Here is a 288358-nt window from a genome sequence, read left to right on the forward strand (position 1 = left end):
TTCAAATTGAAATATGCACATTTTTCTAACAAAACATATGCTATACAATAAATATGTTATCAGACTGTCATCTGATGAGGTTGTTTCTTGGTTAGTGGCTATTTATATCTTTATTTGGTCGAATTTGTGATAGCTACTGATGTAGTAAAAAACGGATGGAGTAAAAATAGTGGTGTCTTTTGCTAACGTGGTTAGCTAATAGATTTACATATTGTGTCTTCCCTGTAAAACATTTTAAAAATCGGACATGTTGGCTTGATTCACAAGATGTGTACCTTTCATCTGGTGTCTTGGACTTGTTAATGTGTGAAAGTTAAATATTTAAAAAAAATATCTTTTGAATTTCGCGCCCTGCACTTTGAGCTGGCTGTTGTCATAAGTGTACCGGTGTCGGGCTTGCACGCCAAACAGGTTAAACACTTGCTTTATCTGACAGGCGTGAAAGCTTGTTTCGCACCAGACTGTATATGAAAATGAAAAAAACTCTCACAACAGAGTTCAACTGCTATATGTTCTAAGATCGATTGCAGATTAGTTTAAATGTTGTTCCCCCTCCTACCAGCAACTCCTGCTCTCAGGGCAGATAACACTTGGGTATAAACAGAGGGAGATAATTGCAGTCGTGTAAAAGGTTAAGGAAAAAAACGTATAATTGTCTTGCTCCCCATAAAGTTAACCTCTACTTCCTCACAAACCCGGATCCGGGAGCACCCCCATCAGTAAAAAAGCTGACTAGCATAGCCTAGCATAGCGTCACAAGTAAATACTAGCATCTAAATATCATTAAATCACAAGTCCAAGACACCAGATGAAAGATACACATCTTGTGAATCCAGCCATCATTTCTGATTTTTAAAATGTTTTACAGGGAAGACACAATATGTAAATCTATTAGCTAACCACGATAGCAAAAGACACAACTTTTTTTTCCCACCATTTTTTTCCTGCATAGGTAGCTATCACAATTTCGACCAAATAAAGATATAAATAGCCACTAACCAAGAAACAACTTCATCAGATGACAGTCTGATAACATATTTATTGTATAGCATATGTTTTGTTAGAAAAATGTGCATATTTCAGGTATAAATCATAGTTTACCATTGCAGCCACCATCACAACTCTCACCAAAGCAACTAGAATAACTACAGAGACCATCGTGTATTACCTAAATACTCATCATAAAACATTTCTGAAAAATACACAGTGTACAGCAAACGAAAGACAAAGATCTTGTGAATCCAGCCAATATTTCAGATTTTTTAAGTGTTTTACAGCGAAAACACAATATAGCATTATATTAGCTTACTACAATAGCCAACCACACAGCAGCATTGATTCATGCACGTTAGCGATAGCGAATAAACCAGCAAAAGATATTACATTTTTGACTAACCTTCTCAAAACTTCATCAGATGACAGTCCTATAACATCATATTACACAATACATATAGAGTTTGTTCGAAAATGTGCATATTTAGCGGCACAAATCGTGGTTATACAATGAGAAAAGTAGCCAGGCTGCCAACAATATGTCGGGAGAAATCTTGGGAGAGGCACCTAGTCTAATCAGTAACTAATCATAAACTTGACTAAAAAATACAGGTTGGACAGCAAATGAAAGATACATTAGTTCTTAATGCAATCGCTGTGTTAGATTTTTAAAATTAACGTTACTACAACATACAGCGTGCGTTAAAGCGAGACCGCACCTAGATTAATGGCAGAATATGAGTTCTACATTTTTCAACAGAACAACGAATTAACATCATATATAGTTCTTACTTTTTGATGAACTCCCATCAGAATCTTGGGCAAGGTGTCCTTAGTCCAAAAGAATCGTTGCTCGGTTGTAGATTGTCGCCTTCAACGTTGGAATTAGCAGTAAACATTAGCCATGTGGCAAAGACGTGCCCAACTCCATAAAACGCAGCATAAATAAATATCCGAAATATAATGATATAAACTGATATAACTCGGTTTAATATAACAACATTATGATGTCTTTAACACCTATATCTAATAAAAACAGAGCCGGATATATCTAAGGGCTATAACGGGAGCATTCTAGAACGACAGCCAGAGATCCTTTCTGCGTCAGAGCGAAGAGGACAAAGGGAGTACACCACGTTGCCAGGCCAGTTATAAGCTCTCAGATCTGCCTAGAAACACCATTTCAATTCTCACTATTCGCTGACATCCAGGGGAAGGCGTATGCAGTGCATCTCAACCAATAGAAGACAGGCAGATTTATAAACGGATCTCAGAACAGCCAGCAGAATTCAGCATTCTCACATCCTCATAGGAAAATTGCTCTAGCTCCAGTTCTGTTTTACTCACAGATATAATTCAAACGGTTTTAGAAACTAGAGAGTGTTTTCTATCCAATAGTAATAATAATATGCATATTGTACGAGCAAGAATTGAGTACGAGGCAGTTTAATTTGGGAACAAATTTTTACAAAGTGAAAACAGTGCCCCCATATTGACAAGAAGTTTTAAGGCAGAAGATTTTCCTCCTGCTGGTATCTGTCCCTTCTCTCTGTTCTCTCAGATTGTAGCCTGCCTTCTCTGGATAAGTTATTTGACAGAAGCTTCTTTCCAAATCGCTTTGGATCACCCAATCTGTATATTAAACACAAGTTGTCAGACAAAATAATGTTGCCAACTTCTTCCTGTAATTTGCTTGCTTCACCTCCTGTTTTGGTGGAAAAAGGACCCAATAGCCATACTTGAGTAAAAGTAAAGATACCTTCATAGAAAATGATTCAAGTAAAAGTGAAAGTCATCCCTTAAAATACTACTTGAGTAAAAGTCTAAAAGTATTTGATTTTAAATATGCGTAAGTATCAAAATTAAATGTAAATGAAGTATCAAAAGTAAAAGTATAAATCATTCAAATTCCTTTTATTAGGCAAACCGGACAGCACCATTTTCTTTTTTTTATTTATTTACAGATAGCCAGGGGCACACACCAACAATCAGACAAAATGTACAAACAAATCATATGTGTTTAGTGAGTCAGCCAGAGCAGAAGAGGTAGGGATCACCAGGGACATTCTCTTGATATGTGCGTGAATTGGACCATTTTCCTGTCCTGCTAAGCATTCTAAACGCAATGAGTACTTTTGGGTGTAAGGGAAATTGTGTGGAGTAAAAGGTACACTGAATAAAAATATAAACGCAGCATGTAAAGTGCTGGTCCCATGTTTCATGAGCTGAAATAAAAGATCCCAGAAATGTTCCATGCGCACAAAAAGCTTATTTCTCTCAAATGTTGTGTACAAATGTGTTTACATCCCTGTTAGTGAGCATTTTATCCTTTGTCGAGATAATCCATCCACCTGACAGGTTAGATGGTCAAGAAGCAGATTAAACAGCATGATCATTTTACAGGTGAACCTTGTGCTGGGGACAATAAAAAGCACAGATTTTGTTACACAACACAATGCCACAAATGTCTCAAGTTGAGGGAGTGTGCAATTGGAATGCTGACGGCAGGAATGTCCACCAGAGCTGTTGCCAGAGAATTTAATGTTAATTTCTTTACCGTAAGCCACATCCAATGTCGTTTTAGAGAATTTGCATCACTACCGCAGCCCAGGACCTCCACGTCTGGCTTCTTCACCTGCGGGATAGTCAGAGGGGGTGCTGAGGAGTGAGAGTGAGAGTGAGAGAGAGCGAGAGAGAGAGAGAGCAGGACTGTTGAGGAGCCTTTTGGTCCTAGACTTGGCGCTCCGGTACCGCTTGCCATGCGGTAGCAGAGAATCAGGTCTATGATTTGGGTGATTAGAGTCTCTGACTATTTTTTGTGCTTTCCTCTGACACCGCCTAGTATATAGGTCCTGGATGGCAGGAAGCTTGGCCCCAGTGATGTACTGGGCTGTATGCACTACCCTCTGTAGCGCCTTACGGTCAGATGCCGAGCAGTTGCCATACCAGGCGGTGATGCAACCGGTCAGGATGGTGCAGCTATAGAACCTTTTGAGGATCTGGGGACCCATGCTGAATCTTTTCAGTCTCCTGAGGTGGAAAAGGTGTTGTCGTGCCCTTTTCATGACTGTTTTGGTGTGTTTGGACCATGATAGTTTGTTGGTGATGTGGACACCAAGGATCTTAACTCTCGACCAGCTCCACTACAGCCCTGTCGATGTTAATGTGAGCTTGTTCGGCCCGCCTTTTCCTGTAGTGCATGATCAGCACCTTTGTCTTGTTCACATTGAGGGAGACGCTGTTGTCATGGCACCACACTGCCAGGTCTCTGACCTCCTCCCTATAGGCTGTCTCATCGTTGTAGGTGATCAGGCCTACCACTGTTGTGTCGTCAGCAAACTTAATGATGGTGTTGGAGTTGTGCCTGGCCACACAGTCGTGGGTGAACAGGGTGTACAGGAGGGGACTAAGTACACACCCCTGAGGGTCCCCAGTGTTGAGGATCAGCGTGGAAGACGTGTTGTTGCCTACCCTTACCAACTGGGGGCGGCCCGTCAGGAAGTCCAGGATCCAGTTGCAGAGGGAGGTGTTTAGTCTCAGGGTCCTTAGCTTAGTGATGAGCTTTGTGGGCGCTATGGTGTTGAATGCTGACCTGTAGTCAATGAACAGCATTCTCACATAGATGTTCCTTTTGTCAAGGTGGGAAAGGGCAATGTGGAGTGCGATTGAGATTGCGTCATCTGTGGATCTGTCGGGGCGGTATGCGAATTGGAGTGTTTCTAAGGCAGTGGTTCCCAAACTTTATATAGTCCCATACCCCTTCAAAAATGCAGCCTCCAGCTGCGTACCCACTCTAGCACCAGGGTCAGTGCACTCTCAAATGTAGTTTTTTGGCATCATTGTAAGCCTACCACACACACACTATATGATACATGTATTAAACATAAGAATGTGTGTGAGTTTTTTTCACAACCCGGCTCGTGGGAAGTGACAAAGAGCTCTTATAGGACCAGGGCACAAATAATAATATAATAATAATCAATCATTTTGCTCTTTTTAGCCATCTTACATATAAAACCTTATTTGTTCATAAAAAATTGTGAAAAGTCACCACAGTTTAATGAGAAGGGTGTGTTTGAAAGGATGCGCATAACTCTGCAATGTTGGGTTGTATTGCAGAGAGTCTCAGTCTTAAATCATTTTCCACACACAGTCTGTGCCTGTATTTAGTTTTCATGCTAGTGAGGGCCGAGAATCCACTCTTACATAGGTACGTGGTTGCAAAGGGCATCAGTGTCTTAGCAGTGTGATTTGTCAAGGCAGGATACTCTGAGCGCAGCCCAATCCAGAAATCTGGCAGTGGCTTCTGATTAAATAACATTTTCACAGAATCACTTGTTGCAATTTCGATTAGGCTCTCGGGTTCAGCTATCGGTAAGTGGACTGGAGGCAGGGCATGAAAGGGATAACGAATCCAGTTGTTTGTGTCATCCGTTTCAGGAAAGTACCTGCGTAATTGCGCATGCAACTCACTCAGGTGCTTCGCTATATCACATTTGACATTGTCCGTAAGCTTGAGTTCATTTGCCAACAAAAAATCATACAATGATGGAAAGACCGGTGTGTTGTCCTTGTTAACTTCTTGACGCTAGGGGCCAGAATTGATTTTTTATTTTTATAACGTTCCCAACGTAAACGGACTATTTCTCAGGCCCAGATCGTAGAATATGCATATAATTTACAGATTAGGATAGAAAACACTCCAAAGTTTCCAAAACTGTCAAAATATTGTCTGTGTGTATAACAAAACTGATTCTGCAGGCGAAATCCTGAGGAAATCCAACACGGAAGTGCTTTTTTTATTTTTTTATCCCTGTTCTGTTGCCTGCCCCTCCTCCATTTAAAGGCGTATCAACCACATTCCTTTTCCAATGGCTTCCTCAGGCTGTGACTAGGCTTTAGACATAGTTTCAGGCTTTTATTTTGTCAGGTGTCCTTTGATTAGTTCCTGCGCGCGAGAGGGGTAGCTCAAGATTTTCTTTCTCTCTTTTATTGAGTAGGTTATCGTCCGGTTGAAATATTATCGATTATGTATGTTAAAAACAACCTGAGGATTGATTATAAAAAACGTTTGACATGTTTCTACGAACATTACGGATACTTTTTGGAATTTGAATGCCTTTCAGAAACGGAACGAGGCTGTGGTTTTCTGAACATAACACGCAACCCAAATGGCATTTTTTTTGTTATAAAACTAATATTTATCGAACAGAAATAACATTTATTGTGTAACTGGGAGTCTCGTGAGTACAAACATCTGAAGATTATCAAAGGTAAGCGATTAATTTTATTGCTTTTCTGACTTTCGTGACCATGCTAATTGAAGGCTAACTGTTCTAGCATTGACTGATACACTCACAAACGCTTGGATTGCTTTCGCTGTAAAGCATATTTTCAATATCTGACACGATAGGTGGATTAACAACAAGCTAACCTGTGTTTTGGTATATTTCACTTGTGATTCCATGATTATAAATATTTTTAGGATTATTTTTGAATTTGGCACTCTGCAATTCAGTGGATGTTTAGGAAAATGATCCCGGTAACGGGATCCGTAGCGCCAAGAAGTTAATGCAGACAGAGAAGAGCTCCAACTTCTTAATCATAGACTCAATTTTATCCTGCACATTGAATATAGTTGTGGAGAGTCCCTGTAATCCTAGATTCAGATAATTCAGGCAAGAAAAAACATCACCCAGATAGGCCAGTCGTGTTAGAAACTCGTCATCATGCAAGCGGTCAGACAAGTGAAAATGATGGTCAGTAAAGAACTTTAAACTCGTCTCTCAATTTAAAAAAACATGTAAATATTTTGCCCCTTGATAACCAGCGCACTTCTGTATGTTGTAAAAGCGTTACATGGTCGCTGCCCATATCATTGCATAGTGCAGAAAATACACGAGAGTTCAGGGGCCTTGCTCTAACAAAGTTAACCATTTTCACTGTAGTGTCCAAGACGTCTTTCAAGCTGTCAGGCATTCCCTTGGCAGCAAGAGCCTCTCGGTGGATATTGCAGTGTACCCAAGTGGCGTTGGGAGCAACTGCTTGAATGCGCGTTACCACTCCACTTTGTCTCCCTGTCATGGCTTTTGCACCATCAGTACAGATACCAACATGCGCAGCAGCTACGTTTGGCTACATATGGACGATTAGTGGAATTCCCGCGAGAGAGTAACGGTTAATGTGATTGGACGTTCATTATTTGACTAGGCTACCTGTATTTGACATTGTGTTGCTATTTCGCTGAACTCTAGATGGTTTACTTTTATTTTTGGCAGTGAAACGAGGCTACTCAGGTGAGAAAGAAACCTCACCCAAATGTATAGCCCCGTTGGAAAATATAAATGGACTGTTTGAAAATGTGAAGATTTTTTTATTTATTTTTTTATCACATTTTTATTTGGCGTACCCCCGACAGCATTGTGCGTACCCCAGTTTGGTAATGCCTGGTCTAGGGTATCTGGGAGGATGCTGTTGATGTGAGCCATGACCAGCCTTTCAAAGCACTTCATGGCTACCAACGTGAGTGCCACGGGGCGGTAGTCATATAGGCAGGTTACCTTCCCTTCCTTGGACACAAGGACTATGCTGGTCTGCTTGAAACATGTAGGTTCTACAGACTTGGTCAGGAAGAGGTTGAAAATGTCAGTTACGACACTTGTCAGTTGGTCCGTGCATGCTTTGAGTACACGTCCTGGTAATCCTTATAGAGTTGATTGAGTGCGGTCTTAGTGCCAGCATCGGTTTGTGGTGGTAAATAGACGGCTATGAATAATGCAGATGAGACCTCTCTTGGTAGATAGTGTGGTCTACAGCTTATCATAAGGTACTCTACCTCAGGCGACCAATGGTGAAGATGGCGCCGGAGGCATTGGCTGTCGTCTTATCGGTCTTAACCAACCATGCTATTTTGTTAGTTTTTTCACGTTGTTCGTAACCTGTTTTGTACATAATGTTGCTTCTACCATCTCTTGTGACTGAAAAGAGCTTCTGGACATCAGAACTGCGATTACTCACCTCAGATTAGACAAAGAGTTTTTCTTCAATGTGTCGGAAGGGAGGGAGATACTACAGACACCCGACCAAGCCCAGATCCCGGCATTCGCTGGAGAAGGAAACTGAGATTTCATGGGAAAAGATCAGGATGCCTTGTGAAGATCAGGAGACGAGTGGCTAATCTGCCTTTGCCTTTCGTCCTGCTAGCTAACGTTCAATCGCAAAAAAATAAATGGGACAAACTGAAAGCACGTATGTCCTACCAACGGGACATTAAAAACTGTAATATCTTATGTTTCACGAAGTAGTGGCTGAATGATGACTTTAAGAACATACAGCTGGCGGATTATGCACTCTATCGGCAGGATAGAACAGCAGCCTCTGGTAAGACACGGGGCGGGAGCCTATGCATATATGTAAACAACTAAGCTGTAGACCACACTATCTACCTTGAGAGTTTTCATCTGTATTTTTCATAGCTGTCTACATACCACCACAGACCGATGCTGGCACTAAAACCGCTCTCATTGAGCTGTATACCGCCATAAGAAAACAGGAAAACGCTCATCCAGAGGCGGCGCTCCTTGTGGCCGGGGACTTTAATACAGGTACATTTAAATCAGTTTTACCTCATTTCTATCAGCATGTTAAATGTGCAACCAGAGGGAAAAACATTCTAGACCACCTTCACTCCACACACAGAGACACGTACAAAGCTCTCCCTCACCCTACATTTGGCAAATCTGACCATAATTCTATCCTCCTGATTCCTGCAAAAATTAATGCAGGAAGCACCAGTGACTCAGTCTATAAAAAGGTGGTCAGATGAAGCAGATGCTAAACTACAGCACTGTTTTGCTAGCACAGACTGGAATATGTTCTGGGATTCTTCAGATGGCATTGAGTAGTACACCACATCAGTCACTGGCTTTATCAGTAAGTGCATCAAGGATGTCATCACCACATCAGTCACTGGCTTTATCAGTAAGTGCATCAAGGATGTCATCCCCACAGTGACTGTACGTATATACCCCAACCAGAAGCCATGGATTACAGGCAACATTCGCACTGAGCTAAAGGGCAGAGCTGCCGCTTTCAAGGAGCGAGACTCTAGCCTGGAAGCTTATAAGAAATCCTCCTATGCCCTCTGACGAACCATCAAACAGGCAAAGCATCAATACAGGACAAAGATCGAATTGTACTACACCGGGCACGGATGCTCGTCAGATGTGGCAGGGCTTGCAAACTATTACAGACTACAAAGGGAAGCACAGCTGAGAGCTGGCCAGTGACGCGAGCCTACCAGATGAGCTAAATAACTTCTATGCTCGCTTCGAGGCAAGTAACACTGAAACATGCATGAGAGCATCAGCTGTTCCAGATGGCTGTGTGATCACGCTCTCCGCAGCGGATGTGAGTAAGACCTTTAAACAGGTCAACATTCACAAGGCCGCAGGGCCAGACGAATTACCAGGACGTGTGCTCCGAGCATGGGCTTACTAACTGGAAAGTGTCTTCACTGACATGTTCAACCTCTCCCTGTCTGAGTCTGTAATACCAACATGTTTCAAGCAGACCACCATAGTCCTTGTGCCCAACAACACTAAGGTAACCTACCTAATTGACTACCGACCCGTAGCACTCACGTCTGTAGCCATGAAATGCGTTAAAAGGCTGGTCATACCTCACATCAACACCATTATCCTAGAAACCATAGACCTAAGACAATTTGCATACCACACCAACAGATCCACAGATGATGCAATCTCTATTGCACTCCACCCTGCCCTTTCACACCTGGACAAAAGGAACACCTATTTGAGAATGCAATTTATTGACTACAGCTCAGCGTTCAGCACCATAGTGCCCTCAAAGCTCATCACTAAGCTAAGGACCCTGGGACTACACACCTCCCTCTGCAACTGGATCCTGGACTTCCTGACGGGCTGCCCCCACATGGTAAGGGTAGGTAACAACACATTCGCCATGCTGATCCTCAACACGGGGGCCCCTCAGGGGTGCGTGTTCAGTCCCCTCCTGTACTCCCTGTTCACTCATGACTGCACGGCCAGGCACGACTCCAACACCATCATTAAGTTTGCTGATGACACAACAGTGGTCATCCTGATCACCAACAACGATGAGACAGCCTATAGGGAGGAGGTCAGAGACCTCAACGTGATCAAGACAAAAGAGATGATTGTGGACTTCAGGATAAGGAGGACCGAGCACGCCCTAATTCTCATTTACGGGGCTGTAGTGAAGCAGGTTGACAGCTTCAAGTTTCTTGGCATCCACATCACCAACAAACCAACATGGTCCAAGCACACCAAGACAGTCGTGAAGAGGGCACGACAAAATCTATTCCCCTCAGGAGACTGAAAAGATTTGGAATGAGTCCAAGAGAGAAAGATGTAGTATTGATGTGTGTGATACAGGGAAAGAGAGAGATAAGAGTGATACATATGAAGTGTGTGGGAGAAGGTGAAAGAAAAGGAGGGAGCAAGCGAAAGGTGAGAGTGATTATACAATAGGTTATCATTTACCTGTATCCTATGTCCCAATAAGTGATTTGAAATTGTGTTGGAATTATTGTAATCAAAAGGAGAGACTTTGAGATTTATTCAAAACAATCAAACTTTATTATTTATTTACTGCTGTAATGGAGCTGGTCGGTAATCACCCCTGGTGCTGATCACTGAGAACTCAACAAGCTGGTTTTAGACACAACATTTCATGTCAAAGGCCATCCTCCTTCAGTCTACATGACAAACAACAGATGTATGTGGTGGGTCACAATGTGAAGATTTGTATGAAAGATACTTATAATTCACAGCAGACAGTACCTGCTGTAAAACCAGTTCTCATTGTGGAGACCAGTGTCTGCCCCCCCCCCCCCCCCCCCCCCAACTCCATACTGGAGCCGTCTCCCCCTGGTACCCCAGTACAGAAACATTAACCCATGCTTTGGTATGAGGTATCACCCAAAGACATCGTAAATGTTCCAGAGGCCCAACCTCAGTAGAACACACACAAATGAGCATTCTAACAACCCCTTATTCTTTTGCATAAAACAACCATTTGATGCAATAACAACATTATAACATAGTCTTGTAATTTCCACCATAAAATCCCTGGACCATATAAATGTCTATAACAGATCTACTGTATATACTGTAGATAAAGAGAATTCCATGCACACACATCTGACTTTGTACCTACACGATACATTCCATTCCTAGCTATGTCAATGAACAGGATTGATATGATATGTGGGCTCCTGAGTGGCGGTGGGCTTCCTAGTGGCGCAGTGGTCTAAGGCACTGCATCTCAGGGTAAGAGGTATCACTACAGTCCCTGGTTCAAATCCAGGCTGTATCACATCTGGCTGTGATTGGGAGTCCCATAAGGCGGCGCACAATTGGCACAGCGTCGTCCGGGTTTGGCCAGGGTAGGCCGTCATTGTAAATAATAATTTGTTCTTAACTGACTTGCCTAGTGGTAACTTAGGGATAGCCGCTAGCGGGACACCAGCTGACAACATCCGGTAAAATTGGAGGGCGCGCAATTCAAATAAATAATTGCAATATTAAACATTCATTTAAAAGCTTAAATTCTTGTTAATCTAACTGCGTTATCCGATTTACAATAGGCTTTACGGCGAAAGCATACCATGCGATTGTCTGAGGACGGCGCCCCACATCAACATATTTTTCAACCAGCACAGGCTTCATAAAATCACAAATAGCGATTAAATAAATCACTTACTTTTGAAGATCTTCCTCTGTTTGCAATCCCAAGGGTCCCAGCTACAACATGAATGGTCGTTTTGTTAGATAAAATCCTTCTTTATATCCCAGAAAGTCAGTTTAGTTGGCGCCATCGATTTCAGTAATCCCCTCCAAAAAGTCCAAAAAGCTAACGCTAAACTTCGTACAAACAAGTCAAACGACGTTTCTATTTAATCCTCAGGTACTCTAAAATGTAAATAAACCATAATATTTCATACGGAAAGTAGTATGTTCAATAGGAAAGTAAAATGAGTAAGCGCAAGCCCTCTCCCTCGCTTGCCGAAAGACTAATATTGTTCAGGTGGTCTCCTAACCAAAACTCCAAATTCTTGCTTGTTTTTTTTAAAACCCTTGAATAAAGACTGTTGACATCTAGTGGAAGCCATATGAAATGCAATCTGGGAGACGGATTTACATCGGAACAATAGGTATCCATTTTAAGAGCCTGAGACCTCAAAAAATAAAAACACTGGTTGATTTTTCTTCGGATTTTCGCCTGCCATATCAATTCTGTTATAGTCTCAGACATTATTTTTAGTTTAACTTCTTTGGGCTGCAAGCCCGAAGCCGGGCACAATATGACAACAGCCACTTCAAGTGCAGGGCGCGAAATTCAAAATATTTTTTTTTGAAATATTTAACTTTCACACATTAACAAGTCCAATACAGCATATGAAAGATAAACATCTTGTGAATCCAGCCAACATGTCCGATTTTTAAAATGTTTTACAGCGAAAACACCACATATATTTATATTAGCTCACCACCAAATACAAAAAAGGACGACGTCCACCCCAAAAAAAAAAAAAATACAAAAAAGGACAGACATTTTTCACAGCACAGGTAGCATGCACAAAGCCAACCTAACTAACCAAGAACCAACCAAACTAACCAAGAAACAACTTCATCAGATGACAGTCTTATAACATGTTATACAATAAATCTATGTTTTGTTCGAAAAATGTGCATATTTGAGCTATAAATCAGTTTTACATTGCAGCTACCATCACAGCTACCGTCACAAATAGGACCGAAGCAGCCAGAGTAATTACAGACACCAACGTCAAATACCTAAATACTCATCATAAAACATTTCTGAAAAATACATGGTGTACAGCAAATGAAAGACAGGCATCTTGTGATTCCAGCCAATATTTCCGATTTCTTAAGTGTTTTACAGCGAAAACACAATATAGCATTATATTAGCTTACCACAATAGCCAGAAACACAAGCCATTCCCCAGCAGCAAAAGTTAGCGATCGTAACAAACCAGCAAAAGATATATAATTTTTGACTAACCTTGATAAGCTTCATCAGATGACAGTCCTATAACATCAGGTTATACATACACTTATGTTTTGTTCGAAAATGTGCATATTTAGAGCTGAAATCAGTGGTTATACATTGTGCTAACGTAGCATCTTTTTCCCACAACGTCCACCCACATATTCTGACCAAATACACCCACATATTCTGACCAAATAACTATTCATAAACATTACTAAAAAATACATGTTGTATAGGAAATGATAGATACACTAGTTCTTAAGTTTTAGAAACTTCAACGTGTTTTCTATCCAATGCTACCAATTATATGCATAACCTTGCTTCTGGGCCTGAGTAACAGGCAGTTTACTTTGGGCACGTCAGACAGGTGGAAATTCAGGAAACTAGACCCTATCCCTAAATAAAGAATAAAATAAAAAATATGCATCACATGCTAGAGTGAACAAGCAGAAAAGGAGAAATACTTGAGATTGATTTGGCCCACAATTAGTCACCAGGTCTGGAACACAAATGAACAGCAGCACCGGCTGAATTGAACGAATCACCTGGAATAAACTAGAGGCTGCACTTCTGCTGCACACTTGATTTTACGCTTAATAAGTCTGTGGGATGGGCCTCCCGGGTGGCGCAGTGGTCTAGGGCACTGCATCGCAGTGCTAGCTGCGCCACCAGAGTCTCTGGGTTCGCGCCCAGGCTCTGTCGCAGCATGGCCAAGAACCGGGAGGTCCGTGGGGCGACGCACAATTGGGCTAGCGTCGTCCGGGTTTGGGAGGGTTTGGCCGGTAGGGATATCCTTGTCTCATCGCGCTCCAGGGACTCCTGTGGCGGGCCGGGCGCAGTGCGCGCTAACCAAGGGGGCCAGGTGCACGGTGTTTCCTCCGACACATTGGTGCGGCTGGCTTCCGGGTTGGAGGCGCGCTGTGTTTAAGAAGCAGTGCGGCTTGGTTGGGTTGTGCTTCGGAGGACGTGTGGCTTTCGACCTTCGTCTCTCCCGAGCCCGTACGGGAGTTGTAGCGATGAGACAAGATAGTAATTACTAGCGATTGGATACCATGAAAAATTGGGGAGAAAAGGGGATAAAATTTAAATAAATAAATAAGTCTGTGGGATCGATGGCAGGGCGAGAGGGCAGAATGGTCACAAATATTTGTAAAAATTATTCCAGTAATAACCGTTTCTGGAATATTTTCTACGTTTAAAGCGAAACAAAAGATGTGTAAACAAAGCTTTTTCTGACGCTTGTACTTGTCTGCTATTGCCTCCATTGTGCTGTGTACATACTGTATATAACTTATTTTCTGGAACACACACACACTCTCTCTCTCTCTCTCTATCACACACACACAACCTCCACTTAAATTAAAACTGAGCTGAAGTACAGCAACATAGCTAAAGGGCAACAGGTCGATTGAGACCGAGACACAAAGCAGAGCATTCAAAACGCAATCAGACACTCACTCACTTTTTTATTTACCTCTTAAGGTTCATGTCTCAGTGCTTAATGGAGTATATTTAAACACACCTGAGTAAGAAATCAATCAGATATGTCATCAGAGCGCGCAACAGAACATTGCACTGTCTACACTCGGTGTGTTGTTTATATTAAAACTAAATTGATTTTAAATCAGAACTAAAGTTTTGTTGCTAAGGATTCCACGACGCGGTTAGCCTTTACGGCTGGGACTGCAAGTTTGTGTTCCATTTTTTTGTGTGGATTCCGCGAGTGCTAGCTGACTGTACTACAGACACCTGTCGTCGTCATGGGAAAGACTCATTGTTATCTTTTCGTAAAACAACTGGTTGCAGTAAAGAGCCAACCTGGATACTAAGGAGATCCTGAGGGAAATCGACGAGTACCAACAGCTTAACGCTATGGAGGAACAACATACTCCATCATAGAAAGATCCGACTACCTCACAAAATAACTTTAACCCAACAAAAAAAAAGAAAAACAGATTAATCTACAGACACGGACGATTTCCTTACCATTGAAGTAGAGGCTAGTGCTTTGGCTGGAATCCATGTAACACTGGAAAAGTTGTGTGAGGAGGTAGCAGGGCTGAGGGGGAGTTTGGAGTTCAGCCAGAGTGAAATTCTCACGCTCCAAGGAGAAAACAAGGCACCCTCAGCCAAGGTAAAAATCCACGATTCCAACATGGATTGTCTACTCAGGGAAAACAGGGAGATGAAAGAGTTGCGACTAGACATACAAAGTCGTAGCAGGAGTGAAAATATTTTTTTTTCTGTGATTCCTGAGGACGCATCCAATAATTCAGAGGGCGCGACCAGAGAATTCATGCAATCCGCCTTGAAACTTCCTATAGAGACTGTAAACAAGGTGGCTTCCACCGATTACACAGACTTGGAGCTCGAGTCCCCGACCGATCATCGCAGAATTTGAACACTACCAACAAAAGGAGCTGATCAAAAGCAGGGGAAGGGCGCTTAAAGGGACCAAATTCGGTCTCAATGACCAATTTCCAAGGGAGATAAACGAACATCGTAAGAGACTGTATCCGGTACAAAGGCAACAAAGGGAGAGGGGTAGGTGTGTCGTTCTCATTGTGGACAAACTCTTTATAGACGGACAGCTATTCCGAGACAGCTCCACAACACCATGACTGTACTAAATTCTACAGGGACTTCAGGTTACGAAACAAAGAAAGTATGGGAACTGTAAAAAATATCTGAACATTATGAAGTGGATATGAACACACACATACTCAGTTACATGCTTGCTTACACATACGGACTTTTACATACACACACACACACACACCTGATCTCGCTCTCTTCTCTCACTCTCTCTTTCTCTCTTTTCTCTTCTCTTCTCTCCCTCTCTCTCTATTGCCGAGAACTGTTTAATAATTTAATGTGTTTATTGTTTGTCTATCTTTTTTATGTATTTGTCTACAAGTGTATATATGTTTACAACAAGCAATGGGAAGATATCAGAATAGGGGCATTCGTGAATAATAACAATTGTACGGAATACATTTGTACTGTAGTGAAGCCGTCTCTAGAGTAATGCAAGGTTTCTTTCATGATCATGTGAAACGTCAATTGCTATGGAAATGCTGGGATGTGATTTTCATTGATGTGAAAGGTAATTATGACAACTATGACAGTGATACGATATGGATTACAATTATCATCAAGAATATTAAGGCTATACGCACTACATGTTACACCTATAGACACTCAACCATGCAAATTGGCGGAGTTATTTGGTCATCACACATTGTAGTCTTAATCTTATACAGACCTCGTATACACTCACTAAATCACATCCAATATCATACACATGAACCTACTCAGATTTACTACACACATAATATCTTGTCTCAATTTTCTAACATCTGTTGCATCGGCTCACAGGCAAACAGGCAAGGGAATAAAACAAATATTGCTAGAACCTATTTCTTGAATTCTAAATATCAGACATTTGAAAGCTCTAGTTTTGACCATCATAATACCTCTGATGGCAGTAACTTTACAAGCACTAATATTGGTCAATTTTGACTGAGAATAGTATCTAGTTATGGTAAGGGGTGATATAAGTATAGCCAGTTATAATTGTAATGGTTTAGCATAATATAAAAAAAGAAGATCAGTCTTTACATGGCTAAAAGAAAAGGAATATAACATACTGTGTACTGTTTACAGGAAACTCACTCTACATCATTAGATGAAGTTGCGTGGAAAAAGGAATGGCGTGGTGAAATAAGTTTCTGTCATGGACAAAGGAACTCAAAAGGTGTGATTATATTAAATTAACAAAAATGTCGATCTGAATGTGCAAATAGTCAGGAATGATTTGCAAGGAAGGTGGATCCTTTTGAATATGAAAGTGGGTGAAAAAGAGATTTGGCTCATTAATCTATATGGTCCAAATAAGGATGATCCATACTTCTTCGAAAACATTTATACCAATTTACTGAACTTACAGGCAACAAATGATCAAATCATTTTGATAGGAGACTATAAAACAGTGTTAAATACCTCAATGGACTGTAAAGGTAATCACTCTACAAACTATCATCACCGTGTGTCACATGGGATGACGCTGGAGAAACGAAGCAGGTACGGGGAGTAAAACATTTACTAAATAACGGACATGGAATGAGACAGGGACAACATCAGCAAACAGGTAACACGAACAAAAGACAATCAATGCAGAAGTGGGGAACAGAGCTGGGGAACTGACAAATATGGCGGAGGTAATAATAGGTGATGAGTGAGTCCAGGTGAGTCCAATATCGCTGATGTGTGTGACGAGGGAAGGCAGATGTGCATATTGCATGATAGGAGGGTGTGATGCAGGGCAGCCTGGGGGGGGGGGGGGGGGGGGGGGGGGGTGGAGAGCGGGAGCAGACGTGACACTGTGCCCTTAAGGAAATACTGGATATTTGGAGACTAAAAAACCCAGACTTAGTGAGATGTACGTGGAGGAGACTTAATCAAGCTAGTTGTCTTGACTACTTTCTTGTCTCTTTTGCATCAAAGGTTAAAATAGTTTTATTAGGACACAATATGCGATCAGATCATTACCAAATTGGCATTCACATATCTCTTATAGATTTTCTAAGTGGACGAGGATATTGGAAATGTAATCAAAGTTTACTGGAGGACAATTTATTTTTAACTAAGACAAAATAATTTATAACAGAATTTTTCCAGTATAATATAGGTTCAGCAAATCCCCTTATTGTTTGGGATACCTTTAAATGTACCTTCAGAGGTCATTCCATTCAATATTCATCAATGATGAAAAAGCAGTTTCTGGCTAAAGAGACAAGACCAACAAGGGAAATCCATGAACAGGTACAGGTAGATAGCAATAAAAACGATACCACAGAGATACAAAATCAGTTAGAGGACAAACAAAAAGAACTTGAGGAACTTATTCAAGAACGATCTAATATAATCTATTACAAAAATAAAGCAAACTGGATGGAATATGGAGAAAAATTCACAAAATTCTTCCTGAATCTCCAACACAGGAACGCTAACAAAAGAATTTGCAGAAACTCGTTACTGAAGACGGAGTTATCTATGATTCTCCGAATTATACTTTAAAAGAGGAAGCTAAATATTTTAAGCAGATGTTCTCTTTCCGTCTCATCCTCTCCCACTGAATGAAGATTACGGCAAGGAATTCTTTCCAAATAATACAAAAACGTAAAAATTAACAAATATACAGAAAGATCAGTGTGAAGGCCAAATTACAGAGGAATAACTTTTTGAGGCTATTAAGTCATTTCAGTCTGGAAAAACCTCAGGGTTTGATGGCATACCGGTAGAGGTATAACAAGCATTTTTTTATATACTAAAAGCTCCATTGTTAGATTGTTTTAACTACTCCTATAGAAATGGTAGTCTGTCAGGTACTCAGCAGGAAGGTCTAACTTATCAATTATTAAAACAAGACCCAGATGGCAAATATAAAGAACCAGTCTATCTAAAAAAAAAAACGGAGGACACTTACACTTCAATGTTGTGATGCAAAAAAACTAGCGAAAAGGGTTTTACCAGGTATTGTTTATCCTGATCAGACAGGTTTTTTACATGGACGATACATTAGAGATAATATACGACAACAACTAGAAATAATAGAACATCATGAAACATCGAAGAAGCCAGGCCTGGTATTTACAGCAGATTTTGAAAAGGCATTTGATAAAGTAAAACTGGATTTTATTTATAAATGCCTGGATTTTTTCAATTTTGGTAATTCTCTTATAAAATGGGTAAAAAATAATGTATAGCAACCCCAGGTGTAAAATAGTAAATAACGGCTACTTCTCGGAGAGTTTTGAATTATCAAGAGGAGTTAAACATGGGTGTCCGTGTCACCATATCTATTTGTTATGGCCATCGAAATGCTAGCTATTAAAATCAAATCCAAAAACAACCTTAAAGGATTAGAAATCCAAGGCTTAAAAACAAAGGTGTCCATGTATGCCGATGAGTCAAGTTTTGTATTAAATCCGCAAGCTAGATCCCTGCAATGTCTCATTGAAGATCTAGATAGCTTTTCTGTACTCTCTGGACTAAAACCTAATTATGATAAGTGTACAATATTACGTATTGGATCTTAAAAAATACAACTTTTACATTACCCTGCAGTTTACCTATCAAATGGGCTGATGGTGAAGTAGACATACTTGGTATTCATATCACGAAATATATAAATAAGCTCTCCACAATGAATTTCAATATAAAACTTGTAAAAATAGACAAGATCCTGCAACCATGTAGAGGTAAATACCTGTCTATTTATGGAAAAATTGCCCTGATTAACTCCTTAGTCATATATCAGTTTATTCACTTACTTATGGCGCTGCCTACTCCTGATGATTCGTTTTTCAAATCATCTATCTGGGACGCTAAACCAGACCAAATAAAGCATGCCTATCTACAGTATATAATGAATATGAATTGGGTGGGTTGAGATTATTAAATATAAAAGCACTAAAACTCTCTCTAAAAGCTTCACTTATTCAAAAGTTTTATTTGAACCCTAAATGGTTCTCAAGTAGATTACTAAGAAAAGCATTGTTTAAAAATGGCCTTTTTGCCTTTGTGCAGATTGCGATGTCTCATTTTGGAGACATTTTTTCAAAGTATCTCTCTTTTTAAAACACGCATTGCAGAGCTGGCTACAATTTCAATTTCATCCCCCTGAAAAGATAGAACAAATATTACAACAAATATTATGGCTGAACTCAAATGCGCCGATACTTACAAGCCCTTAACCAACAATGCAGTTTTAAGGAAATACAGTTAAGAAAATAAACTAAAGTAAAAAATTAAAAAGTAACACAATAAAATAATTTGTACATATAGGTGGGAGTAACATGACTATGCATAGATAATAAATAGCGAGTAGCAGCAGTGTACAGCAGTCTTATGGCTTGGGGGTAGAAGCTGTTGTTCTAGAGCATTTTGGACTTAGACTTGGCGCTCCAGTACCGCTTGCCGTGCGGTAGCAGAGAGAACAGTTTATGACTTGGGTGACAGGAGTCTTTGACCATTTTTTGGGGCTTCCTCTGACATCGCCTAGTATATAGGTCCTGGATGACAGGAAGCTTGGCCACAGTGATGTATTGGGCCATACACACTACTCTCAGTAGCACCTTATGGATGAATGCAGAGCAGTTGCCATACCAGGCGGTGATGCAACCGGTCAGAATGCTCTCGATGGTGCAGGTGAAGACTTTTTGAAGATCTTGGGACCTATGCCAAATCTTTTCAGTCTCCTGAGGGGGAAAAGGCATTGTCGTGCCCTCTTCATGACTTTCATGACGTCTTATGACCATGTTGGTTTGTTGGTGACGTGGAAACCAAGGAACTTGAAACTCTCGACTCGTTCCACTACAGCCCCGTCAATGTGAATGGGGGCGTGTTCGGCCCTCATTTTCCTGTAGTCCACGATCATCTCCTTTGTCTTGCTCACGTTGAGGGAGAGGTTGTCTCTGACCTCCCTACAGGCTGTCTCGTCGTTGTCAGTGATCAGGCCAACCACCGTCGTGTCATTAGGAATCGTAATGATGGTGCTGGAGTTGTGCTTGACCATGCAGTCATGGTTGAACAGGAGTACAGGAGGGGACTAAGTGCGCACCCCTGAGGGGGCCCCGGGGTTGAGGATCAGTGTGGCAGATGTGTTGTTCCCTACCCTTACCACCTGGGGGCGGCCTGTCAGGAAGTCCAGGATCCAGTTGCAGAGGGAGATGTTTAGTCCCAGGGTCCTTAGCTTAGTGATGAGCTTTGTGAGCACTATGGTGTTGAACACTGAGCTGTAGTCAATTAACAGCATTCTCACATAGGTGTTCCTTTTGTCCAGGTGGGAAAGGGCAGAGTGCGATTGAGATTGAGTCATCTGTGGATCTGCTGAGGGGGTGTCATGTTGCATAAGGATGGGAGACAGGAATACGTAATAGGGGGTTTTAATTCTAGACCCAAAACAAAAGAGCGAGGTGTAACCTCTAATATAAATCACGGGACGAGACCCGTAATAACAAGTGCACAAATAAAACAGAGCACAGGTACTTACAAGACTAACGGACATAAGACAATGATCGACAAGGACGATGGGAAACAGAGGGAACATACTCAGCAAAAAAAGAAACGTCCCTTTTTCAGGACCCTGTCTTTCAAAGATAATTCGTAAAAATCCAAATAACTTCACAGATCTTCATTGTAAAAGGTTTAATAACTTGGCACCACCCATTGATGCGATTTAACATTACAATTCTGAGTACATGGGAGTACAACTTTCATGGTTGACCCAAACAATCATCCAGTGATCTCTAACAAACCACCTCCCTCTAGGATGACACATAGAGATAAGGTTTCTGGAGACTCTCTCGGCCAAATAAATTTTAGCTGCGCAACCACCCCTCATCGTTCCGTAGCAACTCTCTCTCGCTGTATACAAATCATAACTAAAACAGATTACAAATTATCCAACCCAAATTTAGAATGACAGTCCTTAGTGCTTACTTTGAGTCTAGGACTCAAATTCCAGCTCCTCAATTTAGCACACATCATCTCTGTTAGAACATATATTTATAAACAACCTTTTATTGCCGGTAATAACTCTTGTCATTACAGCCCCCCTTTGTCCCTGTTTTCCTGTCACGAGTGGCCTGGTACTGAAAGATCAGTATCTCAATGCATCCTTAGTCTAAATAGTTCACAGTGTGAGACCACCCCCCTCCTCCCCCCTGTCATTCACCCAGCTCTTATCATTCTAGCGTGTCTTCTTTAGATATCGTTTACAGTTCATTTTCCCAACGACATGTAACTTTTGCCTGTCACATTTCATGGCCCTTGATAATGTCCCAATTTTAATATCCAAGTAGATACATCCATTTCTCCCACGTACATGAGTATCTCACCTGAGCTGTTCGCTCACTCCACACTCGCTCTCAGTACTACGGCCTAGGTTTATGGCTCAGACTCAGATAAAAGTGGTTTAAGTCACTGTCTCTCATTGCATGCCTTATTCGCTCTTTCTTCAGTCGGTTAGGAAGGGTTTTGAGGTTTACACACATTGTTTGTGGTCATATTATACCATGCATTAAGACACGATCTAAAGTCACGTTCCATGATGACCTCAAAAGAGCACAGATGATAACAACAGTTTAGTTAATTTCATTTCTATTTCAGGAAATCCAGACAAGCAATGACTATATGACGAATTATTACATTTCCCTTTTCTTAATAACATTATCTCAACAAGCATAACAACATACTGTTACTGCTAAAACCATTTTCAAAATTAGTCCATACTCCCTTATTCTACTGGCGACCTCTCGGAAGAGTTACCAGATCATGAAGTTAGCACCCTAACCCTTCGCAGAATTCCACACTCCAGTATACCAATCTGGTGAAATTTGTATCGAAACAAAAACACAAAATTAAATCAGTAATAGCGATCTCAAAATCCATTTGAAGTACCTCTCTTTCTCTTATGGTGTGCGGGGGAGACACTCTAGGCTCAAACTGCTACAGACCGATATCTATCCTACCCTGCCTTTATAAGGTCTTCGAAAGCAAAGTTAACAAACAGATCACCGACCATTTCGAATCCCACCGTACCTTCTCCACTATGCAATCTGGTTTCCGAGCTGGTCATGGGTGCACCAATGCCACTCTCAAGGTCCTAAACGATATCATAACCGCCATTGATAAGAGACAATACTGTGCAGCTCTATTCATCGACCTGGCCAAGGCTTTCGACTCTGTCAATCACCACATTCTTATCGGCAGACTCAACAGCCTTGGTTTCTCAAATAACTGCCTCGCCTGGTTCACCAACTACTTCTCAGATAGAGTTCAGTGTGTCCAATCGGAGGGCCTGTTGTCCGGACCTCTGGCAGTCTCTATGGGGGTGCCACAGGGTTCAATTCTCGGGCCGACTCTCTTCTCTGCACATATCAACGATGTCGCGCTTGCTGCTGGTGATTCTCTGATCCACCTCTACGCAGACGACACCATTCTGTATACATCTGGCACTTCTTTTGACACTGTGTTAACTTCTCTAGGGTAGGGGGCGGCATTCTGAATTTTGGATGAAATGCATGCCCAAATTAAACTGCTTGCTTCTTGGGCCCAGAAGATATGATATGCATATAACTGGTATATTTGGATAGAACACACTCTAAAGTTTCCAAAACTGTTAAAATAGTGTCTGTGAGTATAACAGAACTGATTTGGCAGGCAAAAACCTGAGAAAAATCCATTCAGGAAGTAGTTTTTGGGGGGTTTTGTAGTTTTCTATTCAATGCCATTACAGTATCCATTGCAGTTTCTATGCCTTTCACTAGATGTCAACAGTCTTTAGAAATTGTTTCAGGCTTGTATTCTGAAATATTAGGAAGTAAGATGAGTGGACCCTAAAGTGTCACAGAGCTTTTTCATGCGCGAGACCGAGAGAATGCCTTTCTTGTTCACCTTTTAAATTGAAGACGTTATTGTCCTGTTGAAATATTATCGATTATTTAGGCTAAAAACAACCTGAGGCTTGAATATAAACATTGTTTGACATGTTTCTATGAACTTTGCGGATACAATTTGGATTTTTTTGTCTGCCTGTTTTGACTGCGTTTGAGCCTGTGGATTACAGAAGAAAACGTGCGAACAAAACAGAGGTTTTTGGATATAAAGAGACTTTATCGAACAAAAGGAACATTTATTGAGTAAATTAATGTCTGCTGAGTGCAACCATATGAAGATCATCAAAGGTAAGGGATTAATTTTATCTCTATTTCTGACTTGTGTAACTCTTCTACTTGGCTGGTTACTGTTTGCAATGATTTATCTAGTGGGTTATGTTCTCAAATAATCGTAAGGTATGCTTTCGCCGTAAAGCATTTTTCAAATCTGACACCGTGGATGGATTAACAAGAAGTTCATCTTTAAACCTATGTAAAATATGTTTTGTTTTCTGAATTTTTATAATGAGTATTTCTGTATTTGAATTTGGCGCCCAGCAGTTTCACTGGCTGTTGAAGAGGTGGGACGCTAACGTCTCACGTACCCAAGAGAGGTTATCAAACCTCCAGACGAGCTTCAATGCCATACAACTCTCCTTCCGCGGCCTCCAACTGCTCTTAAATGCAAGTAAAACTAAATGCATGTTATTCAACCGATCGCTGCCCACACCTGCCTGTCCGTCCAGCATCACTACTCTGGACGGTTCTGACTTAGAATATGTGGACAACTACAAATACCTAGGTGTCTGGTTAGCTTCTTATGGCTGGGTGCAGTATTGAGTAGCTTGGATGAATAAGGTGCCCAGAGTAAACTGCCTGCTACTCAGGCCCAGAAGCTAGAATATGCATATTATTAGTAGATTTGCATAGAAAACACTGAAGTTTCTAAAACTGTTTGAATGATGTCTGTGAGTATAACAGAACTCATAAGGCAGGCAAAAACCTGAGAAAAAATCCAACCAGGAAGTGGAAAATCTGAGGTTTGTAGGTTTTCAAGTCTTTGCTTATCCAATATACAGTGTCTATGGTGTCATATTGCACTCCCCAAGGCTTCCACTAGATGTCAACAGTCTTTAGAACCTTGTTTCAGGCTTCTACTGTGAGGGAGGAGAGAATAAGAGCTGATTGAGTAAGAGGTCTGGCAGAATGCCATGAGCTCAGTCAGGCGTGCGCCCGTGAGAGGTAGCTGCGTTCCTTTTCCTTTCTAAAGACAAAAGAATTCTCCAGTTGAAACATTATTGAAGATTTATGTTAAAAACATCCTAAAGATTGATTCTATACATGGTTTGACATGTTTCTACGAACTGTAATGGAAGTTTTGGACTTTTCGTCTGGCCTGCGCGTTGTGAATTTGGATTTGTAAACTAAACGCGTGAACAAAAAGGAGGTATTTGGACATAAATTATGGACTTTATCGAACAAAACAAACATTTATTGTGGAACTGGGATTCCTGGGAGTGCATTCTGATGAAGATCATCAAAGGTAAGTGAATATTTATAATGCTATTTCTGACTTCTGTTGACTCCACAACATGGCGGGTATCTGTATGGCTTGTTTTGGTCTCTGAGCGCTGTACTCAGATTATTGCATGGTGTGCTTTTTCCGTAAAGCTTTTTTGAAATCTGACACAGAGGTTGCATTAAGGAGAAGTGTATCTAAAGTTCCATGCATAACACTTGTATCTTTTATCAATGTTTATTATGAGTTTTTCTGTAAGTTGATGTGGCTCTCTGCAAAATCACCGGATGTTTTGGAAGCAAAACATTACTGAACATAACGCGCCAATGTAAACTGAGATTTTTGGATATAAATATGAACTTTATCGAACAAAACATACATGTACTGTGTAACATGAAGTCCTATGAGTGTCATCTGATGAAGATCATCAAAGGTTAGTGATTAATTTTATCTGTATTTCTGCTTTTTGTGACTCCTCTCTTTGGCTGGAAAAATGACTGTGTTTTTCTGTGACTAGGTGCTGACCTAACATAATCGCATGGTATGCTTTTGTCGTAAAGCCTTTTTGAAATCGAACACTGTGGTGGGATTAACAACAAGTTTATCTTTAAAATGGTGTAAAATACTTGTATGTTTGAGGAATTTTAATTATGAGATTTCTGTTGTTTGAATTTGGCGCCCTGCACTTTCACTGGCTGTTGTCATATCGATCCCGTTAACGGGATCTCAGCCGTAAGAAGTTAGACTGTAAACTCTCCTTCCAGACTCACATTAAGCATATCCAATACACAATTAAATCTAGAATCGGCTTCCTATTTCGCAACAAAGCATCCTTCACTCATGCTGCCAAACATACGCTCGTAAAACTGACTATCCTACCGAACCTTGACTTTGGCGATGTAATTTATAAAATAGCCTCCAACACTCTATTCAGCAAATTGGATGCAGTCTATCACAGTGCCATCTGTTTTGTCACCAAAGCCCCATACACTACCCACCACTGCGACCTGTAGTCTCTCGTTGGCTGGCCCTCGCTTTATATTCGTCGCCATACCCACTGGCTCCAGGTCATCTATAAGTCTTTGCTAGGTAAAGCCCCGCCTTATCTCAGCTCACTGGTCACCATAGCAGCACCCACCCGTGGCACGCGCTCCAGCAGGTATATTTCACTGGTCACCCCCAAAGCCAATTCCTCCTTCGGCCGCCTTTCCTTCCAGTTCTCTGCTGCCAATGACTGGAACGAACTGCAAAAATCACTGAAGCTGGAGACTCATATCTCCCTCACTAGCTTTAAGCACCAGCTGTCAGAGCAGCTCACAGATCATTGCACCTGTACATAGCCCATCTGTACATAGCCCACCCAACTACCTCATCCCCATACTGTTATTTCTTTTTATTTTTTTGCTCCATTGCACCCCAGTATCTCTACTTGCACATTCGTCTTCTGCACATCTATCACTCCAGTGTTTAATTTTTATATTGTAATTATTTCGCCACTATGGCCTATTTATTGCCTTACCTTCCCTATCCTACCTCATTTGCACACACTGTATATAGACTTTTTCTATTGTATTATTGACTGCATGTTTGTTCATTCCATGTGTAACTCTGTGTTGTTGTTTGTTACGCACTGCTTTGCTTTATCTTGGCCAGGTCGCAGTTGTGAATGAGAACTTGTTCTCAACTAGCCTACCTGGTTAAACAAAGGTGAAATAAAATAAATAAATAATAGAAATTAACATATATTTTCCCTTTTATATGCAGACTGAACACAGTAGCTCTGTATATTACCCAAAGACGAGGACCTCAGGGAACTGGTCATTTTCCCCTTTCAAACACGTGATTCAAAAATGTGTTAACTCAAAAATGAACAAATTGGAATAACTAATCAATTTTAGAATTACAACTCTTTATAACTCTATACGGAAATAATAATAATCTCCTAAAGTAAAGGTACAATTTGGATAGAGACTGGTGTTTCTCATTCATTTTATAATTAAATCCCCCTGTTCCGATAATTTCTAGTGAGGTTGATCAGTCCTCACGAGGAATTTTAGGATACAGGGCATTCGACACCATTAAAATGTTTCCTCTCCCTTTTTTTCACTGTCCTTCAGAAACCATTTAAATACATTTCATAACATTTCCATCCTTGTGCATACTCAATTTAACTGAATTGAAAAGACGCCACCCAATAAATCCCACAGTATCAACACACCACTAACGCACATTCGTAACCAGTAAATGGTGTGTGCATGCTGGTGAACCGTAGGTCCAGAACACACATAAACAGGCCTCACTTATTATCACCGAGTCTAACGATTCACTGGTCTTTTTCCCCGAAAAATGTAAGTTCATTTTAGGTTTGGTAACCCTTATACCAACTCCTTGTGACCCCAGTTCATTTTAGGTTTGGTAACCCCTATACTAATTCCTCGTGACCCCTCCACCCTTTTGTCCATTCTAGAAATCTATTTCCGAATAAGACAACATAAAACGTAAATCTATTTTAAAATAATACCACATAAAATGTCTCATGATATCAAAAAAAACAACAATGTTTACTGAGTTTGCAAGGAGTGTTTGGCCATATAATATACATTTGTTACCTTTAGAATCCATTCCCCTGGCATTTCGCCTAGATTCTTCAACCCAAAATAAGTTTTCCTGTGGCAAATTCAGCCAATTTCTCATCGTAAGGAATTGGCCATATTTAATCCCTGGCCTCTACTAAAAAGTTAGGTAAAACGTGATCTCATACGTCTTCCTTCACATAGAGAACGTAATCTCTATGAACCACTAATCGATCAAAAATAGGATTTACACCGCTATGTGAAAGTTCCATTCCTGCTACTTTCCGGAGGATTTGTTTTTGCGCTTTTGAAACTATGCAAATGCTTGCCTGGCAGCATTTCTCCGAATACAGCAGGCTCCATATCCACTTTACACTCTCTTTTCCAATGACCAATAGCCCCACACCTAAAACGGGACTCTGTCTCCCTACGCTTTGATGCTTTTCCGCTACATTTATTTGTCTTATCTTGGCCTTGAAACTATAGTTAGTGATTATCTCTATGGCCCTATTAACCAATCGCACGTCTGCGAGGTGAGTGGAGTTATATTCCACTCTCAAAACATTGTCTTGAATTAAGTCTACTACCGCCGCAATTACCGTTTTGATCACAGGGTTCAAACCTGCCATCAAAGCAGAAGTGCAAATTCTATCAATACACTCCCGTTCCCAGTCTTTCTGTGGCAGCGTACTGGTACTCATTCCGGGTTTATCGTTATGCATTTTTTGTTGATAGAATGCTGACATCAAAGCGCTGGTAAATTGAGCTTTTGATTCTGGTTTTATGTGTTATGCCAACTCATAATTGCCTTCCTGAATTCACCATCAGCAGGAAAATGGTGTCCAATTTTGTCTAATTTGCAAAAATTTTCCCATATTCCACCCAAATTGGTAGAACGCTCATGAGCTTCTTTCAGCACCTGCATGGCTTTATTCAAATCTGCTAGCTCTGTATTACAGGGAGAATCGGAGCCGTTTGTCACCATATCAATAGTTATTATTCCCTAAACTCTCCCGACGGTGTTCTGGATTTCTTCATTCCCGTCGATAATACACACCTTCTATTAACTATTTTCTAAGATAGCACTACACAATTCCCCGGATAATAATTAATTGGTCACGGCACTTAATACCTTGTATTAGTACTGATACCATAGCGTCTGCAAATGTATTACTGGAGAATACGGAGGACTTAATGGCTTTTTCCCGTATTGCCTCCAATATCCCTATTATTGATAACACACATCACCAAAATTATTCACACTTGTCTTCCTATTTCCACATAATCTGCCATGGTTCACCACTCCAACAGGGCACAAAACTAATCTCCCATTCACACACACACTCACACCCTGCGCTATTACAGCCACTGGGCCTTTTGTTCACTCGTTACAGGTTTAGCAGGGAACCAACTCCTCCCAGAATTACATTTAAGTCATTTAGCAGACGCTCTTATCCAGAGCGACTTACAAATTGAATCATTATACAATGGGCCTACCGAATTAAACTCAGGCTCTCCAGGTCCGTATCCCATAATTTGTTCAGCCTATGATTCTCATCTCCACAAGATGTCAAAATGAGTGGAAACAGATATAGGAACTAGCCTACCTTGTTTGTTGCCAGCTCTGCTCCACTGATCTGGGCTCTTTGGTTTGACTACAAATCGTGGTAAACCCTGCTCACATCTGTTAGGTTCTTATTTTTCAGAGTAAATAACTCACGGACACTAGAGAAGCTTAACCAAGTTTAATTATTCCCAAAGGGCCGTTACAGCTGTAATTCAGACAAAAGACATGCCTTCCCCCGTGGTGGTATTCATACCCCACTTTAGTGGAGTCTCCCCCTTATCTCTAAAAATTGCATCCTTCTTGCTAAGCAGGGAACTAAGTGATATGAGCCTTCAATGGTTTCTCCCCTTATCAGTACTGTCACATGCAATTGTTTTCCCTGCACTCAGCACATTCCAAGCTTAGTTGTCTTACTACAGAGAACTATTAACTTCTCACTCCTTTATATACTATGCATCTGATCTATCATGTCTTTAATATCTCAATGTTCAAAGTTTACCCCAAATCCAACAGTAGTCTCAACAACACAATGGTGTAGCCTGAGGACAGCTAGTGTCCATCCACCTTTGGGTACATTGACTTCAATACAAAACCTAGGAGGCTCATGGTTCTCACCCCCTTCCATAGACTTACACAGTAATTATGACAACTTCTGGAGGACGTCCTCCAACCTATCAGAGCTCTTGCAGCATGAACTGACATGTTGTCTACCCAATCAAAGGATCAGAGAATTAATCTAGTACTGAAAGCATAAACTACAGCTAGCTAGCACTGCAATGCATAAAATGTAAGTAGTATACTCAAAGAGAGAGAAAGACAATAGTTCAAAAGTTTTTAACAAATTTAACAAATCTGCATGGAAGCAGAATATTTGCATTAGAATCCTCTGCCATGAACATGCATTAAAACAAGGTGCCATTGCACCATGGATGATAATAAAACTGTGTATCAAAGTTTTCCGCTGTGAAAACTAAACTGTGCACAGGCATGTGATGTGATTCTCTATGGGACTGAGCTGGTGCCAGACTGAGCCTGCATCCCAGGGACCAAAGGAGATCTCAGCCCTGCTCCTCTGTAGCACCCTTGCTCACTACACGCTCCCTCTTTACCAGGGAGCACAGAGAGAAACACTGGAAGCAAGCCTCAGTGCCATGGCTGCAGTTGGTGCCAAGTCAGCCAATCTCCCCTGTGTGTGATCTCAGAGGTGTCTGAGAGCCATGTGAGCTCATTAGCACTGTTGTATCTTTCCAGTTTCGGCCCTGACACAACCAGCTGACAAAACAGACTTGAAGTCCTGGAGGGGCGTAAGTCACAGTCACACACAAACACAGGCTGAAGCAGACTTGCACACACACACACACACACACACACACACACATACAGACACACACACAGGCCACAAAAAAATTGGATGAAGACATTCTATAGCGGCAGGCTCTCAACAGCAACCCTAACCCCAAAGACTTAAATGTTTTATTTGTACCACTGGCTCCTTTGAGAACTCCCTGTTTTTACAAAAGATTGTGCCAGATGATCCCTGTCTTGCCAAGCTAGTTTGACTCTCTGCAGGTGAGTCGGGGGTATGTGTCTGGCTTACCGGACACAATTCGCATTAGACTCTGTCTGTGGGTTTTATTCTGTGAATAATGTGAAATTGTACAAGTGTCCAGATGAGATCACCCACTGGCAAAAGTTTAATTATGTGTTTACCAGAGCATCAGTCTGTGTGAGTGGAGCAGTGGCAGGCCAGACTCCATTGTGTATTCTGCCCTGTGTCTGTTCTTTGCTTCCTGGGCCGTCCTGGGAAAACAGGTTCCCAGAATACCTTTATCTTCCTCTCCCTGTAGCATCCATCACTGTGTTTCTTAATGCTCCTTATATATACAGCAGGGGAAAGTCAGCCTGCCCTTGCCTTGCCAGAGGAAACATCCCATTGCATTAATGTACAGGATTATTAAAGCTAGCTAATGACTGCTAACAAGTATAATACGTGCATGACTTTCATGTAGAATGGTCAGAGGGTATGTTGTTCTATACAACATCTGCTTTACATGGCAATGTTTCAATTGCCCATCGCTGCATAGAAATGTGTCGTAACCAACTAGCTATTGAACATGAGGTATTGACATAACTCAAGACCATGTTAGCCTGCTGAGCTAAAGCCAAGGTGCTTCAAAGATAATTCGTAAAAATCCAAATAACTTCACAGATCTTCATTGTAAAGGGTTTAAACACTGTTTTCCATGCTTGTTCAATGAACCATAAACATTTAATGAACATGTATCTGTGGATCGGTCATTAAGACACTAATAGCTTACAGACGGTAGGCAATTAAGGTCACAGTTATGAAAACTTAGGACACTAAAGAGGCCTTTCTACTGACTCTGAAAAACACCAAAAGAAAGATGCCCAGGGTCCCTGCTCAACTGCGTGAACGTGCCTTCGGCATGCTGCAAGGAGGCATGAGGACTGCAGATGTGGCCAGGGCAATAAATTCCAATGTCCGTACTGTGAGACGCCTAAGAGAGTGCTACAGGGAGACAGGACGGACAGCGATTGTCCTCGCAGTGGCAGACCACGTGTAACAACACCTGCACAGGATCGGTACATCGGAACATCACACCTGCGGGACAGGTACAGGATGGCAACAACAACTGCCCGAGTTACACCAGGAACGCACAATCCCTCCATCAGTGCTCAGACTGTCCGCAATAGGCTGAGAGAGGCTGGACTGAGGGCTTGTAGGCCTGTTGTAAGGCAGGTCCTCACCAGACATCACCTGCAACAATGTCACCTACGGGCACAAACCCACCGTCGCTGGACCAGACAGGACTGGCAAAAAGTGCTCTTCACTGACGAGTCGCGGTTTTGTCTGACCAGGGGTGATGGTCAGATTCGCGTTTATTGTCGAAGGAATGAGCATTCACTCCACACAAGCAAAGTCTTTGGAGAAATTTGCTTCTTCTTGCAATTGAAGTGAGCTAGCCTCCTCTCTCCTTAATTTAAATGTAGTTTCTAAAGAGCCTCTGCCTTGTTCTGTCTCGGACGAAAATCCCTGCAGATCAGGGCGCAACTCCGGCCACCAATGCCTCTTCAACCGGGTGCTCACAGACATGGCAATAAAATATTAATATCTCCAGCATCAAGATTCTACCACCACTACCGTCCCCTCCAACCTGCCCACCTCCTGCCAATTTACACCGGGAGGATTAGTTTCAAGTGAAAGGAGCCTCCTTCACAGACAAGGCAAGGGGGGATCTAGACAGCGGGGTGAGAGACAGCTGGGGCACTGGGCCTGAAATGTTCAACATCCCAGAACGCCCTGCAAACAAATTATACATCCATTTATTATAAAATGATATTGGTATAAAGTCCCTTCTGGGTCAAGCATGGTGAGCAACAGCCCCCAAGCAGTGAGAAAGCTAAGTGAGCCATAAAACCACATCAGAGTAGATTAATTACAGTTAGAGCTTGACTAAAACAGAAGATAATTCTTGCTACTGTGGCTTTTTTTTAAAGATATAACGTTAGCCATGGAGAACTGCAAAAGGGTTTTTACTGCTCTCAACAACATTGCTGCCTTGAATTTAGCAGGTGCTATCGACAAAGATCAGTGGAACAAAGACTACTTTCTGTCTGCACACGGTCAGTGTGAACCAGAGTGACTTGACACAACGGGGGGCAAACAAGCTGTACAAACAAAACAGAAATGACACAGGACATCTTACTTAGTTAAAGGGGTTACATTCTGCTGTGAAGCGTTCATCTATGTATACGGGTAAGAGTCGAGCTACATTTTCAGATATTATATGTTCTTTTATCGGAAAGTTGTTTTCATTGCAAGTTAAAGCATACTATAAGCTAGCTCGCTAACATTACGTGTATGATCTGTGTAGTAATATTATTTGTATCTCAGAAAGCCATTTGAATTGCTAGTTATAGCCTAATGTTGGTTCGCTAGCTAACATTGAACCTAGTTGGTTAGCTTTAGCTACCTGCAGATTCATACTACAGCATTTCATGAATGGTGGCTAGCTATGACTCCTGGGGGCTCCCGAGTTGCAGCGGTCTAAGGCACTACATCTCAGTGCTAGAGGTGTCACTACAGACCCTTGTTCGATTCCAGGCTGTATCACAACCGGCCGTGATTGGGAGTCCCATAGGCGGCACACAATTGGCCCAGCTTCGTCCGGGTTAGGGTTTGGACGGGGTAGGCAGTCATTCTAAATAAGAATTTGTTCTTAACTGTCTTAACTGTATTTCATGAACATGTGTCATGTCTAGACAATAGTGACAGATCCACTTAGCTAGATATGGCTGGGGGTGGTTATAGCATTTCTTTCACATAACCCATCAATTTAGACAAGTGTGTCTGGGTAAGCATTCTCTAATAATTATAACATATTTATATTATATTTTTTATCTGGACACTTTCTATTTTTGATATTGCTACTATGCAGATATGCAAGTAACAATTTCACTGTACCGTTTACACCATCTCTATCCTGTGCATGTGACAAATAAACATTGATTTTGTTTGATATAGTGTGTGTTTACCAGAGACGGTAATGTGAAGAACAACATGACCTGCACCAAAGTCAGATTAGGATATAGGCCAAGGACTAGATGAAGTGCATTTTTGCTATGACTTTCACCACTTTTAGTCTTTTAGTCTTAATCTTTTGTTGTTTACTACACTACTCACTCTGTTTAGCACATGGCCTCACATGTGAATCTGTAAAGAGTTGGATGGGGCTAAGGCTTAATAGGGTGTGAATAGGTGTAGACAAATAAGAGTTCTCCAGTAGGTGTACCAAAACATTCAAGGGCCATTTTCTCAAAAGTGGGGTTACAAGTTTATCAACTTTCAAAGCAGAATTGCTTTCCCATTATTCCTCAACCGCAGTGTATGATATACCATTTTCTAGCTCTACTTTTCTACTAGTTTCTACTTTTATCCAATGTAAAAAACACAATTTCAAATTGTGCAACATAAAACCGAATTGAGGCCTCTTTTAAGACTCCGTAATGTTTAATCTGTAGGTGTTGATTTCAATAACATTTTCTTACATACATTAATGGATATTTTAAAATATATTGAAAAAACACCATCTTTGATTTGGCTAATTTTTCAATATATTGTTGAACATAATATACTCTAAGGGCATATCAAAGTTCTTACTAATGTAAGAAAAGTGTTATTGAAATCAAAATACTACTCAAATTACAGAGCAAGCGCTAAAGCTTCATATGACACCACATTTTGCTTAAACCTACAGATGAAACATGATGGAGACTTAAAGGAGGCCTCGGTAAGGTAGACATATCATAAATATGTCAACTCTGATAAAAAAACATGTTCAATTATGCTTTTAGATACAAATTTCAAATATATGTCAACAATCCTTACTCCAAAGAACCCTTCTATGGATTACATTTTGTGAAAATCAAAGAAAGCATGGTCTTTTTATGTCCTGGTTTGTGAGGAATCACTCTTTTCTTTCCTTTTACTTTCCATTGAACTTGAGAGATGAGATACAAATAATTAACCGAGATGTCATTAAAGTATGCCATGTCTTCATGTGTCTTTTTATGTTGATGTCAAGTGTATTGTGTAATAATATCAGAAAAATACATTATTTAGTTCAATGTCTGCCACCATCAAAATTCACTCAGTCTCAGCTGGAGTCCTTTTTTAGATGTTCTTGAAAACAACCCTTAAAAAGATTCATGAATATGTATATCAGTGTAGTCTCAAGGCTCAAACAAACCATTGTATTATTCTCAAGGGAAGAATAACTTTAAATTGTCAAGTTAGACATAGAGATTCAAAGGCACTCACAAATATAATAACCTAACAAAATGAACAATACGGTCTGTTTGCCCTCCAAAATGTTCCGACAAACAGCTAACTCAGAAACATCTCACCTAAAGAAGACAAGCAGTTCTCAGAATTGTTTACTTTTCTCAGTTTTCTCAACACAAAAAAAATTACTCCCTAATGGTCCAAGGAACTGAAAAAGGTCTTAACTGTGCACCAGGATTTTTAAAGACTCAATACACTCGAGGAGGATTCCCCAAATGGTGGCCCGCGAACCAAATTTGGCCTGCAGGTGGTTTTATTTGCCCCCCCCAAGTTTTCTGAGGATTTTTGATTTTTTTTAAACTGTTTTACATAAAAGATTGGAAAAACACCAGCAAATAAGATCCAATTGATTTAAAAAATATATGTTCCAAAGTATTCCCAAGTATAATAGTGAGATATATATGATCGTATACAAATATAAGTAAGGTTTGAAATTATTATGTTTTAGTCAAATGTTATATCTGTTTGGGCTTGTTGTGGTCAATTTGCAGTCTACAAATTGACCGGTCCCCTGACCATGTGCTCAAGAAGAAATCAGCCCGTGGCTGAATCTAGTTGATGATTCCTGCACTACAGGTACAGTTGAAGTCAGAAGTTTACATACACCTTAGCCAAAAACATTTAAACTCAGTTTTTCACAATTACAGACATTTAATATTCGTAAAAATTCCCTGTCTTATGTCAGTTAGGGTCACCACTTTATTTTAAGAATGTGACATGTCAGAAAAATAGTAGAGAGAATGATTTATTTCAGCTTTAATTTCTTTCATCACATTCCAAGTGGGTCAGAAGTTTACATACACTCAATTAGTATTTGGTAGCATTGCCTTTAAATTGTTTAACTTTGGTCAAACGTTTCGGGTAGCCTTCCACAAGCTTCCCACAATAAGTTGGGTGAATTTTGGCCAATTCCTCCTGACAGAGCTGGCGTAACTGAGTCAGGTTTGTAGGCCTCCTTGCTCGCACACGCTTTTTCAGTTCTGCCCAAAAATGTTCTATAGGATTGAGGTCGGGCTTTGTGATGGCCACTCTAATACCTGGACTTTTTTGTCCTTAAGCCATTTTTCCACAAATTTGGAAGTATGCTTGGTGTCATTGTCCATTTGCAAGATCCATATGTGACCAAGCTTTAACTTCCTGACTGATGTCTTGAGATGTTGCTTCAATATATCCACATAATTTTCCTACCTCATGATGCCATCTATTTTGTGAAGTGCACCAGTCCCTCCTGCAGCAAAGTACCCCAACAACATGATGTTGCCACCCCCGTGCTTCACGGTTGGGATGATGTTCTTCAGCTTGCAAGCCTCACCCTTTTTCCTCCAAACATAACAATGGTCATTATGGCCTATTTTTGTTTCATCAGACCAGAGGACATTTCTCCAAAAAGTATGGTCTTTGTCCCCATGTGCAGTTGCAAACCGTAGTCTGGCTTTTTTATGGAGGTTCTGGAGCAGTGGCTTCTTCCTTGCTGAGCAGCCTTTCAGGTTATGTCGACATAGGACTCGTTTTACTGTGGATATAGATACTTTTGTACCTGTTTCCTCCAGCATCTTCACAAGGTCCTTTGCTGTTGTTCTGGGATTGATTTTCACTTTTCGCACCAAATTACGTTCATCTCTAGGAGACAGAACGCAATTCCTTGCTGAGCAGTATGACGGCTGCGTGGTCCCATGGTGTTTATACTTGCGTACTATTGTTTTTACAGATGAACGTGGAACATTCAGGCCTTTGGAAATTGCTCCCCAAGGATGAACCAGATTTGAGGAGGTCTACAATTTTTTTTTCTGAGTTCTTGGCTGATATCTTTTGATTTTCCCATGATGTCAAGCAAAGAAGCACTGAGTTTGAAGGTAGGCCTTGAAATACATCCACAGGTACACCTCCAATTGACTAAAATGATGTCAATTAGCCTATCAGAAGCTTCTAAACTGTATAAAGGCACAGTCAACTTAGTGTATGAAAACTTCTGACCCACTGGAATTGTGATACAGTGAATTATAAGTGAAATAATCTGTCCTTAAACAATTGTTTGAAAAATTACTTGTGTCATGCACAAAGTAGGTGTCCTAACCAACTTGCCAAAAGTAATGTTGTTAACAAGACATTTGTGGAGTGGTTGCAAAACGTGTTTTAATGACTCCAACCTAAGTGTATGTAAACTTCCGACTTCAACTGTATGTGTATATGTATGAATGTTTATGTATGCATATGTATGGGTATGTACGTGTATGTATATAGATATATATTGTCACGGCCCCTCTGCATTGCAGGGGCGGTTCCTCCTGCAGGCAGAGGAGGGTCGTTAGTGATTGGAGCCACCTGGGCTCAGGGTATAAAAAACTGCTTCACTAATCACTTCTCTCTCTCTCTCTGCTCCTCCAGATATGATCCTGTTTTGTTTGTTCCTTTGTAGTTTTGCATAGTTTTCACTCAGTCATATTCACACACACAGATTCACGCATCCATGCACTTTACATACACCTTACATTATGATACTTCCACACCTCATTCCTTTTTCTTAGTTTAAAGTTAATAGTTTGGTTTATAATAAAGAACATTTTTAATTGGCCTATACCTGTTGTTCGTGTCCCCTCATTTTTGTCACAGGCTATGAGCCGGCCTGTGACAAGTGGGGGCTCATCCGGGATAGTAGTTAATTAACTTGGGTTAGTTTAGTTCAGATTACCACATTTTTTTGTTTGAGGGGATGTTTTGGTTGGGCCAATTTTGTTGAAGAGAGCGTTGAGAGCCATGTGTTCTTTTGGTTCAGTTAGTTTGGTAGCTAAACAATTCACTCTGTTTTTCTGGGTTTTGTTCAGGTGGGAGTCCTCTCCTGTTCAGGCTTATCAGCGAGTGTCAATAGGAGGCTCGTGGTGTTTTTGTTTTAGGTGGCAGTGAACGTGGGTAGAGCATCCCTTTTCCCCTACATCGGCTCGGGAGCACCTCCGTGGTTATGGGGGGGGCGCCAGTTTCTGGTTGTCTTTTCCACTCCACTGGATTTGTGTGCATAAAACCCCACCACATGTGACTGCAGGAAGACCAGGGCCAGTTAATTTGTTGTTTTTGGAGGATAGTGGGGTGTGGGTCTTGTCCTTGAACCCAGACTGACAGCAGGTGAGTTGTGTGTTTTTTGGCGCATTTGTAATAGTTGTATTGGTTGAGGAAAATGTCTTCCATTTTGAGTAGTTTTGTTCAAGCTCCTTCAGAGGTAACCTTAGAGTTGTGTACTAAGGAGCAGTTAATTGAAATTGCTGAACATTATCAGATTGAGATTGTTGATAAAAAAATTAAAGAGACTGTTAAAACTAGATTAAAGCAGGGTCTTAGGGAAATGGGTGTTTTTGGCGGTCAGTCTGCTAGTAGTGAGGGTGCACGTTTTCAGTCTTGCCCTTCATTAACTTTTGAGCAGCAGAGGGAGCTGTTGCAAATGCAGTTAGAGATAGAGCGATTGAGAAATGCTAATAGACCAGAAGGACTACCACAGTTTGATGTTTCACAGAATCTTCGTTTGTTGCCTAAATTTGATGAGTCAGATCCAGACACATACTTTGTTTTATTTGAGCGTATTGTGGAAGCTAGAGCTTGGTCAGATTTGGACATGACTATGTTGTTGCAATGTGTACTTACAGGTAAAGCACGTGAGGCTTTTGCAGCACTGAGTGTAGCTGACAGTAAAGTTTTTGCTAAAGTTAAATCAGCAGTTCTGAAGGTCTACGAGCTGGTGCCAGAGGCATATCGTCAACATTTTCGTTACAGGAAATTGTTAGATTCACAAACGTATTCTGAGTTTGTTCGTGATTTGACTTCTGCATTTAATCGTTGGTGTACAGCTTCTGAAGTTAGTACTTTTCAGGGTCTGTCTAATTTGATTGTGTTAGAACAGTTCAAAAATTCTGTGTCTGACCAGGTTTCTACATACATGAATTAACGTAAAGTTAAGACTCCAAGTGACGCAGCAATCCTTGCAGATGAGTACAGGCTAACACATAAAAGCCATTTTGAGTCAAACAGTGACATGTACCATACAAATAACTTTACTCCTAGGAATAGTAGGTCACCTTTTTTTGGAGCTTCTTTCCAAAGGCCTCAGCAGAAGTTTGGGTCTGGAGGACTTAAAGCAACGGTTAATGCTAATACCTGTCGCTACTGTTTAGTTGAAGGACATTGGAAGAAAGATTGTCCTCGGCTTCAATCAAAACAGTCAGGTCAAGTTAAACCTGCTGGGATGGCAGCTCCTGTTACAGCTTCTGACCACCCGGGTGAGCTGTTTCAGCCACTAGTTGAGTTTGATTCTCAGTCTTCCCACTGTGATTTTTCAGCCTTTATTTCAGATGATGTTGTGTCCCTGGTAGATGGCAACCAAAATGTTTCAATCAAGATCTTAAGAGACACTGGAGCTTTAGATTATTTTATTCTGGAATCTGTTTTGCCGTTCTCTAAAGAGTCTGATACTGGCAGTTGTGTAATGGTATGTGGTATGGGTTTAGTTCCATTCTCTTGTCCTTTACATGAAGTTACCCTAAAATGCGGTCTGGTAGAGGGTGATGTAGATGTTGGGGTTAGACCCCAGTTGCCAGTAGAGGGAGTCCACATGATTTTGGGGAATGACTTGGCAGGTAGTAAGGTGTGGGCAGATGGCAAACTAAACATCTGTAAGAAGCAACCTTCAGTGTCCCCTGCAAGGGAATCTCCGGATCAAAACTGTGTGTCTCCTGAGGTATTTCCAGTTTGTGCGGTTACCCGCGCAGCCTCTCGTAAGGAGATTGAGAGTAAGCCAGAAAGTCTTGAGTTGCCAGTCAAACTCCAGACAGAACAGTTGATTAGTTCAAAAGATTAATTGATGGCTGAGCAAAAGGCCGATACTACTTTGGCTGATCTGTTTGATAAAGTGGTTCCTGATTCAGTGGTGAGGAATAGTGCTCAGTGTTATTTTCTTCTTGATGGGCTGTTGGTAGATCATTTAGACTCTGAGAAACGTGATGAATTGGTAGCTCTTATTAGAAACTACCCTGTTTTGTTTTTTGACACTATCAAAAACCCACTTAATTGAGCATGATATAGACATCAAACAGAGATTTTATCGTGTATCTGAGAAGAGATTGAAACTGGAAACAGAGGTGCAGTATATGTTGGACAATGGTATTGCGGAGCCATGTTGTTCAAATTGGGCTTCACCCTGTCTTTTTGTCAAAGTCTGATTCCACTTTCAGACCTTGCACTGATTATAGAAAAGTTAACAATGTTACTAAAGCAGACCTTTACCCTCTTCCTAGGATGGAGGACTGTATTGATCAAGTTGGGTCAGCAAAGTATGTTAGCAAATTTGATCTTTTAAAGGGATATTGGCAAGTACCCCTTACCAAAAGAGCTTGGGAGATTGCTGCCTTTATAACTCCATCTGGTTTGTTCTCTTATAAAGTGATGCCTTTCGGCTTGCGGAATGCTCCAGCCACCTTCCAGAGGCTAATCAATCGGGTGGTCTCAGGTCTGGAAGGGTGTGCCGTGTATTTGGACGGCGTGGTCGTCTACTCAGACTCCTGGGAGGAGCATGTTCGGAGAGTGCAAGCCCTGTTCGAAAGACTGGTGTGAGCCAGGTTGACTATTAATTTTGCAAAATGTGAGCCAAGGTTCAGGCTGTGAAGCAGTTCCCACAGCCCTCCACAAAGAAAGAACTGATGCGCTTCCTGGGAATGGCGGGGTACTACCGTGCTTTCTGTAAACTTTTCGGTAGTAGTGTCCCCACTGACCAATCTGTTGAAGGCCAAGGCTGAATTTATCTGGTCCACCCAGTGTCAAGAGGCATTTGATGCAGTTAAGGCTCTTTTGTGTTTGGCACCTGTTGGCAGCACCAAATTTTGGTAAACCTTTCAAATTGCAGGTAGACGCCAGTCAAATCGGTGCTGGGGCTGTGCTTCTCCAGGAGAATGATGACAAGGTTGAGTGTCCTGTCAGTTTCTTCTCCCGGAAATTTAATAAGTATCAGAAAAACTATTCTGTAATTGAAAAGGAGGCTTTAGGTCTCATTTGGGCTTTACAGCACTTCGAGGTCTATGTTGGTTCTGGTTTGACCCCTTTAACTGTGTTCACTGACCACAACCCACTTGTTTTTCTGAGGTCCCTGCAAAATCCCAACCAGCACCTGATGCGTTGGGCTTTGTTCTTGCAACCATTCAACCTTGATATTAGACACATTAGTGGTAAGGATAATATCATTGCTGATGCTCTGTCCCGTGCTCCTTTAACCTAGTTTGTATCTTTTCTCTGCTGACCCCTACGGGCTGTCTGCGCCTCGTTCCTCTTAAATTTCTCCCCAGGTACCAGGGCTGCCGAGTTTGAGGGGCGGACAGTCAGCGGTGGGAAACGGGGCTACTGCTAGGAGCCGGGACTGGTATCCTTTTTTTTCTTTATGGGGAAATTTGGATTGTTGAGTATGTTGGAGAAATTTGGGTTGAGGGTGGGACCCTCATTTTAAGGAGGGGGATGTCACGGCACCTCTGCATTGCAGGGGCGGTTCCTCCTGCAGGCAGAAGAGGGTCGTTAGTGATTGGAGCCACCTGGGCTCAGGGTATGAAAAACTGCTTCACTAATCACTTCTCTCTCTCTCTGCTCCTCCAGGTATGGTCCTGTTTTGTTTGTTCCTTTGTAGTTTTGCATAGTTTTCACTCAGTCATATTCACACACACAGATTCACGCATGCATGCACTTTACATACACCTTACATTATGATACTTCCACACCTCATTCCTTTTTCTTAGTTTAAAGTTAATAGTTTGGTTTATAATAAAGAACATTTTTAATTGGCCTATACCTGTTGTTCGTGTCCCCTCATTTTTGTCACAGGCTATGAGCCGGCCTATGACAATATTTACCTCAAAGAGATATTGGGGATTGGAAATGATGCAGACAATTACATTTATGGAAGCAACAATCTTTCCGCAATATTAAGCTGATCCACCCCTGATTTTTATTTTATTTTTATTCCAAAAAATAGGTCAGTGGTCAATGAGTTGTTTGATCCATACCATTGATCTGCTCTCTCTCCTAGTGAGGATGTAAGTGCCTTAAGATGAAAACGGTGACTGTATCAAAAACAGAGTGAGAGAACAAGGTTAAGTTGGCAGACTGTATAAATACATTCCAAGATTTACGTCCATTGGTTGAAAGATAGGAAGGGTATAATTGCTAAAGTTAGCCCATAGGTTAAACAGCAAGTGTGAGGAATGCATTATTGTGCCGTGCTTATAGTCTACAAGGTACAGTTGTAAAGTCTGCGTCCAACTCACACTCCCAAACACTTAGATCCCGGGAAAGGCAGCCCACTTTCCAGTTCACTCTCCAGATCCCAATCACCGGAATTCTAATCACCTGTTCACACACCTGCATGTCATCATCCCACACTATTTGGTTCAGTTCCTTGCACCCCATCACTGAGGTATTGTTTGTTTTGAGGCACACTTTTTCGGAGTGCTGGTTTTTCCCCGTCCTTCTCTCCACCCGTGTATGATTTTTTTTTTCCTGCCTCACTCACGACGCCTTTTGGCTATTCCCTGCCTGTGCTGTTGCCATTTTTGGACCTACCGTGTATGACCTGATGCCTGCCCCTGGACCCAGCTACCTGCCTCCTCCTATGGTCCCTTTTATTAAACACCTGCTGCACTCTGCGCTTGAAACCAGCTCTCGGTCTCCCTCGTGTTCATTACAACAGTAAATAAGTTAATGACATTCCACACATAGCTAATAGGAAAGAGAAGAAACAAGACTATGCTGATACTTCCGTATTCATTCCAACTATGCCCGTAGAATAGGAAACAAAAGTGAATTATGTTATGCTTACTGGATGAAGTTAAACCAGCATTCAGACTAGCCTTCCTGATTGAACTTTTGTCAACTACATTGCTTGAATTCATCAAACTCTCAAATGATTCCCGTGGAAAGTTCCCACAAAAGTAACTAAGAAATAACTCAACCCCTTCCCTTGGTCATATTCTTGTAGAATTCATTGGAAGTCTTGGTCTGGCACAGACTTGTCTGATAATGGTTATTCATTTTCCTCTCTACTGCTTCCTCATTCTCCCCTGATACTTAAGCTCTCCTTATATGGACATGCAGACCCTTGTTTCCAGGATAGACTGCTGGAACTTAAACATCAACCACAACACCAGCAGCAGAAAAAACATGGCCACAATCAGCAAGAATTTTCTATAACACCTTATCGTATGTATTTTCTGTTAACCTAGAGAGTTAGGAATAAATTACATATGTCAAATACAGTACCAGTCAAAGGTTAGGACACACCTACTCATTCAAGGGTTTTTCTTAATTTGTATTATTTTCTACATTGTAGAATAATAGTGAAGATATCGAAATAATTAAATAACATATGGATTAATTTAGGAACCAAAAACGTCTTAAACAAAATATATTTGATATTTTAGATACTTCAAAGTAGCCACCCTTTGGCTTGATGACAGCTTTGCACGCTCTTGGCATTCTCAACTAGCTTCATGAGGAATAGGTTTTCCAACAATCTTGATGGAGTTCCCACATATGCTGAGCACTTGTTGGCTGCTTTTCCTTCACTCTGCGGTCCAATTGGGTTGAGGTTGGGGGATTGTGGAGGCCAGGTTATATGAGGCAGCACTCATCACTCTCCTTGGTCAAATAGCCCTTACACAGCGTGGAGGTCTGTTATGGGTCATTGTCCTGTTGAAAAACATGATAGTCCCTGTCACGTCCTGACCATAGAAAGCCTGTATTTTCTATGGTAGAGTAGGTCAGGGCGTGACTAGGGGTTTTAGTCTAGTTTATTATTTCTGTGGGGTTCTAGGTTTAATTTTCTATGTTGGGGTTTGTGTATGATTCTCAATTAGAGGCAGCTGGTAATCGTTGTCTCTAATTGGGGATCATCCTTAAGTTGCATTTTTCCACCTGTGGGGTATGGGATATTGTTTGAATGTATGTGTTTTGAGTTAGTGCACATAGCATATCTGTGGTCACGGTTCGTTGTTAGTTTATTGTGTTTTTGTGGAACTCAACATACGCTGCGCCTTGGTCCGATATTCATTATTACGAACGACGTGACAGTCCCACTATGTGTAAACCAGATGGGATGGCATATCACTGCAGAATGCTGTGGTAGCCATGCTGGTTAAGGGTGCCTTGAATTCTAAATAAATCACTGACATTGTCACCAGCAAAGCACCATCACACCTCCTCCATGCTTCACAGTGGGAACCACACATGCGGAGATCATCCGTTCACCTACTCTGCTTCTCACAAAGACACGGTGGTTAGAAATAAATGAAAATTTAGACTCATCAGACCAAAGGACAGATTTCAACCGGTCTAATGTCTATTGCTTGTGTTTCTTAGCACAAGAAAGTATCTGCTTATTATTGGTGTCCTTTAGTAGTTGTTTCTTAGCAGCAATTTGACCATGAAGGATTGATTCACGCAGTCTCCTCTGAACAGTTGATGTTGTGATGTGTCTGTTACTTGAACTCTGTGAAGCATTTATTTGGGCTGCAATCTGAGGTGCAGTTAACTCTGGGTCTTCCTTTCCTGTGGCGGTCCTCATGAGAGCCAGTTTCATCATAGCGCTTGAAGGTTTTTGCGACTGCACATGAAGAAACTTTCAAAGTTCTTGAAATGTCCCGCATTAACTGACCTTCACGTCTGTTACGTTCCCCAGTTTCTGTGTTGTGGTTTGTGTATTTGTGAGTGTGTGTTTCAGGAAATGGCTTCCTGAAATTCTCCCCAAGCAGCTGATTGGTCGGCCCCATTGACGATTGGAGCTGACCCCGCCCTCTCGTCAGAGGACGCAGCTGTCTTCAATTACCAACTTCTTTTCCAGCTATATAAGCCAGTGTTCTGTTGCTCAGAAGACAGGTTGTTGTTGAGAGAGCTGAGGGTTATATCCTGGGTTGGTTGTTGCTCAGAAGAGAGCTGAGGGTATATCCTGTTTTGGTTAGTGTTGCTGAGAGAGCGTATGGTTATGTCCTGAATTTTGGTTAGTGGTGAGAGAGAGTTTATTAGTATGTTCTGTGTGTGTAAATAGGATGCAGTGTTTTGATTATTGAAATTGGTTTTGTTATTCTGTTTTTGTTCCCAGGGGGGAAGGGGAAGGCACCTTGGGAGTGCTTAGGCAAGAGGCCCGCAGGCATACACAACCCGTAGTATTCACTTGACGGTGACAGGGACTGTTTCGGTTTATTTTTCAAGACCGGGCAGTCCGCAATCACGTGACCCTTTTGGTGACAGTAAAAACATTCACGGATTTCATGAAAAGGCTTAAGGTTGTCAGAGAAAGCGACCTGAACGAGGCACTGATGACGTAATCGTTCGGCCTTCAAAACGAGGCGCACCAAAGACAGTCGTGTGTCAAAGAGTACTCATCTGCCAACACTGCTGCCTGAGCCAATGTCACAACTTTCTGTTCATTTAAATGAACTCCAATTCTATCAGGGAGGTTGCTTTTAAAATCCTCCAACAGCATCAACTCCCGAATATCAGCAAAGGTGTTTGTTTTACTGGCTGAACACCAGCGATTAAACAGAGATTCTTTGTCCCTTGCAAACTCAAGAAACGTACGGTGAGAGGTTTTTTTGTGATTCCTGAAACGCTGCCTATAAGCTTCACGCACCAACTCATAAGCCCGCAACACGGTAGTTTTAACTGTATCATAGTGTAAACTGTCTTCCAGGGACAGAGCAGCTACTACTTCCTGGGCTTTCCCAGACAATTTACATTGTAACAGGAGCGGCCAAACCTCGAGTGGCCAATGCAGCGCAGCGGCCACACGCTCAAACGCGGAGAAATAGGAATCAACTTCCGACTCTTGAAATGGAGGGACTAGCGCTATATTTTTACTCACTTCGAAGTGGGCCTAATGATCAGCAGCTTGTGGAGTCACACTGGAGCAAGCGTCTAGCTCCAGTTGTCGGATCCTCACCTTGTCAATTTCCATTTTCCTAATTTCTAGATTGAACGTCATCTGTCTATCTTTTTGCTGCATTTCTAAACGGGCCAGCCTCACCTTTAGCCTAGCGGTCCTGTCTGAACGACCCGAAGCAGAAGATAAAGGGTCAAACCGGGGCAATGTAAAGGGGGTACGAGCAACCCCTTCCTCCGCCCTGTCCTCCGACTTGGCATCGGAAGGTCTACCCGTCTCCTCTCCTGAAGCCTCCCTCTCAACTTTCAACGAGAGAATTTGTTCTCTCACTAAACCCTCCCTGACTAGCACCAAAAGCTCAGCCTTTAGGGCTTTCTCAGGGACGATAATGGTCAGCAACCTCACCAAATGATCAACAGAGGGCACCTTAAAAAACTTGTAGACGGCTGAGGCAGCCATCTTGTACACTGCAGTCTACTGAATACACACAAACTAAACAAGTCATCCAAACTCACAACCTACCATCACACCTCATTCACTAACCACAGAGAGCTCAGAGCAGCAGGGTCCGGTGGATTTAATGGGATCCCGGATGAGCCCCCATTATGTTACGAAGGCCTCTAGGAAGAGAGAACGCAACATCCTTACTCGCACCTACAATCCCATACCTCTTTCACTCCATGGGGAGTTGAGTTGTAGCAGGGTGTTGCATTCCCTCTTCCTAGAGGCGTTTGTAACAACGTCTTAAAGCAGGGGTGTCAAACTCATTCCACGAATGAGTTTGACACCTGTGTCTTAAAGTAATGATGGACTGTTGTTTATCTTTGCTTATTTGAGCTGTTCTTGCCATAATATGGACTTGGTCTTTTACCAAATAGGGCTATCTTCTGCATACCACCCCTACCTTGTCACAACACAACTGATTGGCTCAAATGCAATTCCACAAATTAACTTTTAACAAGAAACACCTGTTAATTGAAATGCATTCAAGGTGACTACCTCATGAAGCTGTTTGAGAGAATGCCAAGAGTGTGCAAAGCTGTCATTAAGGCAAAGGGTGGCTACTTTGAAGAATCTCAAATATAAAATATATTTTTATTTGTTTAACACTTTCTTAGTTACTACATGATTCCACATGTGTTATTTTAGAGTTGTGATGTCTTCACTATTATTCTACAATGTAGAAAATAGTAAAAATAAAGATAAAACCCTTTAATGAGTAGGTGTGTCCAAAATTTTGACTTGTACTGTACATTAGGGAAATTAGATAAAAGCAGTCCATCAAACATGGTCAATAGCATGCCATGGTGATTTATACAATATAACTACAATCATTTTTTTTGCTTTTCTCTCTCTCTCTCCTTGTCTCTGTGATACTAATTAACATTATAGAGAAGAGTGCTGAGAGCTAATTAACTCTAACTCATATGGTATCTGAGTCTAACCTGTTAAATCAGTCTAGCGCCTCCACTGCTATGATTAATCTGTGGCTCGTTACTGGCTCTGGGTAAACATTGAGCAATGCCATTACGACGAGAGCATCCTCTGCCTGCCTTCCCCTGGGAACATGACATCAAAGGGGTCACAGACACACAGCGATCACAACAGAGAACACTGAGAAGTTGTACAGACCTGGCAGAATCAAAATCCGTCATCATCGCATTGCATAACAGTGCTTTGACGTCTGACACAGCCATCCATTAAGTCTTTCCGTATCCATGGCGCAGTTTGACATGCAGGTAACATTTCAAAAGGCTATTAGAAAGGTTTACCTGGCCAGACTGCCAAATGAAAGTAAAATGCAATTTGAGAGTCTATCTTTTCTCCCCCAGCTCTTTGGGTGTTCCTCACCACTCTGACGGAGCTTAGAAATGTCATTACTCAATGTTTGCCCAGAGCCAGTAGTGAGCCACAGATTAATCATGGCAACGGAGGCGCTGGACTGAGCGGCTATCATATGAGTTACAGATAATTAGCTCCCAGCACTTGTTCTCTATGATGTTAATTATGTAGTATGAGAGAGAGAGAGAGCGGGAGATACTCTTCTTTTTTATGTTATTCAATAAGCGCACTTCCTGAACTTCGAAAGGTTGAAAAGCTTTTCTGACTTGATCATGGACTGTTATTTTTTTTATCATGGCCTCATGCTTCAAGCACTCCTTTAATAAACACTTGAAAAGAAAGATAATAGAATGAGTAAATGGAAGGGATGAAAGAGTGTCTCAGTCCAGAAGTGAGTACTTGGAGAAGTGGAGGAGAAGAGGAGTATCCCTGTCTGTTTCCATGTGAGATTTTAGAAGCAGACACTTGAGTCTCAAATGTTGCCTTACATTCTCTGAATGTGCACAACTTCTCATCCTACTGGGCGCAAACTGCTGGAATCAATATTTTTCAATGGAATTTCACAATGTATTGTGAACTGAAATCTATGTTTGAAATATATTTGGATTTGCAAAAAGTTAACCAATATTGTTTTCATATAATTTCAACCAGCGTTGCTAAAATTGAAATTAGGGTAAAACTTCAACTTAAATACAATGACCTAATCTGACTAACAAGTTGTTACATCAATCTAATTTCAACGTAATAAGGGCACAAGGCGAGACGCAGATGTTTAGTCTTTGTAGATTATTTATAATCCTAAAGGAGTAGGCAAGAGAATGGTCGTGGACAGGCAAAAGGGCAAAACTAGATTCTGAGTCCAAGAGGTAAAGAGTGGCAGACAGGCTGGATGTCAGGACAGGCAGAAGGGCCAGGCAGGTGGGTCCAGAAAAAACAGGCAAGGGTCAAAAACTGGGAAGACTAAAAAAAGAGAATAGAAAACAGGAGCATGGGAAAACACGCTGTTGACTTGAAAACATACAAGATGAACTGGCACAGAGAGACAGAAAACACTGGGATAAATACACTGTGGTAAATAAGCGACACCTGGAGGAGGTGGAGACATTAACAAGAACAGTTCATTTGCTGTCCAACATGTATTTTTTAGTAAAGTTTATGATGAGTTCTTTGGTCAGATTAGGTGAGTGTCCAAACTAGCTCCGGACAATTTGGTGAATCGATGCTACATATTCACAATGTATAACCACGGTTTGCAGCTCTAAATATGCACATTTTCGAACAAAACATAAGTGTATTGTATAACCTGATGTTATAAGACTGTCATCTGATGAAGTTGGTCAAGTTTAGTGATTCATTTTATATCTTTTGCTGGTTTTTGCGATCGCTACCTTTTGCTGCTAATAAATGCATTTGTGTGTTTGGCTATTGTGGTAAGCTAATATAATGCTATATTGTGTTTTCGCTGTAAAACACTTAAAAAATCGGAAATATTGGCTGGATTCACAAGATGTTTATCTTTCATTTGCTGTACACCATGTATTTTTCATAAATGTTTTATGATGAGTATTTAGGTATTTCACGTTGCTCTCTGTAATTATTCTGGCTGTTTTGGTGATATTTTTGATGGTAGCTGCAATGTAAAACTATGATTTATACCTCAAATATGCACATTTTCGAACAAAACATAAATTTATTGTATAACATGTTATAAGACTGTCATCTGATGAAGTTGTTTCTTGGTTAGTGACTAATTATATCTCTATTTGGTCGGTTTTGTGATAGCTACCTATGCGGTAGAAAAATTGTGAAAATATGCGGTTGAGTCTTTTGCTATTGTGGTTAGCTAATAGAAATACATATTGTGTTTTCGCTGTAAAACATTTTAAAAATCGGAAATGATGGCTGGATTCACAAGATGTTTATCTTTCATTTGCTGTATTGGACTTGTGATTTCATGAAAATTATATTATATGATATCCCTGTCGCGTTAGGCTAGGCTATGCTAGTCAGCTTTTTTGATGAGGATGCTCCCGGATCCGGGATGGGTAGCAATGAAAGGTTAATTCATACATTGTTGTGCCCCTGGCCTGAGAGGATGGAAGTTCAATATGTAGCTAGATGTAGAAGGCTAATGTTAACTAGCTAACGTTGCCTATGAATGAAGGTTAGGCTAGCGAGCATTTTAGCCAGGTAGCCTAGGGCTACAAAAAATAAAAGTGTGTACTGTATGACAGAGTGATAGACCGTTTCATCAACATGAAAGAGAGGAGGATGGCATTGGCGTGTCTCTACAAGTAGGGTGAGACAACCTGTTTTTTCCACTTGCACAAACGCACGTGCACGCACACGCACATGCACGCTCAACAATAAATCAGAACCATGGACAGCCACATCATATTTAGCTTATGTTGATTGGACTAAATCGTTTTTTGTATCTTTTAGTTGTCACTGTATTAGTCTAAACAGAGGTGATTTGATGATGTTGAAATGTTGAAGTTGAAATGGTGCTGGAATAGTGGAGGCAGCTCCTGTTTTCTTTTCGACTTGCGGTAACTCTCTGTGGTTTGAAATCAATTGTTGTTTAGTGGTCCGAAAATGTCGGAAACATTAACTTGCATAATTATGCTGTAGGTTATGTAACTGTCTGTTACATGCAATACACGTCATGAAATGGTGTAAAGTACTTAAGTAAAAATACTTTAAAGTACTACTTAAGTTGTTTTTGGGGTATCTGTACTTTACTTTACTATTTATATTTTTGACTACTTTTACTTTTACTCCGCTACATTCCTAAAGAAAATAATGTACTTTTTACCCACGCACCGCTGCTGGTACAGTAGAGTCCTATTAATGACATTTTACATGACATTTGAATAGCTTCTCTAGCTGATATTAGTTCCCCCCCTTTACAGCAGGTGCGAGTCTTGGCAAATCAAAGGCTACAGAGGCAGAAATACTACAGACGATGTCAACCTGCCTGAAATATGCACCTTACCGCAAATGGGGCCATTGGGAGGGCCAATGAGGAAGAGGATGAAATAGTTCTTAAGAAGTTAAAAGCATCAAAGCCTTCTCCGACAGTGCCTTTTTTTTGGTTTATTGTATATATCATTTGCTTCCAGAAGCCTGTGCCAGAAATGCTTTTTTAATTAAAAAAAATATTTAAAAAAGTGACTTATACATCTATTTTGTGGTGCATTACATTTTCATTTAAACCTTTCTTTACATGGACCCAAAAAATAGCTAAACTGTTTTTACATGGACAAAATTTGACAATGGTCAACAGTAGTATAGACCCTTAAATCTTGAAGATACATTTTGCGCCATGAGTAGGATTGTATTATATATATCAGGGTGCTTTTCAAGAGTGTGCAACATCAGAAAGATCCTGATTGATAGTTTGGTTTCCTATTCTTAGCTCAGGCTCTTATCTTTATTTAATGTAAATAAGTTTACATCACAAAATGGCAACTATTTCTAAACATCTTATCAACACACTTTATGGATTGGTGACAATCCCTGCTGAATTCATGGTGTTTTGGTCAAACCAGACCACAATGTGTTCTCAAACTCACTCCAATATTTAAATGTAGTTGATTATAGTTTTCAAATGCGATAGTACCTAAATAAAATAACTGTTGTCTGTCTTTTTGAGTGGGTGTATAACAGTTGACACGTCATTGATCAATGTCTCAACCAAATATTATCCAAATACACGTTGAAATGACGGGGTGTGCCCAGTGGGATCATTCTTCATTCTTCACCTTTGAACTTGTCACACCCTGATCTGTTTTACCTGTCCTTCTTATTGTCTCCACCCCCTCCAAATGTCGCTTGTTTTCCCCAGTGTATTTATCCCTGTGTTTTCTGTCTCTCTGTGCCAGTTCATCTTGTATGTTCCAAGTCAACCAGCGTTTTTTCTCGTTCTACTGCCTTTGCTATTCTCCTTTTTCTAGTCCTCTCGGTTTTGACACTTGCCTGTTTCTGGACTCTGTAAACACCTGTCTGACCATTCTGCCTGCCTTGACTTCGAGCCTGCCTGCCAGTCTGTACCTCCTGGACTCTGAACTGGTTTTGACCTTTTGCCTGTCCACAACCATTCTCTTGCCTACTCTTTTTTGGATTATTAAACATATAAGACTCCAACCATCTGCCTCTTGTGTCTGCATCTGGGTCTCGCCTTGAGTTATGATAGTACGAACTGGCCATGACAGACCCAGCAGACTTGGATCAGCTCTGCCACGCTGTCTCCCTGCAGGGAGCCACCATTGAGAGACATGAGGAGCTGTTACAGGACCTTCTGGAAGGGCTTCGTTCTCTGACAGAACGCCACAACCAAGGGTTTAAAGCTACTATGGAGCTAATTAAGGAGTTAACTCATAGGCTGTCTGCCATCCCTGAGATACCCCAACCTCTCGGTACATTTTTTTCCTTTTAGTGGTGAGTTGGTACAGCCTACCTCGGTTCCCCGAGAACCCCGCATACCTCCTCCGGAGCGATATTCTGGAGATCCTGGTACCTGTCGGGGCTTTCTTTCTCAATGCTCGCTTATTTTTGAGCTACAGCCATCTTCATTCCCTTTGGACCGATCAAAGATAGTGTATATTATTACGTTAATGTCGGTAAGGGCGCTCTCCTGGGCCATGGCTGATTGGGAGCAACAATCCAACCTTTGCTGTCATCTGGAGAAATTCATGGCAGAGGTGAGGAAGGTATTCGAGTCTCCGGTATCCGGGAGAGAGGCGGCCAGTAAACTTCTTGACTTACGTCAAAACTCCCGTAGTGTGGCAGACCATGCGTTTTCGCACGTTGGCTGCAGGGGGTGCCTGGAATCCGGAGTCTCTCTTTGATACCTTTCTTCACGGATTATCTGAGGTGGTAAAAGATAAACTAGCTGCTCGGGAATTGCCGGTGGATCTCGACTCCCTCATCGCCCTAACCATTAAAATTGATGGACGCTTAAGGGAACGCAGAAGTGAGAGGAGGTCTGGCCTCGGGCACACTCGTTCACCTGCTATGGCTCACTCACCTTCAAAGGAATCCAGAAGTTCCCGAAGGTAATTGTCCCGAGAGAATCCGAAGTCATGCGAGCTCCCTTGTGAATTATCAACGATGGGTGAGTTGGATTCTCCTGAGACTATGCAATTGGGAAGAGCTAGGTTATCGGTTGGGGAACACTCACATACGCTGAATTTCAACTGTTGTCTGTACTGTGTAGGGGCAGGACATTACATAGCTACCTGTCCTGTTAGGAAACCCTTGTCTCTGGTGGGTACAAGTACTTTGGTGAGTCAGACTGGGAATTCCCTAATTCCCATCACCCGCACACTTTTTTTGTGCTTGTGCTGTGAGGAGACCAATCTAAGTCTCTCCGAGTGCTCATTGACTCTGGGGCGGATGAAAATCTTACGGATGCTACTATTGCTTCTGAGCTAGGTATTCCCATTCCACCTCTCTCGGTTCCCATGGATGTTAGGGCACTGGACGGCCACTCAATAGGTGGAGTCACCCATAGTACTGTGCCCATTCAAATCCGGATTTCCGGTAACCACAGTGAGACCATACAGTTCGTCCTCATTGCGTCTCCCCATGTTCCTGTTGTCTTGGGGTTTTCCTGGCTCCAAAAACATAACCCTGTTATTAACTGGACCACAAGCTCCATCATGGGTTGGAGTCCATTTTGCCATTTCCACTGTCTTCAAGTAGCACAGACTTCCCCCAGACGTCTTCCTCAGGACGTCAGCAAGGCTTTGTATTTTTCTGTCATTCCCACTGAACACCATGACCTACTTGAAGTTTTCAGTAAGGCACGTGCTACTTCCCTACCCCCACACCGTCCTTATGATTGTGCCATTGATCTTCTCCCAGACACCACACCACCTCACCTCGGGGTCGGCTATATTCCCATATCTCTCTGGTCTTTGTCTCTGGGCTTCCCACGTCTGATGGCAACACCATCATTCTAACAGTGGTGGGTCGGTTTTCTAAGGCCGCTCATTTTATCCCTCTCCCTAATCTACCCTCTGCCAAGGAAACGGCGGAGCTCATGTAGCAGCACGTCTTCCGGATCCATGGTCTCCCGATGGAAATGGTTTCCGACCGGGGTCCTCATTTCTCATCTCAGTACAACGCTGTGTACTACTCTCTTCACAGAACAGCGCAAACTGGCTCTAACCAGAATAGAAAGAGGAGTGAGAGGCCACAGTGCACATCTGAGCGAGAGGACAAGTACATTAGAGTGTCTAGTTTGAGAAACAGACCTCAACTGGCAGCTTCATTAAATAGTACCCGCAAAACACCAGTCTCAACGTCAACAGTGAAGAGGCGACTCCGGGATGCTGGCCTTCTAGACAGAGTTGCAAAGAAAAAGCCAAATCTCAGCCTGGCCAATTAACTTATGGCTGCAATCCCGTTAACGGGATCGATATGACAACAGCCAGTGAAAGTGCAGGGAGCCAAATTCAAACAACAGAAATCTCATAATTAAAATTCCTCAAACATACAAGTATTTCACACCATTTTAAAGATACACTTCTTGTTAATCCCACCACAGTGTCCAATTTCAAAAAGGCTTTACAGCGAAAGCACCACAAACGATTATGTTAGGTCACCGCAAAATCACAGAAAAACACAGCCATTTTTCCAGCCAAAGACAGGAGTCACAAAAAGCAGAAATAAAGATAAAATTAATCACTAACCTTTGATGATCTTCATCAGATGACACTCATAGGACTTCATGTTACACATTACATATATGTTTTGTTCGATAAAGTTCATATTTATATCCAAAAACCTCAGTTTACATTGGTGCCATGTTCAGAAATGCCTCAAATATCTGGAGCCACATCAAATAACAGAAATACTCATCATAAACTTTGATGAAAGATACATGTTTTACTTGGAATTAAAGATAAACTTGTTCTTAATGCAACTGCTGTGTCAGATTTCAAAAAAGCTTTACAGCAAAAGCACAATATTCAAAAATCTGAGAACAGCGTTCAGCCACAAAAGGAAGCCATACAGTTACCCGCCAAATTGTGGAGTCAACAAAAGTCATAAATAGCATTATAAATCTTCACTTACCTTTGCTGATCTTCGTCGGAATGCACTCCCAGGACTCCCACTTCCACAAGAAATGTTCTTTTTTTTCAGTAATGTCCATAATTTATGTCCAAATAGCTACTTTTGTTAGCTTGTTTGGTAAACAAATCCAAAGTCACGAAGCGCGTTCACTAAAAGCAGACAGATGTCAAAAAGTTCCGTAACAGTCAGTAGAAACATGTCATACGATGTATTGAATCAATCTTTAGGATGTTTTTAACATAAATCTTCAATAATGTTCCAACCGGAGAATTCCATTGTCTTCAGAAGTGCGATGGAACAGAGCTCCCTCTCATGTGAACGCGCATGGTCAGAGCATGGTCAGCTCATGGCAGACCTTACTCATTCCCGTCTCCTTTGGCCCCACTTCACAGTAGAAGCATCAGACAAGGTTCTAAAGACTGTTTTCATCTAGTGGAAGCCGTAGGAAGTGCAAACTGACCCATATCCCACTGTGTATTCGATAGGCGATGAGTTGAAAACCTACAAACCTCAGATTTCTTCTCAGGTTTTTGCCTGCCATATGAGTTCTGTTATACTCACAGACATCATTCAAACAGTTTTAGAAACTTCAACGTGTTTTCTATCCAATACAATAAAATGCATATATTAGCAACTGGGACTGAGGAGCAGGCAGTTTACTCTGGGCACCTCTCGGCACCTTTTCATCCGAGCTACTCAATACTGCCCCTGCAGCCATAACAAGTTAAAAGAAAAGATTAAGATGGGCAAAAGAACCCAGACACTGGACAGAGGAAGATTGGACAAAAGTGTTATGGACAGGCGAATCTTTGTTTGAGTTGTTCGGATCACAAAGAACATTCGTGAGATGCAGAACAAATGAAATGATGCTGGAGGAGTGTTTGATGCCATCTGTCAAGCATGGTGTGGGCAATGTGATGGTATGGGGGTACTTTGGTGGTGGTAAAGTGGGAGATTTGTACAGGGTAAAAGGGATTTTGAAGAAGGAATGTTATCACTCCATTTGGCAACGCCATGCCATACCCTGTGGACGCTGTTTAATTGGAGCCAATTTCCTCGTACAACAGGACAATGACCCAAAGCAAAGCTCCAAACTATGCAAGAACATTTTAGGGAAAAAGCAGTCAGCTGGTATTCTGTCTGTAATGGAGTGGCCAGCACAGTCACAGGATCTCAACCCTATTGAGCTGTTGTGGGGGCAGCTTGACTGTATGGTACATAAGTGCCCATCAAGCCAATCCAACTTGTGGGAGGTGCTTCAGGAAGCATGGGGTGAAATCTCTTCCGATTACCTCAACAAATTGACAACTAGAATGCCAAAGGTCTGCAAGGCTGTAATTGCAGCAAATTGAGGATTCTTTGACGAAAGCCAAGTTTGAAGGACACAATTCAATTAAAAATCATTATAACCTTATCAACGTCTTGACTATATTTCCTATTCATTTTGCAACTTATTTCATGTATGTTTTCATGGAAAACAAGGACATTTCTAATTGACCGAAAACTTTTGAACGGTAGTGTATACATTTTAGCCGAGGGATTAAGGGCCCTGCCTGCTTCGAGATCATACCAGGTGTGGCTTCCATGGTTCCAGGGGCTGAAATGGGAGGATATTTATCATTCCAGCAGTCTCTCGGAATGAGATGATCTGGATCTTGGACGGCTTAATCTGGTTTCGTCGCAGCGTTTAACGCTCTCAGGAGGAGAGCGTGTCGCCTGTCAGGACTCATTGTTCCAGCTCAGCAGCCAAGAGGAGGAGAGGCCAGACTCACAGAGGTATTGAGGGTAGGAGAGGGCGAGAGTGTGTGTATGTGCATGCTTGTATACATGCACGCATATACAGTACCAGTCAAAAGTTTGGACACCTACTCATTCCAGGATTTTGTTTTATTTTTACTATTTTCTACATTGTACAATAACAGTGAAGACATCAAAACTATGAAATAACACATATGAAGTCATGTAGTAACCAAAAAAGTGTTAAACAAATCAAAATTTATAAAATACAGTGACTTCGGAAAGTAGTAAGACTCCTAGACTTTTCCCACATTTTGTTAGGTTACAGCCTTATTCTAAACTTGATTACATTTTTCTCATCAATCTACACACAATACCCCATAATGAAAAAGCGAAAACAGGTTTAGAATATTTTGCAAATGTATAAAAAATAACAAAACTGAAATATCACATTTACATAAGTATTCAGATCCTTTACTCAGTACTTTGTTGAAGCACCTTTGCCAGCGATTACAGCCTTGAGTTTTCTTCGGTATGAAACTACAAGCTGGGCACACCTGTATTTGGGGAGTTTCATTCTTCTTTGCAGATCCTCTCAAGCTCTGTCAGGATGGATGGGGAGCGTCGCAGCACAGCTATTTTTAGGTCTCTCCAAAGTTATTCGATTGGTTTCAAGTCCGGTCTCTGGCTGGGCCACTCAAGGACATTAGGAGACTTGTCCCAAAGCCAATCCTGCGTTGTCTTGGCTGTGTGCTTCCTGTTGGAAGGTGAATCTTCGCCCCAGTCTGAGGTCCGCTCTGGAGCAGGTTTTCATCAAGGATCTCTGTACTTTACTCTCCCAATCCCTGACGCTGAAAAACATCTCCATAGCATGATGCTGCCACCACTATGCTCACTGTAGGGATGGTACCAAGTTTCCTCCACATATGACACTTGGCATTCAGGCCAAAGAGTTCTAACTTGGTATCATCAGACCAGAGAACCTTGTTTTGCATGGTCTGAGAGTCTTTAGTTGCCTTTTGGCAAACTCCAAGCGGGCTGTCATGTGCCTTTAACTGAGGAGTGGCTTCCGTCTGGCCACTCTACCATAAAGGCCTGATTGGTGGAGTGCTGCAGAGATGGTTGTCCTTCTGGAAGGTTTCCCTGTCTCCACAGATGAACTCCAGAGCACTGTCAGAGTGACCATCGGGTTCTAGGTCACCTCCCTGACCAAGGTTATTCTCCCCCAATTGCTCAGTTTGGCCGTGTGGCCAGCTCTAGGAAGCGTCTTGGTGATTCCAAACTTCTTCCATTTAAGAATGATGGATTCCACTGTGTTCTTGGGGACCTTCAATGCTGCAGACATTTTTTGGTACCCTTCCCTAGATCTGTGCCTCAACACAATCCTGTCTCGGAGCTCTACGGACAATTTCTTCAACCTCATGGCTTGGTTTTTGCTCTGACATGCACTGTCAACTGTGGGACCTTATATGTGTTTGCCTTTCCGTTTGTGTTTGCCTTTCCAAATCATGTCCAATCAATTGAATTTACCACAAGTGGACTCCAATCAAGTTGTAGAAACATCTCAAGGATGATCAATGGAAACAGGATGCACCCGTGGTAAACCTGAACCTGAATACTTACAGTACCAGACAAAAGTTTGGACACACCTACTCATTCAAGGGTTTTTCTTAATTTTTTACTATTACATACATTCCAGAATAATAGTGAAGACATCAAAACTATGAGATAACACATATGGAATCATAGTAACCAAGAAAGTGTTAAACATATCAACACATATTTTCTATTTGAGATTCTTCAAAGTAGCTACCCTTTGCCTCATCACCATATTGGTATTTATTTTATTTATTTTGCTCCTTTGCACTCCTCCTTTTTTATGAGGGTGGGGGTGAGCCTAATGAGAGAAAAGAGTACCCTGGATGGAGCTGGATCAGACAGGCCCTATCAGACAGGCTGCTTCTGGGCTCACTGTGATCTGACATTTTTTCAAAATCCCACAGCAGCTTCCTTATACAGCCTAGCCAGTGTGACGCTAACCTCTGATTGATTAGCATTTATTTCTGCCATTAACCTGTGTGTCCACCTGACACCGTCGTTGTAAATTGGAGAAAAGCCCTACATGCTAGTATTGTTTCATTTGTTTTTGTTGGGTGAGGTTTTTCATCTGCCCTCATTCCTATGTTTCCTCAAGCGGATCATTATTGAGTTTGATAAACACCATTAGGTAAATTGGCCTGCCGGAGAGAGAGAGAGATCCCAGTGGCCCACTCTCTCTCTCCCTACTGTTGCATATTTTGTTCCAAATTCCAAATTGAGCCAACTTCCCTTTAAGGACTTGGCAATGTGCTAATTTGAAGAACATGCTGTAATCATTAATAAAATACTTCAACATAAAGTCAGAGCCAACACAAGGGGATAATTGTCATAAATGGTAACTGTCATGTTAATCTCCTGTGTACAGACTACCACCTAGTAAACCCGGGAATTTTTTAAAATAAAATATCCTTGGAAGTTTCTCCTAACATTCACAAAAGCGTTGCTCACAACATCTGTAACAACCACCACAGAACATTCCCCAAACGTTCTCATTAGGTTTCCAAGTAAAGAACAGAAAAATTGTCTTCTGGGAACATTCTTGTAACATCAGACAAATGTTTTATACAAACATTGTATAATCATAAGCACAATTGGACAGTTTTTGTGTTATGAGAACATTTGCCACAACCAAACAAATGTTCGAGGAACTTTCACTGAACCAATTTTGGTTTGCTGGACAATATCTTTGGTATTTCTGTCATGTAGATCTGGAATTCTTACAGGTTACATGACGTGTCCAAGATCATCGAGAAATGTATTCATCTAATCTGGAACCATAGTTTTTCCTGGTCAGGTCATGTGGTCAGAAAAAAATCTTGGACCTAATAATTTATCCAAATATCCTATCCATTCATTCCAAGAAAAAATAAGTGTAACGATGTTCCTCCTCCTCTTCATACGAAGAGGAGGAGTAGTGATTTGACCAACGTGCAGCGGGGTGTGAATTCATAATGATTTAATAAATCAAACGACGAGACACGAAAAACAAACACTTGGAAGTATACAAAATAACCAAAACGAATGTAGACTGACCTTCACCATGACAACTTACATACAACACGAAGCACGTAGGAACAGGTACAGACTATTACAAACGAACGAACGAAACGCTACAGTCCAGTGTGGTGCGCAGACACAGACACGGACGACAATCACCCACAAACAAACAGTGAGAACAACCTACCTTAATATGACTCTCAATCAGAGGAAACGTCAAACACCTGCCTCTAATTGAGAGCCATACCAGGCAACCCAAAACCAACATAGAAACAGAAAACATAGACTGCCCACCCAAAACTCACGCCCTGACCATCAAACACATACAAAACAACAGAAAACAGGTCAGGAATGTGACAGAACCCCCCCCTCAAGGTGCGAACTCCGGGCGCACCCCTAAAACTCAAGGGGAGGGTCTGGGTGGGCATCTGTCCGCGGTGGCGGCTCCGGCGGTGGACGAGGACACCACTCCACCACTGTCTTTGTCCCCCTCCTTAGCGTCCTTTGAGTGGTGACCCTTGCCCCCGACCATGGTCCAGGAACCTTCACTAAGGCCCCTCCTACATAGAGGAGACAGCTCAGGACAGAGAGGTAGCTCAGGACAGAGAGGTAGCTCAGGACAGAGAGGTAGCTCAGGACAGAGAGGTAGCTCCGGACAGAGAGGTAGCTCCGGACAGAGAGGTAGCTCCGGACAGAGGGACAACTCTGTACTAATGGCAGCTCCGGACTGGGTGGCAGCTCCGGACTGGGTGGCAGCTCATGACTGGAGGGCAGCTCATGACTGGAGGGCAGCTCATGACTGGAGGGCAGCTCATGACTGGAGGGCAGCTCATGACTGGAGGGCAGCTCATGACTGGAGGGCAGCTCATGACTGGAGGGCAGCTCATGACTGGAGGGCAGCTCATGACTGTAGGGCAGCTCATGACTGTAGGGCAGCTCATGACTGTAGGGCAGCTCATGACTGTAGGGCAGCTCATGACTGTAGGGCAGCTCATGACTGTAGGGCAGCTCATGACTGTAGGGCAGCTCATGACTGTAGGGCAGCTCATGACTGTAGGGCAGCTCATGACTGTAAGGCAGCTCATGACTGGCTGACGGCTCTGGCAGCTCCTGACTGGCTGGCGGCTCTGGCAGCTCCTGACTGGCTGGCGGCTCTGGCAGCTCCTGACTGGCTGGCGGCTCTGGCAGCTCCTGACTGACGGACGGCTCTAGCGGCTCCTGACTGACGGACGGCTCTAATGGCTCGGGACAGACGGGCGGCTCTAATGGCTCGTGGCAGACGGATGGCTCAGAAGGCGCTGGGCAGACGGATGGCTCAGACGGCGCTGGGCAGACGGATGGCTCAGACGGCGCTGGCAGATGGCTCAGACGGCGCTGGGCAGACGGATGGCTCAGACGGCGCTGGGCAGACGGATGGCTCAGACGGCGCTGGGCAGACGGATGGCTCAGACGGCGCTGGGCAGACGGATGGCTCAGACGGCGCTGGGCAGACAGGCAGTGCAGAAGGCGTTGGGCAGACGGCCGACTCTGCCCTGCTGAGGCGCACAGTAGGCCTGGTGCGTGGTGCCGGAACTGGAGGTACCGGGATGACGGCACGCACTTCAAGGCTAGTGCGGGGAGCAGGGACAGGGCACACTGACCTCTCGAAGCGCACTATAGGCCTGGTGCGTGGTACCGGAACTGGAGGTACCGGGCTGAGGGCACGCACCTCAGGGCGAGTGCGGGGAGAAGGAACAGTGCGTACAGGGCTCTGGAGACGCACAGGTGGCTTAGTGCGTGGTGCCGGAACTGGAGGCACTGGGCTGGAGACACGCACCATAGGGAGAGTGCGTGGAGGAGAAACAGGGCTCTGGAAACGCACTGGAAGCCTGGTGCGTGGTGTAGGCACTGGTGGTACTGAGCTGAGGGCACGCACATCATGGCGAGTACGGGGAGAAGGAACAGTGCGTACAGGGCTCTGGAGACGCACATAAGGCTTGGTGCGTGGTGCCAGCACTGGTGGTACTAGGCTGGAGACACGCACCCCAGGGAGAGTGCATGGAGGAGAACCCGGGCTCTGAAGACGCACAGGAGGCTTGGTGCGTGGTGCCAGCACTGGTGGTATTAGGCTGGGAACACGTATCTCAGGGCTAGAGCGGGGAGCAGTAACAGGACGCACAGGACTCTGGAGACGCACAGGAGGCTTGGTGCGTGGTGTAGGCACTGTCTTAACCAGACGGCTAGCACGCACCTCAGGACGAGTATGGAGAGCGGTACCCGGTGACATCAACTCACCAATACGTTCCTTCGGACGGATGCCGTGCCTCATGCACCAAACCAGTACATCCCTCATATCTTTCTCCTTCAATTTCTCCATTAGCTCCTTTACTGTCTCTGCGTTACTCACCTCCAAATCCGCCCTCACCGGCTCCTTATGTAAAGCAGGAGGAGTTGGCTCAAGTCCCCTGACTGACCCAACTATATTCCCCGAGAGCCCCCCCCCAAGAAATTTTTGGGTTTGACTCACGGGCTTCCAGCCTTGTTTCCGTGCTGCATCCTCATATCGCCACCTCTCCGCTTTCGCTGCCTCCAGCTCCGCTTTGGGGCGGCGACACTCCTCTGGTTCTGCCCAGGGTCCTTCTCCGTCTAGGATCTCCTCCCATGTCCAATCCTCCTTGATCCACTGCTGCTGTCGTTGCTGTCCGTTAACCCGCTGCTTGATCTGGGTTTGGTGGGTGATTCTGTAACGATGTTCCTCCTCCTCTTCATACGAAGAGGAGGAGTAGTGATTTGACCAACGTGCAGCGGGGTGTGAATTCATAATGATTTAATAAATCAAACGACGAGACACGAAAAACAAACACTTGGAAGTATACAAAATAACCAAAACGAATGTAGACTGACCTTCACCATGACAACTTACATACAACACGAAGCACGTAGGAACAGGTACAGACTATTACAAACGAACGAACGAAACGCTACAGTCCCGTGTGGTGCGCAGACACAGACACGGACGACAATCACCCACAAACAAACAGTGAGAACAACCTACCTTAATATGACTCTCAATCAGAGGAAACGTCAAACACCTGCCTCTAATTGAGAGCCATACCAGGCAACCCAAAACCAACATAGAAACAGAAAACATAGACTGCCCACCCAAAACTCACGCCCTGACCATCAAACACATACAAAACAACAGAAAACAGGTCAGGAACGTGACAATAAGTGAATGAGTTCAAGAATAGAGTTATTGGTTGACCTTTGCAGGAAGCAACACATGAGTCTAATTAGCTTTACTAAATTATAGAACCCTGAAAGATAAAGTAGGCTACCTGCAGCTTTGACCTCTATGCAGGTTAGCTCAGACTGAATGCAGCAAATGGCTTTTTCCCTCTTGCTGAAATAGAAATATACACACCATAATTAACTGAACGTCAAGAGGGAAATAATTTAGCCTTGAAATGACTAACATAGTTTATGGGAGGTACTGTATATTTCAGCTTTCAGCAATGTACAGTAGAGGTGCACTTTGTGTGTGTGCACGAGCACGTGTGCATGCGTGCTTGGTCATCACTTCATGTGAGATTACTCTCCCTTTATAACAATATCTTGTCCACCTGTGCTTTAGAATGGCCAGACCTACTGCATGTTGCTCAGTGAGGGGTAGAAAAACTACATGGAGTATGACACAGATGACAAAATGATGAGCTTGGGTAATGTAATCAATTTGCCCAATGATGGAGCAAGGAGGAGTGTGTAAATGTAATTTCCTTTCTGAACGAGAAACAAGATGTACTTGACATTTCCTATGGCATCCTGAGCAATCTGTCATTTTGACCATTCTGTTCGATTGTCACGCATGATTCTAATCCAACTGTCACGATCGTCGTTAGGAGAAAGAGAGGAGGACCAAGGCGCAGCGTAATAACAATACATCTTCCTTTTTAATGAAGACGAAACAAACACTTTTACAAACTAACAAACGTGAAGCTATACAAAACAAATAAGTGCAGACACTGGCAACTTACACATAGACAATTACCCACAACCTACCTAATGACTATGGCTGCCTAAATATGGCTCCCAATCAGAGACAACGATAGACAGCTGTCTCTAATTGAGAACCAATCCAGGCAACCATAGACTTACATAAACACCTACACTGAACACAACCCCATGAACTCTACAAACACCCCCTAGACAATACAAACACCCTAGACGAGACAAAAACACACAAACATCCCCCATGTCACACCCTGACCTAACTAAAATAATAAAGAAAAACAAAGATAACTAAGGCCAGGGCGTGACACCAACGAGCCCGACGACAGCAAAATAACTATGCAGACATGCCAAGCAGGTGTATTAATAACTTTACATAATGGCAGATTCCTATGAAAAGGGTGGACAGAATATAAACAGTTTCATGGCTAAACAGCTCAAACTGACTGGCCAAAAAATGTAGGTAGCCTATGCATAGTGCACATCCTTTCCTGAAATCATTCACATTTATTTTGTCAAATGTAGTAGGAAAGGACAGTGAGAGTGAAATACATTGAAACATGAAGTACTAGGAACCCTGGGGGTACCTGGCCTGTCCATAGGGGGTACTTGAGAAGACTCATGAGACAGAGCAAAATTCAGTTGGTGGTATGGTAACCAAAAAAGGTAGGGAACCACTGAAGTACATCATTCAATGGCCAATCTGTGTTTAAAAATCATGACAAAAATGCGCAAGATTTCTCTTTAATTATTAGTTCAAAAGTTCACATAGAAAAAAAAAAGATAATAATGACATGTGGATGTGGAGTGGCAAAAATTAGGAACAAGTTAACTGATGTTTGATAAGGCTTAGTAGAGTTAATGATTAGTGATACTCCTTGTATTTGTATAGATTAAACATTGGTTAAGAGGTTATAGCGAGCCCAGCAGTTCTAATGATGTCCAGAGAAGATCCAGCTATCAAGAACTGTCTTATGAAGTTGCAGCTGCTCATATATTTTTTTGTGCCAATCTTTGTTTACCCCATAACTTTCAAGAATGCAATGTGTTCACTATTTTTTAATGCAATGAGTAACTTTAGCTCAGTCAGACATTCCCCTCGACAGTTGCTGACATTTTAGACCTAATTTCAAATGTAATAATAAAATTGACTTTTGTGACAACCAATGTGTCTGAATATCCAGTGATGTTGATAGAATGCAATTATAGTCGGCCTTTCAGAGACTTGAACTCTTGTATTTCACTGTTGCAGGGGGTGGGCAGAGGAGTTTACAAAATCTATCAAAATCTATAATAATGATGGAGGAATATTATTCTGGGTGGCAGTCTGTTTCTGCTTTAGCCAATTATAGCATGATGACTGTTTTCTGCAACTAGACCTAGAAAATAATTTTGGTAATACTTTATTTGGATAGTCCATCTGTAGATGATCTACAGACTATCTGTAACATTTCAACTAACTATCTACTAACCCTATCTCTAACCCTAACCTTAACCTTAGCAAGCAGTTGCTGAACAACAGATAGTCTGTTGATAGAATGACCATCTTTAGAGCATCTACAGATGGAGCATTTCTAACTCTCCAAATAAAGTGTAGCCGAAATTTTGGAAGAGACCATTTTGTTTGCCTCCCTGTTGTGCTGTCTATGTGTCTCAGCATCTTCTCTGCTGTCATTCTGTTCTTCTTCTTGTTCTCCGTCTGTCTGTCTGTCTGCCTAAAGGGCAATTCCACAAATTTTCAACCTCATTTTCATTATCTCCAGCACAATACCAGTGTCTACATATGTGAAAACTGCGCTCTCTGTAGCCAATGTGCGTAAGACCTTTAAACAGGTTAACATTCACAAGCCCGCAGAGCCAGGCAGATTACCAGGACACGTACTCAGAGCATGCGCTGACCAGCTGGCACATCAATACCATCATCCCAGAAACCCTGGATCCACTCCAATTCGCATACCACTCCAACAGATCCATAGATGACGCAATCTCTTTTGCACTCCACGCTGCCCTTTCCCACCTGAACAAAAGGGCCACCTACATGAGAACGCTGTTCATTGACTACAGCTCAGTGTTCAACACTATAATGCTCTACAAGCTCATCACTAAGCTAAGGACCCTGGGACTGAACACCTCCTTCTGCAACTGGATCCTGGACTTCCTGATGGGCCACCCTCAGGTGGTGAGGGTAGGCAACAACACATCCGCCATGCTGACCCTCAACATGGGGGTCCCTCAGAGGTGCCTGCTCAGTCCCCTCCTATACTTCCTGTTCAACCACGACTGCGTGGCCGCGCACGACTCCAACGCCATCATTAAGTGGTAGGCCTGAACACCAACGACCAAGAGACAGCCTATAGGGAGGAGGTCAGAGACCTGGCAGTGTGATGCCAGGATAACAACCTCTCCCTCAATGTGGGCAAGACAAAATAACTTATCATCGACCACAGGAAACAGAGGGCCGAACACGCCTCCATTCACATAGACAGGGCTGTAGTGTTGCATGTCGAGGGTGTCCACATCACTAAGGACTTATCATGGTCCAAACACACCAACACAGTCTTGAAGAGGGCACGACAACGCCTCTTCTCCCTCAGGAGGCTTAAAAGATTTGGCATGTGGTCTCAGATCTTCAGAAAGTTCTACAGCTGCACCATTGAGAACATATTGACTGGCTGCATCACCGCTTGGTATGGAAACTGCTCGGCATCCAACCTCAAGACGCTACAGAGGGTAGTGCGTACGGCCCAGTACATCATTGGGGCCGAACTCCCTGCCATACAGGACCTCTATGCCAGACAGTGTCAGAGGAAGGCCCTAAAAATTGTCAAAGACTCCAGCTACCCAAGTCATAGACAGTTCTCTCTGCTACTGCATGGCAAGCGGTACTGGAGCTCAAAGTCTGGGATGAAAAGGCTCCTTAACAGCTTCTACCCCAAAGCCATAAGACTGCTGAATAGTTAATCAAATGGCTACCCAAACTATTTACATTGACTTCTTTTATTATATATATTTTTTATCGTAATTGTTTTGCACGGACTATTTGGCATTAGACTCTACCCACACAATCACACATAGGGCTCCAAAGGGTCGGACATTTTCCATGGGAAGCTAATTTTGCTTAACTTCATCAAAAAAAGTTAGCTTATAACAGTGAACCTTTTTTGTGGGATACACATAAGGCAATTCTAGGTCTTGTGGCATATTTTGTCTAAACTATCCCCAATTCAATGGAATTGCAACCCTCTGCATGCACAGTGCATTCTTCCATCACATGTACAGCTGATTCTCAAGATCTTGCACACTAATGAGATACTATTGAGCCCACACTACTACACTGTCTGAGCCAAGGCCTACATGCTTTCTGGTAAGTTTTGATTACAATACTGGGTGGCATGACATACATGATTTTTTGTTAACTAGTAAATAGTAGCCCACAGCAAAGTGTATTTAAATCATTTCTAACTTGTTAACAATTTCTGCTAGTTAGTTTTTGCTACCATGTGGGTTTTAGCTTGATTGAGCCTACTAACTGAGGAATGTTAATTCACCTGTTTCCATAAATGTTTCATTTTAAAACATTTTCCTAACAAAGGAGTTGTTTAATCTAACTGCTTAACTATTTATCTGTACATGGAATTGTTTTTTTGTTTTTTTTACTCCTTTCTTTCTAATCTTTACAAGAAAATGCCACGGGCACCATCTGATGTGTGGAGACATTTCCCTGCAGCTAATGTAGAAGGAAAAGATGTGTACATTTACAAATACTGTGCCAAATCATATGTGAAGAATGCAACAAAGATGCAGAATCATCTGGCCAAGATGAATCAGACACCTTATCGATAGCAACAGCTCATGGTCCTCCTGGAATCAGAAGTTTTTTTGACTCAATGGAGGAACGTAGTCAAAGAAATGCTGATGAATGTCTTGCTCGAGCTGTGTATGCAACTGGTTCACCTCTGATGCTCACAAGCAATGTGTTTTGGAAGAGATTTCTGAATGTTCTTCGCCCAGCATACACCCCTCCAACCAGACATGCTTTATCTACTAATTTGCTGGATGCAGAGTTCAACAGAGTTCAAGTGAAGATCAAGCAAATCACAGAGAAAGCAGACTGTATCACAATCATCTCTGATGGGTTGTCGAATATTCGTGGGCAAGGAATAATTAACTACATCATCTCCACCCCTCAACCAGTATTATACAAGAGCACAGACACAAGGGACAACAGACACACCGGTCTCTACATTGCAGATGAGCTGAAGGCAGTCATCTATGACCTTGGACCACAGAAGGTATTTGCACTAGTGACAGACAATGCTGCAAACATGAAGGCTCCTTGGTCTAAAGTGGAGGAGTCCTACCCTCACATCACACCCATTGGCTGTGCTGCTCATGCATTTAATCTGCTCCTCAAGGACATCATGGCACTGAAAACAATGGATGCACTCTACAAGAGAGCCAAGGAAATGGTTAGGTATGTGAAGGGTCATCAAGTTATAGCAGCAATCTACCTCACCAAGCAAAGTGAGAAGAATAAGAGCACCACACTGAAGCTGCCCAGCAACACCCGTTGAGGTGGTGTTGTCATCATGTTTGACAGTCTCCTGGAGGGGAAGGAGTCTCTCCAAGAAATGGCCACATCACAGTCTACCAATATAGACAGCCCCATCAATAGGATGCTCCTGGATGATGTATTTTGGGAGAGAGTGGTAAGCAGCCTGAAACTCCTGAAACCTATAGCAGTAGCCATTGCACGGATTGAGGGAGACAATGCCATCCTGTCTGATGTTCAGACTCTGCTTGCAGATGTAAGAGAAGAAATCCATACAGCCCTGCCCACTTCACTGTTGCTCCAAGCAGAGGAAACTGCAGTTCTGAAATACATCAAAAAGCATGAAGACTTCTGCCTGAAGCCCATACACGCCGCAGCGTACATGTTGGACCCCAAGTATGCTGGCAAGAGCATCCTGTCTGGTGCAGAGATCAACAATGCCTACGGTGTCATCACTACCATGTCTCGCCACCTTGGCCTGGATGAGGGCAATGTTCTTGGCAGTCTGGCGAAGTACACTTCCAAGCAAGGGCTTTGGTATGGAGATGCAATATGGCAGTCGTGCCAAAATATCTCATCAGCCACCTGGTGGAAGGGACTTTGTGAATCTGAGGCTGTTTCCCCTGTTGCCTACATCATCCTCCAAATCCCACCAACATCAGCCGCCTCAGAGCGCAACGGGTCCTTGTTTGGGAACACACACACCAAAGCACGCAACAGGCTGACCAATACAAGAGTTGAAAAGTTGGTGGCCATCATGAAACCGAAGATGCACTAACTATTAACAGGGTAGCAGAGCATCATGTCAAGATGCTGTGTCCTCCTTTAAGTTGGCCATATATTTCAACAGTGAACATGCTCTACATGAGACTGACAGTTGGCTATGATGACCTGTAAAAATAGTTGTTTATTTGGAAATATACCCTGGTTGGTTATGTGATAGAGAGACACACACATACATTCGAAACAAGAGGCAGGCCCGTTGCCTCTTGTTTCGAATGTATGTGTGTGTCTCTCTATCACATAACCAGCCCTTATTTCCCCAGCAAGTAGCCTAAGGCTAAGGGGTCCTGCCTGGCCCCCCAATGCCAACCCCAGCGCCCACTCTGGAGAGGTGGAAGAGAGGAGCGAACGCAGGAAAATATCGTCCGTTTGGGTTCTTACGGATAGGTATTTATGTGCTCGGGTTTGTGTGGATGTACCTTTTTTACAGATATAGAAGGAATTATGCATATTATATGGGGAAGTTAAACCCTGTAAGGTAAGACGCGAGTTGTATACACCCCTCCAACCAGACATGCTTTATCTACTAATTTGGGCAAATTTGAGGCTTTTTGAGCCATCATTAACAAGGTTGGAAAGTGATAGTGAAGATGAGGCCTCCGAGTCTGATGTTCAAGAGGTGGACATTGAGGAGGTCCAGGGAGAAGACATGGACGCCTGAGAGGGAGACAACCAAAGCTTTAGTTTCAATACTATCATTTTACAGATGTATGTTGAAAACGTTTTTCGGAGATGCGATGGATCATTGGGATCATTCAATATTCCCTTTCTTTTGTTGTTCAGTGAAATAATCCCATGTGAAGAGTCAACTCATTTAATTAAAGTTCAATTCGTAACTAAATAGTTTTTTTATTTCTATTGGACGGATTTGATTATTTGCAATTATGTCTACTTATGGTTTATGTTTATGTCTCCATATGATATGGTAAATATATCCAATGCAAAAAACATCTACTTTTAAATGGTATTCATGTTAATTTGTGTATATTTCTGTTAATTCCCATATATTCCTGTTAATTCCCATGGAAAATTTCCACCTCTGAATATTCCCCAAAATGTGCAACACATACTACACTGATACTCCAACACACACACACATACACACACAGTACATACACTCACACACATAAAAATATTGATGCCACACACATACACACTTAAGCATAGACACACTTCCGCACTCTCCACATATGCTGCTGCTACTCTTTTTATTATATATCCTGATTGCCTAGTCACTTTTACCCCTACCTACATGTGCATACTGTATTACCTCGTACCCCTGCACATTGACTCAGTACCGGAACTCCTTGTATATCGCCTCGTTATTGTTATTTTATTGTGTTACTATTTCCTTTTTTATTTAGCAAATATTGTTCTTACTTTTTAAACTCTGCATTGTTGAGAACGGGCTCATAACTAAGCATATCACGGTAAAGTCTACACCTGTTGTATTCGGCGCATGTGACCAATAATTTTTGATTTGATTCGATATATGAAAACTGCACATTTCTACGTTTTGTAGAAAAACATATACAATTTTAAAGTTCTACCTGATGATATCATCAGAAGTTAAAACATTTTAAAAACAGTGATTTTCAAACACTGTGACCTTTGCAGTGAGCAAGAAAATACCAACACTCTCGCTAGAAACTCGTAGCTGTAACGTCCTGACCAGAGTTCTTATGTGTTTTGCTTGTTTAGTGTTGGTCAGGACGTGAGCTGGGTGGGAATTCTATGTTGTGTGTCTAGTTCGTCTGTTTCTATGTTCAGCCTGATATGGTTCTCAATCAGAGACAGCTGTCAATCGTTGTCCCTGATTGAGAATCATATATAGGTGGCTTGTTTTGTGTTGGGGATTGTGGGTGGTTGTTTCCTGTCTCTGTGTTTGTGTTCTGCACCAGCTAGGACTGTGACGGTATGTTCTTTTGTTATTTTGTATAGTGTTTTTGTTTTGTCCATTAAATTCATTATGTCAAATTACCACGCTGCACATTGGTCCTCTGATCCTTCTCGCCTCTCCTCGTCTGAGGAGGAGGACGAAGTAGACTGCCGTTACAGAACCACCCACCAAACCCGGATCAAGCAGCGTGAGAACGGGCAGCAGCGACAGCAGCAGCGGTACCAGGAGGAATGGTCATGGGAGCAAATATTGAACGGAGAAGGACCCTGGGCTAAGGTTGGAGAATATCGCCGCTCTCGGGAAGAGATGGAGGCAGCTAAACCCCAGGAGCGGTGGTATGAGGAGGCAGCACGGAAGCGTGGCTGGAAGCCCGTGAAGAAACCCCAAACATTTCTTGGGGGGGGGGGGGCTAAAGGGTAGTGTGGCGAAGGTAGGTAGGAAACCTGCGCCCACTTCCCATGCTTACCGTGGAGAGCGGGAGTACGGGCAGACACCGTGTTATGCGGAAGAGCGCACGGTGTCTCCTGTACGGGTGCATAGCCCGGTGCGGGTTATTCCACCTCCCCGCACTGGGCGGGCTAGAGTGAGCATTGAGCCAAGTGCCATGAAGCCGGCTCTACATATCTGGCCTCCAGTACGTCTCCTCGGGCCGGTGTACATGGCACCAGCCTTACGCATGGTGTCCCCGGTTCGCCAACACAGCCCAGTGCGGGTTATTCCACCTCCCCGCACTGGACGGGCTACGGGGAGCATGCAACCAGGTAAGGTTGGGCAGGCTCAGTGCTCAAGGGAGCCAGTACGCCTGCACGGTCCGGTATATCCGGCGCTACCTTCCCGCTCCAGCCCAGTACCAACAGTGCCTACACCACGCACCAGGCTTCCAGTGCGTCTCCAGAGCCCGGTTCCTCCTCCACGCACTCTCCCTGTGGTGCGTGTCTCCAGCCCAGTACCTCCAGTTCCGGCACCACGCACCAAGCCTCCTGTGCGTCTCCAGAGCCCTGTACGCACTGTGCCTTCTCCCCGCACTCGCCCTGAGGTGCGTGCCCTCAGCCCGGTACCACCAGTGCCGGTACCACGCACCAGGCCTACTGTGCGCCTCAGCAGGTCAGAGTCTGCCCAACGCCGCCTGCACTGCTCGTCTGTCCAGCGCCGTCTGAGCTGCCTGCCTGCCCAGCGCCGTCTGAACTGCCTGCACTGCTCGTCTGCTCAACGCCGCCTGCACTGCTCGTCTGCCCAGCGCCGTCTGAGCTGCCTGCACTGCCTGCCTGCCCAGCACCATCTGAGCCATCCGTCTGCCCAGCGCCGTCTGAGCCATCCGTCTGCCCAGCGCCGTCTGAGCCATCCGTCTGCCCAGCGCCGTCTGAGCCATCCGTCTGCCCAGCGCCGTCTGAGTCATCCGTCTGCCCAGCGCCATCTGAGTCATCCGTCTGCCCAGCGCCATCTGAGTCATCCGTCTGCCCAGCGCCATCTGAGTCGTCCGTCTGCCACGAGCCATTAGAGCCGTCCGTCAGTCAGGAGCCGCTAGAGCCGTCCGTCAGTCAGGAGCCGCTAGAGCCGTCCGTCAGTCAGGAGCCGCTAGAGCCGCCAGCCAGTCAGGAGCTGCCAGAGCCGCCAGCCAGTCAGGAGCTGCCAGAGCCGCCAGCCAGTCAGGAGCTGCCAGAGCCGCCAGCCAGTCAGGAGCTGCCAGAGCCGCCAGCCAGTCAGGAGCTGCCAGAGACACCAGCCAGTCAGGAGCTGCCAGAGACGCCAGCCAGTCAGGAGCTGCCAGTCAGGAGCTGCCAGAGACGCCAGCCAGTCAGGAGCTGCCAGAGACGCCAGCCAGTCAGGAGCTGCCAGAGACGCCAGCCAGTCAGGAGCTGCCAGAGACGCCAGCCAGTCAGGAGCTGCCAGAGCTGCCCTCCAGTCAGGAGCTGCCCTCCAGTCAGGAGCTGCCCTCCAGTCAGGAGCTGCCCTCCAGTCATGAGCTGCCCTCCAGTCATGAGCTGCCCTCCAGTCATGAGCTGCCCTCCAGTCATGAGCTGCCCTCCAGTCATGAGCTGCCTCTCTGTCCGGAGCTACCTCTCTGTCCTGAGCTACCTCTCTGTCCTGAGCTACCTCTCTGTCCTGAGCTACCTCCTAAATCATGTGGGGGCCTTGGGGAGGATTCTTAGGCCAAGGTCGTGGGCGAGGGTCGCCACTCAAAGGGCGCTAAGGAGGGGGACAAAGACAGTGGTGGAGTGGTGTCCTCGTCCACCGCCGGAGCCGCCACCGCGGACAGATGCCCACCCAGACCCTCCCCTTGAGTTTTAGGGGTGCGTTCGGAGTCCGCACCTCAGGGGGGGGGGGGGTACTGTAACGTCCTGACCAGAGTTCTTATGTGTTTTGCTTGTTTAGTGTTGGTCAGGACGTGAGCTGGGTGGGAATTCTATGTTGTGTGTCTAGTTCGTCTGTTTCTATGTTCAGCCTGATATGGTTCTCAATCAGAGACAGCTGTCAATCGTTGTCCCTGATTGAGAATCATATATAGGTGGCTTGTTTTGTGTTGGGGATTGTGGGTGGTTGTTTCCTGTCTCTGTGTTCGTGTTCTGCACCAGCTAGGACTGTGACGGAATGTTCTTTTGTTATTTTGTATAAGTGTTTTTGTTTTGTCCATTAAATTCATTATGTCAAATTACCACGCTGCACATTGGTCCTCTGATCCTTCTCGCCTCTCCTCGTCTGAGGAGGAGGACGAAGTAGACTGCCGTTACAGTAGCATGTTTTGAAAATCAGTTTTTTAAAACTTTTAATCCTACCCTGTGTCACAGAGAAGCATTTTTTAGGATGTTTCTTTTTATATTTTTAACCAAAGATCAGAGAAACACTGTTTTCACATACTGTATGTAGACACTGGTTTCAAATCAAATCACATTTTATTAGTCACACGCTTCATAAACAACAGATGTAGACTAACAGTGAAATGCTTAATTATGGGGCCTTCCCAACAATGCAAAGTGAAAGGAAATAATATAAAAGTAAAACATGTAATAATAAAAACAAAATGAGTTACAATAACTTGGCTGGCGATAATAAGAGGTTGAAAGGTGGCAGAATTACCCTTTAAGCCTTATACGTTATAATAGCCAAGCTAACGACTTATGTCATATGTGTTGCCCTGAATCAACACCTACCCTAAGTGGTAATTACTATTACAGCACTTCAGACTGGTTGATATGCATAAAAAATGTCTTCATAATAAGATAATACATTAGTGTATTATCATTTATCTAACTACATATTTGGCTGGACAGCAAAAATACTTTAATTCCATTTTTCTAATTTCCACTGTTTGTGCTGTTAGTGCTCTTTGCCTTTGTATGGCTTGGATTTTGTATTTACTACAAATTTCACACTCTTTTTTTCTCAAGAACAAAATATATATTGAACAACGACAAATTTTTCACAAGATAAAACATATACTACAAAGTCTGATTTCAGTCTTAACTCAATTTTGATCAAAAGTGTACTTACTGCATTTTGCCTTTGTAGGGCAGCATGGGCCACTGGCAATGTTACCTTTGCATCGTTTTTTTTGTGTGTGTCAATTTCGACCAGCCCACCCAGCAAAAAAATTGTCCAGCCAATCTGGCATTTGCCAGAATTGCCAGATTGCCAATACGCCCCATGCCCACCTCGGAAGCCTATCTCTATTTTTTTCTCAATAAACACCTTTTAGACAAGCATATATATATGTATATGTATGTGTCAAAATGTTAAACTACCTAATGTCGTTTAAGTGTATGGTAGTTTAAGGAATTAAATCTCAGAAACCGGTAGGATTTACAGAGTGGAGCAAATTCAGGCTAGACGACTTTACGATCTCACCATTTCTGTCTCGAAAGTTATTTCATAATCACACTGTAGCACATTCAACATGCACAAATAGAGGGCACTAACTCATAAAATCACAGACTATGTATTATATATTATCAAATGTAGATACATAATGAATACTGTTACTTCTCTTCAGAATATAGGGAAATTAAACGTTTATTTTACGTATAGTGTTTTTCTATCTTGAAGAGCAATTGGCGAATCTACATATATGAACCAAAAGTGTAATTTACAAACTTTTCCAAAATGGCTGCACATGTCAGAAATAGGTTTTTGTGAGTATGTTTATTGTGACATTTTATGTGTCATTTTAACCGAGAAAGAAAGACTTTGTAGTACGACAAGAATTGAACGATAGTAATATAACTTATCTAGCGCGCTAGATTTCTTTCACGTGCAAATTTGGAATGTATCGGCGCGGCGGGGGCAAGAGGGACCACAATAACAAGCCGGCGAAGAAGGATGAGAGTGACAGCAATAAATATTCCGAGATTCTCGTGTTCGGCTATGCCTGCAAGCTGTTCCGGGATGACGAGAGGGCTCACTTCCACGAGCAGGGCAAACAGCTCATCCCATGGATGGGGGACAAGAACATCCTGATTGATAGGTCGGTTGAACAAACCTAAAGGAATTGTTATCCTAACCAACTTTCCTAATCCCAGATCTGTCTTTCGAAGGGACTGATCGGATTCTTGCAAACATAACTGTGACATAAAAGTATTGGCGAACCATTTATCTAGCTTGCTAATGACGTCCTTTTGGCCTCATGAAACCGAAGATGCACTAACTATTAACAGGGTAGCAGAGCATCATGTCAAGATGCTGTGTCCTCCTTTAAGTTGGCCATATATTTCAACAGTGAACATGCTCTACATGAGACTGACAGTTGGCTATGATGACCTGTAAAAATAGTTGTTTATTTGGAAATATACCCACGGGCCTGCCTCTTGTTTCGAATGTATGTGTGTGTCTCTCTATCACATAACCAGCCCTTATTTCCCCAGCAAGTAGCCTAAGGCTAAGGGGTCCTGCCTGGCCCCCCAATGCCAACCCCAGCGCCCACTCTGGAGAGGTGGAAGAGAGGAGCGAACGCAGGAAAATATCGTCCGTTTGGGTTCTTACGGATAGGTATTTATGTGCTCGGGTTTGTGTGGATGTACCTTTTTTACAGATATAGAAGGAATTATGCATATTATATGGGGAAGTTAAACCCTGTAAGGTAAGACGCGAGTTGTTTTCTTTTGTTTTTGTGTTCATGCAGGGCTGTTTCTCCATAGGGATTGTTGAGAGAGGAATGAGATAGGCTACACTGAGTAAGCTTTGCCAGAGAACTGCACTAGATAGGCCTATGTCAGGAGTTGTTCATGTTAGGCTGTCTGTATTGTGACGAGATTGCTCAGTTCCAGTACCATACACTCCCTCATGAAAGACTTGTGACTGAGGTAGCACGTTTTGTTGTTAAAAACTCTTGGTTTTAGGGTCCCATCTGTGTTGGTAAGTAGGTCCATGTGTTGTCTTTCCTCAGTTGCTTCTTCTATTCCTCTAACCCCTCTCTTCACCCTACAGGTATGATGGGCGCGGTCACTTGCATGACCTCTCGGAGTACGACACAGGCTCGTGGAACAGAGACTACCAGCTGTCCGAGGAGGAGGCCAGGATCGAGGCCCTGTGTGATGAGGAGAGGTACCTGGCCATGCACACAGACCTACTGGAGGAAGAAGCCAGACAAGGTAGACCAATCAGTCATAGCTGGGGGATCATACTCTGTCTCCTGTGTCTGAACTGCTGAGCAATGCCTCCACTCATCTGGTGTTGAAGACAGTAAAAGTTCCAAGATTTGTTTTATAAAAAATAAATAATTTTATTGATGGTACATTACCAGTACCACCTATCTTTACAAGACCGTAGAACATGCAAACAAAAGTCAAAAGACACTTCAATTTGTTCTGTATTGCTTCACAGACATCTGTGAGTGGAGAAATAAGCTCTGTGAGCCCTTTCTAAAAGCCATGAAATGTGATTGACTGAAAAGCCTTTTTTTGAGAAAAAAAGCCTTTTTTTCCAAATAAAGCCTGAACTATATAATAAAGCTAGACCTTAACCTTTTAACTCATGGCAATTGGCTTATATGGTTAGGGCTATATTGAAATGTTTCTTACTGAGGAAATATGAAATGCATAACCATGGTAGCAATTGAAAGTGAACCGTTTAGAGATAATGGGAAAATTAGTAGCCCAACAGTTCACCTGATACAAGACTCAATCCAAAAATTACACTGTTGATTTCATGCAAAATTAAATTTACTGTACTTTTCGCTGCATTTGTTGATACGAAATCTGAAAATACTCTGGATACATACATACATGATAAGACTATTGCTAGAAAATGTGGGCTAGGTGCAACATAAGACAAAAAAATAACAAAGGTTTGACTAAGAGGAATAACTGGTTTCTACAAGTGGCCACACACCTCTCCAAAGTGTGCACATTTCCTAAGCAATTTCAATGCACTTTTATTTATATACGGTACTATTTTTATCTCTCCTAGCTGTGCCGTTGTGGAACTAGAGCAAGCACACTTGTAGTTTAATTTTGGACACAACCCTGCATCCCACCATTACACAATTACTGTTGTTGTTTACGCAATCCAAAAATGGTCCATTATATATTGCAATCTGGGTCAGCTGGGCAAGATTTGAAAGCTTGTTATATTGTCAGCATGACTAGCTAAGTTATAAATTACAATTTTACAGTGTTAGGCTTTCACAAGGCAATTCAGAGAAACAGATCATAATTTTAGTGCGCATAGAAAGGAGCCATGAGTGCATTCAGGTGCATGTGCCCCGGTGAACAGTCTCATTCTGTTCAGAACAGAGCTCTGACGTCATGTGTAGCATGTTACTGTACAGCCACTACGTTCCAAATCTGCAATTTTCAACCCATATTCGGGTACAAATGTAAAGGGTTAAGGATAATTATGCACATGGATTCATTTGGAAATTACTATATTTGGGCATAATCAGTTTGACTTTTCCACGGAATCACCCTACTAAAGCTATGTCAAAGTCAGTGAGAGGGTAGATTCTCAGTAGCCTAACTAGTACGGGGATCATTTCGGTGCATGCAGACCCTCTTGTATGTAGTCTTGTGAGGTCCAAGATAAAATATTAAGTATTTTCTCAGGCAATCACTGTCTGGTTGAATGACTGATCATAGACTATTGTTGAGGCTTATGTTTACTATTTAATGTTTCATTTTCTGTAGTTATCAGCATAATTTGTGCTGCCTTAGACAATGTTGTAAACATGCCCGTAGTGTAGGGCTTTTCCCAACTAAAACAAATCTTTGTCGACCAAGAGTTGTCTGTTCTTTCGACCAATTGTGTAAAATGTGTATTTTTCCATATATTGACACATCCTGTGTTTAAATCAAATCATCTAAACTCAGCAAAAAAAGAAACGTCCCTTTTTCAGGACCCTGTCTTTCAATGATCATTTGTAAAAATCAAAATATCTCCATTGTAAAGGGTTTAAACACTGTTTCCCGTGCTTGTTCAATGAACCATAAACAATGAATGAACATGCACCTGTGGAACGGTCGTTAAGAAACACTAACAACTTACAGACGCTAGGCAATTAAGGCCACAGTTATGAAAACTTAAGACACTAAAGAGGCCTTTCCAAAAGAAAGATGCCCTGCTCATCTGCGTGAACGTGCCTTAGGCATGCTGCAAGGAGGCATGAGGACTGGAGATGTGGCCAGGGCAATAAATTGCAATGTCCGTAGTGTGAGACGCCTAACACAGCGCTACAGGGAGACAGGACGGACAGCTGATCGTCCTCGCAGTGGCAGACCACGTGTAACAACATCTGCACAGGATCGGTACATCTGAACATCACACCTGTGGGACAGGTACAGGATGGCAACAACAACTGCCCGAGTTACACCAGGAACGCACAATCCCTCCATTAGTGCTCAGACTTTCTGCAATAGGCTGAGAGAGGCTGGACTGAGGGCTTGTAGGCCTGTTGTAAGGCAGGTCCTCACCAGACATCACCGGCAACAACGTCGCCTATGGGCACAAACCCACCGTCGCTGGACCAGACAGGACTGGCTAAAAGTGCTCTTCACTGACGATTTGCAGTTTTGTCTCACCAGGGGTGATGGTCAGATTCGTGTTTATCGTCGAAGGAATGAGCATTACACCGAGGCCTGTACTCTGGAGCGGGATCGATTTGGAGGTGGAGGGTCCGTCATGGTCTGGGGCGGTGTGTCACAGCATCATCGGACTGAGCTTGTTGTCATTGCTGGCTATCTGAAAGCTGTGCGTTACAGGGAAGACATCCTCTTCTCTCATGTGGTACCCTTCCTGCAGGCTCATCCTGACATGACCTTCCAGCATGACAATGCCACCAGCCATACTGCTCATTCTGTGCGTGATTTCCTGCAAGACAGGAATGTCAGTGTTCTGCCATGGCCAGCGAAGAGCCCAAATCTCAATCCCATTGAGCACGTCTGGGACCTGTTGGATTGGAGGGTGAGGAGTAGGGCCATTCCCCCCAGGAATGTCCGGGAACTTGCAAGTGCCTTGGTGGAAGAGTGGGGTAACATCTCACAGCAGGATCTGGCAAATCTGGTGCAGTCCGTGAGGAGGAGATGCGCTGCAGTACTTAATGCAGCTGGTGGACACACCAGATACTGACTGTTACTTTTGATTTTGACCCTCCCTTTGTTCAGGGACATATTATTCCATTTCTGTTAGTCACATGTCTGTGGAACTTTTTCAGTTTGTCTTAGTTGTTTAATCTTATGTTCATACAAATATTTATACATGTTAAGTTTGCTGAAAATAAACACAGTTGACAGTGAGAGGACGTTTGTTTTTATGCTGAGTTTATATTCACTATATTCAGCTTGTCTGATGATTTAAGCACACTGTTTGATTAAATAATTAAGAAACACAAATGACTAGCGGGAATCCGACCAGCAAGTTATTTGATTGTGCCGGGCACCGTCTTACTGCGCTGTGTTAAAAAAACGAGCACCCATTGTTTCACGCTCCTCCCTGCTGCAGCGACGTTTTTATCCCGCTGTCTGTGTTGCTGAAGCTGCAACATAAGTACAGCCATTTCTGACTGAAAAGTTCTGTTACTGAAATCAATCATTTGCTTAGGGGAAACATTCCCTATTCCCTCAACCCTTGCTCTCTTTACGTGACACATGTATGCATCACATGCACGTGACCTATTCGCACGGGACTAGTATTACTAGACAACGTTGGTTATGTAATTATTACTCCAGAATGACCGTTATTCCAGATGACAATTCGGACGGTATTCGTATTTCCAAACTGCCTCCTGTAATTCTTATTTTTGTTCAATAAGTTGACAGTTATGACGGAAGCCTGGATGTTTTTATCTAGGCGTGAAGATGCAGTATTTCAACATGTCCAGGTGATAGGGTCACACTGAACTCGAGCTTGGTTCCCAAGTTTCTAAACCATCCCAAACATCTTTGGTATAGTGTTGGCATTAATGTATATTTGAATTGAGGAAGTGTGATCATAGTCATTAGGATATTTTAGCAATCCGCAGTACGTTTTAAATGCCCCCCAGCCTTCAAATGTGAGCTAAACAGTGCAATTGTACTTGCGATGCGTTTTTAAGGCTATGGATGAGAAAGTTAGCTAATCATTTCCAAACGCTTAGGCCAGTTGTATGCTGCTTTGCTATCTATTAACAGCAAGGCTTGCATTGAATAGGCTAGATTTTTTTATTAATGCATTTGGCAATATTCAATTCATAAGCACAAAACATATAAACAAAAGAATTCACTGTGAAAGTTGATATGATACATGTAGGCCATTCATCTATAGCTTATGCGCAGCACTTAGTTCAATTGATCTAATCTGTTATTGTTTTCTTGTGCAAACCGCGGGCATCTCCTGCACCTATGACATTTCTCTCAAAACACAGGGATGTTGATTCTTGGAGTTTGCCAAAAAACAGTAGGTTATTCTGGCTGGAATTGTTGCTCTCCTTCCATGTAAATGTTCATTTGGATGGGACTAAAATTACAGATATTGTGTTTTGTTCTCGTTCACATAATTACATTACCCGACTTCTCCCAGTAAAACTAAGCCTGTCCAAATAGGGCACAGTAGTGCCTGACCTATAGCATATCATGATCACATCAATAAATTGTTTATTACAAACTCTGAACACTGTAACACGTGACAGCAAAATGGATGCAGAGGACGTGGCAAATAAACACGAAATGGGAGGATGTTTACTGGTTGCTCAGGAGGTAAAGGAAAAGTCAGATGTATGGAATAAATTTAAGTAGTTGTGTAAAACACTGGATATCAAGAAAAAGAAAGTAAGGAGCAAGCACTGCGTGCATATTATGTTTACCAAACATGCGCTGTATTGATTACAATATATATATTTTGCTGACTGATTAGAACAATGTAAACAACACAAAATACCAGAGAGTCTGTAACTTTTTTTTTTTGTTAAGCCTTTATTACAGCAAAGACTAAACAGTCACATTAATTCGTGAATGCAATTTTAGAAATGGAAAGGTTTAAGCTTATTATTTAAGACTCGCTCATTTTATTTTAAAACTAAAATTCTTGATTGCATGTCAAATCATGAATGACTCGTATGCTGTGTGATGACATGAATTTCTGAATGGTTGATACAGTAGCCTATATAAGTATTGAAATATAGGCTTAAGTAAGTTACTCTATTAAGACTAAACAGGCCTATAGATCAATGGGGGTTATATAAGGCTGCTATACTAAGCCTACTAATGATAATTGCATTACTTATGATCATAATAGTACTAGAAACAATATGGAGCTCAAGAAAAAGCAGCGTTATTATAAATATAATTTCCCTGACAATTTTTGGAGTCGTGTAGACAACACTAAATAAATGATAAAAATACCAGAGAGGCTGTTTTAACAACAAAAAAAGTCTAAAGCCTTTATTAAAGCAAAGGTTAAAAACAGCCGAATGTGTGAATTGTTTTACTTGACATGAGGCTTGGTGCTCACAGAATCAGTAGGCTATTAATCAAATAGGCAACAATTGCAATATCTGTCTTATTTCTGTAGATATATTGAGGATTTATAAAGCAAGGTACTTTTTAAGAGTTAGGCTATTGATTATAGACCTTAATTTGGGGTTTCCTTTCTCCTCACTTTTCTTAAGAAAACAGGCTTTGCCTTATTATTTATCTCCTCATTCTGCTGCTGCCTTTGGTCTCAACACCAATATGCTGGTTAACTTTGCTATTATGTACAAAGCAACGTGGTCTGGGAAGAGGCACAAATTCAACAGCGCACTGATGTGTTTCTGAACCACGGACAGCGACCTCTATCCAATGCAGGAGAAAGCACATTTGTTATTAAATAATATTATTTTTGTTAGTGTTGCCCCATTGTTTTTATGTAATATAACCATTTACAATTTCAGTAGCACATGTCTTAGTAGCACATGTCTCCACAATGGATCAGTCCACTCACAGGCGCGAATCAGACAGGTCTCTGTACATCATGATATATATATTTTTTGTTACTGGTCGACTAATTGGGGTTAGCCCTACCGTAGTGTAACTTTTTTCATTAATTTTTAACTACCGTTGCCTTATTTTCATGCGAAAGTACCTCTCCTGTCCAAAGATTTCTATTTTATTGGCTTAAAGTCTTGAGTGTTGAAATACACATCATTTTAAAAAGACTATCCTAAGGTTATTTTAGCAGTGCTGCACACTTCATAGCAAATATTCTGTCACTTATAATGAAATGGCTCTGACGATTACATAAAGAATCACCTTTGCCAAATTAAATCTAGCCTAAGTGACTATTTAAATTAAATAGTTTCGAAGGCTTTAAGTGAAATATGGTGTTTAATTCCCAAACTGACTGAGTCCTCATGTAATTTGTGTTACTTTTGTCCCCTCACGCTCGCGCGCCCTTGAGTAGTGGGGCTTTAGCAATTATCCATGTGGGGACACGAGACGCATTCAAAATATTTTTCTTGTTAGATGGGAATTTGTCTCATTCCTCAGTCCTTTACTATGAGATCAATTGCAATAGACAAGTGTGGTGTTATAAGGTAAGCTTGGCTTCGATCTGCTTTAGTTTTTGTCAGCTCACAGCACTCTTTACATCCTTAACTATGCAGGATGGATGGAATGATGATTTTGAATTAATCCAATGTTGTCTCATGCTAGAGGCAATCCCAACAGTAGCCTATTATGGCTGTCTTTTTCAATAAATCTTCCGTTCCATTCCCCTCACTCTTTTATTATGTATGTTTTTCTCACACAGAGGAAGAATACAAGCGTCTGAGTGAAGCTCTGGCAGATGAAGGCACCTATAACACAGTGGGCTTCCGCTACAGCGCAGACTACTACGACCCTTCTCAACCCACTGAGGAAGAGGAGGCCAACAGGGAGACGGGTGAGCACACGCACACATGAATGCACACACATTTAAATTATGTATTTGAATCCACAAATGACATACATCACAAAAAAGGAATTAAAATTCAAGTAAACTCACACATATATTTACAATACCTCTTGATACCACTTGTTACCCCTTGAAACCACTGAGAATCTTTCTTTGACCTGCCGTTAGGGGGAGAGAGAGGAGAAAGAGAGAGACATGCATCTCACACTAGACACATGAATACACTGGTGGAGAGGCTCACATATCACCTTTAATGAAAACCCTGTGATTAATTCTTTAGCATGGCAGGCTCCCCGGAGTCACATAAACCACTATTTGATGCCCTGGAGCTATACAAAATAAAGCTTTTTCAAGTTTCGGCACTGAATGTGAAGTCTTACTGGCTAGCTACTCTACTGACTTTTAATCATCTGTGAGGTCCAGTGCTGGGCTTCAGCCTCTTCATAGGCCCAGTGAACAGCCGATCTGCCAACTTCTGTATGTAGAGTCCGAACAGTTTGAGCTGCACACTAATATTATCCCTCTGTGGAAAGGTGAGACTCTCACGAATATGTACATGTCAAAGGTCCACCGGTACCAGTTTAAAAAATGAATGGAAGTATATTTCCTGATCTGTCTTATATCTTTCAGATATAGGACAGATACTTAAGAACAAACTTCCTTTAGATTTTTTTGGGGGGGACTGTCTGCTGTTCCATGTAGTGAATCTGTTATTCAATACGTATGCATGGGCTAATAGCAGTAAGGCTAAATTATATATTTAAAATTCTAAATCAAATTGCTAAATAATCCTTGGTTATGACCTTCTTAAAACAATTTAATATAGTTTAGTAGAACCCCCCTGGCTAGGGCTTAGTCTGTAGAGGGTTATTGATAAGTGGCTGTCAGGATGCTGTGCTCTGCGTCAGTCCTACTTGAATGCCCCTCCAGCTGGTAATAACTAGTGGGAAAATCGTCTATCATCCCTGAGCTTCCACTTCTCCCACATGCTGACCTCTGACGTCACCTACTAAGGAAATTACCTCAATAACAACATTTTTGGCAAAACATTATTTTAATTTAAGCAATCTATTGATGTTTTTTTAAACACTATAATTTGTTTGCGAGCATGATAGCTGTACTTTTAGTTTGTGGTTGATGCAGCTTGTTTGCCATTAGCCAATCAGCGTTTCTCAACTATTCTGAAAGAAACTATCAACACAACATTTGAAGTGTTGGTCCCATGTTTCATGAGCTAAAATAGAAGATCCCATACATTTTCCGTACTCACAAAAGCTTATTTCTCCCAAATTTTGTACACAAATTTGTTTACATCCCTGTTAGTGAGCATTTCTCCTTTGCCAAGATAAGCCATCCACCTGACAGGTGTGGCATATCAAGAAGCTGATTAAACAGCATGATCATTACACAGGTGCACATTGTGCTTGGGACAAAAAAAGGCCACTAAAATGTACAGTTTTGTCACAACACAATGCCACAGATGTCTCAAGTTTTGAGGGAGCGTTTTTTTGGTATGCTGACTGCAGGAATGTCCACCAGAGCTGTTGCCAGAGAATTTAATGTTTATTTCTCTACCATAAGTCGTTTAAGAGTATTTGGCAGTACATCCTACTGGCCTCACAACCGCAGACCACGTGTAACTATGCCATCTCAGGACCTCCACATCCAACTTAAAAAAAAAAATATCTGATTGCAGTTCGGCGTCGTAAACAACTTCAGTGGGAAAATGTACACCTTTGGGTGGCCACTGGCACGCTGGAGAAGTGTGCTTTTCACGGATTAATCCCGGTTTCAACTGTACCGGGCAGATGGCAGACTGTGTATGGTGTTGTGTGAGCGAGCGGTTTGCTGATGTCAACGTTGTGAACAGAGTGCACCATGGTGGTGGTGGGTTTATGGTGTGGGCAGGCAGACATACGTTACAGACAACGTTGATGGCAATTTGAATGCACAGAGATACCATGATGAGATCCTGAGGCCCATTTTCCTGACATTCATCTGCCGCCATCACCTCATGTTTCAGCATGATAATGAACGGCCCATGTCGCAAGGATCTGTACACAATTCTGAAAATGTCCCAGTTCTTTCATGACCTGCGTACTCACCAGACATGTCACCCATTGAGCATGTTTGGGATGCTCTGGATCAACGTGTACGACAGTGTGTTGTAGGCTTGGGCGGTATACCGTATACCGGGGTATTTTGAAATAGCCGCAGGGTGGTTTTTCAATACTGTTGAAACTATTTCTTATGTTTTCTAGACGTTTACATTTTTTTAGCAACTTTTTAAATACCTGCAGTCAACTTGTGCAATACATTAGGAGATAAATAAAATCCCGTTCTTGATTTCACCTGTCACATAATTTTTCGTTGAAGCTTACCGGTAGTCCCCAGTCACGTGGTATTTACAAGCACACAACAACTAGAGACCGGAGCCTTGTGAGTCACTCACTGTTGTGCGGCAGGTGTTCTTGTTACGTTATGAAATTCATAAGTACAGTTTTGCCAGCAAGATGTCTTTATAACTAATAAATTAACTGTTTAAAATGTGCTAAATGTTCAGCAGTTGTGCATTTGGTTTGCTAATTTTGTAGCTAGTTAACTATCTAGTAGTTAGCTTCTTCCAAAGTCAAGCTTTGCTTTGTAAAAGCAGAGAATCCCCTCCTGGATCAAGAGCCTTGATGTCTAATATTTGGTTTGTGATTGCAGCAAACTGTGAGTAGTATTTCTGAGTTACTTATGTGTCTTTGAGTTGGGATTTCGGTCCTACAAGCAGTTTAGGTCAAAGATTGTATAAAATGTTTGCAATGCGCTCGTTAGCATTTAGTTAGCATTCTCTATGGGATTGTACATGTATTGTTAGCATTACTAACCTTCGGATTACAGAGGCCCAGTGGGGTTTGAAAATTGCCCCCCTTCTGTTCAGTGCCGGTATTACAGAATATCCTTTTATGGCACAAGGTCGGTATGAAGGTAGGACAACCTGGATACCGCCCAAGCCTAGCGTGTTCCAGTTCCCAACAATATCCAGCAACTTCGCACAGCCATTGAAGAGGAGTGGGACGACATTCCACAGGACACAATCAACAGCCTGATCAACTCTATGCGAAGGAGATGTTGTGCAGCCTGAGGCAAATGGTGGTCACACCAGATACTGACGGGTTTTCTGATCCACGCCCCTACTTTTTTTTAAGGTATCTGGGCTCCCGAGTGGCGCAGCGGTCTAAGGCACTGCATCTCAGTGCTAGAGGCGTCACTACAGACCCTGGTTTGATTCCAAGCCGTATCACAACCGGGCGTGATTGGGAGTCCCATAGGGCAGCGCACAATTGGCCCAGCGTCGTCCGGGTTAGGGTTTGGCTGGGTTAGGCTATCATTGTCAATAAGAATTTGTTCTTAACTGTCTTGCCTAGATAACTCAAGGTTAAATAAACAAATAAATACAAAATGTCTGTATTCCCAGGCATGTGAAATAGATTAGAGCCTAATGAATACATTTCAATTGACTGATTTCGTTATATGAACTATAACTCAGTAAAATCTTAGAAATTGTTCCATGTTGTGTTTATATTTTTGTTCAGTGTAATTTAAAGTTTTATACCCCTGAATGTGCGCACGGTCTCTCGGGCACGCTCTGATCACGAAGTCACCTCGTGCAAGTGAGCAGCCTTCTAGCAAACAAGCTAGCTAGCAAAATGGCTAATGGCTCATTTTGAAGTGGTCTAAACGTACAAATATCATTCTGACATGAACAAATATATTCGAAATCGCATTCATACCTGAAAGGGAGAAATATACAAATAAATCACACGGCGATGTAGCTTTGGTTTCAAGTCACTTGTAATGAGTGAGCTGGGAAGCCCTGTAGGATAAAAAAAATTAAAAAACGTTTACCTTTATTTTAACTAGGCAACTCAGTTAAGAACAAATTCTTATTTACAATGACAACCCACTGTTCCTTGGTAGGCCAACTGCCTTGTTCAGGGGCAGAACAACATATTTTTACCTTGTCAGCTCGGGGATTCGATCCAGCAACCTTTCGGTTACTGGCCCAACGCTCTAACCACTAGGCTGGCTACCTGCCGCCCCAATTTCTATCTATAACCAATCAAACTCAGACATCAATAAAGCACACAGATTGTATAATCGACATTTAGATAAAGTAATATCATATTACTTACTGGTATACATTGTGATTCTGTATTTTTGTTATTATTAAGGTACTTTTCATTTTATCACAGAAGCACGTGAATGCATCCAACTCGTATTTACTACTTCAAAGCTGAAATTACCACCTTCCCAATTGCTTATGAACACAGCATTATACAACCCCTCCCACCCGTTCCCCTCTAGCCAACGCCAAAGTGCCCCTCCCTCAGCAGATGGTACAGTACTACTGCTGTGTGTCTGAGTGCTGTCATCAGTACTGTCACCTGGCACTGCCTGGGATTACTCAGCAGTACAAACTCCTCTACTTTTGTGTGTGTGGGGGGGCGCTCGTCTATGTTGTGGTATCGGCGGCCGGGGCACACCTCGGGCGACCAGCGGTGCGCCTGATTAAATCAGCACAAGACAAATCTATGCTGGGCTCCCTGGCTGCAATGTTTGGCATTAATGTGCCTAACCTCTACATCCATCTGCAGCCTCCCCACATTGAACTTACGCATACAATTTTAATCAAATTTCCAGCTGACCTGTCCGTGTGTTATGTCACACTGGGGGGGTAAGATGTTGTAAATAATTGTGACAGGGACCACCACCTCCCAGAAAGTTAAGAGTAAGTAAAGCTGAAACTGAGTGATTCGGGCAACGTGACTGAATGAGAGTGGGTAGAGGAAGGAGAGGAGGAAATGTTGAGTGCTTGTTATGTGTCACAATGACTGTAGGTCGAATCCTAATCTCTCTTCTCCTCTCTCTCCCTGACCTTGTGGGTTGTTCCTCATCAGAGGAAACAGAGCCACAGGAGAGCGAGGAACCCTTCGTGGCGCCCCCGGGCCTGGCGATCCCCCCCGATGTGGAGCTGGTGAGTACCCTGCACTACTTCCTGCTTTAATTAACACGATGGACCACAGGGTTGCAGAATGGGTTTTAACCCAAGTCTAAGCCGGGGGCGGTTCTACTAAGCTATATGGATTTGTGTTTAAAGGTCATATCAAGGATCATTTAGCTATTTGATTTTGAAGTTTAACACCCATTGAAGTATAAAAAAAGATATATATATATATATATCTATATTTTTTTTTATTTGGCCTTACTGCTATTAGCCCATACAAACACATTGAATAAGAGATTCACTACATGGAACAACAGAACGTCCCCCCAAAAAATCTAAAGGAAGTTTGTTCTGAAGTGTCTGTCCTATATCTGAGAGAGATAAGAAAGACCAGGAAACATATAAGTTACAAGTTTTTAGGGAGCTTTCAATTGTCATTCTTACTGCAGGAATGTCTACCAGAGCTGTTGCGAGAGAATTGAATGTTAATTTCTCTACCATAACTCGTCGTTTTAGAGAATTTGGCAGTACGTCCAACCGGCCTCACAACTGCAAACCACGTTTATGGCGGTGTGTGGGCGAGATGTTTGCTGTTGTCTATATTGTGAACAGAGTGCCCCATGGTGGAGTTGTGGTATGGGCAGGCATAAGCTACAGACAATTAACATATTTGCATTTTATCGATGGCAATTTGAATGCACAGAAATACCGTGACGAGATCCAGAGGCCTATATTTTTTAGGTATCTGTGACCAACAGATGCATATCTGTATTCCCAGTCATGTGAAATCCATAGATTAGGGCCTAATGCATTTATTTCTATTGACGGGTTTCCTTATGAACTGTAACTCAGTAAAATCTTTGAAATTGTTGCATGTTGCGTTTATATTTTTGTTCAGTATACATTTGAACAATGGTGGGTCCGGGGTCCAATGGTTTACATAACACTCACTATTATGGAGCCGTGGAGAGGGAAAAGGAAGGGAACGGAGCAGCAAACAGCAGAACTTGCTTGCGAGTGTTGTCCGTGTGATAAATACTGCACCAGTCACTGTCTATGTTGCGAGGCTGATCAGACTGCAGACAGACCAATAGACAGACACAGACACGTGGTGAGTCGAAAGATAAGGCGTCTTATCTGTGGGATGGTATTGAGGTCATCACTCACATCCTGCAGCCTGGGAGGAGACTGAGAAGAGGAGTCTGCTGTGCTGCTTTAGTTTGCGTCAGTCAGTATCATCCCAGTCCACTAGGACAGACTTTCCACTCCACTGCTGCTGCATCCCCCATTGACCGCCGGTTGCCTTTCATCTGCAGGCTCCTTCCAACTCAAGAAGGGGAGGCTTTCATCTCAGCATGGCCTCGATTCTCTCTCACACAAACGCACACACAAACTTACATACACCCAGGGACGTGCACATGCACACACACATAGTAATTCAATATAGACGCCGCTGACAGAGAGATCTTCCTCACTCTCGCTGTCAGTGTCCTCTGATGTCCAGACACACATGCGCATCCTTTCCACGTGTCCTTGTAATGAGATTTCGATTGGGTACCCTGTGAAGCCCTTCGCAATTGCACCGTCTCGAAACGGCCAATTAGTCAAAGCCGGCGTAATTCTCAGAATATCTGATTTGAACTATTAATTTGGGGATGTGGCTGTGTTTCCCCCCGTTATCACAGGCAGTCGCCGGTCTGACAGCCTGGGGGGTGGGGAGAAGGAATCATCTCTCTCTCTGCTCTTCCTTTCTGTGTTTCATGATTCCATAAGAAGTTCCTCGTTAAAATTCAAAATTGCAAGGTTATGTGTGTGTAGTGGAATGTTACTACAGTTCAGGCCCAAGCGTCTTCTCTCCAAAGGTTTTCATTTGATGAGAAATGTGTGTTTTTGCTAGTTTTTTCTGAGGGTAACTAACGAGAATGATTCATCATTGAAAGTACACAGTCACAGTGATATTGAATAATCGAGTCCCAATGATTTCCGTCTTGTATGTATTTATTAAATGATTGTTAAGTGAAGAAGCTATTAAACCTCAGCTACAGTCTTTAGGAAATAGAATTTGGTTGATCCCCCACAAAGAATTAACTGCCACACTTAAAAACCTGTTTCATGTCACGTTGTAGCGTATTTAGCTTTTTCGTCTTTGCTTCTGAAGTGATTACTCTTGTGCCTCAGTTATTAAATACAGTTACATTAACTTGCCTAAAAGGAGAGTCTGGGGCCGTATGTATCAAGCATCTCAGACAAGGAGTGCTGATTTAGGATCCCCTTTGCCTGTTAGATCACAATGAATAATGTTACATGGAAAGGGGGGCCTTGATCCTACAGTCGTGGCCAAAACTTTTGAGAATGACACAAATATTATTTTCCACAAAGTTTGCTGCTTCAGTGTCTAGATATTTTTGTCAGATGTTACTATGGAATACGGAAGTATAATTACAAGCATTTCATAAGTGTCAAAGGCTTTTATTGACAATTACATGAAGTTGATGCAAAGAGTCAATATTTAATAATATCCGCGCTGGCATGCTGTCAATTAACTTCTGGGCCACATCCTGACTGATGGCAGCCCATTCTTGCATAATCAATGCTTGGAGTTTGTCAGAATTTGTGGGGTTTTGTTTGTCTACCTGCCTCTTGAGGATTGACCACAAGTTCTCAATGGGATTAAGGTCTGGGGAGTTTCCTGGCCATGCACCCAAAATATCGATGTTTTGTTCCCAGAGCCACTTAGTTATCACTTTTGCCTTATGGAAAGGTGCTCCATCATGCTGGAAAGGCATTGTTCGTCACCAAACTGTTCCTGGATGATTGGGAGAAGTTGCTATCGGAGGATGTGTTGGTACCGTTCTTTATTCATGGCTGTGTTCTTAGGCAAAATTGTGAGTGAGCCCACTCTCTTGCCTGAGAAGCAACCCCACACATGAATGGGCTCATGATGCTTTACTGTTGGCATGACACAGGACTGATGGTAGCGCTCACCTTGTCTTCTCCGGACAAGCTTTTTTCCGGATGCCCCAAACAATCGGAAAGGGGATTCATCAGAGAAGATGACTTTATCCCAGTCCTCAGCAGTCCAATCCCTGTACCTTTTGCTGAATATCAGTCTTTCCCTGATGTTTTTCCTGGAGAGAAGTGGCTTCTTTGATGCCGTTCTTGACACCAGGCCATCCTCCAAAAGTCTTCACCTCACTGTGTGAGCAGATGCACTCACACCTGCCTGCTGCCATTCCTGAGCAAGTTCTGTACTGGTGGTGCCCTGATCCCGCAGCTGAATCAAATTTAGGAGACGGTCCTGGCGCTTGCTGGACTTTCTTGTGCGACCTGAAGCCTTCTTCACAACAATTGAACCGCTCTGCTTGAAGTTCTTGATGATCCGATAAATGGTTGATTTAGGTGCAATCTTACTGGCAGCAATATCCTTGCCTGTGAAGCCCTTTTTGTGCAAAGCAATGATGACGGCACGTGTTTCCTTGCAGCTAACCATGTTTGACAGAGGAACAACAATGATTCCAAACACCACCCTCCTTTTGAAGCTTCCAGTCTGTTATTCGAACTCAATCAGCATGACAGAGTGATCTCCAGCCTTGTCCTTGTCAACACTCAACACTCACACCTGTGGTAACGAGAGAATCACTGACATGATGTCAGCTGGTCCTTTTTTGGCAGGGCTGAAATGCAGTGGAAATATTTTTGGGGGATTCAGTTCATTTGCATGGCAAAGAGGGATTTTGCAATTCATTTCAATTCATCTGATCACTCTTCATAACATTCTGGAGTATATGCTAATGCCATCATACAAACTGAGGCAACGGACTTTGTGAAAATTAATATTTGTGTCATTCTCAAAACATTTGGCCATGATTGTAGATCAGCATTCCTACTCTTGCTTGATACATACAGTGATGGGGGAAAAGTATTTGATCCCCTGCTGATTTTGTACGTTTGCCCACTGACAAAGAAATTATCAGTCTATAATTTTAATGGTAGGTTTATTTGAACATTGAGAGACAGAATAACAACAAAAGAATCCAGAAAAACGCATGTCAAAAATGTTATGAATTGATTTGCATTTTAATGAGGGAAATAAGTATTTGACCACTCTGCAAAACATGACTTAGTACTTGGTGGCAAAACCCTTGTTGGCAATCACAGAGGTCAGACGTTTCTTGTAGTTGGCCACCAGGTTTGCACACATCTCAGGAGGGATTTTGTCCCACTCCTCTTTGAAGATCTTCTCCAAGTCATTAAGGGTTCGAGGCTGACCTTTGGCAACTCGAACCTTCAGCTCCCTCCACAGATTTTCTATGGGATTAAGGTCTGGCCACTCCAGGACCTTAATGTGCTTCTTCTTGAGCCACTCCTTTTTTGCCTTGGCCGTGTGTTTTGGGTCATTGTCATGCTGGAATACCCATCCACGACCCATTTTCAATGCCCTGGCTGAGGGAAGGAGGCTCTCACCCAAGATTTGACGGTACATGGCCCCGTCCATCGTCCCTTTGATGCGGTGAAGTTGTCCTGTTCCCTTAGCAGAAAAACAACCCCAAAGCATAATGTTTCCACCTCCATGTTTGACGGTGGGGATGGTGTTCTTGGGGTCATAGGCAGCATTCCTCCTCCTCCAAACACGTTGAGTTGATGCCAAAGAGCTCCATTTTGTTCTCATCTGACCACAACACTTTCACCCAGTTGTCCTCTGAATCATTCAGATGTTCATTGGCAAACTTCAGACGGGCATGTAAATGTGCTTTCTTGAGCAGGGGGACCTTGCGGGCGCTGCAGTCCTTCACGGCGTAGTGTGTTACCAATTGTTTTCTTGGTGACTATGGTTCCAGCTGCCTTGAGATCATTGAGAAGATCCTCCCGTGTAGTTCTGGGCTGATTCCTCACCGTTCTCATGATCATTGCAACTCCACGAGGTGAGATCTTGCATGGAGCCCCAGGCCGAGGGAGATTGACAGTTCTTTTGTGTTTCTTGCATTTGCGAATAATCGCACCAACTGTTGTCACCTTCTCACCAAGCTGCTTGTAGCCCATTCCAGCCTTGTGTAGGTCTACAATCTTGTCCCTGACATCCTTGGAGAGCTCTTTGGTCTTGGCCTTGGTGGAGAGTTTGGAATCTGATTGATTGATTGTTTCTGTGGACCGGTGTCTTTTATACAGGTAACAAGATGAGATTAGGAGCACTCCCTTTAAGAGTGTGCTCCTAATCTCAGCTCGTTACCTGTATAAAATACACCTGGGAGCCAGAAATCTTTCTGATTGAGAGGGAGTCAAATACTTCATTCCCTCATTAAAATGCAAATCAATTTATAACATTCTTGACATGTGTTTTTCTGGATTTTGTTGTTGTTATTCTGTCTCTCACTGTTCAAATAAACCTACCATTAAAATTATAGACTGATCATTTCTTTCAGTGGGCAAACGTACAAAATCAGCAGGGGATCAAATACTTCTTTCCCTCACTATATATCCCCAGGTTGTCACCTATCCTTAACCTCACACTTCGTTTGACTTAGTGTGTGTCCTCTTCCCCTTTCCAGCCAGCGACCACCAAAACCCATGCCATCATTGAGAGGACCGCCAACTTTGTGTGCCAGCAGGGGGCCCAGTTTGAGATTGTTTTGAAAGCCAAGCAGTCTGGCAACTCCCAGTTTGACTTCCTGAACTTCGAACACTACCTGAACCCCTACTACAAACACATCCTGAAGGCCATGAAGGAGGGCCGCTATACCCCCGCCTCCGACAAGCAGGACTTACAGGGTGAGTCACAGAGATTAACAAAAAGGGTTTATATAGAATGAGTTGTACATCATGGGATACATAGTAACATATACTATCTAATACATAATACATGTGGAAATCTCAGTGGCACAGAATACATTTTAATGGGATACTTCGGGATTTTGGCAATGAAGCCCTTTATCTATTGCACGCAGAGACATAAAAATGGTATTCACAAGTTCATCTGACTGGGGAAGTACATAAAGGGCTCCATTACCAAAATCCTGAAGTGTCCCTTTAACAACAGAATACATTAATATAATTCAGAATATATGGTGTACTTATTACTGTAGTATGCAACTATAGTATTTTTAGGTTCTAAATATCAGAGTAAGAACTTGTCGGACACTATAAAAGCTTCAACCAAAGGATCTAACAGCTGAACAGACAAGACATGGTTCCGCCAGTGGTAGTATAGATTTTGGAGGCGGCAGGTAGCCTAGTGGTTAGAGCATTGGGCCAGTAACTGAAAGGTTGCTAGATCGAATCCCTGAGCTAACAAGTAAAAAATCTGTTGTTCTGCCCCTGAACAAGGCAGTTAACCCACTGTTCCTAGGCCGTCATTGTAAATCAGAATTTGTTCTTAACTGACTTGCCTAGTTAAATAAAAAATATATATACCCCAATTTGGGGTGGAATCTCCTCCTTCTCTCTATAGATTACATCTCTGTTGCTAGGCAGGAAATTAAGGGATGCGGGCAATAAACTGTTCCTTCTCCCTTAACGTGACCTGACCTGACCTCGGCCCCCTTCCTCACTAATCCACAGCTCTCCACCCTTATCAGTGCCTGCCAAGATGTGATCGTCTTTCCTTCACTCAGTACATTCCAAGCTTAATTGCCTCTACCATATACATCCCTCCTACAGATAACCATTAACTTCTGGTGTAGACCCTAGACTATGGCACCCTTCATGTCTCTGATATAACTAATGATTAATAATATTCAAAGTTTAGAAATCCGAACCCATCAGTATGCATTGGTTGAAGCTAAGCCAATATGCCAAAATTCGCAAATCAACTTGATTGAGCCGTCCGGCCGTTATTGAGAACCACATGCCGGATTTTTAACAGGGCCGTTAGCTAATGAGTTTTCAGAGTATTTTCTTCTTCTACCTAGATCAAATATTAGACATTGCATTAAAACGAGACTATAATGTCCATAAAGTGACCATTGGATTTAAAAAGTTTCGTATTTACTAAATATGTAGATGCAACAGTTTTATTAAATGTATAATTTATCTTTCTTGTAAACATTTAAGTTGATTTAAGAACCAACGATGTGCTACCTTTTATGGAGCATTTCTGAAATGAACCTTTCTGGCGCAGGCTAGCGACCCACCTCGACAACATCCGGTGAAATTGCAGAGCGCGAAATTCAAATTACAGAAATAGAAATATTTAACATTCATGAAAATACAAGTGTCATACATCAAAATAAAGCTTAACTTCTTGTTAATCCAGCCGCTGTGTCAGATTTCAAAAATACTTTACGGCGAAAGCACACCATGCGATTATCTGAGGACAGTGCCCCGCATACAAAAGCATGAAAAACATTTTTCTACCAGGCAGGTGCGCCACGAAAGTCAGAAATAGCAATATAATAAAAGCCTTACCTTTGAAGATCTTCTTCTCTTGGCACTCCAAAAGGTCCCAGCTACATCACAAATGGTCCTTTTGTTCGATAAAGTCCTTCTTTATAACCCCAAAAACTCAGTTTAGTTGGCGCGCTTCATTCAATAATCCACAGGTTTCCCTCCTTCAAAATGCATACAAAATGAATCCCAAACGTTACCAATAAACTTCTCCAAACAAGTCAAACAACGTTTATAATCAAACCTCAGGTACGCTAATACGTAAATAAACGCAAAAAAATTAAGACAGAGAATCGTTATTGCCTTTACCGGAGATAAACAACAAAGATCGCACTCCAATCCACGAGCATGAAAACACTACAGCCAAAATGGGAGCCACTTAGAAAAACTACAAATTCTAGCTCATTCTTCCCAAAACAAGCCTGAAACTCTTTCTAAAGACTGTTGACATCTAGTGGAAACCCTAGGAACTGCAATCTGGCAGGATTTCGCCTCATAATGAACATGACAGCCATTGGAAACAGTGGTAGGCTGAATTCTTTTTTTCTTGGATGGTTTGTCCTCAGGGTTTCGCCTGCCAAATCAGTTCTGTTTTACTCAGACATTATTAGAAACGTTAGAGTGTTTTCTATCCAAATCTACCTATTATATGCATATCCGAGCGTCTGGGCCTGAGTAACAGGCAGTTTACTTTTGGCACGCTTTTCATCCGGACGTCAAAATACTGCCCCCTAGCCCAAAGAGGTTAACATCTTTTCAACTGAATCTCAGATATCTCAGAGTTCTATCTAACCGGCTCAAGCAATTCTGTTGCTCAGTAACAACACAGCTGCTGCTACAACATGCTGCCAGTCATATGAAGTAGAACCGACGCTACAGTAGATAGCTAGGTATATGGTGATATTCAAGCTGTGGTTAATCAATAAATGCAAACCATTAGTTAGGTAAATTTAGCTAGCTACATATCTAAATTTACAGTTAAATAGTTAACACATGGACGCAGCGGTCTAAGGCACTGCATCTCAGTGCAAGAGGCGTCACTACAGTCCCTGGTTCGAATCCAGGCTGTATCACATCCGGACGTGATTGGGAGTCTCATAGGGCGGCGCAAAATTGGCCTAGCGTCGTCCGGGCCCTCATTGTAAATAAGAATTTGTTAACTGACTTGTCTAGTGAAATGAAGGTTACACACACACCACACTGACCAAAAAGTAAGTGTAGGGCCAGACAAAATTGATCCACTGTTTAACGGATTTTCCCCCCAGAAAAGCGATGCGAGCGAGCGGGAAAAAAAATGATTCATTAGGCGGATAAGGAATAACAGTACTTTACTACATTGTCCTAGGCTATATGGAAATGAACAATAAGCAAAATATTCAATTACAGACTGATTTTCTGATTACTATTATTAATAAATGAATATTAATGAACATTATTCACAAAAAATATTGCATTCTATTATACATCCTATCATATTCAAAAATGATATTTAAAAATAAAAGGATGTATTATCAGTTCATTAATCTACTTAATTGTATAGCCTAACAAATTCAAGAATGATTGACAATAAATAATTGTAATCAAATTAAAATGTTGATGCAAAGTAATGAGTTAATTTCCTGAATGTTTCTCTATAGCTTAGGCGTTAACAAAATATTTGTACCAATATGATTAGGCCTCTCATAGACAAGGCTTTGTAGAAAGAAGGTCAATCAAGTTAGGTCTGCCAAATTAATATAGCATTGGGGGAAAAATTCATAAATCCAGCCATAGAGTATAACCTTTAATCATCAAAATAAATGTTGTTTATAACATGCACAATTAGAAGCATCAATCTATATAGAGCAAGTGTGACTAAATTCGAGGCCAATAACTTTGCTCACCGCATCTTCCTTTGATTGTCTCGTCTGACTGCCACGAAAAGCCCCCACCTGCTGATCTGCATGAAGTGTGTGCCACTGGTGATGTACTTTGTTGGACATGCTAGCTGTTCTCGGCGGCGCATCATCACTTCAAACGCATTCCGTCGTGGTGTTATCGGTTGGCCTACTACTACTACTGGTAGTACTGGTAAAATGTAAGTTATGAATCGCAAATCACCATACAGCTGACACACTTTGATTTCATCAATCATTTTGAGTTCAATTTGGTTGTCCAAAATACTATCAGCTTGCACTGCGTCTTTTCGGATGAATGTCCTGATCTCTGGCCAGTCAATTGGTTAAATTACATTGTTTCGTCTATTAATCGCTTCTAATAGATCTGAAAATTATGCAATAACAATGAATTTAATCGACTGCTTATTTATAATGAGGGACGTCCCACGTTTAACCTGAACACATAAATAGTAGGAATTTGCGCTGTCTTCAGCCATGACTGCATGAGAGAGAAATTACCTGAACACATAAATAGTAGGAATTTGCACTGTCTTCAGCCATGACTGCATGAGAGAGAAATTAAACATCTGCATGTGCGAGCGTGTTTTTTTCACTGTCCAATCCGAGGCTTGAACATGATCGGAGCGTGTGATCTGAGGCTGTTTGTTCTCTTGGGCATCAAAATGGGAAAGCCTCAAGGGAGAGCGGACAGTGCATTATAAACAAGAAGCCGCATATATTGGCCAAAAAATAACACATCTGAATAATTTTTTTGGGCTTGTGGAGAAAAGCTAGGCGGGGCATCCATTAAACAGTAATTCAACTTTGGCCTAGACAATTAGTAGGTGATGTAGGAAGAAAGTGTTTCCAATGACATCTTATTTACTGTAAAACATGGACATGCGCTATTTTCCCGTATGTTGAGGTGGTGCTGAAGATGATAAAAATGAAGTCGAAACATTTTGATATTTCTCTTTAAAGGTTACAATAGCACTGCTAATGACAGTCTAATGGCAAATCTGCCTTTGCATGTGGACATTTTGTATAATGCAGCTTTAACAGAATATTACCTTCCAGTGTAAAAACCATGGACATTAAAAACAAAACAAAAGTTAAGTGAGAAGGAGGGATTGGTCTGAAGCTGAAAAATAAGTTAAATTCACATGAGCACCACAATGCCTACTCCACCCATGCGCTACCAAGGTTTTCCAGCAGACAGCTTTGACCTACTACAGTAGCTATGTTTGTCTGTTGTATTTCAAATAATGTATATGTAGGTTGCTTAGGATTCAAACCTTCTCAAACAGCCTAATTCACTATTCAGAGGAATAATGGACTTTACAGTGTCATGCTATTAAAATAATGTATACATACAGTATATACAGTGCATTCGGAAAGTATTCAGACCCCTTGATGTTTTTCACATTTTGTTACGTTACAGCCTTATTCTAAAGTGGATTGAATTTAAAAACAAAATCCTCATCAATCTACACACACTACCCCATAATGACGAAGTGAAAACTGTTTTTAGAAATGTGTGCATATTGCCTAAAAGCAGAGATACCTTATTTACATAAGTATTCAGACCCTTTGCTATGAGACTTGAATTTAAGCTCAGGGCATCCTGTTTCCATTCATCATGCATATTTCTCAGAATGAGAACGAGTTGCCAATTCTTATATAAATGTGCCTTTTTATGCTCATTGCACATTTTATAAAACACAGACTAGACAGCTAGCACATAAGTCTGTGGCTAAAATGCTGCTAGCGGTATGTGATAGATGTTCATTGATACTCTCGTTTTAGTAGGGTCTACTCTGTTCTACATTGTGTGAGTTGAGACATGAAAAGGGTGTTGTTAGAAAGGTTTTTGTCTATTACAGTAAAACAATATCTCTTAGCGTTTCGGTGTCCATTTGACCGATTCTGTTGGACCAAGCGAGTTTAAACTGCTTGTTGTCAGAGAGGACGTTGTCATTCGTCTTTGTTGTGAGTGGCAGGGGAAGGGGCTCGGTGTCTGTGTGCGAGTGGGAAGGAGCACAGTGCACACTGGACTGAAGCAGCAAAGCAGACGAGAACAAAAAGACAGAACGCTCATAAAAACGAAGAAAAAAAAGATAAACCTCCTGTGATCCAGGCATTTGGAACAATACTCTAAAGCATCAATTCGAAATAATTTGATATTGCCCAGCCCTAAACTCAAGCTATATTTTGACAGAGGGGAAATCAGTATGAATGAGTACAACTTTATGAAAGTGGATAACCCTGTGACACCTGTAATATATGCACTCCCTAAAGTCCATTAATGCCCTACTAACCCCCCCGGATGCTCTATTATTAACCGGAATAGGGAGCCTGACAGAACAGATCCAGTATTTTTGACTCATTTCTCAAGCCGTATCTCCTCTTTACCCTCCTTCACAAGGGACTCTATTGACATGATTCATGTACTCAAGACGATTCCCCAGGTCAATGAAAACATCCTACTCGCCTGTTTTGACGTTGAAAGCCTACAGTATAGACGTCTATACACCTCCAAATTGGCCTAGAGGCCCTGACTTTCTTTTTGGACCAGCGCCCTACAGACTCTCTGCCTAGCTCCTCATGTCAGAGGCCTAGCAGAGCTGGTACTCGCAAAAAACAGTTTTATGTTTAGAAGTTACTTTTTCCTACAAACAAAAGGAACCGCCATGGGGAGTACAATGGCTCTCAATTATGCCAATATTAGACTCTTTGAACATGATCACGTTCTCAACCCTGAGCAAAATCCCTTTCTGTCCAAGGTCAAACTATATTGACGTTATATAAACAATATATTGGTATTATTTGATGGGATCTGGCTAGGTGGCCAACCTGCGGACCAAACATATCTGGCCGGCTAGAGCTATGGTCCTGCCGGCCAGATACAGTGCATTCGGAAAGTATTCAGACCCCTTGACTTTTTCCACATTTTGTTACATTACAGCCTTATTCTAAAATGGATTTAATTAAACATTTTCCTCAACAATGTACACACCATATCACAGAAATCGAAAAAAGGTTTTTTGAAATGTTTGCAAATATATATATAAAATAAACAAATAGCTAATTTACGTAAGTATTCAGACCCTTTGCTGTGAGACTCTACATTTTGCTCAGATGCATCCTGTTTCCATTGATCATCCTTGAAATGTTTCTACAACTTCATTGGAGTAGATTCAATTGATTAGACATATATAAGGTCCCACAGTTGACAGTGCATGTCAGAGCAAAAACCAAGCCACGAGGTCAAATAAATTGTCCATAGAGCTCCGAGACAGTATTGTGTCGAGGCACAGATCTAGGGAAGGGTACCAAAAAATGTCAGCAGCATTGAATATTCCCAAGAACACAGTGGCCTCCATCATTCTTAAATGGAAGAAGTTTGGAACCACCAAGAAGTTTGGAACCGTCAGCTGGCCGGCCGGCCAAACTGAGCAAACAGGGGAGAAGGGCCTTGGTCAGGAAGGTGACCAAGAACCCAATGGTCACTCTGACAGAGCTCCAGAGTTCCTCTGTGGAGATGGGAGAATCTTCCAGAAGGACAACCATCTCTGCAGCACTCCACCAATCAGGCATTTATGGTAGAGTGGCCAGACGGAAGCCACTCCTCAGTTAAAGGCACATGACAGTCCCCTTAGAGTTTGCCAAAAGGCACCTAAAGACTCAAACCATGAGGAACAAGATTCTCTGGTCTAATGAAACCAAGCTTCAACTCTTTGGCCTGAATGCCCAGCGTCACGTCTGAAAGAAGCCTGGCACCATCCCTATGGTGACACATGCTGGTGACAGCAGCATGCTGTGGGGATGTTTTTCAGCGGCACGGACTGGAAGACTAGTCAGGATCGAGGTAAAGATGAACGGCGCAAAGAGAAACTTTCTGAAAACCTGCTCCAGAGTGCTCAGGACCTCAGACTGGGACGAAGGTTCACCTTCCAACAGGACAACGACTCTAAGCACACAGCCAAGACAATGCAGGCGTGGCTTTAGGACAAGTCTCTGAATGTCCTTGAGTGGCCCAGCCAGAGTCTGGACTTCAACCTGATCAAACATCTCTTGAGAAATCTGAAAATAGCTGTGCAGTGACGCTCCCCATCCAACCTGACAGAGCTAGAGACAATTTGCAGAGAAGAATGGGAGAAACTCAACCAAATACAGGTGTGCCAAGCTTGTAACGACATCCCCAAGAAGACTCGAGGCTGTAATCACTGTCAAAGGTTCTTTAACCAAGTACTTAGTAAAGGGTCTGAATACTTATGTTAATGTCATATTTTCTTTATTGTAAAACATTTCCCAAAATTTCTAAAACCTGTTTTTGCTTTGTCATATGGGATATTGTGTGTAGATTGATGAGGGGGAAAAAACTATTTAATAAATTTTAGAATAAGGCTGTAACCTAACAAAATGTGGAAAAAGTCAAGCGGTCTGAATACTTTTCCAAAGGCACTGTATATAGGTCCGGCCAAATACACTACAGGATCAAAAGTATGTGGACACCTGCTCGTCAAACATCTCATTCCAAAATCATAGGCATTAATATGGAGTTGGTCCCCCCTTTGCTGCTATAACAGCCTCCACTCTTCTGGGAAGGCTTTCCACTAGATGTTGGAACATTGTTGTGTGGACTTGCTTCCATTCAGCCACGAGCATTAGTGAAGTCAGGCGCTGATGTTGGGCAATTAGGCCTGGCTCGCAGTCGGCGTTCCAATTCATCTCAAAGGTGTTTGATGGGGTTGAGGTCAGGGCTCTGTGCAGGCCTGTCAAATTCTTCCACACCGATCTCAACAAACCATTTCTGCATGAACCTTGCTTTGTGCATGGGGGCATTGTCATGCTGAAACAGGAAAGAACCTTCCCCAAACTGTTACCACAAAGTTGGGAGCACAGAATCGTCTAGAATGTCATTGTATGCTGTAGCGTTACGATTTCCCTTCACTGAACCTAAGGGGCCTAGCCCGAACCATGAAAACAGCCCCAGACCATCCTCCTCCACCAAACTTTACAGTACGTATTTTGCATTAGGGCAGTTAGCGTTCTCCTGGCTTCTGCCAAACCCAGATTCGTCCGTCAGACTGCCAGATTTTGAAGTGTGACTCATCACTCCAAAGAATGCGTTTCCACTGCTCCAGAGTCCAATGCCGGCGAGCTTTACACCACTCCAGCCGACGCTTGGCATTGCGCATGGTTAGTTTAGGCTTCTGTGCGGCTGCTCGGCCATGGAAATCCTTTTTATGAAGCTCCGGACGAGCAGTATGCGCTGCAAGCTTCAGCACTCAGAAGTCCCATTCTGTGAGCTTGTCAAATGAAATTTTATTGGTCACATACACATGGTTAGCAGATGTTAATGAGAGTGTAGCGAAATGCTTGTGCTTCTAGTTCCAACCGTGGAGTAATGTCTAACAAGTAATCTAACAATTTCACAACAACTACCTTACACTTGTGTGTATAAAGGAATGATTTAAGAATGTACATATAAATATATGGATGAGCGATGGCCGAACGTATAGAGTACAGTAAATACAGTGGGGAGAACAAGTATTTGATACACTGCCGATTTTGCAGGTTTTACTACTTACAAAGCATGTAGAGGTCTGTAATTTTTATCATAGGTACACTTCAACTGTGAGAGACGGAATCCAGAAAAAAAAATCCAGAAAATCCCATTTGTATGATTTTTAAGTAATTAATTTGCATTTTATTGCATGACATAAGTATTTGATACATCAGAAAAGCAGAACTTAATATTTGGTACAGAAACCTTTGCTTGAACGTGCCGTCCTTGGCCAGCTCTCCTGCTATCTCTCTCAGAATGACCTTCTTGATCCAAATCAGTCAGGTTTCAAGACTAGTCATTCAACTGAGACTGCTCTTCTCTGTGTCACGGAGGCGCTCCGCACTGCTAAAGCTAACTCTCTCTCCTCTGCTCTCATCCTTCTAGACCTATCGGCTGCCTTTGATACTGTGAACCATCAGATCCTCCTCTCCACCCTCTCCGAGCTGGGCATCTCCGGCGCGGCCCACGCTTGGATTGCGTCCTACCTGACAGGTCGCTCCTACCAGGTGGCGTGGCGAGAATCTGTCTCCGCACCACGTGCTCTCACCACTGGTGTCCCCCAGGGCTCTGTTCTAGGCCCTCTCCTATTCTCGCTATACACCAAGTCACTTGGCTCTGTCATATCCTCACATGGTCTCTCCTATCATTGCTATGCAGACGACACACAATTAATCTTCTCCTTTCCCCCCTCTGATAACCAGGTGGTGAATCGCATCTCTGCATGTCTGGCAGACATATCAGTGTGGATGACGGATCACCACCTCAAGCTGAACCTCGGCAAGACGGAGCTGCTCTTCCTCCCGGGGAAGGACTGCCCGTTCCATGATCTCGCCATCACGGTTGACAACTCCATTGTGTCCTCCTCCCAGAGTGCTAAGAACCTTGGCGTGATCCTGGACAACACCCTGTCGTTCTCAACTAACATCAAGGCGGTGACCCGTTCCTGTAGGTTCATGCTCTACAACATTCGCAGAGTACGACCCTGCCTCACGCAGGAAGCGGCGCAGGTCCTAATCCAGGCACTTGTCATCTCCCGTCTGGATTACTGCAACTCGCTGTTGGCTGGGCTCCCTGCCTGTGCCATTAAACCCCTACAACTCATCCAGAACGCCGCAGCCCGTCTGGTGTTCAACTTTCCCAAGTTCTCTCACGTCACCCCGCTCCTCCGCTCTCTCCACTGGCTTCCAGTTGAAGCTCGCATCCGCTACAAGACCATGGTGCTTGCCTACGGAGCTGTGAGGGGAACGGCACCTCCGTACCTTCAGGCTCTGATCAGGCCCTACACCCAAACAAGGGCACTGCGTTCATCCACCTCTGGCCTGCTCGCCTCCCTACCTCTGAGGAAGTACAGTTCCCGCTCAGCCCAGTCAAAACTGTTCGCTGCTCTGGCACCCCAATGGTGGAACAAACTCCCTCACGACGCCAGGTCAGCGGAGTCAATCACCACCTTCCGGAGACACCTGAAACCCCACCTCTTTAAGGAATACCTAGGATAGGATAAAGTAATCCTTCTAACCCCCCCCCCCCCTTAAAAGAGTTAGATGCACTATTGTAAAGTGGTTGTTCCACTGGATATCATAAGGTGAATGCACCAATTTGTAAGTCGCTCTGGATAAGAGCGTCTGCTAAATGACTTAAATGTAAATGTAATGTAAATGTTTGCAATTACAGAGATCATACGTTTCCTGTAGTTCTTGACCAGGTTTGCACACACTACAGCAGGGATTTTGGCCCACTCCTCCATACAGACCTTCTCCAGATCCTTCAGGTTTCGGGGCTGTCGCTGGGCAATACGGACTTTCAGCTCCCTCCAAAGAATTTCTATTGGGTTCAGGTCTGGAGACTGGCTAGGCCACTCCAGGACCTTGAGATGCTTCTTACGGAGCCACTCCTTAGTTGTCCTGGCTGTGTGTTTCGGGTCATTGTCATGCTGGAAGACCCAGCCACGACCCATCTTCAATGCTCTTACTAAGGGAAGGAGGTTGTTGGCCAAGATCTCGCGATACATGGCCCCATCCATCCTCCCCTCAATACGGTGCAGTCGTCCTGTCCCCTTTGCAGAAAAGCATCCCCAAAGAATGATGTTTCCACCTCCATGCTTCACAGTTGGGATGGTGTTCTTGGGGTTGTACTCATCCTTCTTCTTCCTCCAAACACGGCGAGTGGAGTTTAGACCAAAAAGCTCTATTTTTGTCTCATCAGACCACATGACCTTCTCCCATTCCTCCTCTGGATCATCCAGATGGTCATTGGCAAACTTCAGACTGGCCTGGACATGCGCTGGCTTGAGCAGGGGGACCTTGCGTGCGCTGCAGGATTTTAATCCATGACGGTGTAGTGTGTTACTAATGGTTTTCTTTGAGACTGTGGTCCCAGCTCTCTTCAGGTCATTGACCAGGTCCTGTCGTGTAGTTCTGGGCTGATCCCTCACCTTCCTCGTGATCATTGATGCCCCACGAGGTGAGATCTTGCATGGAGCCCCAGACCGAGGGTGATTGACCGTCATCTTGAACTTCTTCCATTTTCTAATAATTGCGCCAACAGTTGTTGCCTTCTCACCAAGCTGCTTGCCTATTGTCCTGTAGCCCATCCCAGCCTTGTGCAGGTCTACAATTTTTTCCCTGATGTCCTTACACAGCTCTCTGGTCTTGGCCATTGTGGAGAGGTTGGAGTCTGTTTCATTGAGTGTGTGGACAGGTGTCTTTTATACAGGTAACGAGTTCAAACGGGTGCAGTAAATACAGGTAATGAGTGGAGAACAGGAGGGCTTCTTAAAGAAAAACTAACAGGTCTGTGAGAGACGGAATTCTTACTGGTTGATAGGTGATCAAATACTTATGTCATGCAATAAAATGCAAATTAATTACTTAAAAATCATACAATGTGATTTTCTGGATTTTTGTTTTAGATTCTGTCTCTCACAGTTGAAGTGTACCTATGATAACAATTACAGACCTCTACATGCTTTGTAAGTAGGAAAACCTGCAAAATCGGCAGTGTATCAAATACTTGTTCTCCCCACTGTACATATGAGCTGAGTAATGTAGGGTATGTAAACATATAAAGTGGCATTGTTTAAGTGACTAGTGATGCATTTATTACATCCAAATGTGAATTATAAAAGTAGCTAGAGATTGAGTCTGTTGGCAGCAGCCACTCAATGTTAGTGATGGCTGTTTAACAGTCTGATGGCCTTGAGATAGAAGCTGTTTTTCAGTCTCTCGGTCCTAGCTTTGATGCACCTGTACTGACCTCGCCTTCTGGATGATAGCGGCGTGAACAGGCAGTGGCCCGGGTGGTTGTTGTCCTTGAAGATCTTTTTGGCCTTCCTGTGACAATCGGGTGGTGTAGGTGTCGTGGAGGGCAGGTAGTTTGCCCCTGGTGATGCGTTGTGCAGACCTCACTACCCTCTGGAGAGCCTTACGGTTGTGGGCGGAGCAGTTTCCGTACCAGGCCGTGATACAGCCTGACAGGATGCTCTCGATTGTGCATCTGTAAAAGTTTGAGTGTTCTTGGTGACAAGCCAAATTTCTTCAGGCTCCTCCTGTCTGTGTGGGTTGACCAATTCTGTTTGTCTGTGATGTGTACGCCGAGGAACTTAAAACTTTCCACCTTCTCCACTACTGTCCCGTCGATGTGGATAGGGGGGTGCTCCCTCTGCTCTTCCCTGAAGTCCACGATCATCTGTTTTGTTGACGTTGAGTGTGAGGTTATTTTCCTGACACCACACTCCGAGGGCCCTCACCTCCTCCCTATAGGCCGTCTCGTCGTTGTTGGTAATCAAGCCAACCACTGTAGTGTCGTCTGCAAACTTGATGATTGAGTTGGAGGCGTGCATGGCCACACAGTCATGGGTGAACAGGGAGTACAGGAGAGGGCTGAGAACACACCCATGTGGGGCCCCTGTTTTGATTATCAGCGGGGTGTTGTTTCCTACCCTCACCACCTGGGGGCGGCCCGTCAAAGTCCAGGACCCAGTTGCGCAGCGCGGTGTCGAGACCCAGGGTCTCTAGCTTAATGACGAGTTTGGAGGGTATTATGGTGTTAAATGCTGAGCTGTAGTCAATGAACAGCATTCTTGCATAGGTTTTCCTCTTGTCCAGATGGGTTAGGGCAGTGTGGTTGCGATTTGCGTCGTCTGTGGACCTATTGGGGCAGTAAGCAAATTGGAATGGGTCTAGGGTGTCATGTAGGGTGGAGGTGATATGATCCTTGACTAGTCTCTCAAAGCACTTCATGATGACGGAAGTGAGTGCTACGGGGCAATAGTCATTTAGCTCAGTTACCTTAGCTTTCTTGGGGACAGGAACAATGGTGGCCCTCTTGAAGCATGTGGGAACAGCAGACTGGGATAGGGATTGATTGAGTATGTCCGCAAACACACCAGCCAGCTGGTCTGCGCATGCTCTGAGGACGCGGCTAGGGATGCCGTCTGGGCCGGCAGTCTTGCGAGGGTTAACGCGTTTTAAATGTTTTACTCACGTTGGCTGCGGTGAAGGAGAGCCCGCAGGTTTTGGTAGCGGGCCTTGTCAGTTGTTTTGGTTTGTCTCGGAGCAAGACATCAGTGTCCGTGACGGGGCTGGTTTTCTTTTTGTAGTCCAATGATTGACTGTTGACCCTGCCACATACGTCTCGTGTCTGAGCCGTTGAATTGCGACTCTACTTTGTCTCTACACTGATTCTTAGCTTGTTTGATTGCCTTGCGGAGGGAATAGCTACGCTGTTTGTATTTGGTCATGTTTCCGGTCGCCTTGCCATGATTAAAAGCAGTTGTTCGCGCTTTCAGTCTTGCAAGAATGCTGCCATCAATCCACGGTTTCTCGTTGGGGAAGGATTTAATAGTCACCGTGGGTACCACATCACCGATGGACTTGCTATTAAACTCGCTCACCGAATCAGCGTATACGTCAATGTTATTGTCCAATGCTTTCCGGAACATATCCCAGTCCTCGTGATCGAAGCAATCTTGAAGCGTGGAATCAGGTTGCTCGGACCAGCGTTGAACAGACCTGAGCACGGGCGTTTCCTGTTTTACTTTCTGTCTATAGGCTGGGAGCAACAAAATGGAGTTGTGGTCAGATTTGCCGGAGGGAGGGCTTTGTATGCGTCACGGAAATTAGAGTAGCAATGATCCGGGGTGTTGCCAGCCCGGGTCGCGCATTCGATATGCTGATAAAATTTAGGGAGCCTTGTTTTCAGATTAGCCTTGTTAAAATCCCCAGCTATAATGAATGCAGCCTCAAGATCTGTGGTTTCCAGTTTACATAGAGTCAAATTAAGTTCTTTCAGGGCCGTCGAGGTATCTGCTTGGTGGGGATATACACGGGGGTGATATACACGGTACTATTGTGTGGCCTACCACTTCGTGGCTTACCCGTGGTTGCTCCTAGTTGTTTTCATTTAACAACAACAGTACTTACAGTGGCATAAATTTGACAAACCGACTTGTCGGAAAGGTGGCATCCTATGACTGTGCCACATTGAAAGTCACCAAGCTCTTCAGTAAGGCCATTCTACTGCCAATGTTCGTCTATGGAGATTGCATGGCTGTGTGCTGAAATAGCCAAACCCACTAATTTGAAGGTGTGTCCACATACTTTTGTATATATAGTACCACTCAAAAGTTTTGACACACCAACTCATTCACGGGTTTTTCTTTTTTACTGATTTCTACATTGTAGAATAATAGTGAAGACTTCAAAACTATGAAATAACACATATGGAATCACGTAGTAACCAAAAAAAGTGTTAAACAAATCAATATATATATTTGAGATTCTTCAAAGTAGCGATGCTTTGCCTTGATGACAGCTTTGCACACTCTTGGCATTCTCGAAACCAGCTTCACCTGGAATGCTTTTCCAACCGTCTTGAACGAGTTCCCACATATGCTGAGCACTTGTTGGCTGCTTTTCCTTCACTCTGTGGTCCAACTCATCCCAAACCATCACAATTGGGTTGAGGTCGGGTGATTGTGGAGGCCAGGTCATCTGATGCAGCACTCCATCACTCTCCCTCTTGGTCAAATAGCCCTTACACAGCCTGGACATGTTATGGGTAATTGTCCTGTTGAAAACAAATGATAGTCCCACTAAGCGCAAACCAGATGGGATGGCGTAATTCGACAATGAAGACCTGATTCACACAGTCTCCTCTGAACAGTTGATGTGTCTGCTACTTGAACTCTGTGAAGCATTTATTTGGGGGTTATTTCTGAGGCTGGTAACTAATGAACTTACCCTCTGCAGCAGAAGTAACTCTGGTTCTTCCTTTCCTGTGGCGGTCCTCATGAGAGCCAGTTTCATCATAGCTCTTGATGTTTTTTTGCGACTAAACTTTAAATTTTAAAAGTTATTATAATGTTCCGTATTGACTGACCTTCATGTCTTAAAGTAATGATGGACTGTCAGTACTTTTTACTTATTTGTCACAACACAACTGATTGGCTGAAAGGCATTAAGAAGGAAAGAAATTCCACAAATCAACTTTTGACAACGCACACCTGTTAATTGAAATGCATTCCAGGTGAGTACCTCATGAAGCTAGTTGAGAGAATGCCAGGATTGTGCAAAGCTATCATCAAGGCAAAGGGTGGCTACTTTGATGAATCTCATCTAAAATATATTTTGATTTGTTTAACACTTTCTTGGTTACTACATGATTCCATATGTGTTATTTCATAGTTGTGATGTCTTCAGTATTATTCTACAATGTAGAAAATAGTAAAAATGAAGAAAAACCCTTGAATGAGTAGGAGTTTCCAAACTTTTGACTGGTATTGTAAATCATCACATTTGCGTAGTGGCATAGAGCAGTAGAGTTGAGGCACTTACAGAAGTTGCACACATAGGAAAAACATTTTGTAGCCTTGGATTCGGGAAAAATGTAGCCTCTTTGTAAAAGCATTTCATGCAAAGTCTTTTTACATGACTGGCAGAATATTTTTTAATACCGCACAAATTATCGAAATGACAGGCTACTTTGACATCAATAAAATCTCATATCAATAAAAACAACTTTGTCTTAAATCCATTAGTAGTCTAGGCCTAGGTGTGTGTGGACACACATTGTAGGCTGCAATATCAAGAGGAAGTTATAGTCTTAAAAATGCTTTCCACTTTCACTGACTCATCCAATTATCCACAGCTCACTCACCAGTGATGTCCGATGAATTCGTGCCAAAAGCCTATCTCGCTCTTGTTTTACAAAGTAAAACAATATTTTGAAGTTTATTACAGCATACGGATTCTAGTCTTCTCTTTTCAGCAGGTGCCATTTGCTTTTTTTATTTTGAAAGGCCTGTTTTTATCTGCATGCTGTTCACTGACAGATTTGCCGCATGCTCCCGACTGTAGGCTATGCCTTATTGGGCTACACACAATCCACAGCTAGGCTATTTTGTTTAAAGAAGCTATTGATGCTCGGTGGCTAATTTATGGGCCTACTCATGGTGTAGTAGGCTATTCTGAATTATTTCATTTCTTTCTGAACAGACAGCTGTAATTCTATAACTTTGGAAAATGTATTTCAATTTATCAGGGGTGCTGCAGCTCCTCCAGAAGACTTTGCACATCTATGATTCTATAAGGAAATAAATGAATTGCAATGCTGGTGTGATGAGAGTTGCAGGCTCATGTCTATCAGAGCAGAGAAAGGGAGAGAGATCATATAAAGTTAATCTCATTCTAGTTCTGTGAGAGATACAGGTGCACTTATCACACAGCCACTCCCAAGCATTGGTTTCAAACATAGGTTAGTTACTGTGTTGCGCAAACCATAAGTTCTGGCCGGCCCAACTCAAATCAAATCAAGTTTATTTATATAGCCATTCTTACATCAGCTGATATATCAAAGTGCTGTACAGAAACCCAGCCTAAAACCCCAAACAGCAAGCAATGCAGGTGTAGAAGCACAGTGGCTAGGAAAAACTCCCTAGAAAGGCCAAAACCTAGGAAGAAACCTAGAGAGCAACCAGGCTATGAGGGGTGGCCAGTCCTCTTCTGGCTGTGCCGGGTGGAGATTATAACAGAACATGGCCAAGATGTTCAAATGTTCATAAATGACCAGCATGGTCAAATAATAATATTCACAGTAGTTGTCGAGGGTGCAACAAGTCAGCACCTCAGGAGTGTCAGTTGGCTTTTCATAGCGATCATTAAGAGTACCTCTACCGCTCCTGCTGTCTCCAGAGAGTTGAAAACAGCAGGTCTGGGACAGGTAGCACGTCCGGTGAACAGGTCAGGGTTCCATAGCCGCAGGCAGAACAGTTGAAACTGGAGCAGCAGCACGGCCAGGTGGACTGGGGACAGCAAGGAGTCATCATGCCAGGTAGTCCTGAGGCATGGTCCTAGGGCTCAGGTCCTCCGAGAGAGAGAAAGAAAGAGAGAATTAGAGAGAGCATACTTAAATTCACACAGGACACCGGATAAGACAGGAGAAATACTCCAGAGAATCAACTCAGAATATCGGGCCCGGGCTGAAAATCTACTTTTTCACTTTGTTTTTTTGTGGGGGGCACGAGAATTAATGACATTTTGATTGCTTTTATTATAATTTTTACATAGCAAAAAGTGGAAATTATTTTTCATGCTATGAGAGGTACCAGATCTTGCCAAATAGGTTCTGGAACAAAACAGTACGAAGCGGAGAGGTGGCGGATCCTGTTCTGGGAAGATCCGGCTCAAATTAAGCATTGGAAGTCAGAGATTTCCGAGGTCCCAGTTGTTTTGAACACTGCATTAGTCTCAGCCGAGCGAGGGAAAGAACAGCAGAGAGTCAGCCTCTCATGGTCCCTGCTCTCTCCTTCCTTTCCTCCAGGTGAGACTGACCAGAGAGAGCAACCTGGTCTCATTTTGTATTCTTCTGTATGTAAATTCTAAACACTCCGATATGTTACGAATTTCAATTCGTATTATAATTTACGAATTAGCAAAACGTATAAAATGTTACGAATTTGTAAAATACATGATATGTTATGAATTCTAGCTAGGTGGCTAACGTTAGCTAGCTGGCTAATGTTAGCTAGGCTAGGGGTTAGGATTAAGGTTAGGGTTAAGTTTAGGAGTTAGGTTGAGGGGTTAAGGTTAGGTGAAGGGTTAGCTAAAAGGGTTAGGGGAAGGGTTAGCTAAGTAGTTGCAAAGTAGCTAAAAAGTAGTAAGTAGTTAAAGTGGCTAATTAGCTAGAATGATCAAGTTGCCTGTAATGAGATTCGAAGTCGCAACCATCTGTGTTGATGTTTTATTAGGAAAGCAGCAGCTACTCTTCCTGGGGTCCACACAAAACATGACATAATACTGAACATTAACAGACCAGAACAGCTCAACAACAGAACTAAATCAGTTTATAAAAGGCACACGTAGCCTACATATCAATACAAAATCTAACCATACCGAACTTAACATATCATACTAATCTGATTGTCCCGGATTTAAATTGACAATGTTATGTCTAGTCTATGAGACCAGGCTGGAGAAAGGGGACACAGTTTTCCACCGCATCTACCTCGTGCACAAATTCATGTTGTTCATATGACCAGAGAATGTGAAATATTCCTTGATATTAAAATAGACACGACAAGCTGCTAAAATAATAAAAACGCAGAGCTATCACTACACTTGGCTACTCATTCATTGGAATGCCAGTGGATGTAGGGAGAAGCACATTTTGTGTTGAAATAAAACAGTGTTGACATTGCTGAGACATGAACTCACCCATAAAAACAGCAGCTATTTGCTGTATTCTTTTACAGTTTCTCGCTGGTCATGGTTTTAGAAGTTATGAAATCATGTAGGATAGTATCATGTAGGATAGTATCAATCTTTGCTGTGGCCGGGGGTCGTGGAAACTTAAAGCACGGGGATTTGAACTATCCGATTGGCCAGCACAGTAGGCGCACTCGATTTAGCCACATATCTCCCGGTCTGCTAGGAATACCTTTTAAGATGGACCAGTTGATGGCGGCATTGTGAATTCTTTATTTTTCAGCCTCAGACCAATACCTACTTCTTACTGAAAACAGTTTTTTGTTTGTAATATTCTTTATTCATACTTCGATATATTTTCTGTAGACTCTGATGATTCTGATGATGATGGGGATGGCAACTACCTCCACCCCAGCCTGTTTGCTCCTAAGAAGAGCTCTCGCCTTGAGGAGCTGATGAAGGTAAGGACGAGTGTGTGCTCTGACTAGTGTGTACTCTACCTTGCCCAACATGACCTCTACCTTAACGCTTATTATTTTCCCTGAGCGTTTTCATCTATTGAAGATGGTCTGAGAGGTGCATTTTACTGTACACTGGGCTGAGATTATTGTATATGAGAAACCATTACTGTGAAAAGCACTTGTGAATTCTTCACCATATTGCTTTGTTCTGTTTTATTCAGACAAATAGTTATCTTGGCTGCAGAGGGAAGAAAACTGTACGACTATAGACTGAGTTCATCTGAGGGGCTTTCTGGAGCAATTATCTCCCATCTCTATAGGGGCTTTGCCTGTTCATTCCAACCCACAATGTGTCTATTAAATGTTCATATTCAATTTTTTATAGGGTTTAACCATTTGGTAATTGCACCAATGGTTAGGGTTTTAATGTTCAAAAGCCCATACACTTCTGAATTAATAGCACATTATTGTTAAGTTCTTCTATTCGATGGCACAATTTGGCCTGAGTTCAAAGCATCTCACTTCAAAGTGCTTTAGACCTGAATATCAAGAGAATGCCATCTTTCCTTTAGAAAGTCTGTTCATTGAAAGGGTTTTGATAACTCATATGCCAACTCTTTTTGATTACACCAGATTGCACACCATAAGGCTGGAGACACCATTATAGATCAACAGTATGTTTATAAATTATTCAAAGGCCACACTTATAAATGACTTGCGATAAGTAGGTTATACCACATAACATAGAGAAATATAGCATAAAGAAACAGTTTCTCTGCCTTAACTTGTTGCCCTCACATAAGCTAGAGGTGTCTCACAGTTTCACAACTCTATATCTTCCCATTGTTGAGGGTAATAAAAGAGCTGCTGTTTGTTGTTACAAGCCTTCTAACCAGATCTATTTGTGTTGTAGCCTCTCCAAGTCATGGACCCAGACCATCCACTGGCAGCGCTGGTCCGGAAAGCCCGACAGGAACAGAACGGAGCCGCCGCCGCCATGGCAACCAAGCCAGAGGAAGTGCCCGCAGAGCCGGCTGTGCCAGCCACACCAGCAGAGTACACAGCTGACCGTGAGTACAGTTTCTCATTTATGAGAGTCGAACTGGGCAACTGTGAAATCCAATACCTGAGGAGCATTCATATTGGCTCCGAGGGAGCCTCTTCATCTCAGTTTAGTCCTGGTCCACTTCATTTCTCTTGCCATTTTCTTTTTCATTTCCCTTTCGACACGAGCTCAGTCTCAGACAGGCAGAGTGGCACTCAATTGTCTAGTATTGATCACGGAACCCCTGGAGGCGAAAAGAATGGTCCACTTGTTAGAATTCTCTTTGTTTGAGAGGGATATTGGTGTTCATATCAGATTAGAATGTATTTTGGGGGAAAGGTACATTGAATTAACAAAATATTGATCAGGCACATGTTCCCACTGGCAAATCTTCAGTTATTCGTGTCACAGATTGTGTTCACAAATTGCTTAGATCAACATAAAAGTACCTAGATCAAATATGCCCAGTTTTTCTGATAGAGATTCTGGGCTGTACTTGATATTGAGATGAACTGGCAGCAGCAGTGTTGAATTGTGCTGATTGATGATGTGGATTGTGGCCAGAGGGACTGTAGCTGTGGAGGGTACCCTGCAGCTCATCGTGGAAAAGCTCATTAACATGGTCTCCTGTAGGCCCATGACTCATTACATTGCTGAAATGTCCTCTACCAGGAGTTCAATAGTAGAAAGCCCTTCACCACTAGAGCAGTGCAATGTTGATCAACCTGAGAAATTCAGCTTGGTCAATACTTTTCCTTGAGGACTGGTCAGCATAGACTGTATCGAGAAGCGATTTTCACCACTTGTCCTTGGGGGATTGTGAGTACATGAAGGTTCTTAACACTTTTCAAAGTCTCAGAGAAGGTATTTTTCACTGATGTGTTGTTTTGGATGTGCTGACAAACTGAATTCTCCTGCTTTTCATTGACTGCAGTGTTTGCTTTGCGCTGAACACCGGTGGACTGAATCCAAAGCTGTTTGTCTGGCCGCCCCACAGATGTGTTTGCTCCCTCTAAATGCAGACATAATTTCCACTTATTTTCCTGCTCTCTTCTGGCTGCAATTTTACAATTTCTCCACCCTAGTGCTACAGGCAATGACCAGTTCTCTCTCGCTTGACCCAAACCCTTGAAGACATCCACTGTTATTCAGCTTATGCACTCTTCATCCTAAGCAACAGACACAGGAACACTCTAACTTTAGCTCAGTGCTCATTGCAGGACTGTACTTTTCCTCAAGCAAATCTAGGGAAAAATTGCAACATCACAGAATCACTAGTCTTGCAGGGCCATCCTTCCAAAGGGTGTCCGAGGCTACAAAGTCACCATTTAATTTCTTGCTTAAATCTTAGCCAGTTTCTCTCTACTGTCTGCATTAATTGTAAGTGATGGATGTTGAAGGTGCTGGGTGTGATATGGGGTGCCAGGCTACCCTATTTGTCCTTGAGAGATGTTCCTCGCAATTTGGCTGGTTGTATTTTCCAGGGTCAACCCCGTCTCCCCTCTTTGTCTGAACTGGAAACTGAGAAATTGTCCTGGTGCTTGGGAGAGACAGCTCAAGCTGATGGTACTGATTTGTCTTAATTAACATGACTTGAAGAGCTCCACTGGTTTCATGAGGTGGGAAAGAGAGGGAGGGAGAGCGGTGCTCTGCTTAACACTCCTGACTTTGACACCACTGCCACCACAGCATCACACAGCAGTACAGACATGGATTTTTAATGTGCTGGCTTATGGCGACAAGATAATCATTTTTGAAAGATTTTGCTCCCATAGATCCGACTTTGATTTCTGTGTATGGCGCCAGTTCTCTGGGAGAATCTCTGTAAAACTCAGACTGCAGATGATCAAAGGCACCAAAGGAATAGACTGCTCAATGTGACACTCCAGTATCTGCCAATGAGGCAGGTATTGAATGAGAATTAGGCAAGAGGAGTTAAGACTGTGTAACAGTTTTGGGCTGTTCTCAACTACCCAGACTCCATAAGAGCTCAGCTTTGGAGCTCCTTTTATGTTGATTTAACTTTGGTAGCGCTTGAAGGTAGGTTGGGCATAGTTCCATTAACCTTGAGTGTTTTGTGGTGTCATCTGTTTGACCTGACACGATCACTTATTCCCTTCCATTCTGCTGGTCTATGGATTCTCTGTTGCAATATTGGAACATTCTACATTCTAATACAGTCATCATGAGGCATATTAGATGATTTGACAACATTTCCTAGACATTTCGAGAAGCTGTCAAGAATGCACTATGAAGACTGGGCTTTTCTTTCTTAAATCAAATCTAATTGCATTGGTCACATACTTCGTAAACAACAGGTGTAGACTAACAGTCAAAATCTTACTTACGGGCCCTTCCCAACAATGCAGAGAGAAAGAAAATAAAGAAATAATAGAAAAGTAATAACACATAAATACACAATGAGTAACGATAACTTGGCTCTATACATTGAGTACCAGAGAAGGGTTTATGACTTGGGTGGCTGGAGTATTTAAAACATTTTGGGGGCTTCCTCTGACACTGCCTGATATGGAGTTCCTGGTTGGCAGGGAGCTCGGCCCCAGTGATGTACTGGGCTGTATGCGCTACTCTCTGTAGCACCTTGCGATCGGATGCCAAGCAGTGATGCAGCCATTCAAGATGATCTCAATGGTGCAGCAGTAGAACTTTTTGTACCAAATCTTTTCAGCCTCCTAAGGGGGAAGAGGTGTTGTGTCCTCTTCACAACTGTGTTGTCTGTGGACCATGATAGATCCTTAGTGATGTGGAACAGGGATTACAGGAGGGGTCTAAACACGCACCCCTGAGGGGTCCCCGTGTTGAAGGTCAGTGTGTCGTATGTGTTGTTGCCTACCGTCACCACGTGGGGCGGCCCGTCAAGAAGTCCAGGGTCCAGTTGCAGAGGGAGATGTTCAGTCCCAGGGTCCTTAGGTTAGTGATGAGCTTGGAGGGCACTATGGTGTAGTCACCATGTTTTTAGTGCACGCTTATGTGCTTTGCCGGTAATACTGGAAATCCCAGTAACATATTCCAGTCTGTGTTAGCAAAACAGTCCTGTAGCTTAGCATCCACGAGGGAAAGCTTTGTATCCATTTCTATGCGTGGTCTAAAGTCGATCTAGGGTGTTTTATAAAAAAAGTTCTCTAGTTGCACAGGTGACATGGAAATTAGCTAAGATGAGTAATTTCTTGTTTGCTTATGGCCCTAAATAGCTCGTTGAGTGCGGTCTTAGCGCCAGCATCGGTTTGTGGTGGTAAATAGAAAGCTACTGTAGGAAAAATATTGATTAAAAACTCTTTGTAAATAGTATGGTCTACAGCGTACCATAAGGTATTCTAACTCAGGCGAGCAGAACCTCGAGACGTCCTTAATAATAAAGATTGCGCACCAGCTGTTGTTGACAAAGAGACACACCTCTCCCCTTGAGCTTACCCAAGCTTTCTGTCCTGCCGATGCATAGAAAACCAGCTAGATGTAAATTATCCATGTCCTTGTTCAGCCACGACTCCAAGAAACACAGGATATTACAGTTCTTCAGGTCCCGCTGATAGGATAGTCTTGAACGGAGCTCTTCCAGTTTGTTCTCCAGTGATTGTAGAATGGAGGGTAGAGGAGGTTTATTCACTTGTCAACGTAGTTTCATCAGGGTGCCCGCGCTTTGGCCTCGCTTACGCCGCATCTTTCTTCCCCGAGTCTGGGTGACTAGGGCATAGTCTGGGGTGAGCAGTATGTCCTGCACCGCCGACTCGTTGAAGTAGAAATATTCATCCAAATCGAGGTTAGTGATTGCTGTTCTGATGGCCAGAAGCTCCTTTCAGTCAAAAGAAACAATGGCGGAAACATTATGGCCAAAAAAAGTTACGACCAGCACAGAAAAACACACAAAATAGCACAACTGGTCAGGAGCCCATAAAACGGCAGCTTTCCAATCCAGTGACATTCCTGTTGGGTGACATGCGTCCCTATCTGTTTTGACCTCAGAGGCCCGATGAAGCAATGCAGCCAAGTTGTAACAGTCCACAGACAGGCATCTCACAATACACTGTAGTGTATCCATCCACAATGACTCACCAACACTCTGAAGCAGTTTGTCAGTTTCACCCACCCCACTTTAAACAATTGCTACCAGTGAACGTTTTCCCTGATCAACAAGCTGTTACCCTGCAGGTTATGCATTCAGTAAGTGGGCTATTTTATTAATCAGCAGATGTTCCCTTGTTCGCAGGCCGACTTTCTGTTTTGCACACTTTTTCATTCCCACTTAATTTTCCCCAAGAGAGCAGCACAGAGATGGAATTTCAAGTTATTCTATTCTATCGCTCCCTGTCTGGTTTGGATTGTAATTCCAGGTTCAGTGCTGCAAGCATCTCACCAGACACAAACTGTCCTGATGGGTATTGATTGGAGACTGTTCTTGAACCTCAACACTACTCGTGGCGCTGTGCTCAAGAGGCTGCCCATGAAAATGATTACCATTTGGAGTGGCTGGGGAAGGAGCAGCACTTTGTCTGCTAAAGTATATGGTTTGGAGAGAAAATACTTTTGAGTCAGAAACACAAGGCTGTAAGGCTGAGGTGGTGGGATCCTGAGGAGCTCTCTTGGCTCTGTGTGGTGTTAAGGTTAGGGGTCAGAGAGAGGCCAGTGGAGGATGATGGATGGATGTGCTGTAACTGTGCTTTCAGAACAGCAGCTCCGCTGCTTAATCCTGCTGTCAAATAACACTCCACCACCTACAGTTGAAGTCGGAAGTTTACATACACTTAGGTTGGAGTCATTAAAACTCGTTTTTCAACCACTCCACAAATTTCTTGTTAACAAACTGTAGTTTTTGCAAGTTGGTTAGGACATCTACTTTGTGCATGACACAAGTAATTTTCAAACAATTGTTTACAGACAGATCATTTCACTTATAATTCACTGTATCACCATTCCAGTGGGTCAGAAGTTTACATACACTAAGTTGACTATTCCTTGTGGAACAGCTCGGAAAATTCCTGAAAATGATGTCATGGCTTTAGAAGCTTCTGATAGGCTAATTGACATAATTTCAGTCAATTGGAGGTGTACCTGTGGATGTATTTCAAGGCCTACCTTCAAACTCAGTGCCTCCTTTGCTTGACATCATGGGAAAATCAAAAGAAATCAGCCAATACCTCATCAAAAAAATTGTAGACCTCCACAAGTCTGGTTCATCCTTGGGAGCAATTTCCAAACGCCTGAAGGTACCACGTTCATCTGTACAAACAATAGTACGCAAGTATAATGACCATGGGAACACGCTGTCGTCATACCGCTCAGGAAGGAGACACGTTCTGTCTACTAGAGATGAACGTACTTTGGTGTGAAAAGTGCAAATCTATCCCAGAACAACAGCAAAGGACCTTGTGAAGATGCTGGCAGAAACGGGTACAAAGGTATCTATATCCACAGTAAAACGAGTCCTATATCGACATAACCTGAAAGGTCGCTCAGCAAGGAAGAAGCCACTGCTCCAAAACCGCCATAAAAAAGCCAGACTACGGTTTGCAACTGCTCATGGGGACAAAGATCGTACTTTTTGGAGAAATGTCCTCTGGTCTGATGAAACAAAAATAGGCCATAATGTCCATTAAGACCATTGTTATGTTTGGAGGAAAGGGGGGGGAGGCTTGCAAGCCGAAAAACACCATCCCAACCGTGAAGCACGGAGGTGGCAGCATCATGATGTGGGGGTGCTTGCTGCAGGAGGGACTAGTGCACTTCACAAAATAGATGGCATCATGAGGTAGGAAAATTATGTGGATATATTGAAGCAACATTTTCCAACATCAGTCAGGAAGTTAAAGCTTGGTCGCAAATGGGTCTTCGAAATGGATAATGACCCCAAGCATACTTCCAAAGTTGTAGCAAAATGGCTTAAGGACAACAACGTCAAGATAATGGAGTGGCCATCACAAAGCCCTGACCTCAATCCTATAGAAAATTTGTGGGCAGAACTGAAAAAGCGTGTGCGAGCAAGGAGGCCTACAAACCTGACTCAGTTACACTAGCTCTGTCAGGAGGAATGGGCCAAAATTCACCCAAATTATTGTGGGAAGCTTGTGGAAAGCTACCTGAAACGTTTGACCCAGGTTAAACAATTTAAAAGCAATGCTACCAAATACTAATTGAGTGTATGTAAACTTCTGACCCACTGGGAATGTGATGAAAGAAATAAAAGCTGAAATAAATCATTCTCTCTATTATTATTCTGACATTTCACATGCTTAAAACAAAGTGGTGATCCTAACTGACCTGAGACAGGGAATTTTTACCAAGATTAAATGTCAGGAATTGTGAAAAACTGAGTTTAAATGTATTTGGCTAAGGTGTATGTAAACTTCTGACTTCAACTGTAACTGAGCAGCATGGATATGGCCCTCTTCAGTCCTCCTTCTCTGTCTTTGTCTCTCTCTGTCTTTGTCTCTCTCTCTCTTTCCTTACTTTCCTATGTTTTGTATTTTCATCTCATTCTTGTATATAACAATAGAAAAGATTAGCATCTTTCAATGAATCCTAACCATTGACTCGGCATCAAGAGGGATGGAGCAAATAAATATAAACCATGTGAATGATGGCTCTCCTACAGGTTTCAAGCCTTGTGCATATTGGATGGTCTTCATAACAGTCGACCAGAGCGGTGACTAATGAGTTAATATCATCCAGTTTTCCCTTTTGACAAGACAAGCCTCTCTTTCCCCCTCTTCATTGCTTCCTCTTCCTCCCTCCTTCCCGCCATCCTTTCTGCTTCCCTTTTTCTGTCTCTCCATCCTGTACGCTCCATCAGGGAGGGAAACCACTGCCACAGTAGAAGACCCTGTAGAGTATATAATGCACAGATCAGCAGGCTCAGACACACTCGCACAGACACAAAGCTGTATGCTGAACCGGAAGCCCTCCAACTCCCACAATTTTGCTTTTAGTAGTTAGTATTTATTAGGATCCCCATTAGCTGCTGCCAAAGCTTCCTGGGGTCCAAACCGGAATAAACCTATTACGTCACAACAACCTACATCATAAATAAAACAATACATCATACAAGACATTATTACATTATTATTATTATTAAAACAAAGACAATATAAAATGTACAATAATACAATAATACAATATTACAATGTGTGATTGTTTGTGTGTGTGCGTATGCGTCCATGTCTCCACAGTGCCGTGAGGTATTGTTTTATCGGTTTTAATCTGATTTTACTTCTCGCTTGAAGTACTTGATGTGGAAGAGTTCCATGTAGTCATGGCTCTATGAAGTACTGTGCGTTATTCAAGCTTGATGATGAGTTGGTTATTTGAATCAGCTGTGTAGTGCTAGGGAAAAAAACAAAACGTGCACCCAGGGGAAACCCAAGACCGAGTTTGGGAACCCCACCATTAAAGAACACCCTCTGTGTTCCGTTAGACAGGTAACTTTCGATCCACAATTTGGCACAGGGTGTAAAGCCATAACACATGTTTTTTAGCAGTAAACTATGATCGATAATGTCAAGCTGCACTTTTTAGTCTAATAAAACAGCTCCCACAATCATCTTATTATTAATTTCTTTCAGCCAAACATTTGTCAGTGCCCTTCCTTATAAGCATGCTGAAAGTTAGTTCATTTGTTTACTGTGAAATAGCATTGTTTCTGGTCAAACACAATTTTGTACAAAAGTTTAGAAAGGGTTGGTAACAGGCTGATTGGCCGGCTGTTTGAACCAGTAAAGGGTGCTTTGCTATTCTTGGGTAGCGGAATTACTTTTTTTTTCTCTCCAGGCCTGGGAGCGCCCACTTTCCTGTAGGCTTAGATTGAAGGGATATAGTCCGCCACCACCATCAGTAATTTTCCCTCCAAGTTGTCATTACCATGTGGTTTGTCATTGTTGACAGTCAACAATATTTTTTTCACCTCTTCCACACTCACTTTGGTGAATAAAAAATGACAATGCTTGTCTTTCATAATTTGGTCAGTTATGCATGGATATAAAGGTTCAGAGTTTTCTTCTTGCCATGTCATGCCTAAGTTTGTTAATCTTGCCAATGAAAACTCATTAAAGTAGTTGGCAATATCAAAGGTTTTGTGATGAATGAGCCATCTAATTTAATGGATGGTGCTGAATTAGCTTTTTTGCCCAAAATTTAAGGTGATTTATTATTCTGATGGCTAGCAGTATCAAACAGAATGTGAAAACTCAACTTAATACAGTTACAGTCGATCTCGTTATGGTTGTGATTCTGAGCAGTCAAGAAATAAGTCTTAGTGAGGGGACCATTTTAGATGGTGCCATTTTGAGCGACCTCGCACTGATCACCACAGCCACAAATCATGACAAACACCCCTCCCCCCCTCTTGCTGCTGTTGCCATTGGCAGTGAGTTTACAGAATTTGTTAATACAGTCTGATAGCTGATGTGAGTGCAAATTTGCCGGCTCAAGGTTGTCAGAACAAACCTGGCTAGAACCTCCTAGGATCAATTATTACACCTAAAAATAGCTAATTGTCATTGCAAACACAGTCAGTTTGACACTTACACAATTGGCATTTCCCAATTACCTACCCACAGTAACAGTATGAGCCAAACTTTGACTTGCACCAGGAACACTTTGACTTGCACCAGGAACCCTTTGACTTGCACCAGGAACCCTTTGACTTGCACCAGGAACCCTTTGACTTGCACCAGGAACCCTTTGACTTGCACCAGGAACCTTTTGACTTGCACCAGGAACCTTTTGACTTGCACCAGGAACCATTTGACTTGCACCAGGAACCCTTTGACTTGCACCAGGAACCCTTTGACTTGCACCAGGAACCCTTTGACTTGCACCAGGAACCCTTTGACCTGAACCAGGAACCCTTTGACCTGAACCAGGAACCCTTTGACTTGCACCAGGAACCCTTTGACTTGCACCAGGAACCCTTACTACTGCACCAGGAACCATTTGACTTGCACCAGGAACCATTTGACTTGCACCAGGAACCATTTGACTTGCACCAGGAACCCTTTGACTTGCACCAGGAACCCTTTGACTTGCACCAGGAACCCTTTGACTTGCACCAGGAACCCTTTGACTTGCACCAGGGAACCTTTTGGCTTGCACCAGGGAACCCTTTGGCTTGCACCAGGGAACCCTTTGGCTTGCACCAGGGAACCCTTTGGCTTGCACCAGGGAACCCTTTGACTTGCACCAGGGAACCCTTTGACTTGCACCAGGGAACCCTTTGACTTGCACCAGGGAACCCTTTGACTTGCACCAGGGAACCCTTTGACTTGCACCAGGGAACCCTTTGCACGGTGACGTACCACACCTTTATATTTCCCTGGCTCCCCATACTCCTTTCCCACGGATGTTAGTTTCTTCTCCGCACTGAGTCTGGATCTGAGTACCTCCCTGACTTCAATGATGGCTGTCTCAGACTGAAGTATGTAGCAAATGATGAGATCAGCAGAATAATTAAGTTTGAGTCAGTCAACCTTTTATATAGCCTATTTTCTTGTTTCTTTCTTCCCCTTTGAAAATATAATCTGAACACTTATGAGTGAATCTGTCAGTTGTTTTATTCATAACCTGTGTTGATCCCGGTCGGTATGCCAGTATGATTTCTTATTCCTGCTGTAAATGACTTTCTCTGAGCTGCTGATATGCTTGATTGAGTCTGAAATGGGTAGTGGGATTGTAATGATAGGCTTTGGAAATGAGTCTTTGCAAATTGTTTTTGATTTCTGCTTTTAAACGCATTATGATTTCCAACAAGCTGATCCTAATTATTCTTGTTGGGCCAGAAGAAAAGACTGTTCCCCTTGTTTCCCCATCCTCAACTGACAAAGTACATTTCATTAATTGGACAGCAATCAGGAATAGATTATTAAACATTTTAATTTCTATCAACGTGGAGTTGAGCGAGCAGTCCTCTGTGAGCGAGGCTAAGATTTTATTAGAAAGGTCAGACCTAAATGTGTATATATATGTTACCCCGCTCAGCACTGCAGCACACGCACACACACTCTAACACAATAAGCAGGCCTGTCCCATCCAGTGCTGACTTACGTCTGCTTGTTAACAGGGGAGACAGGCAAAAATACATGCAATTGAAGTATTGGCATGAATTCCTTTTTGAGCCGTGAGCTATTTTGAGATGTTAATTGATCATCACCTCTCTCTTTGACCTCTCCACAGCTAACATGGCAGCGATGTATTATGGGTACTGCATGCTACCTGATGGGACCTACTGCCTGGCTCCGCCTCCCCCAGGGATAGATGCCAACGCTTACTACAGCTCCCTACCCTCTGGTAGCATGCTGGCCGCGCCCTCTTACTCTGGAGCCCCGCCCCCTCCAGGGACCACGCCCCCTCCACCTCCTGAGCCAACCACACGGTTCATCTACACGGCACCTCCGACTACATTTCCCATTATCCCACCGCCAACTACAGTTCCCAGCCAGGTCCCAGTCTTTCTCTCAACTCCTCCTGCTCCTGTTGTACCTGCTGCTGTCATACCAGAGACCAGGTGTGTGGTGTGGACGGTTATTGGAGAGAAGTGGATATATTTTTTTCTCGATCCTTATACTACCTATTTTTCCCCCACATAATGTGATGCATTGCTAAGCAAGTTTCTTTCTCTTGCCTCTTTCTCTCTCTCCGTCTCTGCTTATCTTTCTCTCTTAAATCAGTTCGCGGCCCCCTGCTCAAGTTGCTGTGGCAGCGCCGGCCATCATTCCCCCTCCCCCTGACATCCAACCGGTTATTGACAAGCTGGCTGAGTACGTAGCCAGGAACGGTGTCAAGTTTGAGACCAGCGTCCGCGTCAAGAATGACCCGAGGTGAGCAGAAACAGACACTGCTCTTCTCCTTACTGAATAAAGATGAACGGCTCACAATGTACTATTTGTTTAATATAATGGCTGTACATCTTATGTGTGTTTCCATCTCCAACACAGGTTTGACTTTCTGCAGTCCTGGAACCAGTACAACACCTATTATGAGTTCAAGAAGCATTACTTCATGAAGAAAGAGGGAATCAGCCTGCCTGAGGTATTATTGTCCTCTGCTTCCCTTTTCCCTCTCTCTGAGCAGTGTGTGTTTAATACCATTTTGCTTGAATTAATTATATACCCTCTGGGGATGTGATGGATCTTAAGTCAATATTGCCTTTCATTCACTGAAATTCTCTCCAGGTTGCTTTTAAAAGGCTCTAAAGCATTGGAAGGCCGTGGCTCTTAGGCTTTCATGCTTGAGATCAGAGATCATCAATCGTATGTGCATAAAGTGCCTCTCATGCTGTCCAGATATCAAAAGGCCTGCCTGCCCTTGACTCATGTGTACGCTCCGGGGTTACTGGGGGAAAAGGAGGCGGTTTAAGCAGTCCGCTTATCAGAAACCAAGCCGATTCTACTTAACAAAAGGCTTGTCAAGGCTGTTTGAAAGGTTTGTTTTGCTTACCAGGTTCAAATCAAATCAAAGTTTATTTGTCACGTGCGCCGAATACAACAGGTATTCGAATACAACCTTACAGTGAAATGCTTACTTACAGGCTATAACCAATAGTGCAAAAAAGTATTAGGTAAACAATAGGTAAGTAAAGAAATAAAAACAACCGTAAAAAGACAGTGAAAAACAGTAGCGAGGCTATAAAAGTAGCGAGGCTACATACAGACACCGGTTAGTCAGGCTGATTGAGGTAGTATGTACATGTAGATATGGTTAGTGACTGTGCATATATGATGAACAGAGAGTAGCAGTACTGTAAAGAGGGGTTGGCGGGTGCCTTTGGTGTGGTTTTCTCAATGAATGGCACCTGCCTGTTCAGCTCCTTGATTTAGCCCCCGGGGTGCAGCTCTACCCTCTTCAACACCCTGTCTCTCTCTTTCTCTCACAATATTTCCGTCTCTCTTATCTGATTTTAGTGAGAGGACATTGTTTTTTAAGTATAACAAACCTAAGTCTGTGAATTAACCCTGGACCAAGCAAAGCATTTAGCCATGCAGCCGTGCTTTGTTTTCTTGCTCAATTCCCCGGTTTTATCACACAACAGATGGATGTCAGGTACTTCTCCATTATTCAACAGAGATGTATTTTTTACCCTCCCCTGGGGTATCGGCCGACCGACTCTCACTGGTACTTTTCTAGTGCTCACGAATCTAGCCACGACCCAACACATTAACATTGCTGCGATACGTGTATAAAGTAATAAAAGCTACTTGAAACTCAGTCAACATTTTACATGGCTCATCTCTTGGTAGACATGTATTCAATTGCGTGACATTTGAAAGCCGTTATGAAGAGAATACTGTTCAGTTGTGTTTGGTAATTATTGGAAAAGTGGTTGGCTGGTAATTCTTAATGGGCTCAGGTGGGAGGCAGACGTAAGTACTTTGTAAAGATATTCTAAAACAGAAGATATCAAGGGTGAGCGGTAACAGACAGAGAAACAATTTATTCATCCATTTGCTAGCTAAGTGCTTTAAGTGGTTTATTTGTACCCCTGGCATGAACGATTGCTCGAGCTGATAACATTACAGTAAACAAATTAGCAAACTTTAAAGGCAGGAAAATGATATAAAAAATGTGACTCTGTGCCTTCAAACTTTGATTTTAAAGCACCCAGGCTTTTGGAATGATTGGTCTTCGCCACCTGGTTAAATTAATTTGCTCCCCGCACAGGATTGAACGTAGATGAAATTGCCTTAAAAGTGTCTCACTGCGCAGGTTGTTAACCTGTGTCAGATTAAATCTCGGCCTTAGTCTTTAACGAGGATGTTGAAGGTATTTACTCCTTGGTTCTCTGTGTACTCTGGGTGAGTTTGTGTAAAAACGGCTAGCTGGAGCTGGTCTGGTCGGTCAGTTGGATATGCCCACACCCATTACAGTGCTTTTGGAAAGTATTCAGATTCCTTGACTTTTTCAACATTTTGTTACGTTCCAGCCTTATTCTAAAATTGATTAAACAAAAAAAAATCCTCATCAAACTACACACACTATCCCATAATGACAAAGCGAAAACAGTTTTTTCAAATTTTTGGCAAATGTATATTTGAAAAAAAAAGTCTGGGCTCTGGCTGGGCCAGTCAAGGACATTCAGAGACTTGTCCCGAAGCCACTCCTTCATTGTCCTTGCTGTGTGCTTAGGGTTGTTGTCCTGTTGGAAGGTGAATCTTCACCCCAGTCTGGTGACTAGCGGGGTCTCTCAGGGGTAGTGTCTCTCAAGGGAGTAGCCAGGCCAGCTAGGGGAGTATCGGCTGTGGTGGCGCGACAGTGAGGATGGCTCTAGTTCGGTCAGGAGAGTAGCGCCGGTGACTCAGGCCGGGAGGGCCTGGAGTACGCCCTCCTGAGCTCTTCCTGCTCATGACGCAGGTCCTCATATTTTCTCTGCAACTCCCTACTGGAGAGGGTCTGGTCACTCCATGACATGTGGTCACTCCATGACCACAGACGGGCCTGTAGCAGGGCTGGTAATCTCTTAGATGAGAGAGGTGTGTAGGTCCTCGCAGCTCCTCTTCCTCAGGTTCATGATGACTTCGTGTGGCGGGCTGAGGTGGGTTGTGACAGGCATCTCTTGGCAAGACGCACAGATTATTTTCGGTGCACCTCAATATCTCAACTATAGCAGGTCAGAATCTGGCGATACGAAAGACCATGTAAAAACTTCGAGCTGGTCTGAGTGGTCGGAATGCCCTCACCCGCTATATACTTAAAATCAAATAACATTTTATTGGTCACATTCACATATTTAGCAGATGTTATTGCGGGTGTAGCGAAATGCTGATTGGTTTGGTTCTGCCCACTATAGTGCTGTCTGGTTAGAACATGATGTTGAGACCCATCACTACTCTGGATGGTCACCACCACACAGACACAGCTGGTTCCATTTGAAAATGTTTTATATGATTGTGTGGTTATATTCGCTGGACGCACACACATCAGTAAGGAACAGCATGTCAAAAGTCTGTCAGCAGCACAAAACTTTGCTTCTTCTCAAGTCGGAAGATGGCGCGCACTAACTAAAGGTTAGTGAAGGCAGGTGGTATCCTGCAGCACATACAATCGCCCTGATTGGTTGGATGAACAGAGGTGTGGACTTTACTCTCTCTTTCTAACTCACATTTATCTTCTCTGTACCCGCTGTGCTGCTCATATGAGACCAAGACAGTGTGGAAAATAGAAGAACAGTGGATAGGATAGAGAGTGGAACAATGACAAAAGACGTAACGAAACACAAAGAAACAGTGGTGAAAGGGAGACGATGGCAGGGGTGTTACAAGGTGAATTGGGGGAAATGCTATGTGAGTTCCCGCAGAGTAGTTCTGTCGATATCAGCAGCGTCTGTTTTTATTTGGCGACTGCGGCTGTGATTTCTGCTCTGGCCTCAGTGGAGTTCTGCTCCCCTGGCTGACTCTCCCACCAGGCTGTCCCTGGCTCTGCAGCAAAATCTGAACAATTTGTTTAATTCATCCAGTGTCTCCATTCCTTAATTAGGCATCCAGCTCAATTAGGAGAAGTGTCAACAGAGATGAAATGATTCAGTCTGGCTGTGGCTGGCCTGGCTGCTTGGTTATATGCCTGGCCACTTTGGTCGGGTATGTACTGTCTCTCTGCTTAAGGTACCTCTATAAACCCTGCAGTGCACTTGAACTGTCTGATGTATCAGAGCTTAGAATGAACCTCAGATATTCACACTCATCCTCGGTTTAGATTTATATAGATGAATATGGTTACATCTCATCCAGGTAGTTTTTATATGCGTTTGTCTATGTTCATTGACAGTTTTATCATAAGCCACCATTTATTTTGATGATATGTTTCCACCAGAATCATCTCCTCTACGTTTACGTTGTGCTCTATCGTCAATTGCAGCTGAGCACTAAAATTCCAGTGTGTATCATATGATGCATGAGCCCATCTCATTCCAAAGCAGACAGTTTATCTGTAACCACTCTCTAATGGATCTTTGTGCAATGCTCTCTCTAAGCTGCATGCATGCGCTGGCTCGCAGCTCCCCGGGACTGCCCCACAGAATAAATATATCAGCCCGCCCAGAGAAGCACGATATTGGAAGTTTTCCCCCATAATTAACACCATCAACGTTTCCCTTTACTGTGGGAATTGTAATTGAATCAACGCAATATTAGCAACTTTTAATGCAACATAACAAAACGAGTGTGTGTTGTAAGCAGAACGCATCGGAGTAGGATTCTATTGCATTAACACGCATGACTCAGCCCATACTCTACACATACTGGTGCGCCATAACCAGTCAGCTTCAGTAGGCCAACAGTAAATGTAAATAGACCATTGCCATATATGGATCTGTGCCATTCACTTTGAACTGGACTGTTTACAGCATGAGTGGTCGTGAGTAGATGCGCTTGTTTTGAGATCAAAGCGAGAGCTGCGTATGGGCTTGTTTTGAGATCAAAGCGAGAGCTGCGTATGGGCTTGTTTTGAGATCAAAGCGAGAGCTGCGTATGGGCTTGTTTTGAGATCAAAGCGAGAGCTGCGTATGGGCTTGTTTTGAGATCAAAGCGAGAGCTGCGTATGGGCTTGTTTTGAGATCAAAGCGAGAGCTGCGTATGGGCTTGTTTTGAGATCAAAGCGAGAGCTGCGTATGGGCTTGTTTTGAGATCAAAGCAAGAGCTGCGTGTAGCCACGTGTGCACATTTGTTCATATCCTTTAATAGTTGGTGAGTTATTAGCCCAGTTAAACATAATTTGCAGTCAGCAAAATGGGAGTGGTTGCTTCCTACAAGAGCACAAAACATCTATATTTCTAGATATCTTTGAAAAGCGAGTCAGGTAAACAGATTTCTTTTTTATTTTGTGAAGTGGTTTCATGCATCAAACAACACAACATTTTCAACAACAACACACCTGGACTACTACTGTAGGCTGAATGATAGAACAGCTATTTCCATGTTAAAATGTTATGGGATGCATTTTCTCCAATGTTTTTGATGGTAGGCCACTGTTAGGCCTACATTATGATCAAATAGCCATAGTAGCCTACTTGACCACTGTCTGAAACTGTAACTTTAAGCGGGTACAGCCTCAGTGTTCACAGTAAACGCGTGCTGGAAGTTGCACAGAATTTTTACAACCTTGAAGTTTGTGCTCAGCAGACCTATAATAAATTGCAGGGAACATTGCTTATATGCCACGCTGAATTAAAGTGCCTATGTGTTGCTCTCCTACCGAATCAGACAGTGTATTACCAACCAACCCCGGGTGCCATTATGACACATTTATTTAAAAAAATATATATTTCACCTTTATTTAACCAGGTAGGCCAAGTTCTCATTTACAACTGCGATCTGGCCAAGATAAAGCAAAGCAGTGCGACAACAACAACACAGAGTTGCACATAATGTAGAATAGTAGGGTGGTAGGCAATAAATAGGCCCTAGAGGTGAAAATAATTACAATTTAACATTAATACTGGAGTGAAAGATGTGCAGATGATGATGGGCAAGTAGAGATACTGGGGTGCAAAAGAGCAAGAGGGTAAGTAATAATATGGGGATGAGGAAGTCGGGTGTGCTATTTACAGATTGGCTGTGTACAGGTACAGTGATCGGTAAGCTGCTCTGACAGCTGATGCTTAAAGTTAGAGAGGGAGATATAAGACCCCAGCTTCAGAGATGTCTGCAATTCGTTCCAGTCATTGGCAGCAGAGAACTGGAAAGAAAGGCGGCCAAAGGAAGTGTTGGCTTTGGGGATGACCAGTGCAGTATACCTGCTGGAGCGAGTGCTGCTGGTGGGTGTTGCTATAGTGAACAGTGAGCTGAGATAAGGCGGGGCTTTACCTAGCAAAGAATTCTAGATGACCTGGAGCCAGTGGGTTTGACGACGGATATGTAGTGAGGGCCAGCCAACGAGAGCATACAGGTTGCAGTATGCTCACGTTGGATGGCCCTGACCAGGAATACGACTTTCCCGAAGCGGATCCTCTGTTTGGTCCACCACCCAGGACAATGGATCGGATCCCAGCAGGCGACCCAAAACAACGGCGCCGCCGAAGGGGCAGACAGAACGGTCTTCTGGTCAGGCTCTGTAGACGGGCACATCGCCCACCGCTCCCGAGTATACTACTTGCCAATGTCCAGTCTCTTGACAACAAGGTAGACGAAATCCGAGCAAGGGTTGCCTTCCAGAGAGACATCAGAGATTGCAACAGTCTCTGCTTCACAGAAACATGGCTCACTCGGGATACGTTATCAGAGTCTGTACAGCCACCTGGTTTCTTCACGCATCGTGCCAACAGAAACAAACATCTCTCTGGTAAGAAGAAGGACGGAGGTGTATGCCTTATGATTAACGAGTCGTGGTGTGATCATAACAACATACAGGAACTCAAGTCCTTTTGTTCACCTGACTTAGAATTCCTTACAATCAAATGCTGACTGCATTATCTACCAAGAGAATTCTCTTTGATTATTATCACAGTCGTGTATATCCCCCCCAAGCAAACACCTCGACGGCCCTGAAATAACTTCATTGGACTCTATGTAAACTGAAAACCACATATCCCGAGTCTGCATTTACTGTAGCTGGGGATTTTAACAAGGCTAAACTGAAAACAAGGCTCCCTAAATCTGATTCCACGCTTCAAGATTGCTTCGATCACATGGACTGGGATATGTTCCGGATAGCGTCGAACAACAACATTGATGTATATGCTGATTCGGTTAGTGAGTTTATTAGCAGCTGCATCAGTGATGTTGTACCCATGGCGACTATTAACACCTTCCCCAACCAGAAACCGTGTATTGATGGCAGCATTTGCGCAAAACTGAAAGCGACCGGCAACATGACCGAATTCAAACAGTGTAGCTATTCTCTCCGCAAGGCAATCAAACAAGCTAAGCGTCAGTATAGAGACAAAGTAGAGTCGCAATTCAACGGCTCAGACACGAGAGGTATGTGGCAGGGTCTACAGTCAATCACGGACTACAAAAAGAAAACCAGCCCCGTCGCGGACCCCTGCTGTCTTGCTCACAGACAAACTAAACAGCCTCTTTGCTCGCTTTGAGGACAATACAGTGCCACCGACAAGGCGTGCTACCAAAACCTGCGGGCTCTCCTTCACCGCAGCCAACGTGAGAAACATTTTAAACGTGTTAACCCTCGCAAGGCTGCCGGCCCAGACGGCATCCCTAGCCGCGTCCTCAGAGCATTTACGGACATATTCAATTAATCCCTATCCCAGTCTACTGTTCCCACATGCTTCAAGAGAGCCACCATTGTTCCTGTTCCCAAGAAAGCTAAGGTAACTGAGCTAAATGACTATTGCCCCGTAGCACTCACTTCCGTCATCATGAAGTGCTTTGAGAGACTAGTCAAGGATCATATCACCTCCAGCCTACCTGACACCCTAGACCCACTCCAATTTGCTTACCGCCCCAATAGGTCCACAGATGACTCAATCGCAATCATACTGCACACTGCCCTAACCCATCTGGACAAGAGTAATAGCTATGTAAGAATGCTGTTCATTGACTACAGCTCAGCATTTAACACCATAGTACCCTCCAAACTCATCATTAAGCGCAAGACCCTGGGTCTCGACCCCGCCCTGTGCAACTGGGTCCTGGACTTTCTGACGGGACGCCCCCAGGTGGTGAGGGTAGGAAACAACATCTCCACCCCGCTGATCCTCAACACTGGGGCCCCACAAGGGTGCGTTCTCAGCCCTCTCCTGTACTCCCTGTTCACCCATGACTGCGTGGCCAAGCACGCCTCCAACTCATTCATCAAGTTTGCAGACGACACTACAGTGGTAGGCTGGATTACCAACAACAATGAGACGGTCTACAGGGAGGAGGTGAGGGACCTCGGAGTGTGGTGTCAGGAAAACAACCTCACACTAAATGTCAACAAAACAAAGGAGATGATCGTTGACTTCAGGAAACAGCAGAGGGAGTACCCCCCTATCCACATCAACAGGACAGTAGTGGAGAAGGTGGAAAGTTTTAAGTTCCTTGGCGTACACATCATGGACAAACTGAAATGGTCCACCCACACAGACAGTGTGGTGAAGAAATGTGGCTTGTCACCTAAAACACTCACAAACTTCTACAGATGCACAATCGAGAGCATCCTGTCGGGCTGTATCACCGCCTGGTACGGAAACTGCTCCGCCCACAACCGTAAGGCTCTCCAGAGGGTAGTGAGGTCTGCACAATGCATCACCGGGGGCAAACTACCTGCCCTCCAGGACACCTACACCACCCGATGTCACAGGAAGGCCAAAAAGATCATCAAGGACAACAACCACCCGAGCCACTGCCTGTTCACCCCGCTATCATCCAGAAGGCGAGGTCAGTACAGGTGCATCAAAGCTGACACCGAGAGACTGAAAAACAGCTTCTATCTCAAGGCCATCAGACTGTTAAACAGCCATCACTAACATTAAGTGACTGCTGCCTACATACTGACTCAAATCTCTAGCCACTTAATAATAAAAAATTTGATGTAATAAATGTATCACTAGTCACTTTAAACAATGCCACTTTATATAATGTTTACATACCCTACATTACTCATCTCATATGTATATACTGTACTCTATACCATCTATTGCATCTTGCCTATGCTGTTCGGCCATCACTCATTTATATGTACATATTCTAAATCATTCCTTTACACTTGTGGATATAAGGTAGTTGTTGTGAAATTGTTAGATTACTTGTTAGATATTACTCCATGGTCAGAACTAGAAGCACAAGCATTTTGCTACACTCACATTAAAATCTGCTAATCATGTGTATGTGACCAATAAAAAATGATTTGATTGGATTTTGTAGTATATGGGGATTTGGTGACAAAATTGATGGTACTGTGATAGACTACATCCAATTTGCTGAGTAGAGTGTTGGAGGTTATTTTGTAAATGACATCGCCAAAGTCAAGGATCGGTAGGATAGTCAGTTTTACGAGGGTATGTTTGGCGGCATGAGTGAAGGAGGCTTTGTTGCGAAATAGAAAGCCGATTCTAGATGTCATTTTGGATTGGAGATGCTTAATGTGAGTTTGGAACGACAGTTTAGTCTGACCAGACACCTAGGTATTTGTATTTGTACACATCTTTTACCCCAGGCTTTTATCCCAGGCTTTTCATGTGTTGTCTCTCTGAGCCAGAGGTTGGAAAGGCAGTGTGAGTTCAGGGAGAGGGCAGTGGAAGATGTAGGTGGAGAGGAAACAGATCTGTTCTCATTCACTGTCAATGATTAGGCCTAAGTAACTCAGTCATCACCTCCTAAGGGTAACTTGGCAGCATATTCACACTCAGGGAGTTGGTGTCCCATTGTCACTCAACAGTCAACTGCATTCTGCTGCCCCTGAGTATGAAATTAATCTGAAATATGGATGAGTGTTCGCATTGTGCTGGTATTGGACTGACAATGCCTATGTGCCTTATTTACAGTATAGTCCAGTAGCATCATCTCACACTCCTCTAACCTTGTATAACCCAACTGCTACCATTTTGATGCAGCCTTGTGGTTCAGCGGGTGTTGAATAGCTGAACACCTGTGTCACATTCCTGTAAAGCTCTCCGGGCAACATTACTGTTCAACCACTCTAGTTGTGCACAGGGAACTCATTTGCTCTGTTTTTCCCCCCCCCCCCCCCATCATGGTTGCCAGTTCACTGAGCATGATGACTCACATTTATATTTGTTTTCCTCGTTGTGTCTCAGCAGTGCTACCATCAGAAACATTGTGTGCAAAAATAAAATAAAATCTTACATGCGCCGGTTTGGGAGTTGTAGAGGCTGGCTGTAGAGGCTGGCTGTAGAGGCTGGCTGTAGAGGCTGGCTGTAGAGGCTGGCTGTAGAGGCTGGCTGTAGAGGCTGGCTGTAGAGGCTGCTGTGATTTTCCATTGTTGCGTCGTGTCGTGTTTCCTTTAGGTTTGAGAAAGTGAAAGGTCATTCGAGATCAAGTGATTAGTTTGACATAGTTTTAACTCAACATATTTAATGTTACCAGAGTCTGCTACCAGAGTCAGAAGGCCTCAGTGGAGCAGTGGTCAAATGTAGGCTTGAAGTTTTTCACCCACTTTGGGGAACCATTTGTCATCTGCCAAATATAATCCATTAACTTGTCTCAGTCCGGGGAGAGAGAAATTTGTAGTATGGAGTCCGTACTCTGTCACAAAGCAGGCTGCACCTACAGGCAAACCAAGCGACCAACTAACAAGCTTATCCTTAAACTATGAGGTATGCTGGTGATTTGGGGAACAGCTATATGGGATGCAGCCTCTCTCATTTGTATTATTAATCTGGTTTTCATATTTATTGGAGAGAAAAAAAGGTCTGTGAAATCAATTAAAGGAGGCATCAGCCAGTGATTGGGCTTGTTGTGGCCCTGCCTCTGTGGCTTGTCAGATTGGTCTTGACAGCACCAGCCACCAGTTCCACTACTATATAAATTAGTCTTGTTCTGTGACCTCGTTTAGCTGGGATGATGATTGTCTGTAGCGCAGCCTTAGTTTTGTGTGGCGGTTGCTCCCATCAATTTAATGGTTGTGTGTTTTCTTCTCATTGTTGATCCTCGCTCCTCGGTGGTGTAATCACTCCGCCTGCTGCCATGTCGGCACTAAGCTATAATCATCAATATTGTTTTTCTGTTGCTTGCGCTGATGGTCGGGATAGCTGCTGCTTCAACCCAGCAGAGGTTTGGCAGCTATCTCAGTGTTTTACTAAAATGATGGGCTTTTGGCTGGAGCTTAATGAAAAGTGGGAAGCATCTGTGGGCCTCCAGACTTCTTCAACAGATCTCCTATTATTTATGAAAAAGTTGCAGAGAATTGTTCTACAATATGAGCCAGGTATAAGTGACTCATAAAATGAATATAATGTTATTATAGCTTGAATTAAAGCAAGGGGAACTGCAAGAATGTTCCAAATGCACCCTGTGCACGCACCCTGTGCGTGTCTGGGTACTACACAATTACATACTTCACATCACCCTGCTTGTAAGGTGCATGAAATAGGTGTTCTCCTCTCAGTACTAACTATGAATATAGAATATGTTCATTCTAACAGTTGGCTGGAGCAGCTTGTGTCTGAATATAATGCTAAATCCACAGCTCTGCTCCGTTCTCCCTAGCCTGAGCACCCGAGTGTTTGGCAGATGCTGCCAATCTTTAAGGTGCTCTTTTGACTTTGTAAATGAAAGCTCCCATTTTGACTATTCATTAAAAACAATTTGACCTTAGGCGTGATTGCTACATTCGCTTTCAGTCCAAACAGATTGAAGAAAGAGAGACAGTGAAAAAAAAAGATTAAACATCCCCCCAGTGTTCTAAGTTGTTTGTGTTTTGCTGACAATTTCACCAATGAACCGGAAGGAAACACATTTGCCTTGTCACATGTGCACGCACACACACACACACAAACACTCATGCGCGCACACACACACCTAAACTTACACAAACACACACACGTACACGTTCTGCAAATTAGAGCAATATCCATAGTTCGATTACTGACTGGGTCCAGGGTTCCCAATGATCACTGGAATATTAACAATTTTGAGGCAGTTAAGCAGCAGAAGCAGCAGAAAATACCTGATAATGGAACCAGAGGTGGATGCAGGCAGCAGGGAGTTTTTTGGAGGGCTAGCTAGAGTGAGAGCAGAGAGAGAGCGATGTAGTTCTGTTGTAGAGTATCTCTCCAGGGACAGCTTGGCTTCTGGGACTTCAGCTGGTTCCTGCTGATTAAGATTAGCCTTATTATAGCTTGTAGCTCTCCCTCAAAGCCTTGTTCTACACGGTGAAACACATTTTAGATGGGAACATTTTAAACTCTCTTTCTCCCACTTTTATTGCAGTGTTCTGTAGTGTTTTTTTGTGGTTGTGTGTCACTACTGGCTTGATGAGCAGATAGAATACATGATCAACTACTGTGTGTGTGAGCTTCACTTTAAAGCTAGGGCTAACCTAATGCTGTTAAAAACAATCCACACACTCAAACAAACACATACTGTACAGACACACTCACACACTTCCTCTCATGCACACACACACACACATCTTTTTCATGATGCACCACTGGTGTCTGCAGTTTAGGGCCTTGTTTACAGGCTACTCATGATGCGTCATCCTTAGTTAGCTTTTGGCTGTCGCAGTCCCTCCCCTCCTGTCTCCACCAGCTGCTGGGGCTGCAGGCCTGACTTTGGTGCCTCCTTGCTGGGTTGCGGATGTCCACTCTCTCTGGCAGTGGTGTCCCACCCCAGGGCCAACCACATTGCATGGCTGCCTCTGTCCCTGCCTGTCCTCCCTCCAGCTCCAGCCTCCATCAAAGGACCCAAGTGACACAGTGGTGGGGAGAGTAGTGGGAACCTGATTCATCAATATTTCACAGATATTTCCCCCACTACTGCTTTGTCAAATTCAAGGGAAATGTCCTTTTCAAGCTGCTTCTCCGAATAGACATTTTCAGTAGAGAGAATAGTGCCTGACTTGCTTTGTTTTACCCTCTTCCAGACTCTATCCTTCTCCCTCCTCTACACCTCTACTGCATCCTTTCATACTGTAAAGTCTCTGATCCACAGGAGTGAGTACTATGCCCACTCCTTCTCTCCCTCCCCCCTCTTCCCCCTCCCTCCCTTCCTCTCTCTCTCTCCCCTCCAGTGACGGAGGTCAATTCATCACCTTCCTTAAGCCATTCGTTCTCCCGCCTGACTTTAAAGCTCGGTTAGTCTCGTGGCAGAAACCATTGTTCTTGATTTGTGCCTGCATCTGTGTGACTCTGCTCTGCCGGTACGTGAGAGAGCCTTTGAAGGGCCAAGACGAGGGGGAACACCTCCGCGTCCCTGAACACAAGTGGTTCAGTTAATTCTCTCTCCTTTCTTTAGCTTTCCTTTTCTTTTCTCTTTCCTTTTTTTTGTTGTGTCCCAGTTCCTTAGTTGAGGTAGTAGCACCACCTCTCTTAGACACTGTGTGATGACATATGATGTTTGATGCATTCAGATCCTGTATCTCTTTTTTTCTCACCTCAGGCCCCTGTTAATGAGGTATGGTAAGTCAGTACTGACTTACATGGACAATTGGGAACTTAGAAATCTCTGACTTCTGACTTCAGTGCATTCAACATAACTGGGAACTCTGAAAAAAATCATCTCAGACTGGGGAAAAATAGTTTTGAACGGTCATCCAAATCGGAATTCCAAGTCAGAAACTCTGGTATCTTTCTAGAACTCTGACTTGAACATCACAAACGTCATGATTTGACCTTGTTTTTTTCCTGAGTTCCCAGTTGTCTTGAAAGCACCAGAAGTCCATCAGGACTTGCCAGACAGTGACATTAAACGCCCACACCAGTAGAAATACACTTTTTCGAGCTGAGAGACGATGGCCAAAGCCTACCCATGATGTTCCACAATGATGTAACTCAATAAATCATCGTTTTCAGTCAAAGTATGATATATTTTGGCTTGAAGTGCCAAATCAGAATGTGTGACTTGGGATGTTTCTGTTTCTGTGAGTCTTGCATGTCTTTTCTTACGAGATGACGTGCAAATTCTTTTCAGCCTATGTTTTATTTCAGGGCTGGGTTTTATTTAAATGTTAACAGCCACTATCATGGCAATGTTTATTAATCAGAAACGCTTGCTGCAAAGTTCTTCCAGGTAGTTGAGGCCTAGGCTGTCAGCTACAATGGCAGCCTTGTCAGACCTATTGCCCACCAATCATGACATCATGCATAAAATATGAAGTAGGATTATGATTGTCTAGTCTATCCTCATGTAAGGAGATGTGGGAGAAAATAGCCTACATATTGTTTTCTTGTCTCTTAACGGCTAGCCTGAAGTCCAGACTCTTCCTTTCATATACCTACTAGCAAGCTAGTGATGACTATTCGCTAACATACAACATGTTCTCCGATTTGGTGCTCAGGCTAGTCCCTTTCCTCCTCTGTCTCTGTATTGTTGTCTCTACCTTCCTGCCCCTTGTGCTGTTGTCTGTGCCCAATGTTTGTGCCATGTTGTTGCTGCCTTGCTATGTTGTCTTAGGTCTCTCTTTATGTAGTGTTGTATTGTTTCTCTTGTCGTGATGTGTGTTTTGTCCTATATTTATATTTTACATTTATTTTTAATCCCAGCCCTCGTCCCCTCAGGAGGCCTTTTGCCATTTGGTAGGCCGTCATTGTAAATATGAATTTGTTCTAAACTGACTTGCCTAGTTAAATAAAGGTTAAATTAAAAAAAATACTGAGCTGTCATGGTAAGACTTAGGGACTGTATTCAGAGGAGGAGACATGAAGCATGTGTTCTCCCCACTCTGACTGGGCCATGTCGAACTGGCTGTCCACTGGTCCCTCCACCACTGTATGTTGCTATGATTAAACCCCTCCATCAGTGTCCCGTAGTAAACGGTGCACAGAGCGGACAGAGCATTCCAATGAGAACCAGGCCGACAGAGAGTGGGGGAGAGGAGTGATCGGCCCTACGTAGTGTGAAATGGCTTTCCCTTACCGTTCAGCCTGCAACCAACCCTCACTGTGCCTCACTTGCATCTATTGTTGACTGTCAACTTTTAAACCCAATCCCAAACAAAGCAAATAGCATGCTGACATCACTTAGCCTTAGCACAAAGCGTCATAAGTACAAAGCATCTTAAAAGTACAATGCAGAAACAGACAAATGGATTTCGATGAAATATCAAAAGCACCACCCTTGTAAGTTCTAAATCATTTTCACTTCACTAGTTGATGAGCTCTAAAAAGGTACAGTATTGTATCTGGCATGTTGTAATTTTAAATTCTTAGGACAACCCTGAGCACTTTGTTCTTAAATTAACTCATTTATTTTATTTTTCCGTTATTTTACCAGGTAAGTTGACTGAGAACACATTCTCATTTGCAGCAACGACCTGGGGAATAGTTACAGGGGAGAGGAGGGGGATGAATGAGCCAATTGTAAACTGGGGATTATTAGGTGACCGTGATGGTTTGAGGGCCAGATTGGGAATTTAGCCAGGACACCGGGGTTAATACCCCTACTCTTACGATAAGTGCCATGGGATCTTTAATGACCTCAGAGAGAGTCCCTGTAACAGCTGGCTGAGATTCATCTCTCTGCAGGTGTGGGATTTGTTATGGAAGGTTTGATAATCACTTCTTTTTAGGTGGTTGTAGATTTTAATTGCTCTTTTCTGGATTTTGATAATTAGCGGGAATCATCCTAATTCTGCTCTGCATGCATTATTTGGTGTTTTATGTTGTACACAGATTGTTTTTGTCAAATTCTGCATGCAGTCTCAGTTTGGTGTTTGCCCCATTTTGTGAATTTTTGGTATTGAGCCGACCCCAGACCTCACAACCATAGAGGGCATTGGGTTCTATAACTGATTTGAAGTATTTTCAGCCAGATCCAAATTTGGATGTCAAATTGTATTTTCCTTTTGATGGCTTATAAGGCCCTTCTTGCCTTGTTTCTCAGATCGTTCATAGCTTTGTGGAAGTTAAATGTGTTGCTGATTAGGGATGTACCATATATCGGTAAACACATCGGAATCGGCCGATATTAGCTAAAAATGCCAATATCGGTATTGTCCCGATGTCTAGTTTAACGCCGATGTTGAAGCCTGATGTCAAAGCTACCGTGCATACCTATATAACGTAGGTACATAACATAATGACGCCATGTAAAATGTTGCGCTACACGTGCAACACAGCATTCCTAACCTAGCCCACAATGTCTGCTGTGTGCATCGAGCAGTCAACAAGTCGAGCAGTCATTTGAAAGAGTAAGAACATTTCAGTGAGACAACTCAATGGCGAAATCCATTAAAGCCAAGATAATGGAATTCATTGCCCTTGACAATCAACCTTTCTCTGTCGTGGGTGATGTTGGCTTTCGCCGACTGATCGAGCACCGGTACACACTACCAAGTGCTCTATTTTTCGGATGTTTCCCAACCAGAGTTAGCTTCACAGCATACATAATATGGAACGCCGTTTGGGTCTTTGCGTGTCAAAAAAGATACAGTAGCACTGTCAAAGCTGTACAAAAAAAGTCTGCATCATTTGTTTGACTGCAACTTCTGGGGTAGCTAGCTTTAGCTTGGTACCTATCTAGTACCAATACAACCAGCCTGAAAACAATGACCAGTAGAAACTGCAGTCAGCTTCATCTGGGTAGTGAGGCTCGACCGGACCGGGTTATGTGTTGTGAAGCTAGCCAGGATTAGGCACAATAGTGGAATTTGTGGTTTACCTTCAAAATTAAAAGTATAGCATTGATAGTGATGCAAATTAATACAAATAGTAGAATTATGCCATACTTTTATTATGACGGCTAACCACAAAGTCCACTATTGTGGCTAATCCTTATTGTGGTTAGCTTCACATAGATGGGTCCGACCACCATTAATCAAGTAAGAACTGTCTTATAAATTAGGGTTATTTTAGATGATGACACCTAGCTACAGTGGGGCAAAAAAGTATTTAGTCAGCCACCAATTGTGCAAGTTCTCCCACTTAAAAAGATGAGAGAGGCCTGTAATTTTCATCATAGGTACACTTCAACTATGACAGACAAAATGAGAAAAGAAATCCAGAAAATCACATTGTAGGATTTTTTATGAATTTATTTGCAAATTGTGGACAGGTGTCTTTTATACTGATAACAAGTTCAAACAGGTGCCATTAATACAGGTAACGAGTGGAGGACAGAGGAGCCTCTTAAAGAAGAAATTACAGGTCTGTGAGAGCCAAAAATCTTGCTTGTTTGTAGGTGACCAAATGCTTATTTTCCAGCCATAATTTGCAAATAAATTCATTAAAAATCCTACAATGTGATTTTCTGGATTTTTTTTCTTCTCATTTTGTCTGTCATAGTTGAAGTGTACCTATGATGAAAATTACAGGCCTCTCTCATCTTTTTAAGTGGGAGAACTTGCACAATTGGTGGCTGACTAAATACTTTTTTGCCCCACTGTATATAGTTAGCTAGCAAACTATAGCTACTGAAACAGATTGTCGATTTTCTATGTTTTTGGGGAAGAACATTGTTTGCATCCATAAGGTATCTAGCTTTTTTTATGACCAGCACTGTATGTGTGTGAGACAACTTTACCAGCATCATATCATACGTATCGATGAATCATTGTGACATATGAAATACGAGTGATAGTGTAATCAATGTGTAATAACTACGTAAAAAATGTATGAACACGTTAAATTATTATGTGACATGCAGTCATATTCAGGTCCTGATTGGTCAACAAGCTTATTTGATACATCAAATAGTGTTATTTCACTTGTATCTTTTTTGACATGCATAGACCCAAACGGCATTCCATAGAAATCCTGGTTGAGAATGAAATGACTGAACAAATGAACAACGAAACAGCACAGTAAGTAAGTGAAAGAAATATGTTTTGATTATGTTTTAAGTAATGGGGACATACGTAAATGCCAACAAAATAACTTTTGTGTGTGTGTGTGACCTTTATATAACACGGCAAGTCAGTTAAGAACAAATTCTTATTTACAATGACGGCTTGGACGATGCTGGACCAATTGTGCGCCGCCCTATGGGACTCCCAATCACAGCCGGATGTGATACAGCCTAGATTTGAACCAGGGACTGTAGTGAAGCCTCTTGCACTGAGGTGCAGTGCCTTAGACCGCTGCATCCAGGTGTGTGTGTGTGTTAACTATTTAACTGTACTAGAATGCTTAAAAGGCCGCTAAAATGTTAAATATCGGTTATTGGTATCAGTTTTTTTGGCAAGGCAAATATCGGATATCGGTGTCGACCAAAAATGTCACATCGGTGCTGATGTTTAGGCCGAGGTAGGTATAGGTTTTTCTAGGGCAACAGTGTATACATGGTCCTGGCAACTGGATCTTTTTTGGAACACCATTATTTTTGTCTTACTGAGTTTTACTGTCAGGGCCCAGGTCTGACAGAACCTGTGCAGAAGATCTAGGTGCTCCTTGGTTGGGGACAGAAGCACCAGATCATCCGAGTCTAGTAGGGTGAGGCCGGGTGCTGCAGAATGTTCTATTGTTTAAGAGGATGGGGCTCTCAAGCTGCCTCCCAGTCTCACCCCCAGGCCCTGAGGAAAGAAATCTGAACCTCTCTCTGTCTTTATCCTCCTCTCTCTCTCTCTCTCTCTCGCTCTCTCTCCGTCCTGTAGTGTGGCTCTCCGTCTGACAGCGTGGGCCCAGCAGAGGGGGAGACTGATGGCGGCAGCGTGGGTAACTGTCCCTCTGACAAATTGATGGAGGGCAAGCAAATAAAAGGTAAGGCGTGATGAAGACGTGGACACAGATGCACAAGTGCTTACACACGCACCCGCAACACACACACATATATACACACGCACGCGCAATGCTCATACACACACACACACACACACGCAACATACACAGGGAGGCACAGTTTGTTTGTGCTCGTGGGGGTGGCAAGCGTGCGTGTGAGGTTGGCTGGCTGGTTGGTTGGTTGTGTGTGTGTGTGTGGCTTAATTTGGAGCTATCAGCTAGTAAATGGCAGTCAAGATTAAGTGGCTACAGGCTGTTCATAAAGCAGTCTGGCTGGCTAAGGCTCATGTCTGGCCCATGGTAATGACATTAAACCCCCAGCTGTAGATAGTCACTCTGTCTGCCTGGGGAAGGTTAATGGTATATGGAAAAAGGAGTGACTGTTACCTCTAACACATTTTCATCTCAAACGACAGCTCGCTTTAATCAAACGTCCCCTCCTCTCTCTTTCACCTCTGCCTTCCTTGCCAGCGTCCTTTGCGCCGATCTGCTTTGCCATCAAAGCCAAAGAAAACGACATGCTGCCGCTGGAGAAGAACCGTGTGCGGCTGGACGACGACTCGGACGATGACCTGGACAAGTTGCTCGGGGAGAAGGGTCTGGAGGCCCTCCTAGATGGGGCGAAGATGGTGGTCAGAGAGGTCCCTGCCCCCGAAGAGAAGAGACCCACTCTCACCCTGGAGGAGCTGGAGGCTAAACAAGGTAGCTAGCTATTTCATGTCTCAATGTGGCTGCACTTTACATATTAAGGAACGTCTTATTTTACTTTACCTAAAAGCTTTTTTGGAATACCCCTCAATTGCCCTGTGTGGCTCAGTTCGTAGAGAATGCTACTTGCAACGTCTGAGTTGTGGGTTTAGTCAATCCTGGAGCTGTTCAATACCCCAAAATGATGTATAAAACCACTACTGGATGTCACTTTCAATAAAAAATGTAAATGGCATACACTGACATGGAACCCAAACTGGCTGCGTGCGTGCGCCATCGTGCATAAATTAATTTTGTCCCCCCACACCAAACGCAATCACGACACACAGGTTAAAATATCAAAACAAACTCTGAACCAATTACATTAATTTGGGGAGAGGTCGAAAAGCATTAAACATTTATGGCAATTTAGCTAGCTAGTTTGCACTTGCTAGCTAATTTGTCCTATTTAGCTAGCTTGCTGTTGCTAGCTAATTTGTCCTGGGATATAAACATTGAGTTGTTATTTAACCTGAAATGCACAAGGTCCTCTACTCCGACAATTAATCCACACATAAAACGGTCAACCGAATCGTTTCTAGTTATCTCTCCTTCTTCCAGGCTTTTTCTTCTCTGGACTTTATATTGCGATTGGCAACTTTCATAAATTAGGTGCATTACTGCCACCGACCTCATTCGTCTTTCAGTCACCCACATGAGTATAACCAATGAGGAGTTGGCACGTGGGTACCTGCTTCTATAAACCAATCAGGAGATGGGAGAGGCAGGACTTGCAGCGTGATCTGCATCACAAATAGAACTGACTTCTATTTTAGCCCTTGACAACACAGATGCTCGTTGGCGCGAGCGAGCAGTGTGGGTGCAATAATTGAATAATATAGATTTCTAAATGTGTTTTTCAACGTGCGTACGCGACGCGAGCGTTGTAGTCAGGGTATGAGTGTACAAAACATTAGGAACACCTTCCTAATATTGAGTTGCGCCCTCTTTTTCCCTCAGAACAGCCTTAATTTGTCAGAGCATGGGCTCTACAAGGTGTCGAATACGTTGCTGTTCCATGTTGACTCCAATGCTTCCAACAGTTGTGTCAAGTTGTGACTGGATGTTCTTTGGGTGGTGGACCATTCTTGATACTCTTGGTACACTGTTGAGCATGAAAAACCCAGCAACATTGCAGTTCTTGACACACTCAAACCGGTACACCTGGCACCTACTGCCATACCCTGTTCAAAGGCACTTAAATCTTTTGTCTTGCCCATTCACCCTCTGAATGGCACAAATACACAATCCATGTCTCAAGCTTAAAAATCCTTCTTTAACCTGTCCCCTTCATCTACACTGATTGAAGTGGATTTAACAGGTGAAATCAATAAGGGATCATAGCTTTCACCTGGTGAGTCTGTCATGGAAAGAGCAGGTGTTCCTAATGTTTTGTATACTCAGTGTATATTGTTTTATATTATAAAAGTTGGTAAACTGAAGTGTCATACTGTAATTTGTGCACCTGAATGATAAATATAAAGGGAACAAAGACTGACGTGTGAATGGCCTGTACTAGTCAGCCTGTCTGTGTGCTGGCTTGCTGTCTCAGTAGGGAAGAAGTCCAGCAACTCTTTGAGGACAGTGGAAGCTGATAAAAATGCTTGTTAAAACCAACACGTTCCGAAGGCTACTGCATTTTTAACAACTTCCACTGTCCTCCAAGAGCTGCTGAATTTTCTCTTCACTTCAGTTTGCTTCTCTATTCATGCACCTGATATGTTAAAGGACGTAGAGAGGGCCCCGTCTTCTGATGATCAGCAGGTCAGCAAGCTCAATCACCTCACCGTCCTCACCCACCTCAGGCTCTGAATGTCATTACTGGTCTCTCTCGCTCTCTCCCTCTCTTTCTCTATCTTTCTCTCTCTGGTAATATGGCTCTGCTCGCTGGAAGGGCAGCTGGCGGACTAGGAAAGACATCGCTCAATCAAATACACATGCACACTTTGCCTTTTTGCTGGAGGTCAGACGAGCCGTGGGAGGGAGGGAGGGGAGAGCTTCCAGGAAGGGTGTAGGAACAAATTGGATACAGTAAACCACAGTCGTATTTCTCACAATGGCTTAGCCCATAATGGAAATATGAAGTGCGTTCGGAAAGTATATAGACCCCTTGACTTTTTCTACATTTTGTTACCTTACAGCCTTTCTCTAAAATGTATTAAATATTTTTTTTGTCTCATTAATCTACACACAATTACCCCATAATGACAAAGCAAAAACATGTTTTTAGTTTTTTTGGGGGGGAATGTTTTTTAGTTTTTTTAAGTATTCAGACGCTTTACTCAGTACTTTGTTGAAGCACCTTTGGCGGCGATTACAGCCTCGACTCTTCTTGGGTATGACGCTACAAGCTTGGCACACCTGTATTTGGGGAGTTTCTCCCATTCTTCTCTGCAGATCCACTCTAACTCTGTCAGGTTAGATGAGGAGGGTCACTGCACAGCAATTTTCTGGTCTCTCCAGAGATGTTCGATTGGGTTCAAGTCCGGGCTCTGGCTGGGCCACTCAAGGATATTCAGAGTAGAGGTCGACCGATTAACTGGGTTAACTGCCTTGTTCAGGGGCAAAACGACAGATTTTTACCTTGTCAGCTCGGGGATTCGTTTTTGCAACCTTCCGGTTACTAGTCCAACGCTCTAACCACCTGCCTTACATTGCACTCCACGAGGAGCCTGCGTGGCAGGCTGACTACCTGTTACGCGAGGGCAGCAAGAAGCCAAGGTAAGTTGCTAGCTAGCATTAAACTTATCTTATAAAAAACAATCAATCTTAACATAATCACTAGTTAACTACACATGGGTGATGATATTACTAGTTTATCTAGTGTACTGCGTTGCATATAATCGATGCGGTGCCTGTTAATTTCTCATTGAATCACAGCCTACTTCGACAAACGGGTGATGATTTAACAAGCGCATTTGCGAAAAAAGCACTGTCGTTGCACCAATGTGTACCTAACCATAAGCATAAATGCCTTTCTTTACAATCATTACACAAGTATATATTTTTAGACCTGTATATTTAGTTAATATTGCCTGCTAACATGAATTTCTTATAACTAGGGAAATTGTGTCATTTCTCTTGCGTTCCGTGCAAGCAGTCAGGGTATATGCAGCAGTTTGGGCTGCCTGGCTCATTGCGAACTGTGTGAAGTCCATTTATTCCTAACAAAGGCCGTAATTAATTTGCCAGAATTGTACATAATTATGACATAACATTGAAGGTTGTACAATGTAACAGCAATATTTAGATGCCATCCATTAGATAAGATACGGAACGGTTCCGTATTTCACTGAAAGAATAAACGTTTTGTTTTTGAAATGGTAGTTTCCGGATTTGACCATTTTAATGACCAAAGGCTCGTATTTCTGTGTGTTACTATGTTATAATTAAGTCTATGATTTGATAGAGCAGTCTGACTGAGCGATGGTAGGCACCAGCAGGCTCGTAAGCATTCATTCAAACAGCACTTTCGTGCATTTTGCCAGCAGCTCTTCGCAATGTTTCAAGCATTGAGCTGTTTATGACTTCAAGCCTATCAACTCTCGAGATTAGGCTGGTGTAACCGATGTGAAATGGCTAGCTAGTTAGCGGGGTGCGCGCTAATAGCGTTTCAAACGTCACTCGCTCTGAGACTTGGAGTAGTTGTTCCCCTTGCTCTGCATGGGTAATGCTGCTTCGAGGGTGGCTGTTGTCGATGTGTTCCTGGTTCGAGCCCAGGTAGGGGCGAGGAGAGGGGCGGAAGCTATGCTGTTACACTGGCAATACTAAAGTGCCTATAAGAACATCCAATAGTCAAAGGTATATGAAATACAAATCATATAGAGAGAAATAGTCCTATAATTCCTATAATAACTACAACCTTAAACTTCTTACCTGGGAATATTGAAGACTCATGTTAAAAGGAACCACCAGCTTTCTTATGTTCTCATGTTCTGAGCAAGGAACTTAAACGTTAGCTTTCTTACATGGCACATATTGCACTTTTACTTTCTTCTCCAACCCTTTTTTTGCATGATTTAAACCAAATTGAACATGTTTCATTATTTATTTGAGGCTAAATTGATTTTAGTGATGTATTATATTAAGTTAAAGTAAGTGTTCATTCAGTATTGTTGTAATTGTCATTATTACAAATAGAGAAAAGACTCGTCCGATTAATCGGTATCGGCCTTTTTTTGGTCCTCCAATAATCGGTATCGGTATCGGCGTTGAAAAATCATAATCGGTCGACCTCTAATTCAAAGACGGGTGCTTCCTGTTGGAAGGTGAACCTTCGCCCCAGTCTGAGGTCCGCTCTGGAGCAGGTTTTCATCAAGGATCTCTCTGTACTTTTCTCCGTTCATCTTTCCATTGATCCTGACTAGTCTCCCAGTCGCTGCTGCTGAAAAACATCCCCACAGCATGATGCTGCCACCACCATGCTTCACCGTAGGAATGGTGCCAGGTTTCCTCCAGACGTGACGCTTGGCATTCAGGCCAAAGAGTTCAATCTTGATTTCATCAGACCAGAGAATCTTGTTGTTCATGGTCTTGAGAGTCTTTAGGTATCTTTTGGCAAACTCCAAGCAGGCTGTCATGTGCCTTTTACTGAGGAGTGGCTTCCCGTCTGGCCACTCTACCATAAAGGCCTGATTGGTGGAGTGCTGCAGAGATGGTTGTCCTTCTGGAAGGTTCTTTCTCCCATCTCCACAGAGGAACTCTGGAGCTCTGTCAGAGTGACCATTGGGTTCTTGGTCATCTCCCTGACCAAGGCCCTTCTCCCTCAATTGCTCAGTTTGGCTGGGTGGCCAGCTTTAGGAAGAGTCTTGGTGGTTCCAAACTTCTTCCATTTAACTTCTTATGGCTGAGATCCCCTTAACGGCATCGACTTAACAACAGCCAGTGAAAGTGCAGGGCGCCATATTCAAACAACAGAAATCTCATAATTAAAATTCCTCAAACATTCAAGTATTTTACACCATTTTAAAGATAAACTTGTTGTTAATCCCACCATGGTGTCCGATTTCAAAAAGGCTTTACGACGAAAGCACACCATCTGATTATGTTAGGTCAGTACCTAGTCACAGAAAACCACAGTCCTTTTTCCAGCCAAAGAGAGGAGTCACAAAAAGCAGAAATAGAGATAAAATGTATCACTAACCTTTGATGATCTTCATCAGATGACACTCATAGGACTTCATGTTACACAATACATGTATGTTTTGTTCGATAAAGTTCATATTTATATCCAAAAATCTCAGTTTACATTGGCACGTTATGTTCAGTAATGTTTTGCCTCCAAAACATCCGGTGATTTTGCAGAGACACATCAATTTACAGAAATACTCATAATAAACATTAATAAAAGATACAAGTGTTATTCATGGAACTTTAGATAAACTTCTCCTTAATGCAACCGCTGTGTTAGATTTCCAAAAAACTTTACAGAAAAAGCACACCATGCTATAATCTGAGTACAGCGCTCAGCCACCAAAACATGCCATACAGATATCCGCCATGTTGTGGAGTCAACAGAAGTCAGAAATAGCATTATAAATATTCACTTACCTTTGATGATCTTCGTCAGAATGCACTCCCAGGAATCCCAGTTCCACAATAAATGTTTGTTTTGTTCGATAACGTCCATAATTTATGTCCAAATACCACCTTTTTGTTTGCGCGTTTAGTTACAAAATCCAAATTGATGAGGCGCAGGCCAGACGAAAAGTAAAAAAAATTCCATTACAGTTCGTAGAAACATGTCAAACGATGTATAGAATCAATCTTTAGGATGTTTTTAACATAAATCTTCAATAATGTTTCAACCGGAGAATTTTCTTGTCTGTAGAAATGCAACGGAACGCAGCTAACTCTCACGGGGGCACGCCTGAGTGAGCTCGTGGCACTCTGCCAGACACCTGACTCAATCAGCTCTTATTCCCTCATCCTCACAGTAGAAGCATCAACAAGGTTCTAAAGACTGTTGACATCTAGTGGAAGCCTTGGGAAGTGCAATATGACCCCATAGACACTGTATATTGGATAGGCAAACCTACAAACCTCAGATTTCCCACTTCCTGGTTGGATTTTTTTCTCAGGTTTTTGCCTGCCATATGAGTTCTGTTATACTCACAGACATCATTCAAACAGTTTTAGAAACTTCAGAGTGTTTTCTATCCAAATCTACTAATAATATGCATATCTTGTCTTCTGGGACTGAGTAGCAGGCAGTTTACTCTGGGCACCTTATTCATCCAAGCTACTCAATACTGCCCCCAGCCATAAGAAGTTTTAAGACTGATGGAGGCTGCTCTGTTCTTTGGGACCTTCAATGCTACAGATCTGTGCCTCAACACAATCCTGTCTCGGCACTCTCTCTACGGACAATTCCTTCGACCTTGTAGCTCGGTTTTTGCTCTGGCTTGCACTGTCAACTGTGGGACCTTATCTAGACAGTTGTGTGCCTTTCCAAATCATGTCCAATCAATTGAATTTAACACCAGTGGACTCCAATCAAGTTGGAGAAACATCTCAAGGATGATCAATGGAAACAGCATGCAGCTGAGCTCAATTTCGAATCTTAAACCAAAGGGTCTGAATACTTATGTCAATGTAATATTTCATTTTTGTATTTTTAATACATTTGGAAAAACCTGTTTTAGCTTTGTCATTATGGGGTGTTGTGTGTAGATTAATAATAGGTTTTATTTTATTTAATCAATTTTAGAATAATGCATGTGTGACTCATAGGGCCTATTCCTAATGTTTAGCATGCATTAAGCCTGGTCTCACACACACAGGCACCAAATGTTCTTGTATTTAGGCCTAGTTTTAGGTGCTGGTTCAGTCTGACAACACACACACCCAACCCTAGGGGTCCATAGGAACGGAACATCTGTGTGATTATCTCAGTCAGAGGAGACGCAGGGTAAAGAAAGGGCCTGGCAAGTGAAATGAATTGCTGTGTGACAGGGAGGCTGTCACTCAGTTAGATTAAAGGGGGTATTAATCACAGACAGGGGAAACCTAATCTGTATTAATGGATCATCAAGGACAATAACCACCCGAGCCACTACCTGTTCACCCTGCTTCCATCCAGAAGGCGAGGTCAGTACAGGTGCAGCAGAGCTGGGACAGAGAGATTGAAAAACAGCTTCTATCTCAAGGCCATCAGACTGTTAAGCAGCCACCACTAGCACAGAGAGGCGGCTGCCTACCTACAGACTTGATATCATTGGGCACTTTAATATATGGAACACTAGTCACTTTAATAATGCCACTTAGAATGTTAACATATCTCGCATTACTCATCTCATATGTATATACTGTGTCCTTCACTATCTATTCTTAGCCGCTCTGTCACTGCTCATCCATATATTTTATACTTACAGTTGAAGTCGGAAGTTTACATACACCTTAGCCAAATACATTTAAACTCAGTTTTTCACAATTCCTGACATTTAATCCGAGTAAAAATTCCCTGTCTTAGGTCAGTTAGGATCACCACTTTATTTTAAGAATGTGAAATGTCAGAATAATAGTAGAGAGAATGATTTATTTCAGCTTTTATTTCTTTCATGACATTCCCAGCTGGTCAGAAGTTTACACACACTCAATTAGTATTTGGTAGCATTGCCTTTAAATTGTTTAAATTGGGTCAAACGTCTCGGGTAGCCTTCCACAAGCTTCCCACAATAAGATGGGTGAATTTTGGCCCATTCCTCCTGACAGAGCTGGTGTAACTGAGTCAGGTTTGTAGGCCTCCTTGCTCGCACACGCTTTTTCAGATCTGCCCACACACTTTCTATGGGATTGAGGTCAGGGCTTTGTGATGGCCACTCCAATACCTTGACTTTGTTGTCCTTATGCCATTTTGCCACAACTTTGGAAGTTTGCTTGGGGTCATTGTCCATTTGGAAGATCCATTTGAGACCAAGCTTTAACTACCTGACTGATGTTTTGAGATGTTGCTTCAATATATCCACATCATTTTCCTTTTCTCATGATGCCATCTGTTTTGTGAAGTGCACCAGTCCCTCCTGCAGCAAAGCACCCCCACAACATGATGCTGCCACCACTGTGCGTCACGGTTGGGATGGTGTTCTTCAGCTTGCGAGCATCCCCCTTTTTCCTCTTAACATAACGATGGTTATTTATGGCCAAACAGTTCTATATTTGTTTCATCAGACCAGAGGACATTTCTCCAAAAGGTATGATCTTTGTCCCCATGTGCAGTTGCAAACCGTAGTCTGGCTTTTTTACGGCTGTTTTGGAACAGTGGCTTCTTCCTTGCTGAGCGGCCTTTCAGGTTATGTCGATATAGGACTCGTTTTACTGTGGATATAGATACTTTTGTACCTGTTTCCTCCAGCATCTTCACAAGGTCCTTTGCTGTTCTGGGATTGATTTGCACTTTTCTCACCAAAGTACGTTCATCTCTAGGAGACAGAACATGTCTCCTTCCTGAGCGCTATGGCGGTTGCGTGATCCCATGGTGTTTATACTTGAGTACTTTTGTTTGTACAGATGAACGTGGTACTTTCAGGCGTTTGGAAATTGCTCCCCAGGATGAACTAGACTTGTGGAGGTCTACACTTTTTTTTCTGAGGTCTTGGCTGATTTCTTTTGATTTTTCCATGATGTCAAGCAAAGAGGCACTGAGTTTGAAGGTAGGCCTTGGAATACATCCACAGGTACACCTCCAATTTACTCGAATGATGTCAATTAGCCTATCAGAAGCTTCTAAAGCCATGACATCATTTTCTGGAATTTTCCAAGCTGTTTAAAGGCACAGTCAACTTAGTGTATGTAAACTTCTGACCCACTGGAATTGTGATACAGTGAATTATAAGTGAAATAATCTGTCTGTAAACAATTGTTGGAAAATGACTTGTGTCATGCACAAAGTAGATGTCCTAACTGACTTGCCAAAACTATAGTTTGTTAACAAGAAATGTGTGTAGTGGTTGAAAAATGAGTTTTAAATGACTACAACCTAAGTGTATGTAAACTTCTGACTTCAACTGTATATATTCTCATCACATTCCTTTACTAGATAGTGTGTATTAGGTTTTGTTGTGGAATTGGTTCATATTACCTGTTAGATACTTCTGCACTGTCAGATCTAGAAGCATAAGCATTTCGCTACACTCACAATAACACCTGCTAAACACGTGTATGTGACCATTAAGATTTGATGTATTGTAAAACGATCACACAGGCAGCCTGTGATTACCGAGTGTGGGATTCAACAGACAGTAGACAATCCCTGTGTGTCTTATGTGTGTGGGTCCATTTAGCAGCATTTGGGTGTGTCAGCACACACTGTGTATCATGACCAATGATTCAGACAGACCACCTCAATCGTTCTTTACTGCCTGAAAGCCCCAAGACTGTGCTGTTATTGAGTGAGTCCAGTGGCAGCTCTCATTACTAAAGTATGTGTGTGCTAGTGCATTGACGTGTGTGTATGCAGTCTGTCTCATCTGCCATTAGGTCCTTTGTCTCTTACGCCGTTCTAAAGTAACATTTACAACCCAAATAATTATTTGTTCCATCATCCTCCCTTAGTAGTGTTGTAAACAACAGCATGAATAGTTTTACTGATGGCAGGCTCAGACTGAAACCAAAATGTGTTTGTTTTAAAGCAGAGCCAGTGATTTGATTGCTAAAGCACTTAAGTGGCCAAGGACCCTACTGATTGGGGCGTCTCTCACACCCATAGACTGAACACCTCTGTCTGTTTCCCTGCCTGTCTGTCTCGCTCCTCTCTTTTCTTTTTTTATGTTTCTCTCCGTCACTGTCTTCTCAGTCTTTCACTCACTCCATCCATCTCACTTGTTGTTTCTCCTCCATCTTTCAATGTATACTCTTTCTAAGTTGCTTGCTCTCTCTCTGTCTCTTTCTGTCTCTCAATTCAAGGGGCGTTTACATATGTTTACATTGCCAAAGCAAGTGAAATGGATAAACAAAAGTGAAATGAAAAAAAGTTAACATTAAATATTACTCACACAAATTCCAAAAGAATAGACATTTAAAATGTTATATGTCTATATACAGTGTTGTAGCGATGTGCCTCTCTCTCTCATCACTCTCTCCTTATTAAGTGAGTGGGAGTCTACCATAGTGTGGTATGTAAGGTCTCTGTCACATTTGTTGGTGCAGTATTGTTAGTGTTGTTCCTGATGTGTTCACACTAAGCCTCAAATGATTCACCTATGATTCGCGGCCAGCCTACGTATTCACCCCCTATGGTTGTGTAATATAATGACTTGTTTTCTAGCTCTCCCTGTGCGTTTTCGATGAACAGACTAGGTAAGATTGCAGAGGATGATCACAGACACACAGTAAATTGAGCTATTGTATTGTCAGGCTGGGCAATTTAACCCCTCGCTGCAGTCGATGCCCAGGGTCCACGTTAATATAGTCATCATGATCACTGTCGTCCTGTATTCCATCATTTGTTCCTGTCTCATCTATTTCTCCCCATTCTCTCCTTGTCGTCTCTCCGTCATTGAACAGTTATGTTGAGCTGTGTCTACAGAGAGGAATGTAATCAGACACTATTTGCAGATGATGGCACTAGACCATAATAGCTTATTTCCCTGTTAAACACTAAAGTGCCATTCACACTACATCTACCCTCCACTATAGCCAATATCCACAAAATTTACTTAGGAGGTGAGGGTCTGGGAATGGTGAGCTGAAATGTGACCATACGCTTCAATACATTTGTCTACTCTTTCTCATACGGTGTCTTATCCCATCCTATGCTCCTCACTTCATTGCAGTGTTAATGTCTACAATATGTACCTAAACCACTCTGTCTCCCTTCCTCTGCCTGCGTCTTCCTTCATCACTCTCTCCCTCTCCCTCTACTGCCTCCGCTGTCCTTTGCTAATCTGCCGCCCCCAGCCCTGCTTTCTTGTCTGCCCTCCTCCACTCTCACCCGTTCCATTTGATCCTCCACTGCCCCTCGCTCTCATCTCTTCCTCTCCCGTATTTTCTCTCCTCGTCTGCTCTGTGTCGATCTCCTCCCCAGCCAAGCTCCAGCTGAGCCTCACAGTACAGTAGCTTTTCTCTCTCACACCTAGACACACAAGGGAATCCCTCACTCTCAGCACATCCCTGATCCCTTCTCTCTCCCGGATTCTCTCTCTTAACAGTAAATACTTGACCTCCTCCTCACTCTCTCGGTCTCCCTCCATTCAAGCAGAATCTCTGATGAATCTATATCTGACCTTTTCCTCTCTCCTAACAGAAACTATGATACCAGTGTATCAGATATCAGACCCCCCTCTCACTCTCCACCCTCCAGCCATGCAGAAGCTATGATGTCAAGATATACTATAACTCACCTCGCTCTCTGCCAATTCAATTCAAAGGACTTTATTGGCATGGGAAACTTAAAGTGCATTCGGGAAAGTATTCAGACTTTTTCACTTTTTCAACATTTTGTTCCATTACAGCCTTTTTCTAAAATGTATTAAATCGTTTTTCCCCCTCATCAATCTACACACACAACCCCATAATGACAAAGCAAAAAAACTTTTTTTTGTGTGTGTTTTTGTTACCCAAATGTATTTAACATAAAAAAACTAAATATCACATTTTACATAAGTATTCAGACCCTTTATTCAGTACTTTGTTGAAGCACCTTTGACAGTGATTCGAGTCTCCTTGGTATGATGCTACAAGCTTAACACACCTGTATTTGGGGAGTTTCTCCCATTCTTCTCTGCAGATCCTCTCAAGCTCTATCAGGTTGAATGGGGAGCGTCACTGCACAGGTATTTTCAGGTCTCCAGAGATGGGTTTCAAGTCCGGGCTCTGGCTGGGCCAGTCAAGGACATTCAGAGACTTGTCCCGAAGCCACTCCTGCATTGTCTTGGCTGTGTGCTTAGGGTCATTGTCCTGTTGGAAAGTGAACCTTCACCCCAGTCTGAGGTACTGAGCGCTCTGGAGCAGGTTTTCATCAAGGATATCTCTGTACTTTGCTCTGTTCATCTTTCCCTCGATCCTGACTAGTCTCCCAGTCCCTGCCACTAAAAACCATCCCCACAGCATGATGCTTCCACCACCATGCTTCACCGTGGGGATGGTGCCAGGTTTCTTCCAGATGTGACGCTTGGAATTCAGGCCAAAGAGTTCAATCTTGGTTTCATCAGACCAGAGGATCTTGTTTCTCATGGTCAGAGTCTTTTAGGTGCCTTTTGCAAACTCCAAGCAGGCTGTCATGTGCCTTTTTACTGAGGAGTGGCTTCCGTCTGGCCACTCTACCAAAAAGGCCTGATTGGTTGTCCTTCTGGAACGTTCTCCCATCTCCACAGAGGAAATCTGGAGTTATGTCAGAGTGACCATCGGGCCAGCACTAGGAAGAGTCTTGGTGGTTCCAAACTTCTTCCATTTAAGAATGATGGAGGCCACTGTGTTTTTGGGACCTTCAATGCTGCAGAAATGTTTTGGTACCCTTCCCCAGATCTGTGCTTCGACACAATCCTGTCTTTAAAAAAAATATATATTTCACCTTTATTTAACCAGGTAGGCCAGTTGAGAACAAGTTCTCATTTACAACTGCGACCTGGCCAAGATAAAGCAAAGCAGTGCGACCAAAACAACAACACAGTTACACATGGGATAAGCAAACGTACAGTCAATAACACAATAGAAAAATATATATACAGTGTGCAAATGTAGTAAGATTAGGGAAGTAAGGCACTAAATAGGCCATAGTGGTGAAATAATTACAATTTAACAATTTAGCGACGGGTATGTAGTGCGGGCCTGCCAACAAGAGCATACAGTTCGTAATGGTGGGTAGTATATGGGGATTTGGTGACAAAATTGATGGTACTGTGATAGACTACATCCAATTTGCTGAATAGAGTGTTGGAGGCTATTTTGTAAATGACATCGCCGAAGTCAAGGATCGGTAGGATTGTCAGTTTTACGAGGGTATGTTTGGCAGCATGAGTGAAGGAAGCTTTGTGAAATAAGAAGCCGATTCTAGATGTAATTTTGAATTGGAGATGCTTAATGTGAGTCTGGAAGGAGAGTTTACAGTCTAACCAGACACCTAGGTATTTGTAGTTGTCCACATATTCTAAGTCAGTACCGTCCAGAGTAGTGATACTAGTCTGGCGGGCAGATGCGGGCAGCAATCGGTTGAAGAGCAATGAATTTAGTTTTTACTAGCATTTAAGAGCAGTTGGAGGCCACGGAAGGAGTGTTGTATGGCATTGAAGCTCGTTTGGAGTTTTGGTAACACAGTGTATTAAGAAGGGCCAAATGTATACAGAATGGTGACGTCTGCGTAGAGGTGGATCAAAGAATCACCAGCAGCAAGAGTGACATCATTGATATATACAGAGAAGAGAGTCGGCCCGAGAATTGAACCCTGTGGCACCCCCATAGAGACTGCCAGAGGTCCGGACAACAGGCCCTCCGATTTGACACACTGAACTCTGTCTGAGAAGTGGTTGGTGAACCAGGCAAGGCAGTCATTTGAAAAACCAATTATATTGAGTCTGCTGATAAGAATGTGGTGATTGACAGAGTCGGAAGCCTTGGCCAGGTCGATGGAAACGGCTGCACAGTACTGTCTTTTATCAATGGCGGTTATGATATCGTTTAGGACATTGAGCATGGCTGAGGTGCACCCATGACCAGCTCCGAAACCAGATTTGCATAGTGGAGAAGGTACGGTGGGATTCAAAATGGTCGGTGATCTGTTTGCTAACTTGGCTTTCAAACACTTTAGAATGGCAGGGCAGGATGGATATAGGTCTATAACAGTTTGGGTCTAGAGTGTCTTCCCCTTTGAAGAGGGGGATGACCGCGGCAGCTTTCCGATCTTTAGGGATTGCAACAATTTCTGCAAATAATTTTAGAGATTGTTTAGCCCAGCTGATTTGTAGGGGTCCAGATTTTGCAGCTCTTTCAGAACATCAGCTATCTGGATATGGGTGAAGGAGAAGCGGGGGGGACAAGTTGCTGCGGGGGGTGCAGAGCTGTTGGCCGGAGTAGGGGTAGCCAGGTGGAAGCATGGCCAGCCGTAGAAAAATGCTTATTGAAATCTTCGATTATCGTAGATTTATCGGTGGTGACAGTGTTTCCTAGCCTCAGTGCAGTTGGCAGCTGGTAGGAGGTGCTGTTATTCTCCATGGACTTTACGGTGTCCCAAAACTCTTTGGAATTAGTGCTACAGGATGCAAATTTCTTTTTGAAAAAGCTAGCCTTAGCTTTCCTAACTGACTGTGTATATTGGTTCTTGACTTCCCTGAAAAGTTGCATATCGCGGGGGCTATTCGATGCTAATGCAGTACGCCACAGGATGTTTTTGTGCTGGTCAAGGGCAGTCGACTCGAGTGAACCAAGGGCTATATCTGTTCTTAGTTCAATTTTTTTTGAATGGGGCATGCTTATTTAAGATGGTGAGGAAAGCACTTTTAAAGAACAACCAGGTATCCTCTACTGACCGGATGAGGTCAATTTACTTCCAGGATACCCGGGCCAGGTCGATTAGAAAGACCTGCTCGCTGAAGTGTTTTAGGGAGCGTTTGACAGGGATGAGGGGTGGTCATTTCACCGCGGGCCCATTACGGACACAGACAATGAGGCTGTGATCGCTGAGATCCTGGTTGAAGACAGCAGAGGTGTATTTAGAGGGCAAGTTGGTCAGGATGATATCTATGAGGGTGCCCATGTTTACGGATTTAGGGTTGTACCTGGTAGGTTCCTTGACAATTTGTGTAAGATTGAGGGCATCTAGCTTAGATTGTAGGACGGCCAGAGGAGGCGTTTGATTTTAACATGCATGAAACCAAGGGTTTTACGGTTACAGAAGTTAACAAATGAGAGCGCCTGGGGAATAGTTGTAAAGCTGGGAGCTATAGGGCCTGGGTTAACCTTTATATCACCAGAGGAACAGTAGGATAAGGGTACAGCTGAAGGCTATAACAACTGGTCGTCTAGTGCGTTTGGAACAGAGAATAAAAGGAGCATATTTCTGGGTGTGGTAGAATATATTCAGGGCTTAATGTACAGACAAGGGTATGGTAGCATGTGAGTACAGTGGGGGTAGACCTAGGCATTGAGTGACGATGAGAGAGCTTGCATCTCTGGAGACACCAGTTAAGCCAGGTGATGTTTCCCCATGTGTGGGGTGTGTGACAAAAGAGCTATCTAAGGCATGCTGAGCTGGTCTAGGGGCTCTACAGGGAAATAAAACAATAATAACTAACCGAAACAGCAGAAGACAAGGCATATTGACATTAGAGAGAGGCATGTGTAGCCGAGTGATCATAGGGTCCAATGAGCAGCAATAGGTGAGTCAGGGAGCCGTTCGGTAGTCTATGCTAGGCGAGCGGGAGGCACTGCGTTCAGAAAGCTAGCGGGCCAGGGCTAGCAGATGGGTCTTCGTGACATCGCAATGGAACAGCCTGTTGAAACCACATCGGACGATTACGTCGCCACACCAGTCGTGATGGATCGGCGGGGCTCCATGTCGGCAATAAAGGGTCCAGGCCAATTGGCAAAAGAGGTATTGTAGCCCACGAATTAGTGGGTATACCTCTTCGGCTAGCCGGGAGATGGGCCTAGCTCGAGGCTAGCTCAAGGCTAACTGGTGCTTGCTTCGGGACAGAGGCGTTAGCCAGCAGTAGCTACTCGGTTGCAGCTAGCTAGCTGCGATGATCCGGTGTAATGGCCCAGAGCTTGCGGCGGGAATCCGGTGATGTGGTGGAGAAAATCAGTCTGATATGCTCTGGGTTGATATTGCGCAATAAACTGGTTGATATCAGCTGTTAAGCTGGCTGGTGTCCGAGCTGAAGGTGAAGACCGCTAGCCGTGGCTAACAGTTACTACTAGCTAGTTAGCTGGCTAGCTGCTGATGGAGGTTCCAGTTATAACGTATAAAAATAGCAGATCCGTATCACATTGGGTGAGGCGGGTTGCAGGAAAGTATATTTAGATCATAGGTGGAAAGTGAGATTAAAAATATATACGGAAAAAAAACGACGAAACCGGCTATTTACATGGGACAAAGACAAACACACGTCCGACTGCTACGCCATCTTGGATTAATCGAGCTCGACGGACAATTCCTCCGACCTCATGGCTTGGTTTTCGCTCTGATATGCACTGTCAACTGTGGGACCTTATACAGACAGGTGTGTGCCTTTCCAAATGATGCCCAATCAATTTATTTGAATTTAGCTCAGGTGGACTCCAAGTTGTAGAAACATCTCAAAGAGGATCAATGGAAACAGCATGCAGCTGAGCTCAATTTCAAGTCTCATAGCAAAATGTCTGAATTCTTATCTAAATAAGGTATCTGTTTTTTATTTTTAATACATTTGTAAACATAAAACGAAGAAAAAAAATGTAAGTTTGTCATTATGGGGTATTGTGCGTAGATTGATGAGGGAAAAAATAAACAGTAAACATTACACTCACAAAAGGCATGTGTTCTCCCCACTCTGACTGGGCCATGTACAATGCAGAAACAGACAGACATCAATAGATTTTGATGACATATAAAAAGCAAGTTCTAAGTTCTAAATCATTTTCTCTCTCTGTTTGTCTGTAGCCAAGCAGAAACTATTCATCTTTATACTGTACCTGACCTCTCCCTCTAGCCAAGCAGAAGTTGGAGGACCGTCTAGCTGCAGCCGCCAGGGAGAAGCTGGCCCAGGCCTCGAAGGAGTCCAAGGAGAAGCAGCTGCAGGCGGAGAGGAAGAGGAAGGCAGCCCTGTTCCTCCAGACCCTCCGGAACCCCCTCACTGGAGAGCCTGAGACCAGACGGCACGACGAGACCCCTGCCATGCCTGAGGTATGGAGCCATACACACACACACACACACACACACTGTGGTGGTGACAGTCCCAGTAGTGATATGCCAGGCATAGAGAGATGGATTTCCTGTTCCTAATGGAGTTTCTTCATTAAGGAGCATATTGTAATTTGCACAGCTGACGGTAATGGACACGTGTGTTTTTTCCATGTGCACACGTGTACAAGACACGATTTACTTTAAGTTACTTTCACACACTTTCCAAAACACCACATCGATCGTGTCTGGAGCACCCAAGCAGGGAAGCAAATCATATCATATATCACACACAGCCTGAACAGAGATAAGAGAGATCTGCCCAGGGTTGTGGTCGGTCATTGTGGTCTGCAATATTTAAGTAATAATGAGGGGAGATTCTGTGTTCGACTATTCTACTGTTGTTACTGCTGCCTGTTGTCTGCTGCCTGGTCTTTAATGACGGACACTGACGTAGCGGTTATCAGATTTATTTTGCTGTTCCCTGGAGTTAATAAAACTTATACCCAGTCGGTGTCTGAACTATGGGTGTGGGTGTGTGTTTGTACGGACACAGAGTAATGGAGAATACATGGGAAAATGAAAGCAAGTTGCCGCAATTACGGTGATTGTATCACACACCCCACTCCACCCGCTGAGACACTGTCCCCATTAGCACGAGCAGTGGGGTGTGAAATCTGGAGAATCAGACGTTGTTTTCCCAGCCATTGAACGTGTGTGTAGGCCTAGAGCAGGGCTCTCCACCCCTGTTCCTGGAGAGCTACCGTCCAGTAGGTTTTCAGTCCAACCCTGTTCCTGGAGAGCTACCGTCCAGTAGGTTTTCAGTCCAACCCTGTTCCTGGAGAGCTACCGTCCAGTAGGTTTTCAGTCCAACCCTGTTCCTGGAGAGCTACCGTCCAGTAGGTTTTCAGTCCAACCCTGTTCCTGGAGAGCTACCGTCCAGTAGGTTTTCAGTCCAAACCTGTTCCTGGAGAGCTACCGTTCAGTAGGATTTCAGTCCAACCCTGTTCCTGGAGAGCTACCATCCAGTAGGTTTTCAGTCCAACCCTGTTCCTGGAGAGCTACCGTCCAGTAGGTTTTCAGTCCAACCCTGTTCCTGGAGAGCTACCGTCCAGTAGGTTTTCCTTCTAACTAATCTAGCGCACCTGATTCGAATAATTAGCTGGTTGATAAGCTGAATCAGGTTAGTTACAACTGGGGTTAGAGCGAAGACCTACAGGAGGGTAGCTCTCCAGGAACAGGGTTGGAAAGCCCTGGTCTAGAGGAAGACCTCTTCGTGCCAACCTCTCCTGGGATATGCCTTTTCTCCCCACCGAACAGATGAGAAGTTTCTTAGTTCTTTATCTATTGTCTGTGTGAAATTGGCTGCCTGTCGGTCCACTTCCTTTCAAGGTTTCCCCCCACAGGCTTAAGAAAATATATACACAGGCATCTGGGAAATATGTATTTTTAGTGCCCTCGTTGTCATAAGTGGATATCGCTGTCTGCATCCTCTAGCTATAATGCATTTCCAATATGAATTTGCCTTTAGATTCCTGGCTCTCCATCTAGGCATTCCCCTTAATTGCCGTTTGGTTTGCCTCTCCCCCTCTCTCTTTCTCTGATACAGCTCCTGTGTGAAGAAACATATTATGGATATTTATATCCATCTTTTTAGACCATCTTTATGTTCATTTTTAGTTTCAGTCCTCTCTCCCTGAGATGACAGGCTGTGTCTATCTGTTCACCCTCCTCCACTCGGCCCACCCTGAAGCTAAGCGACCCGACCCGGTCCACCCTCCCGTTTCGTCGTAAGCAGCTAACGGCAGCCCGGCCCAGTGGGGAGTTTACGACCACCCCCGTCACACTCCACCACCCCCCTATTTGTCAGAGTTACTCACCGCCAGTGACCTATGGCACCTGTCTCACAGGTTTTTGCCACTGCAACAAAACCGGGAGCCAGCGGTGAAGCTGGCATCTTGTCGTTTTCCACTGTGAAAAATAAAGCCCTGTTTAACTTTCCCATCAAAGTGGCCTATCATGCCTGACTGGCGGAGAGGCTGTGATTTATGCAGACTGGGATGTGTTCATACATGAGTACCTGTATTCTTTACTGGCTGCTTTTACAGTGGAGAGGTAGCTTATAAAGCTCTTGTCAGGAGGAGTATATTAAAGCAGGCAATCCGCTGCTAGGATTTCAACCTGCTACTGCTTTGTGACCAGAGCACCTCGACGACACCTGTCGAGTCTTAACCCCCAGTGGTAGTTTAAAGATACTGATTGTTGTTTTAGCCTTTGTTTTTGCCAAAGTGTCCAACTTTCCACTTGTTCCCCACTTTTACCCAAAATTCTCAGGGCTCCGCTTGCTTCTCTTCTCACCCTTGTTGATGAGGCAGAGAGTGTGTGTGTGTTTACAGTGTGGAGAGAGAGATGTGTGTGCTGTTAACAGACTCCGCTGTGTGATGTCGACACTTTGCAGTGTTTCTAGTGATTCATGGCTTGTTTGTGAGTGCATCTAAGCGTGTAGCAGGAGAGTGGCCGCGAGACAGAGATGCTCAAAGGATTCTCACAGAGGAGGGCGAAGAGGTGGAAAACACTCTTCCTCTAATAGATAAACTACCTCCTAAAAAATAGTATGATCTGTTTTGGGAAAAGCAGTGAAAAGTACAGCACTGTTGGGCCTTTTCTCCATAGAGTAATGCTGTGACAAGAACAGCACTGTTGGGCCTTTTCTCCATAGAGTAATGTTGTGACAAGAACAGCACTGTTGGGCCTTTTCTCCGTAGAGTAATGCTGTGACAAGAACAGCACCGTTGGGCCTTTTCTCCATAGAGTAATGCTGTGACAAGAACAGCACTGTTGGGCCTTTTCTCCATAGAGTAATGTTGTGACAAGAACAGCACTGTTGGGCCTTTTCTCCATAGAGTAATGCTGTGACAAGAACAGCACCGTTGGGCCTTTTCTCCATAGAGTAATGCTGTGACAAGAACAGCACTGTTGGTCCTTTTCTCCATAGAGTAATGCTGTGACAAGAACAGCACTGTTGGTCCTTTTCTCCATAGAGTAATGCTGTGACAAGAACAGCACTGTTGGGCCTTTTCTCCATAGAGTAATGCTGTGACAAGAACAGCACTGTTGGGCCTTTTCTCCATAGAGTAATGCTGTGACAAGAACAGCACTGTTGGGCCTTTTCTCCGTAGAGTAATGCTGTGACAAGAACAGCACTGTTGGTCCTTTTCTCCATAGAGTAATGCTGTGACAAGAACAGCACTGTTGGGCCTTTTCTCCATAGAGTAATGCTGTGACAAGAACAGCACTGTTGGGCCTTTTCTCCGTAGAGTAATGCTGTGACAAGAACAGCACCGTTGGGCCTTTTCTCCATAGAGTAATGCTGTGACAAGAACAGCACTGTTGGGCCTTTTCTCCATAGAGTAATGTTGTGACAAGAACAGCACTGTTGGGCCTTTTCTCCATAGAGTAATGCTGTGACAAGAACAGCACCGTTGGGCCTTTTCTCCATAGAGTAATGCTGTGACAAGAACAGCACTGTTGGTCCTTTTCTCCATAGAGTAATGCTGTGACAAGAACAGCACTGTTGGTCCTTTTCTCCATAGAGTAATGCTGTGACAAGAACAGCACTGTTGGGCCTTTTCTCCATAGAGTAATGCTGTGACAAGAACAGCACTGTTGGGCCTTTTCTCCATAGAGTAATGCTGTGACAAGAACAGCACTGTTGGGCCTTTTCTCCGTAGAGTAATGCTGTGACAAGAACAGCACTGTTGGTCCTTTTCTCCATAGAGTAATGCTGTGACAAGAACAGCACTGTTGGGCCTTTTCTCCATAGAGTAATGCTGTGACAAGAACAGCACTGTTGGGCCTTTTCTCCATAGAGTAATGCTGTGACAAGAACAGCACTGTTGGGCCTTTTCTCCGTAGAGTAATGCTGTGACAAGAACAGCACTGTTGGGCCTTTTCTCCATAGAGTAATGCTGTGACAAGAACAGCACTGTTGGGCCTTTTCTCCATAGAGTAATGCTGTGACAAGAACAGCACTGTTGGGCCTTTTCTCCATAGAGTAATGCTGTGACAAGAACAGCACTGTTGGGCCTTTTCTCCGTAGAGTAATGCTGTGACAAGAACAGCACTGTTGGGCCTTTTCTCCATAGAGTAATGCTGTGACAAGAACAGCACTGTTGGGCCTTTTCTCCATAGAGTAATGCTGTGACAAGCGAGACTAAGCCACTTCAAAGTGTAAATAAGATTCAAGGAAAGTGTTTGATGTTGGGAGTGTCTGTCCACAGTGAAATGCTGTTTGTCAGCTCTCTCTTATGTGTGCCCAATGGGTGACATCCCTGTCTGGGGACATGGACAATTCACCTGTTCAGCCAGGTGGCACTGGGAGGAGTCCTGTCATGGCCGTGTCCTCTCTGTCACTCTGGCCAGCTGTGCTGGGAAGGATGTGCTCAGTCTGGACAGGACAGGAGGGCTAGACTATATTGATGAGGATAAGTTGTTTTCAGGCTAGTGGAGTTTGCTAAACTTTAGTTTTTTAGAGCACTGGGTGCTTTGTTCTTGTGACTTCACTACAACTAAAATGATTTGTTTTCCCTAACTTTAACGATGCCATAGACTTTGCGTGAGTGTCTCAGTGAATGACGAACACCACATCTCTTAGAATAGCTGTTCGAGAACACTGCAATGGCACTAAAAGCCCTTTCTCCTCGCCTGTGGAACAAATGGTTATTGTTGTCATTTCAGAGATCTCCTTGCTGCCAGTCGCTCCTTTATGACAGTTGCTGCTCGGTGTGTTGTCGTGTGTGTGTTTTGTCTAGTGATAGTACGTGTTGTCGTGAGGAGCGGTGACAGTGACGCAGACTTAGTGTTCCATTATGAAGAAGGGGTGACGCAGCCGCATGCGTGCCTCCCACTGAAAGAATCAACTGTCTACAGGCTCGGCAGCAGGAGTACTATCAGCACACAAAGAGATTTACATTTATTTTGTGAGGCACCGTTTCATCTGGGGTTAGGGCTGTGATGGGAGCCTGTCAGGAACACAGAGAAATGCTGACTGGCTTTAGCAAGGGACTGCCAGAAGGAGAAATAAAGAGAGAAAGATGAACTTGAATCATATTTTTAAGAAGAGGCTTGTGGTATGAAGTGCGTCTCTGAGGTTAATTCCTGAAAAGAGAACTGGGTGATTGACTTAAATGAGAAGCGTTCTGGAGAGGGAAGAGGTTCTGAATCATTACAGTCACCATTGCGGGAGAGCCAGGGCCAAGGCAGCACGGCCGATGCTAAATGTTGACTCCACAAAAAACATGTAACTTTTCTTTTCAGACTGCAAAGTGAGTTGGTAGCACGGAAGGAGATTTGGGGTAATAGCCCTGTGTCAATCAAGGACTTTGACAAACTAGTGTATGTCAGTTTAGTATTAAGCATTGCAAAGAAAAGGTTAAACATTTTTAAGTTGGTGTAATTGAAATGCTGACTCATGATATTCAAGTGTTTAAGTGAAGTTCGAGTTCAAGTGCATTATTAAATAGTTCAAACTTAAGCAGAAATGGAATACATGCCAATCCGGCCACATTCACTCTTGTCTGCCCTGGCTCCCTTTTCACCTGTTTAGAAACTGAACACCCCTCTCCGTTGTCTTCAGGTACATTCGGTTCACACAGAAAGGCTTGGTGTATGTGAGGCACGACAGTCAAATCAGTCATTTGAGCTGACACTATATACGAACACAGACCTTTTATCGACACTTTTTTTTCAGCTTACAGTCCTGCAGCCACCCCAAATTGTTGGAGGAGATTGCTTCTGAAGATGGATTAATTTCCGTGTGAGGGGCTGATATGTGATGCCTTCTGAAATAATTTATTTATACCAATTTATTCGCCACAGCTCTTTTTTTCTGTCTCCTTCTCTCTGTCTTTATCTACAGCCTGAATACAGTAAACCACAGTCATATTTCTCCCTTAGCTTAGCCCATAATGGAAATATAAAGTGCGTTCGGAAAGTATTCAGACCCCTTGACTTTTTCGACATTTTGTTATGTTACAACCTTATTCTGAAATTGATTAAATAAATGTATTTCCTTATCAATCTACACACAGTACCCAATAATGACAAAGCGAAAACAGGTTTTTAGACATTTTTGCAAATCTATAAAAATACTAAATCAGAAATACCTTATTTATATAAATATTCAGAACATTTTCTGAGACTCGAAATTGAGCTCAGTTGCGTCCTGTTTCCATTGATCATCCCACAGTTGACAGTGATTGTCATTGCAAAAACCAAGCCATGAGGTCGAAGGAGTTGTCAGTAGAGCTCCAAGACAGGATCGTGTCGAGGCACAGATCTGGGGAAGGGTACCAAACAATGTCTGCAGCATTCAATCAATCAATCAATCAAATGTATTTACAGTGGGGCAAAAAAGTATTTAGTCAGCCACCAATTGTGCAAGTTCTCCCACTTAAAAAGATGAGAGAGGCCTGTAATTTTCATCATAGGTACACTTCAACTATGACAGACAAAATGAGGATGACGTGCATTGATGACGTCGTCTCCACAGTGACTGTACGTACATATCCCAACCAGAAGCCATGGATTACAGACAACATCCGCATCGAGCTAAAGGCTAGAGCTGCCGCTTTCAAGGAGCGGGAGACTAATCCGGATGCTTATAAGAAATCCTGCTATGCCCTCAGACGATCCATCAAACAAGCAAAGCGTCAATACAGGATTAAGATTGAATCCTACTACACCGGCTCTGACGCTCGTCAGATGTGGCAGGACTTGCAAACTTACAGACTACAAAGGGATGCTCGGACGCGAGCTCCCCATTTGAAGCGGGCATACCAGACTATCTAAATGCCTTTTATGCTCACTTCGAGGCAAGCAACACTGAAGCATGCATGAGAGCACCAGCTTTTCTGGATGACTGTATGATAACGCTCTCGGTAGCCGATGTGAACAAAACCTTTAAACAGGTCAACATTCACAAAGGCGCTGGGCCAGATGGATTTCCAGGACGTGTACTCAAAGCATGCGCGGACCAACTGGCAAGTGTCTTCACTGACATTTTCAACCTCTCCCTGCCTGAGTCTGTAATACCTACATGTTTCAAGCAGACCACGATCGTCCCTGTGCCCAAGGAAGCGAAGGTAACCTGCCTAAATGATTACTGCCCCGTGACACGTACGTCGGTAGCATAAAGTGCTTTGAAAGGCTGGTCATGGCTCACATCAACAGGATCCTCACGGACACCTTAGACCCACTCCAATTCACATACCGCCCCAACAGATCCACACAATCTCAATTGCACTCCACACTGCCCTTTCTCACCTGGACAAAAGGAACACATATGTGAGAATGCTGTTCATTGACTACAGCTCAGCGTTCAACACCATAGTGCCCACGAAGCTCATCACTAAGCTAAGGACTCTGCGACTAAACACCTCCCTCTGCAACTGGATCCTGGACTTCCTGACGGGCCGCCCCCAGGTGGTAAGAGTAGGCAACAACACGTCTGCCACGCTGATCCTTAACACTGGAGCCCCTCTGGGGTATGTACTTAGTCCCCTCCTGTATTCTCTGTTCACCCACGACTGTGTGGACAAACACAACTCCAACACCATCATTAAGTTTGCTGATGACACAACAGTGGTAGGCCTGATCACCGACAACAATGAGACGGCCTATAGGGAGAAGGTCAGAGAACTGGCAATGTAGTGCCAGGACAACAACCTCTCCCTCAATGTGAGCAAGACAAAGGAGCTGATTGTGGACTGCAGGTAATAGGCAGGCCGAACAGGCCCTCATTAACATCGATGGGGCTAAAGTGGAGCGGGTCGAGATTTTCAAGTTCCTTGGTGTCCACATCACCAACGAACTATCATGGTCCAAACATACCAAGACAGTCGTGAAGAGGGCATGACAAAACCTTTTCCCCCCTCAGGAGACTGAAAAGATTTGGCATGGGTCCCCAGATCCTCAAAAGGTTCTTCAGCTGCACCATCGAGAGCATCCTCTGCATCTGACCGTAAGGCGCTGCAGAGGGTAGTGCGAACTGCCCAGTACATCACTGGGGCCAAGCTTCCTGCCATCCAGGACCTATATAATAGGCGGTGTCAGAGGAAAGCCCATAAAATTGTCAAAGACTCCAGTCACCCAAGTTAGACTGTTTTCTCTGCTACCGGATGGCAAGCGGTACCAGAGCACCAAGTCTAGGACCAAAAGGCACCACAACAGCTTCTACCCCCAAGCCATAAGACTGGTGAATATTTAATAAAATCGCCACCGAACAATTTACATTGACCTCCCTCCCTTTTGTACACTACTGCAACTCTCTGTTTGTTATCTGTGCATAGTCACTTCGCCCCCACCCACATATACAGATTACCTCAACTAGCCTGTACCCCCTAACACTGACTCGGTACCGTGCCCCCTGTATATGGCCGAGTTATTGTTATTCTTATTGTGTTACTTTTTATTTTAGTCTACTTGGTAAATATTTTCTTAACTCTTCTTGAACTGCACTGTTGGTAAAGGGCTTGTAAGTAAGCATTTCACGGTAAAGTCTACACTTGTTGTATTCGGCGCATGTGACAAAGTTTGATTTGACCTCAGACTGGGGCAAATGTTCACCTTCCAACAGGACAACGACCCTTAGCGCACAGCCAAGACAACGCATGAGTGGCTTCGGGACAAGTCTCTGAATGTCCTTGAGTGGCACCGCCAGAGCCCGGACTTGAACATCTCTGGAGACACCTGAAAATAGCTGTGCAGCGGCGCTCCCCATCCAACCTGACAGAGCTTGAGAGGATCTGAAGAGAAGAATGGGAGAAACTCCCCAAATACAGGTGTGCCAAGCTTGTAGCGTCTTACCCAAGAAGACTCAAGGATGTAATCGCTGCCAATTGTGCTTCAACAAAGTACTGAGTAAAGGGTCTGAATACTTAAGTAAATGTGATTTTTCAAAAAATAATAATAATAATAACTTTGCAAAAATATACTAAAAACCTGTTTTTGCTTTGTTATTCTGGGGTATTGTGTGTAGATTGAGGGGGAAAATTTCATCCGTTTTAGAATAAGGCTGTAATGTAAAAAGTCAAGGGGTCTGAATACTATCCGAATACACTGTATGTATCTCTCTCCCTTTCCATCTCTCCATATCATGACTATTCAGCATTTTTCCGTATAGCTATGGAGCAGATAGATGGGTCATATACAGGTAACTGCCAAAGTTAAGGCATTAAAAGTAGGATCAGAAAATACGACTTGGATCATCACACATGGTCTGTTTGCAAAATCTGAATTCATTTGAGTAAACAGACTGACTAAAAGCCTGATGCGTCACAATTTGGGATTCAAATTGGAAACAATTTAATCAAAAACACATTTTCAGTAATTGCCAGAGGATCATTGGGAGAGATGCCTTCTGTGGCAGGCATCTTCAGCTTCAGCTTCCAGGACATCTGAGTAAACAGCTAAGGAGGCTCGCAAAGTGCAAACTTCACATTTAATGGATGAGAAACAGCCTCACAAGAATGAAGTAGAGTCAGTGAGGTTTCAGCAGATGTATCAAAATCTACTATTTAGGCGCTTTTTTCTTTGGCCCTGCATCTGGGCCTTCTCTCTCCTTCCCTCTCGTGTGACAAATCTTCCCTGTGAGAGAGCACAGTTTTTGCCGAGGTCACACTGCGTTCTGCTGAGAGAACTAATCTCGGTTAAATGTATTCAATTTAGGTCAGGGTACGAGCAGAGAGTGCTCTTCAATCTCCGGCCTTGAATTTATGTATAAACTAATTAAAGTGAGCAGAGGCAGGGCCCCTGATTGAACACTCCAAATAGCCTCATTTCCTGCGGCTCTATCGATCCCACAGTTATTTGCAACTTCCCCTCCATTTTGTTACTCCGAGGATAGAAAAAAAGAGAGAGGGCGCAATTAAAAGGAGAACGGAAAACAGGCCTGTAGTTTTTTTCTTGTTTTTCTCCTGCTGCTGCCTTCTGGTTTTGTTTCTGCACGCTTTCATTAGTCTTCTATGCAACATTAAATCCTCAAAGCATAGTCCAATAAAACACTTGTGCGAAGAGAATAAAACGAGAGCCCTAAATGTTCTGTCAGGCGTCTCTGCCTAATGCGGTCTAGGAACTTCTTAGTTTCTTGATCCAAACCAGATTTGGGGTAGAAACTAGAAAGTGAGAGAGTCTTAGAACTCTGGAGTCTGTTGGGCCGTTTCACGATTGGCCTGAGGTGCAGGCAGGATAATAGGCAGCCGGATGGAGGGGTTAGGTACTGGTGTTGTCTCAGGGTTTACTTTTTCCTTTGTAATCTGTTCAAGACTGTTCAATCCGTGCTAAACTTGCAGCAGGATCTGGGCTTTAACAAGGTATTACGTTACGGACAGGTGTATCCATCCAGGGAGGGGGGAGTGGGGAACTAGCTGGGCTATCCAGAAACAAAGCCTGTTCTCTGGGACGGGGACAGGAGACAGACATCCTCAACAGGGAGCAGAAGTTGGCATCACTCGCCTGGTACGCAGTACCCCTGTGAATGTTTTCTCTTCAATATGTTATTGCATTTACAATTATCTGTCAAATTTAAATTAGTTATCACATGGTTTACCATAGCTTTGCTAATGTTTTAAATAAATCAAATTCAATCAAATTGTATTGGTCACATACACATGGTTAGCAGATGTTAATGTGAGTGTAGAGAAATGCTTGTGCTTCTAGTTCCGACAGTGCAATAATATCTAACCAGTAATCTAACAATTTCACAACAACTACCTAATACACACACAAAGGGATGGAATAAGAAAATGTACATATAAATATAAGGATGAGCGATGGCCGCGCAGCATAGGCAAGATGCAATAGATGGTATAAAATACAGTATATCCATATGAGATGAGTAATGTAAGATATGTAAACATTACATATGTAAACATTGTTAAAGTGGCTTTTTTAAGTGACTAGTGATCCATTTATTAAAGTGGCAAAAGATCTGAGACTGTATGTTGGCAGCAGCCTCTCAGTGTTAATGATGGCTGTTTAGCAGTCTGATGGCCTTGAGATAGAAGCTGTTTTTCAGTCTCTCGGTCCCAGCTTTGATGCACCTGTACTGACCTCGTCTTCTGGATGGTAGTTGGGTGAACAGGCAGTGGCTCGGGTGGTTGTTGTCCTTGATGATCTTTTTGGCCTTCCTGTGACATCGGGTGGTGTAGGTGTGCTGGAGGGCAGGTAGTTTGCCCCCAGTGATGCGTTGTGCAGACCGCACCATCCTCTGGAGAGCCCCATGGTTGCGGGCGGTGCAGTTGCCGTACCAGGCGGTGATACAACCGAACAGGATGCTCTCAATTGTGCATCTGTAAAAGTTTGTGAGGGTTTTAGGTGACGAGCCAAATTTCTTTAGCCTCCTGAGGTTGAAGAGTTGCTGTTGCGCATTCTTCACCACACTGTCTGTATGGGTGGACCATTTCAGTTTGTCCGTGATGTATGTGACGTGGAACTTTCCACCTTCTCCACTACTGTCCCGTCGATGTGGATAGGGGGCTGCTCCCTCTGCTGTTTCCTGAAGTCCACGATCATCTCCTTTGTTTTGTTGATGTTGAGTGAGAGGTTGTTTTCCTGACACCACACTCCGAGTGCCCTCACCTTCTCCCTGTAGGCTGTCTTGACGTTGTTGGTAATCATGCCCACTACTGTTTTGTCCTCTGCAAATAAGCAATAGGATAGAACTCGTCTCATTTGACAGATAATCCTTAATGCAATAACACATACTGAAAGTTTAAACTTTGCTTTGCACATATATTCTAATGGCAAACTTCCATCATCTGAATACCCTCCAAAAGAAGTGATTGGACGAGATCAGAGTCCCTGCCCATCTTCCGAAAACGTCTGAAACCCTACCTCTTCAAAGAGTCTCTTAAATAAGACATTTCAATTTGCACTCGTCTTTTCCTACTTGCACTGACTTTGGTGACAAAGGCTTCTTTATTGAAGAAAAATTTACTTAACCACATATCACAGTTGTGGTATCTCAACTAGTTATGTTAAAATGAATGCAGCAAATGTAAGTCACTCTGGATAAGAGCGTCTCCTAAATAACTAAAATAGAAACGTAGAGTATGGTAAGGAGCACAGTAAGCCCAGTGGCAGCAGAGACCACACTCTGATTGGCTGAGGCATAGCTGGGTCAAGGTTCACCACACATTCCAGCACAGAAACAAAGTATACTTCTTCATCTGACTGAGCAGAGTTGCACCGTACATCAGCGCATACGGGCCACTGATGAGAAATACACAATATCAGTAAACAGCACTGCCAGCCCCCTATACCACACAGTCTGTTTGGCTAATTCCTTTAGATTCCGCAATGCCCTCCATTGGGTGGTGAAGACAGCCCAGTACATCACTGGGACCGTGCTCCCTCCCCACCAGGACATCTACTTGAGACGGTGCGTGAGGAGGTCCCGCAGAATCATCAAGGACCACACATACCCCAGCCACGATCTGTTCACTCCCTTACCATCGGGGAGACGAGTCCTTCTCAACAATGCAACAAGAAAAGATAACAACATGAACATAAAGTGTGTGTGTGTGTGTGTGTGTGTGTGTGTGTGTGTGTGTGTGTGTGTGTGTGTGTGTGTGTGTGTGTGTGTGTGTGTGTGTGTGTGTGTGTGTGTGTGTGTGTGTGTGTTCATCCACTCACTCACCGCTGGCCACGGTGCACGCTGTGTCCTCTGTTGAATTGAGTCATAAATCGTTCACTGTGGACGGCTCCATCTCCTACTCCCCAACCCTTCAAATCTATTGATTTATTTATAGAATAAATCCCAAGCAAAAAGTTCATACATATTGATGCCTTTCAATCTAATCTCGTAAATGATTGAGTATGATACATTCTCTGTGTGTGCACTTACATGAAGATGTTTCGGCAGGAGCGTGGGTGTGTACGTGCCTGTGTTTGTAAGTACAGTATGTGTGTTTGCAAGTGTGTGTGTGCGTTTCTCGCTCTCGTTTCTGTGCTTGTCACTTTTTCTCTGCCTCCCTCCTTACCCAGGGGCCCGAGTCACTTCCCTCTAGAGCTGCTGTGGCGCTCTAATTGATTGTGCTCTTTGTCTCTGGGCTGACATGCTCTGTTCAAAGGAATGGCCTATCTCCTGGGAGACCTATGTCTCTCCAGTAGGTACCTCAGCCTCTTTAAAGGGCCTGCCGGAGCCCAGCCAGAGGCCAGCCGGGCCAATGGGCATGATTAGAGACAAAACCGGGGTGGAGAGGTGAACTGCAGACACCGCTATACTACTCCCCCTTTCTTCCTCTTGCGTGCGCGCTTGCTCTTGTTCTCTCTTTATTTTTCTCTCTATCTTTTGCTCTCTCGGTCTCTCCTGGCTACAAATATCTGAAGTGTCTGCACTTCAAATATTGATATCTGAAGTGTCTGCCTGTCCTGGCCCATAGTCCCCCTCTCTCCCAGCACCTCAGGGATATGTGGTGCTTTTCTAAGGGAGACTGTCAGGCTTCTCCTTCTAAATGGCTTTCAAGCTACATTTTAATTATGGCTTCCGTGAGTGACCTGCCAGTTAAAGAATCAATGCGTTACCGATTTAAGATCTGTGTCCCACTAAGATAGGCCTAGTGTAAAACTTCAATTTTTAGCCTGGGCGTTTATTTTCTTAAATCAATGAGCACAACAGGCGCTTATTAGAGACAGGCTTCTATTTGAGCCAGGTGTCTTTATCCTTAATGCACACAGCTTTTGCTACTTTGCATAGTTAAATGTTTAATTCCAGCATTCACTTCCAGCGGTATACACTACCGTTCAAGTTTGGGGTCACTTAGAAATATTCTTGTTTTTGAAAGAAAAGCAAAAAAAAATTGTCCATTAAAATAACATCAAATTGATCAGAAATACAGTGTAGACATTGTTAATGTTGTAAACGACTATTGTAGCTGGAAATTGCTTTTTTTTCTCAATGGAATATCTACATAGGCGTACAGAGGCCCATTATCAACAACCATCACTCCTGTTTTCCAATGGCACGTTGTGTTGGCTTAATCCAAGTTTATCATTTTAAAAGGCTAATTGATCATTAGAAAACCCTTTTGCAATTATGTTAGCACAGCTGAAAAGTGTTGTTCTGATTAAAGAAGCAATAAAACTGGCCTTCTTTAGACTAGTTGAGTATCTGGAGTATCAGCATTTGTGGGTTCAATTACAGGATCAAAATGGCCAGAAACAAAGAACTTTCTTCAGAAATTCATCAGTCTATTCTTGTTCTGAGACATTTTTAAGTGACCCCAAACTTTTGAACGGTAGTATCTATGACATCAAATCAAAGTTTATTGGTCGGGTACACAGCTTAGCAGATGTTATAGCGGGTGTAGTGAAATGCTTATGTTACTAGTTTCTAACAATGCAGTAAAATGTCAAACAAGTAAACAAATAATTTAAATGTTTTTTTTATGTACTACAAAAAATGCAAGATCTCTAACGTTGGGACGAATCCAATTAACAATCCAAATAGATCAATATGCAGTCTAAGTATGTACAACGGAATAATTTACTCAAGACATACTAAGAATGATATGTACACTGCCTTTGGAAAGTATTCAGACCCCTTTACTTTTTCCACATTTTGTTACGTTACAGCCTTATTCTAAAATTGATCAAATAAAATGTTTTATTTTTTAGATTCTTCAAAGTAGCCATACTTTACCTTGATGACAGCTTTGCACGCTCTTGGCATTCTCTCAACCAGCTTAATCTGGAATGCTTTTCCAACAGTCTTGAAGGAGTTCCCACATATGCTGAGCGCACTTGTTGGCTGCTTTTCCTTCACTCTGCGGTCCAACTCATCCCAAACCATCACAATTGGGTTGAGGTCAGGTGATTGTGGAGACCAGATCATCTGATGCAGCACTCCATCACTCTCCTTGGTCAAATAGCCCTTACACAGCCGGAGGTGTGTTGGGTCATTGTCCTGTTGAAAAACAAATGATAGTCCCACTAAGCTCAAACCAGATGAGATGGCATATCACTGCAGAATGCTGTGGTAGCCATTGTTGTATTCTGGGTTAAACTTGGAACATTGCTATCCTAGAAACTGGTTTTTACATCAGAAGTTAATGTTTATCTGTAGTAGCCAGATGGCTTTGGAATGTGCTGGGTGGACGGGAAGAAGTCACGGGATTGCTATAGGGGTGTGGAGATCTTTGGATTAGGCATCAAGGGGGTTGAGGTCAGGTCAGATCCCCTTAGGGTAATAAACCATTGTTTCTCCCTTATCACTTCGTCTTCCCATCGAACCGTGAAAGATGTAAGGATTGGAGAGAATGAGGAGTGCCTAAATTGGAGTATATATACTTGTGGTGGTGGAAACATGTTTTGTCTAATGCAGCTGTATTGATCCTCTGGGCATAATAAACTTGGTTAAGCTTTCATAATGTTCGTTGAGTTTTTACTCTGAGACTTAGAACCTAACACCATGCTGGTCAAGTGTGCCTTGAATTCTAAATAAATCACTGACAGTGTCACCAGCAAAGCACCATCACACCACCTCCTCCATGCTTCACGGTGGGAACCACACATGCGGAGATCATCCGTTCACCTACTCTGCGTCTCACAAAGATACAACGGTTGGAACCAAAAATCTCAAATTTGGACAGATTTCCACCAGTCTAATGTCCATTGCTCCTGTTTCTTGGCCCAAGCAAGTCTCTTCTTCTTATTGGTGTCCTTTTAATAGTGGTTTCTTTTCAGCAATTCGACCATGAAGTCCTGATTCAAACACTCTTCTCTGAACAGTTGATGTTGAGATGTGTCTGTTACTTGAACTCGGTGAAGCATTTATTTGGGCTGCAATTGCATGAGGCTGCAAACTCGAATGAACTTATCCTTTGCAGCAAACGTAACGCTGGGTCTTCCTTTCCTGTGGCAGTCCTCATGAGAGAGTTTCATCATAGCGCTTGATGGTTTTTGCGACTGCACTTAAAGAAACTTTCAAAGTTCCTGAAATGTTCCGCATTGACTCATGTCTTAAAGTAATGATGGACTGTCGTTTCTCTTTGATTATTTGAGCTTTTCTTTCCATAATATAGACTTGGTATTTTACCAAATAGGGCTAGATGAAGGAAAAAGGAAACCGCACACTGCTCTTGATAGTACCACTGATCTTTAATAAGCTTACGTATCAAATAGGGCTATCTTCTGTATACCACACTTACCTTGTCACAACACAACTGATTGGCTCAAACTCATTAAGGAAATAAATTCCACAAATTAACTTTTAACAAGGCACACCTGTTAATTGAAATACATTCCATGTGACTACCTCATGAAGCTAGTTGAGAGAATGCCAAGAGTGCGCAAAGCTGTCATCAAGGCCCTTCTCCCCCGATTGCTCAGTTAGGCATGGCGGCCAGCTCTATGAGTCTTGGTGGTTTTACTATTTTCTACATTGTAGAGTAATAGTGAATACATCAAAACTCTGAAATAACACATATGGAATCATGTAGTAACCATAAAAAGTGTTAAACAATTCAAAATATATTTTATATTTGAGATTCTTCAAAGTGTGGCTAGTGTGGTCTGGAGCAATGAAGTGGTGACGCAGGGCACCGTACTAAACCACAAATCACCTTTAACTTCATTGGGATAGGGGGTGCTGTTGTCACTATTTATGGAAATCGTGTAATTTTTTAAACGGCTTCCTACAAAATTCTTGATCGTACAATATGCATATTATTATTATTATTGGATAGAAAACAGTCTATAGTTTCTATAGCCGTTGAAATTTTGTCTCTAAGTGGAACAGAACTCATTCTACAGCAATTTCCCTGACATGGAGTCAGATTTCACACATTTTGGCCCCTGTTCTGGAGTCAGTTTTAAGGCCACTGTTATTCCTATGAGTATACGGACACTGCTTACGTCTTCCCCTGGATGCCTTTACGTGATGACGCTTTGAATGGTATCGATTGCCCAATCACAGCCACTATAAATGAAAAAATCCTGTAGGTAGGAACTCTTTTCTAGGTGCGTCAGGCGCGCGGAGGACACCGACCTACTGTTTTTCTAAGCATTAGTGTAGCCAGTTATATTTCTCCGGTCATATTTTTACTCGTTATAGGAGTTAAAAACATCATAAGGTAGTTAATTTAAAGCGTTTTATAGCAATTTATATCCGTTTAGTGCGATTTTGGGACATTTATTTCTGAGCCACTGTGAATCTCTGGGCACCGTTCCAGTTCATGCCGAACGCAATGTGCATTTCTGCATGGCAAGAGGACAGCTTTCGACCAAAAGACGATTAGACCCAAGAAAGGATTCTTTGCCCAAGATTCTGATGGAAGAACAGCTCAAAGTAGGAACAATTTATTATGATAAATCGTGTTTCTGTCGAAAAATGTTAGTGGCTTAGGACGCCATCTTTTTTGACGTAGCTTCGCTTGGCGCAAACTGTATTGAAAAGTAAGGATAATTTAAAAAATGTAATTCCGCGATTGTATTAAGAATTAAATTGTCTATCAATCGCTGTCCACCCTATATTTTTTAGTCACGTTTATGAGTATTTATGTATACGACTAGATCACTGTCTAATATGGCGCACGACATTTTCTGACCAGCTGGGCTACTTTTCTCATTGTCTAACCATGATTTTGGTGGCTAAATATGCACATTTTCGAACAAACTGTATATGTATGTTGTAATGTGATGTTACAGGAGTGTCATCTGAAGAATTCTGAGAAGGTTAGTGAAAAAATTAATATATTTTGGCGATGTTTACGTTATCGCTCTCTTTAACTAGAATCAATGCTGGGGTAATGTTTGCACATGTGCTATGCTAATATAACGATTTATTGTGTTTTCGCTGTAAGACACTTAGAAAATCTGAAATATTGTCTGTATTCACAGAATCTGTGTCTTTCGATTAGTGTATGCTGTGTATTTTTACGAAATGTTTGATGATTAGTAATTAGGTAAACACGTTGCTCTATGTATTTATTCTAGTCCATTTGTGACGGTGGGTGCAATTGTAAACTATGATATCTACCTGAAATATGCACATTTTTCTAACAAAACCTATCCTATACCATAAATATGTTATCAGACTGTCATCTGATGAGGTTTTTTCTTGGTTAGTGGCTATCAATATCTTAGTTTAGCCGAATTGGTGATAGCTACTGGTGTTGGTGGACAAAGAAAAGATGGTGTCTTATGCTAATGTGTTTAGCTAATAGATTTACATATTGTGTCTTCCCTGTAAAACATTTTAAAAATCGGACATGTTGGCTGGATTCACACGATCTGTATCTTTCATTAGCTGTATTGGACTTGTTAATGTGTGAAAGTTAAATATTTAAAAAAAAAAAAAAAAAAAATTGAATTTCGCGCTCTGCCTTTTCAGTGGAATGTGGGAGGAGTGCCGCTAGCGGCACCCCTGTCCTAGACAGGCTAAGTCCCGCAGCATAATTGCAAAAATGTCTAAAAATCTGTTTTAGTAATTTTAGCCATTATGGGGTATTGTGTGTAGATTGATGTGGGGGGAAAAAATTGTTAATCAGTTTTAGAATAAGTCTGTAATGTAACAAAGTGGAAAAAGTCAAGTGGTCTGAATGCTTTCCGAGTGCACTGTACATCAGAAGATATATTAGTGAGCTATGTCAATAATTCTGTATTTAAATAAATATGTGGTGTGTGTATAAACTAAATACAAAGTACAGTAGTAAAAATATTACAATGAGCTATGTCTGGGGAAACAGGAATTGTGTGCGTGTACACTACCTGCCAAAAGTTTTAAAACACCTACTCATTCAAGGGTTTTTCTTTATTTTTAAAGTGTCTGCATTTGTTGCTGGCATGTCATGCCTAAGTTTGCTAATCTTGCCAATGAAAAACGTATTAAAGTAGTTGGCGATATCAGTTTGTTTTGTGATGAATGAGCCATCTGATTCAATGAATGATGGTGTTGTTTGCCTTTTTGCCCAAACATTCATTTAAGGTGCTCCAAAGCTTTTTACTCTCATTCTTTATATAATTTATTTGATTCATAATATAGTTTCAATTCCTCATCAATCTACTGGGATTTATGTTTTTACAGTCATTTCCTTAATTGGTGCAGGCTTATTAGTAACTGGAATAAATTAAATCAAGGGGCTAACATCAGCTGATATCTCAGTGCTGTACAGAAACCCAGCCTAAAACCCCAAACAGCAAGCAATGCAGGTGTAGAAGCACGGTGGCTAGGAAAAACTCCCTAGAAAGGCCAAAACCTAGGCAGAAACCTAGAGGAACCAGGCTATGAGGGGTGGCCAGTCCTCTTCTGGCTATGCCGGGTGGAGATTATAACAGAACATGGCCAAGATGTTCAAATGTTCATTAATGACCAGCATGGTCAAATAATAATAATCACAGTAGTTGTCGAGGGTGCAACAGGTCAGCACCTCAGGAGTAAATGTCAGTTGGCTTTTCATAGCTGATCATTGAGAGTATCTCTACCGCTCCTGCTGTCTCTAGAGATTTGAAAACAGCAGGTCTGGGACAGGTAGCACGTCCGGTGAACAGGTCACGGTTCCATAGCCGCAGGCAGAACAGTTAACTGGAGCAGCAGCACGGCCAGGTGGACTGGGGACAGCAAGGAGTCATCATGTCAGGTAGTCCTGAGGCATGGTCCTAGGGCTCAGGTCCCCCGAGAGAGAGAAAGAGAGAATTAGAGAGAGCATACTTAAATTCACACAGGACACTGGAGAAATACTACAGATATAACAGACTGACCCTAGCCCCCCGACACATAAACTACTGCAGCATAAATACTGGAGGCTGAGAAAGGAGGGGTCAGGATACACTGTGGCCCCATCCGATGATACCCCCGGACAGGGCCAAACAGGCAGGATATAACCCCACCCACTTTGCCAAAGCACAGCCCCCACACCACTAGAGGGATATCGTCAACCACCAACTTACCATCCTGAGACAAGGCCGAGTATAGCCCACAAAGATCTCCGCCACGGCACAACCCAAGGGGGGGCGCCAACCCAGACAGGAAGACCACGTCAGTGACTCAACCCACTCAAGTGACGCACCCCTCCTAGGGACGGCATGAAAGAGCACCAGTAAGCCAGTGACTCGGCACCTGTAATAGGGTTAGAGGCAGAGAATCCCAGTGGAGAGAGGGGAACCGGCTAGGCAGAGACAGCAAGGGTGGTTCGTTGCTCCAGTGCCTTTCCGTTCACCTTCAGACTCCTGGGCCAGACTACACTCAATCATAGGACCTACTGAAGAGAGGAGTCTTCAATAAAGACTTAAAAGTTGAGGCCGAGTCTGCGTCTCTCGCATGGGTAGGCAGACCATTCCGTAAAAATGTGTCAAGTGCAGAATCTGGTTGCTCCCCATTACACACCACAGACCAACAAATATTCTTTACATAAACAACATAGGAATCACTACAAAACGTATTGTATGACCTCTTATACACTATATTAGGCCCAGCCTTTGGAACTTTGGTTTTCCTAGATATGGCTACTATATTGTGATCACTACATCCGATGAATGTGGAATACTGCTTTAAAGCTAATTTCTGCAGCATTAGTAAATATTTGATCAATACATGTTGAGTTCATTCATGTGCTGTTTGTAACTACCCTGGTAGGTTGACTGGTAACCTGAACCAGATTGCAGGCACGGGTTACAGTTTGAAGCTTTTTCTTGAGTGGGCAGCTTGATGAAAGCCAGTCAATATTGAAATCATCCAGAAAATATACCTCTCTGTTGATATCCCATACATTATCAAGCATTTCACAAATGTTATCCAGATATTGACTGTTAGCACTTGGTGGTCTATAGCAGCTTCCCAAAACAATGGGCTTTAGGTGAGGCAGATGAGCCTATAGCTATATGACTTCAACATTATTTAACATGATATCCTCTCTAAGCTTTACAGGAATGTGGTTCTGAATATAAACAGCAACACCTCCACCATTGGCATTACTGTATTTTCTGTAAATGTTATAACCATGTATTGCTACCACTATCATCAAAGGTATTATCTGAGTGAGTTTCAGAGATTGTCAGAATATGTTACTAGCAAATTATTGATTTGATGAACCTTGTTTCTTAAGCTACATATGTTAATGTGGGCTATTTTTAGCACTTCTGGGATGCTTGATTGTTTTCATTGCTTTACTGGGAAGCTTAGCAGAAGTAGACATGCTCATGTTATTTATGTTAGTGGAGGGTGAGTTGCACACAATGGACTTCATACTGGGGCACACCGACTCAGTTCAAACAGTATAACTGGTTCAAAGGCACATGATTACTGCATACAAAAGCTGTAACATCAGCAGAGGCATTCAGGGCAGTTAGAGGGACATATATTAGGTTACTTACATTGTGTCTACCAATGCCCCCGGGAATAATGTACATTTGCTGAATTATTATGACAACTCAGTGACGCAATGGTAGGGATTAACTGAACTGGGCTAGGGTCATTGATACCTCATTGTCTCAACACAGCTGTATAATCCTGTGAAAGGATCCTGGAACCTAAAAGATTTGGGTAGATCCCATCCTCTTTTTAAAACAAGCTATGTTTCCAGAAGGTATCAAAATTGTCAATAAATGTTACCTCAACAGAGCTGCAATAGTCACGCAGCCAGTTATGGAGAGCTAAAAGTCTGCTGAAACTTTCAATGCTATGATTTAGGGATGGCACAGGGCCAGATATTATGGGCCTTTGTTGGTGTCAAGCAGAGACCCAATCAGTTCTTTAAAATCCATCTTCAACTGTTCTGAGTTGACCTTCATAATGTCATTGAATACCACATGAACTATGATAGACTCACTTTCCTGATGCAGGTTTAAAATGTTTGGGAGCAGCTTATTGATGACCTGTACTCATGCTCTTGGATAGCACATTTTTGCTCCAGGGACTGAGACATTTCTCACCATTGAACTGCCCAATACAATACAAGGGGATGGAGAAATCCGCCCATTCCTACCCCTCACACAGTTTGTGGAACCTTTCACGGGCCCACGAGAAGCAGGATAGCGTGCGCCCGCAGCTCCCGGCCTCCCACAGCAGGCCTCCCCTGTCGGATCCAGAGAGAGGGAAAGGAGCCTAACACGACGACGAAGTCGCTGTTGGAGTCAGCACAATTGTCGCAGACACAGGCTTTCCCAGCGATGAAGGCGCAGGTAGACTAGGCACTAGGGTGGTGAAGCTGTTCATGTCAATCTGCTCTGGCTTCTCGCAGATACTATAGTCTGCCTTTGGTTTCCACAACTTGGGACATAGTACCAGCGCTGATTGGAACAATCCTCTTGCTGTTCTCCGTCTACTCCACTACAAGATGGAAGAGGAGATGCAAATGGAGATTACTTCCTTGGCAGACAAGTTCCAGGTAGCACAGGCCATTCGGATAGGGACAGTTGACAAGGCAGAGACATCCATCAAGCCCGAGTGGCGTCCAGCCACAGGAGTTGAGAACAGGAAAGATCCAATTTGCGTTTTCCCTATAAGTTCACGCAGAATTTAAATTTGCTTGCTCAGGATAGCCACCTCATTCCTGTAATCCTCGGCAAGCAACAAATTGCCGCATTGAACTCCGGATTGTCAATAGTGTCCCGGATAAGAGCGTAATAAATACAGCTTGTACAGCGCTGGAAACATTTGTTAGCTATTCCAGGCAAAGTGGGCTCCATTGCAACCTAGCTAACTACCTGGCTGGGTAACTAGCTAGCCGGCTAGTTGGTAAACATCCAGTCCAAACCAGCAGGTTTTGACGCAAACAATTATGAACAAAATATAACTTCAGAAACGACATGCTGAAAGAACAGGTCGAGGCACAGGATACATTGGGGAGAACAAGTATTTGATACACTGCCGATTTTGCAGGTTTTCCTACTTACAAAGCATGTAGAGGTCTGTCATTTTTATCATATGTACACTTCAACTGTGAGAGGCGGAATCTAAAACAAAAATCCAGAAAATCACATTGTATTCTCCATTCATTACCTGTATTAACTGCACTTGTTTGAACTCGTTACCTGTATAAAAGACACCTGTCCACACACTCAATCAAACAGACTCCAACCTCTCCACAATGGCCAAGACCAGAGAGCTGTGTAAGGACATCAGGGATAAAGTTGTAGACCTGCACAAGGCTGGGATGGGCTACAGGACAATAGACAAGCAGCTTGGTGAGAAGGCAACAACTGTTGCTGCAATTATTAGAAAATGGAAGAAGTTCAAGATGACGGTCAATCACCCTCGGTCTGGGGCTCCATGCAAGATCTCACCTCGTGGGGCATCAATGATCATGAGGAAGGTGAGGGATCAGCCCAGAACTACACGGCAGGACCTGGTCAATGACCTGAAGAGAGCTGGGACCACAGTCTCAAAGAAAACCATTAGTAACACACTACACCGTCATGGATTAAAATCCTGCAGCGCACGCAAGGTCCCCCTGCTCAAGCAAGCGCATGTCCAGGCCCGTCTGAAGTTTGCCAATGACCATCTGGATGATCCAGAGGAGGAATGGGAGAAGGTCATGTGGTCTGATGAGACAAAAATAGATACTTTTGGTCTAAACTCCACTCGCCGTGTTTGGAGGAAGAAGAAGGATGAGTACAACCCCAAGAACACCATCCCAACCGTGAAGCATGGAGGTGGAAACATCATTCTTTGGGGATGCTTTTCTGCAAAGGGGACAGGACGACTGCACCGTATTGAGGGGAGGATGGATGGGGCCATGTATCGCGAGATCTTGGCCAACAACCTCCTTCCCTTAGTAAGAGCATTGAAGATGGGTCGTGGCTGGGTCTTCCAGCATGACAATGACCCGAAACACACAGCCAGGGCAACTAAGGAGTGGCTCCGTAAGAAGCATCTCAAGGTCCTGGAGTGGCCTAGCCAGTCTCCAGACCTGAACCCAATAGAAATTCTTTGGAGGGAGCTGAAAGTCCGTATTGCCCAGCGACAGCCCCGAAACCTGAAGGATCTGGAGAAGGTCTGAATGGAGGAGTGGGCCAAAATCCCTGCTGCAGTGTGTGCAAACCTGGTCAAGAACTACAGGAAACGTATGATCTCTGTAATTGCAAACAAAGGTTTCTGTACCAAATATTAAGTTCTGCTTTTCTGATGTATCAAATACTTATGTCATGCAATAAAATGCAAATTAATTACTTAAAAATCATATAATGTGATTTTCTGGATTTTTGTTTTAGATTCCGTCTCTCACAGTTGAAGTGTACCTATGATAAAAAATGACAGACCTCTACATGCTTTGTAAGTAGGAAAACCTGCAAAATCGGCAGTGTATCAAATACTTGTTCTCCCCACTGTATATCCAAGTTTGTGACAGGAACGAGCTTGCAGGGCACTATGGTGTTAAAAGCTGAGCTAGAGTCGATGAACATCATTCTCACATAGGTATTCCTCTTGTCCAGGTGGGATTGAGTGTTATGCAGTGCAATGGCGATTGTATCATCCGTGGATCTGTTGGGGTGGTATGCAAATTGTAGTGAGATAATGGTGTTGTATGTATAGTGAAGGTGATATGGTCCTTGACTTTCAAAGTACTTCATGATCACAGAAGTGAGTGCTACCGTGCCGGCAGCTTTGCTTGGGTTAACACACTTGAACGTCCTACTCACGTCGGCTACAGAGATCGGGAGCCCGCAGTCCTCGTGAGCAGAGGGGGCAATGTCGGTGACTCTGTGTTGTTTTCCTCGAAGCGGGCAAAAAAAATTGTTTTGCCTCTTTGATTGTCTTGCGGAGGTCGTAGGTGGTCTGTTTGTATACGTACATGTTTCCAGTTACCTTGCCGTGGGTAAATGTGTGTGGTTCGCACTTTCAGTTTCTTTGGTAATGCTGCCATCTAGCTGTGTTTTTTGTTTTGGTTATGTTCTAATAGTCACTGTAGAAACAACATTCTCTATGCACTTTCTGATGAACCCAGAGACAGAGTCAGTGTATTCGGCGATGTTATTCTCAGAGGCGGCCTGAACATATCCTAGTCTGCGTGATCAAACAGTTCTGTAGCATGGATTCCGATTGGTCAGACCAACGTTAAACAGACCTTACCACGGTTGCCTCCTGTTTCGAGAGTATTTTCCTTCAATTTCCTTTGTTAAAGTCCCCGGCTAAAACAAATGCGGTATATGCTTTTTCCAATTTGTTCAAAGTTCCATGTTATTCTTTTAGTGCCAGCGTGGTGTCAGTTTGTGGGGGTATATACACAGCCGTGATCCAAACAGCTGTGAATTCTCTCGGGAGATAATCGTAAGGTATTCCAGGTCAGGGGAACATAATCTCTTAAGGCGTTTGTGCATTCTTACAATCACACAATGAGTTGTTGATCATGAAACATACTACTCCGCCTTTGTTTTTCCCCTGTCCTCGCAATGTACGGAAACTCAGCAGGCTGTATAGCCTGATCAGGCACGTAACCTGACATCCAAGTCTCTGTAAGGCACATTACATTACAGTCACTCGTATCTCTCTGGTAGGAAATCCGCACTCTGGACAATAAATGTTGTGAGCTCAGAAGACTGCACATGAGCAAGTAATGGACTAGAAAGCGTAGGGTGGTTTCCCCTTTTCCTTAATGGAACTAGTACTCTAGCTCACCTTTCCCTTGTCCAGAAGTGCTTTTCCATCATAGGAAATAATACTAGAAACTTTCTGATCAAATAACGCACAAAAAATAATACTAAAATAAACTAAGGACTGCAAAGTTGGTTGGGAGCTAGCAACAGGGTGACCATCATCGGCGCCATCTTGTTCACAGTGAATTGGGAGGGTGAGATTGAGATTACTCTTAGATACCGTATGATTTAGGTTATCTGTCCTCATCCTACTGACAATGGAGTGGAATGGCTATGTCACATTACAGTACAGGGATTGCATTTGTACTTATCTCTATTACCAGCAGCGAGGAGTCTCTTTCTCTACCTCACCCCCCCCCCTCTTTCTTTCACACTCTCTCTATCTATCCACCCACTCTTTCCCTCTCGTACGGTCCCTCTGTCTCTCTGATAGCCAGTGTTGGCTTTTCCCCGAACATATGCGTGGATCTGGGGTGTTTAAACACGCAGCCAAGCTTTCAGGAGCTGGCAAATCATCTGTCGACCCCAATCAACTGGCATCGAATGCAGCTAGCTAGTTTAGCCTACTCAAACACCCGGCTCAAACAGAGAAGGATGCTATGTTAGCTAGCTGGCTATGGCTATCCAACACTGGAACTCTTCCAAATCAAGGTGATTGATTGCCTTGTTTTCCCTGGCTGGCACAGTTTTTTTTTTTTTTGAGTTGTGTCCAGCCTATCCTCCTCTCACATCCCACAGGGTCCCCTCATCAGAACGCCCACACACACACACACACACACACACACACAATTTAAATGTTGCTTCTAAACTCTGAAACACCAGGAAAGCCGCAGGGCCTGGCTGTTGGGTCTGGCTTTGCTATTGTACCAGAAGTAGTCCCAGTTGGCCATAAGTGTGAATTATTTATTGATTATAGGGCCAGAACCTGATCTTCAGATGTAGTTCCGTTCACTTACACATACAGTGTATATATGCCATTTTGCAGATGTTTTTATCCAAAGCGACTTCGTCATGCTTGCATATATTTTACGTATGGGTGGTCCCGGGAAGCAAACCAACTACCCTGGCATTACATGTCCCATGCTCTACCAACTGAGCTACAAAGGACCACTTGTAAACATATTGAGTCTGTCAAAGCCAGCTAATCAAAGAGTATTAAGAGTGAATGGTAGAGCTTGAGCTGTCACTGGAATCGGGCTTCTAGGTATCCTGTGTTTTGTGTGCGTGCGTGCGTGCGTGCGTGCGTGCGTGCGTGCGTGCGTGCGTGCGTGCGTGCGTGCGTGCGTGCGTGCGTGCAAGGCCAAGCAGGTGTCGGGGTACAGTGCACAGGTGGGATGTGTTGAAAGTACAGCTCTGGGTGCCAAAGTGGAGTGGCCTGATTACAGTACAACAACAGGCAAGGCAAGGTGACCTGCAGCAGTTTATTTGCACACAGGGAGTTGTGGATTCTGGCTATTTTCCCTCTCTCGTTCATCACCCTTCTCAATCACCCTCTGTCCATTTCTCTTTCCCTTGTCTGCCCTCGCTCTCATTTTTTGCTCCATATCTATCCCTCTGACACCCTATCTCGCTCATGATGGACTATTTCCATCTCTCTCTATCCATCTCTCTCTTCTTATTTTGTCCCTTTCTGAAACACACTCTATCCCTCCTCTATCCCTCTCCCTCCTCCTCTCTTTCCCTGTCCCATTCTCCTTACACTGGCATGCCTCTCTTCTTCTCTCCAGTGTGGAGGTGTGCTTCAGAGAGGGCAGCCTTACCTATCTCCTTGGAGCAGGCGTGAGAGACCGAACACACTCTCCTCTTCCTCGACCCATGGCCCTTGGGGATAAACCTACCCAAATGTCATGCTGTTCTTAACCCAAAGTGAAATCAAACCCCAGACATCCTCCTCATTATCTTCCCTGAGCCACCGCAACGCACCGCACTACCAAATATTCATACCGAAAACGTTATCAAAGCCAATAACACAGATCTCTCTCCTCTTGTCCGCCTTCGTCTCTCCTCTTGCTCTGTCTGGAGCAGCAGGGGAGGGAAGAACGTATGTCTCTCACTCATTCCATGTGAGGGAAAGAAAGGAGGAGTAGGAGTAGGTTCTAAATATGAGTAGGTTCTAAATATGCTGTGAAGAGAAGACATTGTGTCCTCGTCTCCTGAGAGCTCTTTTGATTCACCGTCGCCAGAGCCGAGTCTCAATAGATTAGGTGACATTCACACTGGCTCTCTCTCGCGCGCTCTCTCTTTCTCTCTCACACACACTTTTTCTTGTTCCACATATGAACAGTTCCATACCTAACGTCACCAGTACTGCACACACCTTACACATCATAATCAAGTCCTTGCTAGGGCTTTTCCATGGCAAATAAAGCTTGGGAAATAAATACATATGTTGTTTTTCTTCTCTCAATGTCAAATTTAATTTAAATGCCGTTTGATGGCGCATGGCGCTACATTGATTGGCACCCAGTTGTGATGTTGGATCCAGCGGCGGGCAGAAGATCTAATTTAACCAGACAGACACATACTGGAGTAATTCGAGGCACTTTCGTGCTGACAGTGGAGAAGGGACAATTCTGTTTTGTTAGCCAGGCAGGCAGGCAGGGCAGGGTCCTAGCTATCAGGCTGCATTGTGTTGTGAAACCAGCCAGTATCTTTTAATTAGCAGCTGAGTAAGTCTGAGGGAAGAACCAACCAGAACCAGCACACAGCGAGCAGTAATTATTGACAGAGCCAGGACTAGGAGCTCACCGCCCCAGGGCTTTGCCTTTTACTTCGGCCGGTCGAGTGCACACACACACACACACACACACACACACAACCTTGATTGGAGATGCAGGCTGAATTAGATTGCATCTCCCAGATGACCTTAAGCCAGTGGCTGTAACGGAGGAGACAATTGTGAATGCCCTCGTCACGCTCTCTCTCTAGCGCTATCGCTCCCTCACTTCCTCTCTCTCTCTAGCTCTCGCTCCCTCACTTCCTCTCTCTCTCTAGCTCTCGCTCCCTCACTTCCTCTCTCTCTCTAGCTCTCGCTCCCTCACTTCCTCTCTCTCTCTACCTCTCTCTCCCTCACTTCCTCTCTCTCTCTAGCTCTATCGCTCCCTCACTTCCTCTCTCTCTAGCTCTCGCGCTCCCTCACTTCCTCTCTCTCTCTAGCTCTATCACTTCCTCTCTCTCTCTAGCTCTATCGCTTCCTCACTTCCTCTCTCTTTCTAGCTCTATCGCTCCCTCACTTCCCCTCTCTCTCTAGCTCTATCGCTTCCTCACTTCCTCTCTCTCTCTAGCTCTCGCTCCCTCACTTCCTCTCTATCTCTAGCTCTCGCTGCCTCACTTCCTCTCTCTCTCTAGCTCTATCGCTCCCTCACTTCCTCTCTCTCTCTAGCTCTCGCTCCCTCACTTCCTCTATCGCTCCCTCACGTCCTCTCTCTAGCTCTATCGCTCCCTCACTTCCTCTCTCTCTCTAGCTCTATCGCTCCCTCACTTCCTCTCTCTCTCTAGCTCTATCGCTTCCTCACTTCCTCTCTCTAGCTATATCGCTTCCTCACTTCCTCTCTCTCTCTAGCTATATCGCGTCCTCACTTCCTCTCTCTCTCTAGCTCTATCGATCTCTCACTTCCTCTCCCTCTCTAGCTCTATCGCTCCCTCACTTCCTCTCTCTCTCTAGCTCTATTTCTCCCTCACTTCCTCTCTAGCTCTATCGCTTCTTCACTCCCTCTCTCTCTAGCTCTATCGCTTCCTCACTTCCTCTCTCTCTCTAGCTCTATCGCTTCCTCACTTCCTCTCTCTCTCTAGCTCTATCGCTTCCTCACTCCCTCTCTCTCTAGCTCTATCGCTTCCTCACTCCCTCTCTCTCTAGCTCTATCGCTTCTTCACTCCCTCTCTCTCTAGCTCTATCGCTTCCTCACTTCCTCTCTCTCTAGCTCTATCGCTCCCTCACTTCCTCTCTCTCTCTAGCTCTATCGCTCCCTCACTTTCTCTCTCTAGCTCTATCGCTCCCTCACTTTCTCTCTCTAGCTCTATCACTCCCTCACTTCCTCTCTCTCTCACTCCTCAGTACGCTCATTCTGAGAGGGAAGCCTTCAGATTTTCTTGCACTCGTTAAACTAGAAAAGGCCCAAGCTGCAGATCTGTCTGTCATTAATATGCCCTCTTTCCCCCCCTCCTTTTCTCTCCTCCGCTCATCCCTCTCGCTCTCTCTCTTTCCTTCTCTCTATCCTATCCACAGCTGCCAAAGTTCCCAGTGGCCCCCGTCGTCTCTGTCCCCCCTCCGTTGGCTTCCAGAGCACCTGTGTACCCTGCTGATCAAAGACCCCCTGACGCCAATGCCTTCAAAAGCAAAGAGCCCCCCTCTTCCTCCCTCCTGCTACCCACCTCCTCATCCTCCTCTACCTCCAGAAGACCGGAGAAGGAGCGGGGCAGAGCGAAAGGAGACAGAGACAAGAAGAAGAAGAAACACAAGAAGAGGTCACCGGCGAGATCGCGGTCTCGCTCCAAGTCGCGGTCCAAAACCAAGCACGCCCTGCCCAGCGCCTACAAAACAGTCCGCAGGTCTAGGTGAGTGGTCCAACCGCTATCCCCAAAAGAAACTGTCTCTCTCATCACAACATGGCCTTTACAATGGAATAGGTGTTGTCATTTGGCCTGAGGCTCAGACTTTTGAACATAATTAACTATACTATCAAACTGCTCTGTTTATGAACCTACAGTACCTGATGCCTCTACCGTGCCTACTGCCTAATGAAGGAAGTGGCTTTCTGGCTGGCTGGCAGTATTCTTTTGCAGCGGCTTCACTATAGCGTGTCGGCTACCTCTCTCTGTTTCCCGATGCCTCCACACACTCTCCAAGTTTTTCATCTCAATTGTTTTCTCACCCTCCTCTCACTCTTTTTGGAAATCACGGCCAGTTTGTCATTATCAGCGGGTGGAGTTGCTGTAATTATGCCAGCCTCGTGTCATTCTGACGAGCATTAATGTAATTTCACTGAGATTTAATCGTTTCTGCCCGAGGTTTTAAATCACTTACAGTATGTGCATTAAAGGGCTTAGATTGAGAAGGGGGCCTCTGCTGAGCCTCGTGTCAGAGATTTCACTCCTCTAATGTGCAAGCACGCCAAATTTCATCCCTTAATCTTTTTTTTTTCTCCTCGACCGAGAAAGTCAAATAAAATACAAAAATCCTGGTTGTGGGAGAGTGAAATGGATCCCTGATAATGAGCAGTCACAGAATCAGACAGCGTTTTGTTTTGTGTTGGGAGGCTGGAACAGGTTATGAGCTTCGAACCTTTTACAGCATAAAAAAATATCAATCCCCAGCATCTTCCTTACTAATCCTGAGAATGATGTCTTGGGAATGGAGCCTTCCTGCAGGTGGCTGGCTGCGTATATGTTTTGTGCATCCCAAATATCACCCGTTGAAAAAGTTGTGCACTATTTAGGGAATAGGGCCCTGGTCAAAAGTAGTGCAGTATATAGGGAATAGGGTGTCATTTGAGAGGCAGCCTGTCTGTCTGGGTCTCGGGGGTGACAACCCAGTTAAGCTGGCAGCTCACTCTCATCGTGTCCTTTCTCCCCCTCCTCTCCAGCTCTGTTAGTGACACGCTGAGTGCTGTCAGATACTGAAAGGATTACACACACATGTCTCTGACCCTGTCATAACTGTCCATCACACAAAGACAGAGCTACATACTCATACAGAGAGAGAGAGGATATTGGTGTCATGCTGCTCGACACCATTAGCCCTTAGCAGTCCAATGGATCTCTCTCTCTCTCTCTCTCTCTCTCTCTCTCTCTCTCTCTCTCTCTCTCTCTCTCTCTCTCTCTCTCTCTCTCTCTCTCTCTCTCTCTCTCTCTCTCTCTCTCTTCCTTGTGGTTAATGAGGACTGCTCTTCATTAACTGGCCTACTACTTTCCCACCATCTCTTTCTCTCTCCCCCTCCTCCCTCCTACTCTCTGTCCATCATCTGCATCCTGTCTTAGTCTCAAGGTCAACTCTGTCCTGTCAGCCCTCTGACATTGTCTGTAGTCATTGACAGGCCTGTCCTGCCCCCATCCTTAGCCCCTGCACCCTTACTCCACCTCTGGGGGTTTAATTGGGGCCCTTTGCCCCGAGGGAAGTCTAAGATCATTACCAGTGGAGTGTAGAGGCCCCCGTGGGCCCATGAACGGCCAGGATGGGGTCAACAACATCCATACAGGACAGATAATGAGGTAGGAGATTTGGGGATGGATGGGAAAGAGCAGCCACTAAGAGTCCTAAGGATGCATCTCAAATGACACCCTATTCCCTATAGGCCCTGATCAAAAGTAGTGCACTATAAAGGCAATAGAGTGCCATTTGGGGTACAGTCTCGATGTGGACAGAACTCATCCAATTTGCTCTTGAAAGTGTCTCTTTGACAGAGGTTTGTAGTCATTGATCATATGCTCTGGTACTCTGCTCAGGCTAAGTGGATGTAGATTTTCCCCTGAATTTTAAATTGCCCTCCACCCCTTCCTCTGACAACTTCCTTTTTGCTCACTTTGTGACCTCTTCAGCCCCTATGGCAGGGGATGACCTCTCTGTTTGTGTTTATCCTCGGGCCAAATTGGCTTTCGTCCAGCGGTCCACTGTGTCCCCGGCTGCAAAGTACTTTTTAAACGGCTCCATTAGATTACGTTTTCATCTGTGTGTGGCCAGTTTGTGTGTGTGCATTAAATATGTTTCTCTGTGGCTGAGTGAGAGTGGATCCAGACATGCACGTACGCTAGTGTTCTTAAATAAACGCTCATTTGTAGCTGGTTGGTGGGGGTTGGAGGGGGTTGCCTTATAAATCAGGAGACATGTGATTGTTTTTGTTATTATTGCGTGAGTCATTTGGTGTCGTTGTTGCTCTTGGCAGTGGGATGTGAAACGGCTGAATCACCATGGTAATGGCGTAATGGCTGTCCTGTATTATAAAGAGGGAGAGAGAGGAGCCTGTGATTTAACCACTCTGTAGACACTCAGGTTGCGTCTCAAATTGCAACCTATTCCCTATATAGTGCAGTACTTTTGACCAGAGGAATATAATATAATATATATAAGGAATATATATATATTCCTTACACTCTATAAGGAATAACGGACCATTTAGAACACAGCCACTGACATTTACATAGTGGCCTCTTGTCCTCCCTTAATATGTCCAATCTAATGGAGAGTGATCTTAACTGGAGCAACAGAGGGTAACATTAAAGTACAATTTAACTTAGTTTTTTAACCAAATCTATATTTTGGATGTTATAGAAGTTACCAGACACTTTTTTGGGGGTGCGATTTGGTTTTGAGAAACTTACCCCACCAGCGATAGACTTCATCATGCTCATTCTGCAGTTTCAGGGGCAAAGATAAAATATTAACAAACGCTCCAAAAACACCCAGCTACTACTTCTCTGCGTAGGCCACGCATGTGCACACAAAGTATCACTTGGGTCCAACAAAATGTTATATTATAACGTTGTGGATGAAGTTCAGAATGACACAATTTCATGTGTACAACGTCTAAAGACCTGCATCATTGCCGTTTCTAAAATGACGTATTTGGGTGTTTTTGGAACCTTTGTCAAAGCTTTATCTGTGCCCCTGCAACTCCAGAACAAGCTTGTGGAAGTCTATCGATGGTGGGGTAAGTTTCTCAAAACCAAGTGAAATCACAGAAAATTGACCGGACACTTCCATAACATGCTATTTACTACCAAAATACAGGTGTGGTTAACCCTTTAGACCCGAATAGAATTCTAGAATGCTGCTGTAGATTGTCTTGAAAATTATCAGTAATCTCATTTTGTCACACATTTAAAACAGACAGACATAACTCAAAAACATAGAACAGATGACAAGTTTTAGTTTTAAAGAACACAACCTCAATAGGAATAACACTAATTTTGTCTTCCATTGTCTAAAGACACTATCAAAAAACAATTAACACTCAACACAACAAAAAACCCTAGTTTTGTTGACTAAAGGACTTACTCAAAATGTAACAAGTATAATATATTATACTTATAAATATGATTTACATTCAAATAAAAATGTTTTCCAAAACGTGAACAGAGGACTATATTCAGAAAGTATTTCAAAAACCACACAAAGTAGGCTATGTAAAAATGCAAACGGCTATTCAGAAACTATTTCAAAATGTAGATTGAGAGACACAAAATGTAGAAATAGTAACCTGCTTTGACAATAATTCAGTGAATGCAACAAGTATTAGATAGAGACATATAGAGAAGGTACAAACACAACTGTTAGAGACAATTTTCCCATATTTCACACTGCCACTTTAGTGTTTGCATTTAGCCTACAATATCTCATGGAACTTCTGGAAGCACGTCACTTTTCTTGCCTGACAGACTAACTAGTAATAGCAAGCAGCTTGGGCCATTTCTATATGAATTATATCGGTAGAAACAAGACAAAACAACCAACAGCCTAACATGGCAACTATTTCCATGAGACACAGAGCAATCATTCAAGCTTCACCTCTGATGTGCTTGCCAAGTGATCATGACAGGACTTGCTAATCTGACAGCTATTCCCCGATGTTTCACAGCATCTAACATCGACAACATCAAACATATATCTGCTCTTTACTTATTTCACTCACCTCGACATCATCGCTTTTCAAAGTGCAAGGACGTGTCCAAACCCGTATCACCAACCACTATACTATAGATACAGTTGTCTGCTTCGGCGCCTTCATTTTGAGTAATGAAGTTTTAAAAAATCTAAAAGTCAAAAGACAGCATATCCTGTTTCTGGTTGATGATAACAGCCACGTGAATACGACAGCAGGTTGTTTGCAAGTTCATTTTGCGATATAGACACATATATTATTGTTTGAAAAACAAGGCCGTTCACGAGCGCTATATATATAATTTTTTTCCGCCAGTCGATGGCCGCTATGGGTTCTGAAGAGTAAACAAGTGAAAAGTGGTAAACTCTACTTAATAAGTGGAGACTCAGAACTGTTTCAAAATCATTTTTTCTTTGCCCTCCATCTCAATATAGTAACTATGAGCACACCCATGAACAGTACTCTGTACTGAGAGGTGGGTAGAGCAATAGAGGTCAGAGTACAGGGCATGGGGGCAGTTAGGTGGCCAGGGAATAGGCTGGGGCGTGGGAGGTTAGCCCCAGAGACCAGCTGCTGGTTAAAGCAGCAGATTGTAAAAAAAAATGGCAATTTCCCTCCGATTAAGTATTTCACACCCTCCATCTCTCCTCAGTGGTCTCAGTGCTTCACCACTAGAGAAAAGCTAGGTTGGCCTCAGGCACTGGGGAAAATACTGCATATTTCAGTTTTTTATGTTGCTTTGAGTTTTCCTCTCCGTCCTTCCATCTGTGTTCCCTCTTTCCACCTCTCTCCCTCTCTTTCTCACTCCCCCCTTCTCTTCTCCCCCGTCTCTCTCTCCCTCCTTCCATCTCTGTGTTCATCTCTCATTCCCTGTGTCTGTCTGCAGGTCTCGCTCCAGGTCCCCTGGGAGGAAGAATAGGGGGGACAGCAGGGCTCGCTCGTCTGAGAGGAGGGGTGAGGAGAGGGAGCGCTGCGGCCCTGCCGCCTGTCGCCTTGGCAACAACCTCGCTCTGCCCAGGAGGCACCCCAGATCCAGGTAGGTAGGGCTGGGAACCTTGGAAACAGTCATAAAGGGGAAACAGTGGGACAATGCTGTGAGAGAACTACATTTCTGTATTCACTGTAGCAGTTTGAGCTCCAGCAGCTCAGTGACTGTCTGTTTTGTCTCTCAATCCATTACTTCCTGAAAGGGTTTGGGCAGTTTCACCATGTCTCTCTCTCTATCCCTCCCTCCCTGTGCTCCAGGTCCCCTCATGAGAAGAGGAAGAGTAAGAGTTCTAGGGGCCAGCTCCAGAACAAGGGCTCCTCCTGTTCCCCCTCCTCATCCCCCGGCAGAGCCAAGAAGTCCCCCAGCGCCTCCCCTCCCACAAGCCCCACCTCCAGCCTCTCCAGGTAAAGCACCCCACCTCACCAGGCTGTTTATTAGGGCTGTCCCCAACTTTAAAACATCTTGGTCGATCACAGGTCGTCTGTTCTTTCGTCCAATCGATTGGTCTACATTTTGAAACGTGTATTTTTCCATATATTGACACATCCGATGTGTTTTAATCAAATCAACTACACGACGTGACCAAATGTATGTGGACATCTGCTCGTCTAATACCTCATTCCAAAATCATGGGCATTAATCTGAAGTTGGTCCTGCCTTTGCTGCTATAATAGCCTCCACTCTTTTGGTAAGGCTTTCCACCAGATGTTGGAACATTGCTGCGGGCACTTGCTTCCATTCAGTCACAACAGTATTACTGATGTCAGGCACTGATTAGGCCTGGCTCGCAGTCTGCGTTCCAATTCATCTTAAAGGTGTTCAATGGGGTTGCGGTCAGGGCTCTGTGCAGGCCAGTCAATTTCTTCCACACCGATCTCGACAAACCATTTCTGTATGAACCTCGCTTTGTGCACGGGGGCATTGTCATGCTGAAACAGGAAAGAGCCTTCCCCAAGCTGTTGCCACGAAGTTGGAAGCACAGAATCGTCTGGAATGTCATTGTATGCTGTAGCATTGAGATTTCCCTTCACTGGAACTAAGGGGCCTAGCCCGAACCATGAAAAACAGCCCCAGACCATTATTCCTCCTCCACCAAACTTTACAGTTGACACTATGCATTGGGGCAGGTAGCGTTCTCCTGGCATCCGCCAAACCCAGATTCGTCTGTCGGACTGCCAGATGGTGACGCGTGATTCATCACTCCAGAGAACACATTGTCCACATACTTTTGTATATAGTGTATATTCACTGAGCTTGTCTGATGCTTTAAGCACACTGTTTGATTAAATAATTAAGACACACAAATGACTAGTGGGAGTCCAACCAGCAATTGATTTGATTGTGCAAGTTCCGGGATCAGACTTGCTGTGCTGTGTTTAAAAAAAAAAATAATAGACAGCAAGTGGCTGTGACTAGCACCCGTTGTCTCTCTCTCCTCCCTGTTACGGCACCACCACAGAACATCAAAGTGTTTATCGCGCTGTGTTCCTGAATCTGCAACATAATTATAGCCATTTCTGACCGAAAAGTTCTGTTACCGAAATCCCTAATTTGTTTAGGGAAAAGCATTCCCTTAACCCTTGCTCTCTTTACGTGACACATGTATGCATCGCATGCATGTAACCAAAGACCTATTCGCACGAGACTAGTATTACTAGAGAATGTTGGTAATGTAATTATTACTCCAAAATATATATTAGCAATCTGAGGTATGTCTTAAATGCCTCCCAGCCTTCAGATGTGAGATAAACAGTCCAATTACACTTGATGTGTTTTAAGTCTATGGATGAAAAAGTAAACGTATAATTTCCAAACATTTAGGTCAGTTGTATGCATCTTTGTGGTCTATTTAACTGCAAGGGTTGCATTAAATAGGCTCAATATTTGGCAATATTCAATTAATATGCAATAAACATACAGTACCAGTCAAAAGTTTGGACACACCGACTCGATCCAGGGGTTTTCCTTTATTTTTACTAGTTTCTACATTGTAGAATAATAGTGAAGACATCAAAACTGTGAAATAACACATATGGAATCATGTAGTAACCAAAAAAGTGTTAAACAAATCAAAATATATTTTATATTTCAGATTTTTCAAAGTAGCCACACTTTGCCTTGATGACAGCTTTGCACACTCTTGGCATTCTCTCAACCAGCTTCATGAGGAATGCTTTTCCAACAGTCTTGAAGGAGTTCCCACATATGCTGAGCACTTGCTGCTTTTCCTTCACTCTGTGGTCCAACTCATCCCAAACCATTTTAATTGGGTTGAGGTCAGGTGATTGTGGAGGCCAGGTCATCTGATTCAGTACTCCATCACTCCCCCTCTTGGTCAAATAGCCCTTAGACAGCCTGGAGGTGTGTTTTGTGTCATTATCAAATCAAATGTATTTATATAGCCCTTCGTACATCAGCTGATATCTCAAAGTGCTGTACAGAAACCCAGCCTAAAACCCCAAACAGCAAGAAATGCAGGTGTAGAAGCACGGTGGCTAGGAAAAACTCCCTAGAAAGGCCAAAACCTAGGAAGAAACCTAGAGAGGAACCAGGCTATGAGGGGTGGCCAGTCCTCTTCTGGCTGTGCCGGGTGGAGATTATAACAGAACATGGCCAAGATGTTCAAATGTTCATAAATGACCAGCATGGTCAAATAATAATAATCACAGTAGTTGTCGAGTGTGCAGCACCTCAGGAGTAAATGTCAGTTGGCTTTTCATAGCCGATCATTAAGAGTATCTCTACCGCGCTTGCGGTCTCTAGAGAGTTGAAAACAGCAGGTCTGGGACAGGTAGCACGTCCGGTGAACAGGTCAGGGTCATTGTCCTGTTGAAAAACAAATGATAGTGCCACCAAGCGCAAACCAGATGGGATGGCATATCGCTGCAGAATGCTGTGGTAGCCATGCTGGTTAAGTGTGCCTTGATTTCTAAATAAATCACAGACAGTGTCAACAGCAAAGCACCATCACACCACCTCCTCCATGCTTCACGGTGGGAACCACACATGCGGAGATAATCTGTTTACCTACTCTGCTTCTCACAAAGACACAACAGTTGGATCCAAATATCTCAAATTTGGACTCATCAGACCAAAAGACAGATTTCCACCGGTCTAATGTCCATTGCTGATGTTTCTTGGCCCAAGCAAGTCTCTTCTTATTATTGGTGTCCTTTAGTAGTGGTTTATTCGCAGAAATTCGACCATGAAGGCCTGATTCACGCAGTCTTCTCTGAACAGTTGATGTTGAGATGTGTCTTTTACTTGAGCTCTGTGAAGCATTTATTTGGGCTGAAATCTGAGGTGCAGTTAACTATAATGAACTTATCCTCTGCAGCAGAGGTAACTCTGGGTCTTCTTTTCCTGTGGCGGTCCTCATGAGAGCCAGTTTCATCGTAGCGCTTGATGGTTTTTGCGACTGCACTCTTGACATTTTCTGGATTGACTGACCTTCATGTCTTAAAGTAATGATGGCCTGTCATTTCTCTTTGCTTATTTGAGCTGTTTTTGCCATATTATGGACTTGGTCTTTTACCAAATAGGGCTATCTTCTGTATACCACCCCTAGCTTGTCACAACCACAACTGATTGGCTCAAGCGCATTAAGAAGGAAAGAAATTCCACAGATTGACTTTTCACAAGGCACACCTGTTAATTGAAATGCATTCCAGGTGACTACCTCATGAAGCTGGTTGAGAGAATGCCAAGAGTGCTTTTTTTTTTTACTTTTTTGCTTACTACATGATTCCATATGTGTTATTTCAGAATTTAGATCACTTCACTATTGTTCTACAATGTAGAAAATAGTAAAAATAATAAAAACCCTGTAATGAGTTAGTGTGTTCAAACTTTTGGCTGGTACTGTATATATTTGCTACTGCTCGACAACAAAAAAATCTTGGTCGACCAACAGCCTATCAACCAAACAATCGACCAGTCGAATAAATGGGGTCAGCCCTAGGTCCATTATCTTGTCTACATACTTTTTATCTGATTTTATTAATTTACATGTACACTGAAAACGTTTTACATAAAACATAGAAAAACACACATGCAAGTGAAATGCTCGCACTGCGGAGCCCTGACCACCTGCCAACATGGCTGGTGAAATAGACATCTTATTCACCATTTCCAAAATCTACCCACAGGTGGCGGGTGTTAATATGAGGCTCTGTCTCCATCCCTCCCGGCCACTGAACTCCCTCTCACTTTATTCTCGCTCTCTTTAATCTCTATCTCCCTAATCTTTCTCCCTCTCTCTTTTAACCCTTCTATCTCTTTTTCTCTCCCCCCACCCCCCCTCTCCCCCCACCCTCTCTTCCTCCCTGTCTGTTTGTCTGTCTCTCTATTTGTCTGTCTCTCTCTGTCTGTCTACCTGTGTCTCTCTCTCGCTCTCTCCCTCTCTCTTTAGGGACTGCTCGCAGGAGAAAGATAAAAAAGTTCCCTCAGCCAATGTCTCCTCCATGCAGTCCAAAATCACTCAGGTACCTCTTCTTCACTGTCACTGTACAGTGTCTTCGGAAAGTATTCAGACCCCTTGACTTTTTCCACATTTTGTTATGTTACAGCCTTATTCAAAAAATCCTCAGCAATCTACACACAATACCCCATAATGACAAAGCTAAAACAGGTTTGTAGAAACATTAGCAAATGTATTAAAAATTATACAAAAAAGTACCTTATTTACGTAAGTATTGATTGTACATGATTTGGAAAGGCACACACCTGACTATATAAGGTCCCAGAGTTGACAGTGCATGTCAGAGCAAAAACCAAGCCATGAGGTCGAAGGAATTGTCCGTAGAGCTCCGAGACAGGATTGTGTCAAGGCACAGATCTGGGGAAGGGTATCAAAAAATGTCTGCAGCATTGAAGGTCCCCAAGATCACAATGGCCTCCATCATTCTTAAATGGAAGAAGTTTGGAACCTCCAAGACTCTTTCTAGAGCTGGCTGCCCGGCCAAACTGAGCAATCGCGGGAGAAGGGCCTTGGTCAGGGAGATAACCAGGAGCCCGATGGTCACTGACGGAGCTCCAGAGTTCCTCTGTGGAGATGGGAGAACCTTCCAGAAGGAAAACCATCTCTGCATCAGTCCACCAATCAGGCCTTTATGGTAGACGGGCCAGACGGAAGCCACTCCTCAGTAAAAGGCCAATGACAGCCCACTTGGAGTTTGCCAAAAGACACCTAAAAACAAGATTCTCTGGTCTGATAAAACCAGGATTGAACTCTTTGGCCTGAATGCCAAGCGTCACATCTGGAGGAAACCTGGCACCATCCCTACAGTGAAGCATGGTGGTGGCAGCATCATGCTCTGGAGATGTTTTTCAGTGGCAGGGACTAGGTGACTAGTCAGGATCGAGGCAAAGATGAACAGAGCAAAGTACAGAGAGATCCTTGATGAAGGTTCACCTTCCAACAGGACAACGACCCTAAGCACACAGCCAAGACAAGTCTCAATGTCATTGAGTGGCCCACCTAGAGCCCAGACTTGAACCCGATCGAACATCTCTGAAGAGACCTAGAAATAGCTGTGTGGCAATGCTCTCCATCCAACCTGACAGAGTTTGAGAGGATCTGCCGAGAAGAATGGGAGAAACTCCCCAAATATAGGTATGCCAAGCTTGTAGTGTCATACCCAAGAAGACTCGATGCTGTAATCGCTGTCAAAGGTGCTTCAGCAAAGTACTGAGTAAAGGGTCTGAATACTTATGTTAATATGATATTTCAGGGGGGGGATGGTTTCTTTGTCATTATGGGGAATTGTGTGTAGATTGATAAGGGGAAAAACTATTTCATCAGTTTTAGAATAAGGCTGTAACCTAACAAAATGTGGAAATAGTCAAGGGGTCTGAATACTTTCCGAATGCACTGTATGTATGTTAACATGGGCCCATATTCACAAAGCATGACAAAGCATGAGTATGAGTTCTGATCTAGGATGAGGACTCCCTTGTCCATATAATCTTATTCATTAGGATCTTAAAGGTAGAACTGATCCTAGATCAGCACTCCTATTCTGAGACGCTTTGTGAATACAGGCCCAGATGTCCTAGAATGTATTCCATAAAGCACATTACAGCAGGGTGTTGTACAGGTACTCCATATCTCTCATTATGACATGTGCACAAGGCACAGCAGTTCAGAATCAGCTCATTGTTAGCTGGGATGTACACAGGGACTGTGGTTCCAAGGATAGTCGGCCTTTGTGGCAGCAGCATTATACAGAACACACCGCTCAGAGATTTCACTACACTGATCCCAGCACAGATTACATAATTTCTATCTTCGATCTCTGTGGGCTCAGAGCAGCTGATCTCTGAACTCAGGTCGGATTTTACATTTAACATTCCTCCTCTGTGTTCAGTAATGTGCACATAGGCGTTTTATTTGTTGTGTTTATCTCCCTGTCCTGGTGTTTCTGGCTCTCTCTCCCATCTCTCTCGTGACTTTATGAGCGCAGCAGCAGCTGACAGCTGAGGAGAGCTAGTTTACATTACAGAGGCTTTAATCTCCAGGAGAGAGAAAAAGAGGATCAACTCTTCCCCGAAAGTCCTGACTTTAACATATTACGCAATCACCCCCTCTACTAGTCACTCCTCTGGTAAGCTGTTGGGTTGGAGAGAGAGAGGTTCTCATCTCTGTCTCTGGGTAGGATCACACTGCCTGTTCAGCAACAGGGCTATGAGTCAGGAATAGGGAGGTTGTTATATGAGATCTATGAGGGAAGCCATAATGTAAAGTAGACCATTAGAGAGAGATATTGGAGTTTTAAAATCATACGTTTGAAATAACTTAAAAGCTTAAATCACAGCTGGGGGTGCACACCCAATGCGTTTCAACGTAATGTTAAAAACGCTGCTTCCTCAGGCGGCGTCTTGTAACTACCTCACACCTGTTGTAAATTCATATGGAATCTTTACGTTTGCTCTATGGTTTATTTGATGTCTTAATTTCAGGCTTTGATAGCGTTCATTCTCCAATTACTCGAATGCCTTTCTTGGCGAATATCTCAAAGCCATACCTTAACAGGGCCCCTTTAGGAGTTCAAGCCCCTGTCCTCTCTCCATTTGATGTTCTCTATCTGTCCTGAGTCTGATAAAGAGCCCCATCTGATAGCCCTCTGACTACAACCAGACCCCTTCATGAAGCCAGCCAGTTAGCCCAGGATGAGCACCTCCATAGTGGGTCAGAGAGAGAAGAGGAGAGACTTACCTGGAGCAGGCTTGGGCTGAGGCAGAGAGGCCTGTGTAGTATGGAAACCAGCCCACCGTCAAAGATGAAGACATTCACAGATAGAGCAAGCCGTAGGGAGAGAGAATGGGGTAGGTTGTAGAAAGAGAAGGCGAGGGAAAGAGAGGGGGGGTTTCAGAAAAGAGAGAATGGCATAGGTCATATGCATAGAGCGTGGGTTAGGGAAAGAGGTGTGGAATGGGGAAAGGAGGGCATGAAAGAGAGTGATTGAATCCTTCACCCGGCCCTGCTCTGTACAGGCCATGAGTGTGTCCCAAATGTCTATGGGCCCTGGTCAGAAGTAGTGCACTTTATACAAAATAGGGTGCCATTTGAGATTCAACCCATGAGGAAGATCCAAGGTATAGACCCAGCCATCTCTGAATGAATAGACCATTACCCCGTTATGCAGACGTTCTGGATTCAGACATACAGACATAGTCCCTGGCCACTTAATGAACTTTAAAGCCAGCCCCATCAGCGTAAAGATTTGGTTCATGATGATGCACTCAGAGAAATCTAATGCACTTTTTTCATTAGAATTAGCATTTTGGCCCGAGTTTTGAGTTTTGTTTTTCCTTCATTACGGGGGCTGGCTGACAGATGACGAATGGCTGGGGGTTGGGTTGTGTTTTTAGGGGAGGGAGGGAGAGAGAAAGAGGGAACGGACCGTTCCCTGTTCCCTCACTGGCAGGGTATTATTCTGGTCTGCAGTCAGGAGTTTGAGCTGCAAAGAGTGTTTTGTTGGAGCATCACGCACAGGGAGACTGGTAGAGAAGACAGACCGACCGACAGAGAAGACAGACTGACCGACAGACGAACACTAATAGTGACGGACTGACAGAGATGGACAGACAGAATTAGAGGAGACTAACATACAGACCTATAGAGATGGACAGACAGAATTAGAGGAGACTAACATACAGACCTATAGAGATGGACAGACAGACAGAATTAGAGGAGACTAACATACAGACCTATAGAGATGGACAGACAGACATAATTAGAGGAGACTAACATACAGACCTATAGAGATGGACAGACAGACAGAATTAGAGGAGACTAACATACAGACCTATAGAGATGGACAGACAGACAGAATTAGAGGAGACTAACATACAGACCTATAGAGATGGACAGACAGACAGAATTAGAGGAGACTAACATACAGACCTATAGAGATGGACAGACAGACAGAATTAGAGGAGACTAACATACAGACCTATAGAGATGGACAGACAGACAGAATTAGAGGAGACTAACATACAGACCTATAGAGATGGACAGACAGACAGAATTAGAGGAGACTAACATACAGACCTATAGAGATGGACAGACAGACAGAATTAGAGGAGACTAACATACAGACCTATAGAGATGGACAGACAGACAGAATTAGAGGAGACTAACATACAGACCTATAGAGATGGACAGACAGACAGAATTAGAGGAGACTAACATACAGACCTGTAGAGATGGACAGAATGGAACGGTAAAGAGAATGTGACATGGAGCGAGGATAGAACCTTTACATGTACGATTCAATGGAGTGGCCTTGGTAAAGAATAGAAACTGAAGACACTGTCAGCATCCTTTCTACTATTCCTCTTTATTTCTTTCCCATGGCTCTGAAATCCAGTCCACTCATCCTCCTCTCATCCTGGATACTGTATTGTGACCTCTTGTTTTCTGCCCCCCACATCTCCTCGTCCTCTTGTCAGTCTCCTCCAGGGGCTTGCCTAGTCTACCTTCTCTCCTACTGCTCTCCTTTCCTCCTCTCACACAGCCCCCTCTCACTCACTCATCCCCAGGCTCATGATTAACTTTTCTCCTCTCTCTCGGTCTTTCTGCTTATGGAGCGTGTTCATTCTCCCTGCTCTGCTGGAGGAGAGGGGTTTTATAGTCCCCTAATGAAACTGAGAGACCTGCTCTCATAAATTAATGAAATCCAATTTTATTCAAATCAAAGTTTATTTGTCACGTGCTTTTTTTTATTTGTCATGTTTTGTAAACAACAGGTGTAGACTAACAGTGAAATGCTTACTTACGGGTCCTTCCCAACAATGTAGAGACAAAGAAAATAGAGAAATAATAGAAAAATAATAACGATAACTTGGCTCTATACACGGAGTACCAGTACCGAGTCGATGTGCAGTGGTACGAGGAGGTAGATATGTACATATAGGTAGGGATAAAGTGACTAGGCAACAGGATAGATAATTAACAGTAGCAGCAGCTTATGTGAGTCAAGAGTTGGTGCAAAAAGGGTCAGTGCAGGTATTGCGGGTAGCTATTGGTTAACTATTTAGCAGTCTTATGGCTTGGGGAGTATGACAATGCTTACAAATATTTAGAATGAAGTTGTTTGGACGTTAGAAGCATTCTCTGTCACGCTCAAGTACAGTACATGCCACGCTCCCTCTCCCCCCTTACACGTTCCCTCACACACTCTCTCTGAGTCATACGCCTCTGTCTTTGACACTTTCCTGCTTTCTCAATCACACTCACACATATAGTACTTAAAACACCCCCCCCCCCCCCCCCCCCCCCCTCTCTTTCATCAATTTCTCACCTGAATAAAGCAGTATCTGTGGAGGCTTCAGTACCAGCCCTGTTTAAAGCCCCAGTCTCACATCATCTACTCAGACATTAACTCCATTATCCATACCGCCATCTTGTTATACCTTTTGTCTCAATTTGCTGTGGTGATGCTGCTCCTCCTTCCTGCTGTTTTTACGACTGCGTGGAGGTCACTGTGGTCTGGTTGTACTCTCTTCAAGGACCCTGATCACAACCACTGCTTTCACTCAGATTTATCCCTCAGTGTGTCTCTCTGTTGGTCTCTGTGTTTGTGTGTGCATGCGTATTTGCCTTTTTTCTCTGTGCGTGTGTGTGTGTACTCTTGCTTGCTCACTCATGACGGAGGAGAAGGAAGAGAACAGCGGGAGAGGGGAAGGAAGAGTAGTGATATGCAATAACTCCCCACGTCAGCCCTGAGCAAGGAGAAACTTGTATGACAAGCGGCTAATTCAGCGGCTCACGCTGAAAGATTTAATATATCCCCTATTTGGTGTATAATCTCCAGGTTGGACTGTGTTCAGATTGGGACTGCTTACCTAACTAGGAGTGGATCTGATGGCCTTCTATTGCAGGGAGGAGAGAAGCTGTCCTATAGCCTACTGTCATAAATAGTCAGGAATACATTAAGCTGTCCTGGTTGAAAGATAGCCCAGGGAGGGAGGAAGATTTGTGTTTGTGTTGAATTGTGATGGTGGGGAGGCTCTCTGAGAGAGTAGACAGAATATAGGACTGTAGGATTCTTAACCAAGACATATTTCCTCTTTTCCTCATTATTGGTATTTTATATGGCTCACTCACTCACTCACTGTCTCCCCTTCCTCTTTATCCCTCTCTGTGTCTGTTTCTATCTTTCTTCTCATCTCTCTCTCAATCTCCCCCTCTTCCCTTCTCTCTACCCCTCTCTCTTCCCCTCTCTCTTCCCCTCTCTCTACCCTTCTCTCTACCCCTCTCTCTACCCCTCTCTCTACCCCTCTCTCTACCCCTCTCTCTACCCCTCTCTCTACCCCTCTCTCTACCCTTCTCTCTTCCCTTCTCTCTTCCCTTCTCTCTACCCCTCTCTCTACCCCTCTCTCTACCCTTCTCTCTACCCTTCTCTCTACCCCTCTCTCTTCCCCTCTCTCTTCCCTTCTCTCTACCCCTCTCTCTTCCCTTCTCTCTACCCCTCTCTCTTCCCCTCTCTCTACCCCTCTCTCTTCCCTTCTTTCTACCCCTCTCTCTCCCTTTCTCCTTCTCAGGATCTGATGGCCAAAGTACGTGCCATGCTGGCTGCCCCTAAGACCTTCCAGCCCAACACTTCCTGAAGAGGCGTAGCTTTATAGCAGCTGATTGGAAAAAGGGTGGAGCTTCACCATGTCTGCCTCTCTATGACGACAGCCTCCAGCGACAGGCCCTCGGCCAATCAGCAGGCAGCGTATTTTGCCTGGAACTGTTTAGCGTTCATATTCCTCTGTCTGACTTTTATTTTATCTACTTTGATACTTAACTGGGTGAGCGTATCTACAGTATATTTCGAATGGCAGTAGATGTGAAGCGAGCAGAGTAGATTAGCTCGTAAATCAACTACGTGGGACTGTTCTACGTGTCGAGAGAGAGCCTGCATCACAGCAATGGTCACGCAGCAGCCTGCTAAAGTTTGGATGCCCCTGTTCCCAACATCTGTTTTCAGCACGAATAAAGACAACAGAGCTTCAAAGCGCAGAAATAATTAATAAAGTAAATTGCATCTTTCAAAAAACGAATTCTATGTTCTCCAAATTGATGACGGAGAGCTTTGCAGTGTAATTGTGCAGCTGCCAGAGCGCCTGAATGCTATCCTTCTGTGAAGGATTGTTTTCTTCATTTCTTTCTCACTCTCTCCCTCTTCATCTCTTTCCATCTCCCTCTGTTCATCTCTTTCCATCTCCCTCTGTTAATCTCTTTCCATCTCCCTATGTCTCTTCATTTTTCATTCTCTTTCTCTCACTCTTTTGCCAGGTCAGTTTTAAGCTGGGGTCTCTGTTTCCAGCCTGTTGTCAATCAGTTCCAGTGTGTGGCCTTCCATTTTTGTTTCTAAGTTTGTACATGGCTGATTGTGGAGCTGCTTTCTTAACACAAACTGTCAATAAAGTTTGAATGATGATTTAGCAAAGTGTTAAGGTGTTCTCAGTCAGTGGAATCTGTCTGGTACATAAAGGTCAGGGGTCACGTTTCCTATGAATTTAATTCAATTAACCTCAACAGTTATTTATTGGTTGGAAATTAATGAGCAAATATTGACATAGCAGAAATAGATTAAGTAGAGATACACTCATACATGCTCCCTCTTTTAAGGACAAAGCAGACCGTGCAAATGAAGGTTAAAAGCAGCAGTGGTTACCAGGGCTGGTGTGAGGGTAAATCATGAGGGAGCAGTCTCACACAACCTGTCCACAAAAACACGGACATTCCTTTCTCTCACACACAAACACAAAGGCGTCTGAGCAGGTTTCTAGGTCCACCCCGGGGATGAGGGACCATATCTGAGTGTCCCAGTAGGACACAGGGAGCTGGGGCCCCTAGCATCCGTGTATCTTTCACGCTCTACTGTGTCATCATCATCCCACTGAGGCCATGGCCCAGCCTCACACACACAGCAGCCACACTAACTATACACACTGTATTCATCCAGTGTCAGTCTAACTATATACACACTATGTTCATCCACTGTGTCACTTTTTTAATCCACTGTGTCACTATTTTTATCCACTCTGTCACTGTATTCATCCACTCTGTCACTTTTGTTCTCAGTCCTTGAAATTGCACATTCCTCACTTGTTTGGTTTTCTTTGGTGTCATTGTCTGAATCGAGTGAAAAATAATGCAGACCTTCTGCAAAAGGCTTAAGCAGGATAATACTACTGGAAGCAAACCATTTTTTGCAGCTGGTCTGCTTTACTCACAGTACAATGGTGCTGTGTACTGAAAGGTTTGTATAGATCATTTGCCTTTTTAATGCACAGCTAATTATTCATAACAATCTGTTTTCTGTACTCTTACCAACTAATGCATAATGGTCGAATTACAGCAGTTAAGAGGTCTCTGCCAAATGGTGTGTTTTCCATCATGGAAATATAACTTATTTTATAAGTATTTGCCTATGATTGCATTAATCACTGAAATAAAGGTGTACTATACAAGTGGAGGCTCCTCAAAGGAGGAAGGGAAGGACCATCCTCAGTGAATTTCATAAAAATGTTATCCTTTTTAGATTAAACTATACTAAATATAATCACGTAACCAAATAATTTATTAAAACACTATTTTGCAATGAAGGTCTACAAGTAGCCTCAGCAGCACTCTGAAGGGTAGCACCATAGTGCAGCTGGAGGACAACTAGCTTCTGTCCTCCTCTGGGTACATTGACTTCAATACAAAACCTAGGCGGCTCATGGTTCTCACCCCCTTCCATGGACTTACACCGTAATTATGACAACTTACAGAGGACGTCCTCCAACCTATCATACCACTTGCAGCATGAACTGACATGTTGTCCACCCAATCAAATGATCAGAGAATGAATCTAGTGCTGAAAGCATAAGCTACAGCTAGCTTGAACTGAAACGCATAAAATGTGGTGAGTAGTTGACTCAGAGAGAAAGACGATAGTTCTTTTTTTCCAAAATGAAGGAGAAGTAAGAGAGATTGAATCATTTTTTAAACTTTCAGTTTCACTTACTTAGCTAGCAAGTGCGGCTATCTAGTTTAGCCTACTCAAACACCCTGCTCAAATAGAGGGATACTATGTTAGCTAGCTGGCAATGACTATCCACACAACACTGGAACTCTTCCAGGTCAAGGTAAGCTTTTGGTTTTACTAATTTATTGTTGTAAGTGCTAAACTATAGACTGACTGTTCACTGTAACGTTACTGCATGAGTTAGTTCGATTAGCTATGTTGACTATGACGTTACTTTAGCTAATATGGTGACAACGATGTAGGCTGTGTGGTGATATGGTTCAGCTTGGAAAGGTTTTTTCACCTGGTCACATACAGCTGATGTGTTGCAGTCCACAAGCGAAGGGAAAAGGTGAGAGGAGGAGAGCGCTTATATGCGATAAGGAATACAACATGGCTGCAATGAAAGTGAACTGTGTTTATGCGGGATCTAGGGTGTATTCATTCCGTGGATTCTGTTGAAAAACATATCTTAAAAGAAACCGAACGGGAATAAACAAACCTGAATTAGTCCAACAGAAACTTGTTTGCAACTGTTGGACTAATGATTACACCCTACACCAAGGTGGTATTGAGTGTGTCACTGTCTGTCAGCTCAAATGTTTCTCTCGACCTGTGTGCACCTACGTTGTAAACTTTAATTCATAGGCTAGGTTGTAGCAACCTCATGATGGGTATAGGGTAAATCTGAGTATCACGTAGTAGCCTAAACCTATTGCTGTTACATTGAACTGGGTGAATGGAATATGAATGACAGTCACATACAGTCCCATTCATATTTACATCTGCTTGTGGTTTTGCTCTTTACTGAATGCTGTAGCTTGCATCGCCACGTCTGTGTGTTGAAAATATACTTTATTTTTGTCCAAATAGACAGCTTTGATAACACAGAGGAGCGATGCCTTAGACAGCATTTTTCACTGGGTAATTGTCCGGCACCACTGAGGAATAGATCCGTACGCTTTTGGCTATTAGAATGGATGCTTTTACTGGAATGCTTTTCTGAAGGATGATTGCACAAGCTTCTTCCCAATGCAGTAATTATTTTGTGTGCTCTGAAGTTTGAAACTTGTCTAGAACCTGGCTCTGGCCAGTCCCTGATGTCAGAGAGCAGTCTAGTGAAGCTGAAGGCCAGTGAAACACAGTGTTTGCGCTTCTAGCTTCCATTACTGTCCTTTCCTCGTTTGACATGTTAAACATTATTTCTGCCGATGACTGATCGCATGCCTGGCGCATGCGTCTCAGGGGCCCTTCCCTCCCAGGCCCGCTGGGTCCCTTGCAACTAGGTTCATTCTGGGTGATGATGATCCCGTATGTTAGGAGTAAACATATCATTTGAATACACCATCACTTCTTGCCCACTCATAACGCCACCAATGGCTACTGCAATATCCACCATGCCTCTGCGCCTGTTCAAAAATCAGATGGTACCCCCCCTCCCCACATGCACACACACACACATATACCTAATAGCTAGCTAACTGTGAGGTAGCTAGTCACAAGTTATGGCAACACAAAGTTCACTCATGCGCTTAAAAAAAACACAGATGGAGGATGAAGACACAACACCTGCTCCACTACCTCCAACGTCCGAGCCCAATCTGTCAGAGTTGTCGTCAGTCAATGAGGAGGCTAGCATGGCTACTGCTTCGACTTCCACATACCAGCTAGCTCACCATCGCCCAGCCCCAATAGTGTGCAACTGCAGCCCTCAATTCGGGGTGTTCCTGCAAGTGGGTACCCCCCCTTTTGAATGTGGGTCAAAAAGGAAATAAAAGTATTATCTGAGTTTTTTCCCCCCACCCCCTCCTTGCTTGCTAGCGACACAGGTAGACAGTGTCCTTCGCTCCTGCCTGCCGAACACCTGCCCTCACCGTTGTTAACAGAACTGCAGGAAAACGGTGCCTGAAAGGCGGAGGACACTGTCTACCGAGCCATGTGTTATGCCATTTTTATCATAAAAAGTCAATTGTTTCTCTTAATGTTAGGGGGTTAAGACACAGTGTAAAATGTAAAGCCTTGTTTCTTTTTGTTTAAGCAGCTGTTTTTTTCCAATAATCTCATTCTACAGTACTGTAAATTATGCTAACTTTTGGAGGTCGCAATGGGGTCATGATATTTGGCTCTCACATGGTTCAGAACGATCAGCAGGTGTCGCTACAAGTTTTTTTGCATTCAGATCGTGACTCAAGTCATTATCTTTGTAATTGAAATTAGTCAAACTATTTTAGTTACTGTCAATATTTATGGGTATAACTCAAAACAAGAAAATTGTGTCCTTGAAGCTGTAGGAAATCAAATTCTATATTGGTTATCTAAATTTCCCAAATCCTTACTCTTAATAGGTGGAGATTCTAATATTGCTTTAGATAATTCTCTTGCTAGGTGGCTTCCGTGGCAGTCTACTTCTCTGAATACAAATCTAAAGTTATTTTTGCAGAAGTTGGATCTAGTGGAGAGAGAATTTTCCTCTTGAGACTATACCTGGTGTAACAAAACATGTACCACACGTTGACGTATTGACTATTGACTGGTTTCAGAGGGCTTAAGAAATCATGTTTCTGTTCATATTCTTGAACACCTCTAACAGACCATAGAGCTATTTGCTTACACGTTTCAATATTTCCCCGGAATTATAGTCAACGCAAAGCTTCATACTGGAAACTTAATAGCTCCAGCTTAAAACATGAAATAGTCAAATGTGATATTATATGTTTTATTATGCGTTTCTGGAATAAAGTCTCTATAGGACAAACTGGGAACTTCTAAAGTTTGAAATTGCTAAATATTTAGGAAACTATGGCAGTGATCTTGCAAAGACCAGAAGGATAGAAGAGGAAAATGTTATAGTATATCAGTGGTGATTTTAGCATGTAAATCTTGGTGGGGCAAACAAAAAATGTGGGATAACTGCCAGCAAAGCCACTAAACAACACAACACTAAACATGACATTAACGGTGACAAACGGTGCCCACAAACTGTTACACGGAACCCAAACCGGCTGCGCGCGTGCGCCATCGTGCGCTATCGTGCGCTATCGTGCATAAATTTATGTTGTCCCCCCACACCAAACGCGAGCAACGACACGCAGGTTAAAATATCAAAACAAACTGAACCAATGACATTAATTTGGGAGCAGGTCGAAAAGCATTAAACATGTATGGCAATTTAGCTAGTTAGCTTGCACTTGCTAGCTAACGTTAATTTGTCCTATTTAGCTAGCTTGCTGTTGCTAGCTAATTTGTCCTGGGATATAGACATTGAGTTGTTATTTTACCTGAAATGCACAAGGACCTCTACTCCAACAATTAATCCACACATAAAACAGCCAACCGAATCGTTTCTAGTCATCTCTCCTCCTTCCAGGCTTTTTCATTTTTGAACTTATATGGTGATCGCATCTAAACTTTCATTGTATTACCACGACAACCGGCAACAAAGTTCGTCTTTCAATCACCCACGTGGGTATAACCAATGAGGAGATGGCACGTGGGTACCTGCTTCTATAAACCAATGAGGAGATGACTCAGTGTGGGTGCAATAATTGAATAACATGGATTTCTAAATGTATTTTGCGACGCTCGCGCACGCGACGTGTCCGGTCTGGTCAGCATGTTAGGGCCTACATATGCTGTCCCAACAGCAGAGTTCCAACAGCAGTCCCAACGCCTTACCACTGCTACACCTGGTGATCAGCAGAGCCTTGTCTGGCAGCAAAACAGTTCATTCAGCCTCATTTACAAAAATTTTAAAAACATAGCTGATATGGCTGACTTGCTTCAAAAAATGTGGTTTCTACTGACAATTGAGATGTACAAACTATGGCATAACGGACGACAAGCGGATAAGAGGCAATCCGTAATTTCGATTAAGACATTAATGAGCGAGCTAGGACGGATGTAGTCAATATAACTATTTGTTCAGCACTTTTGAAATGTACAGTGACAGAATTCAGAACATGGGCCGTTCTTACAGTGTTCTCCTTGTACACCAAGTCAGAACCTTAGGATAAATCAAGGAGGCATAAAAGCAGACAATGAAAGCTCTTACAATATTCAATGATTACATTTCTCTAAAACAGGTTATAGGCTACATGTGCACCACCAAGTCAGAACAGTAGGTGAAATTAAGAGGGGAAAATAGACCAAATTATTAGGGTGAGGCACATGGGCTACTAACAGTTTACTGCACAACATACACTTAGCTACAGTATACATATCTCCCTGGCATATTACATCATGTATCCAGCAGCATACAATACATTTTTGGACTCACCTTGTTGTGCTGTGCTCACTTGAACAGGAAAGTCTCAGTCTACAGTATTTACGCTGCAATAGTCTGTGTCGTGGGGCTAGGGTCAGTTTGTTATTTCTGGTGTAATTCTCCTGTCGTATCTGATGTCCTGTGTGAATTTAAGTATACTCCCTCAAATTGTCTCTTCCTCCCCTCCCGGAGGACCTGAGCCCTAGGATCATGCCTCAGGACAACCTGGCCTGATGACTCCGGGCTGTCTCCAGTCTTGAAGAAGAACAATCTGGCCTTAAATAGCCATGTACTCTTATAATCTCCACCCGGCACAGCCAGAAGAGGACTGGCCACCCCTCAGAGCCTGGTTCCTCGCTAGGTTTCTTCCTAGGTTCCTGCCTTTCTAGGGAGTTTTTCCTAGCCACTCTATATCTTCTTTTTTTTTTAAATGTCACCCTTATTTAACCAGGTAGGCTAGTTGAGAACAAGTTCTAATTTACAACTGTGACCTGGCCAAGATAAAGCAAAGCAGTGCGACACAAACAACAACACAGAGTTACACATGGAATAAACAAACATACAGTCAATAATACAATTGAAAAAGTCTATATACATTGTGTGCAAATGAGGTAAGGCAATAAATAGGCCATAGTGGCGAAATAATTACAATACAGCAATTAAACACTGGAGTGATAGATGTGCAGAGGATGAGTGTCCAAGTAGAGATACTGGGGTGCAAAGGAGAAGAATAAATAACAGTATGGGGATGAGGTAGTTGGATGGGCTATTTACAGAAGGGCTATGTACAGGTGCAGTGATCTGTGAGCTGCTCTGACAGCTGGTGCTGAAAGCTAGTGAGGGAGATATGAGTGTCCAGCTTCAGTGATTTTTGCAGTTCAGTCCAGTCATTGGCAGCAGAGAACTGGAAGGAAAGGCGGCCGAAGGAGGAATTGGCTTTGGGGGTGACAAGTGAAATATACCTGCTGGAGAGCGTGCTACGGGTAGGTGCTGCTATGGTGACCAGTGAGCTGAGATAAGGCGGGGCTTTACCTAGCAAAGACTTATAGATGACCTGGAGCCAGTGGGTTTGGCGATGAATATGGGAGGGCCAGCCAAAGAGAGCATACAGGTCGCAGTGGTGGGTAGTATATGGGGCTTTGCTGACAAAACGGATGGCACTGTGATAGACTGCATCCAATTTGCTGAGTAGAGTGTTGAAGGCTATTTTGTAAATGACATCGCCGAAGTCAAGGATCGGTAGGATAGTCAGTTTTACGAGGGTATGTTTGGCAGCATGAGTGAAGGATGCTTTGTTGCGAAATAGGAAGCCGATTCTAGATGTAATTTTGGATTGGAGATGCTTAATGTGAGTCTGGAAGGAGAGTTTACAGTCTTACCAGACACCTAGATATTCGTAGTTGTCCACAGTTTTACTTGCATTTAAGAGCAGTTGGTGGCCACGGAAGGAGAGTTGTAATGGCATTGAAACTCGTCTGGAGGTTTGTTAACACAGTGTCCAAAGAAGGGCCAGAAGTTTACAGAATGATTTCATCTGTGTAGAGGTGGATCAGAGAATCACCAGCAGTAGAGCAACATCATTGATGTATACAGAGAAAAGATTCGGCCCGAGGATTGAACCCTGTGGCACCCCCATAGAGACTGCCAGAGGTCCAGACAACAGGCCCTCCGATTTGACACACTGAACTCTGTCTGAGAAGTGGTTGTTGAACCAGGCGAGGCAGACATTTGAGAAACCAAGGCTGTTGAGTCTGCCGATAAGAATGTGGTGATTAACACAGTCGAAAGCCTTGGCCAGGTCGATGAATACAGCTGCATAGTATTGTCTCTTATCAATGGCGGTTATGATATCGTTTAGGACCTTGAGCGTGACTGATGTGCACCCATGACCAGCTCGGAAACCAGATTGCATAGCGGAGAGGGTACGGCGGGATTCAAAATGGTCGGTGATCTGTTTAACTTGGCTTTCGAAGACCTTCGAAAGGCAGGGTAGGATAGATATAGGTCTGTAGCAGTTTGGGTCTAGAGTGTCTCCCCCTTTGAAGAGGGGGATGACCGTGGCAGCTTTCCAATCTTTGGGGATCTCAGACGATACGAAAGAGAGGTTGACCAGGCTAGTAATAGGGGTTGCAACAATTTCGGCGCATAATTTTAGAAAGAGAGGGTCCAGATTGTCTAGCCCGGCTGATTTGTAGGAGTCCAGATTTTGCAGCTCTTTCAGAACATCATCTATCTGGAGGGCTGTTGACCGGGGTAGGGGTAGCCAGGTGGAAAGCATGGCCAGCCGTAAAAAAATGCTTCTTGAAATTCTCAATTATCGCGGATTTATCGGTGGTGACAGTGTTTCCTAGCCTCAGTGCAGTGGGCAGCTGGGAAGAGGTGCTCTTATTCTCCATGGACTTTACAGCGTCCCAGAACTTTTTGGAGTTTGTGCTACAGGATGCAAATTTCTGTTTGAAAATGCCTTTGCTTTCCTGTGTATATTGGTTCCTAACTTCCCTGAAAAGTTGCATATCGCGGGGGCTATTCAATGCAAATGCAATACGCCACAGGATGTTTTTGTGCTGGTCAAGGGCAGTCAGGTCTGGAGTGAACCAAGGGCTATATCTGTTCCTGGTTCTACATTTTTTGAATGAGGCATGCTTATTTAAGACGGGGAGGAAAGCACTTTTAAAGAATAACCAGGCATCCTCTACGGAATGAGGCCAATATCCTTCCAGGATACCCGCGCCAGGTCGATTAGAAAGGCCTGCTCACTGAAGTATTTTAGGGAGCGTTTAACAGTGATGAGGGGTGGTCGTTAGACCACAGACCCATTATGGACGCAGGCAATGAGGCAGTGATCACTGCGATCCTGGTCGAAGACAGCAGAGGTGTATTTGGAGGACAGGTTGGTTAGGATGATATCTATGAGGGTGCCCGTGTTTATGGATTTGGGGTTGTACCTGGTAGGTTCATTGATAATTTGTTTGCTTGCTGTTCATTGCTGCTGTTCAGCATTGCTTGCTGTTTGTGGTTTTAGGCTGGGTTTCTGTATAGCACTTTGTGACGTCTGCTGATGTAAAAGGGCTTTATATAAAAAATTGATTGAGGTGGTGCGGGCGGTCCTTCGTCAGCAAATTGTGTCATCAAAGTCTGGCATTCTCTGGATTTATGGTGCTTTCAAGACAACTGGGAAGTCTGGAAAAAAACAAGGTTGAATCATGATGACGTCAGTGATCTTCAGGTCATAGCTCTAGAAAGAGGCCTGAGTTCCAGATTTACAATTACGAGTTGGATGACCGTCCAAAACGTATTTGCCATTGTTACAATTATGAAACTTATAAACGTATTTTTATCAAATAAATACCCCAACCACAAAGACGCACAGTCAGCAAGATGCATAGTCAAATGACAAAAACATCAGTAGCATAAACATCATTACAAGCGCCAAATGTGCTATCACAAAAGCAATAATGGCATAATAAATATGTGTTGATATGACAGCAGTCAAAAAGTCAATTATCAGTTGGAGCATGTCCATGTCACATAGCCTAAACAACGGAAGCTGTTGAATGCGTTGCTGATTTTGTTTCTTGCTTGCGATGTAGGGTCTGCTCTCTCAGTGATACAATGTTTATGCTGATAATAGCTCATAGTAGTGATGGGTCATTCGCGAACGAGTCGGCTCTAATAGCCAGCTCTTGTAGGTGGACGTTGGTAGTCGGCTCGCATATCAAAAGAGCCGAATCGATTCATAAAAATATTTTAAAAATTAAGATATGAATAATCAAAATATTTAAATGAATAGAATTAACTAATTCAAAGAACAAAAACATTTATAAAATAATATAGGCCTAAATGCTCAAGCGCACACACACATTCGTTCTGACTGTCTGCTCAGACTAACAGCCTCACCTGTTGTTTCTGTCAGTCAGACACACAGTGTCAACCAATGAACCAAAGAGGCGTGAGGGCCGAGCCAACTCACTCACAGTCACACACTTAGCAGCTGAGGAGAGAGAGGAAGGACAGCTGTGAAAACAACAGCTGGAAAATGAGTTGGAAGCACAGTATCATTTGGATGCATTTTAATAATGTAGACAATGTTAGAGCACAGTGTAGAATTTGCCAAAACAAAATCTCATATAAAGCCGGATCTACGCACAACCTACACCGGCATATGCGAACTGTGCACCCAAATGTGAAGCTAGCTGTAGCGGAGCTTCGAGAAACTAGCGAGCCTGCTAGTGATAGTGGTGGAGCCAGCACCTCCACACGTAGAGATGTATCCACTCAGTCAAGTAGGCCTACTCCGCGACCCACAGCAACGCAGTCTTCTATGGACCAGTTTATGCCAAAGTCTATGTCTGTAGCAAAACAAGGCCAAATTGATATTGCATTGGGTAAAATGATTGCCACCGATTTTCAGCCATTTTCGATCGTGGAGGACAGAGGTTTTAGAAATTAATAGCAATAGTCTAAATTCAATGTACACAATTGAAAGCAGGAAAACCCTTTTAAAAGCACTTATTCCACAACTATAGAGCACACAGGCTTCAGTGCGGGAAAGAGTCCAAAAAGCTACTGCAGTTTGCCTTACCACTGACTGCTGGACATCAAGGATAACCACTTCTTACATGTCGGTTACATGTCACTTCATGAAGACTTTTCGATGTATAGCTGTCTTCTGGACTGCTTTGAGTTCAACGACAGACACACCTCAGAGAACTTGGCAGAGGAACTGTTGAGAGTGGCCAGAGAATGGCAAGTAGATGAAAAAGTGGTCTGTTGTGTTAACGACAATGCAGCTAACATAACCAAAGCCATGAACATTTTAAAATGGACCCATCATCCATGTCCCTCCCACACAATTAACATGATTGTAAGAGATGCTCTGAAGGTGATGAAAACCACTGTAGACAAAGTGAAAGCAGCTGTGGAAAACTTCCACAGGAGCACAGTAGGTGCTGAAAAACTAAAGTCTACACAATGCGAGATGGGGATGCCTGACTGCACTACAAGGTGAAATTCAGCATTGTATATGTTGATGCGGTTTCTTGAGTCAAAGAATGCCATCATCTCTACCCTGGCCATTGTCAATGCACCTGTTGATGCTCTGACCCAAGTGGAATGCGAGGTGGTGAAGGAGGTGTGCAGAGTCCTGGAACCCTTTGAGCAGGTCACTATGGAGATCAGTGGAGAGAGGTACAATAAGCAGTTATTACTACATCATTATTTAATCCAGTATTATATATGTACAGCTGAAGTCGGAAGTTAACATACACTTAGGTTGGTTTACAGACCAATTATTTCACTTAAAATTCAATGTATCACAATTCCAGTGCGTCAGAAGTTTACATACACTAAGTTGACTGTGCCTTTAAACAGCTTGAAAAATTCCAGAAAATTATGTCATGGCTTTAGAAGCTTCTGATAGGCTAATGTACATCATTTGAGTCAATTGGAGGTGTACCTGTGGATGTATTTCAAGGCCTACCTTCAAACTCAGTGCCTCTTTGCTTGACATCATGGGAAAAGCAAAAGAAATCAGCCAAGACCTCGGGAAAATAATTGTAGACCTCCACAAGTCTGGTTCATCCTTGGGAGCAATTTCCAAACGTCTGCTGTTTGGATGCTGATGACGAGAGAGCAACTGGGGATTCAGCAGGAAGGAATCCCTCAGTAGATGCCATAATGGAGGTCCGATCCTATTTGGAGGAGCCCCTCCTCCAAAGATCTGCAGATCTTCTGAGCTGGTGGAAGAACAAGGCCTCTGTCTACCCATGACTTACTAAAGTCATAACAGGGAGACTCTGCATAGTGGCCACATCCGTTCCCTCTGAGAGGGTCTTCTCGAAAACGGGACAAATAATTACTGAGAGAAGAAACCGCATCAGCCCCTCATGTGGGGCAGCTTGCATTTCTGAATGCAAATCTCTCATAAAAGCAAAATATGGTCAGCATTGCTGTGTGCTGCTGGTTTTAACATGGCAATAAAGAAGAGAGAGAAAAGAGGGACCAGTTTAGTGTTTTAAGTGGGATGCTGCAGTTTTGCACATTGTTATTTATTTTTCTTTGATATGGAGCAATATTCTATTATTATGTTGTTCAGATTGTATTCGTTTTGAATGGTTAGATTTATATACACTTTGTTTATATACATTAAAAAGTTATACTTTAAATGCACATGTTTAATAGCATTATCTTTCATAACAAACCAATGCATTTTTAAATACATTGTGCTTAAGAGCCGGCTCTTTTTGGTGAGCTGAGCCGAACGAGCCGGCTCACTGAAAAGAGCCGGAATGCCCATCACTAGCCCGTAGAATTCTCTCTGGCTTGTTCTATTCCAAACTGTGCTGTCCCCTCTCCTGTCTCACCGTTTCATTTGGTGGTGGCTTGGGCACCTGCTCAGTTCTCACAATTCTGGCTTTTTTGCGCTTGTGCCTGGGAGGTGTAGGTTCAGGTTGAGGCTCAGAATCAGAAGAATACTCATCAGAGATGTCATCATGATTCATTTCTTCCACACCATCTGAGTCGTTTTCATTCAGATTTTGTAGCAACGCTAACGAGTGCATCCATTCGTCTTGGTTTTCTTGCCATTGTAAATGACGCACGCACTCACTGTGTACTCCAAATAGGCCAGAGTAGACTGATAGAGTACATAACATTTTGAGATTGTAATTGGAATAGATCAATACAATAGAATGGCCTGCCCTGTTATTCATTCTCAATTGGTGATTACATAATTATGCATCGTTCGCCTCCGCTCGCTCATGAACTCATCAACTCACCCATTCTCCCCCATAATACTTTAGCCTACTAAATTTATTTAATCCGTTATAATATGTGTGAAATTAGTTTTGGTATAGTTTAGGTTTCCTTTCTTGGCTTTTATCGGGGAGATTATCAACAGAGCATGACATCTTCAACTATCCGGAGAAGGAGGTGCAACAGGGAAAACCATATAAAACTGACATGCCCTCCTAAAACTGTCTATAACACCTGTTATGTTTGTGAAATTAAGATTCTAACAACGACAGTGTGTATTATAGACTTATTTGGGAAAAGTCAAGGACGGAGGAGGGCATGACATTAAAAATGGCAGAGTAATAAAACATTTTAATTCATGAGCAGTGCTTTAGAGGATCTTTTGTAGGTTTTATAGTAACGACATATAATTTAACTGTAAAAATGTATTAGCCTACCTTTTTAATGTGGCATGAATACAACCAGTCATGATGTTTTCATCTGATTCTAAAAGTAATCACTTCAAAAAGTATGTTTCCTTCGCACGTTAGTCAAAAATAACATCCGATCGACCGAAACAGCGCCCTTCTGTCTTACAATATGTAGGGACATATATCTGCTGCGGTCTGGCAAAAAAAGAGAATGTCCAGACAGCATCAGATACATGGTCTACACATACTGAGACAGAGAGTCACTGTTTCGCTTGCTCGGATGCTTCATCTGACAATGATGGGTCTTTCTGTCAGTGCACATCTCTGTCAAATAAATTATCTGTATTTTATATTCGACAGACAAGGAGGTACGGTAGGGCGGGCCAGGCCCCCAAAGACCTGCCCATAACACCGGCCCTGAGCAGAACAAATCTACATGTAAAAGTAACACTACTCAACAGTTAAATGTGAATGACATGATCTCTGATGATCCTAGGATAATTACCAACTACTGTGACAATTTTTACAGGAACTTACAGTATATACCTCTTGGTACTGTGAGGAGTCTGCAGCACAGTTCTTCGATTCTCTTGGAAACGTTACCTTTATTGATTCTTCTGAGCAACACTTCTGTGATAAAGCCATCTCCTTAGAGGAAATTATAGAGGCTATTGATGACCTTAAAATGAACAAATCCCCTGGGGTTAATGGTATTACTGCAATTCTACAAAGTTGTTTTCCAAAGAATTGGCTCCCTTTCTATTTTAAGTGTACTCAGCCAATGAAGTACTCCCTCACACTAGTAGCAAGGTTTAATTACTCTAATTCCTACTCATTGATAATTGGCATCCAGTTGGCCTCTTAAATAACAATTATAAGATAATAGCACTTGTCCTTGCTAAACAATTAAAGGCTGTTTTTGGATGCCATTGTAGATGAGTCCCAGTCAGGGTTTATGAGAAATAGACACATCTAAAATAATATGAGACTGGTACTAGATATCATAGATTACTCAGATTTGGTCTCCGGTGAGTTTTATACTATTTTGGGATTTTTACTTTATTTTTCATGCCCATGTCTCAATATTCTTGATTTCCCCACTTGAATAAAACTTTCAAGATTAATTGGATTAAGCAATTCCTGAAGAATCCTACAACTATATTGAATTTTATCTCGGAGTATGTTTTTTTCAAATTTAGGTGGCCTCACATTTCTTCTACTGTGTTATTGAAAAAAAAACAATAGAGATATCTTATACAACGGCAAGTCCTTGTTTTTGGAGAAATGGTTCCAAAACAATCTTCTATTGGTGAGTCAACCGTACAATGATAAAGGTATTTTATTTAAATATGCCACATTTTTGGTTTTCATAAAGTACCAATAACTCCAAAGGAATTTACTGTAGTTTTTGATGTAATCCGCTCTGGAGTTATTGTATTTTTTAAGACAAGTCTGGTTCATCATTGGGAGCAATTTCCAAACGCCTGAAGGTGCCACGTTCATCTGTACAAACAATAGTACGCAAGTATAAACACCATGGGACCACGCAGCCATCATACCACTCAGGAAGGAGACGAGTTCTGTCTCCTAGAGATGAATGTACTTTGGTGCGAAAAGTGCAAATCAATCCCAGATCAACAGCAAAGGACATTGTGAAGATGCTGGAGGAAACAGATACAAAAGTATCTATATCCACAGTAAAACGAGTCCTATGTCAACATAACCTGAAAGGCCGCTCAGCAAGGAAGAAGCCACTGCTCCAAAACCGCCATAAAAAAAGCCAGACTACGGTTTGCAACTGCACATGGGGACAAAGACCGTACTTTTTGGAGAAATGTCCTCTGGTCTGATGAAACAAAAATAGAACTGTTTGGCCATAATGACCATCGTTATGTTTGGAGGAAAAAGGGGGACGCTTGCAAGCCAAGGAACACCATCCCAACCGTGAAGCACGGGGGTGGCAGCATCATGTTGTGGGGGTGCTTTGCTGCAGGAGGGCCTGGTGCACTTCACAAAATTCATGGCATCATGAGGTAGGAAAATGATGTGGATATATTGAAGCAACATCTCAAGACATCAGTCAGGAAGTTAGATCTTGGTCGCAAATGGGTCTTCCAAATGGACAATGACCCCAAGCATACTTCCAAAGTTGTGGCAAAATGGCTTAAGGACAACAAAGTCAAGGTATTGGAGTGGCCATCACAAAGCCATGACCTCAATCCTATAGAAAATTTGTTGGCAGAACTGAAGAAGCGTGTGCGAGCAAGGAGGCCTACAAACCTGACTCAGTTACACCAGCTCTGTCAGGAGGAATTGGCCAAAATTCACCCAACTTATTGTGGGAAGCTTGTGCAAGGCTACCCGAAACGTTTGATCCAAGTTAAACAATTTAAAGGCAATACTACCAAATACTAATTGAGTGTATGTAAACTTCTGACCCACTGGGAATGTGATGAAAGAAATAAAAGCTGAAATAAATAATTCTCTCTACTATTATTCTGACATTTCACATTCTTAAAATAAAGTGGTGATCCAAACTGACCTAAGACAGGGAATGTTTACTAGGTTTAAATGTCAGGAATTGTGAATAACTGAGTTTAAATGTATTTGTATATGTATACTTCCGACTTCAACTGTATATATATCCATAAAAATGATGTCTACGCTTTTCACAGTGGAGAACAAGTTTATACATTGCATGGCTGGGCAGATGAGACAGTGTTGTGGTAGTAGTACGTTGCTAGGTAACAACGTAAAACAATGCCAATTTATATTAATCTACTGGCCATGTGTATGTTGCCTAGTATATCATGGGCAGGATAGGCTCTAACAATTGGAATTCCAAACCACCCATTGGGGGGGGGGGGCAGAAATGTCCATCCCTTATTGAAGTTGTGGATAGCTGCAGCTCTAACATCAATAGACTACTAAGGGCCATCCTCACCCTTCTTATGACTTCATGTACTGTCGAGACTCTTCTCCACTACAGGCCATATCAAAACCTTGATCAGATCTTCCATGCTGACTGCACGTCTCAACAATTTAGCTCTGTTGTCCCTTGAAAGGGAACTTAGTGTCTCTTTGGACTATGATGAAATAATCTCCATCTTCTATATCAAGGCTGGGCTGTAAAAGAAAGGTACACCTGAATACTGTTTATTTATGATTTTGCCTAATGTTTTCATGCTTGCTTTGGTAGGCCAGGCATATATGTGTTTGACTCAAACTGAGCTACTGTATTCATCCACTGTGATATTAGGTTATGAGTGATGATTTCATGTTTTCATGTCTGCCTTGGTAGGCCAGGGTTATGTTTGCTGGTTCCAGTGAGCTATTGTATTCAGACCCGCAGTGGTATTATGTATAATGATTTAATTTGTTCATGCCTGAATGCCTATACAGAAGTGTTTGCTTATTCAAAGTGAGCTATTAATTTCATACCCGCAGTACAGTTCAAGCAATAGACCTAAAGTGTATGAATTGTATTTTGTGTGGCTGTTTTCATATGGCAAAAGTGTGCACTTTTGGGCTTAATAAAAACACTTTCAGGGCTTTCTATTCTATATTGCTTCTTTGTGCAATTGTACAATAAACAGTTTGCGCGTATTCCAATCCAGTGCCGAGCTGGTGTCTGGCCGATGCGCTGACCATGGTCCTGAATCCACTTGTTGTGCCTGTAGGCCTGCTGTAGATTGCTTCTTTGATTGGGAGTGGTCAATTTGATCTAATAATATGTTGATTATTTCATTAGGTTGGACTGTCGGACTGAACACTTCATCCATTATTTTGAGACAGAATAATTTCCCCCATTTTATCACTGCACTTGTCTGCTGCTGTAGACTCTCTCTCTCTCTCGCTCTCTCTCTGTCTCTCTGAATATGTAGGTGATACAAATATTTCATTATGTTTGTTCACTGTCGGACTCGGACAGTCGGCCTGTTTTATCAGCGGTTGTGTAGTTGCTCACTTGCGCTGCCTACTTGGCAATAATAACCGGCATGTTGTATTTTTTGTTGTTATTGCACAATTTCTAACTTACAGTACATGTGTTGGACAGTGGTGTAGTGGAAGTTACACCCACATTTGTCAATGTGGGCTTGAAAAGAGTGAGTGGTAAACAATAATATAGGCTTATATTATTCAGCACCACGGGCAGGTAATGTGGCTTGGCCAGCTCTGGCTGAGCCGCAAAAGTAAAATAAAAGATTTCAGCAAAGGACAGATCCGCACTGCTCTCCGTTCTCTGACTCCTGATATTCAAATTCATAACGAGAATGGTGCATTTATTCCCATGAGTTCCACAGGTTAGACTAGCCTCTTTACTTAGCTTGTTCAATATAAGCGCTTTAGGGACAGGATATGAGGATTAGGCCAGGGCCCTGATTCAATCTGGTAGCCATCACAATTTCCTCTATAGACTAAATAGCCTAAGCTTACAGACATCATGTGGCAAAGACTACAGCCTAGAAAAGTTATACAATAATATTAATATTAGGGTAGAAATATGTGGGAACCATGGTGTATGGAATTGAATGTTGCCTAGGCCTTTTTGTAATCCATAAATCTCCTCTTGCAAAATGTACAATGTAGAGATGAATCAGCAGCGACTAGCATCCAAGCCTGTAGCTGTTGTGAAGTGTAGGAACTCGAGTATCCCGTTCTCATTTAACGCACCACCACAGAAATCTGTTCCTTTTCTTTCCTCTGTGCTCATCTGGTCCGTTAGTCCAACATATCAGCCACAAGGGCTAGGCCTATTACTTAATGATTGATATCATGGTGGATGTATTACCATGATTATAGGTCATTCAGAGTAGCCTACATCTTTTTCTCATATCATTTTTCACACAGGGCACCCTTCATTTGGCCAAATTAAAGTATACCCACTTCTCCATTCACCACGACTACACCACTAATGTCTGGGTATTTTTGCTGGAAAATGAACTACTGCTGCTGCAATGGAGCCTCAGATTGCTTGAATGCACCTGGTAGGGGTGGGGAGTATGGTGATGGTAGCTATGGTGATGCAGGGTACCACTTACACCTAAATGGGTTATATATAGCCTGGTCCCAGATTTGTGTGGGCTCTTGCCAAGTCCATAGATGTCAAATATTTAGCATGACAATGAGTGACAAGTTGGCATGACAAAAGGTAACAAGGTGTTGGAATTACAATGAGTGACAAGTTGGCATGACAATAGGTGACAAGGAGTTGGCATGGCAGCACAAACAGACTGAGGCTGGGAGTAGTAGGACTGTTCTTCCCAAAACCAATGATTTGGTGTGCTTTCCTTGTGTCCTCTTTCATCCACTGATTGGTTTGTAGAATGATACCTCAGGGGTGTTAGAGATGCCTTTGTTAACCTTCAATGCCAGGTCAACTTAGAGGTTGGCAATCTAATGTGTGTGTGTTACATAGAGCCATTGTAACAGCAAACAGCTAGCGTGATTACTGTGGTTTTGACTTTCAACTTGAATGCAATAACTTAGGCTACTTTTCAGAACTTTTTACCTTTTTTCTCCAAAGATCAAAATAAACAAAAATTTGGAAAACCTAAAAAGGACTCAGATGTTCATCGCTTTCATTTGGCATCTCCTCTGGGTTGCATTGAATTGGGTTGTAGTCTCTTAATGTTCATCAAAGTTAGTTGTTTTGTTGCTAAACCTTTGTAAGACCATGTCAAGGCCCCCGCTCCGCTCTGACTGACTCATATGGCTCGTATGAGTACGGCTGTGGTTCAGGGGAGGGGGACAAGAGAAAGAATATTTTATCAAAGCCTCTGAAGAGAAATTCCTCAGTGATCATTTGCAAGTGAAATGATCACAGGGACCTGGGGACGAGAGAGAGAGAGGCTGGAGACGGAGAGAGAGGCTGGAGATGGAGAGAGAGGCTGGAGATGGAGGGGGGTGAGAGTGGGTGGGGGGAGCTGGAGAGAGAGGGGAATGTGCTACCATGCTTTTGGAGCTTCTCTTCTCTATGTGTGTCTGACTCCACCACCGACTGGCTGCCACAGTCATAGTATTAGGAATTAGAATAATTTAAACAATTTATAGGTGTCACACCCTGATCTGTTTCACCTGTCCTCGTTATTGTCTCCACCCCCTCCAGGTGTCGCTTGTTTTCTGGACTTTGTACCCGCCTGCCTGACCATTCTGCCTGCCCTGACCTCGAGCCTGCCTGCCACTCTGTACCTCCTGGACTCTGGTTATGACCTTTTGCCTGTCCACAACCATTCTCTTGCCTATTCCCTTTGTATTTATTAAACATCTTCAACTCCATCCATCTGCCTCCTGTGTCTGCATTTGGGTCTCGCCTAGTGTCTTGATAATAGGATCTCTATGGCTGCAGCATTACAGATTATGAAACAATCTGTTGAAAAACAAGTTTTATTTTTTATCAGTTATCAGTCATGTCCACCTGCGTGTGTCTGCGTGTGTCTGAGGACTCATTCAAAAAAGCAGTGATGGCCCCCCTGTGTCAGACAGACCCCCCCCCATACACACACATGTCCTTCTCAGCTCGTAAATTCTCTCAGCCCGTTCCACTAATAGAATGTCATGTCCCGACCTTGAGGGAGCGTAACTAAAAGGAGAGAGTGGGGTGTTAAACACCTGTGTAGCACACCTTTCAGCCTCCTGCTAAAACGTATCTTCACATACACTCCCTCCCCCTTTCCCCTTTACCCTCACACAAGGGGTATGAGGGTGGACTCTGTTGGTTCAAAATATTTATGCATTTATATGAATGTTTATGTAAATGCACAAACATTTCTGTTGCCTAGGGGAGTTTTTTTAATGGATGAATTGTGATACAGAACATGTTTTTTTATTTTTCCTTTTGCAGTCACCTTGAGTTAGGGTGAAGACTGGATGTGCGTGTGTTGTTCATGTTGTGCGTCATTATGACACAATTGTGTATCCACAATACTAAGTCCCATATTCTATTCATTAAGTTGCATTCAATAGTCTGTTTATAGTCTTTCACCTAAAATAACCCACAGTTATATGATTCTTTGACAATGATCCTAACATTGCAGTAGAAAGTAATGGTAAGTCTGAGTCTCTAAGTCAGAGATTACAGAATCTCATTCAGGACATAGTGATCGAACATTCTGCTTCACTCCTTTGTAAACTAAATGCACTTGTGACCTTCTAAGCAATGATTCACAATCGGCTTGTTTGTGAGTGTCCACATTGTATTGTGTGTTGCTAAATGTGTCTCTGTGGCCTCTCTTCTCTGCTGAACGATGACACGCTGACATTTTCCCTGTGACATTGTGACATGTGACTCAGAGGGTCCAGTGGACTGAATAGTCACTGTGACCGGAGCCAGCCATCCCTATTAGTGGGTTTGTCTGGGATCCTTGGTACGAGGGATGGAGACCCCGGTTATAAGGTGAGGGAGAAGGGATGAGGATGTTGAGGGTTTCCCCACAGGTGAGGGAGAAGGGATGTTGAGGGTTTCCCCATATACTGTAAATAGTTCTGTGGATTTCCTCTTGTTTTCTGCTTTACCCTAAAGGTTTGTTGCTGAGGAAAAGTGGATTCAGGGTTATCTTTGATTGGAAATTAAACATAGATGACCTCGATAGGTTCTAGAGTAATGAAACATACATGACCTCGATAGGTTCTAGAGTAATGAAACATTTACAGAACATGGGAGGACGTGATAACTTTCCATTTATGTAAAAAAAAAATGCATGCGAGAAATGCAACTTATCACCCCAGATAAACTCGTGACCTCTCACCCTCAGTATGTGTTTCTGATTAGGGGAGATGTGAGAGGAGGGGGAGAGCCAGGGGAAGGGGTGTTACAGGTAGTTGGCTCCTTTTGTTTCCCCCATAACTCAGTCTGCTGGTCTCTGACTGATGATGTCACATAACCAGGGCCTCACAGATCACAGATCTGGCTCTCATCACCAAACTATTTTCTTTCCAAAGTGATTTAAAATGTGTCAAAAGCGCCGGCAGAGTCCCTGCTTGGTGAACAGAAAATCCCTCCCTTCAGCAGAGTGAGCTATCAGGCTACATCTTTTCAGACTAGCGTGACTGTGGTCTGATTGCCATGCAGAGTGGGCCCTATTTTATCTGTTATTGTGTTTCTCCTGTGGTGCATACGAGAGAGAGAGAGAGAGAGAGAGAGAGAGAGAGAGAGAGAGAGAGAGAGAGAGAGAGAGAGAGAGAGAGAGAGAGAGAGAGAGAGAGAGAGAGAGAGAGAGAGAGAGAGAGAGAGAGAGAGAGAGAGAGAGAGAGAGAGAGAGAGAGAGAGAGAGAGAGAGAGAGAGAGAGAGAGAGAGAGAGAGAGAGAGAGAGAGAGAGAGAGAGAGAGAGAGAGAGAGAGAGAGAGAGAGAGAGAGAGAGAGAGAGAGAGAGAGAGAGAGTGTCAAAGACTATCAGAATCCTGTGGATACCCCAATTACAGAAGAAGAATTATTGGAAAAACTATGCAATCTCCAACCCAAAAAGGCCTGTGGTGCTGATGGTATTTTAAATGAAATGATCAAATATACAGACCACAAATTCAAATTGGCTATACTCAAACTCTTCAACATTATCCTCACTGCAGGTATTTTCCCCGATATTTGGAACCAGGGATTGATCACACCAATCTATAAAAATGGAGACAAATTTGACCCAAATAATTACAGAGGAATTTGCGTTAACAGCAACTTGGGGAAAATTCTCTGCAGTATTATAAATAGCAGACTACATCATTTCCTTGACGAACACAACGTCCTGAGCAGAAGCCAGATTGGATTTCTAAAAAATTATCGTACAACAGACCACATTTACACCCTCCACACTCTAATTGATAAACAAGTTAACCAAAACAAAGGCAAAATCTACTCGTGTTTTGTAGATTTCAAGAAAGCATTTGATTCAATTTGGCACGAAGGTCTTTTTTATAAACTAATAGAAAGTGGTATTGGAGGGAAAACATATGATTTTATTAAATCAATGTACACTAAAAACAAATGTGCGGTTAAAATTGGCAACAAGCAAACAGACTTCTTCTCTCAGGGGCGTGGAGTGAAACAGGGCTGCCCAATAAGTCCAACATTATTTAACATCTACATTAATGAATTGGCAAAAACCTGGTATCACCCTACACAACACTGAAATCAAGTGTCTGCTGTACGCAGATGACCTGGTGCTGCTGTCTCCCACTAAAGAGGGGTTACAGCAGCACCTAGATCGTCTTCACAGGTTCTGTCAGACCTGGGCTCTGACCGTTAACCTAAAAAAAACAAATATAATGATATTCCAAAAAAGGTCGGGAAATAAGGATGACAAATATAAATTCTATTTGGACACAGTTCTATTAGAACACACCAAAAACTACACATATCTAGGACTAAATATCAGCAACACAGGTAGCTTTCACATGGCTGTGAATGAGCTGAGAGACAAAGCAAGAAGAGCATTCTATGCCATTAAAAGGAACATCAAAATTGAAATTCCAATTAGAATCTGGCTCAAAATTTTTCAATCAGTTATAGAACCAATTGCTCTATATGGCAGTGAAGTATGGGGTCCACTCTCTAATAATGAATTTACCAAATGGGACAAACATCCAATTGAAATATTGCATGCAGAGTTTTGCAAGACTGTATTGCAAGTACAAAGAAAAACTCCAAATAACGCATGTAGGGCAGAATTGGGCCAATACCCCCTCCTCATTCGAATAGAAAAAAGAGCCATCAAATATTACAACCATCTAAAAACAAGTGACCCCAAAACATTCCATCACACAGCTCTACAATGTCAAGAGATGAAACCAGAGAAGAGTCCCCTCAGCCAGCTAGTTCTGAGGCTCAGTTCACCAACCCAAACCAACCCCATAGAGCCTCGGGACAGCCCTCAGAAAATCTGGCCCAACCAAATCATCACAAAACAAAAAGAAAAATATATCACCTATTGGAAAGACACCACAAAAAATCAAAGTAAACTTCAATGCTATTTGGCTCTAAACAGACAGTACATGGTGGCAGACTATCTGACCACTGTGACTGATAGAAAACTGAGGAAAACATTGACTAGGTACAGACTCAGTGAGCACAGTCTGGCTATAGAGACCGGTCGTCACAGACAAACCTGGCTGCCCAGAGAGGACAGGCTGTGCTCACTCTGCTCCAGGGGAGAGGTAGAGACAGAGGTGCATTTCCTACTACACTGTGACAAATACTCAGACCTAAGAGCATATTTCTTTCCCAAAATTATAACTCAATACAAAGAATTTGAAACTATAAAAGATGAAGAAAAAATCAAATATTTATTGGGTGAAAAGCCAAAATGTGCAATTTTGGCAGCCAAATATGTGTCCTCCTGCCACAACCTGAGGGACAGCCAGTGAAAAATGCAAAGTAATGTTGATAATATTTCCCATTTAGCTTAGTTTTGTTTTGTCTTTCATACCAGGTCATATGTCTTCTCAAGTCATGTTGACACTGGTCTACTACCATTGATTTAATATATTGTTGTTCTGATTAATATTGTTGTTGTAGTTGCTGTTAATGGTAATCCCATGTCCACTACTACTATTATTATTACTGTTGGTTCCACCATTTATTTATATATAAATATATATATATTTTGTATATATATACATATATATTAGATTTTTATTTTTCGATATGTATACTTTGACAATGTAAGTAATAATGAACTTGCCATGTCAATAAAGTCAATTGAATTGAATTGAAATAGAGAGAGAGAGAGAGAGAGAGAGAGAGAGAGAGAGAGAGAGAGAGAGAGAGAGAGAGAGAGAGAGAGAGAGAGAGAGAGAGAGAGAGAGAGAGAGAGAGAGAGAGAGAGAGAGAGAGAGAGAGAGAGAGAGAGAGAGAGAGAGAGAGAGAGAGAGAGAGAGAGAGAGAGAGAGAGAGAGAGGCCTGTCTATCTGATGTTGTGTCTGAGAGAGAAATGTGCTGGTCGGAGCATATTCCTGCCTTGCTTCTACTCAGAATGTGATATGGGAACGGGAGGGAGAGAAGTGAATGCTTGTATAACACAGTTAGACCTCAGTCTGGCTCCAACCCTCTCACTCTATCTTGTTCTCTCTCTCACTTTAAGAAATCTATGTAATATGCTGTGTGGTGCTACCAGGACGCGTGTTTTATAGTAGCGCCCAACTTTGACGCACGCAGCCAACCAAACTTTTTATCACTTACTCACACACATACAGAAGAAAATGCACAGACATATGTAATTTCCCTAGCCATTGCATCCACATTTATATGAAAGTCACACAGTTAGAACATAGAACATTGTTCTCGTTACGAAAGCATGTAGTCTCTCTCTTCCTTCTTTCTCTCTCCCTCGCTCTTTCTCTCTCTTGCTCTGTTTCTCTCTTCCTCGTTTCCTCTGTTCTTCTCAGACATTATGAGTGTGTCCCTCGAGGACTGATGTCCATATGGCAGAGAGAGAGAGCGGTCAGGGAAGAGTAATCCTCTTAGCCTAATTGGCCAATGTGAGCCATTCGGAGCGCTGGAGTGTTTGTTGGAGAGAACAAATTCCCCCAAGGTCTCAGCTGGATGTAGATCCTTTTGTGTTTCCCTTTTGTTTGGGGCTGAATTTGTTTATTCTCTCTCTTTCTATCTTTCTATCTCTCTGTCTCTCTCTCTCTCCCTCGCGAATGATGGAATGCTGGCCGAGTTGAGGGAGATGGGGAGGGAGAGAGAGAGAGATGGAGACTGTGGGGGTTTGCCTGGCTGAGTGAATCGGGCGTTGGAGGGGGCTAATTTTGCGCAAACCTCCCGTCTGCAGCTGTCTTCTCCAATGCTGAGCTGTTCACATGCAGAGACAGAACTTCTCCCCCAAATGAGAAGTGCAGAACAGCCATTGCCCACATAAAACACAACCCCTTCCATCCTCTGTGGTTCCAGCCCCTGGGAAGACCCGCTCATCCAGACAATGTCCCTGAATAACCGTGTCAAAGTACAGCCAGTCGCTTGTGTCATTCGAGAAGAGCAATTATGAATGAAGCTACAGTTGAAGTCAGAAGTTTACATACACCTAGGTTGGAGTCATTAAAACACATTTTTCAACCACTCCACAAATTTAGATGTCCCATCTACTTTGTGCATGACACAATTTGTCAAACAATTGTTTACAGACAGATTATTTCACTTATAATTCACTGTATCACAATTCCAGTGGGTTAGAAGTTTACATACACTAAGTTGAATGTGCCTTTAAACAGCTTGGAAAATTCCAGATAATTATTTCATGGCTTTAGAAGCTTCTGATAGGCTAATTGACATCATTTGAGTCAATTGGAGGTGTACCTGTGGATGTATTTCAAGGCCTATCTTCAAACTCAGTGCCTCTTTGCTTGACATCATGGGAAAATCTAAAGAAATCAGCCCAAAAATTGTAGACCACAAGTCAGGTTCATCCTTGGGAGCAATTTCCAAATGCCTGAAGGCACCATGTTCATCTGTACAAACAATAGCATGCAAGTATAAACACCATGCAGCCATCATACCACTCAGGAAGGAGACGCGTTCTGTCTCCTAGAGATGAACGTACTTTGGTGTGAAAAGTGCAAATCAATCCCAAAACAACAGCAAAGGACTTTGTGAAGATGCTGGAGGAAACAGGTACAAAGTATCTGTATCCACAGTAAAACGAGTAAAACCTTTTAAAACAGAGTTTGCAGAAACTGGGACTTCTTTCTTAGTTTGGTGGCTAAGCCCTTAATAGTGAATGGTCTCTGAGCCATTGTCTCAATAAAACGATTTACAGATTTCACTTCCCTAACCTTGCGTGTTCTGACCATATCTTGCGAATCACCTGAACCCTGGTCTTTGTAGGTCTTGGTCTCTAGCTAAATCAGCTGGCGCAATGGAGTCTGGAATGCCTGAAGGTTCTCTGTCAGGGGCCACAGCTACATTGTCATAGTCAGGAATGCTAATGGCAGGCTCATTATTGAGAGGTAGCTGGGCTTGACGGTCTTGGTCTGGATTGTCCCTACAGCTGTACACTGAATGTTCTTGCTCCCTCTCATCTCATACTGACTCCTGTTCCTCTGAAGATTCCTGACTTGCAGCGTAATCTACTCCACTGAGTACCATGAATTGGTCCTATCTCCAGAGCTTTCCTCTTCGTCAGAGTCTGAAAGGTCCATTGACTGAACCTCACACTCTGGATCTACAGCTCCATCTGATTCAGATAAACAAGAATCATCCTTAAGCGTTTCTACCGGCAGAAAGCTGATGTCTAGAAGAAGGTTGCGATGTACCACCTTGGTGTTTCCTTTATCATCCACCAGCTTATATATGTGTGTATGTAGGTTTCTGTCAATGACAGTGTACACCTTAGCTTCCCACTTGTCTGCACGTTTTCTTTTTCACCTTTATCCTTTGTTAGCAAGAAGCACCCTCCTTTGTTCTAGTGAGTGCCCCTGACTTTTCTGTCATAGTTTTTGGTCTGTTTCTGTTGTTCCTTAACTGTATGCTGTTGAGCGACACTTGCTGCTTCATGGAGATGGGACATCAGTGTTTTGACATAGCTAATATAATCAACAACCACAGGATTCCTCGAAACAATCTTGAACATTACATCAACAGGAAGTCTCAGAATGCAACCAAACATGAGCTGAAATGGTGCATAGCCAGTAGTCCCGTGTACAGTAGTATTGTAGACAAACATTAAGGTTTGTATCTGCTGTGGCCATTTCTCTTTTAGAGGGAGTAAGTAAAGCATATTTCATAGAGTTCAATTGAACCTTTCCGCTCCTCCATTCCCCATGGGATGGCACGCAGGTGTGTGTGACTTTGCGACACCAGAAAGCTTCAGAAGTTCTGCGATTAGCTCGCTCTCAACACTGGCCCCTTGATCCGTGTGGATCTGCTCAGAAATTCCATAAACACAAAATCCGTCGTCCCATATCTTTCTGGCAACTTGCTTTGCCGTTTGATTTGTGCATGGAAAGGCGTGAGCTAATTTGGTGAAGTGATCTGTCAGAACCAATACATCCACTGAGGGCTGCTTGTTGTCCTCAGCACTCCAAAAGTTGAGACATACTAACTCCATAGGCGCGGAGGTTCTGATGCTTTCGAGGGGAGCTTGAGCTTGAGCAGACAGCTCAGGAGACTTAGCCAGAATGCATCTCCGACAGCACTTGACATACTTCTTCACATCATGCTCCATCTTGGGCCAGAAGAAACGCTGCCTTGCCAAATGAAGAGTTCTAGCTTGCCCTTGGTGACCAGCAAGGTCATGCACACCACTCAATGCTTTCTCCTTCATACTTTGTGGCAGCACATACTGATATCTCTTTTGTTTGCTCAAAGGGTCCTTTGTCACCCTGTAAAGCACTCCATCTTGGACCCTGAGCTTTTCTTACTGCTTGATGAGTGCAAGGGTTTGTGAATTAAATCCATCCCCCTCTCGTCTTGCAGGTCATCTTTTGCGGTTCACGAACAGAATAACCTTTGAAATCGCAGGATCAAGTTCTTGGCTCCGCTGAAGCTCTTCGAAATAGATCGCAGGAAGGGAGTCTTGGCCTGGAGATTTGAGTTGTTGCACAGACTGCACTAACTGTACAGCTCGAGCTTCGATCACTGCATCTCACTGATAATAGACTTCACAGATCGCTTTCAGTACTGCAGAGCCACAGGTTAAAGGACAGCTGTCGGACTGATTTAGAGAGATTTTCACAGCTTGCTTTTTCACTATGTTACTCTGGACCTTCAAGCAAAACAGATCTTGGATCCCATCTTATCCTATAGCATCAGCTTCAGCAAGCAGACTGCCATAGTTTTCACTGATCAACCTGTGACTAACTAACTTGGCAAATGGGTCCCTACTGAGGGAATCAGCCACAATGTTCTTTGTCCCTATGACCTTGCTCACAGGCGTGGAGTTTTGGTTTCATCATTATGTACCTGAGGGGATTATTATCAGTCCAAACTGCAAATGAATGCTGCTTGAGCCAGTGGCTAAACTTTTGAAGGCCAAGTCTGTCTGTGGGCAGGATATTTCTTTTGTGAGCCACAAGTGATGGGACGTGCTCTATCTTCACCAGCAACTATTTCAGACAGTACAACCCCAACCCGTCCAGGGAGGCATCGATTGACAGGATCAATGGCCTTGTAAATTCCGGATGAGCAAGAACAGCACAGTTTAACAACTTCTCCTTAAGGCTGTTAAGTGCAGAATCACACTCATTAGTCCAGTCAGAAGATTTCAACTTTCTGAAGCTGCCAGCTTGCTTCTCAGACTTCACCTTCCACCTTCTCTTCTGACCTGCAGTGAGAGCAAAGAGCGGCTTGGCAATAGCAGAACAGTTTGGAATGAAATGTTCATAGTAGAATGTCATTCCTAGGAAGGATTTGCTCCTTCGTGCTGAGGGTATGGACCCATCTTCCTTCATTAGATCCGACTTCATCATTTTGGATATCACATCCACCTTTGTCGGGTCCACATCACCATTAATGACATGACCCAAAAATGTCAACGACTTCACAGGAAATCACATTTCTTTGGGCTCAAGTTTACTGAAGTTTACGTCCCCAAAAATGAAGCGGACTATTGCATAGGCCCTGCGGCATTCGATTGTATTCACGCAGACCCAGTGGGGTAGTGAAGGCTGTATACTTTTTGTCCTCCTCACACATAGGTATGTTGTAAAAGCCTGATGTCAAGTCCATTGTACTGAGGTAGGTATTGCCTCCTAGTGCTGCAGACAGTCAGATTGGTGTGGAAGTGGGTGTGCATCTTTGAGTGTCCTTGCATTTAACCATCTGAAGTCTGTACATATACAGAGCCTACCATCTTTCTTCCACACCATTACTAGAGGGGAAGCATATTCGCTGACGGATTTCCTGATTATTTCCTGTTCCTCCATTTCCGTCAATACTTGTCGTAGTTTCTGGTAGTGGGCAGGCGGAACCCTACAATATGGTAGGTGAAACGGTTTGTCATCTATGAGCCAAATGTGATGCTCAAAGCCCTTGTATTCGCCACAATCCAGCTCTTGAAGAACACATCATTGTAGTTAATAAGTAACTGAACTAATTCCTCTCTTGTTGCTTCACTGATTTTATAGGGTTCGATGTCAACCTCTCCCAACCCTACATCTATCAGTCTCTACTTCAAATCCACAGAGCCGGTTGTGATGGGCTGCTTCCCTAGAGGTCCCCCTTCCATCTTTCAGGAGCCTTGGAAAACTGTGAAGTCCTCCACAGCCAGACAGGGAGACACATTAGCCAGCCTGCAGTTTCTCTTTAGAATGATAGGTTTGTGCGATAGGTTAGTGACTTTCATGGGCACCGACCTGTCACCCCACATGGGTGTGATGACTCGGCCCACCATGATGTTTTGTGGCATGGTCTTGGATGAAGTGGGTTTGACCACAATAATGCTCCCTGGAGACATAAGCACACTGTTGGGTAGCCTCCCCCATACCAGTTGCTTTTGTTTAGCAAGGAGTGTGACAGCCTGGTTGAGGGTGACTATCCATATTTTTTCTGGCATTTCTTCACTCGGCCAACATGTCAGGCTAGTCATCATGATCAAGAAGTATTCAACTACAGGTGATGGCTGCGAAGTACAGTACATTCTGATTTGAGTCTCCAGTACTCCAAAAAAAAATATATATATTTTGTATCATCTTTTACCAGAACTAATGTGTTATATTCTCCTACATTCCTTTCACATTTCTACAAATTTCTAAGTGTTTCCTTTCAAATGGTACCAAGAAAATGCATATCCTTGCTTCAGGGCCTGAGCTACAGGCAGTTAGATTTGGGTATGTCATTTTAGGCAAAAATTGAAAAAAGGGGCCAATCCTTAAAGGGTGGTCAACTTCATATATGCATTTTGGTTGTGCTGTTTTCCCTCCTACACCAATGATAATGATTGGCTCTGACAGTGGCTTCTTCTCTAGACTAATATTTTCAGCAAGCATGCTTTGCTCTGCTGCCTTGCTTACAATACGGAGCCGGTGTCAAGCATACCTTTCAATTGGAACTGGTTATTTACAGTGACTGGGGCATAAAACAGTTCATCAATTGGCATTTCTCTTTGTATATTCTGCGCTATGATCCGAACCCCTTCGGGTGCTGCACAATATGCGTTCACATATCGTCGTACTAAATCTTCATCACATTTGAGGGTTTGTTTCTCTTGACCCGCATATCCCCCCTCCAAATGCGGGCCCGCTAGTTTAGCGGCTCCACTCCATTGGTTGCTTGTGTGGGCGCCTGACTGTAACTAGGCCCAGGCGACAGACAGTTTTTCTTCCAGTGACCTGACTCGAAGCATGACAAACACAGACCCTCCCTTCTACAGTTGCAAGCGTAGAGTGGTTTGTACCTTTACACACCTTGCAGTGTTTCTTGTAAGAGTACCCTTGGTTGGTGCTGTGGTCTTACTGTTGTCTGATTGTTATTTTTTATTTATTTTTATTTCACTGTTATTTAACCAGGTAGGCCAGTTGAGAACAAGTTCTCATTTACAACTGCGACCTGGCCAAGATAAAGCAAAGCAGTGCGACAAAAACAACACAGAGTTACACATGGGATAAACAAATGTACAGTCAATAACATGTGGTAAACCGTGGGGTGTTGGGTTGAGCGTGCAGAGATTGACACAGAGACAGGGAGGCTTTAGTCCGCACAAACAACTTTACTGAGACAGAAAATAAATATATAATTTTGCTCGGTCCTTCTTCTCTACTTTTGCTCGGTGTCGGTCTCTCCCCCTTCTCCCCCGCAGTGTGCTACCGTGCTCCTTTTATTTGGCCTCCACGGCTGGTTGGCACTTTCCTCTAATTACCTCCACTTAGAGCTGTCCGTGTCGGGGTACCCAGCTCCCGTATTCCCAGCAGAGGGAGCCAACGTCGCCTCACGTACCTCCCTTCTACTACCATTCCCCGGGGTAGACCTCCTGGGATACCACACAACCCCCTCCCCTTAGCCCTGACTGGGAGGGAGGCGTGCTCAAGGCTAGGTTTGCATCCCTCCTGGATAGGGAGTCCGCATTGCTGTGCTGGGCCCCCGACCTGTGGATGACAAAGAATCTCTGTAAGGACAGGAACCAGCGGGTGACATGGTCCTTACCTCTTGCCATCCACACAAGGGGGGCATAGTCAGTGATTAGGGTGAACTTCCTCCCAAGGAGGTAATACTTGAGGGTGTCCAGTGCCCACTTCACGGCGAGGCACTCCTTCTCGACAATCGAGTATTTCTTCTCCCTCGGGAGGAGGTTTCTGCTGACATACCTGATGGGGTGTTCCTCACCTTCCTTCTCCTGTGACAAAACGGCCCCTACCCCTGTGTCAGACGCATCTGTCTGGACCAGGAGGTTTATTGAGAAGTCCGGGGTGACGAGTACCGGGTGCGAACATAGCGCATCCTTCAGGGCCTGGAACGCCGCCTCTGTGTCCTCCGTCCATCGCAACGTCTGGGGTAGTCGTGCCTTTGTTAAGTCTGTGTGGGGAGAAGTGGGGATAAGCTATTGCGGTAAAGTTAGGTACAAATCTACTGTAGTACCCTGCTAACCCCAGGACTGACTTCACCTGCCTCTTGGTCTGGGGGACCAGCCATCCCCTAATGGCAGCGATTCTTTTCTTCTTGGGGTTTCAAATTTCCCCTCCCGATCTGATATCCCAGGTACTCCACCATGGCATAGCCCAGCTTGCACTTGTGGGGGTTCGCGGTCAGGCCTGCATCCCTTAGCGAATCAACCACGGTCTGTAACTTACAAAGATGAGACTCCCAAATGTCACTGTGCACAATGATGTCATCCAGATAAGCAGCTGCGTACTCACTGTGCGGCTGCAGGACGCGGTCCATGAGTCGCTGAAAGGTCGATGGTGCCTCGTGGAGCCCGAAAGGCAGAACCCAGTAGTGGTATAGCCCCCCCCGGGGTGGACAAGGCAGTCTTCTCCCAGGAGGCCACTGCCAGTGGCACCTGCCTGTACCCCTTCGTCAGGTCCAAGGTGCTGATGTACCTCGCCATCACCAAGCGGTCGATCAGTTTGTCCACCCGGGGCATGGGGTATGCATCAAACTTACTGACCTCGTTCAGGCCCCGGAAGTCATTACAGAAGCGGACGGTTCCATCCGGCTTCAGAACCAGCACTATGGGGCTAGACCACTCACTGTGTGACTCCTCCAGTACCCCCATTTCTAACATTGTCGTCACTTCCAGCTGTACCGCCACCCTCCGGGCTTCTGGTATCCGGTATGGCCATTTACGCCCTTTTTCTCCCAGACGGGTGTGGATCTGATGTTCCACGAGGGCGGGCTGGACCAACTCTCTGTGCTAATGTCGTTGGGTCGGGCTGAGATCTTCCCCCATTGCAACTCTGACCGAGGGCGGGCCCTGCTGTGGCCAGGTCCACGTTATGCACAGTGTCTCGCGTGCGTGCCATTTCTTCAGTAAGTTCACATGGTAAAGCTGGAGGGGTTTTCTACGCCCTGGTTGGTGGCCCTTATAGTTGACGTCGCCTACCCGCTCAACGATGCCGTAGGGCCCATACCACATAGCCTCCCGGGTGGCGCAGTGGTCTAGGGCACTGCATCGCAGTGCTAGCTGCGCCACCAGAGTCTCTGGGTTCACGCCCAGGCTCTGTCGCAGCCGGCCGCAACCGGGAGGTCCGTGGGGCGATGCACAATTGGCATAGCGTCGTCCGGGTTAGGGAGGGTTTGGCCGGTAGGGATATCCTTGTCTCAGTATGTAAATGTAATAAAATGTATGCACTCTACTGTAAGTCGCTCTGGATAAGAGCGTCTGCTAAATGACTAAAATGTAATGTAAATGTAGACAGGAATTGACTCTCCGTTGTAGGGATCAGCACCAAGACCTTCTCACCAGGTTGGAACTCTCGTGGTTGGGATCCCCAATTGTAGATGCGCTCCTGGGCACGTTGCGCCTGGGCCATGTGCTCTCTCACCACTGGCCAAATCGCATTCATCCTCTCCCTCATCTCCTCCACATGTTCTACTACGCTGCGAAGGGGGGGTCAGCTGCTCTTCCCAGACCTCCTTGTCTAGGTCCAGCAGCCCGCGGGGCCGACGGCCATACAGGAGCTCAAAGGGGGAGAACCACGTGGATGCTTGGGGTACCTCATGCACTGAAAACATCAGGTGGAGCAGCAGCTGGTTCCAGTTCCTCCCATCTCTCTCGATGACCTTCAGCATCTGTTTTAGGGTCTTATTGAAGCGTTCCACCAGCCCGTCCGTTTGTGGATGGTACACACGGGTCCTCACCTGTTTGATTTGTAACAGATTGCAGACATCTTTCATCACACAAGACATGAACGCGGTGCCCTGGTCTGTCAGGATTTCCCGCGGAATACCCACCCGGCTAAATAAATGGAAGAGCTCCCGTGCGATACCTTTTGCTGCCGCCATGCATAGCGGGATTGCCTCAGGATACCGGGTGGCGTAATCCATGATTACCAGGATGTATTGGTGTCCCCTCGCGGTCTTCACCAACGGACCCACCAGATCCATTGCCACCCACTCAAATGGCACTCCTATAATGGGCAAGGGAACCAAAGGGTTTCGATAATGCACCCTCGGAGCTGTGATCTGGCACTCTGGGCAACTACGGCAGTAGTCCTCCATGGCGCGCTTGACTCCGGGCCAGTGGAACCAGTTCCTGATCCGCTCCCCGCTGTGCCCCAAGCAGGTGCGTGTGGGCAAGCTGCAACACAGTCCTAACATACTGGCTGGGTATGAGTAACAAGTCTTTTGTCTCCCCATTATGCTTTACTACCTGAAACAATAAATGATGCTTGATTGCGAAGTGGGGGTAGCGCCAATCACTTACCCCAGGTAACAGTATGCCATCCACCACAATCACCTGGCCCCTAGCGTTCTGGAGATTGGGGTCTTCTAACTGGGCCTTCCCGAACTGACCTGTGAGGATTCCCGTGTCGGGAGGTCCGTCTAGGGCCTCCACCTCCATAAAGGGGAGCCTGAGGTCTTTCTCGCACAGTGGCTCGCTTGCCCGAGCAGGGTCGTCTCCCTCCTCTGGGTCCAACTCGGGCCCAGTGGACACCTCTCATGGCGGGGGTTGGGTTGCACAGGCCACCGTCCTTTTTCCTTTTCTTCCTACCTCCCGTGCTCGCCTCCCCAGGTCCCTCCTCCACAGTGCCTGGAAGAGGGCAGTCTCGACCGAGGAGAATGGACATGGGTAGGTTAGGAACAGCTCCCACGTGCATCTGGTACTCCCCCCTTGGGGTGGTTATCCTCACTGGCACTGTTGGGTACCTCTTCGTGTCGCCGTGTACACAGGACACTGTCACCTCCTCGTCCCCCGGTTCCTCCTTCCCATCTCGTGTGAGCCACTGCGGGTGGGCCAGGGTCACCATGCTGCCGGAGTCCAGCAGAGCCCAGAGCTAGGGGATGCGGAGGGCATGGCCTCCTCCCGGCCGGGACAGCACCACGCGAGGTGCCCCGCCTCACCGCACTCATAGCAGCGTCTCTTATCTGGGTCCAGCAGCCGCCGACATTGTCGATTTGGGTCCCCCTCCTGCTTCACAGCCTCGGCTGGTTCCGTCCAGGCCCCCTTTAGCTCCTCGCCTCTCTTTGTCTTGTTCGTCCCCATCGCCGCGTCTCCTCTCTCCGCTCGGGCCCCTCTCAGCAGTTCCTGGGTGTTCTGGTGAATTTCCACCGCGGTCAGCAATTCCTCTAGGCTCTGGGGGTTCTGCATGCTCACCATCTTCTTCATCTCGTATGGCAGGGTCCGAAGGTATTTATCCAGGACGAGCTTGTCGAGCATCGGGAGGGACGGTACTTCCGTCAGTAGCCAGTCCTTGGTAAGGCGCATTAGGTCGCTCATCTGAGCCCGGGGGGAAAGGTTGGGGTCAAAGGCCCAGTCGTGGACCAGTTGTGCACGACGTGCGAGATTGAACCCATAACGGCTCAGTATCTCCCGTTTGAGTCCCTCAATTCGCAGCCTGGTCAGTGTTCAAATCAAAGTAGGCCTTCTGGGCCTTCCCAGAGAGGTAGGGTGCCAACAGGTTGGCCCACTTGGGCTTGGGCCATCCTTCCCGCTGTGCCGTGCTCTCGAAGGTGCACAAATACGACTCCACGTCATCTTCCTCCCTTAACTGAACCAGGAACTGATTCGGGCCAGACTCCTGAGCCCTCCCAACCTTCAACTGGGTTACCTCCGCTACCAGTCTGCGGTTTTGTTGGTGCTGCCCCTCCAGTCTGCGGTTTTGTTGGTGCTGCTCCTCCAGTGCTTGCTCCTGGAGAACCTGTTGCTTCTGCTGGCTGAGGATGAACTGAGCCACTAGCTCCTCCATGGTAAACTCTGTACGCTCGACTTTAGTCCGCAAAAACAACTTTACTAAGACAGAAAATAAATATAACAAAGAAAATCACTTAGGTGTTGCTCGGTCCTTCTTCTCTACATTTGCTTGGTGTCGGTCTCTCCCCCTTCTCTCCCGCAGTGTGCTACCGTGCTCCTTTTATTTGGCCTCCACGGCTGGTTGGCACCTTCCTCTAATTACCTCCACTTAGAGCTGTCTGTGTCCGGGTGCCCAGCTCCCGTATTCCCAGCAGAGGGAGCCAACCTTGCCTCACAAACCTCCCCTCTATTACCATCCCCCGGGGTAGACCTCCTGGGGTACCACAAACACAATAGACAAATCTGTATACAGTGTGTGGAAATGAAGTAAGGAAATTAAGTAATTACAATTTAGCAATTTACACTGGAGTTATAGATGTGCAGATGAGGATGTGCAAGTAGAAATACTGGTGTGAAAAAGTGCATAAAAACAAAAAACAAATATGGGGATGAGGTAGGTAGTTGGTTGGATGGGCTATTTACAGATGGGCTGTGTACAGCTGCAGTAATCGGTAAGCTGTTCTGACAGCTGACACTTAAAATTAGTGAGGGAGATATAAGTCTCCAACTTCAGTGATTTTTGCAATTCTTTCCAGTCATTGGCAGCAGAGAACTGGAAGAAAAGGCAGCCAAATGAGGTGTTGGCTTTGGGGATGACCAGTGAAATATACCTGCTGGAGCACATGCTACGGGTGGGTGCTGCTATGATGACCAGTGAGCTGAGATACGGCAGAGCAAAGATGACCTGAAGTCAACTGCAGGGCACCAAATTCAAAACAACAGAAATCCCATAATTTAAATTCCTCAAGCATACAAGTATTTTACACCATTTTAAAGCTACACTTGTTGTAAATCCAGCCAAAGTGTCCGATTTCAAAAAGGTTTTATGACGAAAGCACACCAAACGATTATGTTAGGTATGAGCCAAGTCACAGAAAAAGACAGCCAAGCCATTGGGTTTGGCGACGAATATGTAGCGAGGACCAGCCAACGAGAGCATACAGGTCGCAGTGGTGGGTAGTATATGGGGTTTTGGTGACAAAACGGATGGCACTGTGATAGACTGCATCCAATTTGCTGAGTAGAGTGTTGGAGGCTATTTTGTAAATTACATCGCCAAAGTCAAGGATCGGTAGGATAGTCAGTTTTACGAGGGTATGTTTGGTAACATGAGTGAAGGAGGCTTTTTTGCAAAATAGGAAGCCGATTCTAGATGTAATTTTGGATTGGAGATGCTTAATATGAGTCTGGAAGGAGAGTTTACAGTCTAACCAGACACCTAGATATTTATAGTTGTTCACATATTCTAAGTCAGAACCGTTCAGAGTAGTGATGCTAGTCGGGCGGGCGGGTGCGGGCAGCGATTGGTTGAAGAGCACGCATTTAGTTTTACTAGCATTTAAGAGCAGTTGGAGGTCACAGAAGGAGTGTTGTGTGGCGTTGAAGCTCGTTTGGAGGTTTGTTAACACATTGTCCAAAGAAGGGTTAGATGTATTCAGAATGGTGTCGTCTGTGTAGAGGTGGGTCAAAGAATCACCCGCAGCAAGAGCGACAACATTGATATATACAGAGAAAAGAGTCAGCCCGAGAATTGAACCCTGTGGCACCCCCATAGAGACTGCCAGAGGTCCGGACAACAGGCCCTCCGATTTGACAAACTGAACTCTATCTGAGAAGTAGTTAGTGAACCAGACGAGGCAGTCATTTGAGAAGCCAAGACTATTGAGTCTGCCGAATGATTGACAGAGTCGAAAGCCTTGGCCAGGTCGATGAAGACGGCTGCACAGTACTGACTTTTATCGATGGCAGATTCGAAATGGTTGGTGATCTGTTTGTTTCTCTTGGCTTTCGAAGACTTTAGAAAGGCAGGGCAAGATGGATATAGGTCTGTAACAGTTTGGGTCTTGAGTGTCTCCCCCTTTGAAGAGGGGGATGACCGCGGCCGCTTTCCAATCTTTAGGAATCTCAGACGATACAAAAGAGAGGTTGAACAGACTAGTAATAGGGGTTGCAACAATGGCGGCGGATAATTTTAGAAAGAGAGGGTCTAGCACAGCTGATTTGTAGGGATCCAGATTTTGCATCTCTTTCAGAACATCAGCTTTCTGGATTTGAAGGAGAAGCGGGGGTGGGCTTGGGCCAGTAGCTACGGGGGGTGCAGAGCTGTTGGCCGGGGTTGCATTAGCACACAATCAAGTAGACTTATCAAGGTTTGCAATCAGTTTCCCTCAGTTTGATTAGAGGGTTTGACAAGTACCTCACTCTGGCTAGGAGACACTGGACAAGTCACTTCATCTTCATGTACAAGCGTCTGGACATGTGTGGCCACCTGTCTCACAGCAGCAGGGCGCTTTAGCCTGGTCAGCATTAGGGATTTCATTTCAGACTAATACTCATCTAGACATCCTTGTATCTCAGCTGCCAGCCACCTATCAGCTGTTTTGAACTTCAGAACCGCAGAAAGAGAAGGATCTGGGCAGTGTTTCACAAACATCATCGTTACCTCTCGACTAGAGTCCTCGATGCTTAGACCGTGGCTCCACAAACACTCGTCGGCCACATCTACTGCCTTGTTCAGACGGATCCAGTACTCCATGACATTTTCACCTAGTAATGGCAAAGTGCTATAGAAATCAGCAAGAGGCATGGATGAATATGTTGACTCATTGAAATGCTGTTTCAATATATCTACTATTACTTTAGGGTTCTCATGTTTCAGAGATGTTTTGCTGTGGAGTCTTATCTTTACCATGTCTGTAACTCCCCACAAGCTTGGACATGATCTCCTGTAACTATGACCGGCACGCCCCTTTTCCTTAGGTAAGCATCCATGAGCTCCTCCCATTCATGTACTGAGCACTTGTCAGACCCATCCCCTCTGAAACATGGGGGCTCTCTCACGTCAGACTGCATGACCATCTTCATACCTGATAAATTAAGGGAGGCTGTCTCAGTCAATGTCTGGCCTGTACTGGTGCTCCGAGCATGTGCACCTCTATCCTCCTTCCTCTCACCTTCCTTCCTAATCTGAGGTTGCTGGATCAAATCCCAGAGATGACAAGGTAAAAAAATGCATCTGTACTTCTGCCCCTGAACAAGGCACTTAACCCACTGTTCCCCCGGTAAGCCTTCATTGTAAATAAGAATTTGTTCTTAACTGACTTGCCTGGTTAAATATTTTTTTTTAAATGAGTGAGTAGTGTGATAAGATTTCCCAAATCAGGATTGGCCACCTCTGAACTATCTGAGGGGTTTGACTAGGCATATTTACAGGAGCTGAGGGTATGTCGTTAGGCACCCGAGTAGTGCAAAAGATTGGTGAATCTACAACATCTGGCTGGGGTCTGAGGCAACTCCCTGAAAAACCTCCCTCTCCCAAGACCCAGTTCAAGCTCATCACCTGAAACACGGTCTCCTTTTCCAACAATATAAGTCATATTCACTATATGATATGCAAATAAATTGATGAATAATAAAATTAAATATATGTATAAACAATTTCAAACGAATCAGAGTTAATCTAAGAGATATACCTAACACAACATAATTTATTTTCTTGTGGAATGTAAGAGATTTCAATTCCAACCTATCTATAGCATAGCAACTCCCGGCGACCAAGCTAGTGTTGATCAAGTGCGATTCACGATGATCCGATGCTCTGTACCAGTACCTTTCTGCATTGTGTTCTGGTGAGGTGAAAGGTGAAAGGGAAGGGAAAGCTCTGGACACAATTCTGCCGGTTGTCTCTCTTTTAATGACTGCAAGAAATGGATACAAATGCAAAAACGTTAATGCTGCGTCTGGACTCTCATACACAAGTATATTTGCCTCTCCTCATCAGGCTTTGAGCAAACTCACATCAACCAAAAATGCATTGTACAAAATGTACATGTTAATATAAAATGTAATTTTATTTGCATTGTACGCCAATACACTAATAATTTGATAATAAGTGCTAAATGTTAATTTGAGTGTACTATTGTACTATTATACCCGAGGCATACTAATGAGGCAGCAGCGCCATTTCTAACATGACCGGACAGGTAACAAAATGACCGACCGCTAACTAGGCACAATAAACATGAAATACAAAAACGTCACATTTCATAACATCTGCATGGAATGGATACAAATGCAAGGCGAACGTTAATGCTGCCATCTGGTCTCTCATACACAAGTATGTTTGCCTGATAAAAGACAAAAGACAGTGCAGAATGCCCATGATAAAATCGTCAGAAAACTCATGCTGTCTGTACCTGAGAGAGACCCTCTCTCACACCCAAAGCCAATAGTAGCTGGGCTAGCCTTGCAAAATTGCACACTAAAATTATCCCCATTTACGCTAATATAGTATACAGTGCCTTCAGAAAGTATTCAGACCCCTTGACTTTTTACACATTTTGTTACGTTACAGCCATATTCAAAAATGTATTAAATAAAATGCTCAGCAATCTACACACAATAACCCACAATGACAAATGAAAACAGGTTTTTAGAAATGCTTGCTGATATATACTGTATGTATGTTTTAAATACCTTATTTACATAAGTATTCAGACTCTTTGCTATGAGACTCGAAATTGAGCTCAGGTGCATCCTGTTTCCATTGATCATCCTTGAGATGTTTCTACAAATTGATTGGAGTCAACCTGTGGTAAATTAATTGGACACCTGTCTATATTAGGTCCCATCGTTGACAGTGCATGACAGAGCAAAAATAAAGCCATGAAGTCAAAGGAATTGTCCGTAGAGTTCCGAGACAGGATTGTGTCGAGGCACAGATCTGGAGAATGGTATCAACAAATTTCTGTAGCATTGAAGGTCCCCAAGAACACAGTGGCCTCCATCATTCTTAAATGGATGAAGTTTGGAACCACCAAGACTTTTCCTAGAGCTGGCCGCCTTGCCAAACTGAGCAATCGGGGGAGAAGGGCCTTGGTCAGGGAGATGACCAAGAACCTGATGGTCACTCTGACAGAGCTCTAGAGTTTCTCTGTGGAGATGGGAGAACCTTCCAGAAGGACAACCATCTCTGCAGCACTCCACCAATCAGGTCTTTATGGTAGAGTGGCCAGACGGAAGCCACTCCTCAGCAAAAGGCACATGACAGCCCGCTTGGAGTTTGCCAAAAGGCACCTAAAGACTCTCACACCATGAGAAACAAGATTCTCTGGTCTGATGAAACTAAGATGGAACTCTTTGGCCTGAATGCCAAGCGTCACGTCTAGAGGAAACCTGTCACCATCTCTATGGTGAAGCATGGTGGTGGCCGCATCATGCTTTGGGGATGTCTTTCAGCGGGAGACTAGTCAGGATCGAGGTACAGATGAACGGAGCAAAGTACAGAGAGATCCTTGATCCCAGCCAGAGCCTAGACTTGAACTTCTCTGGAGAGACTGAAAAATAGCTGTGCAGCAACGCTCCCCATCGAACCTGACAGAGCTTGAGAGGATCTGCAAAGAAGAATGGGAGAAACTCCCCAAACACAGATGTGCCAAGCTTGTAGAGTCATACCAAAGAAGACTCGATGCTTAAATCGCTGCCTAAGGTCCTTCAACAAAGTACTGAGTAAAGGGTCTGAATTCTTATGCAAATGTTATATTTCAGTTTTTTATTTGTTATAAATTTGCAAAGAAATCTAAAAACTGTTTTTGCTTTGTCATTATGGGGTATTGTGTGTAGATTGATGTACAAAAAAATCAATTTAATCAATTTTAGAATAAGGCTGTAACGTAACAAAATGTGGAAAAAGTCAAGGGGTCTGAATACTTTCCGAAGGCAATGCAGTGCACTGTAGTGCAACAACACTAAATCAACGACAATATAATTTTTGTTTGTCTTTTTTGTGCATTTGTGAACATTTGCTAACATGTGCATTCAAAAGACCGGAGCACACATAAAACCATACAGTACCTCTCTTCATCACGCTTTGAGCAAACTGAGGAGTAAAAGCATGGCTCCCGTTGATGACATCACAACATCAACACAATTTAGAAAAGAAACACAATAAAATAGTTAACTCTTTAAAGTCGTGTAATACATTTTAAAATAACTTTAAAATAATACATGAAATAAATATGAGGGATTTTCTGTGAAATACTTAAAGCACATTTTGTACCTGTTACATTGGCATGGTGGAATGTAATAAATGAAGAGGGGTGGGTGTGTGTGTGGGTGTGTGTGTGTACGTGTCCATCGACAAAGTTATGACCCCACCAGGTGTATGTGTGTACGTTGTTGTTGCACGCTAGCGAGAAGGTTTTAATTTCTATGGACTCTGGAGGTCATTCTGACAACGTGCCCCTTATCGGACTGCTGTCCTTGCTCGTGAGGCATTCAATCTATTTATAAAGGAACCTTTCCTTATTTGTATCACCAACAATCTCCAGTCCTTTTCTGGTTAGTGTGGCACATGTTTCAATGCTTTTGTATCTATTCAGCCCACTCTCCTGTCTCCTCTCTCCCCTAATCCTGTATTGTATTGGTGTTCAGAGGGTTGATGTGGTGACGCCAATTGGTTAAAGAGCCACAGCAGTCAGTGTGGCCCTATCCCTTCACTTCCTATCCAGCTAGAGCGCAGCCACATCCAATATTTCCTGATGGGCCCGCAGAGAAGATGAAAGGATTTGGTTTTAACCTGTTAGGCTGGCTGGCCCGACACCGGTACACTTATGACAACATCCAGCTCAAGTGCAGGGCGCGAAATTCAAAAGATGTTTTTTAAAAATATTTAACTTTCACACATTAACAAGTCCAATACAGCATATGAAAGGTACACATCTTGTGAATCAAGCCAACATGTCCGATTTTTAAAATGTTTTACAGGGAAGACAAAATATGTAAATCTATTAGCTAACCACGTTAGCAAAAGACACCACTTTTCTAACTCCATCAGTTTCTTACTCCATCACTAGCTATCACAAATTCGACCAAATAAAGAAATAAATAGCCACTAACCAAGAAAAAACTTCATCAGATGATAGTCTGATAACATATTTATTGTATAGCATATGTTTTGTTCGAAAAATTTGCATATTTCAGGTATAAATCATAGTTTACATTTCAGCTACAATCAGAAATTGCACCGAAAGCAGCCATAATATTTACAGACACCAACGTCAAATACCTAATTACTCATCATAAAACATTTCTGAAAAATACATAGTGTACAGTAAATGAAAGACAGGCATCTTGTGATGCCAGACAATATTTCCGATTTATTAAGTGTTTTACAGCGAAAACAAAATGTAGCGTTATATTAGCTTAGCTTAGCACAATAGAAACACTTGGGCGCCGGCGACTACGACAGATATATGAAATAACATCATAAATTGGGTCTTACTTTTGCTGATCTTTCATCAGAATGTTGAACAAGGTGTCCTTTGTCCAGATGAGTCGTTGTTTGGATTCAGAACGGCAAATTTCCCTCTTCATTTAGCATGGGCACTAGCCGAGTGGCACGGATCTCTCCAACGTAAACAAAGTCAGAGAACGGAACACGGCAAAACTCCCGAAAAAATTTCAATAATCTGATTAAACTATATTGAAAAAAACATACATTACGATGATATGGTCACATGTATCAAATAAAATCCGAGCCGGAGATAGTTTTCGTCCATAACGGCAGCAAAACAGAAGGCAATCCCACTTCCAAGTCGCGCCCTTCAGAGTACCGGAAGTGGACGGTCACGTCAAAGAAATAGCTTTTATTCCACCTCAGACCAAGATAAACACAAAATTTCTTCTCTCACATCATCTTGACACCCAGAGGAAGGCGTATGGAGTGTACGTAGACTCCTACGTGTCATGACCATGTATAGGCAGGAAGTTGAACAGAGCATATATTTCTGACATTCTACTTCCTGGTCAGGGAAAGTGCTGCCAAATGAGTTCTGTTTCACTCAGAGAAATAATTCCAACGGTTTTAGAAACTAGAGAGTGTTTTCTATCCAATAGTAATAATAATATGCATATTGTACGAGCAAGAATTAAGTACGAGGCCGTTTGAAATGGGCACGATTTCACTGGCTACTCAATACTTTCCCTTGCAGCCATAAGAAGTTTTAAGAGAGGTACCGGCCCTCCCACCAAACAGAGACTGTAGCCGTACTACAATGGATTGCAGCGCCTTACAGCAGGTTAATCTAATTTAAGAGAAAGGAGGAAGGGGGTGAGAAGGGAGGAGAGTGTTCACTTCCATCTGCGGTGAATGCAATTTAGCTAATTCACTGGGGTGGTGGTCGTGGTAAGCCTCTTGATACAGGGAGTTATTGCTCCTGGAGTAATGCCAAGGAACTAGGATTGGATAGGACAGGGTTTCCTGTTGACCTTTGAACTCAGATCATATGACCCTCATACCACTGCCTCTGGGCTCCCAGTGGTCCAATGCCGTGGCCCGTGAGAGAGGCTTCCATCTCTCCCAGAGGCAGCCCTTCATAATAGAATGTCATCCTCTCAGACCTCCCACTCATCTATCCCTCAGAGGACCTCCAGTGCATTCCTCCCCACTCTAATATTCCACCCCAGCACACCCCCAACTTCAAACAAATAAACAGTGGGTGTCGCGGCCTGTGTAGACTTGATTCTGATTGGCAGCTTTAATCAGCTTTGCTCGTCCCCACCCAGCTACATTTGATCATGCCTTCCCAAAATGGGCCTTGGCTTTAATGCCGTAACCTCTACCACTGAGGCAGACAACAGAGGCAAACAATAACAATAAGCAATAACAGAGTCCTGTCACTGAGCTGCAGTACTTTCGGACAGGATATTGTCTTTTGTAGTGTCACTGACACAGAGAGCGACCCACTCCCACTGTGCGCCCCATTTAGGGCTATAGGGGTATAAACACGCCCTACTGGCGGCAGTTAAAACACAGTCTAATGGGATCTTCTGGCCAACTCATCAACGTTAACGACAGGACGCAGAGCTAAAATTAATTTTCCACACAAAAGAGCCTGTAGAAAGTGCGGTCCTGTGCAGACATGGCTGCTGAGAGTTTAACGGCCGAAGCCATATTTAATTAGAGAGCCCGGCCCAGGGATAGAGCTCATGTTCCTGGTTAAACAAGCTAGCTTATGCTGCCCGCCTGCTTCATGTACCGTAGACTGGGGGTCACAGACTGGTCTGGGCTGTGGTGGGCTGGTCTGGGGCTCCCTATGTGGGTAGCATGTGTGTCTGGTGTATTTTGGTCTGGGCCGAGGTCATATGTAGGCGTGAAATGTGCGCATTGAGGGAGGATCAAAAATACACATGAAACACAGATCTTGTGGCTGGCCCCGTGCACCTGTCTCACCTCAGCTCCCATGTCGTCTGAAGGGAAAGTTCAAAGTTCACATCTGACAGGATTAGAGACAGTCTCGTGCAGAGGACCAGACATAGCAAACCTAATGTTTTGACTATCTTCAGCCAATGTTCGGAAAACAATCTGAACAGTGTATCCGTAGAGGTTTATTGAGTAATTCATGGGAAAAACCCAGATCTCTCAGTTTAACACTGTAGTGATCCATTTATTAAGTGTTGTTTTCTTTACTCTGTGTTGTTACTAATCACTCTCCCTGATTTCCCACTGCAATTACACCCAAATACCATCTTTTTTCAGAGCCAACATTCAGAGAAACTGGTAATCATGATCTGATTGTTCATTCAGATACCTCATTGGCCTAGCACTTTATAGCTACATTTTTGTGATTGGTGAGGAATTTAGAGTGGGTGGAGCTGAGGGTTGATTATACAATTGTTATTTATCCTATTTATCACCAATGACATGTTAATCTCCATCAAGGAGTTATGGAAAGTACAAAGCTGTTCCTCAGTGTCAAGGATTACGGTTTCAAAAAGGGAAACACGTTTTGATTCATTGAAGTGGCTGCATTCTCCATGCAAGAGGTTGTTGTTGAGGACAAGAGTACTTTTACAGTTTGACCCTTCGCAGCTCTTTTGTTGGGCTTTAATACGTTTGGCACGCACTGGCACTGGGGTCCTCATTAGACAGAGAAATGGATCTGTTTTTTGTAAAGTGAGCTCTGGATAGGCGTCCTGGGTTTCAATGCCTTTGTGGAGCTAATTTTAGACGAGCACTGGCGAGCTGCTTAGAGGGTCTACTACTGGCCAGGCATTCAGGAGGGGAAGCACTCCCATCGCCCCTCAATGTCTCCCCCTGGCTCCCCGTTACTTCTCCACTCCCCTCTATGGACCACAGAACTACCCCATTGTTCCTAAACTCAAGACAAGCCCTTGTCCCACTTTGGACTTGGTTATTCTGCCAGGCGGATGGAGCGGGTGTAGTCAGTCGTGACCCCTAAACACGCAGGATTCAATCACCCCAAATAGACTGAATACCAATCAAACACAAAACAGGGATATCTTTTTATCTGATGTTTTTCTTTTTCGGCCCAGAGTTTTAGAGCAGAGAATTGTAACTTGGTTGCATAATCCATTTTGAATGATAAGAAAAAAGCACTTCTCACTTATGATCAAAAAGCACAGCCCATTTCTCAAAGGTTACTTTATGGAGTTTCAATAAGAAAGTAGCCCTTTTTTCTCATACTTAGGAAATACAGTTATCTTAAAATACATTTTGGCTTCTTTTTATTCCCTTTCCATGCCATAGTACAAAAGGCTTTCCCTCGCTTTTTTTTATAGCCCATTGCAGTAAAAGTGTTATTGGTTGGAGTGACTAATTAGTGGAGAGGAAAATGGATTCAAAGATTGTGTTTTGTGGGTTGGTGTGCTCTCTTTGAAAGCCCTCCAACCCTTATTTATGTGGGGTTGGCATCATTGGATTCTTGTTAAACTGGATTAAATCACTGTGAATGTTTGAATACCAACATAAGTGAAATGTGGGCCTTTGTGCTTATTGAAATCTAAATGTGTATCGTTATCCATATGTAATTGTTTTAATCTCAACATAAGGGAGGACTATCAGAGCAAAACAACAATGGGCGGGGCTGAGATTTACCCAATGTCATGGACTTAATTGAGAAAGGCATCAGTAATGTTTGTTATCACAATGAGTATCATATTATTCATGAGCACCATCTCAGTAGCATCAACAAGCATGCCTTTTCATTGGCCTCTTAAAAGCATGATTTACCATTCTTTCCTGTTTTATTTTTTAAAGGGGTTAGTAGTCAGGTGACCTTCTCTTACACACCTGTTGTGACCAAGGTGACACCTACCATCTTTACAGGCCCAGTGCAGTCAAAAACATTGTCCTGTGTGTCACGTTCCTGACCTGTTTTCTGTTAATTTTGTATGTGTTTAGTTGGTCAGGGCGTGAGTTGGGGTGGGCATTCTATGTTTTGTGTTTCTATGTTTAGGTCAGGTGTAATTAGCCTTATATGGTTCTCAATCAGGGACAGGTGTTTGACGTTTCCTCTGATTGAGAACCATATAAAGGTAGGCTGTTCACACTGTTTGTTTGTGGGTGATTGTCTTCCGTGTCTGTGTATGTTGCACCACACGGGACTGTTTCGGTTTGTTCGTTCGTTTGATGTAGTCTGTTCCTGTTCGTGAGTTCTTCGTGTATTTATGTAAGTTCCATGTTCAGGTCTAGCTACGTCGTTTTGTTATTTTGTAGTTTGTTGAAGTGTTTTCGGTTTTCGTCTTTACTACAGGGGGTGCTGTTCCGAATTAGCATTTTGTCGTCTCCAAATTAAACTGCCTAGTACTCAATTCTTGCTCGTACAATATGCATATTATTAATTATATTGGATAGAAAACACCTTCTAGTTTCATACAACATTGAAATGATGTCTGTGGGTGACCCAGAACTCTTTCTACAGCGAAATCCATGACAGACAGTGAAAGGTCTGAGAGCGAAGCTCTGATTTCAGATCAGTTTTAAAAGTCTGTGTCTATCCTATGGAACGACACGAACTGCACCCGCCTTCCCCTGGATGTCAGTAACCAATGAGAAGTGGAATGGGCCTTCTGCGTAGCTCTCAGAGGTTATAAAGGACCAAGGAGTGAGGGTAGCCCCCCTTTCGACGCTCGCCTTTACGCAGGAAGACACCTCCGGATGCCATTTTCAAAGGCTCGGTTATCAACGTAAAATGTATCCGTCTGTAATTTAATTCGATATAGGACTTAGAAACATCATAAGGTAGTTAATTTAAACCGTTTTATAGCAATTTATATCCGTTTAGTGCGATTTTGATGCATTTCTATGTGAAGCACCGGGCACATTTCGGGGTCCCGGTCGAACGTTAGCGGGCATTTAGACGGACAAAGGACATCTTTCGACCAAAAGAAGATTAAACCCAAGAAAGAATACATTGCCCAAGAATCTGATGGAAGAACAGCTCAAAGTAAGCAATATTTAATATGATAAATCGTTGTTCTGTCGAAATATTTTAAACGCATATTTCGCCATTTTGTTTGTTATCGCGTCACTTGGCGAACCCTGTATTGAAAAGTAAGGATAATTTTAAAAATGTAAGTCAGCGGTTGCATTAAGAACTAATTTGTCTTTCGATTCCTGTCAACCCTGTATTTTTTAGTCAAGTATATGATTAGCTTTCAATTAAACTAGATCACTCTGATAGATGACGTCAGACATATTGAGGCTTGATTTCCTAGTATTTTTATTGTGTAACCACGGTTTTGTATGGCTAAATATGCACCTTTTCGAACAAACTGTATATGTATGTTGTAAAATGATGTTACAGGAGTGTCATCGGAAGAATTCTGAGAAGGTTAGTGAAAAAATTAATATATTTTGGCGATGATAACGTTATAGCTCCCTTTGCCTTGAATTCATGCTCTACTAACGTTTGTACATGTGGTATGCTAACTTATCGATTTATTGTGTTTTCGCTGAAAAACGCTTAGAAAATCTGAAATATGGTCTGAAATCACAAGAACTGTGTCTTTCCATTGCTATGCTTTGTCTATTTTTATGAAATGTTTTATGATGAGTAAATTGGTCATACACGTTGCTCTATCTAGTAATTCTAGTCGATTTGTGATGGTCGGTGCAATTGTAAACTGTGATTTCTACCTGAAATATGCACTTTTTTCTAACAACACCTATCCTATACCATAAATATGTTATCAGACTGTCATCTGATGGTTTTTTTTATAGGTTATTGGCTATCAATATCTTAGTTGAGCCGAATTGGTGATAGCTAGTGGTGGAGAGAGAAAATGGTGGACAAAGAAAGATGGTGTATTTTGCTAACGTGGTTAGCTAATAGATTTACATATTGTGTCTTCCCTGTAAAACATTTTAAAAAACAGAAATGATGGGTTTATTCACAAGATCTGTATCTTTCATCTGGTGTCTTGGACTTGTGATTTAATGATATTTAGATGCTACTATTTACTTGTGAAGCTATGCTAGCGATGCTAATCAGTGTGGGGGGGGTGGGGGGTGATCCCGGATCCGGGTTGGTGACTCGTTAAAGGTTAATAAACTTCATTATGTCCAAATTCCACGCTGCGCTTTGGTCCAATCCCTACTCCTCCTCTTCTTCCGAAGAGGAGGAGGACACCCGTTACAGAATCACCCACCAACCATGGATCAAGCAGCGTGAGAGGAACCAACAGCAGCGGCCAAAGAACCAGGACTCGTGGACTTGGGAGGAAATATTGGACGGAAAGGGACCCTGGGCTCAACCAGGAGAATATCGCCGCCCCAAAGCTGAGCTGGAGGCAGCGAAAGCAGAGAGGCGGCGTTTCGAGGAGCTAGCTCGGAAGCAGGAGAAGGATCTGGGCTACACTACGTGGGAGGAGATCGACAGGTGGGCGATCAACCCAGGGCGAGTGCCGGAGCCCGCCTGGGATTCTCTGGCGCAGTGCAAGGAGGGATACCGGCGAATGGAGGCAGCACGACGACGCGGTAGGAAGCCTGTGAGTAAACCCCAAAAATTTCTTGGGGTGGGGGCTAAGAGGGAGAGTGGCGAAGTCAGGTAGGAGACCTGCGCCTACTCCCTGTACTTACCGTGGAGAGCGAGAGTACGGGCAGACACCGTGTTACGCAGTAGAGCGCATGGTGTCTCCTGTACGTGTGCATAGCCCGGTGCGGGTTATTCCACCTCCCCGCACTGGCAGGGCTAGATTGAGTATTGAGCCGGATGTCATGAAGCCGGCCCTACATATCTGGCCACCAGTACGTCTCCTCGGGCCGGCTTACATGGCACCAGCCTTACGCATGGTGTCCCCGGTTCGCCTACATAGCCCGGTGCGGGTTATTCCACCTCCCCGCACTGGTCGGGCGACGGGGAGCATACAACCAGGTAAGGTTGGGCAGGCTCAGTGCTCAAGGGAGCCAGTACGCCTGCACGGTCCGGTATTTCCGGCGCCACCTCCCCGCTCCAGCCCAGTACCACCTGTGCCTACACCACGCACCAGGCTTCCAGTGCGTCTCCAGAGCCCTGTTCCTCCTCCACGCACTAGCCCTATGGTGCGTGTCTCCAGCCCAGTACCACCAGTGCCTACACCACGCACCAAGCCTCCTGTGTGTCTCCAGAGCCCTGTACGCACTGTTCCTTCTCCCCGTACTCGCCCTGATGTGCGTGCCCTCAGCCCGGTAACACCAGTGCCGGTACCACGCACCAGGCCTATAGTACGCCTTGAGATTCCAGTGTGCCCTGTTGTTGTTCCTCGCACTAGCCTGATGGTGCGTGTCCTTAGCCCGGTACCTCCAGTTCCGGTACCACGCACCAGGCCTACAGTGCGTCTCAGCCGGCCAGAGTCTGCCGTCTGCCAAGCGGCGCCTGAACTGCCCGTCTGCCAAGCGGCGCCTGAACTGCCCGTCTGCCCAGCGGAGCCTGAACTGCCCGTCTGCCCAACGGCGCCTGAACTGCCCGTCTGCCAAGCGCCGCATGAACTGCCCGTCGGTACTGAGCCTTCAAAGCCGCCCGTCTGCCATGAGCCTGCAAAGCCGCCCGTCTGCCATGAGCCTTCAGAGCCGTCCGCCAGACAGGAGCCGCTAGAGCCTTCCGCCAGACAGGAGCCGCCAGAGCCTTCCGCCAGACAGGAGCAGCCAAAGCCTTCCGCCAGACAGGATCAGCCAGAGCCTTCTGCCAGACAGGATCAGCCAGAGCCTTCCGCCAGACAGGATCAGCCAGAGCCTTCCGCCAGACAGGATCAGCCAGAGCCGTCATCCAGCCATGACCAGCCAGAGCCGTCATCCAGCCATGACCAGCCAGAGCCGTCATCCAGCCATGACCAGCCAGAGCCGTCATCCAGCCATGACCAGCCAGAGCCGTCATCCAGCCATGACCAGCCAGAGCCGTCATCCAGCCATGACCAGCCAGAGCCGTCATCCAGCCATGACCAGCCAGAGCCGTCATCCAGCCATGACCAGCCAGAGCCGTCATCCAGCCATGATCCGCCAGAGCCGTCATCCAGCCATGATCCGCCAGAGCCGTCCAGCCAGGATCCGCCAGAGCCAGCCAGCCAGGATCCGCCATCCAATCCGGTGTTGCCCCTCATTCCGGTGTTGCCCCTTAGTCCGGTGCTGCCCCTTAATCCGGTGGGTTTAATTTGGAGGGTGGTCATTGGGAGGAGGCTACAAAAGCGGGGTTTGACATTGGTGGGATGGGGACCACGCCCAGAGCCTGAGCCGCCACCGTGGACAGATGCCCACCCAGACCCTCCCCTAGACTTTTGGTGGTGCGTCCGGAGTTCGCACCTTGAGGGGGGGATTCTGTCACGTTCCTGACCTGTTTTCTGTTAATTTTGTATGTGTTTAGTTGGTCAGGGCGTGAGTTGGGGTGGGCATTCTATGTTTTGTGTTTCTATGTTTAGGTCAGGTGTAATTAGCCTTATATGGTTCTCAATCAGGGACAGGTGTTTGACGTTTCCTCTGATTGAGAACCATATAAAGGTAGGCTGTTCACACTGTTTGTTTGTGGGTGATTGTCTTCCGTGTCTGTGTATGTTGCACCACACGGGACTGTTTCGGTTTGTTCGTTCGTTTGATGTAGTCTGTTCCTGTTCGTGAGTTCTTCGTGTATTTATGTAAGTTCCATGTTCAGGTCTAGCTATGTCGTTTTGTTATTTTGTAGTTTGTTGAAGTGTTTTCGGTTTTCGTCTTTACTTTAATAAACTTCATTATGTCCAAATTCCACGCTGCGCTTTGGTCCAATCCCTACTCCTCCTCTTCTTCCGAAGAGGAGGAGGACACCCGTTACACTGTGCTATATACTGTATATACACACAACCGTTAAAAAGTTTGGGGTCACTTAGAAATGTCCTTGTTTTTGAAAGAAAAGCACATTTCTCGCATGGAATAGCCTTCATTTCTCAGAACAATAATAGACTGACGAGTTTCAGAAGAAAGTTATTTGTTTCTGGCCATTTTGAGCCTGTAATCGAACCCACAAATGCTGATGCTCCTGATACTCAACTAGTCTAAAGAAGGCCAGTCTTGCTTCTTTAATCAGAACAGCAGTTTTTCAGCTGTGCTAACCTAATTTTCAATGGGTTTTCTAATTATCAATTAGCCTTTTAAAATTATAAACTTGGATTAGCTAACACAACGTGCCATTGGAACACAGGAGTGATGGTTGCTGATAATGGGCCTCTGTACGCCTATGTAGATATTCCATAAAAAATCAGCCGTTTCCAGCTACAATAGTCATTTACAACATTAACAATGTCTACACTGTATTTCTGATCAATTTGATGTTATTTTAATGGACAAAAAAATCAAATACAAGGACATTTCTAAGTGACCCCAAACTTCTGAACGGTAGTGTTTTTCCACACTATGAGGTTGGAATAATACTGTCAGATTGGGAGCATTATGATAATGCCCTTTTAGTGTTAGAGTGTTAGACCACTACCAGACAGTCCTAGCTAAATTATTCCTTTTAAAATTGCACTTTGCTTAGAAGCAATTTTTGTTTATTTTTGACCATTTTAATTATTTTAATTATTTTATTTATTTATTTCACCTTTATTTAACCAGGTAGGTCAGTTGAGAACAAGTTCTCATTTACAACTGCGACCTGGCCAAGATAAAGCAAAGCAGTGTGACAAAAACAACAATACAGAGTTACACATGGGATAAACAAACATACAATCAATAACACAATAGAAAAATCTGTATACAGTGTGTGCAAATGAAGTAAGGAGGTAAGGCAATAAATAGGCCAATAGCGGCGAAGTAATTACAATTTAGCAATTTACACTGGAGTGATATATGTGCAGATGAGGATGTGTAAGTACAAATACTGGTGTGCAAAAGAGCAGAAAAACAAAAACAAAATATGAGGGGATGAGGTAGGTAGTTGGTTGGATGGGCTTTTTACAGATGGGCTGTATACAGCTGCAGCGATCGGTTAGCTGTTCTGACAATTGAAAACAATAACAGTAAGGTACTTAATTGTTACCCAGAAATGATTTGATATTGTGATAAAAACGGCTGCATTGGACCTTTAAAGTCCCCTCACCTCCACAACTATGGTACCTATGCCTTGCTCAGATAGCATGACAAGCTTGCAGATTTGGATGACTTTCTCGCCTCATCCTGACTCTCACAAAACCTGCGTTTTTTCTCCACTTGTAGAAAAAGTCAGATTAAGTGAGGAGGAGGAGAGAGAGGTAGAGTAGGGTGACACAAAATGCCCCAATTACCGTATTCCCTGAAGAGATGTGCATCGTCCCGCTCCCCTCCCTCGACTCCCCTCCAGACTGTAGTCAGCTGCACCTTAAAAAACAAGACGTTCTGGTTCTATGTGGAAATCATAGGGGAAGTTTGCACTGACACAAAATGTTCCAATTATTACATTCCCGACAGACCACTGCTTTAAGTCTCGTTATCCATGGGATTCACCATGAGTTACTTCCAATACAAAGCTTCATGAGATTCTTAGATGTATAGATGTGTTCGCTTATGTTCTTGATGTATGAGTGTCGTTGTGATCAATCGCTCAAGTGCTGTACTGTACAGACCACATGCCCGATACAGCCTCAGGTTAAATAAATCGATTTGAATGGGCAATTAAAGTTGCCTGTTGAATAAGTTTTGCCCTTAACTTGAGAATGTGTATTGTCGATTAAGATACATTTATTTAAAAAATATATATATATGAGAATATATGAGATCAAGAGAAAGGAGATGCCCAAAAACCTTTATTTATGTCCAAGGGCAAAGACTCGGCTCTCCTTTCTTTAGACCCTACCTTGCAGTACACCATTACAGGAAAGAGGATGACCAGAAACACTCCTTATGACAAAGTAGAAAAGTTATTGTGGAAAAGTGGCCTTGATTCCACCAGGACTCCGAGTACACTGCCACTGTCCCATTTCTGACCTGATCTAACCGTTTCAGCATGTGGTGATTGCCAGCAATGGGGTTTGATTCTATTTATCTGTGTCTCATTCTAAATGGAAATGCAATCAAAAGAAAATGAACACAACACAATTGTGTGCATGAATCAGCTGCATTTACTTGACTGCGGAACCTAGAGTTGATTACAGAGGGAGAGTTTAAAGAGACATATCTGATTGCTATGCTGTCTGGTTATAAGGAGCAGTTTGAAACTTAGCTGTTGGGTTGAGGAGGGGCCAGACCTCTGCTAAACCCAGGGGGAGACTGTCACTGACTGATACTGCGTGTCTCTGTAATTCAATGCCCGGGCGGAGAAGAAAATCCTTAGCTTTCTTTTATAATAGATGGATAGTTATGTCTTTGCATGGATAGTTTTTCCAATGGCCTTGCCGGTGGAAAGGAGCATTTGACAATGGCTGTCCCCACAATGCCTCCACAAGCTTTCTCTGCCTGGTCTCCATGCGGAACGGTTTGCGGCATAGCCTGTCACAATGGTGTCCCTAGGCAGGATAAGAGGAGCAGCCAAAACTCTCCTCTGATCCTATTGATGTCTGAGCTTAACTCTAATTGAGGAGGTGCTCGCTCAGAGCACATAGAGCTGCCGATTCCAAGCCGCCCGCTTCCCACCAGCTCCGACTCAGAGCACAGTCAGAAAAACATGTCATTTTTATGTCCCGGAAGTCTTGTGGCGTCGCCGATTTTTAACATATACATTTTAATTTGTGAGGAATGACCTCAATGACTTGAGTGCTTCGGGGGTTCGTGGAGAAGGCAGGATCCAGACAGTTTAGGGAATGAAGTAAAATGGCAAATGAGACATGGATGGGGTGTTTAGTGTTTAGTCTGGTAGAGTAGGACACATGCAGCTTTTAGAGGGAGATGCACTCACACATACAGAGTTACTAATTAATGGACTGTGTTGGCCAACCAGAGCCTGAGTATGGCCAGAGTGTGTTTTATTGAAGTGTAGAGGAGAGGCTGTTTGTTTGTGTTTGTGCTTTGTTATATTATGATGATAGTTGACATTCCTAGTGGATTGTTAATAGGCAGGAGGGTGTGGAGAGGAGAGAGGCTTTTCAAATTCACAGTGAGGATCTCCTTCAGTCGTGTGACCAGGCTCTTTGGGGCCGCTGAAGGCTACTGGATGCTACTTGAAGCAAAACACAGCTCGTGAATCATTTTAATTAAAAATACCAGCTCTGTTTATGTATATAGTGTGTGTGTGTGTGTGTGTGTGTGTGTGTGTGTGTGTGTGTGTGTGTGTGTGTGTGTGTGTGTGTGTGTGTGTGTGTGTGTGTGTGTGTGTGTGTGTGTGTGTGTGTGTGTGTGTGTGTGTGTGTGTGTGTGTGTGTGTGTGTGTGTGTGTGAGAGAAACATTTTACCTGTTCTGGTAATTCTAAGAACGTTTTACTCTGGTTCGTTGAATGTTCTCCTGGGAGGTTTTATTAACTCTCTGGAGGTTTTTGAATAACTTCCTTAAAACTTTCACTGAATGTTTCAATGAGACTTTTAATAACACTGCTAGCTTATTTTGAGTTAACTTTTTTTAACTCCAAGCACAGATAGGACACATGGAAATTAATTTCCTTAAGGTGTACGCATAAATAGGTTTGGTTTGCTCCTAGCAGAACTCGGATAGGTGAAGCGACCGGCTGTGCACTCATACTCCTTAAACACCTTTGCTTGAAAAAGGAGAAATATGCAGAAATATTTCTGTTGTTTGTCCCTCTTGAACCACTGTAGCAACAACATAGCCAGAAACATGACCTCAAAATAGTCTGAATTCATCTAAGATAAATCAAGAAATCTGTCATTAACATTTTTGATGAGGAGTCGCGCAATTTTACATCTAGCTAAAATGTTTGGTGCAGTATTTCTCAAGTGAAAGAATGTACATCAAAACTAGTCGTCTCTTGTTGAATGACAACAAACACTTCATGTTCCCACTCCTACTAGAAGTACTGTTGACCAATCACCGACGAAGGGGTGTAGACTTCGGCTAACAAACTTCGACAGCCCCCCAAAACACCTGCTGAAGACCAAAACGAAATTCTAAATGTAATCATAATATATAACTGAACTGTTTAGACTGGGAAGCATATGGTGAACTTTAGGCATTAATCATGCAAAGATGTCTTTTTTATTGTGACACAGCATAAGTGAGATTCAAACCTATAATATTCTGTTCTCTATCCATGGAATTAGTCCACTGCATCACCAGGACGGAGCTAGCATCATGTTTTTTTACGCATACAAAGTTGTTCATTTTAGTCTATTCAAACAGAGCCCATTTCAAAGGAAACAAGCACTCGTTAAGATCAGGTGTGGACAATTCGAGGACGCAGCCAACACACCTGAACACACAAGATAGAGGATAGAGAGAGTTTTGTTGATGCTGAGAACGTAATGTATATGTTTAAAATATCATTCTTAGAACGTTCTCTGAATGTTACTTAAGTGTTCTTGTGGTTTCTATGGAAACTTTTCTTCGTGATCTGAGAACGGAATTTAAAACTTGTTGATGTTAATGTGTACAAATATATTTTTTGAAACATTCCCAGAATATTGCCAAGAACTGACATAAAAGAGAGCCATACATTATCTGAACGTTCTGAGATCATCCCTTAAGTCACAACATTTTTGAGAAATTACCCAGGATGTAGTTAAATATGATGTTGAATGGAACCACATGGGAACTTGTGTGAAATGTTCTGTGTGTCAAACCAGTTGGAGAATGTTCCTAGAACATTACCAGTTGAAATTAAACGTTTAGGAAACGTTCTGTTAAAGTAATAACTTTTTTTTTTGTTTTTTGTTCGTTTTTTTATGTGCAGAGGAAGGCCAACGACTCCAGCCACCCTAGTCATAGACTATTCTCTCTGCTACCGCATGGCAAGCATTACCGGAGCACCAAATCTAGGTCCAAAAGGCTTCTTACTAGCTTCTACCCCCAAGCCATAAGACTGCTGAACAGCTAATCAAATGGCAACCCGGACAACTTGCATTGACCCCCCCCCCCCCCCCCTTTTTAACGCTGCTGCTACTCTCTGTTTATTATCTGCATTGTCATTTTACCCCTACCTACATGTATATAATACCTCAATTACCTCAACAAACCTGCACATTGACTCTGTACTGTACCCCCTGTATATAGCCTCATTATTGTTATTTTATTGTTGCTATTTTATTTTTTACTTTAGTTCATTAGTGAATATTGTTCTTAACTCTTATTATTCTTAACTGCATTGTTGGTTAAGGGTTTGTAAGTAAGCATTTCACAGGAAGGTCTACACCTGTTGTATTCGACGCATGTGACAAATAACAGTTGACTTGATTAGATTTTGAGAATGTTCCCAAGCCAAGCAACTTTCCTGCACCATTCCCAGAAAGTTGTGCGAAGGTCGTATGCAAAAGAACCATAGGACAACCAAGGACAACCAAGTTCTCACCAAGCTCTCATCAAGTTCTCAGAACGTTCTGTGCTAGCTGGGGTGTGTGCACGGGTGCGTGCATCAGACAGAGAGAGTATATTTTACCCAATATGACAGAAAATCCCACTGTTGTATCCAAAAACGCACAGTTTAAAATATTCACAATTCAAATATTCAACAGCCATTGAATTAGGAAGTCTGAATACATGTGTTTTATTAGCATAACCATCTAGCATTTTAAGCAGGGAGACAGTGATTACTGAAGAAACTACTCTGACTGAAGTGAAGTTGAAGGAACACATTTGAAAACTTGTCAAATGCTTGCAGAAACTATCACTTGCTGCACTTATTGTATGTGGCTTGAACTGCAAACAGCACGGAGAAGACTTTTAGGGTTTAACAGGGTGTCCTCCTCGCCATAGTGAATTTCTTTGCTTTTGAAGTTGAGGAGTGACATTGAATGAAGGAAAGGTCTAATTAGAGTTCTGTGAGTGCTGTCCCAGAACAGAGAGGTACGAGTGACTCACAGCATAGGATGTCAAAATCCAAGTATATGTTTCTATCTGCCTCAGGGAAAACACAGACTTTGACGGGATGAGTGAATGGATCCTCCTACAACAAACAGACACAAAGTGTTGGCATAGGGTTCAGGGGCCATGCCAACTCATGCCTGCTGGGCATCATGAAGGGGCGATACGGGAGCTCTGCCACTTAATACACGCAGACTCCGTTCACATTCCTTCCACTCCAGCGCAAAGTGACAGACACCACATACAGCTTGTCGTGTGTCCTGTGATCAGGGGAGTATGTGTGTGTCTGATGCACGTCTCAGATTAAGGGGATCAGAGGTCAGGGGATCGACGTGTCATAGCCTTTCCCCTCAGATCTAACAACGCCGCCTCCCGATGAGATCTGACGGATGGGCCCATCCGATAGCAGCGGTACAGCCAGGGGCACTGAGAGGGAATATCAGGAATATCTCTTTCCTCGTTCAATTGGGAAATGACACGCCATGCCATCTCTACGGGGAGTGTACTGAACCGGGTGATGAGTGTTAACACCCCCCACCCCTCCCTTCAGTGCTCTACTAGGCTCTCTTATCTCCCAGCTCATATCCGTGCCCAACTGGCGATGGGCCGGAACCAACAACCCTCTGCATGTATAATTTTAGGAGCCATATTTGTGAGCAGCTGTTATGGGCTCATTAGATAGGGACGATATAGAAACTAATGATACTGTGATAAATGAGCTGTCTCACACACGCAATATGGCATGTCTATCAAAGGAAAGCTCGTCAAGAGCGACAGCGCTAAAGGAGGGATGATCTAAAAAAAAACATGGAGTAGAAGCAGAAGAAGCTGCCATCAATGACCATGCTGTTTCATTCCTTCCATCTTTGTCTTGTCAGAAAGAGCAGTCATGGACTGAAGCTGCTGCGGCAATTGAGGGAAAAGCCCCCCGTATCCCCCCCACCCCTCCCTGCCACTCACTCTGATACTGTCTCGAATTAAGTGAGTGCTTTGAAAGGGTTAATCAGCCCATCCACAGGGACACATAGATCAAGACCTGCTTTTTTTAAGTCGAAGCAGAAGCATCTCAGCAACTATACGACGACGAGCGGCAATGTGTGTATGTGTGTGTGTCAGGAGTGTTAGTGTGGTTGTGTTTCAGTGTGTTCTGTTCTCTTCAGATACACAAGGGCTGGGTCCATTAGCCAAATTGATTTGGGCAGCGTGGAGAAGGGGAGAGTGGAGGGGATGAAGGGAGCAGGGACAGTGGGGAGGGGGACAGGGGGACAGGGGATGGGAGCCAGTAGGGGCTAGTGGGGAGGGGTCAGGGGATCGGAGCCAGTAGGGGCTAGTTGGGAGGGGGACAGGGGATGGGAGCCAGTAGGGGCTAGTTGGGAGGGGGACAGGGGATGGGAGCCAGTAGGGGCTAGTTGGGAGGGGGACAGGGGATGGGAGCCAGTAGGGGCTAGTTGGGAGGGGGACAAGAGATGGGAGCCAGTAGGGGCTAGTGGGGAGGGGTCAGGGGATCGGAGCCAGTAGGGGCTAGTGGGGAGGGGGACAGGGGATGGGAGCCAGTAGGGGCTAGTTGGGAGGGGGACAGGGGATGGGAGCCAGTAGGGGCTAGTGGGGAGGGGTCAGGGGATCGGAGCCAGTAGGGGCTAGTTGGGAGGGGGACAGGGGATGGGAGCCAGTAGGGGCTAGTGGGGAGGGGGACAGGGGATGGGAGCCAGTAGGGGCTAGTTGGGAGGGGGACAGGGGATGGGAGCCAGTAGGGGCTAGTGGGGAGGGGGACAGGGGATGGGAGCCAGTAGGGGCTAGTGGGGAGGGGGACAGGAGATGGGAGCCAGTAGGGGCTAGTGGGGAGGGGGTCAGGGGATCGGAGCCAGTAGGGGCTAGTTGGGAGGGGGACAGGGGATGGGAGCCAGTAGGGGCTAGTGGGGAGGGGGACAGGGGATGGGAGCCAGTAGGGGCTAGTGGGGAGGGGGACAGGGGATGGGAGCCAGTAGGGGCTAGTTGGGAGGGGGACAGGGGATGGGAGCCAGTAGGGGCTAGTGGGGAGGGGGACAGGGGATGGGAGCCAGTAGGGGCTAGTGGGGAGGGGGACAGGGGATGGGAGCCAGTAGGGGCTAGTTGGGAGGGGGACAGGGGATGGGAGCCAGTAGGGGCTAGTTGGGAGGGGGACAGGGGATGGGAGCCAGTAGGGGCTAGTGGGGAGGGGGACAGGGGATGGGAGCCAGTAGGGGCTAGTTGGGAGGGGGACAGGGGATGGGAGCCAGTAGGGGCTAGTTGGGAGGGGGACAGGGGATGGGAGCCAGTAGGGGCTAGTGGGGAGGGGGACAGGGGATGGGAGCCAGTAGGGGCTAGTTGGGAGGGGGACAGGGGATGGGAGCCAGTAGGGGCTAGTGGGGAGGGGGACAGGAGATGGGAGCCAGTAGGGGCTAGTGGGGAGGGGGACAGGGGATGGGAGCCAGTAGGGGCTAGTGGGGAGGGGGACAGGGGATGGGAGCCAGTAGGGGCTAGTGGGGAGGGGGACAGGAGATGGGAGCCAGTAGGGGCTAGTTGGGAGGGGGACAGGGGATGGGAGCCAGTAGGGGCTAGTGGGGAGGGGGACAGGAGATGGGAGCCAGTAGGGGCTAGTGGGGAGGGGGACAGGGGATGGGAGCCAGTAGGGGCTAGTGGGGAGGGGGACAGGGGATGGGAGCCAGTAGGGGCTAGTGGGGAGGGGGACAGGGGATGGGAGCCAGTAGGGGCTAGTTGGAAGGGGGACAAGAGATTTTTATTTTTTTATTTTATTTCACCTTTATTTAACCAGGTAGGCAAATTGAGAACACGTTCTTTGCGACCTGGCCAAGATAAAGCAAAGCAGTTCGACACATACAACAACACATAGTTACACATGGAGTAAAACAAACATACAGTCAATAATACAGTGAAAAATAAGTCTATATACAATGTGAGCAAGTGAGGTGAGATAAGGGAGGTGAAGGCAAACAAAATATATATATAAATAAATAAAAATATAAAAAAGGCCAAGGTGGCGAAGTAAATACAATATAGCAAGTAAAAAAAAAAAAAAACACTGGAATGGTTGGTTTGCAGTGGAAGAAAGTGTAAAGTAGAGATAGAAATAATGGGGTGCAAAGGAGCAAAATAAATAAATAAATACAGTAGGTAAAAAGGTAGTTGTTTGGGCTAAATTATAGATGGGCTATGTACAGGTGCAGTAATCTATGAGCTGCTCTGACAGCTGGTGCTTAAAGCTAGTGAGGGAGATAAGTGTTTCCAGTTTCAGAGATTTTTGTAGTTCGTTCCAGTCATTGGCAGCAGAGAACTGGAAGGAGAGGCGGCCAAAGGAAGAATTGGTTTTGGGGGTGACCAGAGAGATATACCTGCTGGAGCGCGTGCTACAGGTAGGTGCTGCTATGGTGACCAGCGAGCTGAGATAAGGGGGGACTTTACCTAGCAGGGTCTTGTAGATGACCTGGAGCCAGTGGGTTTGGCGACGAGTATGAAGCGAGGGCCAGCCAACGAGAGTGTACAGGTCGCAGTGGTGGGTAGTATATGGGGCTTTGGTGACAAAACGGATGGCACTGTGATAGACTGCATCCAATTTATTGAGTAGGGTTTTGGAGGCTATTTTGTAAATGACATCACCGAAGTCGAGGATTGGTAGGATGGTCAGTTTTACAAGGGTATGTTTGGCAGCATGAGTGAAGGATGCTTTGTTGCGGAATAGGAAGCCAATTCTAGATTTAACTTTGGATTGGAGATGTTTGATGTGAGTCTGGAAGGAGAGTTTACAGTCTAACCAGACACCTAGGTATTTGTAGTTGTCCACATATTCTAAGTCAGAGCCGTCCAGAGTAGTGATGTTGGACAGGCGGGCAGGTGCAGGCAGCGATCGGTTGAAGAGCATGCATTTAGTTTTGCTTGCATTTAAGAGCAGTTGGAGGCCACGGAAGGAGAGTTGTAATGGCATTGAAGCTCGCCTGGAGGGTTGTTAACACAGTGTCAAAAGAAGGACCAGAAGTATACAGAATAGTGTCGTCTGCGTAGAGGTGGATCAGAGAATCACCAGCAGCAAGAGCGACATCATTGATGTATACAGAGAAGAGAGTCGGTCCAAGAATTGAACCCTGTGGCACCCCCATAGAGACTGCCAGAGGCCCGGACAACAGACCCTCCGATTTGACACACTGAACTCTATCAGAGAAGTAGTTGGTGAACCAGGCGAGGCAATCATTAGAGAAACCAAGGCTGTCGAGTCTGCCGATGAGGATGTGGTGATTGACAGAGTCAAAAGCCTTGGCCAGGTCAATGAATACGGCTGCACAGTATTGTTTCCTATCGATGGCGGTTAAGATATCGTTTATGACCTTGAGCGTGGCTGAGGTGCACCCATGACCAGCTCTGAAACCAGATTGCATAGCGGAGAAGGTATGGTGGGATTCGAAATGGTCGGTAATCTGTTTGTTGACTTGGCTTTCGAAGACCTTAGAAAGGCAGGGTAGGATAGATATAGGTCTGTAGCTGTTAGGGTCAAGAGTGTCCCCCCCTTTGAAGAGGGGGATAACCGCAGCTGCTTTCCAATCTTTGGGAATCTCAGACGACACGAAAGAGAGGTTGAAAAGGCTAGTAATAGGGGTGGCAACAATTTCAGCAGATAGTTTTAGAAAGAAAGGGTCCAGATTATCTAGCCCGGCTGATTTGTAAGGGTCCAGATTTTGCAGCTCTTTCAGAACATCAGCTGACTGTATTTGGGAGAAAGAGAAATGGGGAAGGCTTGGGCGAGTAGCAGAGGGGAGGGCAGTGCTGTTGACCGGGGTAGGGGTAGCCAGGTGGAAAGCATGGCCAGCCGTAGAAAAATGCTTATTGAAATTCTCAATTATAGTGGATTTGTCGGTGGTGACAGTGTTTCCTATCTTCAGTGCAGTTGGAAGCTGGGAGGAGGTGTTCTTATTCTCCATGGACTTTACAGTGTCCCAGAACTTTTTTGAATTTGTGTTGCAGGAAGCAAATTTCTGCTTGAAAAAGCTAGCCTTGGCTTTTCTAACTGCCTGTGTATATTGGTTTCTAGCTTCCCTGAAAAGTTGAATATCACGGGGGCTGTTCGATGCGAATGCAGAACGCCACAGGATGTTTTTGTGTTGGTTAAGGGCAGTCAGGTCAGGAGAGAACCAAGGGCTATATCTGTTCCTGGTTCTAAATTTCTTGAATGGGGCATGCTTATTCAAGATGGTGAGGAAGGCATTTAAAAAAAATATCCAGGCATCCTCTACTGACGGGATGAGATCAATATCCTTCCAGGATACCTCGGCCAGGTCGATTAGAAAGGCCTGCTCGCTGAAGTGTTTCAGGGAGCGTTTGACAGTGATGAGTGGAGGTCGTTTGACCGCTGACCCATTACGGATGCAGGCAATGAGGCAGTGATCGCTGAGATCTTGGTTGAAAACAGCAGAGGTGTATTTGGAGGGCAAGTTGGTTAGGATGATATCTATGAGGGTACCCGTGTTTACGGAATTGGGGTGGTACCTGGTAGGTTCATTGATAATTTGTGTGAGATTGAGGGCATCAAGCTTAGATTGTAGGATGGCTGGGGTGTTAAGCATGTTCCAATTTAGGTCGCCTAGCAGCACGAGCTCTGAAGATAGATGGGGGGCAATCAGTTCACATATGGTGTCCAGAGCACAGCTGGGGGCAGAGGGTGGTCTATAGCAGGCGGCAACGGTGAGAGACTTGTTTTTAGAGAGGTGGATTTTTAAAAGTAGAAGTTCAAATTGTTTGGGAACAGACCTGGATAGTAAAACAGAACTCTGCAGGCAATCTTTGCAGTAGATTGCAACACCGCCCCCTTTGGCCGTTCTATCTTGTCTGAAAATCTTGTAGTTGGGGATGAAAATGTCAGAATTTTTGGTGGTCTTCCTAAGCCAGGATTCAGACACGGCTAAAACATCTGGGTTGGCAGAGTGTGCTAAAGCAGTGAACAAAACAAACTTAGGGAGGAGGCTTCTAATGTTAACATGCATGAAACCAAGGCTATTACGGTTACAGAAGTCATCAAAAGAGAGCGCCTGGGGAATAGGAGTGGAGCTAGGTACTGCAGGGCCTGGATTCACCTCTACATCACCAGAGGAACAGAGGAGGAGTAGGATAAGGGTACGGCTAAAAGCTATGAGGATTGGTCGTCTAGAACGTCTAGAACAGAGAGTAAAAGGACGTTTCTGGGGGCGATAAAATAGCTTCAAGGAATAATGTACAGACAAAGGTATGGTAGGATGTGAATACAGTGGAGGTAAACCTAGGTATTGAGTGATGATGAGAGAGATATTGTCTCTAGAAACATCATTGAAACCAGGTGATGTCATCGCATATGTGGGTGGTGGAACTGAAAGGTTGGATATTGTATAGTGAGCAGGGCTAGAGGCTCTACAGTGAAATAAGCCAATAAACACTAACCAGAACAGCAATGGACAAGGCATATTTACATTAAGGAGAGGCATGCTTAATCGAGTGATCAATAAGGGTCCAGTGAGTAGAGGTTGGTTGGGGTCACGGCGATCCAGACAGCTGGCCGGGTAGATGGCTATCGGTAGCAAGATAGCATAGGGACACTGAGAAAAAAAAAGGCCCGGTATGCTCCGGTCCGAGTCGCGCTGCACAAAAGTGCCGGTAGATTATCGAGCTAAAGGAATAGGTGATGACCACAAAACGTGGGCAGCTGAAACACCAACGCTAGCCAGCAAACCGGCTAACTTCTGGGCAGCTTCAGATTAGCTTCTAGCTAGCTTCCGGCTAGCTTCTGGTTAGCTTTCTGGCTAGCTTCTGATTAGCCCCTGGCTAGCTTCCACTGTGGATTTTCAGATTTGAGGTAAATAATACTTTTTTTTGTAATTGGTGAGGCGGGTTGCAGGAAAGCTTTTGTAGTTGAGTTCTTGGATAATAAAATATATAAAAGATATGTGAAGAAAGGTGTAAATATATATATATACAGGACACGACAATACGAGGACAAAATGACGTCTGAACTGCTAAGCCATCTTGGAACAGATGGGAGCCAGTAGGGGCTAGTTGGGAGGGGGACAAGAGATGGGAGCCAGTAGGGGCTAGTTGGGAGGGGGACAGGGGATGAGAGCCAGTAGGGGCTAGTGGGGAGGGGGACAGGGGATGGGAGCCAGTAGGGGCTAGTTGGGAGGGGGACAGGGGATGAGAGCCAGTAGGGGCTAGTGGGGAGGGGGACAGGGGATGGGAGCCAGTAGGGGCTAGTTGGGAGGGGGACAGGGGATGGGAGCCAGTAGGGGCTAGTTGGAAGGGGGACAGGGGATGAGAGCCAGTAGGGGCTAGTTGGAAGGGGGACAGGGGATGAGAGCCAGTAGGGGCTAGTGGGGAAGGGGGACAGGGGATGGGAGCCAGTAGGGGCTAGTTGGAAGGGGGACAGGGGATGGGAGCCAGTAGGGGCTAGTGGGGAGGGGGACAGGGGATGGGAGCCAGTAGGGGCTAGTGGGGAGGGGTCAGGGGATGAGAGCCAGTAGGGGCTAGTTGGGAGGGGGACAGGGGATGAGAGCCAGTAGGGGCTAGTGGGGAGGGGGACAGGGGATGGGAGCCAGTAGGGGCTAGTTGGAAGGGGGACAGGGGATGAGAGCCAGTAGGGGCTAGTGGGGAGGGGTCAGGGGATGAGAGCCAGTAGGGGCTAGTTGGGAGGGGGACAGGGGATGAGAGCCAGTAGGGGCTAGTTGGGAGGGGGACAGGGGATGAGAGCCAGTAGGGGCTAGTGGGGAGGGGGACAGGGGATGGGAGCCAGTAGGGGCTAGTTGGGAGGGGGACAGGGGATGGGAGCCAGTAGGGGCTACTGGGGATACTAATGGCTCCCTCTCTTCCATAACTCAGTGAAGGGCAGAGAAGTGTCTAAGGCACACAGACAAAAAGCCTAATGTACAGTATATCAGAGAACGGGAAGCTTAGCCAAAGGAGATGATGATAATCCAGTTTAATTGAAAAATGTGAATGTCAATGTATCCTCATTCTGCCCCATATTGATCCATCAGCGTAATCATACACACAGATAGTTTACATGATTAGAATTGACTTAGGTTTCTAATGCTTTCAGTATCGCCATGGTTAACTACCCTCTGTAGCCCTTGAGATGTTTACTGTATTTGTATTTGGTCATGGTGAAAAAGCCTGCCACCATTTGAAAGCTTTTAACCTTGTGGCTCTGCGGGGATGCTAGGAATGCATCAGTATGTTGTACATTGTGCAGTGCCTTGAGAGTATTCAATGGAAGGGCTAAATGAAGGACTACAGGGAAGGTAACAGGGGGCTGGTCACGCACACAGACGTGGGAACGTTTCATGGCTGTATTACCTCTGGACCCTTCTTTGTGTGATGGTAATAGTTGTGTTATTTCTGGTCCAGTCTCTAAATCGTGTGTGTGGGCATGATTAAAAAAGTGTGTCTGATTTGTAGTGCCTTATTTATCACTCCCTAAGTGAGGAAGGGAAGGGAGGAGAGGATGGATGCTAAAAGCTAGGGTTTGGGTCTGCCATGAATCTGCCCCATGCACTCCTGCTCCTACTTAGCCTGGGACATCATTCCCATTATAAAAATGAATGGACGGGCGATACCATAATCTTAGGAGGAATAGTGTGGGCTTCTTAACAACCCCAAACCCAGATAAATGACTTGGGCAGCCACATGACTTAGAGACACTGCTCTGCTCCTGTGGCTCCTTACAGTAGAGAGGAGAGCATCCAGCACAGTATGTGGGGGGGAAGGTTTCAACGAAACTCCACTCTAGACAGGTACCCTGATGTCTCTCCACAGTGTGTGTGTTTTATGTGGATTGGAAGGATCAAACGTATGGATATTATACTGGACTTATATGGGATGACAACCCTCCACGAGATTATCCTGTACCGAACATGTTTGAAGACTGGCATTTAGAAAATCTGGCCCCTTTTAAAATAGTACATTTTTGTTTAAGGCAGGACTGAGTTCATTCTTTCAACTCAGACGTCCTCTCAGACTTCTTATTAATATGCCGTGTATGCAAATGGACCTTTTATAACATTTTGCTTTTAAGTGATTTTCAATCAGACATTTGATATGTAATATTGGAGGCAGTCCTTATGGTTATGTAAGAATGTCACGCCCTGACCTTAGAGATCCTTTTTATGTCTCTATTTTGGTTTGGTCAGGGTGTGAGTTGGGGTGGGTATTCTATGTTCTATTATTTGTATTTCTATGTTTTGGCCGGGTAGGGTTCTCAATCAGGGACAGCTGTCTATCGTTGTCTCTGATTGATAACCATACTTAGGTAGCCCTTTTTCCCACCTGTCTTGGTGGGAGGTTGACTTTGTTTATGGCACATAGCCTTAAGCTTCACGGTTTGTTTTATAGTGTTTATTGTTTTGTTCGGCATCTTTTTCTAAATAAAAGAACATGTACGCTCACCACGCTGTGCTTTGGTCCTCTTCTGTTGACGGCCGTGACAAAGAAGCTATAATGCAATACTTTCCGTTTCCATGTAACCGTGTGACAAAGAGGGCTTCTCATTACTATTCATATGATTAGAATCAATAGATCATAGATAACCAGGCTGATATCTCTATCATCAGTGTAAAGGGTTCACTAGTAATACTACAGTTATGACCACCTGGAGGTTTTCATCACCAGTCACATAGGTCTATTACAGTACATGGATCTCAGATAACCAGGCAGATATCTCTACAGGGCGGCAGGTAGCCTAGTGTTTAGAGCATTCGGCCAGTAACTGAAAGGTTGCTAGTTCCAATCCCGGGGTCGACAAGCTGAAAAATCTGTCTGTGCCCTTGAGCAAGGCACTTAACCCTAATTACTCCATGGTTGCCTCTCTGAGAGTGTCTCAGGAAGATAAGTAAAAAACACATTTCCAATTCACACATGCGTATTATTACATACTTGTATGTGTGAAATAGTACAAATATAAGAACCCACCAAATTATTATTAAACAGTGACTGGATAGAAAGGCTTTCATCACCAGTCACATGGGTACCCTCCATACTGTACATCCCCATACCTCAGGCCCAGCCATACATCACTGATAACCAGTCAGCTTCAGAGTCTCTGTACAAAGGGTTAACTGGTAATACTATGGCTCATGGTCATCTGGAGATTCTCATCAGTCTTGTGGGTAACATTGTACATTCTTATCGTATATATCACACAGGTATCCCAGGTGACCAAGAATCTGTAGCGCTTGAGGAAAGTGTTAACTGGTAATACCACGGCTCATGTCCACCACGAGATTGCCTGCTGCATTCAAATGCAGTCATTTTAGGCTCAGGAAGGATTCCTCACGCTCTGGTTGAGTTAAACCACCAATCAATTTATTTCTCTCTGCTTCGTCCATTTCCCCTTAGCGATATTCCCCCTCCGCTTCACATACACATGCACAGTCTCATGTATACACTACATCACCAAAAGAAAGTGGAGACCTGCTCGTATGTGGACACCACTCCAAAATCATGGGTATTAATATGGAGTTGGTCCCCCCTTTGCTGCTATAACAGCCTCCACTCTTCTGGGAAGGCTTTCCACTAGATGTTGAAACATTGCTGCGGGGACTGGCTTCCATTCAGCCACAAGAGCATTAGTGAGGTCGGGCACGGATGTTGGGCAATTAGGCCTGGCTCGCAGTTGGCGTTCCAATTCATCCCAAAGGTGTTTGATGGGGTTGAGGTCAGGGCTCTGTGCAGGCCATTCATGTTCTTCCACAAGGATCTTGACAGACTATTTATGTACGGACCTCGTTCTGTGCATGGGGGCATTGTCATGCTGAGTTTGGGAAAGAGCCTTCCCCAAACTGTTGCCACAAAGTTGGAAGCACAGAATCGTCTAGAATGCCATTGTATGCTGTAGCATTAAGACTTCCCCTCACTGGAACTAAGGGGCCTAGCCCGAACCATGAAAACAGCCCCAGACCATCGTTCCTCCTCCACCAAACTTTACAGTTTGCACCGTGCATTTGGGAAGGTAGAGTTCTCCTGGCATCCGCCAAACCCAGATATTTTTTTATTTTTTATTTCACCTTTATTTAACCAGGTAGGCAAGTTGAGAACACGTTCTCATTTACAACTGCGACCTGGCCAAGATAAAGCAAAGCAGTTCGACACATACAACAACACAGAGTTACACATGGAGTAAAACAAACATACAGTCAATAATACAGTAGAAAAATAAGTCTATATACAATGTGAGCAAGTGAGGTGAGATAAGGGAGGTAAAGGCAAAAAAAGGCCATGGTGGCGAAGTAAATACAATATAGCAAGTAAAACACTGGAATGGTTGATTTGCAGTTGAAGAATGTGCAAAGTAGAGATAGAAATAATGGGGTGCAAAGGAGCAAAATAAATAAATAAATAAATACAGTAGGGAAAGAGGTAGTTGTTTGGGCTAAATTATAGATGGGCTATGTACAGGTGCAGTAATCTATGAGCTGCTCTGACAGCTGGTGCTTAAAGCTAGTGAGGGAGATAAGTGTTTCCAGTTTCAGAGATTTTTGTAGTTTGTTCCAGTCATTGGCAGCAGAGAACTGGAAGGAGAGGCGGCCAAAGGAAGAATTGGTTTTGGGGGTGACCAGAGAGATATACCTGCTGGAGCGCGTGCTACAGCTGGGTGTTGCTATGGTGACCAGCGAGCTGAGATAAGGAGGGACTTTACCTAGCAGGGTCTTGTAGATGACCTGGAGCCAGTGGGTTTGGCGACGAGTATGAAGCGAGGGCCAGCCAACGAGAGTGTACAGGTCGCAGTGGTGGGTAGTATATGGGGCTTTGGTGACAAAACGGATGGCACTGTGATAGACTGCATCCAATTTATTGAGTAGTGTATTGGATGCTATTTTGTAAATGACATCACCGAAGTCGAGGATTGGTAGGATGGTCAGTTTTACAAGGGTATGTTTGGCAGCATGAGTGAAGGATGCTTTGTTGCGGAATAGGAAGCCAATTCTAGATTTAACTTTGGATTGGAGATGTTTGATGTGAGTCTGGAAGGAGAGTTTACAGTCTAACCAGACACCTAGGTATTTGTAGTTGTCCACATATTCTAAGTCAGAGCCGTCCAGAGTAGTGATGTTGGACAGGCGGGCAGGTGCAGGCAGCGATCGGTTGAAGAGCATGCATTTAGTTTTACTTGTATTTAAGAGCAATTGGAGGCCACGGAAGGAGAGTTGTATGGCATTGAAGCTCGCCTGGAGGGTTGTTAACACAGTGTCCAAAGAATGGCCAGAAGTATACAGAATGTCGTCTGCGTAGAGGTGGATCAGAGACTCACCAGCAGCAAGAGCGACATCATTGATGTATACAGAGAAGAGAGTCGGTCCAAGAATTGAACCCTGTGGCACCCCCATAGAGACTGCCAGAGGCCCGGACAACAGACCCTCCGATTTGACACACTGAACTCTATCAGAGAAGTAGTTGGTGAACCAGGCGAGGCAATCATTTGAGAAACCAAGGCTGTCGAGTCTGCCGATGAGGATGTGGTGATTGACAGAGTCGAAAGCCTTGGCCAGGTCAATGAATACGGCTGCACAGTATTGTTTCTTATCGATGGCGGTTAAGATATCATTTAGGACCTTGAGCGTGGCTGAGGTGTGTCCGTCGGACTGTCAGATGGTGACGCGTGATTCACACCAGCTTTACACAATTTCAGCCGACGCTTGGCATTGCGCATGGTGATCTTAGGCTTGTGAGACGGCCAATGGGGCGCCACTTAGGGCCTTCTCACACTTTCATGGTATGTAGGGTTCTAATGTAGAACCTAAAGCCTTGCAGGAGACTGGGCTGAAGTACCTGAGGTGGTAGACAGGCCCTGAATGAGGGATGTGTCAGCACAGGCACGGCAGTACTTAAAATACTGTAGTAAAATGCTGTTTATTCTTACACTTAAGCATCTATTAATTATTACCTTCCATGAAGTGGGCTCCCGAGTGGCGCAGCCATCTAAGGCACTGCATCTCAGTGCTAGAGGTGTCACTACAGACCATAGTTCGATTCCAGGCTGTATCACAGCCGTCCGTGATTGGGAGTCCCATAGGGCGGGGCACAATTGGCCCAGCGTCGTCCGGGTTAGGGTTTGGCCGAGGTAGGCCATCATTGTAAATAAGAATTTGTTCTTAACTGACTTGCCTAGTTAAATAAAGGTTAAATATAAAAAATAAAGGTCACTTCATCCAAGGGAGACTAAGCAGGTAATAATGGAATATTTAGGGTACAGACCGGACGAGAACTTTATGTTCATGTATAAATTAGCAGGAAGAAGGTGAAAACAGCACATGATAAGACAGGATATGCCAAGTGTCTGGATTGGCAAGACTTTGTTATGACCATCTTAAATGCTATCGAATGACTTATGCATTGATTGATGTTTTGATATTGTTTCTTACTAGGGCACTGTTGGGATAACATACTGTATCTAATGTCCTAGTTACATTGTGAATGGAGAGAGATGTCCTTCATTTGTTGTTTATTTTACTCTCTGGGGCCTTGTATTTTTATTATTAAGGATCCCAATTAGCTGGTGTCTAGCAAAATGAAGGCAGTTATATACAATAAAAAAACATGACATTACATTTAACAACAGATTTCACGACACATTAAGTGTGTTCCCTCAGGCCACTACTCTACAACCACATATCCACAACACAAAATCCATGTGTACCTGTGTGTATAGTGCTTATGTTATCATGCGTGTGTGTATGCGTGTGTCTGTGCCTGTGTGTGTGGCTTTGATCATCTGTGGTATCTTGCCATCAAAGCTCTTGGCTGGCGGAAGCTGTCACTACTGGAGGAAGTCTCTGACGACATCCCAAATGGCACCCGGTTCCCTACAAAGTGCACTACTTCTGACCAGAGCCCATCAAATGTAGTGCACTATATAGGGAATAGGGTCCTATTTTCGGACTGTCTTATTATCCCTGTATAGCCCAACGTTGTCAGAGCCTACAACTACCATTCATACAGTAGCTAGATAGTATTCACATGAAGAGAGATAGGCAACCACACACAGTATTAGTAATCAGATATCAATAATCAGATATCATTTACTTCATGTTACTGAATGTTCTCCTTGTAATTATAGCAATAAGATAAATGGTTTCTTCATGCAGTTTGGGAACTGAGCTAAAATTGTTAGATTCATGGATTTATCAATTACATGGATTTCCATAGTCCATCTAACTGTCCTTGATCAATAGCTACATCCATTGGCAGGAAGAGTGGAAGGTGTATCTCACAATGTTACCTGTCAAAGTAAATAGGTTTTTCTGTGTGGTGTAAAAACAGCAACAGAGCCAGGCTTGATTGTTTGCTTTTTTTAATTAACACTCCAGACTATTGACTATGATTATTCTGCACCCATTAATTAAAAGAGCAACAGCACACTCTCCCCTGTTTCTATACACATAGCGTCACAATGTTGTGGCATAGCTATACACGACTGGCGCCAATAAACACTGGGCTTTAGAGAGGCAGTGATGTAAAAGTCATGGCCAGTTCATTACTGGGAGTGTTTGTGTCCCTGATAGGCAGCCCAGGCTAACGCAGACCTCCATTACCATGACAGCACCAGCTACAGGCCTGCCACAGGGAAAACCAAACCAGGGCAGTGCCAAGGGAGGGACAGGGCAACAATGGGCACGGCACCACACAGTCAGCAAACCACCAGGGCTTTCTCTCTCTCTCTGCCCCAGCCAGAGCCAGCTCTGCTAACGGCCAGCATACAAGCCAGGCCTTTTATGCAGCCAACAAAGCTGTCGAACTCAACACCTCCAGCAGAGTAAACTCTTCTTTAAGTAACTGATGAGCTGCTGTCTGCATTTTATGAGCCCTTTATAGCACTGGCATTTCCCCCCCAAAAAGGGTTGATGGCAGAGGTATAAAAACCTGCAAATGGATGGAGGTAAAACAAATGATCATAATAACAATTCTATGGGTTTTAGGCAAACCTGTCCCCAGTCTGTGCCAAAGCTGCAGTGTTGACACAATGAGGGTTCTTTTTTTACACAGGCCCATCCTCTGTGGGGTTTTGAGGAAGCTGTGGGCTGGTAATTAGTTGAAGAACTAAAAGCTATTAACCCCACTGTTTTTCACTGTTAGCGGCTAATATTAGCTTGCCTAATTGGCCCTCTTCGTGCTTTCCATGGCCTAATTCCACAACGTGGTGCCTTAGCTGGGCTGTCCTGTGCCTTAGCTGGGCAGTGCCTTAGCTGGGCTGTCCTGTGTTGCAACCGGCCAGGTACACAGAGCCCATCTTGTTTGGAGGGGAATAGCATGGAGAACCAAGCACCCCATACAGCTCTGCTCCTGGCTCCCACAGAGCATGTGAATGAGGGAAGATTGATCTCCTCTTTGAATTGCGTTGTGTGCTAAGCAAACACTGGTTGTTGATGTTTTTCATTGTCTTTGTGAAATGCAGCCTGACTTATTCAAAGGCTGCTTACATTGATAAATACTGATAATGATGAGGAGTTTGGCGATGGGATGGCAGGGAATTGTTGGGAATGAAATGGAGGGAAGGGAAGGTGGACGATTGACTGGCGCATCAATTCCCAAGATGCATTACTTTCCTGCATCCCATGTGGCGAGTCTGTTTATCTGTCAGAGCCAGAGCACCATGTTACTGCTGGAGACCTAGGGCAATGTTCACTAGCCCACCCTACACATTACTCACCTTACACATGCACAAACGCAGACACTCCCCTCAATCACAATGTAATCACGCGACAATCTATGCTGTGCACTTTCTTATTTGTTTTATTTTGTGTCTGTGCTCCCACTGCGAATGGCAAGTGGGTTAAGCAATGAGATTACCTCTCTGCTGGTACAGACGATCCTCTGTCACAGGCGGCAGAGCACCAGGTCCAATCTAGAAAACATCTCTCACAGAGAGATACAACCCAGGGATTGACATCTGATTAACATGATGAGATGAGAGGTGCATATCTATGGTCCACATATCTACGTCCTCTGACCTGTCTGATTTCAATTTCACAATGCTGGTCTTCTTCAATTAGACATCAGGGAGGAAGGTGGTGGGGAGAGATTGAAGGAGGGGGGAAATGTGTATATCCACCGGCTCTAAAGCATGCATGTTTGTTACCCGCTGTCTCAAGCCATCTCTCACTGAGAATGTCAGATTTCACTATGCAATGTCGGCTTTGGGTTAAGGCCGGGGTTTTAATCGAACGATTGACTAATCATCCAGTTGCCACTAATGAGGAATCACGGAGCGTTCGGCGATCGTTTTGCATGTCACAAAGGCAAAACTGCTAACACAAAGCACTTGGTGCATAGCGTAGTGTATCTGGTATGAAATCAAAAGACAAATAGGGATTAAATATCCATGGATTAAATATGGTCTCTAGTGAGTGGTACTGCTTTCCCAAAGGAGGAGAGGAAAATCTGCCACCTCCCCGGCTTCTATTCATCACACCTAATCCATAAACATAGCTTAAAACAGCTCTGGAGCTTAATTTAATTAATTAGCTAATTAATTAAAGGCAAAATGATTGAGGGAATTCCTGGGCGGTGCGTAGCGTCTGTTCCGTAGGATGCTAGCACATGGTTTTAAGACTCCCATAAATTCATCAATTTATATTTAGATACAAGATAAAGATTTCGCAGGGCACTGCTCAGGGCATGGCACAGCAATATAGGTGGAACAGATGATTGATGAAAATGGTTAGGAAGAAAAATAGGAGGAAGGGGGGTGACGTTATAAGACAGGAGGAAAGGGGTCAGTTTCCACTGTGTAATAAAAGGGTACTGTAGCTAACATTGACAGGGGGGGATATCTGAATAATTTAGCTACATTGAATGCATGTTGAGAATATTGTGACACCAGGTGTGACTGATTGAAGGGAGGAGAAAAGGAAGAGGAGGGCTGTCTGAACTGCCAATGTGGAAAAGCAGGGTTGATCATTTTTCAGTGATGTGTGAGAGCACTAGCTCGCTAACCCACCTATGGCTCCTGCAGAGGCAGGAGAAGAAGAGAATAGAGGGCTTCTGGGGTTGATCTAAATCATTGATGGCTCATGCTGAGGACCTGCAGATCAGAGGAACAAGCTCCTAACACAGAGCGCTGTTTGACATTAAAGGAGTCGCCGTAACGAGGGCAGCGCAGGTGGAGGGCTCGCTGAACTACTGCTGCTGCTGCTAAACACTATATTAACTGACACCAATGGATGTGAGAGGCCAAGGCGAGAAGGGCTACTAGGCTCAATGGCTATATCTAAAAAAGAGACTGCAGAGAGTGACAAGGGTAGTTGAAATTCAGAGACTAAGAACAGGAATGGGTAATAAGGGTCTAAGGTTTTTTATGGGAATCAGTTTGAGAGGATACTTCATGGATCACAAGAAACATGACAAAGACATTTCCTCCTGGGATTACAGATGACAAACATCTGAGATGGGTTACAATCACTGCATGTCGGTATGGCAATAGGTCTCTTATTGATGTTTAATGTGGATGCGGCTAAGGTGCTGCCTGATTTCTTCAAGGGTGTATTCACCTGGGAATCTCAACCTGGAACCTCTCCTCCTCATCCTCCACCACCTCTTCTCCCTCCTCCTCCGCCTCCCACACCTCCTCTCCCCTTCCCATGCCTCACATGGTAGGCCTCATGTACATTCGCTGTGGCGGCTATCGGACGGAGACGAGCTGAAGGGTGACATTGAGGAGACAGGGAGGGTTGGGCACTGCGGCCCATAAATCAGATCCTGTCTGGGCAGGCAGCCACAGGAGCCCCTGCCGAGACCATGCACCCCACCACCAGCCCCATCCACCCACCAGTCTGGACGCACTGACATGTATAACCTGTTTGATTTCCTCTCTTTGATTGAAACACACATCTGTGGGGAAAGCAGCTCTGAAGGGTTTTAAATTAAGACAATTATGGTAAGGAGCACTGTACTCACAAGGTTGGGCAAATATTGATGTGGTGGTTTTCTTTTGTTTCCCAGCCTTTCTCTGCATGTCAGCAATAATTTATTGTGGGTTTCTTTTATATATGTTCATCACACATACTGCATGCTCAAACAAAAAGGAAAACAGTGATTTTATATGTCTTGGATCTACAACATCTCATCAGTGAAACATGTAACAGCCATCAGTGGTCTGGACCAATAGTTGTCTTGTTTTCCTGTTGCTCACCATATCCCTATGGAATACTGACTCTATTGATCATGTTCATCAATCCATTTTCCCACGATAATTCAATGAAGACGTGTGTATGTTGACCCAATGTCTCTAAAAGAATAGTATGAGCAAGGCCCTGGGCCATTATCTCATGATATGGGTAATCCATGTACAGTAGAACCTGTGGATTTTGTCACATACACACACATTCAGGGACGGTCACAGGGACAGAGGATGCGGGTGTGTGTAACAAAAGGACACTTGACAGGTTGATAACAGCACTTACTTTCTTTTAAAGTCTGGTGCTTCCATAAAGGAGAAAGAAAAAACTGCATTGAAAATACCAAAGCCAGACTTTCTCTCAGATAAGGTATCTTTCTTTTTTTTTACAGCTGCACTGGACTGAATGTGAATGGAAGGAGAAGGCATGATCGGAATGAAAAAAGAAGACACAGAGGTACGTTCTCAGGGGGATACAAAGAAAGAAAACAGAATAGATATGACTTAGCATCATCTGTATGTGCCTCTTAACATTGCCAGATGGCCTTCTTATTTTCTCACAGATAGGTCTGGGGTCTTGGTCAAATCTGTTTATGAATAACATTATAGCCTTCTGCAAAAGAGAAGACAACACAGGAATCAGATGTGATGTGAATATCCTCATTAACAGTGAAACTTTTACTTCTTGTGTGTGTATAGATCTATTTTTCATGTTCTACAGTACGCTATTGTCCTTGAGCTCTTTTGGTTACACTTCAGTACCTACACACACACAAGAGTCCAGAGAGTACAAAAGCAAAGAGATTAATTAATGCCCAGTTGACATTTCTGTCTGTTTGTTTGTGAGTGTTTAAAGACTGTAATCTTAACCTGTCCAATGGGAATGCCCATTAGGCAGTGCTGGCAGTGGAGATGCAGAATGCACCAGGTTGAGATGCACAGTGTGATAAACACAATTACAGGCAGACAGAAACCGTCTCAATGCTGGCTCTCAAATAAACAACCCCCCCACCCATACCAAACCCTGCTCCAAAAAGCCTTCAGACTGTTATCAGTAGACTGGCATAACATCTCTGAAACATTCAATACCTAAGACATTACATTGCTTTAGGTCATGTTTTAGGTAATGTTAATGTTATGAGGAGTGACAGAGGTGTCATGCCCATAGGGGGCACAGGGCCACACGCCCCCTCAGATTTGTCATGTTTAAAAAATATATATGTTTTATATATATTTTGTAAATCTGTAATACTACTAGCCACTTTTATGAATGGCTTTAGCTAGCCCAGATTCCCAATCTCCCAAGCTTAGAAATAGCTACCAAGAAGCCATTTCAGGCTATCAGTCAAGTTAGAGTAACTAGCTTGTCTAAGGATCTTAGCTGGCATGCTGCTGGCAAGGTTGGTAGGCTTTAGAAAACCAAGCAATAACTAAATGTACTGACTCACATTCCTTTCAATCTTTTGCCCAGATTTTAGCAGAGATGCAGAGAAGCATATTTAGTTTCTTTAAAAAAAGAACCACCAGTCAGGAGGATACAGATAGCTCAAGAGTTAGGCTTAGATATGCAGAAAAATATACATATTTTTTACATAGAATTAAGCATAATGATTATGGCTTTAGATTGCAGCAAAAAGCTGTTTCAAGTGTTTGAAAAATGCAACATTTTCCAACCTATGGACGGGGTGCCTAGACCCCCTCTAGACCACCCCTCTAGCAATCCTCACTAACTTTGTGCCCCTTCAGATTTTGGGGGTGCATGACGCCCTGGGTGACATCATATGACATGGAAGCCAGTGTCAAGTCGTTTGTTGTAATTGTCATTCACTATTTTTGATTGTTTATATAAACTGTCACAGGCACCTTTAACTTAATATTCTAGCTTTACTACTGTACAACTAAATATCCAATTAGAAACAACATTTAAAAAACATTAACATAATGTTACTACTAGGTCTGCGACTTGAGATTGTAATGCAGGGATATTACCCCTTGGCTCTGATAACTTAATACTGCTTTTGTCGGGAACAAAGAAAACATTACTTATTTTTTGATAACTGTCTTGGTCCTCAAGGCATTAGATGAATGACAGTCAGAGACTGTTGTACCTAATGTGAACAGACAATGGGAGAGGGGAAGGTGTTTGTGTGTGTTGACTATGCATCTCTGGATAGCTTTAGGCCTCTTTTCGCTTTTATGAACATTCCATGAAATTGTGTTGATAATGAAGTCAAGGTTCAAACAGTCTGGCAGGAATTTTAACAACATCATAGAGACTGCTTAACCTCTCATGTTTTCTGTTTTTCATTGAAAGGCTGTATTTGTGCATATGTTTCTGAAACATTTCTTTAAAGTTTCAACAGACTATAGTTTAAGCACACATCAAATCAAATCAAATGTTATTTGTCACAAGTTTCGTAAACAACAGGTGTAGACTAACAGTGACACTTTATTTACTCAGAACACCCAAACAAAACAACAAAAGAATAACGAACGTCACGTTCTGAAGGCTTCTCAGAGCTAACAAAAAACAACATCCCACAACCTAAGGTGGCAAAACAGGCTGCCTAGACAGCTGTCCCTGATTGAGAACCATACCCGGCCAAAACATAGAAACACAAAACATAGAATGCCAACATCACACCCTGACCTAACCAAATAGAGAAATAAAACGGCTCTCTAAGGTCAGGGCGTGACAGTACCCCCCCCCCCCCCCCCCCCCCTCCCCCTCCCCCAAAGGTGCGGACTCCCGGCCGCAAACCTGAACCTATAGGGAAGGGTCCGGGTGGGCATCAACCCTGGTGGCGGCTCCGGTGCGGGACGCAGACCCCGCTCCACCTCTGGCTCCCCCCACTTTGGTGGCGCCTCTGGTGCGGGGACCCTCGTTGCAGGCCCCGGACTGGGGACCCTCGTTGCAGGCCCCGGACTGGGGACCGTCGCTGAAGGCTCCGGACTGGAGTCCGTCGCTGGAGGCTCCGGACTGGAGACCGTCGCTGGAGGCTCCGGACTGGGGACCGTCGCTGGAGTCTCCGGACAGGGGACCGTCGCTGGAGGCTCCGGACAGGGGACCGTCGCTGGAGGCTTCGTGCCATGGATCGTCCCTGGAGGCTTCGTGCCATGGATCGTCCCTGGAGGCTTCGTGCCATGGATCGTCCCTGGAGGCTTCGTGCCATGGATCGTCACTGGAGGCTTCGTGCCATGGATCGTCACTGGAGGCTTCGTGCCATGGATCGTCACTGGAGGCTTCGTGCCATGGATCGCCACTGGAGGCTTCGTGCCATGGATCATCACTGGAGGCTTTGTGCCAAGGATCATCACTGGAGTGAGGAGACGTATAGGCAGCCTGGTGCGTGGAGCTGCCACAGGGCTTACCAGGCTGGGGAGACATACAGGAAGCCTGGTTCTGGGAGCAGGCACAGGACTCACCAAGCTGGGGAGACATACAGGAGGCTTGGTTCTTGGAGTAGGCACCGGATACACTGGGCCGTGGAGGCGCACTGGAGGTCTCGAGCGTAGAGCCTGCACAACCCGTCCCAGCTGGATGGTTACCTTCGCCCGGAAAAGGCGGGGCGCTGGCACAGGACGCACTGGGCTGTGCAGACGCACCGGAGACACAGTGCCCAGAGCCGGTGCAGGATATCCTGGGCCGTAGAGACGCACTGGCGGCCAGATGCGCTGAGCCAGCACCATCCGTCCTGGCTGGATGCCCACTCTAGCCCGGCCGATGCGGGGAGCTGGAATGTAGTGCACCGGGCTGTGAACGCACACTGGAGACACCGTGTGCTCCACCGCATAACACGGTACCTGACCAGTACCACGCTCCCTACGTTAAGCACGAGGAGTTGGCTCAGGTCTCCAACCTGACTCAGCCAATCTACTTGTGTGCCCCCCCAAAAAAATTGGGGGCTGCCTCTCGTGCCTGCTCCGCTGTGCTAACTCCTCGTACTGACGCCGCTCTGCTTTCGCCGCCTCTATCTCCTCCCTTGGACGCCGATACTCGCCAGCCTTTGCCCACGGTCCCTTGCCTTCCAAGATCTCCTCCCATGTCCATTTCTCCAGAAAACGCTGCTCCTCCTTACCACGCTGCTTGGTCCGTTTGTGGTGGGATGTTCTGTAACGCTCGTCTGAAGAAGTGGACCAAGGTGCAGCTGGGTACGTGTTCATGATACTTTATTTACTCAGAACACCCAAACAAAACAACAAAAGAATAACGAACGTCACGTTCTGAAGGCTTCTCAGCGCTAACAAAAAACAACATCCCACAACCTAAGGTGACAAAACAGGCTGCCTAAGTATGATTCCCAATCAGAGACAACGATAGACAGCTGTCCCTGATTGAGAACCATACCCGGCCAAAACATAGAAACACAAAACATAAAATTCCCACAACACCTCACACCCTGACCTAACCAAATAGAGAAATAAAACGGCTCTATAAGGTCAGGGCG

General features: G+C 43.8%; 1 protein-coding gene across 6 annotated transcripts; it reads left to right on the plus strand.

The window, feature by feature from the left end:
• Nucleotides 1–69218: 69218 nt before the first annotated feature.
• LOC120025455 (splicing factor, suppressor of white-apricot homolog) lies at nt 69219–208206 on the plus strand. 6 transcript variants are annotated; one of them, XM_038970002.1, is made up of 18 exons: nt 69219–69487; nt 75981–76491; nt 83099–83230; nt 88189–88265; nt 93782–94001; nt 113132–113226; nt 114140–114296; nt 124451–124781; nt 124945–125094; nt 125212–125305; nt 143417–143522; nt 144012–144242; nt 160907–161100; nt 190913–191241; nt 196168–196317; nt 196527–196673; nt 200681–200753; nt 207319–208206. In XM_038970002.1, the coding sequence occupies exons 2-18, from the start codon at nt 76455–76457 to the stop codon at nt 207382–207384; spliced, it is 2589 nt and encodes an 862-aa protein (XP_038825930.1). In that variant the 5' UTR covers nt 69219–69487; nt 75981–76454; the 3' UTR covers nt 207385–208206. The 6 variants fall into 6 exon arrangements, with proteins under 6 accessions (XP_038825930.1, XP_038825925.1, XP_038825926.1 ...); XM_038969997.1 differs by lacking the exon at nt 69219–69487 and adding an exon at nt 74999–75368 and having other exon boundaries at nt 76328–76491; XM_038969998.1 differs by lacking the exon at nt 69219–69487 and adding an exon at nt 74999–75368 and having other exon boundaries at nt 76328–76491; nt 200694–200753.
• The last annotated feature ends 80152 nt before the right edge of the window (nt 208207–288358 follow it).

This window comes from Salvelinus namaycush, chromosome 31, assembly GCF_016432855.1.
Source record: "Salvelinus namaycush isolate Seneca chromosome 31, SaNama_1.0, whole genome shotgun sequence".
Taxonomy (NCBI): Eukaryota; Metazoa; Chordata; class Actinopteri; order Salmoniformes; family Salmonidae; genus Salvelinus; species Salvelinus namaycush.

Excerpts from the sequence above, each read along its gene's own strand:
- LOC120025455 (XM_038969997.1), top strand. The coding sequence starts at position 75,169 with ATGTATCGGCGCGGCGGGGGCAAGAGGGACCACAATAACAAGCCGGCG. Across the intron at positions 75,369-76,327 it reads AAGAACATCCTGATTGATAG|GTATGATGGGCGCGGTCACT; the intron begins GTCGGTTGAACA and ends TTCACCCTACAG. Across the intron at positions 83,231-88,188 it reads GGAGGCCAACAGGGAGACGG|AGGAAACAGAGCCACAGGAG; the intron begins GTGAGCACACGC and ends GTTCCTCATCAG.